A 235482-nucleotide genomic window follows, 5' to 3' on the forward strand; every position below is an offset into this window, starting at 1 on the left:
GGGGAGAGGTTTGCTTAGTAGCAACAGATTCCAGGCCTCTCTTTGAAAAACCTGGCCACAATAATCTGGTACCTGAAATCATCAAGAGGCTATGGCATTTCAGCTTGGTAAAACTGCCAAAAAATACGGACCCATCAGCACCATGCATACAGAAGAGGGCAAAAATACCTTTCAAAGGGTGAAATGCTCATTAGCAAAGACACAGAGAGCTTACCCAATGGTTTCCCTGAGAGATGTGAGCTTTTAAAGGGCAGCACTTACTCTCCATGCCCTGGGAGCACCCCAGCACCCCAGCTTCCCAGCTGTGGATGATGCCGGAGGGAAGCTGCACATGCCATGCAGGATATGGAATTTGGTCATGGAAATCAGCAGCCAGCACAGAGCTACGTGCAGCCCCTTCAGCCAGGAATGGACTCACTCCCAGCTTGGTCACACACCATGACCATGCGAACTCCCAGCAGCAGCAGCGAGGATCAGCCCTGGATCCTGTTGCTCTCCAAAGCACACATGCCGGATGTGTCCCCAGGGAAGTCTCACTCGGAGCTGCCAGAGCACAGTTCAAGTGCTGTCAGAAGCAAACAAGATTCCTGCTTCCATTCCTTGGCTTTTGCTTTTCCTCCTACTAAGCCACTGATTATGGCATGTGAGGGTCTTGCTCACACTCTGAGCACCGACAACATGGATTCTCTGTGGTAAACAGAGGAGCATGAATGTTGAAACAATTTGGCTGGACCACTCCAGTGAACCAGCTCAACAAAGGGCTGCTGGGCAAAAGGAAGAATAAAACCCAGGAACGGTAGGACAAGCCATCTCCAGCATACATAGAGTATTATAATGAGACAATGACCAGACAAGATGGAAAACAGGGATATCAGAGACAGCAGACTTGAAGAAATTTGTCATCCAAAGGAGGAGAAGACAGCTCCTCTAGAGAACCAGGCTAGTGTGGGAATGCTCTGAAGAAGTCAAGGGATGGACAGTTTTTAAGGAAAGCAGAAGTGAATGTCAGCTGGTCACAATTTTAAAAACATTTCTTAGTAGATGTACTATTCTTTCTGGTGAAGTAAATGTGGTTTTGGTTTATTTCAGATCAAAGGCTTCTGAAGAGGACATCTTCAAGTGCTGGATTCCAGTTGTTTTGGGAATCACTTGCTAAGACACAGGTACCTAATAAATTGTGAGTTGTAGAGTTCTGTCTGCTAATAGAAATAAATAGAACAAAATTAAAACACTGGGGATGCTGTTACCTACTGAGATAAAAAGTGTTCAAGGCCAGGCTGGATGTGAATCTTAGCAACCTGGTCTAGTGGAAGGTGTCCCTGCCCATGGCAGGGGGATGGAACTGGATGAGCTCTGAGGTCCCTTCTAACCCAAAGCATTCTGTGATGCTGTAAAACACCTGAGCAGCTCTGAAATCCTAAACAGTTCAGCAATCCCTATACACTTGTGTGAAGCCCCCTCCAAATTAGGAGAATTCTTAAGGATCCTACAGTTAAATTACTTAAAGAGTCCAGGCAGGAAGAGCATTCAAAGGGAAAAGTGGCAGGATCTCCAGAGCATAAATCTGTCTAGCAGGGGAGTTTTCCTAATCCTGAAGCAGCTCTTTCCAGGCAGCGTGGGTGTGTGCCTTCCAGCCCCAGGGAGATCTTTAATCCTAAACTTCCATACAGACACAAATATCTTTGTTTAGACATTTCAGTGCAACCTCTGATGGAAAAGGAAACAGCAGTAAGGTTCTAGTTGCCCTTTCCATATGGTAGCAGGCTACTTTTGTTCCATAGATTTTCTGGTAAAACAAAAGGAGAAGAAGATTATGTATCAATGGAACCTAAATAAAGAAAAAAGATACATCAGTAATCCAGTAAGAAAACAAGATTTGGTGTTCCCTAACATAATATCTCACAGTTCAGTACTGGTTTTGAGAGAATTGTCTCCTTTTGGAGACAGACCTCCAGACACTGCAAGATAGACTGGTGCTGTTTGAAATGCCAGATCCGAACACTGTACAATTAAAATAAATTTAAGTAGGCTGTTTGGATTACTTGTGTGCATTTATTAGATCTGCCCTGCCTGTGAGCCTGCAAAAGCCTTCCAAATGCTGTGAATGTCAGCAGCTCCTACCTGAAAACATAATCAGGTGCAAAGAAGATGTTCAGGTTAGCTAAAATTTGTTTGACATAATCTGAGCGTAATGTGAATCTGGTGTTTTGTGGAGGATTTCAAATTTTTCAGATGCAACCTCATCATATTTCATAACCTTTATTCACACTAACTCTGATGTATTTCCAGAAGATAGAACAAATATCTGTTTTAATTTTATAAACAGGGTTTGTTTCTGTTTGTTTCTGGCTCAAGAACATAAGAAGTACACCCTAATTTGCATTCAAGTATATTGGTCCCCAAATTTGCTGTGGGAAAATGTATGAGACCACGGAGGGGCAATGACCCACCACTGAACAGGGATTTCCTGAGCTTGCTGTGCTATCTGCCACCCAAACATGGCCAAAGTAACAAAGCCCAGCTCAGTCTGGCTCAGAAAAGCTCTGGGAGGACAACCCTCTGCATGTCCACTGCCATAAACCAGTTTAGCCATAAGCCTTACAACTACATAATTACATGTGCTTCTTGTCAGGAAATAAACTGCCAGGGAAAGAGAAATTACTTATCTCATCTGAGCAAAGGTCCAGTAGTCACTTGAGAAACAAAATGTCAAGCAAGAATTTCCAGGGTACTGAGCATTCTCAGAGGAAATGAGGGACACGTTTCTTCTCAGGAGATTTTCCCACCATTGGAAAGCCAGGCCGTCATGCAGTTTACATAACAGCAACAACAAAAGAACGGATCCCAGCAGTAACAGATCAATTGTGCTGGTTTGGCGTGTGATTGTTTGGATTTGGTTTTTTTTCCTACTTCATAAACCTGAAATTAAATAACCACAAACAGTATTTTATATTGTTTTCCTGGTGGTATGGCTTTCCCTTTGCCATTTGAAATATGTCATGCATTCTTCTGACATGCATTGCTGTGCTTTATGAGAGGAGCTGGAAAACATGATAAGGATGTCATAACTTAATTTACAGGAATTGGTTTTCTGCTGAATTCTCCCAAGGAACATGTACCAGAGTACAGGAAAGGGAGGCTCTGTCTAGTCCCTCATGCATCAGTCAAAACTGGATTTCTCACAAAATGAAGAAACACCTAAATACCCAAAATACATGTCCTACTTTGATATGGCCTTTCTTTACTAAGTGCTAAACCCCAGCATGCTAAGGGAGAAGGATAATACTTAGATAATTTTTCTGCATAATAAAATGAAGTTCTTGAAAATTACCTTTCTTTCCTCATTACCTTTCTGACAGACTATAGGGTAGGATGAAATTACAGCCATAGGAATGTATTCTCATTATTGATCAAGACTGGAGGTTTGGTCAGACTGTTTATCAGACTGGCTTTACCAGAAACCAAAGCCTAGAAATCCCCAGGCATTCATTCCCTTCCACACAGTACAACGTTTTGGGAGACTGGAAAATCAGAATAAACATTCTTTACTCTGTGTGTATATCTCCACATAAACACATGTACACATAGCTCAAGCAACAATTTCAGAAGCGAAAATTAACAGATATCCTACATAAGTCTTGTGCGTTGTTCTTCTGAAGTCTCCAATGGATTTCTTCTGAAAGCCTTTAAAAGATGGATCCTGACCTCTTCTTCACTGCTTCCTAGTTGGAAAAGGATGCATAGCAGATCAAGGCTTGTGTAAGAAGTACATATTCTCTCTGGTGGAACAGTGTTCAGAAATAAGCCCTGGGCACAGTATCATCCTTCAGTGATAAGCAGCTATTGGATCATACTTTGTGCAGAGGAGAAACCATATGTCAGCATATTTCCTGCTGCACTCATCAGTAAAGAGGAGCCAATCATTCACCATATATTTTGGCAATCCATGCGCTGCATTTTGCAGCAAACACATTCTTCCATAATTTAACCACGTCCTATGTCAGTGGTCATTTCTCTCAGTGACATATATGGGACAGAGCTCCAGTGGAACTTGCTTGCCTTCCTCATGCTTTTGTCCCTGTTTTGGCTGAGGCAGACAGAGCTGGTCAGTGAAAAATAGAGAGATTCAATAAATACAACCATAATTTAGTTTGATGAAGAGAAAAATGAAGGGTGGGTGGATGAACAGAGTTCTCTGACTGTTAAAGGGTAGTTGGGAGCATTGCATTCTTCAGTATCACTGGCCTGTCATCTTGGGGAGTTCATTTCCACATAAATCAAATGTTAGCCAGACAGGGGAAAACTGTTCTCACTGTTACAAAGGAGGCAGCTGGCCAGCTCAAAAGGACAAAATCTCTGTTCCTCTGGGACATATGGAAATGGTCATAACAAGACAATATTTATTTATAAACAGACTTGGCCCCATCAATTGGGCTTGAATATATAGAGGAATGGAGCTTATTAGTAAGATAAAGCTTTCCCATGACCTATAGAGGACACTGCATAGGGACCACAGATGTTCTGTATTAAAAAAGCTGGAAAATTTATGTCAATGAAATGGCCATGAAAAGCTCAGTTGGAAAATAAGTAAATAAATAAATAAGGAGGTCTCTTTAGAAGGTTAAGGACACTGGAAAATGGATCTTCCAGGATACTTAACCTTTATTTATTTAATTAAGTGGAACAGATCCTGACCTCAGCTGCATGTGTCTCTTCTGAGCAGCTCTGCTGAAGTTACTCAAAATTCTGGATTTGCACCAGCAGAGTTGAGCAGATGGCTGATCACACAGGCAAACAACCCTGTGGCAATGGGATTCACACAATTAGTGCCAGGAAAGTCTCAGGGAAGGACTGTACTTCAGAAGTACATGCCACTTTCTGATGCAGGTATGGAAAAAAATCTCTGTCCCTATCAGAAGAACTTGTAAGGACCCAGCTTCAGCTGTATAACCTAAATCATGGAGCTTCTTAGCACAGAATTTGTAGCTTATTTTGAGATAGAAAGCCAGAAAAATGACAAAGAAGCATCACAAGACCAGATTCAGTTTTTATTTACCAGGGCCTTCAGATCACAGAATTGGAGAATATTCCAAGTTGGAAGGGACCCACAAGGATCATTGAATCCAACTCTTCAGCACATGGCCCATACATCTGGGATCAAACCTCTTTGGTGTTATGAGCACCAGGTTCTGACCAGCTGAGCTAACTTAAGCTCAGCTTAACAGCTGGGCTGTCTAAGCCCATGGATCCTCTCTGCTCTCAGCAGCTCTGATTGTGCCCCCAGCCAAATGCAAACAGTTCCCCATCCTAGCTGGCCTGAAGCCTTGAATCCAAGGGTTTGTGTACCTGCTCACTCTGTGGGAGCTGTGGGAACACAGTTGATGTTGTTTGCACAGCTGTGGGCTCATTGAGCACCTGCAGCCTGGCTTACAGCCTCTGCCTGCACCTCGGCTGCTGCTCCCTCCAGCAGACATGGATGGAGCATCACAGCAGCATCTCCTCAGCCATCTTCATGGCCAGGAGTTTTTTCTGTCACACACCAGCTCCTTGGGTCCCTCCACCTGCCAGAGATATGCCTTCCCTCAGAGCCTTCTGAGAGACATCCAGCAGGGAGTACTGATTCTTCCAGCCCTTTAAATGGATGTCTCATGTTCAGGTGTGCCAGGACGCTCACTGACACAGCAGGAAGTAGGAAAAAAAAAATCCCTGTTTCTTCTTCTTTCTGAATGAAGTCCCTTTAATGGTTTAGGAAGAGGAGTGAGGCCACAGAACACTGCCTGGGGATGAGACCCCCTTCCCTTCAGAGTTTCCCAATGAAAATGCTACAGCTGTCAGAGCACCACAGGTGTGTGAAGGACTGACTGACCACCATAAGTGAAGTCCCAGTTCTTCTAAACCTTGAGGGTGCTGAAGCAGGTTTCCAGCTGTCTCTGACCTATTTTTCTCACAAAATTGCCCTAAACCAGGACATAAGGCCAGACAGACATTCACACAAGCACAAAAATATGGGTGCACCTCCACTCTCAGTTTGCCTCACTTTCAATTCTTCCTTAAGCCCCTGATTTCACAGATGAGATTTCAGCTCACTCTATTCCAGAGCTACCAAGCTTTCTCCCAGGCATGGAGAAGGCAGGATATCCTCTGGATATCCCAGAGATATGGGTCCAGGCTGATGTAGTCCTGTTCTCCCAAGACACATGGGCTTGGATCTTCCCAGCAAGTGGAATTCCTGAGCTGGGGGCAGTCATCCTGCAGCTGGTGAGGCCATGGAGGAGCAGGGGACTATGAGTACCCCAGAATCGAAGCACCTAATAAACATTTGAAATTACTGCTAAAACCCCAAACAAACCACACTGCAATTCAACATCATCTAGTATTGTTTCCCATGGTAGGATAGTTATAATAAGTCAGTCTGATTATTGCAGGCTATATTTACAATTACTGAAGAATCATTTTTCTTTTCCTGTGAGCTTGGTATAGTTTACACAGAGAGAAAAAAACAACCTCACAGTTTTGTTTTACAGAGTAATTTTCCTTACATTAGTTTTGTTTCAGCTTTTCTAGGGGTGTTTTTTTTGCAGCAGTAAGAATGAACAAAACAGTTGAAACACATATAACCCTCTCTGGTTTATAAAAATGCAAAATTTCCCACTACTTTTCAGTTCTGAGGTGAAAACTTTCATCTGGAGTGTAATAATTACTGCGACATGGATTTAGTTGGATATCTTCAGTTCAGTCTTTGATCCAGTGAAACTTTGTGGGGACTTTTGCAACTGGAAGTAAAACAAGATCTATGATATTTTTTCTTTGCAATAAGAGAAAGAAATCAAACTATCATCACTTTTATACATCATTAACAGAATTTTAAAACAGTGTTGGCCCCAGTAGGAATTCCTGGTGCATACCACTGGTGAATGGACTTCATGTCATAGATGACAAGTGTTTGATCCTGCAGGTCAGCCAGTTTTCCAGTTACCTCACTGCCCACCTATCTAAACTCCACTTTGCCAGTTTGTCTGTGAGGTTATGAGCTTGGTCAGGCATGATTTGTACATCTGTGCCTGACAATTCCTAGTCACCTTCTTGTCCTTTATATGTTTGGAAATAATTTTCAGGATTAGTTGCTCCATCACCTTGTCAGGGACTAAGGTGAGGCTGGCTGGCCTGTAGTTCGCTAGAAGGGCCTTCTTGCCCTTCTTGAAGATAAAGGTGACATTTGCTTCTTCCACTCAGCAGGAATTTGCTGATTGTCACAACTTTTCAAAAATAATTGAGAGTGGCCTCATAATGACATTAGTCAATCCTTGTGGGAGCAACCCATCAGGACCTATGAGCTGTATATGTCCAGTTTGTTTGTTTTGACATTTACTCGTTTGTTTTAATAATTTTTGGGCTCATTTCTCTAGTTCTAGAAACAGTGGTACTGAACTTGTCATCTCACAGTCTGCAAGTTTTAAGTCCATGCACCATCCCATTAACAGAGTTAGAAGTTGGAGACTTCTCCCACACTGCAGTCTTTACTATCTGCTTCATCCCTTAAGGTAATCTAGTTTATAAAACAAAAAGGAGATTTAATAATTTTAATGTTGTTCTCTGTAATGAGAGTCCAGAGCCATGTTTGTGCACATTATTTACTCTGGCTCCCCTTGAAACAAGCAGCAGTGTTTTCAAACCAGTGCTGTGTTTTGGGGCTAACCTCTCCAGTTCTCACAGAGGCTATCCTGAGTGGAATTAGAAACACTGATTCATCCCAATTATCTGTGCTCAGAGCTGTTCCCCATCTTCCCATGCAAGACTCTGAGTAAACCACAAAGGGAAACATACTGTCACACTGCAACCTTTCTTTCCAAATCCTTTGCTGTCCCTGGATACCACAGGAGCCCATTTCAACCACAGTAGGGACAAAGATATTTATTTTGATTTATGCTTTCCTATCTGCTCTGCCTTAGCCACAAGAAACTGATCTCCAAGCAGACACATCATCTCTGCGTATCTCTGCTCCCCAACCACACAGTGACCTATTTCAGAAGTCAAACTGAGATCAAATGTTACTCTCTGGTTCATGGGTGAAAAAAACCCAACTTTGAATCACAAGAGAAACTAAAGGGAAAAGATGTCCATCCTGAACACACCACACTGCTGTGTTCACAGTGAGTATGGTTGGTTCCTTTCCCACACATCTTGGCTGTTTATTTGTTTTTTGATTAAGATAACATGCATTTCAACAGCTGCATCCCTGAGAGTTTTAAAACTTGTCTAGGAGTAGGTTAACCCATCAGCAGGAAAATAGGACTGGGAGAAAGAAAAATCATAAGTCATGACAGGTGCTGAAGCTTGTTTTTCTCATAGTGTGGTGAGGTAAATTCATATGTAAAAATTTCACAAAGCACTCAATGACAACACCAAGTGTGTCTGCCCAGAAAAGTTGTGGATTTGGCATGTGGAGTGTTCAAGGCCAGGCTGGATGGAGCTCTGAGCAACCTGGGACAGTGGAAGATATCCCTGCCCATGTCAGGGGGTTGGAATAAGATGATTTGTAAAATCCCTTCCAATCCAAACGTGTTAATCTGTTTTTTAAAAAATAATAATACAAAAAAAATGCCTCTAGAAGAAAGAGAAAAAGGAGAAAGCAGAAAGCAAAGGAGACAGGAGGAGAATGAGATGGAGAAGGAGAAAAAAAAAAAGGAAAGTTAAAAAGCAAAAAAGCAAAAGGAAATGGGAAGAGGAAGCAGAAGGAAATGGGAAGAGGAAGGGCAAGAAAAGAGAGATAAAGGCCCCAGTTGTCCTTGTTTCAACAAATTAAAGTGGAGCCATTGATGATAAGCATCCAGTTATAATTTTGTGTCTTGAGTCCCAAAGCTCATACTCATGTTAGTTCATGGTCAGACTGAGGCTTTTAAATCAAGGTACAGAAATTCCACCACAATGGAGCCTCCCTGTATTTAAGGATATTTAGAGCAGAACCCTATAACCTCAGCTTCTTGCCACATCTCCCTTTCTGTTGCACTGCTAAAGCTTCAAGGTTTCTTTTTCATCTGTGAATGAAAATTATTGTCTGCACTCTAAAGCCACTGTAATCAAAACATCAATTAAATAAACATTCTGTTTATTTTCATCCTCCTTATAGAAATATTGCAGAACTTTGCCTTAATAGGACCAGATAAATTGCATCATAGCTAAAGTCTGGTTTTTTGATGACTTGTCTTGCTGACCAGATCCGATGGTCATTTGTCCTAGATGGAAACCAGTGAACTTTAAAAAAATAGATAAAAAAGGGGAAAATCTGTCTGAAGATTAAGCAGCTTCATAGTACCTGCCCTAAAACTGACCAGCACAAATCTGTTATTTTTTATGGCTACTCATATTCCTGGTGCTGGAGGTGTGAAGTCAGTTGGTAATAGAGGCTCAATCTGTTCTGAAAGAAATAAAAGAAGCAGATTTCTCACACATTGCCCAGGAAATAGGCAACAGTGTGTGAAAAAAAATTACAGAATCACAGAATCATTTAGGCTGGAAAGGACCTCCAAGATCATGGAGTCCAACCTTTGACCACCTTGTCACCAGTCCAGAGCACTGAGTGCCACATCCAGTAATTTCCTGAAAATTTCCAGGGATGGGGACTCCACTACTTCCCTATGCAGCCCTTTCCAATGCTTGACAAAGGAAAGAAAGGCTCTGTCTTGATATCAAACACTTCACTAGCATGACCACTTGGCCAAAGATTGTTCAAAGAGTAGTGGACACAGGGAAAACATAAAATATGGCTTTTCATCTTTTCAAGATGGAGGCAGAATTATTTCCAACATAAAGGAGATAACTTTGATAAGTGTGGATTCAAAAGGAATGAAGGAAGTGGCGGAAGTGGCGGAAGGAAGTGGCGGAAGGAAGGAAGGAAGTGGCGGAAGGAAGGAAGTGGCGGAAGGAAGGAAGGAAGGAAGGAAGTGGCGGAAGGAAGGAAGTGGCGGAAGGAAGGAAGTGGCGGAAGGAAGGAAGGAAGTGGCGGAAGGAAGTGGCGGAAGGAAGGAAGTGGCGGAAGGAAGGAAGTGGCGGAAGGAAGGAAGTGGCGGAAGGAAGGAAGGAAGGAAGGAAGGAAGGAAGGAAGGAAGGAAGGAAGGAAGGAAGGAAGGAAGGAAGGAAGGAAGGAAATTTTAAAATCAGAGATACAGCTAATACTCCAAAAGCAATTTCTGCACCAAATTGTAACTAATTCATAATATTCACACAAATACTTTCTTCCAAGGATGTACCACACCAGAGGACTCCCTCTATAAATGGGCTCTGTATTATGGATAAGCCTGAGGGATGGGGCTCTCTGGAGCCATTCTCGCCACCTCTGAGGGTCCAGTTCTTGTATGTAACACAAGGACAACAGGGTTTGGAGGGGGTAAACCACCAGATTAAAACCTTCCTGAGCAGAAATTGGTGAACAGTCTGCTGGGGAGCAGCCCAGGGTAGGAGAGAGACTCATGCAAAAAGATCACTCAACTTGATACAAAGAATTTTTGTGGTATGTTTCAACTGTGCTATTCTTCTCCCTGATGACCAGTGACAGGACCTGAGGGAATGGTATGAAGCTGTGTCAGGGAAGGTTTACCTTGGACATGAGGAAATAGTTGTTCACCCTGCTTCATGGTTGGACACCAGAACAGCCTCCCCAGGGAAGGGATCACAGCACCAGGCCTGAGAGAGTTTGAAACCACGAGTTCAGGTTCAGGTTCCCTTGTAAAGCAGTGAGACAGATTTAGGGGTTTCAAACCATCACTACTTGCCAACCAGCATCATTAGGTACTCAAAGAGTTAAATCCTGGATCTGATTGAATAAAATCTACAGCGACAAGGAAATTAAACCCACGATTTCCACTTGCCACCCTACTTAGAGTCACGGCAAAGTGCCACACGGCAGTTTGAGCTGAATAAATTGCTTTTGCATCAGCTCCTCTGACAGCCTGATGAGCTAAAAGAGAAAGAGGACTTCGTCTAAAAGAGCAGGAGAGAGAGGTTTATCCCAGTTCATAACCCTGAGCAGGTCTGGGATAAGCACTGCAGAGCAGGTTCAGTGCAAGAGAGCAGGCACCAGCCCAGCTGTGACACCTGACTTCATCCCCAAAGGGGTGCGGGGACACTGCTAAAGGGTCATACCCAGGGGCCGTTCCCCCACAGCCTCTTATCTGCCACAGACTTGCAGCATCAAGATGGTCCTTGCCGGTTGTTGAACTTGCAAAGTCTCTCTCAGCTTGTAGAGCTGCTGTTGTTGAGTAAAACTCTAATTTATCTGCCAAATGCAATGACAAATGATAAAGCTTCAGTGTACTCTGGCTTATTTGTTATTAGCCATGGTGTAAATGTTCCAGGAAAACAGTGTTTAATACTCCCATCAGCCAACAAAGCGGCTCTTTCACGGCTATTTACAGGAAGGGCTCATTTCCCTCGAGTGAGTTTGCTTTGACGTTATTGGGAGAGGTTTTGTGGCAGATATTTACACTAGACCGAATGTCTGTGGCATCTTCTGAGCACACTTCACACAGGCTGGGGGCCCAGGCTGCCAGAATATAAAAGAGCACTTCCCACAGCAGCTTATCAATTTGTTGTGCTGCCTGAGTGGCGTGATTACTTCTCCATGGCCGGGAAGGCTAACCCTCCCTGAACCATTCATCTTGGGACAGCTTGAACCAGGAGATTTCTGTAAAAATAGACCACAAAGAATGCATTGGAGACAAGAGGCTTTGCGTCTTTTACAGCTTCTTGACCTCTTCGGGCTGGATTTTTTTACTAATGGGGGGGATTAAAGGGAATATCCTGGAGCCCTAGCGCAGCGCAGTGACCAATGTGCGCAGCTGCTCTCAGTCATGTTTCTGAGCAGGGAGGCTGCTCAGGCTGTGCTGTGAAGCACGCACAAAAGGGCCTGACTCATTGCTCTTTCAACTCAGTTCTTGTCCAGTAGCTCAGGTTTTCTGAGTCTCAAACTCAGCCCAAATTTATGCTCGTTTTTTGGAAGCTCTGGAACCAGGCTGGTGAAAAAAGGGAGGAAAAGGGCATCAAGGGACCACCTGAGAAGAGAGCTGTTTTCCTAGTGTATAACTTCTTCCTGGGTGGTGATTAGTTGTGGTAGCAGGCCACCTGGCTCCAATAAATCACAACATTGCCTAATCATTGCACATGGAGTGGTGTAAGACTCATGACAATAAAACAACTGAATGCTAATGTAGCACATCCTGTAATTCCAAAAATATGAAATGCACAGAAGAATTTGCCTCAAACTAGGAATAAAAGCCTTCTACTTTTCACAACTGTATGTGTTATATAAGGTTATTTCTTTGTCAGATATTTTATTTGATAGCATAAGATAGAATTTTATATTTTATATAAAGTAGCTTTTATGTTCTGGGAGAAATGCACTCACTTTACCAACTGAATCTCAGAAGGCTTCATAAATGTTCAAACTAGTAGTGAATATTGTAGAATATGGTTCTTTAGTCAAGGTGAATGCAATAATCCAGTAAGTCTTGATCTCAGATTGCAATTAATCATATATCAGTGTCATTTCCTTCATATTCTTACACTTTTAGCTACAAAAACATCAAATTTATTGTTAAGTGGAATGAAGTAGTTACACCAGCTAAAATGCTTTTACCAGCAAAAATATGTGCTAATTAAGACACAGAGGGAATTCAAATTTTACATTACAGTATGATTTTTGTGGGGGTAAACCTTGGTTGGTAGTGTGCTGCCTTTGCAAGGACTTTGCTGCAAAGGTGAAAAAAATACATGTGCGGAAAAATGTTTGGGCATTGGTCCAATGGACACAGATTCAGTTATTTGGTTTGGTGAGTTTTCTGTATGAAATGACTGTTTAAGGTATGCAAGAACAGGAAAGTGGTCAAAATACATTTAAACATTCATTAGGTTAAATTTTGTTCCACCGGAACCAAACCAATGCTGCAGACAAAGAAATACTCAAGCAACGGGAAGATGTTTACCTTGTCCTCTATACTATTTTTTAAAATTTCATTTCAAAAAGGAATTTTGTTGGGCCTTATAAAAAACTTATATCACGTTTGAAAACTTATACCAACCAAAGCTGCTGCAGCATCACCCTTGCAATACGTGGGTGCTACTGCTAAAGTGGGAATCAAACCACGAATTTTAACCTCCAGCCTTTAAATAGAGAAGAAAAACAAAGAAAATCTGTAGCAAGCAAGGAAAACAACCCTTTTCTTTTGCAGCTAGCTGCTCTGAAATTAGAACTACATCTACAGGGTTTTTAAGCCAGCCCTTTGTGGCTGCTTCAGGTGGAGCCGTGTTCTTTCCCACTGCTGGGCGATGAAACTGTGGTTCATTATCACATCTGGAGCCTGTTGGGGAGCACACAAAATTGTCAATCCTTTCCTCAAACAACAACAGCAAAAAAATACAAAAAAACCCCAAACCCAAAACAAACCTCCCCCCCCCCAAAAAAAAAACCCCAAACAAAAAAACCCAAACAAACACACCCACGCCAAAAGAAAAACAAAAACACCAAATAAACAATAAACAACCAAACAACAACAAAAACCCAACCAAGAAACTGTGTTGTTACCACCATCTAGTGGTGGCCTTAGTTGGCTTTCTGGGAGCACTTGGGGACATATCCAAATCATCAAGTCCAACACCTGGCCCTGTGCAGGACACCCCAGGAATCCCACCCTATGAGCATTGCCCAAATGTTCTCTTTCCCGAGTAAATCCCAACCCAACCTCAAAGCACTGGGCACTAATAGCTGTAAAATGCAAACTAAATTATACTGAGTGAGGACAGAAATAGTTTTTTAAATATGACCACTGTGTTTCATAGTTTCATAAACCTTTTCCTCGTCTTTCCAGATATTTTTGGTCTGGTAATCTTCTTCCTACATATTAAAAGGAGTCAAAACAAAGTATCATGGGAGTTACTCGTATGTTCCTTGTTCATTTCAAAAATAGATTCAGGCTGTCCAAAATAATAGAATATAGCAAAGGTGGGTTGGGTGCTCATTTTTCTTATTCCTTATAAAGCAATAAAGTGAAAATGCACTTTAAATTATTTTTTTAATGTGCCTACAGGAGTCTCATATCTTGTTTAATTATTATAGGCTCAGTAGATAATTAAACAAGATATGAGACACCTGTTGGAACATTCACACCTTCCAGAGGGGTTTTGAATGTAAAAACTTCTACATCTGTGCTTTGGAACAGGTGAGACTCAGACTGACAGGCACATTACAGGTCTACATTTTCACTACATGTTCTCTTAATTCTTCTTCTGAATCTTTAACCAGAAAACCTGACAGAGTTTTGCTATCTTCATTCCTCACTTCTTCCATTTATTTCCTTCCACCTATTTATTTGCAAACACAACAATGAGACAAATATTTGCTAAAACTGAGTCAGATCCTCAATCTGCCTGTATCAACTCAGGTAAATTTTGCTTGTGCCAGTTTTTTCCAGTGCAACCTTGGGACAGACTTTCAGACCACATGGATTTCCATGCTGTTCCTGACATGAAATTACACCTCTGCCGAGAGCAGAGCTTATCAAAAGTGATCTACAGTCCCAAATGTCTGGATAATAAAGTCCAGATGTACAGGGCTGAACACAGTGAACTGAGCAGTAATGCCTGGATGATGCTGCCAGTGGAGTTTCTGCTTGGTTTTGTTGGGAAAGCTGCCCTAATGCCACACTATGGGTCTGGATTCAAAGTCGCCAAACGAGAGCAAGCTCCAAATTTTGCTATTACCATTAAAATAGAGGCAGAGCTGAAGCGATTTCCACGTGCTAAGGCTGTGATTTTTAGCTCCGTCAGTAGATGTCAGTGCTACACTCAGAAAACCACACATGGACAGGTCCTGAAACCAGAATGCCTCAGAAAAAACGGCAGCGCTCTTTTTTGCTCCTTGGTGTCAAGATGCAGCTGGTGGAAAAGGGGAGAAGTGAACGTATTTTAGAGGGAAAATGTTCCTGAGAAACACTGGAGATTCCTGTGTCCTACATACGATGAAACAGCACAATTGGGTAGCAACAGATTCAGGACTGACATATATCATTTCAGTCTGAATTTTGGAAAGCTTTCATTCATTCTTTGAGGAGAACATGCATTCTCACCTTCCCTTTCCAGACTAGTGCCCTCTACACAGGTACACAGTTTAAAATATAGAATATTTAAATTGATGTGCTAATCCTAAAACCTTCTCTACTGAAAACAAATTAAGGACTGACTCATTACATTTCAGCCCAGTTTATAGTAGAGTTTATTAACAGTATGGTTTATTTTCCAGCATAGCAAATTCAGACAGGCAAAACTGAACATCTCATTCAAGAGTAAATTCAATGTGGCTTTTTAAGCCTCCAGAACCTCCATAGCTTCACAGCTTGCTGAATTGCTACAAAGAGCTGCAAGTCTTTCCAAAAACCAGTATGCCAGCCCAGAAAGTCTTGGGCTAATCAGGACTTGTCATTCCCTTTGGTGCTTGGAAAGAAGCCAGCCTCAAGACTGGTCAAAAGGTTTCCAGCAATGAAGACAATAAAGGGGATCACGTGTATTAGGAATAAAAGATTAATGCATGTAGATTGAAGAGGAAATTACTAGAGGGTGTTGGGGTTTTCTAATTTGGTCAATGCAAAGGAAGTTTATCACACAATCACTATTTAAACTATCTTTGACCTGAAACTCAGTTGTAAATCCCACCCCAAGTTTAGTTGGGTACCTGAATGCTACACCTCTAACCACAATTTCCTCACACAATATTCACAGCAGAGACGTGGATTAAAAGCAGTTTCGATCCTGTAAATGCTCTGGTGTGGCCATACAGGTTTAGCAGGGCTGTTTGAATGTGGCCAACTGTTCAGCACCTGTAACACCTCAAATGCGGGCACTTGAAATATTTGCAGGCACATTAATTTTCTCCTGACTACAAAACTTCATATACCTGCCCTAAATGATCCAGACCTGGTCCCTGTTTGCATTCCTTTCACAAATATTTGGGGAATGACTACTTTTTTTCCTAAAACCACCAAGATTCACAGATGAGTACAGGTGAATAAATGAAGGGGATTTAGAATTGGTTATTATTTCTTGGTTATTATTTCTCACCTGCTTTATTTACTCATAGTCCGCTTGGGCAATGAGGCCAAGCTGAAGAGGGAAAATGTTCCTGCTAATACCAACTACCCCTCATCTGCAGTCAATACTAAGTGGTAGAAGTGAGTATTTTATCATGATCATTGATACATTTGCTTTAGGAATTGTTTTACATCTTTACTACTGCCTTGGCTGCCTGTATTTCAGGTAACTCTGTCTCCTAATTATATAAGGAACACAAACCCCAAGGAGAACGTTCCTAACATTCATTTAACCCAGCAACTGTTATTGAAACTCCAATGCCTGAAAATTTCCTATTTTTTTCCCTAAGTAATTTAGTAAAAGAGTAGCACTCCCTGCAAGTCTAGTGTGCAAAGTGGTGCTTCCCAGAGTATTTCTGGTACCAGCATTAAAATATACACTAGGCTCTTCATGATATGGAGGGCACCACTAGTGATTCCTTTGCACTGAATACTTCCAAACTCTCAATACTCTAATCAAAAACAAAACATTGATGCAAACTTGCTGTGTAAATGTTTTGTGTTTCATCTTTTATGCATGCTTCACTCTCTTCCCAAAATTCCTCAACAGCCTGAGCTCCCCTCAGAGGAAGTGTGTGTGCTTATGGATTGGGACGATTGGAGAAATTGGCATCAGAGGGAAAACGTGATTATGATTTGGCACTGTGCAGGTCTGGGATGCCTGGCTTGGAACAAAAGGTACTTTAAACCCCTGGAGTTCAGCACTGAACTTCTGACAGGCAGAACACAAAACCACTTTGTTGGCAGCTGTCTGTGTACATCTCCATTAGCTCCTGCAGCCCTGGCTTTATCCCTTGGGGACCATTCCACAAATTAATTGCCTTGCCAATTATTTTTTCTAAAATCCTGGCTGACCTGGGAACACTAAAAGAAGCTCATATTGGCTTAGAGCGCTTGCAACTTCCAAACTTTTTTCAACATGCAAACCAGCATAAAGAGTCAGTGAAAGTATTGAATTTTCCATGAATTAGCCAACATAACAACCTCCTCATGCTTGCTTTTCTTAGTTCTTGGTACACCCATGTATGTATGTGCACATCCAGGTGTAGTGCCAGAGACCCCAGTTTGAAAACAGATTTTCCAGAAGGCTTTTTCTGAAGGCAGTCGTTGCCAAACATTTCAGAAGTATCAAATTAAAAGGTGACTTTGATGACACATATCCTTATGTGTTTCTTACTAATTTGAGCCAATTAGAAAATGAATCATTCTTACAAATAAGAATATATATTTCTCATATGCCTCTATCTGTTAGAGTAAATGTAGATATTAGTCGGGTATACCAAGTCTTTTTCTTTTTTTCAGCCCTCTCTTGCATCCTGGCCTCGTTTTTAGACATTGTAGTATCAAAAAGCAGCGCCTCACAGGCTGACTGAGCACAGGCCCAACAGGAGGACTTGCTTTGAGTTTTCTTTGTGTCCTTTTTCATTTGTGTGCCTAATTTGAGAACACCTTGGAAATGCTTCCTGAAGGACAAACCTGTTAAACTGAGAGAGGAGTATACAGGGATGGGGAATAAGGAAGTGCATTTGGAAGTCTCATGCTGCAAGCTCTCTGCAGAGCTGTGCTGTCAGTGTTCAGCCCACTCTCCTGCCTATTTTTAAAACCAGCCTCTCTAAAACCTCTTTTCTAATTACAGCACAGACCAATAAGGTGGAGCACTTATGAGTCAGACTTTTATACCCTTGCCTTTTTCCCTAACTAATTGTTTCATATGAATTTTTTCTTTTTAACAGGATTTCTTCTCGTGGTACCCACATTTATGCAGCAGCAGAACTGCAGGCAGATAAATCACCCTGGAGAACGCTCAGGCTTGGTATATGACACTATCATAATAAATCACTCCAAGACAGTATAAAAAGAAGGGTTTGTTTGAAGGGAAAATAGGGATATGGAGTGCTTCCAGTATAGAACAATTATATATATAGAAGTATATTATAGAACAAGTAGTATCTGAGCATGGAAGATGCTGTAAGTCAGGGTAAAACATCCCAGCAGGACTTTTTATTTTCAATCTTGATCATCACCTCCTGGTGTTTGAAGTCATTAAGCAGTCCACAGCTCTAGAAATAGTGCAATTTTATTAAGACTGTTTTCAGTTGTTGCCCTTAGTTTGACAATTGATAAAATTTAACTGGGCATTTAGCAGTTTTGATTCCTTTCCCTTGCAGAAGGAGGGAGGGATTCTGAGGCTAGAAACAACCTCTTCAAAATAAAGCTGTGGCTGTCTTGTGTAGCTGGATAATAAAAAAAAAAAGGGGGAGGGGGGCAGGGGGATGTGCTATAAAAATCCTTATCTGGATTGAGAATGGTTTCATTTGGAGCAGATTTCCCTTTTCTCTTCCTTCTCTGTCATTTTATAATTCCAGGACAGCAAACTGACTTTCATGTCAGGCTTCTACTGTGAGGGTGGTGAGGCCCTGGCACAGGTTGCCTAGAAAAGCTGTGGCTGCCCCATCCATGGTCCAAGGCCAGGATGGATGGGGCTCAGAGCAACCTGGGCTAGTGGAAGGTATCCCTGCCCATGGCAGCGAGTGGAATGAGATTATTTTTAAGGTCCTTTCCAACCCAAACATTCTGGGAGTCTGTGATTCTGTGTGGGTTTATATTCCTGCTTAGCCCTCACAGGTTATTGTAGTACTAATTCTATTACTGTGTATTTTCTACCTCTCTTGAGTATCTTTTGCAGATATTCCATATCAATTGTACAGTGATAAACAGAAGATTCATAAGGAATCAGGACCATTGCTGCTAAGTACAATAGATTCATCAAGTTGAAAGGTACAGCTTTTATTTTCCCCCAAAACTATTTGACTCTTGCAGTGCTTTATCTTGATGATAATGATGCATTTGCCGACTGCAGCTAATTACAAAGCAACTAATCAAAATCTTTCATCTTTAACTCTGTCAGCTAACCAACCTTGTAAGCATTTATATGCTGATATTACCATGTCAGTGGTCTATATATTTCAGAAATTTTATGTTTTTACAGTATTTGAACTTTTCTATTTATGCTGGGTCATCAGCCATGTGGATAAGAATTTTTTCTTTCTGCACATTGAAAACAGAATTGTTATAAAATATGTGTACTCCTTGGGCCTGAGTAGCTAAATTTTCTGTGAACTTCCCACTCCATTTGTGGTTATGGCATTTCCACCAAGCAGAGCCAGGCCCCATGTTCACAGGAACAAGTAGCAGGTTGTATGAAGAACTGATAGACTGAGCAGAGGCCAACTGAAAGCAGTTTAGAAATATTAGGTTGTCTTCTGTGGTGTTGTTGTGTTTTGCTTTATTTTTGCCACCAAAAAAGGAAAAAAAAAGAAAAAATAAAAGAACAAGCAGCAAGAAAATAAATCAAAGAAATCTGCAGGTTCTCTCTTTTCTTAGTAGGTTTATCTTGCTATCTGGGGATGGCTAGATTGTGAAAGGGAGGAAAATGACACTTTGCCAGATTCTTATCTGAATATTGTCTTGCAGAGCCTTATGCCACCTTCCAAAACTCTCTTCTCTGAAGTCAGTCAGTAGCAGCCAGTGTCCACTGCTGGCTGGCTCTAGATAAGATTTTCCTTGTGTTCCCGACAAAGGAGATTGCATTGCCAACAGCTGGAGTTGTGCTAATCCAATACAGCTCTCCACACTCCAGTGTCCCACCAGGGAAAGGAGGATGCTGAAAAGACAGGAGCCTCTGGCATGACCACAGGTGAGGTTGCCTTCCCTGGGAAAGTTGTCCTGCTCTATCCCAGCTGACAAAATCTACTCTAAACAAGGCTTGCCCAGATGCCAACCCAAACATGAAATGGCATCAAGGTAAAATGACGTTTCTGGAGTCCAGGTCGATGGAAACATCAGATCCTGCTCTAAGTATGAGAGGAAGGTTGTCCAGTTTTAGTTTATCCACAATTTTTCATGTAACTATAGAAATATCTGGTGTTCTCTCACTCCATTGTCCATTCCAATTTCCAGGCAAGCTTTCAGCCTTTGTCATCTGAGCCCTTCTTTATCTACTGCAGTCACCTGAAATCTTAAGGAAAGAAATCCTGTAAAAGAATGTAAATTATATGCATCTTACTCTCTTTTGACAGTCATGTTAAAAGCTTTACAAAGAGATGGTTTTGTTTTGTGGGGGTTTTTTTTTCCTTTTACTTGTTTGCTGAAAATTTCCCAAGCTGTGTTGACACAAAAATAAATTGTAACAGATGTCTCAGCACCCATATGGAGCTATGTGAACATCACATCCAGGCCCACTCCAGAGGCTTTGTGGAGGCTGGGAACTGAGCAAGGGTTTGGGGCTTTTTTTTCAGCAGGTATTTGACTTCAGGTAAAAGTAAGGCAAGAACCCCAGCTCTTGCAGATACAGCTGCTCATTTGTGGTGCCTCTGTCTGGGGACACAGCAGATGTCCAACCCCCAAAAAAAAGGAGCACAGCACTGAAAACCAAGGCTTCCCCTACTATTTGTTGGGAAGCTAATTTTGCTGGCAGCACCAGCTATTTTTTTTTTCCTTCCTGTTTGTGGCACTGCTTATCTTGCAGCAGGTGATATGAAATGGCTCAGGAGGTGCTGTGAGGCACAAATAATGTGTGTTTGTAAAGTACTCCAAGGCACTTGGACTGAAAGCAGGTAGGAAAGTGTCACACCTGGCTACCAGCAGGGTCAGGATCTCCACAGCAGCCTGGCTCTGGTAGCAGTAGTTTCTGCATGATGACATGCCAGGAATCATTTATTACATCTCAGGGCTGCTATCTCTGCCAGGCATGTGTCATGTCTTTATGCCCTGCTGAGCACAACCCCTGAGAGCAGCAGCATCTTTTGAAAAGTACCACACACCTTGCACCAAAGCAACTCTTTAGAAAGAGCTCTTCAGTTTATCCCAGCACTTCATGCCTCCTCCTTCTGATTTTTTCTCCTCTACAAAGGAGATCTCTGAGTAGGCACAAAGCCCACCCAAACTGACATCAAGACTACTTCAAGAAATCAAACTCACTGCCCCTAGCCTTGCTGCATATAGATCAGAATTAGTCTTTCTTTATATGATAAAATTATGATAAAACCCAGTGGGACTGAGACGAGTTTCTGCATTGGACTAAAACACAACAGACAGGAGACAGTGTGCTGCATTTCTGTGCATCCACTGTTTTCTGTGCTCTTTAAACTTGTTGTATGTGTGTAAACACTTCACACACACACACACACACATATATATGTATGTACGTATATGTGGGTGCATGGGGAAGCAAACTTGCCATGTCCCAAAATAATCTTTTTGGGTAAATAATAAAACCACTCACAATTTAGTGGGTTGGTTTTGTAACAGACCAGTTCATTTGTGGTGGGTAGGAACATGCCAATTAAGAAGACAAAAAAATATAATTCTGCTTCATAAATGACTAATTATCATGAAAACTTTGTGACTCGGAAGGTCTAAACTGTTCTGCCACAGACAGTATATAAGTAAATCAACATTCCAGTTTAAATTGAAGCTTCCCATGCCTCAGACAGGAAAATATCTAAGTTCTGCTTTGTGTTTGGTAAAAATGCCAGCTACATATTTACCAAAATATTTAAAGTAGTGAGCACATATGTTACATTACATGACTTTATATTAAATTTGTGTCCTGCTGTGTCCCCCAGTATTCAGAGGAAAAGAGGGAGGAGAGAGGGAAAAGGACCAGGCAGAACTGAATCCCCTCCACAGACTGAAGATATTCATAATGCCTGGAGGCCCTGCTGGAAATCCCCTCCTATGTACACTGAACTCCTTGAGGACCAAGAAAAAAGTTCTGAAACATTTCTTCTGTCTTAAATCTTCTCTGCACATGAGGAGGATGTTGGTCCCAGCTTGACAAGTGGGAAAGAACCACTGCAAGGTGTCTCTGCCAACCTGGGATGTACCCAGGGCTACAGCAAATATCAATAGCAAAATCAATTACTCCCTTACAGGAATAGAAGCCATTCCCACCACTGGGACCCAGGATGAAAGTTTGGGTGGGTTTCTTCATTCTCACTCTGACATGAAAAAAAATCAGGAAGTCTTTGTCTCTTCATTTTAACTGCTGAGACCCTGTCTGCCTTCCAGCTTGTCTTTTTTTAGAGCACAGTAGGAACATTTGCTTTCCCTAAACTTTAAGTGAGATTATTTTCCCATACAGTCACACAAGCTGAGACGCCATGGACTTTAGGAAAAATTCTATCTATCTATCTGTATATCCTGAAAACTGTGTTGGCATCATTGTCATTTGGAGAACCTGGACTATTTTTCATGTGAGGACAAAGCTTTATGGCCTTCATGTTTTATTTCAGTCCACACACAATTCCTCCTTTGTTGGTCACAGAACTGAATAACTACAGCTCCACAGAATTCAGCACATCCTTTTTTTTCATTTTAAGGGCAGAGTCTGTTCACAAATGAGATCTTGCCTCTTACAATCAGTTCACCAAAAGCTTAAATACAGTCTATGTCATGGGGAAAAGAATGGGAAAGACTGGAGACCTCTGCTCTGGTTGTATCTGGATACCAAGTGTCAGATCTCATCATCCTTGGGATAGCAGTGTGCATTTTCCATCACAAATGCCATTAGGAGCATCAGAAGAGAGCCTTTGATAACAAATGAAATAGCTATAGCCCACATGAATCACAAAACAGCTAAAGAGAAAAGCCTATGAGAGAGAGTTACCCAGAAAATCACTTGATTAAGAGCTAAAAGTGGCTAGTGTTCTCTTAGGAGAATCAAAAAGTTCCTTATTGGTAGCAGAGTATCAAGGCACATCAAAGATTAGAAGACAAGGTAGTTACTGAGGGCAAAAAGATAGAGCTATGCCCACACAACTAAGATGTTAATAAGGAGCACAGGCAAAGAAGAGAGAAGCTCATCTGTGGAACAAATGACAACTCAGATGGGATGAACTCAGTTAAAGTCCTTGCAGTCACACCTGTATAGAGGTGCTTCAGCCTTCCATGCACTTTACAGACTCAGCTACTCAGCAACCTCAGCTCTCCCTTTAGAGTTATTTGGAAGAATGTGTTTCCATAAGGAAATCCTGCCAGAGCAATGTCTGATGTATTAGATGATGATAGAGAGATTACAAAAATTACTGTAAACTGATTGGTTAAAATAACTGTTCCTCTTTTCAACCTTTATAGTTTTTCCACTTGTCCCATTTTACTTTTACTGGTGTGGGTAACACTGTGCTGATACTTTTATGATGACTCTTGATGCAAATCTCTTCTGGAGCTGATTTCATGTCTGGAGCTAAAGTACTCTATGGAAGGAAAAGTGCTTTGCTGAGTGCTGTTAAAACTCCTGCAGAACTGATGATGGTCACATCCAAAATTGTTCTCATTGAGCCAGAAAGGCCAAGCTTGTACCTCCCCTTCTCCAGCAGCTCTCAGGAAGATAGGGAGGAATTCTCCCAGCAGCCAGGGGCAGCCCACAGCTAACACACCTCCTGAATTTGCTTGGAAAGCACTGACAAGGAGGCCTAGTTTTGTCTGGGATGGAGTTAATTTTCTTGTTAGCAGCTGGTACAGTGCTGTGCTTTGGATTTCGATTGAGAATAATGCTGATAACATTCTGATGTTTTAGTTGCTGCTGAGCAGTGCTTACTGTAAATCAAGGACTTTTCAGTTTCCCAGGCTCTGTCAGCCATCAGGTGGACAAAAAGCTGGGGGGGGGGGGGGGGGGGGGGAACAGCCAGAACAACTGACCAAAGCTGGCCAAAGGGGTATTCTATTACTGTTGCTGGGAGCCCCAACAAGAGAAGGGAGAATGATGCATCTGACTCCATGTTATCAGAAGGCTAATTATTACTTTCTTCTATACTATATTACACTATGTTACATTACATCTAAACTGAATCTGCCAAGCACTCAACCCTGCACACAACAGCACTGCAAGGCCAAGGAAACAAAACACCTTGACTTTGGGTAAACAATCTTCATATTGCATTCTACTTTTGCACAAACACAGGCATAGCAAATGAGACAAGAATATTCTTGGGAAGAATTGTGCCTTTCTCTGTGCCTTGCTTTTCTCTGTGAAGAGAAATGTGGGGCTACAGTATTCCATACCATAGAACATCATGCTCAGTATAAAAACTGTGGGGTGCTGGCTGGGAGCTGCCAATCCCTGCTCAGGAGCAGGATGAGCATTGGTCAGCAGGTGTGGAGCAACTGGATTGAGTATCCCTTGTTTTTCTTACCTTTGATTTCTCCCTCTCTTTTTACTACCTCTCTTTTCATTACTACTAATATTATTATTATATTTTAGTTTATTTTCATTACTAAACTGCTCTTACATTGACACATTTTACTTCCTTTTTTCCCCAATTCTCCTCCTCATCCTAGTGTTAGGAAGGAATGAGGGAGCTGCTGCATGTTGCTGAGCTGCCATCTGGGGTTAAAACATGACATAAGGAAATACACAACACCCTGGCAGGAAGCCTGGGCTGGGCTGGCTGTGACAGGCCACTGGAATTACTTCCTTGCAATTTATCTTATCAAGACCAACACATCACGGAGGAGGAAATGCACAGAGAAGCTTCCAAGGACAAGGTCACCATACCTGCCAGTAGCAAAGGCAGAAATAGGAGCAACACTCCCTTCAGTCCCAACAGCATAATTATTCTGATCAATTGTATTTTATAAGTGTCATCAGGACACTGCTGGGAAAAACAATTATGATGATTAAAAGACAGCAACTACTGGAATGTATAGTGGATATGATATGGAATAAAGTTTTCAGAAAAATACAGGGAAATTACAAGTTTAACCACGAGTGAAACAGGAGCCTGGGCAGAACTGATCACATCTCTGAGACCAGCATCAACGTGAAAGACAGTTCTGCAAGAAGGGAAATCTTAGGTGAATGACACCCGTGGTGCTCATTTCAGGCAGGGGAAGTGACAGGCTGAAGTGAGAACCAGTCACTTTTCTGGCTCTGCAGCCATAAATACAGCTCAGTGGGAGAGCCCAGACCTCTGGAGAGACTTGAGGGGGTCTGAATGAAGGAGTTCTGCTCTACCCCGTCCATGACAGGCCCCCAGACACTCGGCAGGACCTCTGGTGTCTGTCTGAGCAGTGTGAAGTGAAAGTTCAGAGTGATTTGTGTGTGCACAGCCGTGAACGCACAACTGAAATAAACCACCCAGCAGCAGTAAATCTGCAGTAAATAAAAGAACCAGAGCCAAGAGACTGCATAAGGGGTACCTCTGTCCTCCTTTGCCCTCAGGAGGAGGTCAAATGCTGGTGCAAATGCCTTTGAAGTTAAAGGGACAAGCTGTGTGTCGTTAGTGAGCCCCTCTGACTCCTTTGTTTCTAACTCAGCTCCCAGTGACATAGCAGCAGTGCAATTTAAAGCATATGAGGAAATCAGAAGAAGACTTTTCATAGTTTCTCAGATTTTTGGTTTTGGGGTTTTTTTTCCCCTTAGGTCACCTGGAATACTTCAGAGATTGTTCATATGAGTGCAGAAAATAGCAGAAAGGCAGCCACTCATGGAGAATGGAAATGTTACACTGTTTTAATGAATGCAAATCATTCAGGTGACTGGAAAGCCCTTCAATGTAAAGGGTTAGTAATTACCAACATAAAAGTACTATGAGGAAAAAATGTTCTCTGTGGTCTGGAGTATTCAGTTCTCTGCTTCTACCCCTCCTTCACATAATTAAAACTAAATTGCCTGATTGCTATATCCTCTACTAAAAAACTGGAGGTAAAGGAAGAGGCAAGGTAAGGCATAACCCTACAAGTAAATGGAAAATAAACCTGGTAAGGCAAGAGACAACTGTTCTTCACCCCATGCCATACTGCTAACCCTGGGATCTGAAGTCTTACAACACATGCTGTCAAATGTAGTCACTTTGCTCTGCATGAATAGGTCCCTAAATGTACCAGGTGCTCCCTCTCCCAGTGTGTCCCCAGCAATCTTCCTGCTTTGGAGTAGCTCCAGGTGACAAACCTCAGACGTGGATTCCTCCCCTGATACTACTCAAAGTGATGATGGGGTGAAATTGTCGCCAGGATTTTCCTGGCTGCCTGCAACAGAGGGAGGGCTCAAGGGAGACAAGAATTTGGACAAAAGATTGCTGCTCCAGCCAGTCACTCTCTCCTATCTGTAATTTAGGTAATATTCAACAACTGCACAAACAAAGCCATGCGACTGGTAGAGGTTTTTATTTGCTGAGAGAATCATTAGCAAGTGGCTGTCTTTCCAAGGCCTCTCTTACCTGTAAAGCTGCTTTAGGATTGTGAGATGGGTGCATTTGTGTTAACAAATTGCCTCCCACACCCACCACTTGGGTGGTCTAGGGCACTAAACAGCCCCCAGGTAAGCAGTGCCTTAATTATCAGTTTCTGAAGGGCAAAGCAATCTAACATAAGCAGATAGGAGAGTCTTTGATAAACAGCCCATTCCCCTTTCCTCTAACCTTCACAGGAGGACATGCAGAGTGATGGCAGGATTGTATTTGGGGCATTGCTACGAAAACAGGCTGGTTTTGCCAAGTCTTCATTCCCTCATGTGCTCCCTATTGCTTTGCTACTTCCCTTTTCGATTCCAAAGGCAGGAAAGGGAGCCTCCACATCAGTGTTTCATAAAAGAGCTGGGGTTACAGCCATTAATGCAAGCCATGACCAACATGGAACTGCTTTGCTTGTGTGGCATCAGAGAGTTAATATGAGATAGAACTCTATTTTCTTTAAAACCCACATTATTTCATATGTGCATAAGATACAATTTAAATTCCAGTTTGTGCATAACATACAAAACCTTTCTTAAACTAGGAACAAAACCTAAAACATTGTCCAAGAGAGTAAAGGACTCCTGGAGTTCTTTATCTACAGAGTTCTTAGAGATCAGAATGTCTCATGGATTTTTTTCCAACTCAGAGTTTCTTTTACTTCCACCCAACAAATGTCAAGTATTAAAGCCACCAGAGCAATTACTTGGTCTACATTTAGTTACCTGCACTGGGACAAAGGTTTCTGTGTAGTGTGTGATCAAAGCAAGCTGCAACCTCTGTCAAATAATTATGGTCACAAGGAGAATTTTCAGGAGGATTTTCCGAGATGTATTAAAAAGTATTTAATGATGATAGAAATTAGAACGCTGCAGCAATAGGAACCAAAATAAAACCCTAGGAACATAAATGATCTCTAGGAAACTTTATCAAGAGGCAGTCCAGACATGTTTGTACTGTAGGCAAGGACTGCCTTAACGGTTTACTTCCTTTTGGTACATCTATGATTCCATCCTTCTTCATGCAGGAATAGGAAATTGAAGTGCTAAACTAATTCTGCACAGAGAGAAAAAAAGAAGCATGTTAGCTGAAACAAGACTCCTCCTATTAACCATATCCATCACAATTATTTGTAGAATAGGACTTTCACTCTGTTAATTACATGTGCAATAACAATTCAGGTTATTGACAGGAAAGAGCATATAATAATTGCACAGGAAACTCACATGGGTGCTTTCCAACCTTCTCTCTGAAAAGTTACAGATTTCTAAATATCATAGATCTCAATTTGAAAATTACACATTTCAAACACAAAACATGACTGGGGTTTTATCCAGTTTACTCACCTGATGTGTGTCTTCGTACGGAAATGTTACATTTCTTGCTGAAGTTTGCAAAACACAAGCACTGCTTTTGCCTCTCAAACAGCCTGTTCTGCTTCCAAATAACAGCACATCTCATCTTTTTAGCTCAGATACTTGATACCAGCAGGTGAGAAAATAAACCTTCAGATATCCTACCAATGTGCTGCTCTTTGACTCTGCACAGCATCAGAGCACAAAAACAGGTGGTGGAATGAGCATCCATGGCTGTTTCAGTGGAACATTTTTTTCAAAGCCACGAATAGAACTTGTGGAGCTGCTGTCATCCCAGCTTCTGCTGTGCCATTGCACATCCCTACAAAGCAGAATTAAAATTTGAGGTTCCTTTCCCAAGGCTGGGCCTGGAGTTAGGTCTGTAATTTGAAATAACCATGCCTCACAAAGCAACAAAGCTGAAGGGGAAGTTGCCAAAGGTTAACCTTTCCTCTGGTATTTCTACCCCAGCTTTGCTTGGCTGGAGTAGTCCTTGGGCTGAATTGGACAGGACACTGAGACTATTAAGCAGTTTGTTTTGCATGCTGTGGAAACCCTAATTCCCACCTGGGAGAGAATCTTTGCAAGAGGAGAAGCTGCTATTAGCATCTGCAAGAGAAAGCAGCCACCTCTCCAGGGATAAGGAGCCTTGCATCCTGAGTTTCACGCTGCTCAGCTCAGGCAACTCCTCACCAGTGATGCTGGGGAAGCAGGAGTCTTTAAGTCTGGTTGAGTTAAAATGAGTGAATATGAAATCCTTCATGCCTGATGTGAAAGGACATTATTTGCAGTGTGTCTAACAAATGTTTTGAAAAGAGCTAAGTCAGGCTTAGTGGCCAAATGCAAACAAGGTCCAGGCAATGCACCCAGCATTGCTCCATCTGGCATTTCAACCCCACACTGTTCTTACCCCAGCTGTGACTTCAGGCTGAGTACCAATCCACTGCCTGCCAGGGACTAGAAAAAATATTCCTCTCCAAAATGTCTGGCCTCAGTAATACTGGGTGGTTTCTTTCCTGATTTTTTTTCCCCACTTTGTAACATCAAACATTTTCTGCTATGGGAGGCTTGACAACAGCCTGGCTGGAATAACACAATTTAAAGACTCATATCTTCCTGCAGAAGAGAAGGAGGATTCCTGCACTTTTGCATGAGCACATGGAGCCCACATGGAAACAGAGATGCTGTGAAGAAGGAGAGGTCTGACAATACAAAGGCACATTCAAGCCACAGCAACAGGTTATCAATAATCACCCCCTGATTAGGGAACTTTTCATCCATCCCCAGGTACAGTTCTGGGGCTTGTCTTGCATCATCTTGTTTAGGATCCCCTTCTTTGGACAAATGCTAGCTCCCAACATGATACTCCTTCTCCTGTGTTAAAGGTGGGTGTCACACAGATGATGCCAGGATTTTTCCTCCTAGGAAGTTTTCTGGCCCTGGCTCATGAGCTGCTGTGCATGTGCGTCAGAACAGAGGTGTGGCTGTGCCTGGGGCAGCTCAGGAGGTTTGCAGAGCCATGTGGGCACAAGGGCTTTGCTGAGCTCGTCTCCAGCCCAGACTGTGTCAGGTGCAGAGCCCGGCCTTACACAGCACCTGCTCCCAGAACAAGCCCAGTTATCATTGCAGAGCCAACCAGCTTCAGAGGCTGTGGAGAGGGAACTGAGGAAGGACATAAAAATGATCCATACCTCACATGTGTCCTCAGTTCACAGACCAAGGTAAATCTGCCTCTGGCTGGCCACACCAGAATCCTACATGTGGAATCCCAGCTCCTCACTTGGAACTGCCCACATCTGAACCTGCAGCTTTGCCACTTATCTTAACCCACATCTGCCTCTGAAACAGGCTCTCTCTCATTCCCCTGGCACAGGTGCTGCTTCCAGGTCAGTGTATAAAATCACCACCCCTCCTGGCAGGATGATTCTTAATGGTGTTAAATGGAATGCACACTTGTGGCTGCTGTGATGCAAACCAGGTTGCTCTGGTGCTGATCCTCCCAATTATTTTTGAATTGGCCTCACCATCCACCTGCAACTGGCACAGCAACATCAAAATCTAATGGAGTAAAGATAAAGCCTCTAGAGGCAAATATAAATTACTAACAAGCTTTTCACAATGCCAGCATCTGCCAGCCAGACATATTAAAGAAAAAGCTCAGGTTGCTTCTGCTCCTTCCTCCCCTGTACCACTTAGGGATTTCCTCCACCACAGGCAATCATGGATATGATTTCACCTCACTAAACCTCACCATGCCCAAGGGCAGCTATTTTTTTTCAATTTACTTCTGAAAGCCAATCCATCTTAGAGCTGCATGAGGGATAGAAAATCTGCTTATCCAGTGCACATAGACAGATGGCACAGTAGAGTGAAAACCTGAGTCAAGGATGCTGGTCAGAATTCACCTTGCTAAATATATGTTCATGCTGGAGGCCCTCACACTCAGGCTTAGGTCCATCAGGCACTCCAATTGTTCTGGCATCCTGACTTCCTAAACAGGATTGGGGGTTTTAAACATAGAGTGCTCCAAGTGTTTTCTTGTCCATGTAGAAACTGCAGGGTACTGCAAGCTTGAGTTCTCCATACCTGTCACAGCCCAGGGTAACAGCCTTGTGTGATCACCTCTGCATCCATATCTGCACATACACGGCCTGCATGGAAAAAACAGCTGCCACAGGAGCCACAGGTGGGGAGAAAGGCTGACATTGCTGTTGTCACTGTGCTTGTGCTGCAAGGGACTTGGTCCTGGCTCTGTCAGACAACTCCAGGTGTGCACCCCAGCAGTCCTTGGCACAGCTCTCTCTGATAAAAAAAAAAAAAAAAAAAAAAAAAAAAAAAAAGCCTCAGAGGGTTCAGTGAAATGCAAATGTAGCTGGTTCAAAAAGAAAATGAAATTCTGAGGTTTTGCACAGGAAATAGCCTGGGGGCAGAGAAAGGGCTGAAAGCCTTTCATTGAAATGCAGAAAGGAAATTTTCTTTCTCAGGGAGAGCAAAAACCCCCCTCAGGGTGATAATTTTGTTAAGGTAGCAGGAGAATACCTGGTAGCAAAACCTATTCCAAACTGATCCTGAGAAACCATGTGAGTTAAATCATCCCTGGTGTTTTCCACTGCACGACACTTCCTACTTTTTTCATCACTGCTGTCTTAAAAGACACGGGAGGAGAAAAAACTAAATGCACAGGGGAAGAAAAAGTCTATTAAGTATTAATGAGAGCAGAAATGATACAAACAGAAACCCCTCAATGTGATCCCAACGTATCCCAAGCACATTGAGTAAATTACCATCTGCCCATGTTCCCTCTAAGCTAGAGTCATTCATCTCTTCAGCTGCCTGTGCTGTGCTCCTTCTTGGTGGGTGAACCTCTTGCATACAAAACCATCAGACTGCAGAGCTGCTTCACAGACAACCATTGTGCCATCCTTAGAAGCTTTTTTAGCTTTGCCAGGCTGTGCTTTAGTGGATTCATCATACCCAGTACCTGAGGAAAAAAAATGGGAATGGGTTTGGTAGGCAGAAACTAAAGATTTGGCTTGGTCTGAAAAAGAGAGGCGCTGATCCAACCCGTGGGGAGCATTTGCTGGCAGAGGGAGCAGCCAAGAGGAATATGCCTTGGAGGGGGGGCTGAATTCAGCAGAGACCACTGCCAGGGAGCAATGGGCTGTCCTGGCACATGGGCTGTCCTGGCACATGTGCCAGCAGTGAAGGCACAACCCCTGTCCTCGGCTCTTTCGGCGTCACTTGGCACAGGGCACTCGTACTTCTCTTCCAGACTCTCTCGGTCTCCATGCACCGCTGCTGGTGTGCTAATCGGTGACAGATCCTCACATATCAACCACACCTCCTGCTCTCATCCTCCAGGTTTCACCCCTAGCCGACCACCCTGACATTACACATCTGCCTGTCCCTGTGTCACCAAAGCCCTGCCCCGGCTGAAGAACAAACAGACAAGCAGTGTCTGCAATGGTTTTTTTACTAATCAACAGACTAGTAAACTTTTTTCCCTATATTTTTTCCTCCTTTGTACTTCCCAGACACCCAGTTCATACAATATGCTTCTGCCTGTGTATGTGTGTGCCAGCCCAAACCTCCTCTGTTCCATCCCTGCAATGTCTCCGTTGCTGTCCTGTGATGACAGGAGTGACAAATTCTGCCTATTCTTTCATTCCAGCTTGTTCTGAGGACCATGCATGCTGAGAAATGCTGCAGAAAGAATGGAGTCTGTTTTATGAAATATCTCTATCATATGGACTCTTTGATAGCTATGAAGAAAGCAAACTCATAACTTTACACACAGGAAGAAAGCATGAAAAATTCCCATCTCTTCTGGTGCTTTTTCACTGAGTGTGTAAACAGCCAGTGGTTTTGAGAACCCAACTCTTCCCTCATCTGCTACTGCACTGCCCAGGAGTTACTGGGAGTTCTCCAGAGATAACAGAGTGACAGTCACCCACAGGCAGGGCCTGTAAAAATGATCACATTTTGAGCTGTGATACCTTTTAGGAGGCAGGGTAGAAAATAAAACAAGCAGCCTTGGAGATAGGGATACAAGAACTGGAGCTTTTTTTGCCTCCCACCTCTAGTCCAGAGTGCTGAAGGAGGAGGTACTCTGCTCTGTTTGCTGGAGGAGACAGGGTTTGGGGCAAACAACTTCAGGCTTGTTTTCTGTTGACTCCAACAAGCAGAGCAATTACAGCCATCCTCTGAAGTGCGGGAGATAAAGGTTATCTCCAGTAAAAGGAATGCTGATATTTTTAGATAGTCCTTGTTCACACAGAGGAGTCACGAAGCAAACTCCCTATGGACTTTGGGAAACACAAAGGCTCTTCAGAGTTTATGTGCTGAGATACTACTCCTGGGAAAATTTTAACCTAACATTTTCTCCAGATCTTTGCTTTCGTAGAAAACTCTATGTGTATCTGTGTGAAGAAATCTCAAGAAGAAAATTCAAAATACATATATATAACATTTAAAATACACACACACACACATATATATCTAATTTTTTTTTTTTTTTTTGCCCAAGTTTCACTTTCTACATGGGAAGAAACAGATCCAACTCCACCAGGTCAACACCAGGGAGATGACTTGAGTGATTGGGGAAATTAAAATATGATGACATGCCACTTTCTTTTTTTTCTCTGCTGTACTTCATGTGTACTTTAGGCTCTCATTCTGCCCTGTAGAAAATGAAGTTACAAAAGACTGAGTCTACTCACAATTCCCATGTGGCTGTGTATGTGGAACCACCTGTTGAAAAGAAAAGTCAGTTGTAAGTACTTAATAATTGAATTTACATATTTCTGGATTACTAATACTTTTGGATACTCTATTTTACTAACACAATACTTGAATAGACAGTGCTGTCTTCTAAGCACTGTTGATAATTTCTATTCCTTTTTGAGATGCTGCTTTGAAATCCTTTTCTGGATCCATCAAATCCTGTCTCTGAAGAGGAAGTGCACTGCTTTCTGCAGTTACTTTTTCCTCTTGAATTTCCTGGTTTAAATTCCTTGGAGCATGCTTCTGCCTGACTTGCAGAATATCTAAATGAATAGCTCCTGGCAAAATGTAAACACCTGACACATTAGGGGACAAGTTACTTTAATTGTGAAAACTTGCAGATATTTTTCTAAGCAACACTATAACTGTTTTAAGGAAGTAAATACAAGAGCGACTAGCTATGAAATGCTTTTCATCTGCTAAAGGAATTTCTTGTATTCATTTCAGGCAAAGACTACAATAAGGATTCCCACTGAGGTAAATGACCTAAATAAGGGTAAGTGCTACCCAAGGTAAAGAAGTTTACAAGCTCCTGAGACCACAAGGTTGCAGAAATGGGATCTTTGTCTTTGTGAGGGGTCATGTGAGCCAAGGAACATGGATTTACCTTCCAGAAGGGCTGGAAGCTACACAGGCACTGGAATTGCTTGTTTGTGTCAGTGAGCAGTTCCAAATGCCTGTGGTGATCACATCCCTTCAGTTACTGTACTACAGCAGGACTTTTGGGTTTGTCTAATGGTTACTTCCAACACTCTATTAGTGGAGATGCCTTGTTAAGAAAATTTGAAACAATTTGTTTCATGCACTGCTCTTTACCTGTAATGTAAAATTACTACAAAGCAGATGTGGACATGAGATGAGACTTTTCCTTCTGATGAATAGGCCTGAATTGAATGTTCCAGGCACTTTCCATGCTGGGATGCCAGAACTGAAGTGATCCAAATGTGTCTGGTTTAGATCTGGAGTTCATTCTGAAACAAATGCAGTCAGATCTTCCCAAGGTTTAACCACTGTCCCATCCTATAACTGGTGTTACTTTGTAGACTCCTTGTTAGAGGAATTCAGCCCTGTGAATTCCAGCAAATGATAGATTCAGCAGCAAACTCCATCCCTAAGCTACTGAATGCTGGAGGCTTATCTGTGCTCTGATTCTATGATTACTACCCTTCCCTTACTTATTTCTCGTGCTAGACCATGAAATACAGTGGAAATAAATAGTAACAGGGGCTGTCATGCACAATGTGAATTATGCGTTAAATGCTTCAGAGGTCCTGAGGGTTCTTTTGCTTCAAGGTAACAATATCATTTTCTTCCTCATTCGGCAGCAAATCCAATTACATATAAATGATCAACCCCAAACCTTGACACAACCTTTATAGCCCCTTTTATATTGATCCTTGGTCCTGCTGTCTCACAGATGGCCAAGCCTATCTGGAGCCATTTATTTGCTGTTGGTTTATATGCCTGCTGTAAAATGCTCGCTCTATTCCCTTTTTAAGAAACTTCAAGCTCCAACTCTAAGTTTGTGCTTTTGGACCATAGGGTCTATAAAACATTCTGGGTTTATGTTCTTCTGCACCTAGTGGATAGACACAATTAAAGATTAAATAAAGAATACACTTGCAGATTAGAAAAATAGTTGGAGCATGAGGGAAAAGAAAGAGCAGTCAGTGCGTGGGTAAGGTTTCCAAAGGTTTTTTCAGGCAGAGAAGTGATGAGCTTGAAGGGTGAACCAAAGGGAACTTAAATCTGGAGTCTGTAGTAATCATTAAATATGGCAGGCCTTTCATATATATTACTGACACTGTGAGTGAAATAAAAATCTGCTCCATGGTCAAAAGAGTAACTGGATGACAGAAAAGAAATCATCAGTTCTGTTGTGATCACTACAAATACTTTGGAGCTAATATTGCCCTGACAGAAAATTCAGGACAGGGTAGATTTCTCTGAGAACAGGGCAAAGCATAACTTAGGAGGAGGATAAGATACGTAGGGTGTAGATGGATGTAACATGTGAGACACCATGACATAAGATTGCTTGTGCCATGATTGTGCCTGGAAAGCTGAGTCAGATCCTGTGATTCCACAGCATAAAATGCCATGTCAATTTCTCAGAAGCATTCTCCCTAAAAAACTTTAAACCCTCATCAGCAATAACACTTCCTATCCCAATTTGAGTTTCCACTGGCTTTTAGGTTGAAGCTACAAGTAGAGCAAAGAGAAAAAAATACCACTTGGGAAATAAACATTACCCTGGCACACTCTGAGCTGGCCAGCTAAAGAATTTATCATACCAGAGCATAAATATGAGGATGAAAGTTCTCAAAAAAACAGATTCCAAGAAAGCTGTCCAACTGTATGGCTGTGATCTTCATTTTCTACCTGAAGGAAACCATAGATAAGTGCAAGCTGGGCATCTCCATTGCGGTTTTCAATCTTTATACCAGCTGGAAAGGGGTAAGAATAATCAGGAGGCTCTGCATGCTCTGAGGAGGAGTGGCAGCAAAGCAGGGTTTATATGAAACTCAGTTGGAAAGCACCCTTTATTTCCTGACCCAGATACCTGCAATAGGTGTGGGTTATCCCAGAGCCAATGAGGGCAGCATAATGTAAACATCAGAGACACAGACATAATTAGTTACATAACTGAATGGCCTCAGTGGTTCATGTGCTTCACAATTACTTTATAAGGGATGTTGCTGTTACTTCCCGCTTGAGATAGAAATATCCAGAACCTTTTCCAACACCAAATAACACCTAATAAGACATTTCACCGGTGAAGAAGCACCCTGGACTAAATAAAACTCCCAGAGCCACTGTCTGAGGCCCTGAACAGCCGGAAGCACTTAGAATTTCTCCTTTCCTATTTCTGTGGTAGCACTAGTGTAATTTTGCATCTTGAGGTGCATCAGTTCCTTAAGGACTGGCCAACCCCAGCATTACAGAGCAGTCTTTGCAAGGATCTTCTGAGTCCCATTCATATGGTAACCTGACCTGATTCGATTTTTCACATCTGCTAAAGAGTTAAGATGACAGAATTCATCACAGCTGCCAGACATGCAGCAGGCGGGCAGCAGAGGGAACCTGAGCTGGAGGTGACACTCCTAGACTGGCTCCCTTTCCTTTGTTAGCCTGGGCACTCGGTGCTGCTATAAATACACAGCAGTCACTTGACCTTGGCAGTTGTTTTGGCTGCAATAATTCTCCTTTGCAGCTGGCAGGGGTTCAAGAGGAGCACATGCCTGCTGCCTCTGCTGCTCATCTGGAAGGAATGACCTTTTCTTGCTCTGAAGGTGCAGCTTTGGGGCTGCCTTATGCTCAGCTAAGAAGGACTAATCCCAAGACAGTGACCCCACCTTCTTTTTCCCCCTGCTACACATTCCTACTCACTTTTCTGACTGAATCAAACTGAAAATCAATCGGATTTCTTTCCCCTCCAACAATTCACTTTCAGAGTGAAGGGAAAGAAAATGCACTTTTAGGAATCAACATATTTTTCCTCCATGGCAGACATGTGGATTAGAACAGATTAGCTGAAATAACTTGTCTTTTTTCTATGCTTTGTTTATCTAAAGGTAGATGAGAAAAACCCCATCATCAAAGTGTATATCCATCTTTTCTTTTCATAATTCCCCATTGAAAAGTTTCCAACGCCAGATGACCAGAACCCTCTAAAATTCTACTGGGAGGTAAGTAGCCTTGCAGGCACTTCATCCTCTCACCCTATATTTTAGGATTAGTCATTTTGCCTTCAGGATCACATGTCAGGTGATGATATTCTGCCACTGAATGGCAGATGTCTGTGAGGTGCTGTGTTTTCTCCAGCTAAATTCCTGGATCAACAGTTCACTGCTGAGCAAGCCCTGGATGGCTTCTGTCACATCAGGTTTCAGAATCACAGCCTCATGCCTGGCAGATCTTTCAATGAAGTGTTTTCCTTTGCCAAGGAACCATTCATGGGAGCAAAGGCTGCCCAAGGCCATTGCCCACAGGCATTTTTCATAGCAAAAACAAACAGAAGAGGGCAGGGCTCTTTCTGCATTCCTTTATCAGCCAACATCTTGTAATGGGTATTTAGATAATATTACAGTTCACAAATGCTACAATAAAAGGCAACTGAGACGTTGCCCAGAAGTCACAACTGTATTTTTTTGTCGTTTACAAAAAAATGAAGGGGAGCCCTGGCTGATTCTTAGAAGTGCTGCTGATACAGTTAAAATCAATTTGAATTTTGTCAGAGTACCACACTGTTACCAGTGGCACTTAATATATGGAGCAATGTAATAATACTATAGTGGAACAGTTCCCTTAGACACATGTCCAGGGTGGCTGGGCTGATCTCAGCAGGTTTTCTATGCAGAGGTGACATAAACTGTCCCAGAAACAGGAGCTTGCTGTACAAGACAAGCCTTCCTGGCTGAAACTCTCCAAAGTCTAACTGCACTGCCAAATCCTTTCTAGCACTGAGGGAATTTTAGCATGGGAAGAATTAGAGGGGGAAAGTGCAAAGAGAACAGGAATAAGCACTTGATGAGGATAAATCATTCATGCTTGTGCAGCTCATTCAGTTGCTCTCTGGAAGTCAGGAGAGCAAAGACTTTTTATTTTATTAAAGGTTATTAAAATTACCTTGTAAAAACAGGGACAGATGTCAAGTTACTTCATCCCATGAAGGATGTGGGGCTTAGATGCCCTCTAAGTGTATTTCCTATCATAGGGCAAGACAGTTTAATGATGTTTTGTGCAACAATGGAACAACTGGAGAGAGAATGGAATGTAATTACTTTTTTGGGTTTATTTGATTTGAAAGGTGAGCACCACGTCCCCAAGCAGTTCCAGCAGCTGCAATGGTATTGAACATCACTTGTGATATAATGTAGGCAGGCACAATATAATTTGAAATGTATTAAGCAGCATCGCACTTTCAACAATTTCATTGAGGAACAGGTTTGCAGAAGTGAATCACTACAGGGTGCATCAGAAAAAGTAAACAATAAGTTCAGAAAATTTCATCACTTCAAAGGGCTTTTAATCTACTTCCTGATGAAGAAATACATGAGTGTGATCACTGAAGGCAGTGATGAGAAGAGCATCAATCTGTAACTAGAGGGATGACTTGGGATAAAATGGGGGGTTTGATACCTATCCCATAATGTTCATTAATTGTTTGTCTTCAGTTCTCTGAACTTTTCAAAATAGCTCAGATAAGGGCCCCTGTTTTTCAGGCACAGATCCAGCCAGCCAGGCAGAGAAGTCACAGTGAAGTTATAAAAGAATAAGACAATTCATGATCACACAAAATACAGTTTTCACCTGCTCACAGGATAGTTTTCATGCAAAATGCTTTATTATTTTTTAAAACTTTTAAAATAAGCCACTTCTAGTTGCACTTTTGGAAGCTGGAAGCCCCTACCATCTAACATGCATCCTTTTAAATGTATTAATTTTAATTACTAGTCCAAGTACCGATCAATGAAACTAAAATCTAGGCAGGAAAAATTTCTACCTACTTTCCTTAAGGTGCTAAAAAGCAAATCAACAAACTGCAGGAAGCCTGTGACTTTTTGAATGGGTCTCAGCATTAGCCTGCAAGTTTACAATGACATGGAGATTTTGGGACTACAATTTACACAGTAAATCTCTGGCACATGTCAAGGAAAAAAAATTGTGGTGCTTATCTAGCTAGTTTAGCTCATATCAGTGCTGGGGCTGATTCAAGACAATTTACAACAGGTTACGTGCATGGGTTACTATTAATAAGAAGTGTTGGAATTACAACATCGGGCACAGAAGAGGCACTCACGGACACTAAATTGAGCTGAGTGAAGCCAATTCACACCCCCAGCAACTTCTGTAGTGTGTGGGAATGTAAGCTTCTCTAGAAGGCAGCTCAGAGCACGAGCTTAATTTAGACACAAGTTAAAGGAGAGACAGAGAACTGATTTAGTGTTTCCCAGCCATGACACAGGGAAGGGACTCTCCCTGTGATTCTTTGTCCTGGACCTTCCTGAGCTGTGTCTGGTGTTCGCTGGGCACTTCACCAAGACCAGTCAGTTGGCTAATGAACAAAAAACTACTTCAAGGAAATAAAAGTGATAGTTTCCGGCTGATTTAATGAGCTGAAATGGCTCAGGAAAAGCTTAGAGAAGCTTGTGGGTCTGAGGGATAAGCAGGGGTGGAGGGCAAGCCTTTGAGGCTTGCCTGATCCCGCAGAGCTCAGCTTTGGACTCAGCTCTGCTGGGAAACATCACCCTTGGCTGCTCTCTTTGTGGAGAGAAATTTTAAGTGGACACCTGTTGGATCCAAATCAAGTATATTTGTTGCAGTCATCCTAAAGTTCCTGTCTCAGTTGACTTTGCCTACAGCATTATAAACCAAAGTGGAAGCTTGATTGGTTGAATAACTGAGCTATGTTTTATAGTTTGAAGGAGGAGATTCAAATGTGTCCACAGATACACTCCCTCACCTTTTGTGCATCACCCTCTAGAACCACTGCTGGAAAACATAACTCTCATCACTTCACAGGGAACTTGCACCTGTCTCCACTTCCAGCAATGATTTCTCCCCTTTGAGTCCCTCTAACCAGAGGAACAGATTTGCAGGGTCAGGTGAAACAAGTGGTGACTAAGGACACTCCAGGAGCCTCCCAGTATTTGGATGGAGATTGACACTGCATTTGCCAACAGTTCTCTTCCCCCTTCCCAGGAATCCAACACCATCAAGGGTAGGATGTTCCCTCACACCAGCTGATTAAAGGAATTCTGCCAAATTCAGTCAAGAAATCCCTGCAAATCCCTGCCACTACGAGTCCCTTCTGTGTACAGTGCAAAGCTTGTCCCTAGACACAGGACTCAGATGCATCAATGGAGACAAACCTCCCTCATTACTGGGAAATGTTAAATTATGCTTTCTGGAAGCTCAGCTTGTCCACAGCTTTTTCCACAGAGCTTGTGCTCCGTGAATGTCAGTGCTAAAGGGTCCAGAGTGCAATATGGCAAAGGTTCTTCAGATATCACTGGATGCTTCCCAAACAGGAGGGCGGTCAGTCAGCCTTGACCCTTAATATCAGCAATCTGCTTCAAAGGCAGTGGCTTCAAGGCTGTGACTGCTCTGGAGAGGTTTATGTAAACCACAGACAGAGGTTTCTGTGTAACAGGCAAAAGTGTATTCAATCTGTCTCCAGAATTACTTTTAACAAGGTAAATTGTGGGATCACGTAAGTAAAAGTCTAGGTGGGAGTGGGAGTGGTGAATCTGTCCTCCAGCAAAATTCACTGTAAGCAGTATCCAGACATGGGGGTTCAAATAACATAACTTGGAGTTCCTTCTCCCAGTACAACACACATACAAGGAAACCTGGAATCAGCCTCTAAAGAGGTAGAGAGTCCTACAGCTGTGGAACTACTTCAGAAGTCATTAAAGGCACAAGATGTGTTTCTATGTGAAGCACTACTGAAAAATCCACTGTGACACAATGTATTATTGTATTACAGGAGGCAATTCTTACTTATTACCTCACTGCTATTACAATAGTGCTGTACAGGACTACTACAAAAATCTTTGTACAAAGATCAATTGAAGTGCTACATACCAGATATGCTACACTCCGTGTGTGATTACAGGGGGTGATTGCACTGATGTAAAAAAATCTCCAGTATGAACACAACCTTGCATCTGTGTCTGGAGAGGTGTTAGTCTGACAAGGCCATATTCACTCCTTCAGACATACAAATCAAACCACAAAATTCATACATGAAAATCTTAGGACTACTAAGTTTTCTGAACAGTTAACCAGTTCAGAGGAAAAAAAATCCCCATCCTTATTGTATAGAAATTAATATATTGATAAAAAAATCATTGTTGGTCTGTAATTTCAGTTTAATATATTTTTGCTTGCATATGCACTGTTTGCCCCATTTTTGTCTTGTCACTTTGTTTAGCAGCTGTAGTTTCTCCTGAACTTTTTAATGAGCCAGAGCTCATTAAATCAACACAGTTTAGTTCTTACAAACTGAGTGCTATTACTTACCTAATTGTAAAACTTATCACCATTTGTTTCCTCTGGCATCAAAAATATTCATTAAATGAGATCATCACATTTCACTCCTTTTGCACTGTAGCCCCCAAGCTCATGATGTGTTTGTTTGGTTTTTTTTAACTAACTCCATTATAAAGCATTATAAACTTATTATGAGTGTGTTATCTGTTTGCAATGTCTAATCTTTAAACAAAAAGTTGGCTCACTGCCAAAAATAAGGAACCATTCCTTTAAACAAAACCAAGGAAAAAGAAGCTTGCAAAGCTGCCACTCCAAGATAATTTTCCTTTATTGTGTGATGTATTTTTCCTCCAAATGGCAAATCCAGGTGAAGAAGTACAGAGTTAACATAGGTGGACCAGAATTTTGATTCAGCATCTGTCAGCATTGCGTATGACAGCACTTAAGAATTCCAGCAGATTAATTCAGTTCTCTGTATTTTGCAAAGCTGAACATGTAATGCTTTTCCCTCCATTACATCCACGTGCAATAATGCTTAGAACACATCCAACCTGTATGGCAAGGACCAGATCCAACCAGGTCTAACACAGTGAGAAAATCTTTACATTGCCATTGCCATCAGCCCTACATCACATCCTGTGGTGTAACAGGTTCCTTCCCTTCTTAGGTTAAACTCCTCATGACTTAGGGCTACAGCTGTCATCAGACCATGACCATCAGAACATCAGCATCCTGCTGTGTGAAACAGTCCCATGAACAGAGTTTTTCAACTGAAATCTCTCCTTTTTAATCAGGCTTAAGGTAGTTTTGGAAAAAAAAAAATTTAAAAACCCAACAAAACAGCAGGGAAATCCTATCTACTTTCATCTTGGGAAGATGATGGGACAGATGGAAGTAGTGAAGTATCTCAGACTTATGTAATGACACACTTTGTATACAACCCAAGAGTTGAAGTGATTAAAATGTATACACAAAATATATGTTGTAATTGTATGAAGGTTACCAGGCAAATTTATTTACACTGCGTCCTGTAACATTAGGGTTTGTTTTTCTGGAGAACTGCACTGCATGAAAAATGCCAATGTTGCCAAACTGGAGCTGAACTTTGAAACTGTGACCTGTCACCAGGAGACTTTCCATGTGACCTTGGGGAGATCTTTTCACCTCTCTCTGCCTCAATCCTTCATCATCCGGTACAATAAGTAAGTAAATAATTAAGAGCAGAAAAAGTGAATAAGCTTCTTTCTTCTATCTACTGTCTTGCTCCTACCTTGTCTGTTTAGATTGAAAGGACTTCAGGTAGGGGATTAAATACCCTGTTCTTTCAGCACTGCATGCAAAATGCAGCCTGATCTAAAGAAGAGCTGTTGTAACTTGTGGTAAATGGACTAAGTCTGCCTTTTAAAGCTTTAATATCTTGCAAATAGGAATGTGGCATTTCCCTCTCTAATTCCAAATAGTACTGTGATAACTGATTGTTGAAAGTTCATAAGGAGAGAGAAGGATCCTGTCCAAAGAAGACAATGCAGTGGTGAATGTTCCTCAAAACAGGCACTGGCAGGACAAGAACCCTTGGTTATGGTTCAGGAATTAAAAAACCTTCCTCTGGTCCTTCCCTAATCTTTCCAGAATCTTTTTATCTCCCTTCCTCTCTATTTCCTTAAATTTCAGCTGTGCATGGTCCTGTTGTGATTATAGAAGACAGATTTTCTGACCCTTGCACTTCATCATTCAATTATTATATACCTCCAGCTCCCATTGCAGATGTAATTTCAAAGTTTTGAATTGATTTTCTTACAGCAAGCTGCTAACTGAAGCGTCATGTGGATGGCTTAACCCATTTCTTTCCCTGCAGGGGACCTTTTGCAAAGTCAAAAAATGTGTAGAAGCAAAGAAGGCCATGATTAGACAGTGATTTAAAGCCAGCATGGATCTGTACTGATCTGCTGCCCAGAAAAGCAGGTTTCATCCTTTGTTCACTACCATACTCACACCATTGCCTGTTTGGCTGCTTGGTAAGCCATGGGAAATTAATCCAGTTATTATTAAACCTGGCAAAATATCTGGGGGGAAAAAAAAAAAGAAAAGAAAAAAAGAAAAATAAAACCAGTACAACTTGAAACTAGCCGCAACAACAGACTTAAAAAAAAAAAAAAAAAAAAAAGGCAGCCATGGTCATAGGCAGGCAGAGCTAGGCTCTCTGCCTAGTCCCATTTAACCCAGTGATTTATTTGGGAGGACTCTGGAATCCACTGTTCTGTTTTCCCTCTTGTGAGAGAGACTAAATAATGTGTGATGGGGAACCTAAAGCTTTCTGGTTTCTTCCCCACTGGAACTAATTGCATACCATTCAGTGTTGTGCTTCTACTTTCTTCCTTTACAGCTAGGAAGATGTAATGTTACTAGGAAGATGTGTTAATGTTTAGCAGTAGATGAAACAAAATCTGTTTGCTGTTATCCTGTATTTTGCTTGCTTTGGTCCTACCAAGAAATCCCTTCCTTCTCTGCTCAGCAGCAGCGGCCGATCGTACACCCAGATTTTCAGTTTGTGTGTTCCGTGGGTCTGAGGAACAGGAAAATATCATCTGGCTCTTATTGCTACTTACAGTGTCGGATGTGCTTATTACTTTAGCAATGCGTTAAACTACATTCACGCTCATTACATCTTTAAGGGATGCCCTACTGGGATACCGCGAAAGAGTGAATGTGCTGGGTCTGGCCGAGACCGGAGGAGAGGGAGGAGGCGAGGTGGTGGTGGCTCTGCTCAGATTACATTCTTTGTTGGCCTGCCTCAGGTTACATCCCTTAATCCTACCGAGGTATCGCTCCGTGCCTCCAGGAGGGATTCGTCCAACCACCAAAAATCCAGCCGGAGTCAGGCCCAGGGCAGAAATCAGCGAGCGCAAAAATCAAATACCCCTGACTGAGGAGATACCCCCAACTTGAGCAAGTTCTCCCCGAAAGATCAGGTAAAATGCTTTATTTTTATATTTTAAATCGATTGCAGTGATTCTGGCCAAGCCTGTGGCTCTGTGACACCAGGGACCAACAGCCCCGTTGTTCCCTGTGAAAGTGAAGCTGCCGAGGCCACCAGTGCCCAATGTCGCACGGCCATCCCCGGCCCCATCGCTGCTCCCGGCCGCGCACCCAGCGGTGTCCCAGGGACACAGCTCCAGGCACGGGCCAGCAGCGCCGGCCCTGCGCCACTGCGGGACCGGGGCGGAGCAGCGACATCCTTGAGGCTCCGTCCTTGGCGGGGATTGAGCGCGGCCGCCGCCTCCCCCCAGCCGCGCCGCCGGGCCCGCCCCTTCCGTTGCGGAGCGGTCATTGCCCGAGCCCCGGGCCCTGCGCTCCCTGAGCTGCTCCTGCTCCCCTTCTGTGGCGGAGCGCCCGTTGGCCGAGCCCCGGGCCCCTTCTGTTGCGGAGCGTTCACTTCCTGAGCTCCGCACCCCGCGCTCCCTTCGCTGCTTCCACTGCCCGGTGCGTACGGGGATACCCTGCTGTGGGACAGGGGGTGCTGGGTGGCCACCCAGCCGGCCCGTCACTTCTCCCCCGGGTGGCTTGATCCCGCCGGGGTTCGGCCGTTGCCGCGGGCTGAGCATCCCTGCTTGGCCAACGGGTGATGCCTGGGGTGGCCGGAGCCGGGCCGGGCGCCCGGGGGCTGAGGTTGGGGTCTGGCATGGCCGGAGCCGAGCTGCGGTTCCGGAGGTTTGGGTTTGGGGTAGCCGGAGCCGGGCTGCGGGCTCCGAGCGTTGGGGTCTGGGATGCCCCGAGCAGGGCTGTGGCTCCCGAGGGTTTGGGGTGGCCGGAGCCGGGCGGTGGCTCCGGGCTGGTCCCCGGCTGTGCTCAGGGCGCCCCGGTGCCCTGGCGCGGCTGTGGGCGGCTCTGGGAACGGCGTTAATGGGGTGTGCTGCCAGCCCCTGGCTGGGCGCAGGGAAGGCAGGGACCTAGAGCCCCGTGGCCGCGGAGGGTGTGTGGTGGGTGACTCGTGGCTGGGAAGGAGCCCTGCGAGCAAGGGCAGCATGCCCGGAGCTGCCTTACGTAGACCCGGCTGTGGCAGGTGACTCCTCCATTCAGAACATGCCTTCAGCTCCCTCTGGCCTGCTCTGATCCATATCCTTCCGTCTCTCCTTACAGAACGCCATGGCTACTGTCAAGGACCAGCTGATCAGCCCCATTGCGGAGGGAGCCAAGCTCCCCAACAACAAGATCACGATTGTGGGGGTTGGCCAGGTTGGGATGGCCGCTGCTATCAGCGTCCTTGGAAAGGTACGGCTCAAGGACAGCGTGCTCTCCAAGCCCCCGTGCTGTCGTGCTCTGCACTCTGTCTTAGCAAAATGTGGGACATTTGGGAGGTTGGTACAGGAATGAATCATTAGTAGCTCGGGTAAGCAAGCAGTGACCTGCAAGCCTGACCTCCACATTCAGCTTCTCCTTGTCCTCTCACCTTTCTGTCTGTGCTTAACAGTAAATGTCTCATTAGGCAGAATGATTTTCCAGGCTGATGGGAAAATGTAGGTAGGAATGACTCTGCAGCCCCTGCCAAACTTCTCATTCTCTTCTTAATTTGTTATTCTTCCACAAAAAAGGTGGAGTTTGCTTGGTGAGGGAGCTCTACTGGGTAAAGAATGGGGACAGAGCAAAAATCTGGGTGAAATACAGGATAGCAATCAAGAGTGTTTGCTTTTTATTCTTTTAAAGAATATGTGCCCTAGTAGCTGAAAATACTGCTATCCCCTTCAGCAGCTTCTTGATTTCTCTTAAGCCCTTTTTGTTTGTTTATATGACTGTATTTTTTTTCCAGAGAGGTGTTAGCTAGTTTTTAAATAACTAAAAACAGAGGGCTGAACTTGGAGGTTATTATGACTTTTCTTGCTACTGGTTTGTGGGATATGTTTGTCAAATTCCATGGTGCAGTCTTTGAGCGAAGTAAAGGCTTATTAATCAATGGGGATGTCTTGTACTTTGCACTTTGTTTTTAGAGAATATTGTGAATTCATTAAATTTGAAAAGACAGATAAAAATTGAAGACTTTTTTTTTTGGTTTTTAAAAGAAGGCACCAACAGATATGCCCTGCACCCTTGCAGGGGCAGATCTTAAATCAGGTAGCTCACAGTCAGATGAAAAATCTTGCTTGTACGAATAAACCAGCTGTAATTTGTTTGTAGATGACCCTCTAATGTATTACCCTGAGGATGCATGTTTTAATGCATGTTTAATTATATTTAAAAAAAAGTAAGGCCTTTCACTTGCTGATATTCATGAACTCTGTGAGCAAAGAAAAACTGATAGAAGGAACAGGCCACAGTGAAACTAAGTGAGACACTGATGAGAAAGTGGCAAATAGTTTTTAAACCAAATGAGTAAAAAAGAAATTTAATGGAAAAAACAGTGATAGTTCCTTGTGAGTTTTTATATATATATTTTTAAGCACATGGTTGCCTGTCATGGTCTGAAATCAGTTGTTTTCAATGTAACCTGTGAGGGAGCCAGGTGATGTTACCACAAATTGAACCACAATTCAGCATTCATTTAATGCACTTCTCTAAGTGGGGTCAAACTGCATTGTCAGATATCTAAGCACAAAGTTTTACTGTTAATGAACAGTATGCACCAAGCCCAGAATAAGAGCTGGTTTTAAATTCTTCAAGCATGGATGATGACATGGAGTTTATTTCAGTCAGGCTTCTGCTTTTACTCTCTCACAACTATAAGCTGCAGTATAAAATGTTTTCATAATGAAACCATCTGGTTCTTGTAACTGAATTATAATAATGTAATAGAATCACTTGGGCTGGAAAAGATCTCTTATGATCATTGAGACCAGCCATTAACCCACAACTGCCAAGTCCAGCATATCCCCAAGTGTCACATGTAAAAGTTTTATAAATACATCAAGGGATTGTGACCCAACAGCTTCTCTGGGCAGCCTGATCATCCTTCTGGTGATGAATTTTTATCTCCTATCCAATCTAAGCCTCTCCTGGCACAGTGTTTATCCTGTCCCTTGTTCCCTGGGAGCAGAGCCCGACGCCACCTAGCTGTCCTCTCCTGTCAGTGAGTTGTGCAGAACCAGAAGGTCCTCCGTGAGCCTCCTTTTCTCCAGGCTGAGCCCCCTCAGCTCCCTCAACTTCTCCTGATGCTCCAGCTCCATTCCCCAGCTCTGTTCCCTTCTCTGGACATGCTCCAGCCCCTCAATATGTTTGAGGTGAGGGAACACAGGATTTGAGGTGTGGCCTCACCAGTGCCAAGCCCAGGGGGACAGTCACTGCTCTGGTCCTGCTAGCCACTCTGTTCCTGATACAGCCGGAATGCCTTTGGCCTTTTTGGCCAGCTGGGCTGGCTCACATTCAGCCACTGCTGACCAATATGATGTAGGTTTGACTTGAGCAAGATGCTTGGCTCTAATACTGATTTCAGTTTGTTGATGTGGTATTAAATGTATAAATTTGCATGACTGAAAAACTTCCACGTTGGTTATTTAATTCCTGCTCAGTTAGAGACAAGTCATTGATATTACCATACAGATTTAGAAATGGGAGCTAAATCTGTTCTGCAACATAAGTATCACACAGTAGCTCCTGTAGAGAAAAAATTTCTCTCAATTTTAGTGTTGAGGAAGTCTGTTCCCATTGTATATTTTTGTGAAATGAATTGACCGATGGCATGTTGAAAAAGAATACTTATTTGGTAATTAGACGGTGTGTTTTTCAGTGATTTAAATATTTAAAACAGGCCTATTTCCTGGATAGATTTAGAGGGTTTGCTACAACTCTGAAAGATGCATCTTTTTTCTAAGGTAATAACTAAATTAAGTGCTTTCCTAGCAAAGTGTTGGCTGTGCACTCAAACTCTCCACAAATGATACTTTTTTTGGAAAGTCTAAGTGAGTTTTGTGAATCTGTGCTATAGTAGCCTGTGACTTTGTTAGATGCATCAGAACACCAAGATAGTGCTGGTTTATTTGGAGAAGAGATGCTTTCAGATGGGTGAAACATGTTACTTTAAAATGTAATTTAGCTCTGCTCTGAGTTAACTTTAAAATGCATGTGAACTGCTTCATTGACTCCAAATTTGTTGTTTTCAGGGTCTTTGTGATGAGCTTGCTCTGGTTGATGTTATGGAAGACAAACTAAAAGGAGAAATGATGGACCTGCAGCACGGGAGCGTGTTCCTTCACACTCACAAGATCATGGCAGACAAAGGTGCACTTCAGTTTCTTTGATTTAACACTGATATTCTGTGACTTTGCTTAATAGTGGAGAATTAGTTGTGCAGTCCTAAGGAACTCTTAGGATTTCGCATTGAAAAAGGTGAAGTGTGTGAGTTGGGGTGAGTTCAGACAAACTGGGAGTGGCTCTTAAGCTGGGCTCTCTTACATCTCTTTACAATTTGGGGCTTGTTTAGTAAAATTGATTTTAGTGAAACTGTATGTAGAAGAAATAGTATTGTTTTCATAGTGGAAATGAGAGTCAGAATGGCTAAATGGACTCTCAACACCCACCCATTGATATATCAGGTCAATGTTGAGAGATGTTGCTGGCTTTCAAACTGATGTCTTGGGTTTTGGGTTTGAATGCAATGCACAGTGCAGAAGCTCCCTCTAACTCCTGTATTAACACAATGCAACTGGAATTAGTGGAATTATTATAAACACATTGTGTATCTTCTCCCCTGTGCTCTGGTTAGACTATGCTGTCACTGCCAACTCCAGGATTGTGGTGCTGACTGCAGGAGTCCGTCAGCAGGAGGGAGAGAGTCGGCTCAACCTGGTGCAGAGGAATGTGAATGTCTTCAAATTCATCGTTCCCCAGGTCGTGAAGTACAGCCCCAACTGCATCATCCTGGTGGTTTCCAACCCAGGTAATGCAGTCTTCTAAATACTTACAGATTTGGTTTGATGAGGTAAAACATTAGTTAGTTCTCAGAAAATCTCTTCAAATACAAATTGTTGAAACATAATAGCTTTTTGTGGACACCTGAGAGTACGCACAAATACTCTGTACTTTCTGATGCTCTTTTTATTAAGAACTTGCTATGGTCTCCATTTTAAAAGAATACTTTGTGATAAATACTTAAGTTCTTTGCATACTTTTGCTTAAGCAGTAGGAAGTGTAAATTCTTTATCTCTAATGGATAGCTTTTGTGTCTGGACTGTTTTTCAGCATAAAGAACTTGCCCTATAGTTGTGGCTGTATTTTCAGAAAAAAGGATTTACATGCTGAAGCCTATGGTGAAACAAGGGCTGTTTGTACTCCACAGTGGTGGTGAAGTGACACTGCTTTTAAAGAAAACCTAGCAGAGTGGAACCATTGTGTGCTCTGTTGGGGGTTGAGTAGTTATCTGGTGTACAGTCAGCCAGTGTTCTGAGCAAATACAGTAACTTGCAGCAGTTCTAAACACTTACCTGAAAACCAAACTGAGACAAGGATCAGGCTGTTCTTATTCTAGCAAGGCTGAATTCAACCTGTCGACTTGTCTCCAGCAGAGCAGCTGTAGGAGGAGAATTGCATGTTGCTTTTTCAGAATTATTTTTATAATAATTTGTTTCCTCAGTGTGTGGAGTTTTGTCCACTAGTCTTATATAGTGAAGGTCATTGTGAGCCCATGAGAAGGAACTTTGGGGATGTAGCCTTGATGCTCTTCCCTGCCCCAGCTGAGGCTGGAGGGAACATGGCACTTGTGAGGTGTGAACTGTGCTTTGGTGCCTGAGCAGAGCAAATGATGCGTTTCAGATCTGTGTACACAAATGTGCTCCCTCCTGAGAACTGCCTGGCTTCTCAGAGTTGGAGTCAATTCCTGCAGCCTGGTTATTGTTGCTGCTTTGAGCTGTGAATTAGAGCTCTCTGCTCACATCCTTCTGTCTGCCCTACCTAGCTTTGGGTTTTTTCCTAAAACTATATTTTTAGAAACACATGCAGCTAAAGCACATTGCTCATCTGGTTTTTCATGCTGCATAGATGGTAGATGTAAAAAGTGCTTAGTGCACAAATCAAGAAATGAAACTGAAGAAATTGCCAACTACAAAGAGCAGGTAAATCTCAGACTTTTGATTGTAAATTGTTTAACCTGTTGTTGTGATGGTGAACTGGAGCATGGAAGGGAGCATTATTCAGGAAATTGCTGGAATGTTTTAGCCACATGAAATCAGTCCCAGTTCTGAATGCTCTAGGGCTTTAACTGTGACCAAAAAAAAGTGTGTCGAACTTTAGCTGGTAGGAATCTAATCTCTAAAGACCTTCCTTGAATTTTCTTAGGACCCGTCAAGCTACTGTTTAAAATTTCAAGCACTGCATCCATTTTAATCCCCCAAACAGTCAGATCCAAACTTCCTTGATCAGAGAGCACAACTGTGTTTTGAGTCCTCCTGGTTGCCCTGCTACGCTCAGTAAAGAAATTGTTGGGGCATTCTTGGTGTGAGTGGAGTTTCATTTGCCCTGCATGCTTTTCCTTTCAGTGGATATATTAACCTATGTCACATGGAAGCTGAGTGGGCTGCCAAAAAACCGTGTGATTGGAAGTGGCTGCAATCTGGACACGGCCAGATTCCGTTATCTGATGTCCGAGAGACTTGGGATCCATCCAAGCAGCTGCCATGGCTGGATCTTGGGAGAGCATGGTGATTCCAGTGGTAAGGAGCAGTTCTGACCTCCCTGGGAATGAGCCATACCACAGCAGATGTTGAGACCTGAGGTTTGTTATAGGATTCTGAAGGAACAGCTGTGGTTGAGCTCAAGTAACTGGTACTTTGCTGTGTTTTTATGAAGATTAGAGAGAAGTACAGGAAATATACCTACACATACTTAATAAATGTGATTGTGGCTGTACGATTAAAGCCTGAGCTGAAAAGGCCAGTTTTGCTAGGCTGTGTTGTGAAGGCTACAGCTTGCTTCTTCTCTTTATCCTCAGTTTTTGGAGTAACATTCCATAGCTTTTGGCACATTTCTCCTCTGAAAACAGTATAAGCACTTGCTACGTCAATAGCAGAGCTTGTTATTCTAGCGGTCTGTATCCAGGCTAACAAAATTATCCCTTACCTTATTTTGTGACTTCTCCTTGCTGTTTAAAGCAAAGATAGTTTTAAAATGTGAAATATCTGTCCTAATTCAGTTCATGTATTCCAAGTCTGAAATGCTGCAGCAGAACATTTATGTAGATTGTTACTACTTTATATTTTCATGCTGTGTATTTCTAAGGGAGCCACCTCTTCATTGTCCCATCGCATTTGATCAAAGTACAATGTCTGATCAACAGCAGCTGCTATTGTAGCCAGCCCTATACCAATGAAAGCAGAGTTTGGCTGAGCACATGCAGAGCTCCTCATGTGTCATTGTCACAGCTGCTTTTGCTTTGAAGTAACTCCAAATTCCTGCTTACATCCCAGAAACAGAGACTGAACCTGCCTCTGAGCTTCCAGGATGCAAGGAGGAGTGCAAATTCTTGTCTTGATATTCTAAGTTTGCCAATTGATGCCCTCTTATTTGTGTAAAGAAGAATAGACTTCTTGAAGGCTAATCCTAATACTGATTAGTGAAACTGCAAATGCTGCAGTTTTGAGTAAAATCAGTTCTGAAAAGCCGGGTAGCTAAAGTATGCCTTTTTACTAGAATTTGATATTTCTGACTTCAGAAACTTCCTGGCTCTGACTGCTGTCACATATTTTAAGTGACTTGTTAAAGTGCCAGTACTAAAACAATCTCATGTTTGGCTCCCAGAGTTCTCAGATTTAACTGTAGCTAAATAATAATGTAAAACCTGCCTCAGCCATTGCTGTGATTCTGGCTGCTCCTCTTTTGTTGCTAGTTATTTTGGCTAGGAAAGGTGGAGGGGGAGTTGCCAGGTGCTGTTGGCACTGATGTCCTGCCTCTGTTGCAGTGGCTGTTTGGAGTGGAATGAACGTGGCAGGGGTTTGCCTCCAGGAGCTGAACCCTGCCATGGGAACTGACAAAGATCCTGAGAACTGGAAGGAGATTCACAAACAAGTGGTTGCAAGGTATGATGACCTGAGGGATAGTGTGGATGGATGCCGTGCTGACAACAGTTTGTCTGCACTCTGCCTCTGTTCTGGTGCAGCTTTCATGCCCTCTTAGGTAGAGGGTTGCTTGAGTGAGTGGGACTGCTTTTTTAAACACAGAAATGCAGTATTTCACCTGGTAAGATTTATTACGCTGCAGTGAGACAGGTTATTGCATAACAAACCCACTCAAGTGCTGGAGCACCTAGAGCTGTGGGTGCTTGTTTTCCCACATGGAGCTTCTTCAATGGGCAGCTTTGTTCAAAGGGCACAAGCCGAGGAAAAGGTAGCATGTTTCTGTGAGCACAGTGTTGGAATTGGGGAAAATGGTGTTCATGCATGCAGGAGAGTTTGTGTACAGATGACTACATGTTGCTAAGTCTTTTCTGAAATGAGTATACACTCACTGGGATAAAGTGTGTGCAGATGTTGGCTAAAAAACTCAGGATGTAGTGGTGATTTGACTCTAAATGTTTGCATATTCCATTGTGCCCCAACTGAAACAGAGAACTTGTCAGGTATAGATGCCATTTTCTACTTAGCACTAGGATCTCTTCCTAGATGGGAGCTAATTTTGTTTTCAACTGATCCTGTGAGAACAACAGGATTCTTTATTATGCATAGGGTATGATAATGTAGATTTTATGCTTTATCCTCTAGTGTTGAAACACATAACTTGGACATTTTAATTCCAAAACATACATTGTGTTTCAGGAGTTTGAAAAATTTTAAATGGCTAACATTCACTGGTTTTAAGACTTGTAATTTGCAGTGACTTGCTTGAAGACATCTTAATGAAGTTGTATTTCAATGTTTCCTTAGTGCCTACGAGGTGATCAAACTAAAGGGATACACAAACTGGGCTATTGGCTTTAGTGTGGCTGACCTCTGTGAGACCATCCTGAAGAACCTGTACCGGGTTCATTCAGTTGCTACTCTGGTAAAGGTAAGAACTTGGGGCTGATTGGACACTCTGGCTCTTTTTTGTTCTGGACAAGCTAAATAGCCTCTATTAGGTAGGTGCTGAATGAAGGAAGCTTTGTAAAATATTACTTTGAATTTTAAATGGCAGCTTATATTGCTGTTTCTTCTAGGCTGACCTCTTAGCCTACTGTTGTCACAAGTATGTTGCTGAAAATTAAGTTCTCTGTGCAGAACTACCTTTGTGTGAAGCTTTGCCATGTGTAGCATATGCAGATTCCTTGAAAGGAAGTTTTCAGTATAAAAGTAGAAGACTTCTTGGAGCCCAGCTGTGATTCCAGGAGCCACTGTCCTTTTATAGCTGGTGTAACTGGCTGCGTGTGGTCTGTACCAGCTCTACAACCTCTGCTGCAGCAAGGGCTCTAAGCGGTGCAAACTGCTCCCTCTGTTGGCCTGTCTTAATCCTGTGTCTGAATCTTTTCAGCTCCTTGCTGTATGGAACTAAAGTGAGAGAGAGGTTTCAAGGTGGGGTTTCTGCCATCAGCTGTTTGATATTGCCAGGCATTTGGTCTGAAACAGATCCAAACTATTTATTTTCTTGAATTCATTGTGGCTGAAATTTTTCTTCAGGTTGTAAAATGATGGTTTTTGAGCTCTGCTCTGAGGAGGTACCCTGCAACATAAACCAACCACAGATCTGTGGTGACAGGCCTGTGTCTGATCTCTTCTGTTTGTGACAGGGCATGTATGGCATTCAGAATGATGTCTTCTTGAGCCTTCCTTCTGTCCTAAGTGCTGCTGGCCTGACGAGTGTCATCAACCAAAAGCTGAAGGATGATGAGGTGACCCAGCTGAGGAAGAGCGCGGACACACTGTGGAATGTCCAGAAGGATATAAAGGATCTGTAACTCGTGAATGTTAGGTTCCAGCAATAGAAAAAACAGCATGTTGTTTGCAGGTGGGGGTTCTACTCACTATGTATCTCAATGGTCAACATGAAATGTTCTTCCATACTTTTGTCCATGGTAGCTAAGCTAACGCTTGCTGTAACGCACAAACCTTGTAAACAAATAAAGCAATTTTCAGGCATCTTTGGTTGTCTTAGTGACTCTTTCAGTATGTAAATTATCTGCCTTATTCTGGCATTTTCCCTTAGTGTTTGCCAGGGACTGCACGGAAGCATAGACTTGATGTGTCCTTCTAAAAGGTTGGAAACAAAGTAGTAAAAGTGAATTGGTGGGATTTCACTTGCACCACCTTGCTGTGAGGCTTTTCTCAGTCCAGGTGCTGAGTAAGTGGAATTCATTCCCTGACCTGTTTCTGATGGAGAACTTCATAGTTTTACTGATGGGTAGAGGAAATGGAATGAGCATTTGGCTCTGTGCCACCAGCCAAAATTATGCCAGCAATAAGGTTCTGTATACTACTGGCATAGAAAGAGTCCCATAGATCGTTCCCTCTTCTGGATTAAATTCTTTGCTTGTTAATGGTGCCTAGTTCTTATAATTCAAAAAACAATATTATTTTCTATTTGATTATCCAAAATTCAAGGGTTTTTTCTGGACCTAGACTGGAATGATGTGGTTTTGGTCTTGTATATTAGACAAGCCGAGATGGGTCTTAAATCTCTAAATTTCAGCATGATTTTTAAAGGCTTTATATACTTGGAGGGGGAGCAGATTAAAAAAAAATCGTAAAGTTTATTTCTTAATCACTTACCATTATGGAGTAAATATTAACCATAAAATAGAACTGCTCAACCTGAATGTCCAGGGGTGTCGTGGTTTGAGAGGAAGTGAGTTTTTGGGAGGTGGTGGTGGTCAAACCAATAGGTGCTCAGATGTGGATATTGGCACCTGGTTTGACCATTGAGGATATGGATACGCCTCTGAGAACACAGGGGTTAAAAGCGAGGAACTCCCAGGAGAACGCTCTCTCTCTTGGTTCCGGTGGATGGAGAGGTCAGACCTCCCCTGCCCAGCTTCGGGCTGGGTGGGGGAGGAGAAGCCACGAGGCCGGAGGGAGGTAGGCTGGAGCCTTGGGCAGAGGAAGGGAGGCGATGGCTTGGACAAGAGTGAGTTTCCCCACAGAGATGGAAGGGTGGAAGAACTCGGAGAGGCATCGGGCAGCCCCCCTTTCCCAGGGGAGAGAGAGAAAGAGAGAGGTGCCAGCGCTATCTTGAAACTTGATAGCACCGGCCTGGCCGAGGAAGAGAAGGGGGGGCGGCAAGGGAAGAGTGCCCGGCCGGCGGAGCCAGCGTGGGAGTTCGAGATGAGCAGAGACTGTGATTTTAACCCTTCTGTGGGACGATGGAAACCTTGCAAATGCTGATCCTCCGGGAGTTGAAGGAGGAGAGACGGATAAGAGGAAATGCGCAAGTGTGATGCAGAGTTGTGCAAGTGAAGAAGGACTGAGAGAAGTTGAGAAAAATCCTAGGTGGAGGAGATGACGGAGTGGCTTTTGGCTGGACTTTTCTTGTATAGCCATGGACAGAATCTTTGCTGTAATACAGAGACTGCATTTTAGGGGGAGGCGGTGGCTTGATGCCAAAGGAGCGATGTGAGCGGAGACGACAGGCGATGAGGTGATGGTGAGACCTCTCGGCCCCAGGGGGTGAAATATTGGGGGGGGACTAGTGTCCCGAAAAGGTGAGAGACTGTCGTTTTCTCCTGGAACTGGGCGAAGCATCCTTGAAAGGGGAAACCCTAAAAGCAGCTCTGGTCCATGTGCAGTGGTGAGAGCACTGAACATGGAAGGAAGAAGTCACGAAGGTGGTTGCTGAGTGACGTGGAAACACAGCTGGACTCGGCTGTGTTTCCAGGGGAATTTGCCTGTGGTGCAAGGGGACTCTTCTCTCCTTAATGAAATGAGAGGTGATTGTCGGAAGGGTGGAGATGGACTGAGTTGATTATTTGAAGGGTGATGGACTGGATAAAGATCTAAGGTTTTGTGTTATTCTGTGGGAAATTGAGTGGGGGGAGGAGAAATGTTTGAAAGGTTTCCATTCTGCTCTGTGTGTTAATTTTATTGTAGTTATATGATAATAAAGTTTTTTTTTTCTTATTCATAAGTGGAGGCCTGCTTTGCTCTGTCTCTGATCGCATCTCACAGCAGACACCAGGGAAGATAGGTTTTCATGGGGGCACTGGCATTGGGCCAGCGCCAAACCATGACAAGGGGACAGACAGCATCAAATCCATGTGTCTTGCGGGGCCTGTAAGTTTTGTTTCTGTCATGGTTTGGCGCTGGTGCAATGCCAGTGCCCCCATGAAAACATAGTCTCCCTGGTATCTGCTGTGAGATGCAATCAGAAACAGAGCAAAGCAGGCCTCTAATTGTGAACAAAGGAGGAAAAAAAACTTTATTATCTTACAACTTTAATAAAATGAACACACAGAACAAAATGGAAACCTTTCAAAAAACATTTCTCCTCCCCCCACTCAATTTCCCACAACATAAAATCAACCCTTAGATTTTTACCCAATCATCACCCTTCAGATAATCAGCTCTCAGTCCATCTCCACCCTTCAGACAATCACCTCTCATTTCATCAAGGAGAGAGGAGTCCCTCTTGTGCCACAGGCTTCCCCTGGAAACACAGCTGAGTCCTTTTGTGTTTCCACGTCACTCAGCACCACCTTTGTGACTTCTTCCTTCCATGTCCAGTGCTCTCACTGCTGCACATGGACCAGAGCTGCTTTTAGGGTTCTCTTTCCAAGGATGCTTTGCCCATTTCCAGGAGAAAAATGAGAGTCTCTCACTTTTTTGGGACACTAGTCCCCCCCAATATTTCACCCCCTGGGGCTGAGGGGTCTCGAGAGCAAAGCTCTTCCTCTCCACTGAAGATCGAGGGCACCACCACCCTCCTCACCCATCGTCTCTGCTCACATCACTCCTTCGCTGCTCTCCTTCGGCACCAAGCTATCGTCTCCCCCTAAAATGCAGTCTCTGTATTACAGGAAAAATTGTTCTGTCCTTGGCCATACAAGAAAAGTCCAGCCAAAGGCCACTCCATCATCTCCTCCCACCTAGGATTCGTCTCAGTTTCTCTCAGTCATTCTTCACTTGCACAACTTTGCATCACACTTGTCCATTTCCTCCTATTTCATCCCTATCTCTCTTCTCATTCAGCTCCTGGAGGATCAGCATTTGCAAGGTTTCCATTATTCCATAGAAGGGTTAAAATCACAGTCTCTACTTGTCCAGAACTCCCACGCAGGCCCTGTCGAACACTCTTCTTGCCACTCCGCCCTTCTCAGCCAGGCCAGTGCTATCAAATTTCAAGGTGGCACTGGCACGCTCTATCTCTACCTCCTGGGAAAGGGGGCTGCCCGATGCCTCTCAGAGTTCTTCCACCCTTCCACCTCTGTGGGGAACTCACTCTTGTCCTGCAGGGGCCAGGGGCCTTCACCTCGCTTCTCTGGCCAAGGCTCTGGCCTACCTCCCTCCGGCCTCGTGGCTTCTCCTCCCCCACCCAGCCCGCAGCTGGGCAGGGGAGGTCTGACCTCTTCATCCACCGGAACCTAGAGAGAGTTCCCCTGGTAGTTCTTTGCTTTTAACCCCTGTGTTCTCAGAGGCATATCCATATCCTCAGTGGCCAAACCAGGTGCCAATATTCACATCTGAGCACCTATTGGTTTGACCACTACCACCTCCCAAAAAACTCACTTCCTTTCAAACCATGACAGTTTCATAACAAATGGTCTGAGACTATGCTGGAGCAATTTAAAGCTCTTTTCTATCTGCATTAAAATGCTTTGGATATTGGACTAAAACACTTTTACAAACAGGTAGCTTAATTTTTGTAGTTCCTTTTAAAAGGGAAGATCATGCAAGTGTCGTTATATTGCAGGTTAACTTCTGTGATTCAGTAAGGATCATGTAGTTATTGAAATATGCATGCCATGCTGCTGGCAGCACTATTTACAAAGGGTATCCCCAGAGAGACCTTGAGAGATGTTTTATTCTTAGTTACAGGCTAAATTCCAGACTTCTTTGCCAATAGGAGGGAGAAAATTATATTCTCTGCTTTCCTAGCTTGGTGTGGAGCTCTTACTGGAAGGCTTTCCACACCTGGATGGATTAAAGTTCCTGCTAAGAACTGTTCATGATCAGCTGGATTTAGGAGGTAAATGGCACAAGGTGCTGCTCTTTTCAGGACACACCCATTAGGAAAATTCACCTGAGCACTTTTAGTACAGGAACCTTGCACAGTTCCTTCCTGGCTTTGCTCTTACACTCTTCTCAGCAATGAAGTAATTCAAAGTTGTGTTGTGGGACCTTGCAGGATTCTTGAGTGATGTGCATGAAGAGACATCAGCTGTCTCAGGGAACAGGGAGTGGGCCCTTTCTCCTTCTGGCGGTGTTACATATTCATTTTTGAAGGTCACCTGGCTACAGTAAATAGGCTTTTTCCCTGACTGCATCCTCACCCGACAAAATGTTGGGTCAGACCTTGTTCTGTGGTTGGCAAACTGAGGCCCAAAGGTACATTTTGAGCATACATGGTCCTGGTGCTTGAGCTGAGGGGCTCTGCCACCTGCTATCTGTCAGCTACTTCAATGCCTTACAGGTGCACAAGGGAGGCTTTTTTGTTAGAGGTCACAAACTTTGCGAGATCTTTACTGGCTAGACATTAAGCAAGCAGAGAACTCATGACAAAATCTGTTTAAAGACTAAGTGAATACAGGTGAAGGAGGAAACTGAAGGAATGAAGAAAAATTGGTTTGTGGTGAGAACTTTTCTTGCACATCAGCAATTTCATTGTACTATTGGAATATTACAAATATTGCTGACTGGACATGCCTTGGCTTGCCTGGCCCTGCATCTGAGCCAAATAGTGGTGTTATTGATGTATTAAAATTCATGTTCAAATAAATATTGTACCTGGGAAATATATGTATATAAACAATCATGTATGTTTCGGGGTTTGATACAAAAAGCACCTGGACTCTTAGAAATCTTACACAGGAATTGGGAGATCGGTTACTTCATTAGAATGTAGCTTCCACAGGCGTCCACTGAATAGAAACCCAAATTAGCAAGTGAAGGGGAACCTCTCCTGTAGAAATTCTAAGCTAGTCTCAGAGCACCCAAGCCATCACCGGCCTGTACTGATCACAGATAACTGAAGACGGTGTAGTTCCCATAAACTACCTAGTGTATGAATACCTGGTTCCTGTAAATTCACTAGCATGTGAAAGCAAGGTTCCCATAACTCTTATTTTACATGTATGTGTTCCCGGACACGTGTTGTGTATTCCAAGGTAGCTTTGTCCAAGTAGAAGACAGGAGTCTATGACCACTGGACGGAGGACAAGGGAACTGCATGAATATCGAGTAGCTCTCTGGACTTTGCTCTGTCTGCTCGACAGATAGGATTCTTCTAACACCGGAGGACCATATGACTATTCGCTGATGAAGAAAAGAACAAAAGAAAATTGGCTTCGGGCAAGAAAAGTAGTATAAAACCTGGACTCACTCGAACGGACTTTGTGAACTAACCATTTCTGATGAGAAAGGGGTCAGAGCTGTGTTCACCCAGAGTTGAGTCCCAGGCTCGGCTCTGTTCCTTTGATTTATGGCTGACAAAAATTGTGATCCGATACGCAAAATAAATTCTATTTCTTTTTGTTACCCTTTAATTTGGCTCTCACAAGTTATTGATTTGGCCTAATTTGGGTTTCATCTATAACAGTGGCAACTGAGGTGTTTCACCGCAGAGACACTATTGGCTAACTAGATGTTGCAGCAGAGCCCATGAGGACAAGTCCAGGCATGTTAGAGCTCCGGTAATGGCGGGATGGAGTTTTCCTCTCCTAGAGGTCCACTCTCAGGTTCCCTCTGACGGAGAAGCTTTAAGGCGATAGTGACGGAGGAGTCAGTTCTGATAGACAGTTTTAATCCAGAGTTTTTACTGTAGCCTGCAGGCCTCTGAATGTAGCAACAGCTCTAACAGAACTCTCGACCACGTGGCCTGTTCGCCCTTTTATCTGCAGGAGAGGGGGAGGGAATGGAGAGGAAACCCACCAACCGGGTACGGGAGAGGAGGTCCCAAGGAGCAAAGGATTGTCCAGTGCTCCCCCACGGTGGAGGGCATCTTTTGAATCTGCCCAATCACTCGATGCCCTCCTGGAATTCCAGGATTGACAGACAGTGCTCACAGTGCTCATCAGGGGTCAGGGTGGGGAAAGGAGAGGTGATTGACACTCCTGGGGGAAGGAATCTTCAGTGAGTAACCCAGGGTTTCTGGGGCAAACTATGACATCACACCGCAACACTGTACTACCCTTTTTTCTTTCTACTTTCCTTTTTTTCAACTTCTGCTTTTGGGGATATGACATCATGAAGAAACATTCTAAAAAATTTAGGCAGCAGTGAATAGCCATTCTGGGTGTTATGCAGGATTAGTTCCAAATTGTTAAATAGGAACGAGTATCCTGGGTTAGTGGATTTTAAGCTTTTACAAATAGGCTCTTCAGCTGTTACTTGCATCCACTAATGTTTGTAAGACGAACAATGATATTGTGATTATTTTCTCTTAGGAATCTTAGCACACACAATCTTTTATTTTCATTGCAGCTGCATGGCTGTAGAATAGCTTCCCTCTGTGTGTTTATACAATACCAACCTATAACCTCCTGTTACTTGGAGTCTATCCACAATTTAGTCTTATATCAACCATGTACCTTCCTAAATAATAATATTGCTATAGGACATCTGTGGGTTTTATCCAAATATAATAGGCTTATGTTTTCTTCTGTATGCTTTGTTTGTTCAGGCCATTGATACACAAACTTTGCTTGTCTTATGTGGTTTTTAGCCACATTCCTGTGTCTCAGGAGGTACCTTGGTCACTCCTTGGCCCAACAGAGAACATTGTGGTGCTGTTGGACAGAGTAGTGCAGCCAGCAAGAAGAAACTTTTCTGAAAGTTTCTTCTGAAAGAAACACTTCAGAAAAGTGAGGACAACCTCCTCTGTTCACTCACACAGGGTAAGATCAGTAATGTTATTTTAATTGCCATAAAGCTCTGGACCCCCTTGCATTTGCAGGTGCACAAATACAGGCTGCAGAGCAGAAAGTCAGTCTGATTACTCTGCAAATGTACTTATGGACAGACAACAAACACAAGGGACTTTACTGACTCTTTGTGTTAAATCATATACTTTTATTAGTCAAAGGATAAAATTCGGACAGGGAATTGAAGGCATGTTTAAACAGTGAGGGGTAAAATGAACAGGAATGAATAAACATGAAATGAACATAACATGAAATGAATGAATAGCTGCAGAGGGATGAAAATGTTTTATAAATGTATTTTGAAGTCTTGTAGTGCTTATGTGACTTTCATGCCAGCTAACTTAGAGCTGCGGTTTATGGTAATTAGGTGACTTCAGTTGCTCACTGATTTCCTGTTACCTTGTATTTACACACTTGGTGTTAGCCATATGCTGCAAAGAAATGCTATTTCCCCTGATTTGCAGATATAAGTCAGACCAAGTAAGCCACAAACTCTCAGTGGAATGTGGATGCTGAACTCCTTGCTGTCAGTGGGAAAGGAAAAGTAGCCCAAAAACTTTTAGGAGTCAGATCCTTACATTGTGCACCTGTGGCCTCCCAGGGCAATATCTAATTTTGGGCATTTCTTTCTTCTATAAACAATTCTCCCCTAATGCATGTGTGTGAATCCAGCCTTATGCAAGGCAAGACTTCCAAAGCCTTTCAGACTACAGTAGACAGGGTCTTCCTAAAATCCACGCCAGTCCCTGTGGTTTACTACATTTTTATAAACTGCTCCTAATATACCATTGCTGTGTGAGTTGTCATTCTATGCCAGCAAGGGAGCTGTGCAAATCATTAACTTAGGATGGTCTGTTGGAGAGGTCGGGCTCAGGAGGGCTGCATTTGCTCAATGTCTGAAATGAATAATTTACCTGCAAACATAAGCAACAAGGACCAGGAAGTGGCTATGCAAAGTAAGATTTCTGAGTAAATACCTTTTTCTTTATGGTTTTCTCTTTAATAGCTCTTCAACATTGTTAGGTATGATTACACATTCAATACCTGAGGTAAAAAATCCAGAAAATCTGTCAAAATAGCATGAAGGTGGACTCCTACCAACACTGATTTCTGGAAGAAAATATTGATAATTCTTGTTTTGTGAGATACACTAAATGAATATACAAAGGGAAGCAAAAAAAACCTGTTTTGCTTGGGATACAGCTTTCTCTGTGATGCTAATTCTGTATCTTGGGCAATAAGACAAGAAATGCAATGATTTCCAAAGTCTCTGTTCTCTCAGCAGCCTCCACCAGTACCAGATACTGGAATACTCTCCCAGTATCACTGGGAATCAAAGAACCACATCAAACTTGATTTTCCTACCCACAGTAGCAGAGTCCCTGATACTCTGACTGAAGATCAGTCTAGAAGAGTATTTGTTGAACTTCTGTTCATTTTTCTGAGTTTGCTTTTCCCATAGCAAATTGCTGTGCAGAAGGAAATAATTTTCACGTTACTTCTGTACTGGTTTCATTCTATGTGCTGAAGGGTTTTGTTTGTTTGGTTGGGTTTTTTAAAGAGAAAAGACAGAAGAATAAGCAGAAATATCTTATTTTTATATATTTCAAGTGCATTCAAGTCAGTAGAGTGGCTCTCAAGGAGGCAGAAGAGACGTTAAGACCACACTGACCTTAGCTCAAATGCCTCCATTGCACAGAGTAGGACTTATGCTTAAGTGGTTTGTTGAATGGGGTTAAATTTTAGTGTGTTAAATTTTAATTTTAAGGGTTATCATGGCATAACCTATTTTTTATAAAGTCCTCACTACACCTCCACAGCTGAATGAATGGAAATGCCTCTTTCAGCACTGCACCTCTGTTTGCAGCATAGTCTTTCAAAGCATGGAAACCTTGGTTTGGAGCCAGAGAGGTAAAATGATGCAGTGGCCACTTGCTGCCAGCCCTGACAACAATTCCTCCAAGGTCACTCAAGATAATAGATGTAATAAGAATTCATACCTAGTCTGAGCATTTTTACATGAGAAAAAATGCCAACCCAACAAAAATAATAACCCCAAAAATCACCAAAAAAAAATTGTTAAGAGTTGACTTTGATGTAACAGAAAGGAAAAAGAGCTATTGTAAGCAAAGGAGTCAGGACAAAACCAGAAACTTCCAGAGCATATGTTTACAAGAGCAAATAGTGACAGGACAAAGGGGAATGGCTTCACACTGACAGAGAGGAGATTTAGACTGGATATTGGGAAGAAATTGTTCCTTGTGAGGGTGCTGAGGCCCTGCCACAGGTTGCCCAGAGAAACTGTGGCTGCCCCATCCCTGGAAGTGTCCAAGGCCAGGTTGGATGGACCTGGTGCTTGGAGCACCCTGGGATAGTGCAAGGTGCCCCTACCCACGGCAGTGAGGTTGGAACTGGGTGATTAAGGTCCCTTCCAACCCAAACCATTCTGTGATTTTATGATGTTTAGTAAGTGAGGCTTCTGTCTCTCTGTGATTACAACTTTTAGTTAAGGAGAAAATACCACAAGTTACATCAACATACTGACAAATTCCTATGCTAAATATGATACTGACAAATTCCTATGCTAAATATGATACAAACACTGTACTGACCTCAGAAAATGAATCATTATCAAAGCAAATACGTGTGTGTATATCTTTGAAAGTGTTTGTGCCTTTGTACATGAGTCTGAATTATAGGTGGGGGCTTGGCATTGAACAGTAAAAAAGAGGCGAAACAGTGTATTAGTCTTACATTTCATTTTTCAAGTTACAGCCATGTCAGACATCTGACAGAAAATCTTGGTGGCTCTCAGAAATTGTTTGCATGTGCCTGTGCATTTATTTCCCGGTAGAATTAGTGGGATGTTTTTAGCCTCTAATGCCTAGTGCCCACCTGAGATACAGACAGGGACACTGCTTCCTCTCCAAGAATGTGAGCTGTATGTCCTTTCTTTGTCAGGAGATCACTTCAGGTGCCTGGGGTGAGGTGACTTCAAAAGGGAACATTCCCAAATCTCTGCTCACATGGGAAAATGGCACACATGAATTGTAGCATAGATTATGCATTGAGCAGTCCTGTCCCTCAGAGGGATACCTGCTCATCACAGCATTTATTTTAAACTTTAAATAGGATGGTGGTATTCTGATCCACATCCGAGCTGCAGAATCCAGCTTAGTGGTCAAGCTACTCTGGCATAATTCTCCAAAGCCAATTCCAAAAATATTAACCTTAAACTGGCCCATGGCAAGCTGATATTTGCAGGATGGCTCTTATTGTCACTCCTGGATGAAACGGTAGAGGCAAAAATGTTCTGCAGAGATGGGAATGTCAGCCTCTCAGACCAGCTGATAGGAATGTCTTTGGTTTGGTGTGTCCTGAAGTTCATGCAGTCCCAAATTCCTAATTTAGGACAACACATACCAGGTGTCACTGAGACAAATCCATTGTGTCTCATCAAATGTTTTGTAGTCCCTTCTGCCTCCTGGCTGTTTCACAGGATTATTCTATATGCCTGTCCTCTAACTGGAAGAAAAATTCTCCACTTGTGGGAGATTTGGATCGTTTCTGGGCCTTGCACTGACAGGGCAGGAGTGAAGGCCATCACTTCTCAGCTGGAATGAGATGAACTTGCTGCCAGGCAGGCAATGAGGGCTGTCCCTAGAGCACTTCTGGGCCCCACCCTGATCTCCCCTAACCTCTGCAATGACAAAAAGACGGAGACACTGGAGAATTCATGTGAATACCGTCAGTGCCACCTACTGCTCTCTGTCACAAGTACAGTATGTGTGCATCAGTGACTGCTACAAACCCCTGTCCTTCCCTCCTCTCTAATTTGACTCAATGTCTACGCATTTTTAACATCCATGTCTGATTTTTTTCCCCCACAGTTAATTTAGGCAAACGTGGAAACCACAGTTCTGTTCAGAGCAAGCCAGTCCTAGACAATTATCTCCTCTTAAATTTCCTCACATGGAAAGCTTCTTCCCCTACAGGCACTTTCTCACTTGCAGCCAGGGAGACTGAGGTTGATATTCCAAGAAAAAAAGGTTGTCTGGAGTGGTTCTAGGTGGAAGGACTGGGCTATGAAGACAACATCCACATCCTTACTTCTTGGGGTGTTATACTGAGTTAGTTTTTGCAGAAAACTTTGCTCTACCCAAATAGGAGTTGGATCAAAGTGTGCAGACTAGACAACAGCCTAGAGGTAACAGTTTCAAAATGAGATTTAGGTAGGGCAGAATGCACACCATCGTTCCTAAATTACTCTCTCCTAGAACTCTGGGAAATTTGGGAAAAACAATACACACACTTTGTATATTTCTCTTCAAAGACGTTGCAAACTCAGCCTTCTTATTGTCCAGTATTCTTACAAACAAAATTATTTCACTTCTGTGGGCTGAAAAATAATTTAGTGGGGTAACAACTGGTGTCTGGCAGAATTGGAACACAATGAATAATGTATTACCAAAGGGCATCTGTATAGTTTGTGATAAGAACAATATGAGAAACTAGGCTGGACTCAAAACCAGTCACACTGGTTTCCAGATTTCTGGGAAATATTTTAATCAATGTTATATTTTAAAAACTAGTCTTTCTGGTATGTTTCCATCTCCCCACTTCAGCAGCTGGCCTCTGTTAGGTGAAAAAGGAGCAAACTGGATGATCATAGTCACAACCTTTCCCTGCTCTGTGACAAAAATGACACATTGTTCTAGTGGCAGCAGAACGTCACTTTCAGCACTTGCGTCTCACTGCACTTCACATAGAGGACAGCTAAAGGTTGCCCTTCTTAATGTTAGAATACAGCTTTTCTTCTGAAGAGCTTTTATTTTGTCTTACTATATGCGCACCCAGATAACTCCAGCTGCACCCCAAATATCCCACAGTTAATCCTTGCAGGCCATAAATATAATGAACAGGGCCCTTTGCCCTCTAGCAATTAAGAGCATTTGCAGGGCTGAAAGTTTCTGGACTATCTGTTGGAGCTCACCTTTTCTGGGCACCTCCAATACTTTTCCCTCACTAACAGAAAAGCAGGAATTTGGGATGGCATTGTGTGAAAAAAACCCATCCTTCTTTAAGACATGCAGATTGGATAAAATGAAATGTACTCAGAATACGAAGGGATGCTGATGTTCACTGTGCTACTGAGCACTTTGTATCAGTTAAAAACTCCATTATCTCCAAACTGCCAAAGTTACTCCCAGGTTCACTCAAGGATGACATTGCCAGTGCTTGTGGAATTATCTCATGGTATCTGACCATTCTTTCTAACTCCTTCACCAAGGTTTAAGGAATTATATCATCTTTTGTCAAATTCAAATAGTAAAAGAATTATCATCTTATTACAAACAGAAGCTGGAAAAACATGACACTCAAGAACCTGAAATCCACAGACTATGTGAGGAGCTTGAAAAACTTTCTGCTAAACTTTAGTTCACTGTTGTAAAATTATTTGCATGTTTTTCAGGCTTTTGAATGCTTAGGAACATTGGTATGTCAGTGAACCAGCACCACTCATTATCTGGCATCACTACCAGAGATTTTTTTTAGAGGGATAGAACACCTCTCCTATGAGGAAAGGTTGAGAGAACTGGGAATATTCAGGCTGGAGGAGGCTGTGGGGTGATTTTATTATGGACTGAAGAGACGCTACAAGAGAGCTGCAAAGGGAGTTCTTACAATGGCCTGGAGTGACACGAAAAGGGGTGATGGCTTTAAGCTGAAAGGCCCTGGCACAGGTTGCCCAGAGAAGCGGTGGCTGCCCCATCCCTGGCAGTATCCAAGGCCAGGCTGGATGGGGCTCAGAGCAAGATGGGATAGTGGAAGGTGTCCCCGTCCATGGCAGGGGGTAGAATGAGATCTTTAAGGTCTCTTCCAACCCAGACCATTCTGTGATACTGTGGTCCCTGGAGAGGTAACTGATGTGAACAGTTTTGACTTCAGCACCTTGAGAGCTGTGTGAAGATCTGCAGAACGCAGTGGCACCAAGCCAGCAGTGGGGATGGGGTCCCCACACCCGCAAATCTGTCAGGTTTCCCTCAGGGAAGCTGCAGCTCCTGGGATTTACTTGCAGTGAGGATGATCACGTTCAGTGTGGTCAGTGAGGGGTGCCAGGGGCTCACTGCACACCTGTCACCTTTAAAATGAAAAGTTTGGCTGTGTATTCATTTACACAGAGTGAGGAGAACCTGTGGGATGGAGATGAACCTGTCAGCTCCTTTGTTCTCTGTTCTTCACTCCTCACCTGAGATGGCCTTTTTGCACCGGGCAGCTTTAGGCCTCACCCTCAGTGTGAATGTCCCAGGAAAGGAATGAAACTGTGACTTGGGCAGATCAGATGTTCATAAATTAAGTGAGCCTTTGCTGGTTTTTCTTTTAAATAGCATGCTTTTTTAGGTAGTGGATGATCTGGTTTCCTACCTACTGCAGGCAGTAAAAGCCACAGCTGCTCCAAAAACAATGATTCTCGGCCAGGCCTTTTTTTTTAGAAACTGGTGAATAGGGCAACTCAAACTATTGAGATAAAATGACACTCAGCCAATAGCCCCCTGAATCTTCCCCTGCTGGCCTCTTACCAGGCTCTTTTCTGAGACAGTTCCAGTTCTTAACTGCAGAAAAAGTTTTCTGCACCCTTAGGTTTTTTCAGTGAGCTGTATCCACCAGCTCAGGGATGGGTCTGACTGCCATGAATGCAGAGAGGACACAGAGTGTGGAAGTGGAAAAGCAAGTTTTTTTGGGGGTAGGTAGGTATTCTTTAAGGCAGGCTCAGCTGTGCCATGCATTATGTATCATGTCTAAGAGATTTCTATGCTGATGCGCGCCTGTCTCCTTAACCAATTGTCTTAGACTTGTTTTGCCTTATGTGAGCTCAGAGCCTTTCCTCCTATGCTGGTGGTGCAGTGGTATTCTCCACAGTGCCAGAGATGTCCTGGAGCTCACCTGGAGATTTTCTCCCTGCTGAACTGTGGGTTTTGGGCAGGTTGTGCTCGAAGCTCAGAATCAGATCCAGCTGGCACAGGTGTCCCAGAAGCACTGGCTTCTCAACCAGATGTGTAATATAAGCCTCTAACAAGCAGGCAGCTGCTCTGGGGAGCTGTGAGGATCTCAGGCTGTGTGTTAGGGACCAGCATCTCTGTAGATGTGTGTTCAGTGCTTGCAGCATCCCAGCTCTGTGCTGGAGAAGACAGGGGCGTGCTGTGCCCTGACTTAGTACTCACTAAGCTCCCTGGGTGGAGGACATGGTCCCAGAGGCCAGGAAAGACCTGTGGCACAGAAAAAAAAAAACCAAACAGGTGGAAAATCAGGGACAGGACTGCAAGGAGGGGCAGAGTGCATGCCAAAACAGGGGTAGAGCCTTTGTAGCTCTGTAAAAGCTGGCAGGGCAGCAGAGCTGCTAAAGCAGCCAACAGCTGATGCAGAGTCCTGGGAGCAGAGCTGGAGATAATTGTGGAGGTAGGAGATGAGGTAAACTCGGAATTACAGACTGCTGAACTGAAAAAGAAGATGTAACAGCATTTAACCTGGCAAGGAACCCGAGAGACATCGTGTAACATGAGCCTACTCTAACTCCTGTCAACCGCCAGCAGGTAGGAAAACTCCATGGGTGTAAGGGGAGGGTGTGTCTCGAGGGGAGGACTCAGGGGCTGGACTCAAATCAGGTGGTGAACTCAAAGTGTCCTCCCTGCTGGAGTTGGTTCAGGGCAGTGCTGACTTTACAACCCTCCAATGTCAATTGTTCCTGAGGTGCTGGTGGATACTGAATGCTGTGGTTCAGGAGCTCAAAATCATTTTTTACCTCCTTCTGAGAGAAGAAAAAGAAAGACCTGTGGTCCCCAAAACAATCAAGACCTTTCTCAGGTCAGTGTTAAATTCTTACCTCTCCCAGCAGCTGCTTCTCAAGCCCTGAGGATTTCACTGAGCCAATTTAATGCTGGTGGTCAGACAGTTTAAACCCATTAGCTCCCAGCTATCTGAATAATTTTCTCCTGGTATCCCAGCACACAGGCAGACTGCTCTAATCAGAACTGCAGAGCACTGCTGCGGGACCTTTGCTGACTGCTGTGGCCTGTGTGGTGAGCACTCAGGGGCTGAAGAAAATGCCACTGGTGAGATCGCTGTCCATGACATCTCTGAATGGGCTTCTTCAGTGTGAGGATGAAGACCTGCCTGTGGAGGAATTGTTGCTGTTTGAAATTTCTTGGGAAGTCACCAACAAAGGTTTGTACCACACTTGGGGGTTAGTACTGCTGATTTCTCAGGAGTGGAGGGAGGGATAAAGGGCTGGAGAAGAAAGGCATTCACAGGGAGATTGGAGAGGGCTGCAGAGCTGCTGGATTGGAAGAAGTGCAGGTGTGTAATTGTGTGTGCTGAGCGTGGGCTGCATCTGCCTGGGCTTGTGTGGGACGGGCAGAGCCAGGATGTCTCTGTGTCTTTTTGTGTTCCACCACCAGGGAGAGGGGGGGTTTGAACATCTAAGTGATAAGTCTGAGTGTGCAGATATATAAATTGCTTTGTGCATTCTGAGGTTTTGCCTCCCATGCAAATTCACTTAGGAATGTCATGCATGGAAATAAGCTGTACAACAGAGATCAGATGCACAGCAGTTTAGCAGTTCCCCCTCAGTCTTCTAGAGCAGTGTGGAGAAGAGGCCAGGCCTGGAAGGGGAATAAATAAACAGAGCTGTGTTACAGCCACTGAACAAAACCCAGGAGTCAATGACCAGCAGCCTTTGTGTGCCAGCTGAAACTCTTCTGGACTGCTCTTTGCAAACACAGGTGGTGCCAGAGAGGGGCTTCATTTGTTCATTGGTTGCTGCTGGTCAGGCAAAGAGCACACTGCTTATTAGGCAAAAATCCTCCTGCCTCTATTTCTAATTCATTCATCAAATCATCCCCTTTTAGATAGGTGTAGTTCTGCAAGCTTTCATTTTCACTGCAAAAGTGAGTTAGTATTAGTATGAGTAAATGATTGACCTCATGTGTGTTATTGTCCTGGCAGATAAATAGAGTTTAATCAGGAGAGGGGATCTGTAGACTGTTAAGAATTTAACTTTAAAGAGGAAATGTGTGTGACAGGAACAGACAATACTGGGGTTTATCCCCATGTGGAAACTGGAATTGCTGTTCTGTGATAATTTCTGCTGGTTTACATTGTTCTTTTTAGGGTGCTGAACCTTATCAATATCTAGAGGTGAGACAGAGTAGATTTGGTAGTTTGAATCCCTGTGGGCTTGTTTTTAAGTAGCTTCAGCCAAGCTTTTAGAGTTAAATTACTAAGGCTACAACTTGGAGCATGCAGCATTCACTTTTGCAGTGTGCATGATAAGTAAGGCTCTGGCAAGCAGATGGCAGCAGAAATCTAGGAAATTCAGGAGTTCTCACTAACTTCTCTGAACTCCACAGCATACATATTTTCTGAGTCATCTGGACCCAGTGGTTGTAGATATCACAAAAGATATTTAAGAGAAGATAACCCAATTAGATTTTCCCAGAGCATGTACAAAATGTAGTGAATCATTTAATTATCCATAGAGCTCTGGCTGACTTCACTGGAGCCAAATCAACTGACGCAGCTAAAATTTACTATTCACACATTTTATGAGAGAATTAATATTAATAAAGTCAGTTTTATTCAGTGTGTTTAAAAATAAGGTGCCTTTTCTTACGCCACTTTCCAAGCCCATATATTCAGACAAGGGCTAAAGGAACATGGAATGGAAAACAATTTCTTCATTAGAATCTGACCTTCTGCAAAACTTCCATTACCCAAGCTCGACTAGAAACATCTGTGCAAAACCCCTTTTATAATCCTTTTTCAGCCTATTTTTCTGGTAAATTCTTGATACTGAGGGTTTGGGGTTTTTTTCCTATATCTTCCAGGCAATTGAATGTCTAAGTCACGTGGTGAGAACTGTTCCCTGGTGACCTAAGTTTTATAAACAGCTCTGGGAAAATGTTATGGCACTGTGAGAGAGAGTAGACAGCAAAATACAGGGAGAGTCATCACAGAAGATATATCGGCTTAGGAAATAATAGCTTGTAATGTATATTTCCTAGCTCCTTTAGCAGGAGGAATTGTTTATTTGATGGAATAAACTGACCACACAAAGATTTAGTTCTACTGCATGTTTTAATGTTTGTGCTGCTGCATATGTTCCAAACATAGAGGGCAAGATAAACATTATCTGGATTTATTGCCTGACAAGCTTATTTTGAGCATTTAACATGAAGGTTTCTTTCTTCCTTTCTGGCAATGCAAAGGCGTGTCAGAGGAGCTCAGCCTGAAGTTGGTTTGCATTTCTGAGGTGGTGTAAAGCTGCTGCTGCCCACAGGAGCGAGTCCCAGTTTTGTGTTAATTTTGGTGCAACACCAGGTGCTTGGGTACATTTCCTCCTTGGCCAGTGCTGCTTCTTAATAATCCCTCCATTTTTCTTGTGGCACTGACAATCAGGCTGAATTGTCCTCTTTCCTGTGAGGAAGGTGATAGCAGAGCTCACAGGTGGATATCCATTCCCACACACTGTAACCAATGACCTTTACAAGTGCTGAGCTGAACCTCTTCAGAGCCAGGGATGGCGAGGGAGTCCTGCAAATCAGAGCACACCTGATTCTGTAGAGAGGGAGCAAGGATTCCATGGCATTTCCCTGATGGTGCTGGTTGTTACTGAAGCAGTAAAAACTGCTTCATGAGGTGCAGCTGTAGGGAAGAAGAGGGTTGTATGAACTCGGGGCTCAGAGAGCTACAAGTATCCATTATTTCCAGAGTCTGATCTCTTTTTTTGTCAGCAGCTGGAGCAGGGGAGTTTTTTCTCCTTTTGTTTTAAGAATGGATAATTTAAAACATGCTCTAACAAGACAGAGTTTCTACTTCTCTGTGTTTCCTTTTTGTATTTTCTGTCCTGGCTGCAGCCTGTGCCAAGTTACAACCTCTGACACAGAAAACATTGGCCTCTCAGTTACAGCTCTACTCTGTCCGAGCAAGCAAAGGTAAGGTAGCTGAAGGAGAAAATGGGAAATAAAGAAGGCTCATCTGCCAATGTCACTCTCCCTCAGCCTTCCCCCAAGTCATGAGAGGGAACTTGCCACTTAAAGCAAAAACAATAATGAAATCCTCTGGCATTGAAAGTCCTCTGCCAAAGAAATAAGAAATGTGTAGGGTTTTTAGTGAGATTTCCCTCCCTTTAGTTGGCTTTTCACTGATGGGCAAAACCCTATGTGAAGTGGATCTACAATGTTTCTGTGTCAGAAGGGGAAAAATGCAGGCAGTGAAGGGTCCCAGTCCACTGCAGTGCCACAAATCTGCTGGTAATCATGGGGGAGATCAGCATTTTTAGCACTTTCTTTCACTCCTGGCCATCATGCTCTAGTAAAGTAAGGTCTGGTCATACAGCTGTGGGAAAAAAGGAGTGGTTTCTTTCCTCCATAGCATTAAAAGAAGACCATTAAAAGCTTTAAGTACAGGAGCACAAAAGAAGTGGCTATCAAGCTATGAAGATTTTGGGCCTGGGTTGAGTTTTTCAGTAGTGAGATTTCTGACACATTGGTTAGAAGGGCTGAGAATGTTCAAGATCTGCTCTTTTCTCTAGAAAGATGTCTTGAAAATAATTCCAGTGATATTTAGATTAGTATCCCTTGCTGTACCACTCACAGCTTTTAGATAGAAAGTAGAAAAATGCTTAAAAATGCTGGGCAAACAGCCAGCTTGTGTCATCATTCAGCTGTGAACAGCTTAGCTCAAGAATCACTGACAGATGAATCTCAAATATTTTTATTCCATCCCCATTGGAATGAAGACTGTGCTAAAAACAAAACTTGTTTCAGCTCTCCTTGGAGCAGAGATCTCAGTTCAGTTTCTCTGGTGAAAAACTGGACTTTTGGAAATTAAATCCTGAATCCACTGAAGTCAGTAGGACCAGCATTTTCCCTCCTCTGTGTCTTCCCCTGATGAAACTTCCTTGGGAGAAGGTGATTACTATAATTTGTGACATAGCTGAAGTAACACCCTTTGGGGAGTGGGGATGTGCTGGCATAAACTTGGCATAAGCACAGTCTCAGAGCTCTGTGCATTTATAGAGTGGGGTGGAATATCAATGTCAAATCAATTCCAAATGAAATCCTGTGCACTGGGGACGATGCACACAGAAATAGCTTCTCAATTGTGGACATCTGTCATAAGTTTCAATGGTTCAGTATTATTTCAGAATATGTTTGGAATGTCAGAATTTCAGAGAATGTGGAGATCTTTCTTCTGAGGAGTCCTGGCCACAAACATAGCCCAAAAACTACAGGAAAAATATCTGCTGGCTGAAGATGCTGGTTGTTTTTCACCTGACACATTTTACAACCTGATTTTATTAATGGTACCTCAACAGACAATCAATCAATCAGATTCCAATAAAATGTTAGAAACAAGTTCAATCCAAACTTTTATCACACCTGTGCAGATCAAAGACACATTCTGAGGAGAGTGGTGAAACAAACAATGCGAGAGTGATTGTGGCAGTTTGAATCCCGAGCCTGGGCTCGCGCTGCTGTCATGGATCCTGTCGCTCTCATGGTTCTCAGGGAAACTTTAATGCCCTCAGAGTGGCCTGGTCAGGACATAGCAAAGAACCTGCAGAGCCCTGGAATCATCCTGATGCTCTCTCTGCATAGCAAAGGTGTGTGGGAAAGGATCAGTGACAATCTCCACTTACCTCTGTCTCACTTCCATAATTCACTTCCTATTTCTCTCTCCCATTTTTGGTTTCTGCTGCTCCTTCATTCTGTTCTTCTGCAATGTGGGGTGGGTAGGAGGACAAGCTCTAACTGCTGCTTGGATTTCAAGTATACAAAAGAAATAATGCAGCAGGACTTGAAACAAGGAAAAAGAAAATGCTGGAGTAATGCAGAGAACTCCTTTAGACAAATTCTAGTAGTGTTAACATAGATAAAAAGATTTAGACTTTTAAAATAATTTGTTGGAATTTTCTGAGATAGTATTTTGGTTTCATCTTCTATTTTTTAAAGACATCAGTAAAAATATGTCAAACTTCCCCTAAATTAACGAAATCCTTCTTTCCCAAATCTCTGAGCTCCCCTTTCTATGCCAGTTTATTTTTTCCCTTTAAAAAAATATTAAAAAAGGGAAGAGATGGGGGGGGAAGATTTCTGTTGATTTCCTTTTAAAGTTTATTTCATTTATTGGTGGAAAGGTTAAAAGCGTGTTTTAAAAAGAAATAATAGCAATCTATTTATTTCAAGGATGTTTTAAAATGACTAGAACTTAATATATTTGAATAAAGCATTTTGTTGAACATCAGAAAACTAAACTACTCCTGTATCAACATTTTACTGCTAATTCCCCTTGTCTGTGATATTCCAAACCATTTCTCTTGTTTTGAGCTCTACTGTTTCTCTATTGGTTTCTCATTTTGTCATTTCTTGTTTGCTTTAACCCTGTTTCAAAGTACAAAATTTCAGAGGCAGCATAGAGAAACTTGCAACGTTTTGGTACATCCCTGTTGTTTGGAAAGGTTTTCTATTTATAGTAGGCCCTAAAACATCATATTAGACAAGGAAAAGAAGGCTTACCAAATTGTTGAAAGCAATTTGAGAATTCTGTGAGCTGAACATGTAAACCCCTACTCTGCTACTCAGTAGGATTTGTAATGTTTTGCACTACATGTTTGCACAACAGATATTTCCAGGGAATTCAAAGCAACTGAGCATGTAGAAACTATCTCTTAAAAGATATATAATGTGTTCCTTGAGTTTGCTATGGAGAAGTGTAATTTCAAAAATCAATACATTATTCTAGACATTGCTCTGTTCTTCTCAAGATGTCTTTTTTAAGTTATACCAAACACTTCCTACCTACATAGTTTCACTTGCAGTTTCCCTCCGCTGTCAGTTAAACCTTATGCACAGATACACTTTATGAGTCATATTTCCACAGTAACAGGGAAGACAAAAGCAGGTCTGGGGGCCAGGTAGCACTGCTTTTATCACAGTTACCTTCTGAGGAGTTTTAACAGCCTGTAAAATGTACTCCTTGGATTTTATCATAAGTACTTTTTATTGCATTTCAAGCAGATCAGTGCCCTGAAATGTTTTTTACCTTCCTGTGCAACAGATTATGATAGCAAAGCACAGCGCACTCTCCACTCTTTCCCCCATAAGAGGCCTTCCATACACCTTTGGCCCTTTAGGGCACACAGGGATCCTAAGGATAACCTTGTGGAGAGAAACACTCATATGCTGGCTGTGTGAAAGAAAGATCCAGGCTCTGCCCTGCCCTTGAGCTGCAGCTTCCCCATTTCTCTTCAAATCCATGGCTGTGGGAGCTCAGCTACATTGCCAACCCCAGTGTTGAATCCTTTGCAGTGTGGAAGAGGCTGATCCATGCTCCTAGGATGGGGGAAGGAGCTTTGCTTCACTCTAGGTATATACTGCTTTATCATGGTATTTAGTGTCCTTCATCTTGCAAGTCATATTTTCTCTTTTTCCTGGATCACTAGGCTGCTCTGCACTAAAATGTTTTCTCATTCTAAGTTCTGTATCCCTGCCAATTCAAACCAGCCAGATTCATGACTAAGATTTCTACTAGCCTCATATTTATCTATTTTGGTTTGAAGCCTCTTATGCTCCTATGATGAATTTACCACTCCATAAAAACAGATGTATCATTGTAACTATTGCTTTTTAGGTTGAATGTTCTGACTTGTCTCATATAATTAAAATTTTATGTTTATCTGAATCCAAGCTATTCAAATAGACTCTCTCATCTAGTGAGCAGAGGAACTTGGAGGGAAAATACAGTGTTATTTATCGAAGATTGCTCTAAATCTCTGTCCAAAGCAGCCATGGAAGAATATGATGACTATAAATTAGTTTCTTAAACTTTCTGGTCCTGCTGAAGGGGAGAATAATAGTCTAATGCATAGGTTTCCTTCTGCAATTCCATGGCTACATGATGTGAAACTCTTGAACTGACAGCTTGATTTAGGAACAGACATCTGTAAGATTCTTGTCTTCTTAGGCCTTGAATTATTAAGGGTAATAATTTATTGTACTAATTCTACTTAGCAAGCTGGTAGATTGGAACTGCATTTTTTTTCCTCTTTGTAAATACCTAGAATCCTGAGACATGAAAATATTGAGACCAGGGGTCCTTTCAGCATTCAGAACAAATGGGATATTTGTAGAGAAAAGGCATTTAAGTGAACAATTTCTTTTCTAGGAGCATAATTAAAACTGTAGCTCTACCATTTGGCCCCCCAAAGCTGCAAGACACCAGGCTTTGCAGAAGGCTTTCTGTGTTTGTCAGGGGATACAGTGTAATTAATCTGGGAACTAATCCCCCAAAGTGCTGAGCAACTTCAGCTGCCCTATTGTACATAGCAGTGGCAGATTTTTAAGGAGAATTAGGCAATTTCTCAAGGTTTTTAGTTCTGTTGGATGTGGCACACTGACACCTCTGGATATCCCAATAGCTTTAAAAGGGTGAGCCTAGCGTGCCAGCTCTCAATCCCTGGCAGCTTTCAGTGCTGACTCCATAGGTAATTTTTATGTCACTGCTTGAAGCTGTAGCACCATCTCTGTCCCCGGAGTACTGCCAAATATTTCCAAAGCTTCAACATTCAGTGGAGGGAAAAAATTTTATGTAGTAGCACCAATCCTTCCTGTAGTGTTTCTTTTGCTCTTTGTACCTGTTGTGCTCCCTCTCTTCCAACTTGCTGGAGCTATGCTCATTGTCTCTGGTGTACTGCTGCTACTTGGCTTCAGGTTTTCTTTATCCTTGCCATCCTGCCTCCTTGCTGGATTCAAGCATGCCCTATTCTTCTGCCTTGGTGGTGGTGCAATGTCCACTGCCTGGCACCCTGGGGACTGTGGCAAAGGGAGGTTTGCCCTGCCAGTGCATGAATTCCAGGGCTGGCTATGGCAAACTGAGCAAGAGCAGCTGAGGGACTCTTGCACACCATGTGCAAGAGTGGATAGATCTGTATTGACTTGGCATGGGACGCTGCTGGATTCTCTTACACATTTGAATGCTGCATTTGCTTATAAAGCAGACAGTATTTTGGTGAAAGATGCTACAGACATTTATGTAGTCAATGTAGGCTACATTCCCTCCAACTTTAACAACTCTTCAAGACTGATAATGGAACGAAATTCCTATGCTTTGAGGATATTGGGTTACGTCCATTTTTATAGCCAGCAGTCAATGAAATCCATCAGTTCTTCAACTTCTCTTTAGTGATTTGTGTCAAAGAAGCTCAGTTCTTACCACATGATGAAAAGTAGGTTTGAAAATTATAACTAAGGCAATAAAGCAAAAGCAGAAGGCTGTGCTTGGGATGTGGCAGAAGCAAGATCAGACATGGGAGGGTAGAAGTATGAGGCCCAGGATTTTAATCCTCTGACTGAACAGTGAAGCTCTGATACCATTTAAGAGAATGAACTTCTATTTATTTGATTGAGGCTGGATTTCACTTAAAGCCTACAAATGTGAGGGGATTTAACTAGCAGTGTATCTGATCCACAGATGGGTTGGAGCTTAGTACAGAGATCTGTAGCCTGTGCCCCTTTTTAATTTTTGTTCTTTTGCAGTGGGAGGCATTTACACTGTGATCCAGACAAAAGCCAAAACTACGGCAGATGAATGGGGTGAAAACTATTTCCTGATTGGCCCCTATTTTGAGCAGAATGTGAAGACTCAGGTGGAATTCTCTGAACCTCCAAACCCTGCAGTTAAGAAAGCAATGGACACCATGAAAAGCCAAGGGTGTCAGGTAAATCAGATGTGGTGCTGCTTCCCAGGGCAACAAATCTGACTCTGAGGAGATTAAAGTTTGGGTTAATGCTCTTGTCGTTCCACTTGACACAGCAGTCCTGGTCAATGTCACAATGGGAGAAGCTCGGAATCCACTGTTAGAACAGCAGAGTCAATTCATTAAAGGTTATTTTTGAGGAGGAACCAGTTCATCCAATTATGGGTTTTAACAGTCATTTATCTGCAAGGCTGCTTAACTGGATTAATGACTTATTTATCTGGTCTCTAAGTACGGTGAGATTTTAGTACATATAATATGACCTTACTTTGTGCCCTTGTTTCACATTCTTGCATGGGAGTGAGAAAAGTGTTCCATTAGCTCTCAATTTTTCTAATGTAGCATAAAAATATTGATCTGAAAATCAGAAAAGGACTCAAGAAAAGCACTGAGGTGACAAAGGATCCACTTCCTCAGTTCAGTGCAACCAGCTGCCAGTTCCCTGAGAAGAGAGGTTAAACCACAGCACAAGAAGTGGATTCATCTCTCTTTCCAACATGAATTTTGACCAGTGTTTTCTGTGTGATCTCATAGCCTTTCTGAGGCTCGGTTTCTCCAACAATAAAGTAGGAATAAACTTCTTCCTATAAAGATTATCTGCTAAAAGAAATAGATTAGCTGCTGTGTTGATGGGCAATTATTAAGCTGCAAGCAGCTTTGGTTACCTGAAAATGGGTGGAAGGTAACTCATGCTAAATTTGACCTCCTTTCTTGAAGCCCTTATCAGAGATGTAGAACTTGCCTGCACTCTGACTCAGTGTTGAGTCCCTCAGAGAAGCCAGTTTGCAGGAGGAAAAATTTTCTGCTCATACTGTGTGCTGAACAGATGTGGAGAGCATCAGAGGCAGCAGCAGGGAAGGATTCTTACTGTTGCTGAGGGGATTGACTCACTTCAGTGTAGAAATTCCTGAAGTTCTTGGGTTGCCACTAGCTGTGGCACTGGCAATGTGTTGTCTCCCTTTCTAAGAGCAGTTCTGCTGTTCTTGGGATCTAATGCCTTGTTGTGCAGATGTCTTTTGTTGGATGAGGATGTGCCACAGCTTGGGAGGGTTTCTGCTGGGGACATGATGCTTGAATTGTACAGGCTCAAACTGAAAGGTCCAATCTGCCATTTCTTATCTTTATCAGATTTTCATAGGTGATTGATCAAGTTTTCCATGTTATCTCTGTAACACTCCTGTGTCTGGAAAACAGCTAAAGACTTCTGGGGCAGATTGATTGCAATGCTTTATGTTGTTCCAGTAATGCATCCAATTTAATCAGCCATTTCTTCCAGCCCAACATGTGCATGGTGCTGCTGGAGTGTTCATATACAGCAGCAAATCTGTCCCAGGGATGTCAAATATAGCTTTGATCTCCAATAATGACGCTCTTGTTTCCAGGAGCTGCACTTATCCTATTAACATTTATGTCTGGATTTTGCTTATGCATCACAATGGATGGTTTTAAACCAGGGGACCTAGGAATGCTTCCAGACTTCTAAGGTCAGGTGTGTTCCTTGCCACAACCTGACTATGTATTTACGTGAAGTCTGGGTTCCCTGCTTTTTAACCTCATTTTCCTGAATAGCAAATTTGGACAGTCTGAATAAATACATGAGAAGTGAAAAGGAGCAAACCTGCTTTTGTTATGCCTTGTACTTTTTGTGAAAACAGGTCAAAAGCTTTTACCTTATTTGTTTTCAAGACCTGACCTCCCTTTAGTTCATTGCAGCGTCAGGGCTGGGTTCAACCCCTGAGGTCCCAGCCATTTTGATGGCAGATTCAATGTGAAATTATTTGACTTTGTAGACTGTAGTGTGGGCCCAGCTGAGTTGGGTAGGCCAGTGCAGGTAGTGAAGTTGCGAAAACTCTTAGAAATTTTTAATTATACCAATGGAGACAAAGCAGGAAAGCTGCATTTTTAGCCTGATGTGATTTTAGGTATTGAGTTTGATCTTCCATTTCTGATTGATCCTTCCAGTCTTCCGAATATAATTGGAATCATTCCCCTCTGTGCTGCTTCGGAAGAAGGAAGAAATGTCTTGGTGTATACAGGCACCAAGCATCAGTCCTACGAAACCTCTCCCCAGTAATCTAGCATAAGTAGCAAAGACTGGAGACAAATATGAGTGAAAGAAAATAATAATTTTAAAATAAGAACAGAACTGGCATAGATACTTCAATAAGAAGACCTCACTATTCAAGCAAGTGAAGTCTTCCCAACCTTTTTTTTTCTTTCGTAGAAAAGAAGTTACTATTGCAATGAAAATCTAAAATGAAAGACTTTAAAATGTTCCTGAAGATTATAGTTTCCTTTGCTTCAGTATTACTCCATGTATTTTGCAAAGAAAACTGCAAGTCCTGGGTTGTAGGACTGTGAATACATATTTTTTGTGTGAAATACTTCAGATTTGATGGATGAAGAATGTTATGCTAACTGGCCTTTACATTCACTTTAACCTCTTCTTTCTATCCTTCTCATCCTTGCCTCTTTTCCATAGGTGTTTTTTGGAAGATGGCTGATAGAGGGCAGCCCTTATGTCATACTCTTTGATATAGGATCAGCAGCTTGGAACCTGGACAGGTGGAAAGGTGAATTTTGGGAAGTCAGCAACATAGGGATTCCTTTTCATGACCGAGAAGCCAATGATGCTGTGATTTTTGGATCATTAACAGCCTGGTTTTTGAAAGAGGTACAGTTTTTAAATCTAGAGATTTGCAGACCAAAACCCCCTTGGGATGTGGTTCCTGTTCTCCAGTTTGAAAACCAAGATTTTTAGGAAGTTGATCTCAATGTAAATCAAATTTGTATTTAAAACTTAAATGTTTACTGGTCATTCAACTATATTTTTCCAGAAGAAGGGTAGTACTGCCCAGCATGGAGTCTGAGTGCTTGCCAGAGCCCTCTGACACTCTAGAAGGGGGTGTGTTCTGAGGTGCTAGAGAGGCACACATTTTGACATCCTTGGGCGAAGGATTAGGGCTGGTGGAAATCAAGGCCACTTAAAATGGTACTGTTTTGTCACAAGAAGGAAAGCAAACATACAAAAGGCTTAAAAAAAAAAAAAAAAGAAAAGTTCTCTGGGGCTGGTATGATGGACAGGATAATGTATGCTTCATGTATTTCTTTCTATTTTCAGCTTTCCTGTCAGTTTGATGACAAGCCCAATATAATTGCCCACTTCCACGAGTGGCAGGCAGGAGTGGGTTTAATCCTGTCTCGATCACAGAAACTTCCCGTCGCCACAATTTTTACTACCCATGCGACTCTGCTTGGGAGATACTTGTGTGCAGCCAGTATTGACTTTTATAACAATCTGGACCAGGTAAGAGACCTTTTTCTCATTCTTCTCTGTTTTTTTTTAGCTAATCATCTCCTGGCTCCCTTTCTGTTTACGGTGTTACACCATTTATTGTATTTTCTGTCTTGTGTGATTGCTTATGACTGACCCATAGCTGGTTGTTGATTCCAGAGCATGAGAAATGGTATTTGTAAGATCATGAAGTGTCTAGGCATGAGTGCCTTTATCTTATCTGACAGGTCTGAAAGCTCAGTGGAAACTAGTAAAACCTATTCAGCTCTACCCAACATCTGACCCTTCAGGTGCAGCCTCACAACACTCTTTCTTAATGTAACACAGTTGAAAAAATAACCAATAGCCCTCCTCTTGTGAAAAATACCACAGAATTGCAGTGGATCATGGTTGCTTTGAGGTTCTTTTCCCCCAGCTTGCTTCTTAATTTTTACAAACCATAGTGAGTCCTAATTTCAAGCATTTCAGGTTAGGCCTAATTTGTAACTGGCAAGTTTAGGAAGTACTTTCTGAGTTCAAAAGACTCACATGTGTTTCTTGGAATGTGTGTAAACTGTTTATTGGTTTTGATTATCACTGTTCTCTTTCCACTCAAAGCATAATACAAACCAATGTTTCAAGGACCCAAATGTTTTTAGCACTGCCCTCATTGGGGTACTTTGCCTGATCCGGGATTTCTCATATGGTCACAGACAAACCTGAATTCAAGAGGTTTTTCCATTCCAGCACTTTGTGAAGGTAGAGGTACATAAAAGAGCCACATTGTTCATGCAATTCCTTGGCTAAAACCAGTGAAGGAAATTCCATAGTTGGTAATTTTCAGTTGGATGTTTGAAGCTTGACATGTTGGGGAGCTATGTCTTCCAAAGACAAGGCCTAAGCATTTGTGTGTTGCTGACCTGACTCAGAAAATCATGGAATCATGGAATGCTTTGGGGGTTTTTTTTGGTAAACATCATCTCATTCTGACCCCTGCTATGGGCAGGGACACCTTCCACTATCCCAGCTTGCTCCAAGCCATATCCAACCTGGCCTTGGACACTTCCAGGGATCCAGGGGCAGCCACAGCTGGTCTGGGCAACCTGTGCCAGGGCCTCTCCACCCTTACAGGGAAGAGTGTCTTCCTTATATCCAATCTAAACCTGCTCTCTGTTATTCTGAAGCCATTCCCCTTTGTCCTGTCACTCCAAGCCCTTGTAAATCATCTCTCCTTGACTCCTAAGTTAGTTATGGTTGTTAGGTGCATTAATAAGGCAGCATGAACATTACAGTCCTGCTGTGTAGGAGTCCAGACACTCCTGCTCGCTCATGGTCTCTCTGTGTGTACAATATAGAATGGTTTGTTTTGATCCTGGTTAACTGAGTGAGCTGCAAGCAGTCTGGAAAGTAGTCTTTTTTTTTCTCACAGCAACTGTTTTTTTTTTCTCTTTATGAATACTTTTGGGGGCCTCACCCTTGTCTGTGTACTCAAAAGGTACTCTAATGATCTCACATCTGACTAAAGCTGCAGACTTTAATATATTTATAAACTAGCCACAGTATTAATATAATCTTTTTCTGTCCACATGACATGAACATCTCTACGTGTGAAAGCACTATGCATCCTGCAAAGCCTCACAAATCCCATTGGTAACTGTCAGCTATGTCACAAATACAGAAATGTCTATTCAGATTTTATTCTAAGAATATGTGGAATAAAACATAAGTATCAATTTCAAATGTCATTCTAAATGGCTGTAAATAATATTTAAGGGAAGGAAATTGTGGATTTCTAGGCCGTGATGCTTAATACCCTCTGTGGGTTGACATTTAAAGGTACTAATAAAGGAAATTATGTCAAGCTGTTGTACCATTGTTTAGTGTTTCTATAGGATGCTAAAACTCTTCCTGGAAAAGCTAACTATCTTAGTGAGGGCTTCTTTGGCTGTGAAAAGGTCACCTTGGCCCAAAAGCCAGTTGAGACACAAGAGCTATATCTTGAATACTATAATTAAATAACAGCAAGACCTTCAGACATTTTCTTGTTGTTGCCTTCCAGCAGCAAACTATTTAGGTCAAGCAAGCAATTTTCTTAGTGAAGAAGATTCTTTAGGGCTTCCTAATGTTTAATCTTTGGAGGAAGCAATATTTTTTTAGCGCATTTCACCTGCTCCTACCCCAAAAATATCTGGGTTTCCTGTTTCAGTGCTATTGCATAAATGTTTTCCTTTGAAGTATAATTAAGGTCTCATGTTTGACCAGTGTTTCACAGCTAGAACACAGTTCCCACCAGGCAGCAGCTGAGATGGGGGGAAGGATGCAGCTGCCAGGATGTGTTGTGCCGGATGTCACAGAAGAATGGCTGCAGCACATAACAAAAGGGTGTAGCCTTATTGTGCCTGACACAATCAGGCATGTACAGCTCATAACAGAAAAAAAGAGGAAACCTCATGGCTTTGTTTAGAGTCCTCAACACAGTCCACAAAATGCTGTTAGGATGCCTGGTAGGCAGTTTTGCACTACCCACACAGTGCAGGACTCTCCTACTGCACTGTCAAACCATCCCCATAGATAGCAGGGCTAGAAGATGCAAGATCAAGAGAGTCCTGAGCTGTAGGCTACCAAAACTCCCTGTTCCATGAGCTGAGGGCACATGTCAGCCTGTAATCTGTAAGAGGACATTTTCTGGGGGGCTGCAAACCCAGTCAGCCTACTAGAGGAAAGCTGTGGATGGCTGGAAGATGGGAAGGTACTATGTGGATATAAAACTGTAATGTTGTGTGAGTTCTGACCTCTTCCTGAGCCATCTGCTCTTTGTCTCAGTCGGAGATGGGATCCTGGTTCTTAGGCAGCATTACAGCTTAGCAACTGGACATGGCACTCGGGGCTGTGCTTTAATTGACAAGGTGATGATTGGTCAAAGGTTGGACTCGGTGATGTTGGAGGTCTTTTCCAACCTTAATGATTCTGTGGTTAAGGTTTGAGCTTATACAATTCTTATATTCTTATAGTTTTAACTCAGTTCGTCTGGGCTGGATGGAATTTATCTGCTTCTGCTCCCGTGAGAACTTGGGTGTTAAACTCTTAGCAGGCACTCAGGAGCGCAGTGGCCACCCGAAGTAACACTGTTGTGTTACTATTAAGTGCATATTTTAGTGTGTAGATTCACATTTAATTCACTCTCATCCTGGAGAAAGGAAGGGAGGGAAAACCAAAAGAACTAAATGGGGTGACATGTACAGTAACTGGCAGTGTCTTTATTTTTATTTACTTTTAATTATTTGAAGAACCCTGGGTAGATGACTGGGCCAGGGACTGCTCACTATGGGTTATTGTCTTGAACTCTTCCAAACTCAACACTTCCTAATTTCAATATCAAGCAGGATTTTTTATGAGTTTAATTCCCAATAGAAGTTTAAGAATTTTTGTGTATCTAAATAGTCCAGCCAATAGGACATTTTCCCATTGTCTCCATGTCCAGTGCAGCTTTTACATTGGTGTGTGAGATTATGTTTGTTGCCAAGATAAACTGAACCAAAAGTGCTAAAAGGTAGGAATTTCTGTGAAAAAAAATCTCTGGGTCTGTGGAGCCTTTCTCTCTTCAGGAGGAATTGGCTTCTCATCTGAAGACTAACATTCTCAATCAGTTATTGTTTTCCCCATTGTTTGAGGGGACTGATTTAGTTTTTTGTTTGTTTTGCATGGGGATTTTTTTGTATCCTTTCATGCCTCTAGAGTTTTAAATAAACCAGCACCTTTCATAAATTGACTGAGACACCAATGATCCAAATAAGTTCCTAGGTGAATAGACAGCTCATTTTGGAAAATGATTTAACCTGGAATTTCATCTGAGAGGTCATCATCTGAAATTATTTTTGGGACCACTGGCCTAGCGTCATGGAGAAGTTTGTGTGGTTCAGCCTCTGATGTTTCTTACTAAAAAACCGCTTTGAGTTTAATGGGAAAAGGAGAAGGAAAAAAAAGGTGAGTCATAGTCTTCATTGCTTTTTTCCTTAGGTTGCCCTGCTGATGTGTGATACTTGTTAGAACTTGAAACATTTTCATTCAACTCATGCAGGTGCGGCTGAATCCTGTTTGCAAAGTGGTGGAAAATCCTGTCCCAAAAGTCTAAAAGAAAAAGTGCTAAAAATCCCAATGAAAATGAATAGTCAAGAGCTTTTTTGCTGACTATATCTCACTCCACTTAGTGCTGTACTGTACAGTTTGTCACTGAGCTCACTGTTACACAAAGCTAATCCATTTTGTCAGCAGAGAAGCTGATGGAAATCTGATTTAAGCCAGGAAGTGTAAATTTCATTCTCTTTTGGCCAGGCAGAGCTGTACCAGAATGAAAGTTCTCTTTAGACAAGGCAACAGTCAATTGGAGGTTAATTTGATGTAAACTGGATTTTAAGGGAGTGGTTCTTACCTAATTCAGACAGCAGCAGCCAGTGAGATTATGCTGGAAGCAAAAATCTTTCCATTCTGCCTTTTAGTTACTTAGGAATTTGAACTTCAAACCAGTCTCTGACTGTTCCTTGGTCCTGCAAAATCACTTTGAACTTGAGTGTACCACTCTTTTAAAAGACCAAGAAAGATTATTTTGTTCTCTGTTTAAAATCCTCAGGCATCAAACCTGTACCTTTTATTTGAATTACAAAATATTTACAGCGATATTATCCACTCTTGAGGTAAGGTTTAAATGGTGAAGGTATTAAATGGTGAGTCTGTATTATTTCTGCAAAGGTGTCATAATGTTTTATTTAGGAAAATTACATATATTAATTCCAGTTTGAATTTGTATTGCTTTAATTTCTGTTGCTTTTCATCATCCATTTTGTTTTCTTTAGGAGAGCATAGCCTAATATCAGTATCTAGAGATTCCTTGTAGACCGTGAAAAATAATTTGTCTTTCTTTCAGACAAGAATTTAGATGGCTAATATAGTCCTTCCTCCTTTTCCACTGTTAAATGATTCTTGTGTTTTGGAAATACTTTGCAATTCATCTTCATAATTTTGAAATAGGAATGGCTGATTTGGATTTACTACTTCAGTGACTGTTTCCAAAAGAAACATAACTGCTTAATATTCTCTTCTTTTTCACTCAAAGTTCAGAATGGCATGCTGGGAGGCTCAGTGATTACCTGCTGTGCCCCCTAACATATTGAATTTTAAGAGATCAGTGAGATGGTATGCTCATTACATGGATCCATAGAAAATGAACTAAAGAATCCACAGAAATGAACCAAAATTTTCCTTCAGAATTGCACTGCAGCAAATGCCAATTTTACTCAAAAGCATTGCACCTGTGGAACATCTTCTTTTGCTTTGAAATTAGAGTGGCCTTATAAAGGAGTAATTTCTCCTTCTAATCCTTGCCATCTTGTAAATTCTAATAATCTGTTTGGTTTCTACCAGTCAGGGAAGGAGAGGACCCTCCAATAAATTTACAAGGAATTGGATATTGAAGTTGTTGGTCTTTAAATATCACTGAAATTGTTGGACTAAAGGGCCTTAAGAGCCTCTTCTGCCCTAAAGGGTTCTGTAAACAGTTCATCTGACTTAGGTTGTTTTTTTCTCTTGATGCAGCTGTGATCTGTGGCTTAGCTAGTGTTCCCATTTGCTGATAACAGCAAACAAACAAAAGCAGGCATGACGCACTTGGTGGGAATCTTGCTTTGCTCTGCCTGAGCACAAAGGATATGGAACAGAGTTCACAGGTGCCTGAGCTGGGCTGGACAGACAGCAGGGCTCAGTGTCGAGCAGAAACATTGGGTTGGGGGTGAGTAGCTGCCCTGGTGTCCTGCTGGTTTCAGCATATTGTCCCATGCCCCACAGTGCCTCTAACTCTGGAGACTGTCAGAGCAGGCCCAGCTGTCTTTGCACAGGACTAGGTGGGTTAAATTTGTCACCTGCACTGTCTCATCAATTAATTTTCATTTAACCTGCCCTTCAACTTGGCTAAGGCTCTTTTCTGAAGTCACTTGTCTAGCCTGCTCAGGAGTGCACAGTTCTTACTCCACACTGTGGTCAAAAGTCAAGGTCTTGCTTTACTGATTGGTGCTGGAAGCTGCTGGAGAACAAATGAAATGTGAGAACCCCATGACCTCTGTTTGTACTTCCTGATAGATGTGAAATTGTGTACCTTCGCAAAAACATGCCAAAAGCCCCATAAGCATACACAAAATAAAATACTTCCCATTTATAAAAGATGGGGAAATGAATAGCAATGAAGAAAAAAAGCACTGATATGTGTTAAATATGTAAAGTCTTTTCATTAAACCAAAGAAATAAAAGTTAACTAGAAATAAGTCATAGTGCTTAACAATCTTTTTATAAACCTTTGTCCCAGCAGTGTTACAGGGAGTCTTTATCAGTTGGTGAGCATGTCCCAAATTTAATTTTTAGTCATGTTTTGTAATTAAAACCTATTCTTGCTGAGAAAGGGAAAAGAGAACAAAAGGCCTTTGAAGTGTGACCAGCTATTTGCTAGCAATTTCAAAAGTATTTTTAATAGAAAGCCAGATGTGTTTGAAAATACTTACATAATTCTGACTGTGTAGTTTTGCCCATCCTATTCATGTGTTACTCTGGCATGCTAAAGAACTGTCCCAATTTGTATCTTTTTTTCACAGAATATTTAAACAATCAAATATGCATTTAAGAACTGCTTGTGAATCAGTTTCCTGTAAGGAACTATAAGGAGCCAAATGAATTCCCCTTTATTTTTCTCTTTGTGGTCTTTCTACCACTCAATTTCTGTGGCAAATGAGATGAATGTTCTGGAGAAAATATCCTTTGTATTTCATACTCTAAAATTCTCATGGGGAATGCCGAAAAGATACAACTGAGAAATGGTATCATAATATTTAGCACATTATGTGTTAAATTGTACTTGGCAAATGTAGAAAAGCTCTTGATAGAGAGGATCATCAATATCAGAATAAAGCATCTAGTTTCTTTGGAAGTTTTCAGCTGAGACTTTTCAAGAGTCCTTTCTTTTTTTTGGTCGCACCAACACTAACACTAGGATGGTTAGATTGGCCACTTACAACTAACACAGTGGAAGCCACTTTCCCACTAGTAGTGTTGCACTGCTGCAGAATTAAAGCAGATAAAAGCAATTAACTTTCTCAGCAAAGCAGTTATATCTATATCTACACCTGTGTCTACACCTATCTAAGTGAAAATAAGAAGTCTCTTACTTCACTGTAGTTCCCTGAAATGGTTCACATTGCATCAGCTTTCTCACAGTATGTTCTGTACCAGCATTAAGCTTTGCAGGACAGGTCACAGTGGAAATAGCTTTACTTCTGTCCAAGTTCTGAAGTGCTAAAAGCAGCTGGCCATGGCAGGGGTCACACAGTCCTAACTATAGAAAGTGCTGTCTGCCTTGCCTGTGATAGGAATTAAATCTATTATGGTCAACGAAGTTACACAGTCAAATGCAATCAAAATCAGGCTGTGCAGCCAGCATTAGGCAGCGATCATGACAGAGCTCACTGAGAGTCATTGTCACCCTCCATGAAACTCACACAGGCCATTGGGTGCCCATGCTGTTGACCTCAGGGGCTCAAGACTTCTGTTTCCAGAAGTGAAACATCATGGAAGACTAAGAGGATTGTGATTTAGTTGAAAGCATAGACACCTTTTTTAGACTATGTTGTAGCGATTTTGCCATGGACACTGTTAGTGAACATTTGAACCTTTAAGTGTGTACTCAAGGGAATTGTGCATTTTATTTGCATCAGGATAACATAAGCTCAGTTGAAAAAAGGTAGCAGTAAGATTTAAAGGTGATTTAGAAATACTTGGGTGTTTGGAATGTCTTACCTAGCAGTTTTACTTGCATCTGCTTCTAAAACTTAAGGAGTTCAAACTGAAATATAAGAAACAGCAAGTAACAGTGGCAGAGTTGGAGGAAGAATATCTCTGAGTGTCAGAAAATATCTCCTTTTCTGTTTTCTTTTTTTCCCTTGGGATTTGTGACTGAGCCTTTATATCCTGCCTCTCCACTTCTCTCTCACCTAACTGTGATTCCCACCATTCTGCCAAGTCCCCAGGTTCTGTCCTCATCCCCATTCCTTTTTTCTTCTCTTCCCTTCAGCTACCAGCAACATCCCTGCTCTCCCAAGTTTTCCAGCTAGCCTGTGGAAACTGCAACATGATACATTGCCAGCCAGCAGGCCAAATTCCACAGATCCTTATATTTCATGGGATCATTCATCTAGATTTCCTTCCATGGCAGAGCTGCCATTCTTTGAGGAACAAGTAGGATCTGAGAGCTCTCTTGATCTTTGAAACTCCTTGAAGTTGATAAAATAGTTCAAATACCAGAATGACAAAACAAGTGGTTCTCACTCCCTGGGGAAAAGGAGCCTAGCAGGAGAAACCTTCCCTGAGGGAGACAGTTTGATGGTCATGTCACACAGGTGTCTTTTTTGTTGGTTTTGTTATTTAACAGTTTGACATTGACAAGGAGGCTGGAGAGAGGCAGATTTACCATCGGTACTGTATGGAGCGGGCATCTGTGCATTGTGCCCATGTGTTCACCACAGTCTCCCAGATCACAGCTACAGAAGCAGAACATATGCTTAAAAAAAGCCCTGGTAAGACCTGAATTATTTTATTTTTACTGTTATTTCCTCAGAATGCCCACATTTCCTTAGACTGAATGAACATAATAGAGGCAGGTATGCAAACATAAAGAGGAAGAACACATGCACAGGTGTGTCTGGCTATGCTACAGGGATTAACCAATTTTCCATGGATGTTAGGCTTTTTTTTGCCAGGACTCCTCAACTTCAGGAATTTTGTCAGTGGCAGGGTTTCCACACTTTTAGAACTGAACCATGATAAGCTTCATATAGATAAAATATTTTCTATTAGGCCAACGAGTAAAGTTTGAAAAATAATTCTGTGCCCAATAATTTGTCTGGTTTTCCCCCGATATTAGTCTCATAAAATATGAAGCTTAGAAACCTTGTCCTGTTCCATGCATGGATTTTGAGTAAGGTCATGATCCCAGTTTGATGTGTCATCAAATTTCTCTTTAAATCATCTCAGTGCTTTATAGGGATAAACCCCAATACTCCATCTGCAGGTAAGCAGCATGAGGGGAAAACTGCACAACAGTTTTGGAGACTATTTAGCAGGTGTGTTGGTATCTTGGTTATTTTAAATAAAACAGTGCTCAAATTGTTGTTTTTGTTTGGGCTTGTTTTTTTGTTTTGTTTCTGGTTTTTGGTTGGGGTATGTGTTTGTTTATTTGGGGAATTTTTTGCTTACTCTTTGTAGAGTTATTGGTTGATTTGCAGTGCTGATTATAGTTTGGGATTGTTATCCTGGTTAACTTCAATGCTTCAAGCCACATTGTGGTTCCTGAACCCTAACAAAAGAGCTGTTCATGGAATCCTTTGCCTCATTCCTGTCAATTGGATGGTGGACTTAGATTATCTTTTTCATTTTATTTTAAGTATAAAAGCCATGTCTTAAAAGTCACTGAAGTTCAGTCATTTAAACTGGGATATCTCTCAAAGGTCTTGATTATTACAAAGTGCAGAGCACTCTGAAAATCAGGCTTTTGAAGCTTTTTTTATATAGGCATGAGGCTTCCCCCCACCGCAGCTACCACTGAAAATCATAGTCTGTGTTTTGGGATTTTAGGAGACTGAAATGAGTCTGGATCCAGTTTAATTTGGGGAAGAAAATCTCCAGACTGCTCACAGATAAAATATTAGTTGAAGCTGAAGAGAATTCCATGCACAGAGATTCACAGGCCAGAGGTTTTTGTGATTATTCTTGCAACTTTGAATAAACCAAGTAAATATACTTAATGTTTGGGTTAAAAAACTACTGACACATGTCATGCTTCATATTGACATAGCTAGAAAGAAATTCAGTAGAAATTGTCACCCCAAATCCTAAGAGATGATTCTATGTGGAAAGTATGTTCTGAGGGGAATTAGTACTTTTATAGTTTCTCTGAATCAAATACTACAAATAAACTGTGCAGGAACCTATTATCACACTATTTATTCTCTCTGAAGTTGTGAAATCTGCATAGACATTGATTTTTTTGGAAAGCCCAGCAATCCTTCAGTAGGTCATTGAGCTTGAATTCTGCAAAGGAACATGAATACTGAAAGCATGTGTGCATTTCTCCATCCACTTTAAAAATAAACCTTTAAAAGGAGGATGCTGAATTGGCACAATTAAATTTTATTTGCATTTATTGAGACAAAATTTTGCAAATAAATTTTTAGCTAAAAATAACTCAGAAATGTGCTAAATTGAGCTGTCTCTGCTACTCCTCTTTAACATCAAACTTGGATTATAATTTAAATTATAAATCTCATCACTTGGAGAAGTCCCTTTAAAATTTAATAAACCTGATTGCATGGAGAACTTTTGCAGCCAGACAAAGGCCAATTTGCCAGTCTAAACCGGGCAGAACGACTGCTTGTATTATGCTGATCCCACTTGCTGCAGTTGTTATGTGATCAACAATTTATCAAACCATATTTGTCAAAAGCTTGAGTATCTTTGACATATCCAGCAGGATTTTGTCAGTGATCATAAGTTATATTCTTGTGGTTTGAAAACTGGTGTTATGGGATTTCTAATGTTTTCACTCAGAGAACATATTTCTCATTAGCAGTAGCGAAGACTTTGAATCCCAAGAGATTCAGGTATCAATTGAGTTCTAGATCTAGGCTTCCTATCTGTATGTATTTGATCAAAATCATAGATGGAAACTCTGAAAAAAGTACAAGTCAACTCTAAATGTTAGTGGTCTGTCAAAAGAAAACTTAATTCTGTGCTAATATTACTTAAATCAATGCCAGTTTCTTTCCTATAAATACAGAAGTCAAAATACTCTGATTTGACCTACTTGGGACAATTTTTCAAGCAAAAATATTATTATTTCATTAAACAACAAAAACAGCAACAAAAGCAAACAAACAAAAAAACCCAGCATAGGGACTAAGCTCTCTTTCATCACTTCATCCCTCACACATGTTCAAAATATTCCTGTGTGTCGTCTGTCATGCATCTCAAAGCCTTAAACAAGAGATGGATTGAGCCCCAGTCCTCCTGAAAGGATAAATGAAGCTGCAGTTAAACCAAAGGACATGGGAGTAGGTTATACACAGGCTGCTGCTGGTGGCTGAGACTCTCCAAAACTCCCTGATAAATGAATGTGAGTATGGAAGGAAGCTGGCCAGAAATACCTGGGGAAGGGATTCTTCCTGTATTGGGAAGTCTTTGAGATGCTTGGAGTCTCAAAGCTCTGTCCTGCATGAGCCAGTTCTCCCACACAGAACAAGGAACAGGTCTGAGAAAGGAGAAGGTATGTTGTTGGTAAAGACAGTGGAGGACGGTTCTGCTCCGTTACCTCCCTCCAGAGGTCTTTGTTCAGAGAATTCTTAACTGCTGGGCAGGAGAAGGTAAAAGCACAAGTTTTCTCCTCATGTCCACCAAGACTATTTTGTCATTGAAAACCAAACTAACAAGTAAAGATTTCCTGGTCTTTAGTTTCAGAATTGGTATTCCAGAAACAGATCCATCAAGACTTTTGCTATTTCGTGGTTACTATTAAAGGTTATGGTTTTATCTGTTGTAGTTTAACTTAGAGTGTTTCAGGACATTTTACAGGTGAAAGTTTAACCAGAGATCACTTACATGGCAGGGAAACACATATTTTGCTGAAGCAGCCTGTAATTTTCAAGGAAATAATTAAAAATGGCTGTGCCGTTTGCATAATATCAGGCAAGTATAATAAAGTAGTATAAGTCTGTTTCAGTCAGTTGTGTTGCCATTAAATACATCTGCTGAGGAACTGGCCTTCCCTTTAATTTCCATTCACAACCCAGCTCAAAGGACAGAAAATGGCATTTACTTGGACTGGATTTAGGGCAAGCCTTTGAATAGCTGCTGTGATCTACCAGAAAGGCTAAGAGTGACTGAATTCCAGTGTCTGTCCTCTGTGTATAGCCTAAAACTCTACCTTTAAAAGGCTGGAAATGAACAAATTTTAATTGTAAGATCCTTTAGAATCTTGGAGGAGGGCTGGAAATGAAAAAAATTTAATTGTAAGATCCTTTCAAATCTTGGAGGACAGCAGCAGGAAAAATATAAAGGGTACTATTCCATGGATGTTTTTAGGGGAAATGCAACTGATTACTGGAAAGAGGCTGTTTTATAAATGTTTCTTAAATGCTCCCTTTTTTGATAAATTCTTAGCAGTTTTGATATGGATATTGATAAGAATGGGTATCTCTTGTGCCATGCAGTAAACAAGGGCATAGCACAATTTCTGCTGCCAGGGGCTCTCAATCCGTAGTGGTCGAGCAGACAACAGTGATATCAAGGATAAAGAGGTAAAGGGCAAGTTGCACAACAAATGTATGGCTCAATGGAGACATTACTGGGGTCTTCACAGGACAAAAGAGCAGGGTCTACCCAGTGCTGAGGACAGGTGAATGTTGCTTTGATGCTGCAAACAGTGGAGAGCCATATGCAAGGACTTTGTGGAGGCAGTGCTGTTCCCTCCCCCTGAGTAACATAAAGACATAACCTGTTCACATAAACCTGAGAGACACGTTGGTTCTTTCCTTAAAGATTTCTCTGACTCTGAAGATGTCTACCTCTGCCTTTTCTCTGCTTTTCCAGATGTTGTCACCCCAAATGGCTTGAACATTAAGAAATTTTCAGCAATGCATGAGTTTCAGAATTTGCATTCCATGTACAAGGCTAGGATCCAAGAGTTCATTCGAGGTCATTTCTATGGGTATGCTTTTACTTTTCAAAAATTAGCAACACTTGTCCAGCACTATTTAAAGCAAGAACCAAAGCAGGAGGACTAACAAGTACTTCACAGAGTGGAAATATTGAAACCAGCTTATTCAAATGTCTGTCTGGGATTTCTCAGTCGGAAGCTAATGGAATTTTAGACACCAGATCTGACTCTGCTTAACAGATTGTGATATCAGACAGCAGATCTCGATCTGTTTGTTATTTACCCAAGATGCAGTTTGTCAGAAAAAGATAGTCAATTGAAAGCATGGCAGAAAAGCCTCATTTTCATTTTTCTCTGGGGATAATAAGTTCCTCCAGAATAGAAAGCTCTTGTGTGTTTTATTTGATTGTATCTCGAGAAATACTTTGTTCTTGTCTGTTTTCTTGCTTTCAGCCACCTTGACTTCGATCTTGACAAGACCTTGTTTTTCTTCATTGCTGGGAGATATGAGTTTTCCAACAAAGGAGCTGATATGTTTCTAGAAGCCTTATCAAGATTAAACTTTTTACTGAGGGTAAGAAAGCTTACATAGCTGTTGAAAGCATAGAACTTATGCTCAAACTGACCATACTGTGGAAGTCACCTACAAGAATTCCCTTTCAATACTCTGGTTTATAGGAAAGTAATGATGGGCTATTCACAGTTTTCATAGGGCTCTCCTCCCGAACCATCAGAATATATGATGATTTCACACAGTTTTAATTGATAGATTGATTATATAATTGAAAATAATTGATTACACAGTTCAAGAAGTTAATCCATGGTTGCCTCCCTGGTTTTTAGAGAGAAGTAATGAAAATAGTATTATAGAGTTTACTCTTATGGTTTACATATTATAATGGAAATAAAAGTAAGCCTTTAAAGCTGCATTTTAAAAACATCCTTTAAGCAAATTGCTTAATTTGTTAGGACCTCTTTATGATCTTTTAAATCTCTGCTACCCTATTGGATGGGAATGTTGCATTAAAATTCACAGAGTGACAGTGGTGTGGTGCAAAGCAATGGGAGGCCACTCAGTTCTCTATGGTTCTGTTTCCCCAGCTACAAAATTGGTGCAATGTTTCTAAATGCCTTTATGTAGTACTTCAATGAAGATAAGAGCAAGGCCTTGTTAAAAATCACACAGCAGAGCCCTTAGCACCTACAATGAGGGCATTGAAAATGTCTCTAGTTGTGTCCCAAAGACTAATAGTTTGAAAAGAAAACCCAGAAAAATGCTAATAATGCTAATTTGTTTTCAATCATCTGGCAAGGATCAATTAGCTGTTGTCCTAGACTCTGTCCTTTGTACTGTTACCAGTTGAATGATACAGAAAATCTGGATAAAAATTATGATACTGCTCTGTCAGCAGGGATGAAAGAATCACTAATGTTCAAAGCCCTAAGTACAATTGTTCTACCACCTTCTATTAGTATGCCATTTTAAAAAAAATCCAGAGCGTCTGGATTTTCTGGAAATTCTTAATCCCTTCATTCACACAGATCACCTCACAGAACTGAAGTATTTCTTCCATAACAGAAATCAGCTGTTTGGCAGTACTGTGCAACATCAGCTACCTGTTAATGGCATTTACATGGCTGTTACCTGTGAATGCTGGTAACGTGGAAGGTCTTGTGTGATAAGAGGGAAAGAATTGCCTGAGCAATTATTGCAGGAATCTCTTATTGCAGCTAATGATTTATATCACAGAATCATAAAATCTTTAGGGTTCCAAAAGACTTCCAAGATCATTGAGTCCAACCTTTGGCCAATCACCCATTTGTCAATTAGACCATGGCACTAAGAGCCATGTCCAGTTGTTTATTGAACACTTCCAGGGAGCGTGGTGGAGTCACTGGGCAGCCCCTTCCACTGCCTGATCACCCTTTCTGTCTTCCTGGTGACATCCATGGTAAACAAGGGTGATAGAAATTAAAGGAAACAGGCTACTTTTCCTAGGCTCTATAGAACAGTGTACTGTAGCTTCTCCCAGAAGCTGAGCCTGGATTTATTGCATTATTCTTCCAGTGTGGATGCCAGCATCTGATTAGCTGTTCTAACACTCGCTCTGTAATTAATTCAAGAGGTAATTCCATTGGGAGTAGCAGACTACCTGTACTAATTTCAAATCTGGAAATGACGGTACTTCCTAAACAAGTCCCAGTATTGTGCCTGAACCTAAAAAGTACATTGCACTGCATGAAATTATTTTATTTTATAGAGACGTTTCCCTCTGCTGCTTGAAAACCTTACTAAAATTTTGCAAATAAAATATAGATGTTGGGAGAGATTGTTAATGCACATTGGGATCGTAGCACGATGGACTTGGAACCCACTTTGAAGAGAGGGAAGGGAAGAACGTTAATTAACATTAACATGATAGATGAGTCCCAGAGGTTATTTTATACTATACATTTTGCTCTATGTCAGTCTGAGAGAAGACACACTATTGAATGGTTTTGTATCTAAAATTTGAAATGGAGGCAATTCAAAGTAATTTAATTTTTACAGCTCTGAACAGAGTTCACCCTTAGCTTTTCATTAAACAGTTGCTGAGAGGAGTAAAACCTCATTCAAGCAGAAATGAATGGACTTGGTATTTTGAACCTTGCTCATGCACAGGAGAAATTAGCAAGTGAAATCACCTGGAAATAAAGGGTCAGAATTTACAGCAAGTGCTTTCTGCCTTTGAAATAGCCGGGTGGGAGTGATGGGCAAGAAGTTACTTGTGACTTCTTGCGTGTCTGGCAGATTCTTTGCCAGAGTTTCAGGTAGAAAATGGTTCTCTCTCTGCTGTAGGAAATCCCTCATATCATGCCTAGGCATACCTCAGCTAGTAACCAAACACTCACTCCTTTGAGCCAGCACAGTTTGTATCAGGTGAGAAAGTGTGTAGGACTTCTATTTTTCTGCAGTTTATGTGCTCAGCCAAAGCCATGTTCTCTAAACCATGAGAGCTCAGGAAAATCTGATTGCCCAAATTGAAACTGGGTGACATCTCTGTCTTGATCTCTGATTTGACGAAATTTTGTTTGTAGCATGAGCAACAACATCTGAGCCTTCCTGGAAAAGCAAAGTGCACTTGGTGTTTCCTCTGACTAATTCTTAAAGTTGGCTGTGATACCCTGTATCAGATTTTTTATTTTAAATTCCTCTTCATTTCTTGTCATGTAGGTTCACAAGACTGATGTTACAGTTATCGTGTTCTTCATCATGCCAGCAAAGACCAACAATTTCAATGTGGAAACCTTGAAAGGACAAGCAGTCCGGAAGCAGCTCTGGTAATTGCCACTCCCACCCTGGTACAGACTGATGGGTACTCATGCAAAAGTCTCTGCTGGAGAATAATGCTCCTTCTTTTTGCTACAACTGAGGATTGTCAGTAACTAGAATGTATTTCAGGGAGGAAAGAGATGGGAAAGACAAATAAGGTCAAATATTTCTTGTTTTAGGGTTTTGTTTGTTGTTTGGTTTTGGGGTGGTTTTTGTCCACAGTTATTTTTAGTTAACTTGTGTTGCCATTCTCTTAGCAAGTAGTACTTGTTTTGTAGCAACAAAGTCAAATGCTCTAGAACATCCACGTTTCTGAATGTCTTCTGGCTGTTTCTGGTACTCCCATTGGATATGCCACAGAGCTCCCACAAAATAAAGACTGCCTGCTCATTTTTCACAGTGAGCTTCTCTGTGGGAAAAAGAAAATAATTACACATCTTCTTTTATTTAGAAATATGGAAATTGCACTTTGTGATCCAGCAGATCAGCAGTTGATAACAATTGTCTATAATTTTCTATATGGACTACAACAAGCAGTGGCCATTACCAAGCAGTGAAGCTTATAGCTATAAAAGGAAAATTGTCACAGCCCTACTCCTTTTGCAACTTTTCAAACAAAAAAGCAAAGCAGAAGCAAAGAGGATTAACCTTCACCTCACTTTAACTGCCGTGTGATTCTGTATAGGAAAAGACTGCTTTCAGCTGTTCTTCTCTGTGAAAAGCAGAAGACTCTGCATCACTGTATGCAGAATTATCATGGTCATAATCTGAACTCCGGGATAAACCTACCTGCTAGCAATATATCAAATGATTCTCAGGATGCCACAGAAATTAAAGACAAGAAGAGGCTGGCACTTATAAAGGAATACAGCACTTCGAAATTAATATGTGATGGCTGACTTAGGGTATAAAATCCTTCTTTTCCTCTGCTTCTGGAAAAGCAGTCTATCCCATCTGGGTTAAATTTTAGGTATTGTGCATGGCAATCTATGAAAGTATAGTAATGTGGGAACTATCTTGCTGGGGTTTGGATCAGTGTGGTTTAACATTTGGTTGCTTTACAATTCACCCAAAATTGACTTATCCACTCTTGTGTCTATGTGAACTGGGAAAGAGCACCTAAAAACAGGTATGTGGATTCCCAGCTTGGTAAAGGTTAAGATTTCACTTAACAAGTTTCATTTTTGCCTAAAGTATAATTAGAAATCAGAAAGGCAGGAAAGGTTCCATGAAGTGGAACTTCACTCGCAGTAGATTTACTCAAATTTAGAATGCACTTGCTGTTTTGACAATAGAACTTTGTGCCACAGGCAGAATAATAAAAATGACTCTTTGCATGCAGAACAGGGGTTCACTTGAGTTCTTCCTTAGCTAAAATATAACATTTGTCTGACACAGGCCTCCTTAATGGCTTAAAACTTGGCCTGAGCTTTTCGGGAAGTTTTTTGTTTTACAGACTAAGATAAGCTACCTTTTAGTCTAACACTTGTTTCCAAAAGTCTGTGAGGTGGGAAATAGGGCAGAAAGTGAAGGGGGAAGCCTGCTTTGAAAATCCCTATTTGTTCAATTTTTATATCTTGCATCTCTCTTCTAGGTCAAGAGAAGCTGGAACTCTCTCTGTCCATTATTAATGATCATGTTACAGTACCTAGGGGCATGTATAGGCTCTTTTTTTCACAGCTGACATGTGGTCTACTGATCAGAGAAGAGTGCTAGAAGGAATCCCTAGAAAAGCCTGCCCCTGGCTTTCCCAGTGCACTTATCTGTAGGTGCAGGTCAAATCCTTGGCTCTGCTGGAATCCATCAGCACAATTGCTGGCTGGAGAAAAGAGCTTTGAGAACCAGACACTCTGTCTGCCTGTGCATCGTGGGTTCAATCAGTATATCAGTTTAATTTCCAGTGGCAGGAATCTCTTTTATACTGTCCTTGTCCTGGATTCTCCTGTTTTATACCTATATTTATTTATCTTCCAAGGGACACTGCACAATCTGTGAAAGAAAAGTTTGGAAGGAAACTCTACAATGCCTTGCTGAAGTGAGTGAATAAGTTGCTTTGCTCTGCCTTGCAGAGCCTCATGTTCAGGTGGCTTTACTTGTGCTGTTTCTGTGCTTCTGCTCTTTGTGTAAGGGATTTTGACATCCCTAGGAGGGCATAGTAGGAAGATAGGGGACCATAAACAGGATACTTGTTTAATAGGCAAATCACAGAGGAAGAAAAAGAAATGTTCCAACAGCCTGTGGTAGAAAGAGTCTTAAGAGACACACGGATATCTAAGCAACACAAAGGCTTATCCACTCTCAAAAACTAGCTACTTCAGTATGGATATTCTCAGTTCAGTCAAAGAAAGAACAGAGAAAATTTCTCCCAGGCTGAGCCAGGGGATCTTAGAGGGAAGAATTAATACAATTATTATCTCTCTTTCAATAACCGTTGTTTATAGATATGGTTCTCCAGAGTGTGCTATTCATAGTTCACCAATAGTGTGAGATGTTCCTACTTTGAGACCAACCAAGTATCACCTTAGTGAGTCACAATATAAAAAGACTCGCTACTTTCATTAAATGTTTTTGCCTTCTGATCCACTTGAAGACTGGAGTCTTCTTTCCTTCCCTGACTCAACAGTGTCAACTTCAGCTTAAAAAAGCACCAGAGACAAAGTAAAATGTGTTAGTGATTCAGTCATATAGTTTCAGAAGACAGTTGGAAGTGAATGACCCAAAGCACAGGTGAGATGACTGAAACTTCAATAAAAACAAGCTGTGTCCCAAAAACAGAAGAAAGCAATTCTTAAGCTTTTTTTCAAAAGCTAATTAGCAGATCAGCAAGTATACAGGAGAACACAATATAGGGAATATAGAAGGGCCATGAAAACAAAGGAAATGTTCACGTTGATATCAGCAAACTTCAGATCAGAGCTTGTTGACCACTTCTTCATTTTCTTTACAAAAAGGACAATGAATCATTTGGTAAAATTGGTTGTGTGTTTCCTTTGCAGAGGAGAAATCCCAGACCTGAACAAGATTCTTGACCGAGATGACATAAGCATTATGAAAAGAGCCATCTTTTCAACTCAGGTCAGAAAATATGTTATTTGTATAAACATCTAATCTAAATAATGAATGTGATGATGTAAAAGGATTGCGTATGGCATATAGTGATATGTGTGCATTGGAAAGAAGTTTTCAGCAAATGCACTTCTCATCAGTAACATTTAAAATCAGCTCTGATTGTTTTTAATGAGAGTATGACCCAAACTGACCTTTTTGGGAGTTTGTGGATGTTGCTTCAGTCACATGCATTCCTAATTCTTTTATTCTGAGCTAAGTATGAACTTTGAGTTGTTCCTGAGCCTGGATTTTTCCAGTTTTATTAAATACGTGAAATCAAACGCTAAGGAGATACAACATTGACTAACAATCTTCAAAATTAAATGATGGTCCCTTCTTGAAGTTAGTACAAATTAATTTATTTTGAGGTAAATTAAGCTTATTTACATCAATAACAAAATCTGCCACTGTCTTGCAGTAGCCTTAGGAAATGGCAACAGGACTGATTGCCGAGAGTTTGTCTGATTTATGGATTGCCTTTTCTGTGCTCAGAGACACTCTCTGCCTCCAGTGACCACCCACAACATGATTGATGACAGCAGTGACCCAATCCTCAACACCATCCGGCGCATTGGGCTGTTCAACAACCGCACAGACCGCGTGAAGGTGCGTTCTGGCCACCTCATTTGAGATCCAAAATGGGATTTCTCTGAACATTCTCAGTCTGCATCACTAGCATGGGGAGTGCAATTTAATTCTTGATAGGTGATATTATACTGCTAGAGTACTTCTCTCTTTCTCCCTTTCCAGGAATAACAACTTGTCACAGCACAGAGATCCTCAGGTGCTGTTTAGCCAAGCTAATTTCAAGTTAGAAATCTGACGTTAGGGAGCTGTTTCCATTGCTGCCTCCTGCACTGAATGATGAGCTGCTAACTCCTGAAATCAAGAAAGTGCCATGGGTCATTTGCACCCAGATAGAATACCCTGACATACATTCACCTGCTTAAAACTGGAGGTCCAAGGTTTGAGCACAGACATTCCTGGAGTATTGATTCATCCCTTAAGAGCAACACCCTGATATTCAGCATTTTCTGTAAAAGGTTAACCAGGGCTTTGAACCAAAAGAATTCCTGTTCATGCCATATTCATGTTTACATCACCTGTTGAAACTAAATTTGTGCAAATAAATCTTTTCCTTATTTCCATGTTTTCTTTGTCAAACCACAGAAAGTATCATCATCTGCCAAAGTTGTTTTTTTTTTCTGGCAATCTCTGATATTCTAACTATGAATATCTCAACATCTATCTAGTCAAAGTTGAACCTAAAATTGCAAATTCTTCCTCTTCTAGACCATTTCTTTAAAGCCAGATCCAAAGTATCTTTAACAATGACATATCAGTTATTCTCAGTTTCTTTTTAAACCCATGGCTATACCTAAGTAAATATTTTCTTACACTTCCTAGTTGCTTCTTCTTGGCTTAGCATATGAGCATTAACTCCAAAGAATTCTGGGATCATAATATGGTAATAATACAGGAGATGTAACAAAAGTAGGAGGAAAGGATGCATTGCGTAAAGATGTAGTAAAAATGCCTCAGAATTAACTGCTTGAAAGCATTACAGAGCAGATAGGATATAACACAGCAGACATCATCATCTGCTTCTCAGCAGATGTCAAGTTTATAAAAATCTGTCATTACCACTGAAAAATTACCTCCTGCATGAACAGGCTTAGTACTTTATGAGTTGAATACCATTTAAAAAAACTCTGTAAACTTCAAAATTAAAGTAGTTTTGAGAGAGGTACAACATATCCAGGCAGACACAGCTGGCATGTGAAAATACCCTCAGCAATTCAGTGAAATCACTGGGATCAACTAAGCATGCAAAATGAGTTTACAGCCCATTTACTGGTTGAGTACATTCATTTGTTTACTCAAGTGAGTAGCATGACAATTTTATTAAGAAGGGATAAAAGCATATCCTGAGCATGAAATAATGGCTGTGGTATGTTCATGCAGAGAGGTAAACCCAGAGCAGTTTAAACCATTCCCTCACGTTTCTTCCTCTCGAAGCTGACTGGACACCACATACGAGGCACTTCTCAACTAAGCAGTAGATGTGGGGCAGTAACCCCAAGCCCTGCGGAGTCACGCAGATAAATTATTTTCAGTCCTTAGAGGTGTCTTTCAGCAAAATTAAGTAGGCACAGGTTTGTGGTGACAGGGCTGTAATGTGTCTGCTTTCAAAATTCCCTCTGTTCTTGGGAGATCTGTTGAGTGCAGTGAACATTCCTTTATTTCAGGGAATGCTGTGAAGCTCAGAATTGCTGTGTCTGTCTGAGGCCTCCTCCTAAAGAGACGTCCCAGTAAAATCATAGAATGGTTTTTGTTGGGAGGGACTTTAGAGATCATTTCATTCCATACCCCTGCCATGGGCAGGGACACCTTCCACTAGCCCAAGTTGCTCACAGCTCCATCCAACCTGGCCTTGGACACTTCCAGGGATCCAGGGGCTGCCACAGCTGCTATGGGCAGCCTGTGCCACGGCCTCTCCACCCTCACAGGGGAGAATTTCTTCTTTATATCCAATCTAAACCTGCCCTCTGAGAGTAGGAAGCCATTCCCCCTTGTCCTGTCACTCCAGGCCTTCGTAAATCCTTCCTACCTTTGTAGAAGAGACCAAGTCTTGCTAAATGCCACAGCTTTAGGCCTAATTCTCAATGTATGTGGGCTTTCTTGGTGAAGAAGGATAAAGCTAAATACCTGTCCAGTGAAAAAAGGGTTCATCATCAGTCCTATTTCCAAGACAAGAATGCACAGAGGCAGGATGTGTTGTAGTGTGAGCAGTGGGGTAGATAACAGATGGATGGCCGAAGGAGGTGTTGTCCAGATACTTAGAAATAGACCAGGGTGAATAAAGGTGCCTAAGCTTATTGATAATTGAAATATATCAATGATGGTTTTCTTTCACCTCTAACATATGTTTTGAATATCCAGGTGATCCTACATCCAGAGTTTCTTTCTTCAACTAGCCCCTTGCTGCCCTTGGACTATGAGGAGTTTGTTAGAGGCTGCCACCTTGGTGTATTCCCATCATACTATGAACCCTGGGGCTACACTCCAGGTAGGAATTTTGTACCCTTAACTAGTGTGGAAAGATGAACACCCATTCTGTTGATGCAGCCAGTTCCTTCTGAAGTGCTTCAAAAGCTCTTTAAACTCTGTTTCCTCTGCCATGCAAAGGTCTTACTGCTGGTAAAACTGTCCCTGCAGTGTACTCTTTCCTATACTAATGTGTAATATTTTGATTTTTTTATGGCTTTAGAACAAGAAATAAAAACTTAATTCTTGGTTGAAGGATTTTTTTAAAAAGGTGTGCAGGAATGTAAATATTAAAAAAAACGCAGGGCGAGAAATCTGATGCTGCCAACTGACATAGTTCAGTGGATTTAATTTGAGACAACAAGTTTGAGAGAATTATGTAATACCATAGCTAAGTTATTTAACAGACATACATGCAGTGGTAGTGAATCTTATTGAATTAACTGGAAATTTCTAAAAATGCAGAGAGCATATAGATTCTGACTTAAAATATTTTCTTTGTCAATATCCATTTGTGTCTCCCAGAAACAGAGACTGCTTTTTAAAGGTATATTTATAACTAGTTTATAGAAACCAGATTTATTGTCATATGAGTGAAGGCTATGTAGATGTCTTTGCACTTTTGTAGGACTAGAGTCTGCATGCTGGTTTAGGTTAGGCTTAGGCTCCCTGGCAAAAACTTTTTAAGGAGGGTAAGGAATTATCCTTACTCATGGCTGTGACAGAAAAAAAAACTACAAAAAAATCCATCCATTTTCTGATTTTATAAAACTAGCTCCACGTCTACTGTGAATGCAGTCCTGAGTTAATGAGAGGGTTTGTTGTTTGTTTTTTTATTTTGTTGGGGTTTTTTTCCTGCTATGGGGACCTGTTGGCAAACCATTGAAATCCAAAGTTTGAATATGCTCCTGCTCCTAAGAGATTCAATTTTGTAAAGAGTTGTGAACAACTAGTGAACACAAGTGTACATTAGGCTCCAATTTAAAATCCAAATAATCCTGACCATGTATTGGGGTTCTCTGTTTCAAAACTGCACTCCCAGAAAGTTTTCAGTTTAGCTGCTCTGAAACTCAAACATATGTTTGCAAACATGGGGTGAATTTTGGGTTTTAAAATTTATTTTTGTATTTTTTTCCCATAACCCACAACAAAACATTATTGTAGTTTTCACTTGACATTTTCAGAGCAGCTTTATTGTTATGGGACTTTCTGTCTGCCTGTTTTGTGGTTTTTTTTCTCTTAAGGTGAAACCATTGCAGGTGTATTGTCCTGAAACCCTTTTTACCTGTTTCTTTCTGCAGCTGAGTGTACTGTGATGGGCATTCCCAGTGTAACCACAAACCTCTCTGGATTCGGCTGTTTCATGCAGGAACATGTTGCTGACCCAGAAGCTTATGGTAAAAACTTTAACAGCACATCAAAATATCACCTCTGAATTAGGAAAGCAAAAAGCACAGCAACTATGCTGTTACTCCTCAAATTCGTGTTTCTCTAAGACAAGGAAATGCATTAGGGGAATACATTCAGAGCTCTGAATATCTTGTTAAGTTGGATGAGTGATTTCAGCTTTCATATTTATCCAAACCCTTTCCGGGTTGTTTTTTTTTTTTTTTGCTCTCCCTTTAACCTTTTGTTTGCTGTATTCTTCCAAATTCATCACTGCTCATATCAGACTAGAGTCTCCCAGCATTTCCCTTTAGTGCCTCTGGTTATAACACTTTGAGCCTTCCAAGGAAGCAGGGAAAGTCTGCTTCTCTTAATAGTCTGGGATTCGAGACCAGTGACATGATCCTCCCCAAACAAATGTTAAATTACCATGTACACTTTAAAAAAAAAAAAAAAAAGCCATGGAAATACAAGGAATCTACTTCAAATAGTGATCTGCTCAGGAAGGTTTACAACTGGTTCATAATTGGAGTGCCACTGCCTGGTATGTGTCAGGATGATTCTGCTTCTTGAGTCATCCTCTGCCTCAGTAGCTCCTCTTTTAGGGTTGATTGTCCCTGTTTTCCAACTGGTGCAGTTGTCACTAAAGCTGTGGCCTCCCCAAGGTACAGAGCAAGGCACAGCCCTCCCTGTCTTTTCCTCCCTGCTTAGCCAGGGCTGAATGGTTGCCCCATCTCTGGAAGTGTCCAAGGCCAGGCTGGATATAGCTCTGAGCAACCTGGGACAGTGGCAGGTGTCCCTGCCCATGGCAGGGGTTGGAACTTGATGATGTTTAAGGTCCTTTCCAACCCGAGCCATTCTGTAATTCTGTGGTTCTGTGAATAATGACTATATTCCCAAACTAGGGAAGTACGTGGGTTTGTTTCCACAGTCAGGCAGTGGGTTTGTTTCCACAGTCAGGCAGTGACAGCCCCAGACTGGTGCCACCTCTGCCTGACCTAGAGGCAAGGGTTAGAGCCAGCTACAAAATCTAGACACACCTGCCTGGGTGAACATGTCTTTGAGACCCTTCAGAGAGACCACAAAACACAGGTCATGTGCTCTTCTCTGCCAAAACATAGATGTGAGTTGTCATAAATTACTGCGCTGGTCCCAGGCACTTCATTAAGGTAGTTTTGCATCTCTCATGTCCATTAAGAGAGCTGCAAGGTCTGGCACCCTCTTCTTCCCAACACTCTGGTTTAAAGAAGGTGGCAAAAATTATTCTCAACAATGTAAAGGCAAAGTTTACCTCTGCCCTCTCTCTGCCAGAATTGTCTGTTGAATGATGTATGTGAGTTAGCCGTCTCTATGGAAACACTTTTATTTCCACAGAAAACACAGCCTCTCTCCTACAGCCTGATTCTGGCCATCCACACTTGTGAATTCTACAGCAAGCTAGGAAAGCACTAGATTGATTATGTTTTCTTTAAGAAGTCGGTATTTTTAAAATTATGGGAGATAAAAATGATGTGTCTTTATCCAGAACCTCGAACCTTTTTGGACATAGTTTCACAGCAACAACAAAGCCTCTGAGTTTTGAGGAACTTGCTGAATTTCAGCCTGAAAAGTAGAAAAAAATTAAAGTTTTTTAAAAAATAGTATATTTCTCTGCATCTCTCCATTTCTTCAGAATGGTAACAAATGTTCCAGTTGTAGCTGCCTTTTAACATTAAAAAGAATATACTGCATGTAACATTTGTAAGGCTACATGACAGAAGGTAGATTGGAGGTGTATGAGGTCAGATCCCATCTTCAGTCCCACTCACCTCAGCCTTTCTTGTGTCCCTCAGGGATCTACATTGTGGACAGGAGGTTCCGCTCACCGGATGAGTCGTGCAACCAGCTGACACAGTTCCTGTATGGGTTCTGCCAGCAGAACCGGCGTCAGAGGATCATCCAGAGGAACCGCACTGAGCGCCTCTCGGACCTCCTGGACTGGAAGTACCTGGGCAGGGTGTGTGATAAAGAGGCATTAAAAATTCCAGGCTCATAGGCCTGGCCAGAGCCTTCAGCACGGTGCTGCAGTGCGAGGACACAGCTCTGTGCTGAAATTCCCCTCTCCAAGGGGCTAAAGGCAGAGCCTGCACATTTCAGTGTAATCCTTCCATGCTCCAGTGGCAGGAGAGACCGAATAGGTCAGAGCAGAATCCAGTCACACCACTGAGCTCTTGCTGGTGCTAAACATAATGTAAAAATCTGTTGGCAACACCTACACTAAGGAGGATTCGTGTTCCAAAGTCATCTGGACACTTTCAAAAATCCTTCCCATCCTTCATAAATTGTTGCTGGGCTCTGTGGCTCCTCAACACTCCTTAACTACCTCTGTACTTTAAATGCAAAGTTGTGTTTTTAATTTGACACAGAAAGCATTACAGCCCCACCTATTAGGAAGGCAGTAACGAAGTATTGTTCTCCATTCTTCAGGACTAAAGAAGTGGATGTACATATATGAGTTTTGTAACTATTTTGGACCTTTTCCTGCTCTGATACCTGTGTGTGAACCTTAGTATTCATATGGTTCCCAACACTACATAAGTTATAATCAGCTATTTTTTCCATGCATGTCCTGCAAACTCAGGAATACAGTGGATCTAAAAATATTTTTGCCAAATTCTTAAATACCAGGCATCAGTGAACTCATAAATGTTAACTTCTCTGTCACTGTTACACATGCTTCAGTGCAGTCCAAAGTGACTTTGAATGAGCCTAAAACTTATGTGCAATACATATGCACACTTAAAAATGTAAATGTTCCTTGTTTAAAAAAACCCAATTCTTTCCTGAGGGATGAAGAATACCTGTCACTTAATAGGAACTACACTGACCAAAACAAGTCCTAGTTTCCATTTTAATACATCTTACAGACACCTTATTAATCTTCTGTTCCAGACTTCTTTGGTGTGAATCTATCATGAATGGCTCATCACTTCACAGTACAAGCAGTGATATCAGGTGGATTCTGCTTATCTGAAAACACGTTTAGCCTTTGTTCAGCACCATCTTTTAGAAGATAACTAATTTTATGTTCCTTTTCCCCCCTTGCTTAAATCTACCCAAGATTTCTATGATTTGTAATGGCTTCTCTGTTTTGTTGCAGTATTACATGCATGCCAGACACTTGGCCCTCAGCAGAACATTCCCAGATAAATTTGAGATGGAACCAAGTGCTCCACCAAAGGTAAAGTCTGCTTTTGGAGATGAGTTCATTTTACCTGCTTTACAAGGAGAAGAGAGGAAGAGTGCGAGGGAGAAGAGAGTTAGCAAGTTTGGGTTTAACTAAACAGAATTCGGAACTCCTAATTAAAAGCTTAACAAGTTAGAGACCCAGTCTCCAGTCGGGATTATGATGTTTTGGGCTGGGAGAGAGTCAATTTTCCTCACAGTACCTGGGCTGTGTTTTGGATTTGTGCTGAAAGCAGTGCTGATAACACAGGGATGGTTTAGTTCTTGCTGATCAGGGCTTGCACTGAGCCAAGAACATTTCTGCTCCTCACCCACCCTGTCAGCGAGGGACTGGGTGTGCACAGGGAGTTGCGAGGGGACACAGCCAGAACAGCTGACCCTAACTGGCCAAAGGGACATTCCAGACCTTATGGCACCATGCTCAGTATATAAAGCTGGGGGAAGAAGGAGGAAAGAGGGATGTTCAGAGTGTCCATTTGTCTTTTCAAGTCACTGCTACCTGTGATGAGGCCCTGCTCTTCTGGGGATGGCTGAACACCTCCTTGCTCATGGGAAATAGGGAATGATTTCCTGGATTTGCTTTGCTTTTGTGCACAGCTTTTGCTTTCCCTACTAAACTGTCTTAATCTAACCCATGAGCTTTCCCACTTTCCCTCTTTTGATTCCCTCCTTGGCCTCTCCAGGAGGGAGTGAGCTGAGGCTGTGTGGGCCTGAGTTGCTGACTGGGGTTAAACCACAACTTAACTGGTATCAGATCCAAACACAGGGGTTACCTGGTGTGACACAGGAACGGGTCTTCAGATGATTTAGACTGAGCTGGATAGGACCATGACACTTTGGACCAGCTGAGGAACTGGCCCTTGAAATTCCTCTTGGAAGAGTGGCCAGCTTCTCATTTTTGCTTCTGCTAAATGCCATGGAGATGTTCTGTACCAACCAAATAGAGGGGAGTTGGGAAAGGATGTTCTAGGGAAAGCAAGGCAAGGTATTGCCTTCTTCTGAACATGGTATGTTGGCTGGAGCTGCAAGGGGTCACTTAAAAGGCACACCTTCAAACAGTTCTTGCCTAGTCCAGATTAGCACCAATTTGAGAAGAGAGGCTGGTCAGAACAATGTTACTTGAAACCAAACCTCAAAGAGCAACTCTTTTTAAACATTTTTTTTTGGAAGAAGAGAGGGGGTTCAGACCAAAACCCCTTGCTGGTTTTGCAGATGCTGATATTATAACTAGAAAACTGTGTTGAATGTTCAGATTGAAACCTGAATTTCAGTAAGCATATTCTGACTACAGAGTACAGAAGGATTTTGTCCTATGCTGATTGTTTTAAGGCTCAGTAAAGATAGCCATGTTTTGCAAAAAGCAGTGCTGGAAGGGCAGGATGTTGTTTATGGCACAGGGTAAACATCTCTGTCATATAAGTGTGCACTTACTGGCAGAGGAGGACTGAGGGGATCTGGATTGAGGGAAGCTTAATTTTAGATTGCAGGGCAGGTCTAGCTTACATCTGACCACTGGCTTCCTCTGAAGTGATGATAAATTGCTGTATAAAACCAATCAAGGAACTCAGTTGACACATTCAACTTGCTTTTGTCTCTGCCAGACGGAAGGTTTCAGATTCCCCAGACCTTCATCGGTGCCGCCATCACCCTCTGCCTCTCAGCATTCCAGCCCTCACCACAGTGAAGCTGAGGATGAAGATGAGGATGAGAGATACGACGAGGATGAGGAAGCTGAAAGGGATAGGCAGAACATCAAGTCCCCCTTTTCCCTTGGAGCCTTGCCACAAGGAAAAAAGAAGCAGCATGGGGAATACAGGAACTGAACTCGTTGCTCTCACCCTGGCATTGCTTCCCATCCACTCAACAGTTTCTCCTGTAGGCTTGGCAAGCTTTTGTTAAGGACAGTGTGATGTAATTAGGGGAACCTTAAATGTTACTTGAGCTACACTTTTGGAAAGCCTAATATTATTTCACCTTGAAAGTAGTTTAAATGACAATTTTTCTGTGCTCCTTTGAGGTAGAAGAGATTTTTCAGGCTTAATAAAACTAGAGAATGAGACAATCCCCTCAGGAGCTTATACAAACTGCAGATTTTCCTTTGTCTGTGGAATCATCTGTATTAATCATAGTCTAGACAAATAGCTACATTTTGGGTATCCCAAAGGAATTTCTGCTTCATTTATGTTTCCCCTTTTCCCCTCCTAAACTAACATGAACTTTAAACCAGAGCTCAAAAAATTAGAGGGAAAAAAAAGTGTTACAATGGAGAAATATTGAAAGAGTTTAAAAAGATACACTGAAAAGAAAATGGTCTTTCTTCTTCCTGATGCTGTTTATTGTAAGCTTACGTAACAATTTTTAACAGCACACAGAAGTGTCTTAATCCAGCAGTAAAACGTACTTCCTGTGGAACAGTATAAAGTCTTATGCAGTGGACATTTGAATTTTAGAAACAAATTAAGTCATCTTTGTGACGTCATTTAGACCAACAATAAACAGCAGACCATTTATTTTCTGATTCCTTTGGTATGTCTCTTTTATTTTCATCTTGTTGTAGATTCTAAGTTTGTTAACAATCTGGTTTGGGAGGAAATTAATGTAACTTGGCTAAAGGGAATGACAAAATTTCCTTGAGTGGCACCTTCCCCTGCAGACAAGAAGCCACAGACCGATGTGACAGCATTAAGGATCAGTAATTTCCATTAGTCCATGTTTTCTATTTCACTTCTTCTAGAAGAGACCTAATCCTAACAAATAATGCTAAAAAACTTTAAGATGTAATTTTGAAAAGCACTTGAGACTTCAAAGTTCTTGGGGAGTAACTGATCCTCATAACAAGAACTAAACATTTCATTTGCCTTAGAAAACTTTTAGAAGTATTTCAGCTCCTGGAGATGCCTGAACAGGCTCTTCAGAAGCACCTTGTCATGAAGAGGTTAGAGATCAATATCTTGTTTTTCAAGTTTGTGCATCAAAAATTTCTCATGCTTCTCAAGAGAAGACATTTCCAGAACTTTATTCAGCCTGTCTTTCAGCAGGTAGGACAATGTAAGCTTTGGAGGTATTTAGCTTTCCTGTCAATTGCAGGGGGAGCCTAGATGTCCAACTTCGGTTAGGCTTCTACCTTTCAAACACTTAACCAATGCTTGATGACATGGTTCTGACTATAGGCCACTTAGAATAAAAGTGACAATGTGCCTATTTGTCTTTTTTACCACCTAAAATCAGTTTTAAATCTGGACTTTTATTCTTGAGCTGATTCAGATACTAGAAAGAATATTCTCAGAAGCCAAGTTCCAGTTTTTATGGTAAAAACTTATTTGGAATTAAAAGGAGTCACTATTTCTTTAGCCATTTAAAAGGTAATTAAACACTGAATAATTTTTCATATAAAACTGGTAAAAGCAAAGATACTGCAAGTCTTTTCCTTTACACAGTTTACTATGTGGAGAACAACTGCATTTTGTGTTTCTTCCACAAAGTGCTCCTCATCAGAGTTCCCTTACAGAGTCAAAAGATGTAATGGCTGAGAGTCCCCAAGAAAGAACATATAAAGGGCATATTGATTGAAAGTTGATGTTTTCATAAATAAATATTTGTTGCTTGTATTTCAAAGCTCTGCTGTAGAGCAGGAAGGCTGTGTGTGTTTCAGCACACTCACGTGCTTTGAGCAGCCACCTGGTGTTAGAAAGTGCTCAGCTTTGGGATAGGACTGATCTGAATTCTCAGATTCAGGTCCTGCAGTGGCCAAAGCAACCTCTGCCCCACACCTTGGCCTTGTGTTAGCTGTGCCTTGATTCCAGGATTAACCATTAGTAACAAGGCAATTTATCTACAGCAAAATACTTCTGTATGTTGAATTTATAGCATTGAAGGAACAGCTTCTCATTCAGCCACAGCAACAGATTGCCTAAATTAAATGCCACACATTCCCAACACCTGACAAACTTGGTAGCAGCTATCTGTTACATAAGGTATTGTCTTCCAGATGGAAATCACTGGGGTTTCACAAACGGCTCACCAGCAAGGCAGAAGGTCTATTCTGTTTCATGATATTTGTGAAGAATTGTTTAAGCTTGAGACTTTAAATCAGGAACACACACACAAAAATCAGCTGGGAATAGGGTGGGTACAGTTTCTGTATCACTGGGACAGGCAGAGGCATATAAATTTCAAGACACTGATAAACCAAAGGATGTATAACCCCCCTACTTTTCACTTTTCTAGTGGAAGATGTCCCAGCTCATGTCAGGGCATTTGGAACTGGATGATCTTTTAGGTCCCTTCCAAACTAGGTCATTCTAGGATTATGTTCTCTGATTCCATGCTACTTTTTGTCTGAGCACTCACTGATGATCCTGTAAAACATGCTGGAAAATCACTTAGATGCACCTGAGATATTCCAAATAAGCTGGAAACAAAGGGCAGCTAAATTAATGAAAGGATTCAGGTGGATACCACTAGTCTTGAGGTGAAGTTCATCATGAATGTTCTGTCATACAACAAACACTGCCATTGGAAGATATATTAGTGCTTAAAAATGAACAAAACAGGATGCTGCTTTCACCAGTTCCTCCATGAAGTGATACATGTTATAAACAATGACTGAAAGTGCCTCAAACCCCATGAAACAAATTAATTCCTCTGTTCCTTCAGCTGTGTTTCTTTGTGTTGAGGTAAAGTAGCATCATAGTTAGTGTGAGTTAATCAGCAGTATAATGTGAATGATCAGGGAAATTTTAAAAGATGAAGAGCATGACTAGAAGGTTAAAAAAATAAAACAGTTACTTGGACACAGAAATCATGTGGCTACTCTTTAATTACATCAGAACTACAGAGGGCTTTCCAGTAAGACCGAACTACATAAATAATACATCCTTATCTGCACAGAATGATAATTAACAGATTTATGCATAATTCCAGTTCTGCAGCTCAGAAAAAAAGAACAAAAAAGTAGAATCACAATGCAGTTGTTAATGAGGCCCTGATAATGCAAGACCTGTCCCCAGACTGTCTTTATGTGCTGGGACTTGCTCAATAGGATTGTTCAGAGTATTTCTGCAGGAGTGGACTGGGGCAATAAGTGCTGCTGCCTGTTCTCTGTGCTGACTGATACCTGCTAAATAAAAATTAAAAAAAAAAAGAAAACAAACAAACAAAAAAGAATCACCAGTTTTGCAGTCACAGATAGCTGGAATGTTTTTATATCTCACTGAATTTATTGACTATCAGCAGCCTACAGGGCCACCAGTGAAGTGGTAATGGAATCTGTCTTTATCAGAGTCGAAACAGCTTCACTATTCAGCTGAATGGAAGGTGGTAAAAGGTTTCCCAATGACAATTGAAAAATTTTTTAATGAAGTTGTCCAAAAAGACAGTTTTAATTATCTTTTCAGGTGAGACGGTGCTATGTATTTTAAATTTCAGATGGGACATACAAAATGCTCTAAAGAAAGCAGGAACTTTATAGATGCTTTCCTTTTCTGAACTAGTACCTTTTAATCCCTTTGCATTCAAAATTTTGCAATGTGAAAACACCTCACCCTTTGGGAGCTTCAGCGAGAATGGATGAAACACTTTACTTACACAAGTTAGGCTTTCAGGTTCAAAGCTGTACAAATGTTAAAGACATTTTAAATAATTTCACCAGTTTAATAGACTGTTTGTCAAGTAGCCAGGGTGTTCACTGTTTTCTTCTTCCACTGTAAGACAAGACACAATGGGGAGAAATAAGTTGTAGATGAAGGAAGGTTCAGCCAGCCAAAGTTTTCAGCTTTCAGACATGCCTTAGGCACAGATTCAGTGCAGTGTGACCGCTCAGCTAAGAGAGGCAGCATCTCTGAAAACAATCATGTCTTCACTAATTTTTAAATGTAGGAATTTTTCTGTTTGCTGAAGAAGAAAACTTCAAACTGTTTCCAGAGGCGTAAGTTAGCACATGGCAAAAAAAAATTCATGCTGAAAAAAATAATGGATTTGTTCTTCATTTGTGCATTGCCCTCAGTCAAATCTAAAATCAGCTGATCTGAAAGTGCATGGCTTACCCAGGTTTGACTGGTTATTTCCTACCACAGAGATGGAAATGTTATTCCACCTAGTTTTTTTCAAACAAGCTGCCAGTTCGGCTTATCTCTCTCAGATGTTTCATGCTTTTTTATCTGTTGCTGTCCATCTCCCCTGCTACAGCAACAACGGGCAGGAAAATACCACTAAAATTTGGAAAAATCCACCTTCAGAGGATTTTGTGGGCATGCAAATGACACATTCACTGATTTAACTTTTAAAGTGCTCATATATTTTGTCCAAAGCATTATTCTCCTTTTTAATTCTGTCTTTTTCTCTCTCCAAAATGCCACTGGTTTTTGGTGGGGCTTTTTTGTTGTTTTTTGCTTTGTTTGTTTTGGTTTAGTTTGGTTTTTAATTTGTTTGGTTTGGGTTTTTTGTTTGTTCGTGGGGTTTTTTGTTTTGGTTTGGTTTGTTGTTGTTGTTGGTTTTGGTTTTTTTTTTTTTAGAGTTCTGAGGGAAGAGAGGGCTGAGCACAGAGCCTCATCTCCATTTCAAAAAAAAAAAAATCTGTGGTAGCTGAAGAGGTGAGAGATTTAAGGATGGAGGACATGGAGAGCAAAGGTTTAGGGTCTCAGCCCTGTAGCCTGGTGATGTGAAACTAACAGCTCCTCTCCTGGGGCTCTTATGGATTCTTTTAAATCTTTGCCCCAAATCCAGTGGACGAATAAAATTTTCACAAGCAAGCAATATACTACAGAAAAAGTTACCCCAGGAAATATTTTGGGTTGAAAAATCAATTGTAGAATAGCCATTCCCTTGAATCCAAACCAGTAAAACATCCGAAAAGAAAATTAAAAGCAGAACATACAAATATTTACCTGCTATCATTATGTGGCTCATGTTGTAATCTGTGTAAATGTGCACTCCAAAACAGAGCTCTCTGTTGAACAATATCTCAGTTCAAAACAGACCTTCTAGATTAATTTGTTACTAAATTAAATACTAAAAAAAACCACTTTAAAAAAGTCAGAGTAAGACAAAACATGCATTTACCTTCTTGTGCTTTCTGTAAGGAAGTAAGGAACAGTGCAGCAGCTTCAGAAAGGGATAAAGGATTTGTGTTATGGCTGCGTGTTTCTAGAATGAAAAAATAAGAGATGCATGGTTTGTTAGTGTCTTATGGCATTTCTTTACTTTGTTCTTTGCTTTTTTATTATTTCTATAACAAGAGACTCAAAGACAAGAAAATATTGTCTTCGTCATTCTATAGCATTGTCTGCTCAAAACCAGCCTGATAATTAACATGACACATTAGCAATCTTTTTTAAAGGGAGGTAATTTCAAAGTCCCTCAGAAGGTAAAAAGAACATTTTCCTTTTTTGTAAGTTCCTAACTTTTTTACAACATCCTGTTCCCTCCAGAAACATTGCCTGGTGTGGATTGATGACATCTGCTTCTGTTATTTGTTGCTTCAGTACAATTAATAGCTTGATTTGATTCTTTTTTCCAATGTAAAAAGAAAGTCAAAAGCACTGATGAAAATCCCACTTAGCAGCCAGGTCAGTCTGGAAATTATGTAAATGAAATCACACAGGTGCACCAGAGAGGAAAGTCAGTCTTTGTCATGTGCTGGTTGGAATGAAGGGACTAAAAAAAGGGGGTTTAGTTGTTTCCTTGGCTGTGATTCCAGGAAAACAAATCCCCTTCCATTTCCAGGGATTTCTCCCATAAGCTGGGGAGGTGGATGGGCTCCACACCCCTGTGGTGATGGACTCACCAAGCTGCACTCTGTCAGACAGGTCCTTCCTCTGGCTCTCATCTGCAATGAAGCGACGTCCCTCTATAAAAGCAGTGAGACAAGGGTGAAAACAACCCCCAAACTTCCTGTAATTCCTACTTCATAATCCCTAAAGGACTATTTTCAATTTTGTCTTTAGTCAAGAGCCTTCAATCTCTTTGCTGGACTATGAAGTACTGGGCTTTAAATTGTATTTTTATTTAAAAAAACAAAACAAAACAAAAAAACCCCAAAAAAACCAAAACAAAAAAAACCAAAAACAAAAAACAAACCACAAAAAAACCCCATCCCAAATCCCAAACTAACAAAATAAAATCACACTGCTTCCTGTGCATCAAGAAGAATGATAAAAAGCTCACTATGGAAGTAACACAATGCATTATTCAGTTGGAAGAATTTTTTTAAAAGAACAAAAAGGTCAAAATCTTTGCTTTTATTAATAGAAATAATTGCATTAATGTCACAGGAACTTTCAGTTATATTTACAGTTGTTTGGAGCTTATATTTATTTTATGTTGCAATTATTTATATTGTCTCCCTTTTTTATTTCTCTCAGGATTATGACCTTCTTTTTTTCTCTAATTTACAGGGAGCTTTTTTTCTTCCGCTCTTAATACCTGCCCTCCCTGGTATCTTTTAATTTTAAATCAATAATTCAGAATACAATTTTTCATATTAATATTTCTGTTATATTTTATGATTTGGATCAAAGGACAACATCTCTAACTAAGTACAGAATCTGAGAATATTCTGAGTGGGAAGGACCCACAAGGACCATTGAGTCCAGCTGGGGATGTGAATGGCCTGGGATCAAAGCTTTGGCCATGACATAATTAGCACCATGCAATTAGCACATCCTCCCTGCAAGCCTGAAAACTTTTACCCCCACAGCATCCTCAGGACCTCCTGCTTGTGTGGAACCAAGGAATAATCCAGGGGTGGGGAAAATTATCTCCTCAAAATGGAAAGAGCTCAGGACTTACGTGCACCCTTCAAATACAGCATGGCCTGAGGAGTCCAGTTTCTTCTTTGGAAATGATCCTTTATGCCAAAAAAAAAAAAAATTTAAAAAAAGAGGGAAAATTTACATGTCAGCATTCCATGCCATTACTAATTAGTGCAAATACTTAATGGCACCAAGCTCTGAGCTTCATGAGCTCCAGCCTGAGCTCACCTGAGGGGCACTCCAGGAGAAGACGACAAAGGACGCTGCCAGGAACAGTGCCAGGGCAGATGCTGTGGGTTTATGCAGCCCCTGTGCACAACAGAGAACCACAAGGTGCAGGAAGAGTCTTTCACATCTTCACATCCTCCCAACTTCACATCTAAATGTGAGGGTGCCCCCAGCTGCTGCCTTGTCCCTGTCTTGCTGCCAAACCTCCTCTTGCTCAGGGGTGTTTCAGTGCATGCTGATCTGATCAGAGGATTAATCTTAAATTGAACTTTATTGTTTTTACTCAAATCCATCCCATCCTGGTAAGGGCTGCCATCAAGACGAGTACCTTTGTGACCCTACTTACAAGGACATCAGATCCTCCAGAAATGAGAATAATGTACAAACTAATGGATAAAGATGGTATAAAATCTACCTTGATTTTACCAAACCATAGACAACAAGCAAATGTAGGGGGCTTGTATTTCCAAACCAACAAACAAACAAACCAAGAGACAAAATCTCTACTTCCTCAGGTTAAAAAATAAAGGAAAAAAATGTTTTACATCTAGCATCCTATCAATATCAACCATGATTAAAACAAGTCACAAGACAGGTTTTTTTGATTCTTGGAGTTTGTTCACTGATGCAATGCATGCAAATGGAAGCATTGAGCATGAATCCTCTGTGCACAAGTTGCACCTCTGCTCATTCACACAGACCATGTTGTTATTCATGTATTGGTAACAGTGATGGGCAACAGAAAATCTAACTGTATGTTTCACAGTGGTTCATTTCATCCTGGATTTGAGAGGTTGTGCTATTGGTGTATTTTTAATGCAGTTGTTTAAAATACATATAATATATCTATGTGTGTATTTCTTTCAGGTTATTTTTAAGGAAAATTTCTTAAGCCCCCCTGCAGTTCCTAAATATTGCACTCACATGAAAAAGAACACATTAATTGCAAAGTAAATGTTTGCTACAGACCAAGAAATTCTCACTTACCTTCATACTTATCTCGGTGACAAACCTTCAGTCTTCTTTCCTTGGGATGATGTGTCACAAGATCTCCTTCCTACATGGCCAGGGGTCCCTTTTTAAATCTTCAGAGTGGAGATGCCCTCCCCTTCTGTGGCAAGGCGGAGGAGTCTGAAGGGATCTCTTGTCAGCCCTGTAGATGGAGAAGCAGAAGGTGTGATGACTCCTGAGGGAAACCTGCAGCCTTGCAGGAAGTCCTTATTGAAATGATTGAAAGATGGATGCACTTGGAGATGCACCCCATTAAACAGGTGAACACCTCCTGAATACATCAGCATCAGCACTGTGTGTTTGCAACGCATTACCTTCCTGCTGGATGATCAATAATCACAGCCAGAGTGGGTATTAATATGGATGGTGAGAGTTTACCCAGGATAATCTACAATATATCAGATCAGCATCTATAGTGGGAGCTGGGAAAAGCTGGTAAATTACTCACCAGCATCAAGAAAAAAGTGACTTACCCAGGTCACTTGCTTGAAGTTATTCCTTGCATATATTCAGAGCATGTAGTCTGTGGTTTGATTCTCTAATGATCTTTTGCATCTAGTTTTCTTACACACAAGTAAAAGTACAAAGCTCAACAACAGCAACAACAAAAAAGACCAAAAATACCCAATAAATTCTGAACTCCTAATAGTCAGAAACACTCTTCTGTCCCATGGATTGACTGGAGTAAAAGTCCAGATCATGGGCTTGAATAGGTTAAACAGTGGAGCAGTGAACAGAAAAAAGGCAGTGATCAGGGAAGTAATTTCCATGAGCTACTTCTGGGTGATTGTTGGGCTCATTGCAGCCATGGAGAGTTGGTTTGGTCCTCAGGCAAAGAGTTAATGAAACTTGATGCCTGGCCTTGCTTGCTCTGTAGCCAGGGTTTTCATCTCTCCTCCTGTACTTTTTTCCTTTGTAAACTTGATGGAAGCAGAAGGAGAAGCAAAGCAAACAGGGAGGTAGAAATTTGCTCATTGGAAGATTGGCCAATGGAAAGTTTACTGCAGCAGCTTCACAAACAGGGCCAGCCCAAGGTGTGACAAAAATCCAGGTTAGGCCATGCATGTGGCAAACACCAGCTCATGGATGTGGAGTTCAAGGAGGAGTGTGCAGACAGACACCGCTGCTGCTCACTGTGAGCACCCCCCTGCCATTGTGTGTCTGTGGACACTGCTCCAAAGCACATTATTAAGTGAAGGTGCAATTGCTGTCTAGCTTTTGGGGGGTATCTCTCATGCCACACAGAATTGCTCACTGAACATACAGAATTGCCATCAGCTGCAGCTTGTGCTGGTGTAGAGGCAAGAAACCAAAGAGAAGCTCAGGTTTTGGTCTCAAGCAGCTCCCATGGCTGGGAGCTGCTGTTACCCTTTTTAAAAGGCTGTGCTCTGATGCATCCTAGCAGAAGGGATTCCACTTGCATCTACTGTGAAGTTTCTTTTCCCTGCTCTTTTCCCTGTGCTCTGAGAGATCAGAGACATTGCTTGATGATGCTTAACCCTTAGCCTTAGAAGGGGGCTGTACATTTCATCCAGGAGACATTTAACATGCAGAGGCTCAGAAAAGGTAAAACTACTCCCCTGTTGCCTTCTGGAGTGACTTCAGATCTTCCTGTTATGCACAGACCATGGGGCTGGAATCAAAACATTCAGCTGAGCCTGTGAAAATTACCCCCCTGCCTTTGGGATTGGCAGTGTGAAGTATGATCTCTTCAGGATGGTTCTCCTCCTGGTTAGGAAATGTGTCTGGCACTGAAAAGAAACCAAAGAAACCCAGCTTTTCTTGCCACTGGAATGAGACGGGGGGGGGGGGGGGGGGGGGGGGGGGGGCGGGTAAGAAACCAGCTCAGCCCCTCCCGTTGCAACTGTGGAGAAGAGGAGGAGAATGGGAGGCATGGAGAAAGATGTAAAGATGTTACCACACTGTAGGAAAACAGCTTCAGTTTTTCTTGTGACCATTTGGCAAAATCTGAGTAACTCTGGTGTTGCTGGAGTCTCAGCCTCTCTTCCAAACCTGGCTGTATTCTGAGTCCCATGGGAATCCTTGTAGAGATCTGGGCTTGTTTGAAGCTGGGCAGCAGCAGGAAGCTGAACTGAGCAGATCAAAATCTGACCTGCCCTGTTATGGGGACAGGTGACCACCAGTTCAAGAACAAAAGCAGGATCTTGACAGCATCATCTTAAATTAAATGGTTTTACTGCTGTACCATCAGATGCCTCAGTGCCACCATGGTGTCTAAGAGTCAGGAATTTAGTCACAAGCTGTAGCAAGAGACAGTTGACCTTGACCTTTCACATCAGGTGAAATGAAACCAATCTCAAATTGCATTTCCATAATGGTTTGGGGCTTTGGGATTTTTTTAATGGTTTTTATTTTCCCCTTAAATTGTCTGTGCCTTTATGACTTATGGTTCTAAATCCATTTATTTTTATTATGACCAGTGACTCTAGGTTGCTTTGGTTCTCAAACAAAAGTGCATTTCAGAACCTTCTCCTTGGAAATCTGTAAGGAGTCTGCAAGCAGAACAAAGAACTCCAGGTTTGTCAGTTCTACTTCAGGGATCAAAATTTAAGAGAATCGGCTTCTCCCTTCAAAGGTTTTTCTTACCATGATTCTATGAAAAGGTGACCATCTCACCCTTCCCAGAAATCCAATCACTTCTAGGATGGTGTATGGGACACAGTTTATTTGTAAACAGGGACAGGAGGCAATGTCTTGGGAAGGCAATGCAGATACTGAGAGTGTTTGCATTCACAAAAGAACTGTGGCACATGTGAGTTCGTACTCTTGAAAAACGAAGCAGCCTATAATTGGGTTATGGATCATAACACACTAAAAAACTGTGGCACTTTGGGATGATGAGCTGTGCACCAAACACTCATTGTCAGTGCTGCCATTTCTCAGCTGATTCACCTGGAGGAGGAAGTGGCTCTGGCATGTAATCAATACCCTGAGAGAGAAAAGTAGAGGGAAGCTTGCTATAGCAGCAGGACCCCTTATTAGAAAGAACATAACCTATTCTTATTTTTCAAGATGATCTAAAGGGCACAGGCTGCATATCCTGATGCTGTAAGTGATAAAAAGCTGATTTCTGGCATTGAAGTTCAGTGCTGAGGTGAGGGGAAAATGTTCTCGTGTGCTGGAGTTTTAACCAATGGGGTCAAACTTACCTCACTGACTTGCATCACGACCATGCACCTTCCGAAATATTTCCCATTGTATCCTGGTAAGGGCAGCAGTGATCCATGACTTGCTCCTGAGGAAAAGATGCAGCTGGAGTGTGTGTAGGTGGTCAGTGGGTATGTCAGCAAACACTGGTGCTGCCAAGGTATAAATCTCACAGAACTTACGACCTTTGCTTTGTGCTTATTCTCATTTCCTTTGGGATTTTTTTTTTCCTGTTAGTTTGGTAACTCTCTGGGAAATCCATCCCACTTGTGTCTGGCACCTGAGCAGCACCTAGCACAGTGTACTTCTGGCTCCTACATGCTACTGTAGCATCATGAAAGGCTGCGAAATATCATGGCAGACCCTGCAAAGTAGGAAATTACAAAGCATTTTGCATTTCATTTGCAGTAAGTTGCATAGTAAGACAAGCTTTCTACCAGTAGCAAAGTCAAATATAGATTGCCCTGGAAGGATGTTGATTTGTTATCACTAAGAATCTCAGAGAAAAGATTAGAGAATCCTTTTTTAGGACTCATTGCCCAACTGATCCTGGCAAGACACATGATTATGAACCATATGACCTCTTCTTTTTGGGCTGTGTTTTTGTGTTTCTGTAATCTTTCAAAGCTGATTCTGGACTTTAACCCCATATATCCCACTCAGATTAAGGGGAAATTTGTGTACAAGCTCCATATTTGCCCCATAAAACCTATTGACCAAAACATTCCAATCTGCAATCCATCAATACATTTTATGCCACACAAACATGTTTTTCAGTGTTATTTATTTTCATAACAGACCTTAGTTTACAGAACCATGGAATAGTTTGGGTTGGAAGACATCTTTAAAAGTCATCTAGTCCACCTCCCTACAATAAGTAGGGATGTCTTCAACTTCTCTGGGAAGGTGAATTTTCATGGTGCAGCTCTGAAGGGAAGAAATACTCTCTGGTGCAAGCCAGGTGCATGATTAGAGCAGCCATCAGTTGCTGGCCCAAATTTATTTAACTGTTCTACTGCACATTCAGCACCACAATGTCTGTGGGCGTGTTTCAAGCACTACCGATCTGCTGGATAAGTTTTTTGTCTTTTCTCTAGACTGTACGAGAAGAACTGTGCTAAAAACTCTTGAAGTAGTGAACAAGGTGTACAAAATCCAGTCTGTCAGAGATCATGTAAACAATCACACAAGAGAGGTAACAGGGACTTTGCTGAGGATTAATGTGTAAGCAGTGCTGCAGCTAAGTCCAGGTTCTACTGTTTTCACAAGTGTGTTTGTGAAAGAGAAGCAGCTTCAAGGGATAATTATAAGTAGAATTTAAATATATTATGTGGGGTGAGGGGTGTTTGAAAGCATCAGGGAAGAGTAGAAATCCACAAATTTTTGAAAGGTGTAAGCATCTCAGAAAGAGGTGCTACTTCTGACGTTCAGTGAACCACAAGGATGACACAACAATTTTTTTCCCAAGAAATGGACAAGTCTGAGGCAAACACCAGGTGAAAAGACCTGCTGAAAAACAGTTTTCTCCAGTCTGCAGGCTGGAAGGAGATGTGGCCATCAAAGAATGGGCATTTACAGGGTCATTTAGCAGGGGCCATAGAGCTCTTCAGACAGGCAGGTTCTACTGCATGTCTTGATAATTTAATACGAAAAAAAAAGGAATTAGTTAAAGATCCTAATGATTTTTTTTTCACAGAACTAAGGTCAGAGATGACAGTTAACAGAGAGACTATTTAATACACGATCAGCTCAAGAGACTTCAACACTTTCTTCCTTTCAAAAGTGGTGAGAGTGATGAAATTTATACAGCTGCCAGATTCCCTGTTCTAACTCTCAGAAATTAGGAGAGATCTGCTCCTGCTTGAAATTTTGCTATAGGTGGGAAAAGCAGGAAAGAACTGTTAATAGAAGTGAGAAACACCCCAGGAACCAGAGTTTTGACACAGCAGTAACCTATATCACAACATTCCTTGCTGTTCTAAACAATAATTAGAAGAGCAGGGAGACTTCAAGTTGCACTGAAATTACAGGCAATTAATTTAACAGGTGCAGGAGAGATGTGAGGGGGGAAAAAAAGTAAAAAGGCCAGGAAGCAGGAGTCTAATGCTTGATTAGAACCTGGTTGCAGCTGGTAGTCCCTCTCAGCTGAGGGCTGAGTGGCAGCAACTGTACCTTGTAAAGCTGATTTTCCAGCAGAAGAACCCTCTGCTCATATAAATGCTAAAGTTCAGTCAGCTCCTACTCCTTAGAGGAACGGCTAAAGTAGCTGTGCTCTCTCCTTCAGTGAAGGAAGAAAAGGTTTGGTTTTTTTTTTTCTCCCACATGCTGGTGTAAGTATAAGGTCTTGGGGTGTGGTTTTTGTTGTTTGTTTTGATTATTTTTTTAACTGTTATATTACAGAAAAAAATCAAATACCCTTTAATAGAGTGTTACTTATATCTGCTTGAAGGCTCTTGTGTGCTTAAAGAACAGTCCTCAACTAATTGTAGGGTATTTTAATTTAAAGGTAATTCATCTGTCTCTTTAAAGAGGATACATCTGTAATAATGCATCTCTAATATAGAAGATTGCTTCCACTTCCTGGCATTTATTTGAGGAGTAAGTCTTTTAAGCAAGACATAGTTAGAAAGTAGTCTCTTCTCTAAAATTGCTCTGAGCTTCTTTTTATTTTTATTTTTTGAGGTAGGTATTCCTGTGGCTAAGGACCTGTTCATTAGAATAAATGTTATTTCTTGTAGAAACACTAGAAAAATAGATGTGGAGATCTTGCCTCTGCTTATATGAACTAAGTTGCTGCCATGTAGGCAGCCTGTAATAAACTAGCTTAAATTAAACACTTAGTATTTATGTTCATTCAATCTAGATTAATAGATACTTCTATATAATTGTATTCCTTGCTTCAAAAGATTATGTAAGTATTAAGTGCTAGTGAAGCCTGATGCTGTTTTGGGGGAAAGGAAATAATTTTTTCTACACAAAAAAATCACTTAAAATCTGATTCTTGGGAGCTTCACCCAGCTTTATTTGGTATGTTATTATTATTTAATAATATAGCTCCCAGCTGATCAGTTCAGGTAGTTGGAATGTGCAGGGTAGACATGGGAACCTCATTGGGAATGAGGATTTATCCCTGCAAAGTGAACCTCCCATGCCTTAGTCACATGCAAACATGCTTATCTTGTGGGATATACCTTTTAAATGTTGCCTGGGTGACTAGATAATAAAAATACACACAGGATGAGGTGCCTCTGTAGGGCATATTTCTTGTGTAATTCCCAGTGTGGTACCATGACAGCTGTGGCTGATTAGTACAAGGAACACCGGATTCTGGAGTTTTTTGGTCTCATAGGCTCACAGACATGCTGAAAGTCTTGTTGGTCTCACTTTTTCTGCCTCACTCCGGCCACCTCCAGTACAATTAAAGTGTTATTATTTAAAAGTCCTCTGCTAATTTGCAGAGTGCTCTTCAGTTTTTATTTTCATTCCCCCTTACCTCCCTGCCATGGTTATGATACTTAAGAATAAGCAGTGAGATTTCAGGAAGTATTTCTGTCTCTCTTCCCCAACATTTCCACATCAACTTCTAGTTCCCCGGACAACAAAGTGTCCTAGTGGAAGGTTTCTGTCACAGCTGATAAGTGGAACAAGGGTTTTCAAATCCCTGGATGCCAAAGCTCCAAGCTGGCTGCTGAATGGAAAAATTGGCAAAAATGTGTGTGCATGGATCACCCTGACTCTCGTATCTTGTGCCTATTCTTTTCAGATATTTGGCAAGAGAAGGGCAATGAAGTCTTTTGAACGTGGAGCTAAGAAACGGCACCACAACCCAGTGGACAGCATCTGCAGGAAGATCAAATCCATCCAAATGATGGACCAAGTCTCCAACCCAGCCTTGCAAATACCAAAATTTCAGTCCCGGAACTTTGACAGCCCACAGGGCAATATTAAAAAAAATCTGGAAGAAATACTGAAAGGGAGAAGCTGCAAGAGTCGTGAGAGCACTTGCTCACCCTTGGTCAGCCCTGGCAGTGACAATGTTTTCTCTGCACACTCACCTGGTCTCGGGGCCAGCTCTGACTTGCAGATTGCAAACAGCACCTATTCCATCCTGGAAAGCAGTGAGAGACCCAGCAGCTCGTGGGTGCCTTCCTCTCCTGTGGAGAGCTTTTCTCCATTCCTCTTTGGAACCAGGGAGGCCAATGCCCAGAGCAAACCGTGTCCTTTAGCAAATGCTGAACCTAAAGATGTGCGGCCCAAGCAGAAGTATCTGACGTCAAGTCCGAATTTATATTTCTTCGCATCTGAAAAAAAGCCAGGAAGTGCTGTGGTCCAACCTCCTGTGCCAAAGACATTTCCTTCAAGTGAAAGAGGTAAAAATACTGAAGAAAAACATCCCCTAATTCAGAATTCTAGACATCTGAACATTCAGTCTATGTAGATGACATTTATTTACCATTTATTTAAAAAGCATTTTAAACTGGTAAAAAGCATTTTAGTAGTACTCAAATCTTAGAAGACTGCAAAAAGAGCTGAGGCAAATCTTAAATTTTCTCTAAAAAATATTAATGTGAGTGTAAAAAACTGAGTAATAAGGCAAAAACTTTTCAAATTTGCTAATTCATTTTTGGTTTAAGAGATAAAGATAGTTTTAACAGTTCAAGAGATTAATTGAGACTACTATTTGGCTAGTACTATAGCATTTTTTTTTAACAGCCAAATTTTATTTGGCTCTTAATTTAGGCTATGATTTGTCCATCAGACTGATTTTTGAAGATACAGGAGTTTGGGTTTTGCTCTTAGTTTGGGCTGGTTTTTTGTGGTTTTGAGGAGTTTTTTCTTTGTTTTAGGAATTGTTTTCTTAATAAGTTAACTCTAATGATTTCTCTACAATATATCTGGAGGGGGAGGGAAGAAATACTTGGCTTCTTAAAATGTCCTGTTTCATATGTTTACTCCATAGAAAGAATAACCAAGTTTTTCCAAAAATACATGTATAAAAGTAGATGCATGTAATACTTCCCAGCTTAGAGGATCCAGCTTTGACCAGTTCCTGTTGTTCAGTGCTGAAAACTCTGTTTTTATAGGCGAGGAAGCTGGTTAGCTGGTTTTGTTGTTTCAGTCATCTGGAATGAAAGTTACCATGAGCAAATAAAGATGGGCAATAACAGATTTATTCCTCACAGGAGGGAGGCAGACTATGGGGTACAAAGCCGACAATATGTACGATGTGAGCTTGATCTCTGAAGAGAACCTGCTGACCACCATCTTCTGTGCATGTGACAGCCACCACACAGGTTTTGCCAGGGTTTTTTCATTGCTCTCTTTTGTTCTCCTCTCAAAGGAATTCCAAGGTTCAGATCATGTTTTGGTCCCTGAGAGATGCCAGGCTCTGAGATGTGTAGGTGCCTGTGTTGTGGCAGATGTAGAATAAATGTGTAAATGCCTGTGCCTCATTTGCATGGTGCCTGATCCTTCCCCTGCTGATCTTAGCAGTGCTTCAGCACAAGGGAAAGAGAGGAGTAACCCATTTCTAGCAGTTACCCTTATTGCAAATGATTGTTTCTTTCTTTCAGCCTTTATTCTGTTAGAAACTTGGGAAACTTCAGAGCAAGAGACAATTTTCCTCCAACTTCCACCTCAGACATGACTAAAAGTGGTAGAATCACAGAATGGTTTGGGTTGGAAGGGACCTTAAAGATCTTCTAATTTCATCCCCCTGCCATGGGCAGGGACACCTTCCCCTATCCCAGGTTACTCAGAGCTCCATCCAGCCTGGCCCTGAGAGCACAGATCAGTATCAATTTTTGTTCTTCTTAAAATGAAGTCCACAAAACTATTAAACTGGATTTTTAGACAGAAGAAACCAAAAACCCACCAAAAAAAAAATCTCAACAAAAAAGAGCTCTAAACTACTTTTTTCCAGATCCCCCTCTAACTCAGTTGGAGGAATTGGTTGCTTGTCTGCGGCTCTTGAGGGCAGCTGGACACAGCGCAGTTCAGTAGCATGGCCTTTTACAGGTTTTTATGATGCCTTGCCAGGCTTTGGCATTTGACCTCTGTTTCTGCTTTAGGAAAAGTGGCAGTGTCCAAGATAGTTGATTATTTGAGACATACGACCAGCCGGGACTCAGAGGACAGTGGTCTTGAAGAGCTGTGCAACAAGCTTGACCCGGAGCACAAAGATATCTCTGTGGACCTGGAAACATATCATGCCATCATGGGAGAGTGGATTGAAGATTGTAAGAGAAAATGGTAATAGCATTTTAATAAATAAGTCCTCTGTGGAAAAAAGATGTTATAAGCTTCCCCTGTGGCTCTGGAAAGAAAATGGTATTGGGACACAATGTCCACAACATTGAGTTTGGCTAAAATTTTGTAAATGTTACAAAGTTGGTAAGCAGCCCAGTGTCCTGCTGATTTTGTGACTCTTGATGCTCCCTTCTTTAAGGGAAGAAGGTGCTACTGAGAAATCATCATCAAGCACAGAAGACCTGGAATCTCATGTACCTAAAAACATCTCTGAAGGTGCAGAACATTTTTACTCTGTTTCTGTTCAAGAAAGCTCTACTTTCTTGCTCTATAACCAAAACCCCCACCTCTTTCAGCCAACAAGACACATGTCCAGATGAATGTTACATCAGGAAGCCTGGAGGCCTTTGGGGGTGATGTATCTAAAGGAGACATGTGAGTCCGTCTAAACAATTCTTTCTCAGAATATAGTACTCCTGGTGTTGAACCACTTGACAGAAATTCCAAGAGCCTTTCTTTTAGAACACTATCCTTAGGCGATTTTAATGCTCACCTAAGTATGCAGGAGCTCTTGACGCTGTCACCTTCTTCTGCTCAGACTTGAAATACAACCAGTATTTTTTCCTACTTATATCTTGGTGCTTCTCTGTCCTTTTGCCTTTTTAATCTGTGGTCAGATGTTTGTCATGTCCTTCCATGTTTAAACTGGTTCCTTCCCTCCACCAAATTCTTAGCTGTCTGATGGCGAGAAGACATTATGACCTGAAAGTATGGTCTTACATTTTGTTTAGGGCTGTTTTCCTTATGATAGGGAGTTTGTTGAGGTGGGGTGTTTTTGTTGGTTTGGTTTTTTGGGGTTTCGGTTGGTTGGTTGGTTTTGTTTTTTTGTAGTAGTAGCAATAGTAGCAATGAAGTCTGTGATTTGGACTGTTAATGACAAAGCACTTAAAGAGCAGAAGTTTCATTTGTAGTTTATGCCCAGTCAGAAATCCAACATCTGCTCTCTAAAGCTTCCCTATAATTTCTCAGGATCTGAAAAGAATTATCCTCATTCAAGTTTTCATTGACAGCATAAGGTGAGGGATGGCTTGGGGGAAGAGAAAGGACCAAAGAAAAATTGCAGAGTGGATACAGAAGCATCACTAGTGGCCTAAGAGGTGATTAGCAAACTCTTAAAGCACTCTCATGCAGACATCCAGCTGTGGCACTTTCTGACAGCAAACTCTACTTGTAGGGAGCAGAAAAATGCTCAAAACTGAAAGTTTTTGATGCTGATAAAACTGGAGAACAGACTTGGAGCTGCTCCATTATCTCTGTGCAGAGCAAATGACTAGACACTGCAGCATCACAAGTCCTCTCATCTCACCTCTAATCAGTGCAGTAGGATGCTTTAAAAGTCTGATGTAGATGAAATCACCTTCCTCGCTCTTCCCTGGCTTTTTTACTGGGACAGAGAGACCTCTGACTTGATAACCTGCCTTGCGGACCTGCAGTACAACAACCAGAAGCTTCAGGAAGAGAACAACAAGCTGAAGCTCACTCTGGAAGCTTTGGATGAGACCAACAGCAAGCTCCTGGCAGATAATGAGCACCTATGTCAACAATTAAAAAGGTAGGGGGACCCTGATGACACCAGGCCTGCCATGGGCAGAGCTCTGGTCTTCCAGCCTTGCTTTCATGCTTTTCTCCTCACCATTGCTTCATCACAGTGGTTTTCTTGCCTTTATGCAATAGCTGTAAAGTTTAGCCTTCTTGCCTGGTCGTTCTGCTCTGTCCCTCCTGGCTCTTATAAAATCATTCCTCTCGGAGCCAGGTTCCTGCAGCATGTGGTGGTGTGGGTGCACACAGGGAGAATCTCAGGGAGAATATCAGGCTAAAGCAAACAAACAATAGAACAACAATAATATATATATTAAAAAAAGGCATAATATTACTAAGAGCCAAGCCCTAGACCACATTCTTGTTGCCTAGCAGATGGGAAATGAGTGTCCAAAAGCTATTTTGCTACACATTTAATGGACTGCAGTGAGTTGTGTCACTTGTTCAGCCTTTCTGTAGCCTGAGGACATATAAGTGCCATGAACACAAGCCCATTTTTCATGGTGTTCATCTGGCCTAATTAATTACACTGTGATATGGTTAGGTCAGCTACCAAAAGCTGTTCCCAGCGTTTTCAGGGGAGATAAGGGCAAGAGGATAGCTGGCAAGGAACATGTGCCCTTATGTGGGACCACCTGCTCTGGAATGCTCTGCAGGATCAAGTTAGCTTGGAAAAGGGCCTTGCCTATTGCTTTAATACATGGCTTGGGGCTTATCAGATTAGGGTAAGAAAATGGTGCAGAGCTCATCCTTGAATACTGAATGGCAATGGTTTCTCCAACTGTAAGCCATGAAGTGTTGTAAAGATGAATTTGTGCTTGGGTAACCTGCTATATTTAACTGTAATGAGCTAAATTTTTAACATGCTTAACATAGCTTTGTTTGTATCCATGTGTCTTGGATGGGGTTTCATCCCTCGCTGTAAGTCTGGAAGAGGCTGATAAAAAGGAAGTAGAACCATGAGACTGCTTCCTGGACAGAAATTATGGGCTTAAACTTGATTGTTGCTCTTCTGTTAAGTGTTGTGTCAAAAAATAAGTCCCTAGTGGCTTCTAAAAATACTGTTTCCAGCCTATCTAAACAACCACCATTAACTGGCTGAAATTTCTCTGGATTTGCTTCCCCCTGTACAGCATCCAGCACTCTGTGTTGAAAGCCAAATCCCTGGAAGAAGAACTAGAGGAAGCAAGAAACAGCCTAAACATGTCAGAAGAGAAAAGAGAGCAGATTCTTTGGCACAACAGACAGCTAGTAGGTGCTCTTCCTTCTTGTTTCCCTTGTGTAGTACCTCACACCTTGCTGTAACAGTGGTGTGGCTGCTCAGGCTGTTAAAAATCAGAAGACCTACTCTGTGCCTTAGTGAAGGCTCATGAGCTGCACCAGCCTGAGCTCTCCCCTTTTTGTCTCTGAAACAAAAGGATTCAACACCACGGCTGTGGATGTGTTTGTGATGTGTTGCTTACATGCTAAAACCAACTTTTCTGTTTTTCTCTTTTTCTATTTTTTTTTTTTTCTCCATAAACTTGATCAGGAAAAAGAAAATCAGTCTCTCAACATCAAAGTTACTTCTCTCCAGGAAGAGGTAAAATAAATCATGATTTGACATGTTCTTGCCTAGCTAAAATTTGCCATTAAGAAATAAAATATTTGTCATACTTTGAAGTCTTGCATGCTAATAAGGTTATCAAAATATCTAACACTTTAAAAGGCTGATTTGTCATAAAACTTAATATCTTGAGGTTGCACTGTGATTCTTATTTTCCACTTGCTGGGTGAGTAAGGCTATGAGGTTAGGGAAGCATAGGGACAAATACAAACTACTTCTCCCTCACCATCACCTTTTTTCCAAGATTTATAGGCAAATTCCATGTATTTCTGGTTCTCACAGCTATGAACAGACAAAATATATATTGAAACAATCTCCATCAAACACTTTATCATTTCATGTTAACTTCTGTTTTCCTACCTTAAGATCCAAAGGAGTAATCTTGTATAGAGCTGTAACACCACAAATAAGTAACAAAAAATAATAAAAAAATGCAGTGCGTGGGATCTCCACTCACAGATGGATCCATTGACACTGGCAAAGGACCTACATGAGTTTTTTAGTGAATGCAGCTCCATAAGCAGAGAATCCCTAAGCTTGTTTTTTATTCAGAGAAGAGCTGTTCATTCTTTGTTGGGTTTTTTTCTTTCTTTGTTTGGGTTTTTTTACTGCATCAGAGCAACTATTTTATAAACCAGTTTTTTTTCAGGTGACAAAGTTTTTTAATGCTCGCTTACAGACTGTATTTCAGACATTTCAGGGGGAAATGGAGAAACAGGTTAAATCAAAGATAGTAAAGAAAATTGCCACCTTCAGATCAGTCTTTCTGCAAAGCTCCTTAATCCAAATAGCTATTAAACCACATCTTTCTGAAAACAATTCTCATGCTGCAGGGCTGACTTTTCTTTAGCTTTCCAGGTCTGGCAGTGGTCATAAATCATATTTCGAAGGGATTTTCTCTTTAACAGGTGCTCTTGTGGTGGGAAAAGGAGCAGAAGCAGTTTTGGTGGGGCAAACACATGCAATGTATGTGCAAAAATGCTGGTGCTGCTTGAGAGTAGGCAGCAGCTTGGGGGTGGAGATGTCATTTTTGCCTGGTTTCTTCAAGGAGAAGCTGTCAATCCATTCAGCTGTGCCTAAACACTCTGTCTTGTTTAGATTATTAGGAATAGCATGGACACCAACGGGCTGCAAAAGAAGATTTTGGAGCTGTCTAAAAATGCAGCACAGCTTCAAGTAAGCATTTCAAAGCTGAGAAGAATAAAAAGTCAGCCTGGATTTTACTTGGGTCTAGTGAAGGGGGAATTTCTGCTGCTGGAAGGCAAACAGTCCTGAACCTCTGTGTTGAAGAACTGCAGTTAAATAGTAGTTTGGAGAGTGTGACAGCTTTCACCAAGGAAAGCTGTCTGGAGGCTAAAAACTAGGCTGATGGAAACAATCCACTGTTTCATTATTTCCTTCAAGTTAAACCTTTTTTGGGTACCCTTCCCTCACTATTCAAGGAAATACATTAAGGTCATGCTTTGAGAGATATTGCTGAAAATATTGACCTGGACAGATGAGAGGAAACAAGAGTGACTGAAAGTTAAGAATGCTTTCCCTCCTTGCTGGGTACAAGATCTGTACTTTGAAACAAACACCACACAAGGTATTCAAAGAAGAATTTGATTTTTCTAAGCAAGGGATATTGATATTCTTCTTCCCTTCCCAGTAGGAAATAGGAACAGACTTTTATTATAGTCTGTAATGATGACTGGGTTTACTTTTGATCTTTTCATTCTTCAGATCCAAACCCATATCTATGAGAGCACTGTGGTGAATAAAGAGGCAAGCCTAATCCAGGTTAGTTGCTTTTACTTCATTACTGACTGAAAACCACACACTCGCAGAATAATTTGGGTTGCAATGGACCTTAATGATACCTTGTTCCAACCCCCTGCCATGGGCAGGGACAGCTTCCACTGGCCCAGGTTTCTGGTCTGTACTGATGGGACAATTTGTAAAAAGGAAAGGCAGTAGTATTCACTGTGACATTTTGATTTCTACTCTTGTCACACTGCAGAACCTGATCCTATAAATGGCTTCAAAGTAGGCGAGCTCTACTTTAGGACCTGCGTATGAGTCAGAATAATTAAAGGTTTCAGGATTTTGCTTGCCTTTATTTTTTAAAGTCACAACCTATTAAAACAAACTTGCAAACTTAGACAAAATGTCCAGAAACTTCTAAAGGCTACTTTGTTCAGCAAGGCTGTACAGAAGGCCTTTCCCTTCATGTCTTTTATTGAAATTATTTGTGTCAAATTAGAAATGGTGACTTGAAGCCCCACAGAAAAGGAAATTTGTCCTTTTCTTGTTGAGGTGCAATTACCTAGGCTCTACTGGGGAGTGAACATTTCAGATGTATTTAAACATGTATTTTATACTGGAAAACAAAGCTAGAAGACCATACAAATGTGATGGCATTCTCTGGATTCATGAATTATGCAAAGAGCTTTCTATGCCAGTGGAGTCTCTACTTGGCAAAACATGCTACAAATCTCCTAATAAAATATTTTACTATTGGGTTCCCTGCAAAGTGACTGCAGCTGAATTCAAATAGTAAAAAAGAGAACTGAACTTTGGTGTGATCCAGCTGATAACTTTGTACTGAGTGTTTTCATAGTTTTGGTTTGCTTGGTTGTTTTTCCAGACGCAGCTTAAGGGCACAAATTTATTTAAAAAAATTTTAAGTAGCTTTCACTTTCTCCTATTGAATGATTCAAAACGTTTGTGAGCTCTGTAATATCATTTTATTTCAACAAGATTCTCTTAGTCTGTTGACTAAATAGGAATTTTGAAAGTAGGCTGCTAGATTACATGTGGATAAATATGAGTGGTTGGAACAATTTTGAAGGAACTGGCATGGAGACTTGTTGGCATTAGGATAATCTGGTTCTATAACCTCACTTTTCCTGCCTATCCCTCTGAGTGCTTCATCTCTTTCAAAAACCTCAATGATTTTTAAAGAGAGAGTAGGAAGAACTCATAAAAGTGTGAGAGGACAAGAGCTCCTACTCTAATTTCCTATTTCTCTTATAACTTCTCTGCTGTCTGTGCAGTGTTTTTTATTGGAATGGCACAACCTGACTGGAGCTACTTGCTAAGAAAGGTGATTCTTCTACCAATTCCTCAGTCCTACCATGAGGGCTGACTTTTTCAGCCTTTGTTAGGTTGAGTTTAATCTACAGAGCGCTACACTCTAATAATGAAAAACAAGTAAACTTGAAACATTGCAACTTGTTTGAAGGGTCAGTTGGCATATAATATAGGTCATATTTTAAGTTAAAACTAGACTACTTCTGTCTAGTTTAATCTGTTGGACCTGAAGCCAGATGAGTAATAAGTAAAATTGCAACACCTGGAAAAGAGGGTTTGTCTCCTTAATTTCAGAATTTAGGTAGGAAAGGTTATCTGAGTGCTTTCTGTTAGTTAAAATTCAAGGTAACTCACTGTATTCTTTTAAATTCACAACTATTTTTGTCATAATCAGGTTGCTGCTCAAGCTGAACCATACTTTTACTGCTGTGATGGAGGATGGAATATAATTTTTTTTGTTGTTCTTTTCTCAACAATCTCTGCAGAAGGAGCAGGACATCAAGGAACTCAAGTTAACCATTGTGGAGTGTTCCTCGATCATAGAGGTATGGGTTGGGTTGGGTTTGGCCTGTGCTGATTCTGCATGGCAAAGTCAGCCTCTAACCAAACCCCATGGATGTTTCAGACACTGAGGGCTGAAAAAAATAAACTGCTGGAGAACATCCAACATATGCAGCAAGAGCTGATCTCGTGAGTACTGTGGCCAAATCCCAGGAAAGGCAGTTCATGAGAAATCCAAAATAGACTGATACGTGTTTTTTCCCGGCTTCTTTTAGGAATGGGTTGAGTTTCCCATTGTTGTATAAATTTAACAGCAATATTCCTGAAGGGATGAGTACACTGCACTGTGAACTGGAGCTTGCAGAGTCTTCTGAGGTATGGATTAAACCTTAAATTAATTTCTTCCCAGTTGTCTTGCATCAGCAGAGGCAGAACAAAGCTCATTGCCTGTATATGATTAGATAACTCTGGAATTTGAAGCCATTAATCCTAGTATGCAAACACAGAATGAGAATATTGTGCCAAGCACCCTGGGGAAAGTCCAAAGAAGAGCAAACAAAACATTTGTAGATATGAAATATTTGCTCATAGTATCCTAGAATGACCTGGGAAGGAACCTTACAGATCATCCAGTTCCAATCCCCCTCTGCTCTACCAAGTAAATCTGGAGGAGCTTGGGTCATGCATTTAGCTGGCAGAAGAACAGATAGATGGGAGAAGATATCAGTTTTCCAATATATAAAGGCTTTTATGATGCAGAAAGTAACTGACAGTCTGCTTCTTGCGCTGCCTACACCAGACATGAACAATAATTTTTTTTCAGTTGTGAAAGAGGAGACTTCTTTTTCTTTGAAGTTGACTGTAGTGAGAAAGGAAATTCAGCATTAGAGTGAGCATCTTGATAAAGTTGTTGGGTCCTAATCTAATGTACTGTTAAGAAACTCTGATAAGCATCTCTGGTGGAAAACCAAATATATTGAAATGAATAAAATAAGTTACTTTAATCAGAATTATTTACTTATGACTACTTGTACAGTGCACTAGCTATTAAATCAATTTCCAATCTAATAACTTTTAAATAGAGTTTATTACTTTCCCATGTTGATGATCATGGACAAATCTTTTGTTCAGCTTTGAGGAGTAACTTTGAGGGGTTGTCCCCACTTGAGGGAGGCATCTCCACACACACCCTGCTAGAAGGGGTGTGTCAGAAGCCCTGACTTTAAAAAGTGAGGCTGGGTTTTTATGGTATAAAGTGATTGACTGTCAGATCTTTCCAGGTCAGCTGTGCCAGCTCAGTTGGGTCCTTTGTTAGGAGCTTCTCCTGCCACTTCCTCACTGGTGCCAGTTTTTGTCAGGAAACATTGTTCTTCACATCCTCAGAATTTTTAATTTTTGGATCAAGGAATCATGCTGGTCTTTGCACTCTCCAACACCAACAGCAGCATGATCCTCCCCCTTTATAAATCCACCACTGATAATTTTTGCAAGTAGGCTATTGCTGAAGTTGTTTTACACCTGCTAGAATTATGGCTTTGGTTCTGATTTTAAGGTGAGCTATTCTGTTCCCGTTTCCTTAGACAATTCATGGAGTCCCATCCTTACCTATGTGCAGCTTTCCTTTCAGATACAAGCTGTGCAGTACAGCTGACAGCAGAGAGATGCTGCTGAGTGACTTCTGCTTACTTTTGTATAAGGTGCATTTGCAAAGAGTTAGCACATATAGCAACAACAACAAAAATGTACAAATAGATGAAAACTTCAGGCCCAGAAAGGAGGTGTAGGCTTGTCTAGGCAGCTTTGAAGAGTTAGGTATCATCATATATTGCAGCTCCCCAGAGCCCTAGTGAGTCACTGTGTTTGCCCTTCAAATGCTGCACAGAGACACGATTTCCCCGAGTCACCTGTAAGGAAGGGCTCTGCTTATTCATCACTTGGTAAGGACTCCTCTGGATAAAGATAACTAATTACTGATGTCCTTTTGCCTACCCTGACATGGATATTTACACTGGATCACTCAGCAGCTTAGCTGGCTTGCTTTCTTTTTATTTTTTTAAATCCTCATTGATGTGATGGTTTTGAAAAAGCTTTTCCAAGCCTCAAGTTTTGGTAGCTCTAACCCTCTGGTAAATACAGAGCAGGGATACTTCAGGAAAGTCTAAATGTCACTGCTGCTGGTTTGTAATAAGGGGATGTCAAAACAAACTAGCTGACTCTTCCAACTCTTCAAAGATTATCAGGACTGAAGAGACATCCCAGGATGAAACACTGGACCGTGAAGTCCTGCTTTTGCTTCAGGGGTCTGAATATGCAGGAGAAAAATTCAAGACCATCATGAAAAACCTGGTCAGTAACAAAGCTTAAATGGGTGAGGGTGCTGTCTTTAATCAGCAATTTAATTAGGAATTCTCCAGGCATTGAAAATTTGTTTGCTCCTCTTAGAAAAATAAGAATAGTTTGCGATTGGAGGGGGTCATAGTTTAACAAGATCACTTGGCACCTACCCTAACACTAATTTATACCCTGGGTAATTCTGGGCAGACTTGTAGATGAGCACTAAAAATTAGGGAGTTTGGAGAGGTTGTTTTGGGGTTTATTTTCTTTTTCAGCAAGAGGAAGCCTCTGAAGCAGAGGAGCTTGTCATGGCTTCATTAGAATGGGTAAAAGATCCCAATGAGGACATGCAACAGGACTGGGAAAGAAAACTTGTGGTGAGTAACTGTTTCTCTGAAGCATTTAGTGAAAAGGTGGGGCTGGGCAAAAAGTTCAGGTGGATATCTTGCTGCTGCATGCTGTGTGTGTTTATTACTGGAGATCAGAGTCCATCTGTGGGTCGAAGATGGATGCATGGAGAGAAATATCATCTTTACTGGGATTTTTTTGAGGAGGAAAAGGATGATTGGTGTTCCCTTACATGCTGTGCTCTTACTGGCTTGTCTTGTGCAAGAGCTCCCTCAGTTAAAACTCTGCTTGAAGGAAAGGGAAACAAAGCAAGTCAAAAAGCAGAGGAGGCTTTATAACCAAATTTCCAAATCAAAACTTCCATAGGGTTTATTTTGTTGTGAAAGGTGAAGAGTTCTGCTTTTACTGGGTATATTCCGCAGGAAAAATTTCAACAAAACCTTGTTTTACAACTTAATCTTGCATAATATATTTCTTGTACTCCTCATACCTCTGGTGAGGCTTGCAAGCACAGACTTTTGCTCAAGGTGTTGGTAAAAATATCTGCCCCTATGCAGTGGCAAGTGCCTGTGGACACAACTAAACACTTTTGTTCCCTCCTCCTCTCCCCTGTCGCAGCACAATTTCTGAAATTTCCATGCATCTTATTGGATATGGCTTTTTCTCTAACCTGGTCCTTTCTGCTGATCTTTTGTTAGGAATGCTCCAACAACCCCCAGCTGTTCATTAATACTGTTTTCCAGCTCCCTAATGGATGTCAAAGCCCACAGTTCCTCTCCCTTGGGTGACAGTAGGTGCCACCAGGGGATGTGCTGCATGAGGTTGTTGGTTGTTTGGGGAGAAAACTGCTTTTCTTTTTTCCTCTAGTGCTACAGAATGGTGTAGTGGGGCCTCTTAATGCTTCCTGGGCAGGGCTGGAGCAATCTCTGGGAGCCATCCAGTCCTGGAGCCAGGTTTTTTATAATTGTTCTTCAGCTAAATCCTGAAACCTTCTCCTTAGAGAAGGTGCAATCATCTCACTGTATTCACCCAGATGTGACTTTGGGTAGACTCTAGCAAACTGCTGGCTCGTGAATTGCTATAGCTTTTTGATCTTGACTGGAAACCTCTTCCTGCAAAGCTGTCACAGCTGAAAAATGCTTGTGCAGTTACATTCACATTGGGATCATACTCCTGTTAAATGTGTGAAGCTAAAAAACTTTTGTTGTGGGGGTTGGAGTTGATTGTGGCAAATGAATCCTATTCTGGCCCCTAAAGAGTGATGTATTTGGAAACTGAGTTAACAGAGGATCAAGAAAGAAAAAAATCCTTTAAAAGGTCCTATCCTTTAGGGTCTCCTGGGGGATAAGAAGTGACTTAATGTCAAAAGTTATCTTCACCTAAACAGAACAAGCCAGGTATGTGTGAAATTTTGTGCATGCAGCTGAACACCAGTAGATAAAAAAAAAAAGGGAGAGGGATTCCAAGTAGCTTCTTCCAGCCTCAGAAAAAGTACATGGTCCAAGATTTAATTAGTTGGTTAACAAATGTTGTCACTAGAAGCCTTGCCCACCATTTCCTGTGAAATTTACTATGGACGTGTTTTGCTGGGGTTTAGTGTTTTCAAAAACATTTTGAAGGATATCAGACATAAAGCCAACTTGAAGTGTGTGTAGATACATATATCTAAGTGTATATATAGTGACAGCAAAATCTTTTTCACCCTTCTACTAGGAGATAAGACTGGAACATGTACTCTGAAAAGCCTATTCCACTTAAGTGTCAAAATCTTGGTATTTCTACAAGTGAGTGCTGCCTGCCTGCCTTGGCTGAGGAACAGGGCCTCAGGATGTGGGCAGTTGCACATGGTCACATCCCATGTCACCCTAGGAGCCCTATCAGCAAAAACTGCCTTTTTTTTGCCTTTTTTTAGGCATGATACTTGATGTGCTATTTTTTTTTTTATTTGAAGCTCATGAGCATCAGACTCCAACTTGCAAGCCAATAATGTGGCCTGTGTTTGTAAGATTGATGTTTTCCCCTTGGAATTGCTGCAAAATCCCAGGAATATAAACTTCATTCTTTCCTGACCTCTCTTTGACTCTCATTAAGCATTCTTTAAAAGCTGAGGACACTCTTTCATGTGTTCAGTTGAGAAAGGTCAGAGAGAGAGTACTGGATTCTTCTCAGGACTTTATACTGCAAGTCACTGTTCAGAGAAATAGGGAGTTCAGGCCTACCTAACGCTTAATTTTTACCCTTTCCCCTCCTACAAACCAGAGGTAAATCTAAAAGCCTTCATAGTGGAGGTCATCTCTGGCACAGATCATCTGTTAAGCATGTATGGCAAACAGGTTTTATTTGTTCTTGGTTATTTCATTAATTCTGTTGTAATACAAACTCAATTTGGTACCAGTAGACTCAGTTGTACTTTGAGAAAAGGGCTGCAGAAGCCTAAATTATCAATTTTAGAGCTTCCTGCAAGATGATCTTTATTAAAACTTCCTCTTAAGAGCTATGTTTTTTGTTGCTGTATCTGGGCACCTTGCTGGTGGAGTTTTATCTTTACTCTGATGGTGTGGGATGTAGGTGATGATATTATTGGTGGAGCAGGCAACTCAATTCTCACCATGTAAATTAAGGCTCTGGCTCTGCTCCTCTTCTAACCACACGGCAACTTCAAAATTCCGCAGGCCCTCAAGCAAGAACTAGGAGAAAAAAGAAATCTTTGGACCCAGAAACTCCAGCTTTTGGAAAAATGCAATGAGTCCTTAGACAAGGATTTTATTCGAGTGGCAGGCAACCTGCGGAGAACCAAGACAGAACAACTTCACCTAAGGAAAGAGCTCTCTGCTAGGTACCCCTTCAAAGCATGTGTGTCTTTTTTTTTTTTTTTTTTTTTTTTTTTTTTTTTTTTTTTTTTTTTTCCACGGGGGAAGGTTGGTTTTGGTTTGGTGGGGTTTTTTTGTTTGATTTGGTTTTGGGGTTTTTTTTCTGGTTGCTTAGCTGTTTAGTATCTTATTTTGGGGTGGGTTTTTTAGTGGAACAAAGTCTACTGAATTCTCAAGATTTTTTTTTCACAGAGAAAATGATATTCTGTTTTAGAGTGTGAATCTAGGTTTAGCAAAAGGTGTACACTGTGTGGGAGTTAAGGTTCATGAGTGAACTGATGTACAGCCTTGAAGGTGTCTTTGAAAACACCAGGGAGACCACAGACTGAGGAGTTAAAGCATGAGGGCACTGCCTATTGAGCAGGTGCAGCCCTTAAAAAAAACCTGCTGGGTTTGTGTGAAGCAGGACAGCTGTTAAATATCTGTCTGAAGGTATTTTTGCCTTGGGATACAGTTGCTAGGCTTGGAGAAGACAATATCTCAATTTCCAAGGGTGTAGCTTCAATGAGTTGTCATTAAATATGAAAATGTAACTTTTTTGGCATATGGTTCCTTCTATGAGTTGTGATCTTAGAAGTAGGATCATAAAATGGCCTAGGCTGGAAAGGACCTTAAAGATGATCCAGTTCCAAGCCCCTGCCATGGGCAGGGACACCTTCTACTATCCCAGGTTGCTCCAAGCCCCATCCCCAGGTTTGGGATGCTCCTAGGGCTTGGCAGCCCTGAGAGTTGATGAAGAGCAGTTGGTACCATACTTTTGCCTGACTTACCTTCCACTGAACCACCTATTACATGCTCTCCCTCCACCTGGAAAAGAGCTGATAAAAATACTGATGGCTTGGTTTCTTAAAGCTGTCTCTGTATCAAAATTGTGATGAAAGCAATAACAACAAAAAAAAACCTCGAAACAAACAACAACAACAAAACAAAAAAAAAAAAAAAAAAAAAAAAACAAAAAAAAAAACCCTGAGGTGTGTTAGAGAGGAAATGGGCAAGGGTTTCTGCAGTGGAAAAGAAGGGTTTTATTGAAAGCCATCCTCTTTAGTACCAGTTCCAATGGCATCTGCTTGCTGTCAAATGAAATTTCCTCTCAAACATGAAGAAATCAATCCAGTGAAGCAGTAATAGCTCCTGGGTATCTTTCTCTAGAATGACTTCCTCTATATTCAACCACTATTTCTCCCAAATCCTTAGAAAACACATTCTGTTGTCCAAAGTGCAAAAGCTTGCCCCACAGAGCTCTTGCTTCTTGACAGTTCTCTGGTGATTCCCCTGTGGTACCCAGAAGCATTAAAGAAAGCCTTCATCCCCCTCCTGCTGTAAAAAAAAAAAAGTGTCTGATTCCCTGGTGCTGGATCCTGGGGAGCTGCAGTGTGTAACAGCTGACTTTTGGTGCATGTCCCAGCAGCCAGAGCGTGTCACCTCCCAGGCCAGCCTGCTCTGAAATGTCATTAATGGGTTGTGGTTTGTGCTCTCTCTTGCTCCGCAGCCAGCACAAGATGGAAACTGCCAAACAGCTACAAGAAGAATTTGCCGGCCAGGCAGAAGCCCTGTGTTTAGAACTGCAAAAAGCCACCAAACAGCTGGAGGATGCCAGCAAGCACGTAAGGGGCAGCCCAGTTCCCTCTGTGCAGGGAACCAGGAGATGCAAAGGGCTGCATCCAATGCATGGCTGACCTCAGGGAAGGGAATCGCATGTTCCAAATGGTGTGCCTCCCTGCAAAAGTGGAACCAGCAGAGGAAGTAAAATTTGAGGGGGTGGTGACAACAGTTTGCTGATGAAAGAGGCAGCATTGCATATTTGTGGTGGCTTAAAAAAAAAAAAGAGAGAAAAGAGGGGAAAAAAAAGCACCCAAAAATAGCTTCCATACACAGTCCACCCCAACGTAAAAATGCAGAAGTTCAGCGGGAGCTTTATCACTTCCTGAGAAAGAACAGATGCAGTTTGGTTTCATTTACATTAACTGTAGAGCCTTCTTGTGCTAGCCAGGCTGCTTTATTTTGTATTTTTTTTAATTCCTTTCTTTCTGCCCTAAATATTGTTTTGTGCTTAGGCAGAGGATCAAGTTGAAGCACTTCACTCTGCTCGTGAAGAAGCAGCATCCTTGAAGAGCAAGTTGGAGGAAGCCATTTCTGAGCAGCAGAAGCTCAGGGATGTGAATGCAGCTTTAGCAAGCACTTGCCAATTGCTTCAGGAGAAGGTGGAAGACCACAAAAGTGAGTAACTCCTGGCAATGTGCCAGCATTCACTTTTTGCATGAGCAAGTACTTCAGGGTTTAGTTACATCAAGGGAAAATAGGACTGATCTGCAGGTCATCCAGTAAAATGCTCTGTGGAGTCTTGCTTGTGGTTTTGGGATTTTTCCCCCTTTTTTTCTATGTCTCCTTGAAGAGATCTGCCACCATCTGAACTGAGAAGCAGGTGGGATCCTAAGGAGTGGGTGTTAGGATCCACCAAAGCTTCAGAAGCCCCCAACAAAACACCCAGTCCTAGGAGGGGGGATTAGTAATTCCACAGATGGCACAGGTACTCATTTACCAAAAGTGCTGTTCCCCACCTTATACCTAGCAAAGCCATCCCCCTCTTTCTTAAGCTTCCTGAACCAAACAGACTTGATTTTTTTGTATGTTCTGTGTTCTGTTTGCTGGTTATGCTTGCTCTGTGTTTTTGACACTATGTGGTGTTAGGCTGCTCTCTTCAGTGGAAAGCAATCCTGTCACTGCCTTGTACACATGCAACTTCTGCCACAGAGCCATGGAAACTTCATATTGCCTCTTTCTTACTCACTTCCTGACATCAGCACCTCTAACATGGGCAATTAAATAATGCAGAGGTCTGAATCCAGAACACATGGCCTTTTGCTTTCCTAACCCTGGAGTCTAATCACTTTCTTAAAGAAAAGGGATTTGACTGATTTAAGCCCTCCCAACATTTTGCCCTCAGACACAAGTTACCATATATGCTCAACAAATGTGTGCATTGCAAATAACTCCATGTGAAACCACAGTTTATCTCACCAGAAAAACTCGCTGGGACCCTTTGCTTTAGCTTTAAGGCACAACTTCGCACTGATATGGCAGAAACAGCCCCAAACTGTGCTTGCCCCACTCTGGCCAGTGTTTTGGTGTTGTTTGTGTGTGTGTGCTCATGTTGCTTTCATGCTTCCCACAAACCATGCAGCTGCTTTATTTTGCTCTTAGCAAGAGGCATGACAGTGGAAATAGTTTGTCATTTTCCAGCTCTGAATAGATGAAGCTGTCCTCCAAAGTGAGCTTGAGTAGATCAAGAGAGAACCCCAGATATGTGAGACTGATGCCACTGTGACTAAATCACACCCCACCCCCCCCAGAAAAAGTCAACCCCCAAAGAACCCCCACCACCCTGAAAATTACTAGGACCTTGGCTTGAAATTACTCCAGTTACTTTACAGAAAGATTTCTGTAGATAAATAAACTGGCAGAAGTGTGGAGAATTTGCAAAGCATTATGAAGAACAGGGCTGACAAACAAGGCTGGCACTGAAGAAAAGAATAAAAATGCTTTATATTGGTTCCTTTAGAAACGCAGACAGGTCTGGTGCCTCTTCTGACTGAAGGGCTGGGCTGTGGTCCTCTTCCCACTTACCCATTCCAACCCCCTACTTCCTCCCACCTGCATGGTAAGAGGGAAAAAGGCTTCTAAATACAAAGCCCATGGTCTTTACTACTTCTGTACAGGATGTCAGGTGGAAAGGCCAAATATTTCTCTTCCCCCAAGCTGTAAGTGAAGGATCTGTTACCGCAGGGAGCTGTGGCATCCTAACACTAATGATGTGGGAAGTATTGCCCTTGATTTGCAGGTGAAGATGTCTAGTGTTTTCTCTTTCGTGTGAAAAAGCTGTTGCAGGCTTAACCAGATTATTACAAACTACAATAAATTCTGATAAGGAGTAATTAGAGATGTTGTGACATCGGATTGCTTGTTATCAAGTTGTTAGGAGCCCTGTTAGACTTGTAAATGTCTCTTCATAGCAACTGCTAATGGCCTGAGATGGAAACTGCTGCAGAGGCATCTCTGTGAATTGCTGTGCCAGGTATGGTGCCCTTTGCTGGGAGCAGGAAGGGTGGGCCTACACAGGAAGGGCTCTGGTGGAAGGAAAACACAGCTGAGACCACCTGCGAGCAATTTGGCAGCACCTGGTATCTTCTCTAACACATACATAAGCTGTATCTACAAATCTACATGTTATTTTCCTTATTCAGCCTTCTGGGAAAAATGTGTCAGGACTTACAGGTGTGGTGTTGGTCTTCACTGTGAGCAGTTGTTGGTGATCGTATCAAAAGGGGCTGAGGGAAACCTTTCCTGATGCACTGGTGTGATTTTTTTGTCCCACTCTGCGCACAGGCTAAAAAACAAATGTTTAAAATCTCAGAATGTAAGGTTTTTTCAGTATCTAGACACTGGAATAGGCAGTGAAACAGTTATTAACTTTGTGGCCCTCTGTGGAGAAATACATTGGAAATTACATAACTCTGGAGTGCTTTGCTTTGAATAAAATTACTTGCTTCAGCTTTGGGAGGGGGTGGAGGGGGAAACATTGTGGAGAGACTTTTTTCCCAACTGGCTCTAGTAAGGAACACTATAGCTCAGGATCTGAGTACTCTGGATTCAGCACAGACCAACAAGGTATTTAACAGCAAACGGAAGGTCCCGAAATGTCCCCTAGGCTGTGACAGGGGCATCAGAGGAGCAGAGTCAAAGCTGGGCCATCTGCACATGAATAAAACTTATATTTGTACCTAAGTGTTTGCAGAATTAAAGGCTGAAAGTAACAAGGGGAAACAGCTGCAGAGTTTTGCAGTTGCAGTTTTGCAACTGATAGCTGCAAGTAGTTCAGTAAAGAAAGATAAAGTTGCATTTTGTTCAGAATCAGTGTGTAGTGCTCCTTCTACTTTTTTTTTTTCCTTACCTGTCTCCCTTAACTCTCTCTCTATTACAACAGTGCTGTGCAGAGTTAGAATCTGACCATGCTCTGCTGCCCACGTTAACTGAACACATAAAAGGGAAGGTAAGTGTGCTTGCTGTGATCATTGCTGAGCCTGTTAAAATGGGATGCTGGGTTTAATTGGGTGGGGGTTTTTCCCTTCATCACCTCAGGGAAATAAATAATGTTCCTTGTGAGAAACTTTGAGTTAAACATTCACTAAAAATAATTTGAGATCAATATCTGTGTATGCGCATGCAGGTGTTTACATGCGTACAAAAATATATTCCAAACTTTATTGCAAAGCTGGGTTCCCACTGGCTCTGAAGCACAACACACACATGATAAATTGCTTTTTGAGAAGGATCAGAGTCTGAAGATGGCACTTCTTCCAGTTTCTTTTCCATTTTTCATTGCTGAAGCAACATTAGGTCAAAACCAGCTCTGCACATGTTGTTTCAGAAGTTTTCTCAGACGCCGTTTTCAGACGACACCTCTTGGCTTGGCTGAAATTGTGTTTTGGATTATTTTCTTTTTTCTTTTTACCCCCTTCACAGGATCTGAATGGCTACTTTGGTTCTCCTCTCAGGCTCATCTTTCCAGGTCTTGTAGGATTTATTTCCAGACCTAGCTTGAACCAACGCATTTTATTGCAAGTGTACAGTTTCATTATCCTGCCTCTTCTTGTAACTGTTCTGCCCATTAAAGATATGAGCTCTTCTGCTTCTCTACACAAAAAAGCCACAGAAGATGTATTTGTGTAACTGTTGGTGTTACATTATGCAGATGCCTGTGTGTGGGGGGAGTTGGTGGCATTAATGTATTCAGTGCGGTGGAACAGCAGCACTTCTTATTTTTTCAATTAGCAGCTCCCTTGCTCCAAACGACCATGGAATGAAGGACCCACCTCATACTCTGACTTACCCTGGGCACTGCCCTTGGGTGCTTCACATTGGCACAACTCCCCTCTGCTAGGTAAGACTTGTCAGGGTTGGGCATTTCTCAGTCTTTCACCTGAAATATAGAATGAGTTGACAGAACAGTCTTAGTAGAGCTGAGTGTGCTGCTAGAGTGTGGAAAATCTGTTGTGGGCTTTAACGTATTTTTGCATGTAATCCAGGAATCTGAACCATGATTACAGTTCTTGCAGTGAAAGGCCTGAAGAGGTGGCTGTCTGTCAACCTGACAGACCATTCCCAAAATCTTCAGGAACTACTGGTACAAATCATACATCCAAGTATATTCCTGACAGGATGCTTGTCAGTCTGGATCGAGAGGGTGTGAGTTCTGTTCTTCCCATTCCCTCTGACTGGCACATCCTGGGATGTCCTGCTCCTTGGCTACTGACTTGAGGGCAGTCCTGCTTTAGCAACCTGAGCAGTAACAGAGCTACTGAGAATAAAATCATAGAGTGGGAGAATGGTTTGGGGAGGGACTTTAAAGATCAGCTAATTCCATCCATCTTCCATTACCTCAGGTTGCTCAGAGCTCCATCCAGCCTGGCCTTGGACACTTCAAGGGATGGGGCAGCCACAGCTGCTTGGGGCAGCCTGTGCCAGTGTCCACTCAGCCTTCTCTTCTCCAGGCTGAACCATCCACCTTTCCTAGTAGATTGTACTTGTTGCTTTTTCCTGCACTCCTGAGTTGTTTGAACTTCCCTGCAACTCTCAAGCCTTATGAGGATTAAAAGCAGCCACTGACAGCTATGCATTTCAGGGCTGCAGAGTTGTAGGGACCTGCATTTGGGATTTCACACACAAGCATTTCTCCCAGCAGTGAGCTGGTACCACACAGAGGCTCTTTTCACACATGTGATAAGAGTCTATACATGTTCAAGTGTAATTCCAGGCATTATTGATGGGAATGGAAGCAAATCTTTCTTTGCTACATATGCTCTTAAATCAGAGCATTCTGCTACTCTGAGAGGGTTGTTTCAGTTTGCCAAGCTCTCCATCTACAGAACAAGTTGAGGCCACACAACCAAAGCCCTTCTTACTAAGATAGAAATTGCCTTATTATAAATCTCTGCTTGGTTGGTCTGCTTCTTGATTATTTTAGAGTTAGCCAAAAAAATTGACTTGTAACTAAATCCAACTTTGCCAAGAACCACCTCTCTTCATGCTTGTCCTTCTTACCAGATGCTCTGACCTTGGAGACCTCCTGCCCAAATAACCCTCCTGGGCATAGTTGCGACCAGCCTTGCAGGCAGAGCTCTGGCAGCTACTCCTTGGAGAGGTATGATGTGGGACACATGTCCAGCTCAGATGTGACAACAGGAGAATGCAGGTAAGGTGACGTAATAACCTTTTTTGGGGTAAAGGGGGGAAGAGTCAACAGGGTCTAGCAGATTCCATGTGCTAGGTTCAGCTGCAGGGCCATCCCTTAGAGGGAATACTGGACACCTAGTGATATGCCTATGGGGATCCAGGGCAGCACTTTGCTTCTATTCACAGCTACCAGAATTCTTTACTGGAACTGCTGGTTGTCCAGCCAAATACCGTGATGGGGTTTCTATTTCATTCTAGAGAACTGAGACATGATTTAGGTGTTCTTGTCCATCTTCCATGTTTAACTCTACAGTTTAACAATTGGTGTTCCCATTAGGTGCCAAAATCCTATTGGCTTTGAGGAGTCACTTTTCCTCTTTTGTAGAGCTTAGAGCAGGAACTCTGAGGTCCTTGCCTATCAAGCTGCCTCCTTAGATCTTTAAAATAGAGATTGAACTGCTTGAGATTATGAATGCTAAAGTGAATTGCAGTGAATATTTTAAAAGATAAGGATTTTCCTGGAAGCACAGAAGCAGGCAGTCTGCTTCAAGAGACTCGGCAACTCTCAAAGCTTTTGCCACTGGTTTTCTGTAGAATAGTGCAGTGTGGAGGAGGTTGGGAAAAGGACTGGTGGTGGTTCTTGCTGTTTGGGGGAGGAGGGATTGATGTTGGTGATGAATTTTTCTTTCCCTGAGAGACCAGCTGACTGACTGCACAGAGTGGTGACTTCAGTTGTTATGTGCTTAAGGAAAATGGGCACTCTATCTCTCTGTTGTTTGGGCAATATGCAAATAAGGCCTGTGTTGCCAGGTGGAAAATATGCTCTGCTGATGACTACACTGATGCATACCTTCCTGTTTCCATTACAATGATGGACTCTTCACTTGCTGAGGTGAGTGCTGGCTCTGATGCCTCAGATGTGGTTTTGAATGGGCTCGAGCATTTTGTGCCTTGCTCAGACCCAGGTGCAGATGGCTCAGCTATAAATCAGCACTGCTTCACAGTGGATGGAGCTGGTATCAGTCAGCAGGGTGCTATGGGGGGTGTTCCCTTCTGTTTGGGCATGCTTCTGCAATACCTTGGTTATAAAACTAAATGTCTTGATGTTTTGGGTCTTGAACATCAAGACCCAAAAACTGGGTCATGCTTTAGCTGTGGAGTGTTTTCAATGTGGTTTCAAGGATAGAGACAGTGCTGGTTCTGCAGTAGCAATCAGTTCTGCCAGGGAAGAACTGATTGTTTTTGCTCCTTTTCTCCACTTGCAAGGAGCCACAGGATGCTTTAGCTGGGAGTACTGCCTTTCTTTGCACTTCCTCCCACGGGCACCATGTAGCAGCTGAAAAATGCCATCTTTGCTGTAGGGGAGCTTTCCTTCAGCTAATGTACTCAGCTATGCCTTCACTGCTGCCCTGAATCCTGCATCTACAGCTTGAGCTGCAGTTTCCTTGTGTCAGCAGCAAGAGAAACTGCAGCTCAGCACACCTAAGCTGTGCCTCAATCCTCACTATTGAAGTCTAGACCTCAGCTCCACCACACAGGGCTCCTAATGAGCTTTACCAACTTCTGTATTGGTGGGGGTTGTGGAAGAATATTGATTGGTGGTTTCTGTGAACCTGGAAATAACCTTTTGGGACCAAAGAGCAGCCAGCCTCAGGGTGATCCTGCCTGGTGTGTGGTGCCTGTGAGTACAGGATGGTCTGGTTGTAGTAGTAAATCATAGCAGAAAGTGCAGTGTGGGTAGAAAGTAAGAGTGCTGGGGAATTTGTGGTTTCAGCACACTGGGGTAGAGCAGGTGAAGAACTCCCAGCTTGTGCTGCTATTAAGTGCCCTTAAAGAGGATCCTCTCAAAGGTTCCTATTAATCCAATCCTTCTGGAAAGTCACAGCTGTGCAAAGGTGTGTGAAACATCGGTGCTTTGTTGCTCTGGAGCTTTCTATAATTCTAGCTAGGCTCAAAAATGTCTTTTTCCATCCTTATCACTTTTTAGTATAAGCTTTGAACATGAATGTTCTGAAAGGGGGAAAATGAAAATGTTAAAGCTTGCCCCAGAGAAAAGGCAAATGGGCTGTGCCCAGTATATGTTCTAAATACTGGCATGTAGGAAAAGTTGCATATCCTTGTTCAGTATAAAAAAATATCTCTAGTTTTCTTTGGAGCTTTATTACTCTGCAGTTGAAGATGTATTTGAGCAGATCAGCTTGTAAGTAACTCAAATTATTTGTGTCAAATCACTGTCACCAAAGAAGTTCAGGGGCTACTTAATAAAGGAACACTTGAGAGCCAAGTGAAACTTGGGCTTTTTTGTTCTTGTTTGGCTTTATAAATGTGGAAGTCGTACTACAGTCTGAAAACCAGACAGGTCTTCCAAATGTTAATGATGGTTTGGGAGGAGTTGTATGACTGTGGCCAGAATTCATGGGCTGAGATAGAGAACCCTTGGATTATTATGCTAATCAGAGGGATGGAGTTGGGAAAAGTGATTAGGGATGGGCTTCAGGATCTTCTTTGGCTGTTCTTCCTCTGTGCATTCTCCAATGCTCTGTGCAAACAGATTTTACTGTGAGGTGCTGAGGCCCTGGCACAGGCTGCCCAGAGAAGCTGTGGCCGCCTCACCCCCAGAAGTGTCCAAGGCCAGGCTGGATGCTGGATGTTGGTCTGAGCAACCTGGTATAGTGGGAGAGGTCCCTTCCAGTGGTTGGAACTTTGATCTTTAAAGTCCCTTCCAACCCAAACCGTTGTGTGATTGTATTTTAATAAGAAATCTAGAATGTGGTGTTTCTCTTTAATTGGGATTTTTTTTTCCCCTTTATGTGGAATCCATGGGAGTGTACAATCCTGGCAGCCAGCTTAGGGTTTTAAAAAAACTGAATTGAGGGGTTTCCTTCATTGCAAACAGAAATCATGGATCATGTGCCCATCTGGGCAGGTACAGGTAATATAGCATAATGTGTCATTTCAGTTCTAGGTGATGCAAGGGCTTTTCTCTTTGCTTGGGTGCTGTGCATTAGTTTTAAAAACCCTTTAGATTTCTTTTCTTTCTAACATGATGGTATTCTCCCTCCCCAATACTTTTGTAGACTCAGTGGCCTGAACAAGGCAAATGTATTGCTGCACTTCCTCAACTTATGAGAGAATTCAAATAACAATAATAAAAATAGCCTGAATTTGCATTAGGGGAAGCATCCACCTGGCTGGGCCAGGTCTGTGCAAGAGCAGCCCAGCTCTGACAGGACAGGGAGGAGGGAAAAGGCACTTCTGATGCTAGGAGCAGTTGGTCACTCTTAGGAACCTCCTGTTCTCATTTACTGGGTTTCCTGTGTGCTCTGAGGGCATTTGAGGGGGGTAGGAAAGATATCAGAACACAGGCAGTCACTTGCTGATGTGGTTTTTCTGTTGTTTCTCCACACACCCTTCAGTAGTGCTCTTGGGTGCTTGCTGTGTAGGGAGCTGTCGGGTCTCCTTCCTTCTCTTCTTGGAGAGAGGAGGGAGTTTGGGCTGGTTTTGTTTTCCATTCAGCACTTTTCTTCAACAGTGGGTGTAATTCAGTACAAGTCATTACCAACTTAACTCTCTACACCTCATCAGTTCCCCCCTGTATTTTCACCCATAAAGAGAGACCAACCCAAGAACTGAATGAGCAAGCTGGAGTTTTCCAGGGTGAAATGCAGAAGAGGGATATTGCACATATAGCACCTCCCTCGAAATTCAAAACCTCAAGAGGACATTGGTTTTGTCTGTGATGTGATAAGACTCAGGTCCAAAACCGCACTGTGGCAACTAGAGGAACATGAGCAAAACTGCTAGCTTTTAATTGCTTTGTTCCTCTGCTGTTTGCACACCAGGGAAGCTTGAGGCCTCTGAAGGGGCTGGGTAATTGTTATATATAACACTGATGTACAACACAGCACACAAGTTTTCTGTGTTCTGAACCATCTGCTTGCTCGTTCTGTGGCTATTGGCACTTTTATTGACCTAATGAATCTGATCGCTACAGCCAAGGGAAGCTCTGTGCCCCTCGCTTGTAGGTTTTGAGCTCCAGACCCTTAAAATGGATCTCTCCTGATGCACAGAGTTAAGATGGAGCAGTGGTGGTGCAGTAACACGTTTGTTGGTCATTGAAGATGTGAGTTAGGAGCAAACCACAGAGTTGGGAACAAAATACATCTCTGCGTATGGCATTCCTGAGATGGCTTTAGACTAGTGGGTGAATCTGTGAACTTACCAGCTAATTCTTCACTGCTGGAATAGTTTAGGCACAGCTGGGAAAGTTAAAATTTTGACATACAAGTTTTATACTGGTATTAACCTTCTGATACTCACTCTTTTCTCTCTCTCTCTCTGAAGACTGACCGTGAGGAGTCAACACCAGCAGCCACACTGATTGCATCCAGGTCAGGTGTTGTGCAAGATTTAAAAGCCTTTATTAAGATCTGCATCATGTGGATGAGTATCTGAAAGAGTTTTGTTTTGGCAGTGATCACTTAACATTAGCCCGAGAAGCTCTTGCATCCTCAGTGGAAAGCACGGCACCAGTACTGGGTGAGTCCTTAAACCTGGGGCACTGGAAGTCCTGGATGTGCCCAAGTCTGTGTGTTTACTGAACAAAGAAAGCTGTGTTTTCTGCTGTCTGGTGTTGCAGGCTCCCTTGTTATGGAGGAAAGCTCATCCAAGGGCTTACATGAGAGAGGGGAAGATGTGCCAACTTCTGCAGCTACAGAGACAAGCAGCAATAAGGACCCAGCTGCTCCCATGTCAGGTACAGTGGCTGCTGCACTGCCTGCTGTTCACCCACTGAGGAAACTGTTTGCTTCCAGCACATCTTTGAAGTGAGGAAGCTGAGTAAGAGCAACAACATGAGAATGTCTATTTTTGCAAGTGTTTTCACCTGCCAATGCTCTCAAGCATCCCTGAAGCTCAGTAGGAATAAAGTTTTTTACCCCTTTTACCACAGCACTACAGACAAGGGAGCATGAAACAACTTGGTGAGATCTTGAGGCTTGCTCAGCTGGCCAAACAGTGAGTGGGTACAAAATCCCAGGCCATTTTGACAAGACAAAACATGTTTTTATGGGTTTAAACAGGTATTTAGTTCAACAGTACCACTAAGCACTTTCCTCTCTTTCAAGGCTGGTGTGCAAGAAGCTGGGATGGGTCAAGAGGAGAGATGAGGCTAGAGGCATTTGAGTATTGTTCTGTCTTTGCTAGAGCCATAAACACCCACCAGATTCTTATCAGCTCTAATGGTTTTCTTCCACTGAAAAATTATAAAACCAAAAATGGAATATCTGTACACACTGTATTTAAGCTATTTTTATGAATCTTATCTGAATAAGCAGCACAGAATACCCGTATGCTTGTTTGTAAATTTTTTTTGTCTTTACCTCAATATAAGACTATGGTTTCTTGTTTGGTTTTGTTTCTTTCCTCAGTACTATCTTCCTGAAATCTAATTCTTTCATTTAAAAGCATTTTCTTTCTACTAATTTCCCTCTACTGTTAATTTTTATATGTGATCCAGGTGCCTTTGGCTAAGAGGAAGCAGACATGCAGAACAAATTTAAAGAAGTCCCAATAGCTTTAAAGTCTGAGAATCCAGCTATCTGTTGCACATCTCTGAAGAAAGTGTTTCTAATATTAGAACTGATAAGTCTCCCCTTGTAGGCTTCAAACCTGAAGCTGGAATTTTTCTGGTTTTTTCTTTTTTGTTTTTCCCTGTGCCATTTCTTTGGCTCACATCTGTGTGTAACTGCATAAACAAAGGAGAAAACAATATATTCTAGATGTTTTTAAAGGTATAAATATTAATTAAAAGCTGCCTCTTTAAACAGCAAACATACCAACAACAAAAAAAATCTCCATGCTGGTAGCAAAATAATAAAATTTATTCATCCAAGGGAATTTTACTGTAACTCCTGCATCTTTAACTACAGGAAGTACATTATATTCTCAGCTGTGGACATATAACACTTCTTATGGGGATTTTTTTATCATACTACTTCCTGTGTGTCTTTATAGTGTTCTTTGCTGCCTCCTCTTTTTCTCAGTGGTCTTTCATGGCATTTGGTGCAGTTTTTTAGCTTGGTTGGCCCATGGCTAAAATGGTGGGTGTTGGAAGCTGGATGTGCTTTATTAATTGCTACATTTGGATTTGGGAATGTTTTCCACAGGACCAAGTCAGATCAAGAGGGAATCCTCCCCGGCCATGGAAGAAAACGAGCCTGTGTTTCAAAATGTTTTGAAGCAAGACCCGGTAAGAGTGCTGGTGACAGTGAAAAGCCCAACTGGGTTGGCTGAGCAGTGACAAAGGAGGGGATAGGCCCCTACAGAGGTGGTGTGGCTGCTCCCTTGCTCTAACTGCTCTGATGTGCCCTTAGGAAGTGGACCAGGAAAAGAAAAATAATAAAGAGTGGAGTGAGGAAGCACCAGCTGTGGTTCCCAGCAGGAAAGGTAAGGGGGTTTTGTTGAACACCTTCATATTACTGGAGCATAAGCTGAGCTCAGCATAAGCTGAGTCCAGAGCTGTGTAGAGAGGTGCAGGGAGTTGCCTGTCCCACACGAAGTGTGATCAGAGGCTTTTGTTTTAGGGCTTGGTACCTGCAGTTGGAGATCAAAATGAAGAGAAGAACAGTGGTGTCATGCAAAATCTGCTGCTCTAATTTATGCAGAGACTGACCTAACCAGCTCCACATTCCTTGAGACAGGAGGAAAATTCTTAGCTACAAAGGAGTTAGGATATTTGAAACAGTTTTGGCACTCCTGCTCTCCCCAAAGATTTGTAAAAGAAGCCATCTCTGTGCTATCCATGATATAGAGGAGCAGGATGTTGTTTCTCCTTAGACATACCTACTTTTCAAATCACCTCCTCTTTTGCCTTTGGAGATCACTAAAAGCTGGTGAGGTAGTAAATTGCATAACATCCTGAAGCAAAAATCTTCAATTAACCATTTCTGTGCTAATAAGATGCCAGCTGAAGTCCTCTGAACAACTGATTTTTGGGGCTTTGCACAGGTGGCAGTGCTGTGGTGCCTCACAATGAATAGAACCTGAGGCACATGAGTTCTTTTCAGTGGTGAAAGCTTAACACTGGAAATATTGAACAGGGGCTTCTGTGGAAGCTTAAAAGACTCTCTCACAGGTTGGTTTGGGGAGGCTATTTTTTCACCTTAGTCTGAAAATGGGGTTTTTTTGTCTCTTCTCAGGGAGTTCACCCACTACAGGTAGCATTAAAGGAGATAAAACCAAGCAAAATGAGCTGTAAGTGTTTTGACTTTCAGTGATTGCCTGCAGGTATGAATTTAAAGCCACAGTCTGTTCCATGGTTCTTTTTCTCCTCCTACAGTGACTCTCCAAATGAGAAAGAAGTGGAGGTAAGTCTCAACTGCTTGTATCCTGAAGTATTTCAGATATTAGATCTTGTAGATAAACTCTGATTAATATCTCCTCCTATGTAAAAGAATGATTCAGCTTAAACTGGATGTATTTCTGTAGGCTAACTTCTGAAATCACTTTCCAAGCCTAATGGAAATTTTTGCAAGAGATGGGATGGAGAAAGGTGGAAATCTGTAAAATTGAACAAAGACTTGTCATTACTGTGACATTTGTTTGCAAGCTTGAAGGAGCCTAGCTGTGACCTCCTCCCAGGCAGAATGTGCTGATTTAAGACAGTTTTTCAAAAGACACAGATGGCACAGTGTGCTGCCAGGATGTCACGTCCTCTGGCTGCAGAACATTCCCACCATCACTACAGATGGGAAGATCTGCTTTAAGGAAGTGGGTCACGTTCACTTCTTCTGTATCTCTCCTAAGCTTTGGTCACAGGGTATAGCCCCAAATGTCATATCAGTGTCCAAATCTACTTATACTTCCACATCACTTGGATTCCTCTGAAATCTTTTCCCCCACAACAGGCTGAATTTCTGAGGCTGTCTTTAGGTTTTAAGTGTGACTTGTTTACCTTGGACAAAAGAGTAAAGCTTGAAGAGAGGTCCCGAGACTTGGCTGAAGAAAACTTGAAAAAGGAGATCACAAATGCTGTGAATATGTTAGAGGTCAGTATTGGCCAGGGCTGTTAGGGTGGATAGGATAAGCAGATGTGAGTGTCTCTCAAAACAGCTCTTTAAATGGGGGGGGAGGGTGTGCATGGGATACATGATGAGCAAATATGAACGAAGTTCTGGAGCAATGCAGTATGAAGGGTAACCTCAATCCAAGTGCATTGCATGCTCAGCCAGCAGGGAGTTTTTCTGTTGCACAAGCATCTGACCCCTGCTTCAGCTGCTTTTATGCTCTGGTCTCTGCCCACTGGAGCTCTCTATCCAAGTTACACTGATTAAGGACGTTGATGTGGGCCTGAATGCAGCTCCTCAGTTCAACCCTTCATTCTCTGTTAATAATTTACACCAGTTTTCTTACCAATGTGTGCTCTTAGGCATTAGTTCCTTTGTGTGAAGAAGATAACCAGGCACAGGAGATCATTAAGAAGCTGCAGAAAAGCCTGCAGTTCCTTAGCCAATATGCAGCTCGAGTTGCCAGCAGAGCAGAGATGTTGGGAGCTATTAATCAGGTAACACTTTCCATCTAAAAGTACTTTGTACAAAGCTAAAAGCTTCTAGCTGCAAAGGGATAGCCACATTTTCTTGCTGGGCTTATGGTTCCAGGATTGCATTTGGGAATCTGGTGTGTGTAGTCTAGACTGGTCAGGACAGCTTAGTCTTGGCCTTCTCTTCTCTCTTTGATAAGGAATCCCAGGCACTGAGAGCAGCTATGCTGCACTAGATTTGTGCAAAAGCCCACAGCAAAAATAAGGTTCTGGTTGAAAAATACAAATAATAAAGACTTTGCAGCAGTGAGATGTGCAAATACCAAGCAGTGTGGTAACAACAGCCTTGATGCTGCAAAGGTGGTTCTGTGCCTTATGGAAAGGGCAGCTAATCAGCTAAATCTATGGAAAATGACAAAGCCCTGCTCAAATGTTAGGTGTAGTTGTGCATAATACATCAAAGCAGCACAAAAATATGACTTGGCAATACCAGCAAATGCATGGTGGTAGCGGAGATTGTAGATCAGAGGAAATGATGATGATGAGTTGTAAGAGCTTGGAAAACTGAATACTGATTCATTTATTTTACAACAAGAAATGATCCCCAGAGAAATGAAACCTGTGTACCATGTGCAGGACAGGGGTTGTAGTGAAGCTTTAAAAGGGAAGATAAAAGTGAGATAGCAGAGGAGCGCAGGTGCTTGAGGGGAAAATCTCCAAATAAGAGGCAGTTCCTGAGAGCTGCTGCATTCCCTGCTCCCTCAGGAGAGCCGGGTGAGCAAGGCTGTGGAGGTGATGATCCAGCACGTGGAGAACCTGAAGCGCATGTACGCCAAAGAACACGCCGAGCTCGAGGAGCTCAAGCAGGTCCTGCTCCAGAATGAGAGGTCCTTCAGCTCCCTTGGAGACAGAGGTAACCAGGAAAAGCCTCCTTCCCCTTGCCAGCACCTGCCAAACAGGCCCTTATAGCTGCAGAATAGTCATATAATCCCTCTACATCTTAGGTGATAGAATTCTATGGTGGTTTTGTCCCCTCTTCTAAAAATGGGGGGGGAGGGGTGATGATGATGACACAGCCATCTATTAACACTATTAAAAGCAGCTCTCTAAAATTAAACTTGTACCTAAACTGTAATGGATTTCAGGGGGTGTGTGTGGGACCACTGCAAGTACACAGGAATGTCCTGGCTTTCAGCAAAGTGCATGGCATGTGCTGGTGATAATCTTATTCCTTGTGAGCAGTAAGTTTAGGTACTTGCTCACAGTAGCTATTTCTAGGTAGATGAGCTTTGGCTGCTCTCTACAGCCTGCACCCTGCCCTTCTGTACATGGGAATTACAAATCCCTTAAGTGCAGGGGGCCTCTATTTCCCCTTTTAAGCAGCCAGGTTTGCAGCCAGTGCTGTGCACTTGTAGCTTGGCCAGGGAAGTATTAAACTCTTCTGAAAAATAGGATGTGTCTTTTAAACACCAAAAGGGAAGTCTTCCACACCATAAAATCCTTGCAGGAGCCTTTTGGATTACAGTCCTGACTGTGAAAGACAGTCCTGTAACAGGGCACTACCTCAATAATAGAATATATTTGATAGTGACAGAAGTTGATGTTTGCAGAGGATGAGTAATGTGTGAACGTTATGAACTTATTTAATGAAATACAAAGCTGCTTGCTGAGACCTCATTTCTGCTTTCTGAGAGTGCTTTGCTTAAACAAACACTACAGAAAGTCAGACCTTAGGCTGCAAATGAAATTCACTGCACTCCTGTAAGCAGCAAGCTCCTCCTGTAAAGCTCTGATGTTTGATCTCTTCACAGATGAATCTATGAATAAGAAGCTACCAGGTCCTTTTAACTTTAAGGTAATGGTCCTTACATGAAATTTCAAATTTTAAGTGTGTGTGTGTGTTTTCCTTTATGTGCTGGTGCTCTGCTATATGCTTGACTTGGCGCTTTTCTGTCACAAATATGGGCTGGTATCAAACATGAGGATCTACTTTTCAGGCACCCCACCAACCTTCTAAGTGGTCCCCCACAGAAGATGAAGGTGAAATGGTTGGGCTCTCACTCACTGGTTAAGAAATATTGTTCATGTGTGGTTCTCTTGGAATTAAAGGAGGGTTTAGCACAAAAATATGGGAGCAGTTCAAACTGAGTGTAGGAATTCCTGTGAGCGAGGTTAGGGGAATTTAGTTACCTTTAATGTTGGTATTTTGCTGGAAGCTGTGCAGCCAGCCTCACTCAGGTGGGCAGAAAGCTCTTACTGTGGAAAGATGCTGCTTGAAAGATTGGATTTGATCTGCACTTAAGAATGGATTCTTTGTGTGTTACTCCACGCTAAGTGTCAGCATCTCTTTTTTTTAATATAGTCTGTACAAACCAGATGGTATTTTGTGTGCTCAGTGGGTAACCCAGTTGTGCCTTGCTAAGAGCCAGTAATGCCTCTTATTTGTGTAGCCCTCGTCAGCTCTGCGGAGAGTTAGCATTGCAACAGTGCCCAGGAGTGCTGGGAATGCAGGGATTGGGGTGCCACTGGTAAGTAAGGGGTGCTGGAGGGATGCTGAGGTGCTTTACCTCCCCAAAACTGGCCAGGATGAAGCATCAGAATGCCAGTGCAGTAAATGTGGTAAATTTCTCCTCCAGGCCCAGTTCCATGAACCTGATGGGGATGAACGGAGTGACAGATTCAGCAGGAGATCAAGCAGTTGGTAAAGTCACCTGGGCTTGTCTTTGAACAGGGGAAATATTTTTCAACTCTAGCTATGCCTGTTGTAAGCAGTTTATGGAGCATCTTGGAGTACAATAGTGTTTAGGCTACACCTTTCACATGAGTTTTATGTGCTGTAATAGGTAAATTAGCATTATGAGCTTACCTTTTTTCTTTATTGAACATTGAGAGCTTTAAAAAAAAATCCCACCACTTTCTCGCTTTAGAATTAAAATATGAAATCTAAATATTTACAGCAGATGGATCTGTAGTTTTTTTATTTTGTTGGGGCTTTTTTTTTAATGGTCCTAATTTCAAGCAATTAAATTTGTAAGCTATTTGTCTGTGGTTAACCAAATGAGTAGGCTGCTGCTAAATTTCTGATTTTCTGCTATCTGCTGGGGAAAATCAGACAAATTTGTTTAACACATGGCAGGGGCAGGCTAGGGGTGAAGCAGAACGAGAAGCGTCCTTCGCTGCAGAGGTTCCTCAGCACCTATTCCTGGGCAGAGTATGAAGAGGAGCCTTTTGAAACCAAGTAAGTTCAGCAGCAGCCTTCTCCCAGGTGTGCTGGTTTTGTTTTTAATGAGCTTGTAATTCACCACCTGGTCAAGGCTATAAAGCCAAGCTGTTGGGAATTTGGCAAAGCTTTGGAGCTGTTCATTCTTGTTTACAGGAATGAGCAGTTGGAATCACCTGCTGAAGTACAACAACCAACTAGGAAGGAAAGTGTCTCTGAAAAAGGAAAATACCCACCCAAATGGACCCGTGAGTCAATGTAAGTTTCTTTCACAAGTTAAAGCCATGTTTGGGAGGTGCACATGGGAAGAGGGCTCAAAAAAAAGGCCAGGACTTTCAGTGCTTTCTAGGAGCAAGATTTCTTGCTGCTCTTGCAAGGCAGCTTTTGTGAATCCTCTTCAGAACCAGTGTGAGGAAGAGGGAGCATGGGTGGACGGGTGAGCTGGGCCAGCTTATCAAGAATTTGCTTGCTTCCTTGACTGTATTTTAAACTCAGAACAGAAGCTCCCCCTGCACAGCTCCCAAAACAGTAACAACCCATCACTCTTGATGTTTGGGGGATCCAGTTTGCTCCAAGGCTTTGTGGGGTGGGGTGGGAAGAGTTGCCCTTTTTGGGGAAACAATGAAGGGCTCTGTGCTTTCCTGCCCTGCCCAGGTACAATTCGATGTCAGCGTGGGCGTCCCACTTCAAGGCTTCCTTTTGCAACGCCAACAAAACCCTCTGGGTGTCCGTGTCCATCCTGATCCTGCTGGCTGCTCTCACGAGCTTCCTGACGGGGCTGTCCCTGCAGAGGCCAGCAGATGCAGCCCCTGTGGGCACTGGGGACTCCTGGAGGTCGCTGCAGCAGCTGCTGTGGCCCTACACAGGACTGCACCACCACGGCCCTCCCCCGGTATAACCCCGGTTCTCCTGCCAGGGCTGCGCTGCCACGCCCTGCAGGACAGGGGCTGAAGCTGGTGTAAAGGTTACTTGTCTGGATTTGTTTTGTTGGGCTGTGGGTATTTTTGGGGGGGGAAATGAAGGTGTTTTTTTTTTCTTTAAAGCATGACTTGAAATGAAAAAAAAGTATTTTCCCTGATCATCTTTAAAAGTAGCTAAAAGGGTCTCAGTTCTACTGAGGTTTACAATAGAATAGCAATTTTGAACGTAGCTAACAGTAAACATGTCTAGGTGGTCTAGCCACAATTGAATAAAGAATGTATTTTGCTTGAACAAAGATAAAATGTTTGCATTTTAGAACCTGTTTTAATGTTTTGAATAGAAAAGGATTTAAGACTTGAAATGTAACTTTATTAAAAGCTTTTGATAATAAAGTTTTGAAGGAAAGCATGCAGTATCTAAGAGTATGCTAAGACTCTGGTAGCAAGGAGCAGCTGATACACAGAATCAATGAAGAGGAAGCCAGCTCTGTCCACTTTATCCATGGCTTTGTTGCTGGCAGAATCCTTGAGCATGTGGTAGAGTGTGGAGTGAAATTCAGACTCTTCTTCCAGCTCTTCTGAAAAAGTTTCACTGGTTTCAGTGAGCTTGAGGTGTTGCACTTTCTCACCATTGAACATAAAAAGAGACCAGTTGTTGCCTTTGGCAGAACTTGCTGTGAGATGTTCACTTACCTATAGCAGGAAGAAATGCACTGTGAAGTGAAGCCTGTGCCATGGTCAGAGTACAAATTCTAATATTTGTGTGTCACATGCACTTAACCTGAGAGTGAGAAAGCCACTGCAGCTTTCAGCAGTGGAGTGTGCCACCTTTCTCCAGCCACACGTGGGAGTGTTTGTCTGGCTGGGAAAAGTTTTTAACCATGTGTTTTAGTTCACAGGTGGAGACAAACCAACAGAGGGGTTGCTCATTCCCTGCTTTGCAGCAGTGAGCAAAAGAAACCCTACAGGCACGAAGAAAGTCCCAGCTGTTCTTTAAAAAGCTGGCAGAGCAAATAGCTGATTTTCAAGGGGCCTCTGAAGAGCATGAAGCTCTGTCACCCTAGCTCTGGCTAAAGCCTCCCTTGGTGACTTTTCAGTTCCATTTTCCTTAGCAAGTGTCCTTGTTGCTGAGACTTGTGTCCCCTGAGAACTCTCAGGTGCAGTCTGTGACACTGAACTGAGGCAGGGGCTGAAGCCACCATGGGTGAGTTAAATGTTTCTAACTGGGGAAGGGGTCAGTGCTGGTCTGCCCTGGAAGTTTGGTGGGACTCCACAAACCTTGAACACGACTTGCTCTGGCCCTGCTTCTCCATTCCACTTGCTGTGAGCAAAAGCAAAAGCAGCTGCAAGCAGAGCCATCTGTTCATAGGCCTTCACTTCTGCCAGGGCAGCCTGCAGTGCACAAGTACAAATCGGACAAACAGATCTCTCTCTATTTCCCTGTGTTACAGCAGTGCCAGAGCCTGCTTTACTCAGTCCCTGGCTCAGCTGGCAGCAGCACAGCTCCCAGTGCAGGAAAGGGTGACCTTAGTGAAAAATGGGGAAAAACCACCAGGAACCTCTCTGGCACTCACCTTCCTGGGCACAGGGACATACTTGGGAGAGTACTCTGCTGGGAAAATGTTCACTCCAGCTCTTTTCAAAGCTGCCCTGAGGGCCAAAGGACTCATCCATTTTCCTGTGATGTGGGGAAGCACCTCCTCCTCTTCCACCACTACTGAAGACAACATACACTGATTATCCTGTTGTACAAACCAGTGAAAGCAATTTACTGGTCATGGAAGTTCCTTTCAGGTTTAGGCTTCAAATATTGATATTTTTGCTATGCTGGGTATTACCCACTTCATCTGCTACTCTGGGCTGTGACCTTTCATTTACAGATCCTGAAGAAAGCCAGCTTTGTGTAGGAATCAGAAATTACACTGGTGTACTGATTTATACACCAATGAACAGATGGATAATCATGAGTAGCTTGAACTTTGAGAACAAGGAGCATTAGTAGTAGACTGCTAGAAATCCCTGTGTTTCTCTTGGTGGAGCTGGGAGGAGAGAGGAACACTTTTCAGCTCTCTAACAGGTGGAACAGGCTTGAATGCAGCAAGGCAAAACCAGCAGCAAAGCACTGACTGAAACTGTCCAGAGCAAATGCACATTTGCACTATGTGAAATGTACTATTTCTCATAGTAAATAACTGAAATTAAATAACCAGTGCAGTGCTTGGAAAGGAAGAGAGGTTCATATTGTTCTTGTGGAAGCATCCCAAACTCTTAATCAGGGACACTGTAATGGTTATGGTGGTTTTTATCTGCAAATGTTTGATTAAAAAAAATTATTGACAGTACCTTAATTTGTATCTGAATGGTTGCAAAGACTGCAGTAACTGTGAAGAGTCCTTCATCCACACCAGTAGGGTGCCATTCCCAGGCCTGATAGGGCAGGTTCAGGTGAGCATCCTGGAGAAGGGCTACTGTATGAAAGGCACCCATACTAAATGTGATGCTCTTTTCTTCTGCCTCGTAGGTTATCTTGCTGATGCCATCAGTTCTCCACTGCTGGCCTGGACAAAGAGGATGGAAAGATATACATGGAAGGCTTCTGGCAGTAATGCTGAAGTAAACAAGACCAAAGAAGTAATAACTGATTTGGGGATTTTTAGGGTTTTTTTTAAATTATTTTTATTAACATTGCCATCCCCAAACTATTTCTGAGTTCCAAACTGGCCCTTATCTTTACAGCTGGATTGTAACAACAGTCCAACTCAGGTATAAATTCCACTATTCAAATTTGAAATAAATTTATGTCCTAAGTTCATACCTGCAGGATCCCATTGGGCTACCACAGGCACTTTAAAATAAATCACATTATCAGGGAGCCTCAGGGTTATCTGTACTGCTTCCTGTGTGCCATCTTCAGCCTCTCCTGGGGAATATGGATACACCTCCAATCCAACATCCAGCAGCTTTGGCAAGAGAGAAAAAGCACAGGTTTATCAGAAAAAGCAGGGTTTTTTTTCTTTGAGTTCATCTAACCACTGCAAAGCTTTTTAACACACCATTTAAAATTGTTTGCTAATACTGCACATTTCCAAGGACAGCTTTGAAGGCAGTAGAAGAGCAGCTACCACGAGGCCTTGGGCCCCTTCCTGTGCTGCTGGAGGCACCCTCAAGGCAGGGCTACAGCAGGGGCACAGCCATTTCTCACAGATCCCCAGCCTCAGACACCAGGAGCAGGGGAGGCAAAAGCAGGTGTAATTCCACTGTCCCCACAGTGTCAGAGGGAAGGAGAGGTCACAAGGGCTGGGAATGAACATCCTGGGCCTCTTCCCCTGCCCACAGTCCTGCCCTCTGAGTTTGGCTTTTTGGGAATTTTGCTCGTTAAAGGTTTCCGGCTTCACAGTGCCATCTGTGGGGTAGGTCAGTGCTAGAGGAACCAGAACCCAGTGACCACAGTCCTCAACCAGCCTGAAGAGCCTGGAGCTGAACCAGCAGTGATTTTGGTACCACTGTGCTTTTACCTTTCACACGTGAAAAATGGATTATTTGCAAACCTTGCTTGGTTAGTTTGCTGCTCAGGAACTCGTGTGCAGTGCATGTGACAGCAGTGACAAACCTCAGGAGCAGCTCCTCGGGGGTGCCAGGGGCTGATCCCTGTCCTCCCTCACCTCCACCATGGTCCAGTCCCCGACGTCCTGGGCCTGGGGTGGCAGCCGCAGGGCAGAGATGTGGTACACACCCCCCACGGGCACCAGCTGCTCCAAATCCACAACTTGTGGTGCCTCTTCTCTGCCTCCTGGCTCCTCCTGCAGCAGGGCATCTTCTTCTGGATAGTTCAGCAGACAGCAGGAGTTAACCGGGTGCTCCAACTCAGCGACATTCCCCCTCTCCCGATGTCCACTCTGTGCTGGAAGTGCTTCACTCTGCAGCGTTTCAGCCCCATCTGCTGGTGTTCCTCAACACTCACTGAAACGCGGGGACAGGCAGAGCGCTGGGCAATGAAAAGCACTTCGGGCTTGGGGCTGAGCTTTTGGACTTGCAGCCAGTTCCAAATGCTTTCTATGGAAATAAGGTTTTACTGACAAAATGAGTCCATCGTTACCCACAGAAGAATTTCACAAGCACAATAATACAGTAGATTCTGGGCAGGTTTAGTAAGATTGTATTGATATGATAAGAAATTAGGCAAATACCATAATATATCAAGATAAATTTTTAAAAGGCACCAAAAGGTCATGGGCTGAAGGTGAAAAACTTATGATAATTATGACGAGCAAGAGGGATTTAACATGCAATACAATTTTCAGATAACAAAGATCATTATGCATAGAAAAAAAAAGAAATACATATATATCATATAAAACAATAAAATAAGGTTTAATTAATTGGAAAATGTTAGTAAAAGGCAGAAACACTGTGGACAAAAATGGCCATAAATATTTTCTTTAAAAAAGCCAAACAGCCCATAAACCGTTACAAGGGATGGTACAGGAGGAGAGAAGTTACTGTTGACAGGAATCAAGAAAAAAGTGCTCAATACTGTAAAAACAACTACTGTAATTGTTGTGAAATTTGCTCTGAGAGAATGAGACCAAATTAAAAAATGACAACTCTAAAACACTGTAAAGTGGAGCTAAATTATGTCAGTATTTTGCAGTTGTTTTATTTAAGTCAGTACTGCAAGAAAACTCACTCTTATTAAACCAAAGGATGACACCACAACACTGGAGAAATTTGCAACTCATGTGGGACAGACAAACAGTTTTATTTCCTAGAATTAGGCCCTCTCACTTGAAGCACCCATTCAGGTAATACTCAGCAACACCCCACACTACACCAATGCCTACCCTGATATGCATTGGAATCATCATTTTCGGAGGAAGTAAATCTCCCCAGAGCCTAGCAGATTCATAAAGATTGTGTGTCTCACCCATAAACACATGTATAATAATGCACATATCTATATGAACATGATGAACATGTACATAAGCATAAATAATAAATAAATAAAAATAAGTCTGGGGACAAACTCCATTTTCCTATCTGTCCTGTTATCTCCCCACATGATTTAACAATCATTAATAGAAATGTCAACAAAACCCAAGTGTTACCAAAACTTTCCTATATTTATAAACCTTGCTCCATTCACATGGAGATATTGCAGTGTTCCCATGGATCATGCAATGGCCTGCATTGGAAGGGACCTTGAAGCTCAGTTTCACTGTCACAGGCTGGTGGCCGTCCAGCCGCCCAGGGTCAGCGTGTCCCGGTAGGTCCCGGCTCCTGCTCCCTTCCCGCGCTCGGGGCAGAGGCAGGAGCTGTCTCCTACCGTCCCTGCTGCTGCCCCCGTCGGGCTGGAGCACTCGGATCCCAATCTGCGCTCACGGAGCCATCCAGCAGCGGGATGGGAGCACCAGGGGCAGACAAACCAGGAGCGGGAGCAAAGAGGACACAGGAAGAAAAGGAACAACAGGGTGCGGAATGGAGATGAAATAAAAACAACTGGGATGGGGGTGGTGTTGCATTTTAGTTAAATGGTATGCTCTGTCTCACCCCTCGAAAATGTGCGGTTTATTCCAAGCTGTGATCCTCCCCTGCAGTGTCATGTGTCTGTAATCCCATTGGCCCAAGTCTTATTCCGCACCCACTTTGAATCTCCCTCTTCAACTGTGAGGAGGAGACCAGGTGCTCTCTTGGCCCTTTTTCTCCCTAGGCTCTCCCTCTCTCCCCCCTCCCTTCCCCCTTCCTTCCTTCCCCCTCAGAAACCTTGCTGCTCCCGGGGGTGGGACCCCCCAATAAACCCTCATCTAATCAGCACCCTCAGATGCCGTGTGGAGTCTCCTTGCCTGCCTGCTGCTACCAGCGAACATACAGCTTAGGAGGTCCCCGGGGACTCCCCGGGAACCAGAAACGAAGAGCAATAGATGGGCAGCACAACGGAGAGGGATTTAAAAAGAGTAGGGACAAGGAACAGGACAGAAGGATCCAGTGAAAAACAGTGGCACAGGGAGCAGGATAGAGCGACAGGGAATAAAAAGGAACAGGAGAAGGACAAATAAAAAGACAGAGTGCTAAACACACAGGAAGGACAGAGGGATACAGAGACAAAGAGAGAAGCAAGGACAGAGAGAGAAAATGACCATGGCAGGTGGGTGTGGGGGGAAGGTGCTGCAGAGGTATGGAGAAAGAGAGGGATGGCCAGCAGGACAGAGGGTTATGAAGAGAAGAGTACAGCAAGGGAGAAGGACTGAGCAGCAGATGCAGACAGGTACAGGCAAAAGGACAGTGAGATGGACAAAGAAATACTGTCACGGTGCAGGACAAAGGAGAAGAGAAGGAAGAAGGAAAGATAAAGATGTGAGCCTCTCCCTGCTCCAGCTGTGAAACAGACCCTGGTGATTCCTGTGTATTATGGCCATCCTGTGAACTGCAGCCTGGTGTCTCAGTCTGGGCTAATCCAGCTTCATAGGACAGCGTTTCTTTTTTTTTAGAGGGATTCAGAAAGAAAATTTACTCTGCACCATTCAAGTAAATCCATGTGATCTTGAGGCAAAAGCTGGATCTTTTCTTCTGTAGAAACTGACATACTCCTACAACTCTGATAACATGGATACATTCTACATGTGCCCCACAAGGAAATGCAATTTTGCGTGCTTTTTGTTTGTTTGCTTGCTTGTTTAAAAAGAAGAATTACCTGAAATTAAAGACTAAAATGCAGTAAGATTCAAGAAGGTGGAAAAAATGACAGTGAAAAAGAGTTGTTTATTGACTGAGCTGGTACCTATGGTTCATATGCTAAACAAATTACGCTACGCGTGCTAAATCCCAGTGGTAGAAGTTTACATTTCATAGAAACAAGCTGTTAAAAGCTAGGACTGAGAAGAACATTCCAATGATTGAAGTTCCGAAGAGCACTCCTGTTTAATAAAGTATTTCTTGATACCATGCAGCTTGAAACTCTGAAGCTCTACAACAGGATTTTAAAAATCGGACTAAACCTGACTGACTAGAACTAAACCATTTTTGTTACCTGGTTTGAAGAACTTGTAGAAAAAAAACAGGCTAGATAAGGCAGAACATGCTATTTTTAATTTTTAATGTAGCTTCCACACAGAAGATCTGTTTTGAAATGCACATCCTTTCAGATGGACAGGATTGCTGGAAACAAAGGCTGAAGTTTTTTACAAATGCCTGTAACCATAGACTAAGTATCAAAATTATTTACATAGTATCAGAAAGCTGTGTTTAATCATCATCCAAACACATGAATTTTTGCTTTTCTCTCCATTTGGGGAATGTGGAAAGAGCCTCCAGGGCCCAAAAGCTGGCAAGACTGTGAGACCGCAGCACACAAATGCCATGACCACACCCTGGTTCCCTAGGAGAAAGATGACTGGGGCTACAGGTGTGTTCCATGCTGGTTGTAGGGAAGGTGCTCCATTTCAGGACTGCAAGACTCAGAGAAAAAACTGACTGGCATTCTGAGCAGCCAGCAAAATGTTTGAATTTGTGCCAAGCACATCCTGGAAGTGGTGGGATCTGATTTGAGGCTGTCTTTTGAAGGAGACAACAGCAGGACAAGCACTGCACACACTTGGTGACAGCTCTTCCCTGCTCCCCTGCATCTTCCTGCATCCATACATTGAGCCTGGACCAAGTTCATTTGCAGGGAAGGAGAAGATGGAACTTCATACAAGATCCTGCAGAAAGAATCTTTCGTCATTTAGTCACCCAGCAGAAATACAAGGTGCTCTATGTTGCTATGGAAAGTCCAGTGTTTTGCCAAAAAGAACAAAGACTCCAGCTTCTTGAATCTGACACCTAACTACAGAAGAACAGAATGTGGATCACAGGGAGATGGACTGGCATTGTGCACTGCTCAGGCACTGCAATTGCTCATAATCGCTTCTCCTCTCCCTAACTGCAGACAACTGAACTCCAAGGAGTAAATCCTTTCTTCTCAATTCCAACATCCTCCTTCTTTCAGTCCACAAACTGCTGCATCTAAACAGTCAGCCCAAAGCACGTGAAAGATGCAGGCCTGGTTTTAGAAGATGAGGTAATAACAGCTATTTTGTTATTCTCCAGCTGAGGGTGCTGCCCTACTCTGGAAGAGCAGTACAAAATACAGGGCACAAAAAAACCCAAGCCAAAACACAAACATGAGCACATCCATATTACATAACTCTGATGTCTGCTTAAACTTCAAAACTGTCAGGGAACGTTTTTCCTACCTCTCCTCTCTGCTACCTGCTTTATGTCCCCCAGCATGAGGTTCATCACTGTTTCTCTGTCATTTGCAAACGGCCACATCCCAAGGGCCCCAAACCCAATACTTCCTTCCCTCAACTGGACTTGGTGATCCATATGGGTCCCTTCCAGCTGGGAATATTCTGTTTTGTGATTCCAGCACAGGTCCAGCGGACAAGAAGAAGCTGTGTTGAAACAGGATTTCCTACACTCCTGGGAATGATGAGATAAACCTCCAATGGGAAGGAAATATAGGATAAACCAGATGGTTAGTATTCTACACACTTCCTTTGGGAAGACAGACCTGAGCTGGGAAAGGTCAGCCATGTGCTCTTCATTTCATTTCCATGACCATAATATCATTACACCCCAGAGCCACACTAGGTAGTGCTGCAAAGAGAATTATATCCATTAGTTTACAAACTGAGAGCCTGAAACCACTTTGGAGACACAGATATGTACCTATCTTCCTATCTAAAGAGTATATTTAATTTTCCATGAATAAATTTAGGAAGCCTGTAATGACAGCTGGCCTGAACTAGCTCAACAGATTTTCCTTTCTAACAGCAAAGGCAGTATTTTGTTCAGTGGGTTAGATCCAAACAGTGAATAATAACCTGAACTGCTCAGCTGAGGGGAAGGGTGTCACTTCTTGTGAGAAATTCCTTTGAAATTACCATATTTTGTGTCAAAAATCTACAGCCTTTTGAGCATTATATGGTTTTATAGAGCAGATTTGGGCAAGGGACTTAGAGGGAGCCTGGTCCTGTGAGGGACTGTTTGGACTGCTCCTGCCTGCTCTCCAAAACTAGCTGAATTTGGAAGCGTCATGGAATCATAGAATGATTTGGGTTGGAAGGGACATAAAATATCCCAGTTGGCCCCTCCTGGGGCAAAGCCATGCACAGAGATGGGGGAGGAGACACTCCATTGGGGGAGAGGCCTTGCAGCCTCGCCTTATTTGTTTGGATTGTGACAACATTATTTATTTTATCTATAAATATCCCTCTGGCACAGAGAATAATACACTGGATGATATTTTCCAGATGGTCTCAGAGTCCTGGGTGAGGTGATCCCCTGGCATCTTTTGGAGAGGGAAGAAAATGGGATCTGCAGGCCCACACATCATTGTGCAAGTGACCTTAAAATAATTCCATGTCTCTCTCTGCTCTCAGGACAAAGCAGAAAGAGTCAATTCCTTGCATTTTGTTGTGATTCTTAGGTTGATACACAGCACCCCTCAAAATCTGCATCCGACAAAAAAACTTTCAGGCACACAGGAGTCAGTGGCTTTTCTTTTCTGCTTTTTGCCCCTCAGGCTTTCCTTAATTTTTCTTCACAAAAAAAATGCTTTTTCTTTTAAGTGGAGGCGGGATTTGAGGATTAAGACATTGAAAACTTTGCTGCTGTTCCTTATTATGTTAGGGTTCTTTTTGGTTTTTTTTTTAAATTTCTCACACTTGTTTCGCCACAAAGAGCTGTGCAAGGCAGACATTTGAACACCACTGTTCCAACCACCCTGTGTTTTTCCAAGGCCTTTAGAAGGGGCAGCCTGACCAGGCAGCCAGTGGACCATGCCATGATTAGCTGCCATTAAGTTGTGCAGGTGATCTGCCTCCTGTGGCAGGACAGGCAGGATCACCTGGAGCGTGCCATGGAACTCCTTGGCTGTGTTCCTCAGGAGCCCTGTGACATTCCTGCAGGGTGGGACAGAGGGGACAGCTGAAGCTGCAGAGTTGGGGGCTCTAGGAAGGGCTGAGGGGCAGTGTCCTATGCAGGGCAAAGACGTGTGCAATGAGATGTCCTGTCCCTGCACCTAGGATACCCTCTGGACACACAGGAATGCTGAGAAGGTGCTCTTGCACGGGTCAGCGGGTACAGAGCAACTGGATCAACTCCCTGAGCAGACTCCTGTGGGTGGTGCTACCCCACAGAATCCTGTTGGAGCAGTGAGGAGAGCTGGTTCTAGAGTGGAAAAGAACAAGCAGAATTAGCCAGATGCATTGTGCAGGTGCACAGCAGTTTTGTGCTGACCACAAACCTGGCCAGATTATCGAATATGTTGTGCAAATACAAACATATATTCTTTTGAACTGTAATAATCCTATTGATTGATTGATTTACTGGGGAAAAAAAAACAGGTGAGCCAATAGGGGGAAACAAGTAAATGCCTCTGGAGGGCTGAGATCACACCTCTAGACCTCCAGCTGGGACACAAACCTGCATCCAGCATGGAGCCATTGGCACCTGAGAGAAATCCTTAATGTCCAAAATTTGGAAGCTAACAGCTGGGAACGGAAGATGCCCCTGTGCCTGAAATATCTCAGGTGTCCTCAAGGCCCCAGGAGGGCAGGAGGGGTCTCCACTGTTATTTTTACAGATTAGTGGAGCATGTAAGGGCACCTCTGGGCTCAGTGGCCATGACAGCTGAGAGCACCGGCTCCTGCTCCTGACATGCTGGCAGCCACTCCGGGCTGGGAGCACTTCCCAGTACTGGGAATCCCCTTTGGAGCTGTCATGGTTCACAGCCTGGCATGTTGAGAGGCTGCCCTAGGTTATCTTCTGTTTGCTTTAATTCCCTGTTCCTTTGGGAGCTGCTTCCCAGGGGTCTGCAGCTCCCTGCAGGGCAAACAGAAGAGGCTGGCAGCAGGTAACCTGTGTGTGAGGGCAGCTGCTGGGGGCAGCTCTTGGACCCCGCGCAAAGTGAGGCAAAGCCTCACTTCCCTACAGGTCTCTGTGCCATTTTTTATCCCAGTGCACTCGTGGTTACCTGTGCAGCAGCAGCACCATGGTTCTCCCTCCCCAGGGGTGCTGGCAAGGTCATTTCCAGCTGTGGGAGCAGTGGGGTGGCCATGCCCTGGGCAACAAGCAGTGCCTGGCCACAGTACTGGCTCTGGAGCTGAACAGAGCAGAAGGGCTGTAAAACAGGAGAGGCTTTGCTCATGCCAGTGGTGCTCTGGTTGGAGAAGAGCAGCCCTGGAAGTGTTTAGGGAGCAGGGAGGACAGCACTGAGAGAGACCAGCCTGGCCATGCTGCAGCTGCCTGCTATCCACACTGGAAGTATTCCCAGCTCAGCCACTCTAGAAGGAGCTGGAGCTGCCTTTTTTAGGTGCCTTTACTCACAGAGTACAAGGGCCAGAAGGAGGCTGGCAGAGGGGCTCTGCCCTCAGCAAGGGATGGCTCCAGGCAGATCTGGGCTGTCAGTGCTGATGCACTGCTGGGAAGTCCCCACTGTTGCTGCTCCCAGGGCCAGGTGCTGCATCAGAGACAAAATCAGAGCTGTGGCCCTTGCTCATCCTGGCATTTGCCACCTTAGAGTCATTTGATGGAAACCTGGGGAGGGCATGAGTTTCAGTGCTTCCTTTGGAAATGGAAACCACAGCTTGGGGAAGATCCTCTGGACTTCATGGACTTCACCTGCGCACAACACTCACGAGAGTGACCTGTCCCGCTGACCGCCCCCAAAGCACCACTACCACTGTGCACAGCTCCGCTGCCTTTAGCTTCACTTAATTTTACCTTCATTTTATTTTAGTTCACCTACTCCAGATTGGCTGTTATTTTCTCTCTGGATCCAGGAAAAGCAAAACTGTGCAGCACTGATGGAGGCTCCCAACTACCGCAGCTCTCGAGGAGCCACCTGCAGTGGGTGAGCCCTGAGCAGCTTCAGGGAAAACATGGTCACTGCAGTGTCACAGGGCAGGGCACAGCCATGGGTCCCCACAGAAGGAGTCTCCTCCACCAGCCCAAAAGCTGCACCTGCTCTGGGTTCTTCAGCCAGGAAAACAAAGTGCCTGTCTTCGCTGTCTGCACCTCCCGGTCATGGCAGTGGGATTAATCCCTAATCCTACCCTGCTGCTGTAGGCAAGGGTGTTTTCCCTCCTCCTGTGGGCTTAAGGCAGCCCTGCCACCTGTGAACAGTGAACACACGCCTTATGCACTGGTCGGGGCTGAGAGCCCTGCTGTGTTTACCGACTCCATGGTTACTACAGAAAACCGCTCCAGTTTCCCTGCCCGCTCCTCCTTCCTAATCAGTCCAGGGGTGGCTAAGGGATGAATGATTAGAGGTAACAGCAAACATTACACCCTGCTACCAATTCTGCTTTTCAAATGGAAATCAAACAACATTTAACCTGACGCAATGCCCGGGAAGGACATGGGGCTGTTGAAAGACCATTAAGCTTTAAGGAGAGGATGAGTTGCAGAAAATGTTTCGTAATTAACTCAGCCACCCACAGCCTGGTGGAAACCCGGAAAACCTCAGTAAACATCGGCAGTTCTGAGTGTGAACAAAAGGACTATATTTCAGTGGGTAAATACTCACTTTAAACTGAGTAAGTGTTGTGTGCTGGCATTGGTTGTCTCAAGGGGAGTGAAAATCATCCGTGGACCTGTTTTTCTCTGGTGTTTTGGTAGGTTTGTTGATCCTGCTCTCATGCTCCATCCCAGAGCGGAATAAATTTCCCTGGGCATGAGTAGTTTCTGCTTTGCATAAGTGCTGTGGGATTTTTGGCTCATAAAGCACCTCTAGCACCTGGGAAGGTCAGTGCTTAAGCATTTGCTAATCCTTGAGATTTGGGCTCTGGCCTCTGGCTCCTGAGTCTGGAGCTCTGCCCAGCCAGACCAGCACGGACCTAAGTGGGACTGAGGAGGGATGCCACCAACAGGAAAACTAGACAGGTCTGCTGGAATTCAGCCAAACATGAAACCCCTTGCAACACACAAAGTAAGAAAAAACATCTGTTAAATGATTGCCGTGATCCAGCTGACAAGGGTGCTATGTACCCATGCCTATTCCTCTACCTGAGGATTTTTGCCTGTTTTACAAGCTAGTTTTGGTGAAACTAGCCACACTGTCTGGTTTGAAAAGACAGGTGAATGGTAGGGAGAGCAGGAGCCTCCCCTAAACTGGAAAATGTAAATCCCTTCCCTCCAAATTGTTATAATTTTGAAATTAAGGGGTCTCTCAGGCACAGGTATGGGAGCAGGAACAACTGTTCTTTATTAGGGAAGAAAATAAAAATAAAATGAATTATGCAGTAATATAAAACAACACTGACAGAGTCAGAATACAACCTGACACCGTGTTGGTCAGGGTGTTGGTAGCAGTCCAGCTGAATCGGTGGCTGCAGTCCTCCTGCAGTGACAGGTGTGGTTCTGTTGAAGAAGTGATCCTGTAGAAGGGTGTAGTCTTCCCCTGAAGATCCAGTGGTGGTGTAGATGGGCCTGGTCTTCCTCTGGGAATCCAGTGAGAAAGGCTGTCCTGATGTCTCAAAATCTCAGATTATATCCAGTTAGTAATGCTTGGCTCTTCTCTTTGGGCGGAGCATCTCACAATAGGATGCTGTCATTTTTATCAGTCATGCAGTGGCACTCAATGTCCCATTAACAGAAGATACATCCTGGGGGAGGATTGGTTTGTGAAAGAGATAAAGAAAATTGCCCAATTAACAGAAGATAACTGCCACACCTCTAACAGGTAGCAATAGAATACACACATTGCCTTGCAATCTCGACACACACTGCTTTCAGACTGGTACAGGTTTCATATCAAAATGGTTCACCTCCTTCAAGAGGAAACATTTAAACATAAAATGTCCAGCTCTGCAAAGCTCCAGCACTCAGACTGGACCATCTTCTTTCTTGCATTATCACCTTGGAAGAGCAGCCCTGCATCAATAACAAGCCAGGCATGTTCTCTGAAAATGGACTTTCACATCTGTTTATAGTTCTAAATGTATTTTACTTCCAAATGGCCTCTGAGTAAAGAGTGATTCACATCTGAAGAGTCATGAAGTGCTGTAATATAGCAAATGTCCTTAAGGACCAAGGGAGGAAAAAAAGGGTTAAAATGACCTTTATTTGTGTAGAATACAGTGGCTGGTTGGGTTTAGGGTGTCCTCGCTGCCTTATTTACCTCCACACCCCAAGGTGGGTTAAGTGCGAAGCACAGAGCTTTTCATCTCATGCTGCACCAGATCTGGGAAATGCTGTAGATGTTTCCCTTCCCTCAGGAAAACTTCACTTTATAGCCATGAATGGTAACATCAGTCTGACAAGAAACAAATGTTTACAAGTAAATGTAAATAGAGGGGTGAGGGCAGTAAAACGCTGGGCGTTTGTAACTTGATCTGGGTACCCGAATCAGAACAACCATATTTATGGGAACTGGCAGCTCTTACTGACCACAGCGTTACAGGTCTGGGTTCTTATTAGTAGCTATGAAATTTGTCCATTGCTGTAGTTGGTGGAGTTACTTTGGGATTTTTCCAGTGATTCGGGACTTTCTGGTATTTCTTTCAAAGTGGGGTTCTGGCAGGAAGAAGTGACTTTTAATGAGTATTGAAACTAAAAGGAAATATGGTGAGATGAATTAAAAATACACAAAAAATTTTACAAAATTGACATTTTCTATACAAACATTTTCCCTCCAACTCAAAACATATACTCCTTTTGAAATGGCATTTGAATTTTGAATATGATTAAATCTATTTAAATGTGATAGAAATTAAAATTATTTTATACAATCAGCATGACACTTTACAATATGATCCAAGCAATTTGACGGTGATGATTAATTCAGTACTCTCTAACTTTGGGCTTGGGCCAGGGAAAGCTTTTGCAATCTCAAGGTCCTACAGGGACAAACAAGTACTTCATTTCCATGTACTCAAATGTTTCCAGGTCTCCCTGCTGCCAGCTGTAGTTACAGGGGAGTTGCCCTTAGGGATTCTTGGAATGGGGAGAAACCTGAAGCAGAGACCTGCTAGGCCATTATTGTGCAGAGCAGGGAACTGCTGGCCTTTTGTCTGTGGTAGAACACCTCACTTTGGGTTTAAATTATGTAACAGCCATCCTGCCTTCTCTCTGAAGGTACCACGGTGTTCCAATTTCCCTCAGTGCTCCAATGTCTCTCACATCACATCTCCACTATTAATCCACTTGCTGGACATGATGTTTATTATCACACTTGACTCAACTGGCAAAATGTATCATAGTGCATAAACCAGGGTTGGTGCACACTGATCAATAAATATCATAATATCCTAATGCCTCTAAAAGGATTTCTCTGTTTCTGCCAGCTTCATTTTTTATTTTTAAAAAAAGCTCTTATTAGAGGCTCAGGAACTTCATTCCAAGGTGTGAGTGTCTGTGAGCAAAGCCATTCACTGGTTTTATTCTTCTTTCCTCTCAAAGAAACTTGATTAAAAAGAAAAAGAAAACAAAAAACCCCAAAAACCTGGGAATGGGAACACACTCCAGTGTCAATCCCATTGAGGCTGATTTGGAATACCATGGCACAAAAAATGCAGGGGTTTTAAGGGTCTCAGTCTTCAATCTGACTCTTGGCAGGAGAACACCAGACAAGGGTTGCTGGCAGCATCACAAGAGGGTTAGATCTGCTTTTCCAAAGGGAGGGAAGATTTCTGTTTGGCTAAAAGCAAAGTCACAAGAGACCGCAAGACAACAGCTGAGGCTGAAAAGCATGAGGGAGGAGAGGAGGAGTGAGTGTCCTTCAGCCCAGCCAGAGTCACCACTTGCAGCACCCCAGGATGAGCCACTCCCTGACATGACCCCAGGAGCAGCTGGATGGAAAGGCAGGAGCAGTGCTGCACCAGACTCCCTGTGCCTGCAGGAGACTGCCCTCAGGCAGGAACAAACAGCCCCAAGGGCAAGATCGTGCCATTAACCACACTGGTAAATCTGCAGCTCTGTGACCATCTGGGCTGAACCTGTCCTCCAGAAATGGTACGTAAAACATCTGGGAGACTGATGCTGCGAGGGCTGAGCACGTGTAATATCTGGGAGACCCTGCTGGCTGCCTTCCTTCCATCCATCACCCTGAGCTGTGTGCAGGCAGCCCTTGGCATGTCCCCCCTGCCCTGCCGTGTCCCGAGCCCTCTATTCTGTCGCTGGGTGCCAGCTACGCCGCGCACTTCTCCCTTCCCATCTTCCCCGAGCCCTTCACTTGTGCCGGCCTGGGAGAGCGGTGCTGTGACTTCGCTGCTTTCACTGGAGTAAATTCTGTGGGAGCCCTTTCCAGCCGCAGGGCTCAGCCCTGGCCAGCAGCCCGCTGGCTTATCTAAGGCAGGGACGAGGACGAGCCACCTGTATTGTCACAGCAACCCCTCCCCAGCGGCTTTCCCCTCCTAGGTCACACGGGATGCGCCTCACCGGCTGACAGATGACATAGGAAACTGCTCATCAAACCAAAACCGGACCAAAATCTTGAAAACTATTTTATTCAGGCGATTTGCAGCTGTCGAACTAGCTCAGAGGTGATGATGCTACTGCTCTGCTTGGTACTTTGGGAGAGCGATTTACCCCTTGTTATGCACTCCACGGGGACTTGGGGTAGATTATTTGCTTCCCACGTCCCGACTTGGCTCTCTGAGACTCCGCATACCCCAGCCCAGACCTGTGAGTGGTGTGGATGGTGTCATTGGAGTACTGCCCTCCCCCCCTTCAAGCTTCAGGAAGTGATAGTAAAATAGCCGGGAGGCACACAAGTGATCTGAATTCTGCTAGTTGGATACATCTCCATGTCCAGAAACTAAGATTTTACCATCCCTGTGCTAGTTGGATACATCTCCATGTCCAGAAACTAAGATTTTACCATCCCTGCTGTAGTAGCCCCAGGGGACATAAATGTTGGCTCTGGAATTCTTATAGAGAGAGGTCTAGCCTCCAGACCCTCCTTCCCTATTTTGTCACCTTCCCATGGGGTGACTGCACATGGCAGTGCTGCAGATACTGTGCTTGCCCTACGAGCCCCCACGATTCAGCTGCTGGCTCCTGAATGCTCCCATGGGCTTCACAAACCCCATCCTGCCTCCCTCTGCATCCGAGGGTTGCTCCCACCCAGGGACCAGGCAAGGAATGACATCCAAGCAGGATGCTCCAAGGAGGATGAGCACTGACACCTTCAGTAGCAGCAGCTCTCTCATTAATTTAAATTCTGCTCAGCTGCACAGACAAAAATATCTTGAAATCTCTTTTAACTTAAAATTTTAGACCTGTTCTGATAAAAAAAAAAAAAAATAAAAAATAAAAAAACGCGTTATTGGTGGGGAGAAGCAATTTCAGATTACTTGTTTGCGGGGAAAGCATTTTTGTTTGCAGCAGTGTGAGTATTTCTGCGGTGGAAAGGTTTTGCCACAGGTACAACATTTGTAACACCTTAGTAACACGTAAATATCGTGGGAATCAAAACATGGGACTAGAAGGCATCTCTAAAGAACTCGTGTTCAACTCTTGCTGCAGGTAGGAATATCTCTATCTAAACTGTTCTTGATTATATCACCTAACCTGCTTTGCAAAATCTCTGGTGACCTTCCAATGCAATTTACTCCACCCTACGGCAGCCTAGCAGTCAACGGTGCTTTTCCAAATGAAAGCCTAAATGTCCCTTCTTTGTTCATACTCATTAAGAACTTGTTAAACAATCATTGCCAGGAATTTAACAGAAAAGTTCCTCCTGCTTGAGGGTACGTTTGAAACTTGCTTTGCAACGCGTCAGAAGCTCAGGTACGGGCTGCCTTTTTAAATTTTTTTTTTAAACTACAATTTTCAGTTTCTCAACTTTAGTGACTCGCGTCCTCTGTGTATATGATCTCCCTTGGCATCAACAGGTGTAGGAGGCTTCCGCCTCCCCCTGCTCCTCCTCCAGTCCGTAATTAGCGGCTCCTGATGTCGGCATGTCTCTGGCCTGGGTGGGTCACCCTGCCACGCATCGCCACTCGAGCGAGACAACACAGGTACAACTGTGCTGGGACGGCTCGGGTTACTTGGCTGCGGGGTAGAGCGCAAACTCCTGGAAGTGAGAAAGGACAGAGCGAGGTGGGACAATTTTAAGGACAAACTTAGGACAATTTTAAGTGGTACAGTGGGAATTAAAATTTTAAGGACAAACTTAGGACAATTTTAAGTGGTACAGTGGGAATTAAAAGTCCCAAAGCGCCCGGCCGAAAGCGGCAGCGCCGGGGGTGGGGCCCTTCTGCGGGGCGTCGCCGCCGCTCCAGAGCTCGGGGAGGGGACGGGTCCCTCCGAGGGGCCGACCCGACCCGACCCGACCTGACCTGACCTGAGGGGCGGCACCGGGAGGGACATCTCGGTCCCGTCCGGCAGCGGGGGCGGGGCTGGCGGCGGGGCTGGCGGCGGGGCTGCGGGACAGAGCCGCGCTCTCGGCGAGGTGAGCCCGGTTCTGCGGGGCTCGGCTGGATTGGGGCTGGGCGGCTTGGCCCTCGTGTCCCGCTCGGGGAAAGGGGCGTTTTTGCACTGGGGAGGCGCGGATCGGGGGGCCGTGCTGCCGGAGTGGCAGCGGGACCCCGGCAGCGCCGGGCCGGCTCCGTGCGGCCGCCGGGGCTCTCTGGGGCAGCTCTCAGTGCTCCCTCCCGGAGGGGCGGCGGCGTTTCGGCCGTGGGGTGTGGAGGACAACCCCCCTCGGGTTTCCCACACCTCTGTGAGGTTTGTATGGCGGGGGCAGTGGCGAAGGGGCGAGTGAGGGCGGCAGCTCGCACGCCGTAGCTGCCTGTGCCGCAGGCTGCAAGGGTTCCATGCTGCCCCAGGAGCGCTGGTGGGACGCTGGAAGGTGTGGGAGGATGGCAGCAGTGGGAGGACAAAGAGGAAGGGGTCAGCTGGGAGGAAGAAAAGCGGAATTCCGCTCTACCAGCGGTGACTAAGAGGTCTGGTTTGGCTGAGAGGGTGGAAAGACATCAGAACTGGTGAGCGGGAAGGGTGCAGTTGGCTGCTGTGCTCCCGGGCAGACGCGCTCTGGAAAGCGTCGGAATCTGGACAGGGATAAGGTCTGAGGTAGAAAGATGGAGATTCACAATAGTACTGTAGGAGAGGGAGAAGAGAGCACCTACTAAAGAGGCATTAAAAAAATACAGAACTCTTGTAACTGTAGAAACCTAAAACTATTAATGCTGCTGAAAGAAGACGAGTTTAGAAGCTTTGGCTAAAAATGAACCATCCTGGTGAAGTGAACATATTGCCTTCTAATGCGTGAGAGGTTTCTCAGAATAGAGTGGATGTTTCTTAACTCTGAAGAAACCGGTGGTTTTGCACTGTTATCCACGGGGTTTGTTGCAATGGAAGCCAGAGGAGGAAATCTCAAGAAACTCAAATATCCCTGCATATGGGTTTTGTAGCAATGCCAGCAGCATCCCGAGTCGGGGCTGTGTAGGAGGAAACACTGACTGGTGAGGTACATGTGAATGCCCTTCTCTTATTTATGTGTCCTGTTTGGCAACACACAAATGGCCATTACCCTTGAGGGCAGGAGTGTGTGGAGTTGAGTGAGAAGCAGTCTGCCTGCCAGGTTTAGCTTTGGGTGTGCAGTTCAGGGAGCAGCTCTCCCTGTGCCTCAAGGTTTCCTTCCTATGGGATTTCTACTGACTCTCGAGGCATTTGCTCCCTCCATCCAAGCTCTATGGCACTAATGAAGTTTTTTTGTTGGTTTTTTTCTGTTTGTTTGTTTGTTTTTTGGTTTTTGGTTTTTTTTAATGTAGCTCTAATGAGGTTTTCTCTGTTCAGGGGCATCATTGTGCCAAGTTACCATCCACTGAAGTTCAGTGACACCAGAAGGATGCAGCCTCCTGGATGCCTGCCATAGAATCTTTTTGTACCAATATTTGTGTCTGTCTCACGGGTATCTTTCCACAAGGAAAACCTTCAGCAGAAGCAGCCTTTTGCTGCTTTAGCTTTGGCAAGGCTGGTCACAGCAGGTTCAGAGGAGCACCGAGGAAGAGCCTGAGGAGGGAGGGAGTGGGGCCACTTCCTTTAGCAGCAATCAGCCCTCACCTTGGCTTTGTCATCAGCAGGTATTTTGACACAAGGTGCTTATGAGTAATTCTTCCATCTTGCTTTCATTTAATTTGGTCTCTAGTACAGAGAGAAGCCTTTGTGCCAGTCACAGTCACCATGAGAAACCATGCAGGAGTGCCTGTTCCCTGTGTAGAGGTGAGACCAGAGGAGCAGGATACCCTTGTGCTGGATTTGCCTTGCTGTCAGTGCCCTGGTGGTTTGAATCAAGTTACAGTATGTGATGGCAGGAGAGACTGGGTCACCTTGTCTCCACTGGCAGCCCCCCAGTAAATCACTGTAGCTGTGCTATTATTCAGCTTCCTAAGGGTTGTGCTTCCCAGGTTTGTCAAAAACTTGGACCGTGTCTTCTGGATTTGTGGTTCCTTTCTCTGCTCTCATCAGGGGGTTGTGTTTACTCCTGATCAAATTAACACTAAAACACCTCAAGTTCCTGGGTTGTTCAGGTTCCAGAACAGATTCACAGATCTTCTTTTGGGTGGTGTTTTCACTGGGAAACAGGTAATATGCTACCAACACACTTCTTGTCATTAATTTTTTCCTGTCTTCACTGACTTTAATAATTATCTTAAACTGGGCCTGGGAACTCCACCCAACAGTTTAAATGAGGTCTAGTGGAACTTCAGATTATGGTATTGTGAACCAACCACTCCCCTGTCGGCGAAGGATTAAGTCATGTTTGTTTAGATTTTCCTCCTAGAAAGGAAAATATTCACACTCTTTTTTGTACAATTGCATAATACTGCTTGTTTATGCAAGGTTAATGTCTCCCAATATTTAATAAGTTCAGCCTTGCAGTTGCAATGTCAGATACGAAATTACTTCCTCAATACTCACAGGAGGAAAGTTTTGAGACAAAAAAACCAACCCCTGAGATCCTTGAAGAAATGTAGACATTGGCTTCAGTATAATTTCAAATCAGAGGTGACACTTCCTGCTTCAGTTCTAAGTGACCTTCTCCTTGGTCTGTAAGAAACCTGTTCCAGAGCAACAAAATAAACAGAGGTCCCCTAAATCCATGTGTAGTCTGCTATTAGACCATCTTTCCTTGTAGTTAACAGTGATACTGTGAATTAACAGAATTTTCTCACTTCCTGATCAGGTGGGGTTCCGACTTCTGTGTTCTTATGGTCTCTTCAGATTTGCCACCAAAGGGTGGCACCTTTTCCCACCATGTGCCAATATTCTCTTGAGCTGTGAGGGTTAAGACAGTGTTTAGTCTTAAATTTTATACCCCAGCACACAAGAGCCTGCCTGACTTACTACAGAAACATAGTAACAGGAAACTACTGTTTGGAAGCTGTTGGTGGCATGGAGCTGTATCAGTTTCCCAGCTCGCCCACTGCTCGCACCTGTCCTTTTGTCTCTTTGCCCTTTCCAGCGGCTTTACACAGACAAATTCTGCCAACCCTTTCATTTTAAGTGCTGATGAGGGGTTTATATAGTTGCCTTCTGAAAACTAAAAGCTGTGAGGTACAAAGCTGCTTCTTTCAGTTAAAGGAGACCCAAAAAATGGTCTACAAAAACAGGTGTTGGGAAACTTCTTGACAGGGTGCTGAGAATTATTCTCCTGTGTTCTTTGGGTGGAAAGCGAGATGCCAGAGCTTTCTCCCCTGTTGTGCAATTCCATCTTCTGTCCCGCCTCACAGCTCAGGGTTTGTGGGTTGGTGGTCACCTCTGATTCCTGAAGCCATCCTTCAATAGCTGCTGTTCCCCAGTGTCTCCTGTGCTGGGCTCAAGGGCTGTGCCAGAGTGGGAAGGAAGGTGTTGAGCAGAACAGTGTTGGGGAATTATGCAACTGCCATGAGGAAGTGAGGGGGTCACAGCCCATCCTGAAGGAGGTGGATGAAGGTTCAGAAAAAAGAAAATGAGGGGTGGGCTTCAGGTTGCTGCAGGCCTTTTTGAGCTGGGAGGCAGGTTACAGCTCCCACATCACTGGCATGCTGTGTTCTGCAGCAGGGAGGGTTGGCTGTGCAGTACCTGCTGGTGGGGCTTTGCTGTTCTGCTGTTGTGTCTGTCTGGTACAAGTAAATCTCACCTCTCCATTCATGAAATAGGCACAGAAGTCTGAGGTAGGCATCAAGCTGTGGTGTTTTGTTTGTGTTTATGAACCTTCAGTTAAGAAACAGTCAAGATCATATGAGATCCTTGCAAGGACATGCAGAATCTTGCATTTCAACAAGTGGTCTTAAGACTAGCAACAGCATTTTGTAAAGTAAAGAAAATTAATCTTCCTGAGGCTTTTTGGGTAATGCCAGGTATCCCTGAATAGTGAGGAGCAGACATCAGCAGAAGGTCCTGCTACCCCACACCTTGGTGACCTGGCCCCAGAGGGGACAGCTCATACCTGCACAGTTCCCTGGAGGGCTTTGGGAAAACTGAAGGGCAGAAATGACACTTCCCTGCCAGCCCTCTGTTTGAGTAGAATCACAGAATAAGCTGAGTTGGAAGGAACCCACAAGGATCATTGAGTCCAACCCCTGGCCCTGGACAGGACACCCCAACAATCCCACCCTGGGCTGAGAGCATTGTCCAAATGCTCCTTGAACTCTCTCAGGCTTGTGCTGTGACCAAATCCCTGTTCAGTGCCCCAGCACCCTCTGGGTGAACCTTTTCCCAAAATCCCCCCTAACTCTGCCCTGGTACAGCTCCAGCTGTTCCCTCCAGTAGTTTAGCCCTGTGTTAATTTGAGCAGGCAGTGACAATTTCAGTGTTAGAAATCTCTGCTCTTGATCAGACAGGTGAATTCTCTGTGTAAGTGCCATGTGGAGCACAAACAGTGGAATTTTAAAAGGATGCATTCAGGGAGGTCACCAGTGATCCTGATACACCCTGTTTGAGCTAAGTGTAAATGGGTTATTCTTATGGAGTGTGCAGAAGTGAACAGAACTAATTGCATTAGCTCTTGGTGTTCCATATGTATTGGTATCAGGCTATCAATATTGGTATTCCATGTTCCATATGTTTGGGTACTCCTTAGTGAGCAGGAACATATAACTTAGGTGCTGGCTGTGTAAAAAGTCAAGGCATTTGAAATGTGGTAAGGAGTACGTGGTGCAGCCTTGGGAAAGGCCCTGTGATTCTCCTTTAGGCTGTGATTGTGGCAATGGGTTCACACAGACTGACCTGCAGCTGCTCCCAGGCAGTCTGTAGCATTGGGACAGGAGCAGAGAAGCACAGATCCAAACACAAGTCCTGAGCCCATCTCTCTGCTTCACAATGCCTCATTCCAAGTATTCCTAGAGAACAGCTTAGACCACAGCTCTCCACAGCATGGGGTAGCAATTCAGAGTATCAGTTCCTATTTCTGCTCGTGGCAAACATGCTGGACTGGAAAAAGCAAAGGGGTAGAAGCAGAAGGTGCAGTGCAGGGCACTTTTGTCTGTGGTCTTTGGAAGGAAAGAACCCACTTGCTTTGCCTTGACAATTTGTGCAGTCCATAGTTCTGGGAGGGTTTTTTTCTAATTTGTTCTTGATGAAAGCTTTGTAGTCTTGAATTTTCCATTGTGTTCAAAAGGAAGAAAATGCCCGTAGCTGCTCTGAAACACAGTTACGGGGAGCTGATTTATGTAAATTTTTAGCAGCCTTTTTTTTTTTTTAATTTCAGTTAAGGGTGCCTTAACACCAAATTTATTTGTTGGGGATTACACCCACTGGTTATTTCTAAATTGCCTTAGCTCTAGATACAAGATTAGTATGTTTAATTTTGGTGTACCAAATGTTACTTAAAAGTCTGCCTTGACAATTGTGCTTGGATTCTAGTTAGAGTTTTTAAGATTTTGTTTATTTTCTTGTGATTTGATGTTTCTATTGGCTTTTAAAGGAAAAGCTTAAAAAAGAAAAAATCTTGGCCTTCTGGGAAAAACAAAAGCAAGAGCGAAACCTGTTGGCAGGTAGGAATGGAATCATGGATTTGACCTTCTCCATGAAGCAGCAGCAAAAAGATTCTGGATCTTTTGTAATGTTAATTAGGGAAAATATCCTGGACTCAATACCAAGGAACACATTTAACAAAGCATTTAAAACCAGTGTTTCACCTGATCTGTGTGGAAATTCTCTAAACTTGTCTTATATCACCTGGAGTGGGTTGCAGTCCTGTCTGTCTTTGGAAACACTGGGATGGATGTTCTGTGCCTTGCTGAGCCAACAGCACATTGCTGCAGCTGTGCGTAACCAACCATTGGGGCTGGAACAGGATGGGGCTCTGGCAGCGTGAGAGCTGCTTTGTGCCTGTTGGGATTGCTGCTGGGATGTGGCACACAGTCCTGCATAGCAAGTGCCACACAAAAGGGACTGTAAAAAACCAAACAAGTTATTCCTTGCTTTGTGTGCCACAGGAAAAGCACTCAACAGGTCAGTCCCTAGCCCAGTGGGAAGTGCAGCCTGGTTTCAGTGAGGGAGGACCTGGCTCTTGTCTCTGGCTGCTGTGACACCTCTTTGTTTCCAAGTCATCTCTGTGTTATCCCAGCTAAGTCCCAAAGCACCTCTTTCTGACAGGACCAGGAAATTTATTAATGTTTGCTTTACTTTTTAGGCAGTCACAAAGCACTGCTAAGGTAAAAACAGGAGAAAATTTCATGCAAACACAGCTGCATGTTTGCATTGGTGTGGCAGTCATTCCTGGGCTTGTGGTCTTTCCTCTTGCTTTATTTCCTCCACTGAAACTGCTGGGTGAAACCTCAGGGGTGCATCACCATCAACTGTTGTGTAGCTTCTGATGAGACTTCATCAGACATGATGGGAAGAAATGGAGCTTTTTCTCTGGCTTCAGGGGTGTTTGCAGTGCCCCAGAGGACCCTGTGGTTTCCCTGCTGCTTTCACCGCTGTTGCTGAAACAGCTGTTGGAACCTGCTGCACCTATTTACTACCTGAGATACTTCTGTCTTTCTCTCCTGTTAAGCTGTGGAGAGTCTTCTAAAAAACCAAACCAGATCATCGCTATTTTCTTGCTGTTTGTGAGGGAGAAGTGCTGATGGAGAGGTAGTGCTCTTAACTACTCTCCTTCATAGCTGTGCTTCAGTCGAGCTGTTCTGTGGAAACCAAATGCTCAGGAAAGCTTCATATTTATTTTGTAGGCAAAGTTTTCTGCCTCAGATTACTGAGGTAATCTCCCTTTTGTTGGCAACTTCTCTTCAAGCTGGTTTAGTTGAGACACAAAGCTTTGCTTTCTGGGAAGTCTTCACAGGTGTGTGGCAGTGCTGGGATGTCCCTATCTTCCTGTTTAACTGGTAGAGAGCCCTTTGGTACATGCTAAAGAGCTGCTTGGGATAAGCTTTTAACAGGTTTAAGCAAATAATAAAATATGGGATGGGAAGCCATCAATAAATTGTTGGCAAGTCCTTTGCATTCAAGTTGGTAAATGATGACATGGCACTTGGGATCATCATCTTCCTTCTTTAAAGAATTTCTAAATAATTGGACAGGTAATTTTTGGAAATCAATGTTACCACAAAGGGAAGGGAAATAAATATATGAGTAGTTCAGGAAGTCAATAACCCTCACCACCTAATTTCTTTTTTAACCAGTTTTGCTTGCACTAGGTAGTGAAGAGCAGCTCACCAGCTGGTAATCCAACATTCAAATCCAAGTTTCATCCTTACTGAAGAAAAAAACCCTAGGGACTTCTCTGTATTTGAACACTGCAAAGTACTCTGTATGAGGCAGAACTGGCAGGGTTTGGGGAGCCAGGGGCTGCAGGGCTCACCTGTGTGGAAAGGGGCCATGATTCCAGCTGGTTCCAACCAGCTGCAAACTAGGCAAACCCAGCCCATTGCACAACAAAACCACAGCTGGTCAGAGCAGCACACTCTGCCTCTGCTTGAACGTTTTTAAGAAAGGGTGGAAGCTGTTAGGGACAGGATGGTGGGGTCTTGCTGTTTCTTGCAGCTGTATGGACAGAAAGTGTGTGTTACCCTTTCAGAGTCCCAAGGAAAGCAGAGGGTCTGGAGGAAAGGGCAGCTGACCGGGAGGTGGCTGCTCCCTGGGCTGCTGGCCAGGTGATGTGTCAGGTAGTGTAGAAACATTCCAAAGTGGCCAGTCTGAGAGGCTGAAGGTGTTTTGGAAAAGTCATAGAACAATAAGGCTTTTGTTCAATAGAGGGGGGAAAGAAAATGAGAGAGGAAAAAAAATTCAGCAGAGAGTTTTTGTCTTGTTTTCAACTGAAGAGTGATTAATTTGAAATGGAAAATTCTTTTATCAAGCTGACCCATAGCTTTTTTTAGGAGGCATAATATAGTTCTCCATTACATTATACACATTTCTGGTTGGTCTGACAGACTTCTTCTGTTTTTACTGTTGAATTGTATTGATTTTATTTCTTTTAAATTATGCAAACTTTTACCAAAAGACAAACAGGAATAAAAGCAGAGGAGACACTAAAATGTTCTGCATCTTTCAGACAACTTTATTTTTTTCTTCAAAGAATATATTCCTTGTGAAATATTTCTGGGTTTTTAATTTTTTTAGGAGCCAGGCACTTCTGAGAAAGCATTGCCACACTGATGACAGTGCCCTTCAATGAAACTGTGTGTTTATACAGCTTATTTCATGCCATGTCTGCTGTTCTTGGGCTCATGAAGGTTAGCTGGTACATGGGTGCTGTACCTCAAGAGCCAGGCAGATGCAGAACTGACCAGTGCAGCAGAAGAGGAGCATGGAAGGATCAGGAAGGTAATTCCGGATCCAGTGTTCTGGGAAGTGACTGAAGGATGATTATTGTCTCTGTGCTGCCTGAGAGCTCTCCTGTGCCAGGAGCTCTTGTGTTGGGGGCATCCAGGACACACAGTAAGGGGTAATGCTCCATAGGGCTCTTCTCCCCCTTTTTATTCTCCTCTTTGTTTTATCTCCCTCCTCCCAAAATGTGTAGTCTTGGAAGGCCATAGTGCAAAGTAGATTCTTGTGGGAAAGTGCCATTACCTGTCTTAATGTGATACATGCTGGGGACTGAGCTCTGCCTAGAGCTGGTGTGTCCTCAGCAGGAGAGAAGAGGGGAAGCAAAGCTCTCCCCATGCTCTGTTTAGATATGCCATTTACAAACATCACCCCTTTATTCTTTCATAGACACTTCAGGGTTATCTCTCTCAAGTGGTTGTGATCATTCCCTTGTTCACTTGGCTCGTGGTCTCTGGTTTTTGCTTTATAACCATTCCTGGAAATTAGATGAACAGGCAGAGTCCAGAAGAGAAAACTGCAGAAGGAAGTCACTCAGCTGCACCCTGCCATTATAGCCCAAGCTGATATCTTGACATTTAAATTTGTGTATAATGGTGAAGCCAAACAGCATCTTGTAATATGCTGGCAGAGGTATGAGAAGTATAAAACACTCTTCAAAATGGCACCTATCACCAGAGGGAAAATGAAGTAGGCACATGAAGTCTAGCAAGTTAAATATGGCAACACCATGAGACTATAGAAAACACTGTTTGAAAAAATTTTCAAAAGATAGTAAAGCTACCAATATTATTAATCCTTTTTTTTTTCCAGTTCCAGTTGCAGAAGGAACATGAAGCCTGCTAGAGGGACAGAAGGTCAGTAGGGAATGAGATTGGAAGAGAGTTCAGAGATCACTTTGAAACAACCCAGAATTAATTTTTGTATCTGGCTACAGGTAAGAGGAACTTGGGGATACTGGGCCCTGCTGTTTGTGAACAGAGAAGGGCTGGTGGGAGATGTGGTGGTTGGAGTCTGTCTTGGGCATAGTGGTCTTGAAATGAGAGTTTTCAATTCTTGAAGAAGTATGGAATGGAGTCACAAAACTTCTACCTTGGATTTCCAGACTTTGGCCTGCTCAGGGTTGAGGCAGTCCCTTGGGAGGCAGTCCTGAAGGACACTGAACATTCTCCAAGAACAACATCTGAAAGGCACAGGAAGGGGCCAGCCCAATGTGCCATAAGACAAGCCAGCAGGGAAGAAAACTGGCCTGGATGAACAGGGAGCTTCTGATTGAACTCAAGGGGAAAAAAATATATTTACCACCTTGGAAGAAGAGACAAGTGGTTCAGGAAAATTACAAGGGTAATTAGGTTATGCGGGGAGAAAGTCAGAAAGGCCAAAGGCCCAGCTAGAATTTAATTTGGCATGTGCCACAAGAGATAGCACATTTTTTTTCCAAATCCATTAATAACAGAGAGCCAAGCAGATTCTCCATCATTTATTACGTGTGAGGAGATTACATGTGACTCTCCATCCTTTATTATGGATAATAATAATAAATGATAATAAATTATCATTTATTATTATTCAAAGATGAGGAAAAGGCTGAGGTATTTGATGCTTTCTTTGCTTCAGTCTTTAACTGAAAGACCAGTTATTATCAGGATGTCAGGCCCCCTGAACAGGGATATAGGGACAGGATAACACCCCTGTAATCCAGGAGGATACAGTGGCCTGCTGTTCCAGTTAAAATTGCACAATCTGTGGGGCCAGGTGGGATCCACTCAAGGAGACTGAGGGAGCTGGTGGACAAGGTCACGGAGCTGCTCTTCATCATTTACTGGCAGCCCTGGTCAACTGGGGAAGTCCCAGAAGACTGAAGGTTAGCCAATGTGACACCCATCTACAAGAAGGCTGAAAGGAGGATCTGGAGAGCCACAAGCCCATGAGCCTGACCTCGATACCAAAGAAAGCTGTGGAACAGATCACACTGAGCATGACCAACCAGGGGGCCAGGCCCAGCCAGCACATGTTCATCAGAGGCAGGTCCTGCTTAACAAACCTGATCCTACAAATTTCTGTCTAAATGTAACAGTAGTACTGACCATTTCCCTTTATCTTGGGCTACTGCTTATTGTATTCAGGGAGGCTGATTGAAATGTAATGATGTTGCCATGTCTGGCTATCTGATTTTCTGTTTGTGGCCTTTGCTTAGGTACATCATTGGTACTCTCTGTTGCAAATAACAGACCCTGTAGATACTTTTTCTGGACAGCTTCAGTGAGGTGCCATCATATCTGTGGCTACTTTGTGTACCGTGACCTGGGAATCAGCAGCAATCAAAACTGCCATATTATTTCTTCCCACAATCTGTTTTGGGTTTTTTTGTAGAAAGTTGCTAATCTCATTCTCTGACTCTTTGCTCTGGCTTGTTTTTAATGCAAGCCACAGAGTGTCTATCCAGCATTTCGTTACAGCTATACAAGAGGGTGTGTACACTTCTTTCTTTTATTTCAGGAGAAAACATAGTTCTAAGCCCACTCTAAGTGAATTGATATTGCAGGGTTCATTCTGGAAAGGTGAAGTCATGATAAATACAGAAGATGTAGTCAAGAGACAAGTGCCTAAATGTCCTCTGCCTTCAGCTGCAGTATTTTATTGGTCTAATATACTACATTTACAAGATTTGCTCTCCTCTTACCTCAAACATTCACATGTGCTTGATCTGCCATCATCTCTGGGTTCAGGAGGAGGAGCTCTAAAGCTGTTGGTAAAATGCTAAAAACTAATTCCCCTAAATACTAGGGGAATTTGCTGGTGGATGCATCCCTGTTGGGCATCACTCTCTGTTTCTATGCCTAGCAGCCTGATTAGTTACCTGCTGAATGCTGTTATTGTCAAATCTCACCTCTTCTACTCTCATTAGTAATGTAAATCTGAAGAAAATTGAGATCTTCAGCTGTTTTCTGGGGGGTCCCCAAAATACTTCTATCAGGCTGCTTGTGATGGATGATATTTATTGTTCCAGACTCTTAGCAGCTACCTAGGTATGCAAGGGTTTGCTGGACCTTTTCCTCTCCTCTCTGTTTTTTGCTACTGAATTTGTAATAAATTTACAAACACCCCCTCACATGTTTTGCAGTTCCTCTGTCCACACATTTGCTTGAAAGGACTAATCACAAGTGTATTTTTTTTGTTCCTCTGAAGACAACAGGGGCTAGCACAAACACTTTTCTGAGGCTAACCAAAGCAGTATTGCTGTGTTTGTGCTGGATGTACATTTAAACATAGCTTTTGTAGTTTAATGCCATAAAGTAGTTGAAATCTTGATAAAAATACACAAGAACAAGCAGTAATTAAACAAAGAAAGAAGTGAAGCTATACCACAGTGTACTTTCATTTAGCCCATGAAGACTGGATGTTCATGACAAATTCTAGCTGATCTCTACCAGATCCTCCAACCAGCCCCAGGCTAGACTCCTCCAGTGCTGGGTCCCTTGCTGCAAGAGCTACCACTCTCTGCTTTGCTACCCCAGCAGTACTTTCCCTAAGTCCAGATGTATATTTTTAGTGCCCAGAATTGCAGGAATGACAGTTGATCTGGCCACGAGAGGGCCCAGCTATTGCTTGAAAATGTTGGGATCAACCAAAGCATCTTGCCCATGATGCAAAGCCATCTCTAACCAGTTTCTCTGCATGTTCTGAGGTACAACAAAGAATTACACTGCAAATCCATTTTAGTTAATAATATATTATGTATCTATAGATACACATATATTTGCTACTAGTTAGATAATCTCTTTGCACCCTCTATCCTGTAATTTGCTGTTAATTTGCAGGCCTATCCAGCTTCATAGGTTAAATTTCTTAATTACCTAGGTATAAGCTGTATCAATTAAATCCTAGAAGGGAAACAATAGCAAAGTCCTTATTGAGATCCTCCATTTATGTTCTGTTTTTGAAACAACACTTGCACTTCTGTGATATGGACAACTGTAGTTTTCCTGTGGTCATCTGATAACCTCTGACTAAAACACTTGGTTTTACTTGGTATAGTAAGATTTAGGCCTGGAGGTTTTGAGAACTTCTGCAGAACTCATACTCTGAGAATTATACAGTTCTAATGTAATTATGCAAAAACAATCCTAATTGCTTTCAGTGCAAAGTGAGAATGTAACATTATGTTCTCTGACATCACAAATGCATGCCCTTAAAGAATTTTCACGGTTCATTTCTTCCATTTGTTATGGAAGAATTTGTCTATTTCAACTGTCATGTAGATGATACGATGTTTTATAGGAATATCACTCAGTAATGAAGTTTTTTTCTTATTAAAAATGATTTACCAAGTTTCAGGGACTTCTGAATATCTGCTGTTACAATTTGAAAAGTTAAGGATTACAGGAATGCAGGATGCTTTTTTGGCTTCATGTAAGTTGGCTTCATGCACAATGCATGGTGTACCATCAGTCAATCATTCAATTATCATCTAGTTTGGGTTGTTTCCCTTTTTTGCTGTCTGTGATTTTGCTACCAAGGAAATACCACTGAAGCACTGTTAGTCCTGTAGAGCAGGAAATCGCTTTCCTCAGGGAAGGGTGTACTAAAAGTAGGCATGAGCATGTGCAGATCCATTACCAGCAGACTGGTGGCAGTCTTTGTACGGTGAAGTTACAAGATAATCTGTGGTGGCAGCCCGGTGTCTGTTTCCTTTGTTTTATCTCTTTTGTGCTCGGAACAAGGGATCCTTGATGATTTTTTATATCAGGGTTTACATTGTGCAGTGAGGTGTCTCTTTGCATTTTGCAATTTTTGTTTGGACATATCTTTGTTTGCATATTTCAAACCCTGTATTGGTTTACTTGGCTTTTAAATTTAATAAGCAAGGCCATGAAAATTATAGGCAGCATTTTGATGGAAAGCACCTGGGCAGAAAAGGGCCTGGTGATCCCCTGGACCACCAAGCTGACCAGGAGCCAGGAGATGTCCTCACAGCCTGTGGAGCATAGCCTGCAAGGTCATGAGGGGTCATCCTTGCCCGCCACTCAGCACTGGTGAGACACACCTGGAGGGCTGGTTCTGGAATCCCAGGATGAGGGAGGTGTGTCCGTACTGGAGCAAATCTGGCAAAGGGCCACAAAGGTGAGAAGGGGCCTGGAGCACATGGTGCATGAGGAGAGGCTGGGAGAGCTCTGCTGACTTTTCTTGGACTAGAGCAGGCTGGGCTGTGTGTTCAGGGTGTGAAACACCTGGCTGAAGGTGGGTGGGTGGGTGAAGGACACAAGTGAGACTCTCCTCTGTTCAATGCAGAGATGGCAGGAGACACAATGGGCACACCTTGAAGTGTGGCAAGTTAGAATGAAAGGAAGGATGGTGAAACACTGGACCAGGTAGCCCAGAGTGGTTGTGGAGTCCCTGTGCTGGGACGAGAGTTGTCATGAGTCCATCCATGGTGCTGCTGTGCATGGAAGGATTTGGGGAGAGGAGAGAGGTCTGGGGCACTGCAGAGCAATATTTGTTTCAGGCAGCTGAGGAGGAACTGCAGTAAACCCTGAATTTAATGGCTGTACTGATAAAGGAGGGATTTTATGAATGGGCCAGCAAGTCTCATGCAAGGGAAGGTGAGCCTCCCTTGATCACAAAAGCAAGGGGTATCTGTCCTAGAATGAGGGACACCTGTGTGGTTGTGATATTTTGTGAAAATCCCTTTGCTAGGATTTTCTTCTCCTGAGAAGCTGAAGGGCCTCAGCTTCAAGTGTAAACAATTTGTTATCTGCTACTGTGGAATGCAGCAGGTGCTTTCTTGATTGGTCAATGTGGGATGTTTCTACTTGGTGACCAATCAAGAAAGCAGCAGCTCTCAGACTCTGTGGGAGTCACAGAACTTTGTTATTCATTCATTTCTATTCCTGTCTCGCCTTCTGATGAATCTTTCTCTCTGTTCTTTGTAGTATAGTTATAGTGTGGTCTTTTTTAATGTAATATATATCATAATATAATAAACTAGCCTTCTGAAATGGAGTCAAGATCTCTCCTTCCCTTCACCAAGTCCTAACTGCCCTGAAGACCCACCGCAATACACCTGAATGTGGCAAAGTCCTTCAGTGCGGTCCCTGGCATATGAGGGAGTATTCCCTAATGAACGAGTAAAGTATTTGGTTAAAAGAGTGTGTTTCCAAGGGGGCATTCTGTGCTTAGGGCTTGGGGCGGGAGCAGGCAGCTCTGGGGAAGGCTCAACTCAGTTAAAGCAGCAGCCCCAGCAGCGGTGTGAGCACTGAGAAATTTTAGCAAAGGAGGAGAAAACAAATTGAGCCATTTTCCCACCAGTCTAAAGCTCAAAGTGTGGCAACAGTGGGGTTTCAATTTCCATCTTTTTTTTTAATTACTTTTTAACTAACTGGTTAGTTCATGGTTCATCTTTGTGACCTTTGTATCAGCTACTCATTAGAGACGAATGATGTCACATCCTCCCCTTTTTTTCCTCCTTGTGTTCACTGTTCCTTTTCATAAAAAGCAAGTGACAGACCATAGAGTTCTAGTCATCCTTACAGACTTTAATTTCTTAAACATCCTTTCAGCTGAGCAGGGAATTCTGTGGTATCTTGAAAGCAGTGACAGGTGAGTTTTGTGCCTTCTCTACAACACCAGCTCTGTCCCACCAAGTCTGTGCCTCTTTGCTTTCTAGAGCTTAAAAAATTATTTACAGGGTTAACCCAGCTGTGGTGTGGAGGGTGGGGAAAGTAAAGGCAGAGTGGGCTGGGTTTTGCTGCCTGTAGCGCTTGCAGCACAGGCTGGCATTTCTATGCGGGTGGAGAAAACTTTCTGGGATTCCAGAGCTGATCATTTGTGTATTGGCAGCCTCTCCTCTGTCCTCTAAGTCCCAGTGCCTTGCATTAGGATACCACCCAGTGCCTCTAAGAAGCCATTTTCTGGGCACATGAGAAGTTCCATATATGACCCAGGCACAGTGATCAAGGGAGAAATGACAAACACAATTGTGCCAGCTGAGTTCTCTGTCCTATTTGCAGCTTGTTTGGCTTCCTCCTCTCAGAATTTTTTTGCATGTGTGTCTCACGTTCAGAATGACTGGAAGTTTGAAAGGGTGACTGATGAGTTCTGTAATGGTGTTCCCAGAGTTTGTTGTGCACAGCTATGAAGATGGGACACACACACTTGTGAAGGAAGGCTCATACTCTGCTGCCTCATCTGTCAGGCTTTTTTCTTTCGTTCCCTTCAGGCTGTCAAGGGAGAGCAGGCTCCGGCTGGAGAAAGAATGCTCAGGATGCCCAGCTGCCTCTTAAAGCTGACCAGGGTGGTGCAGAGCCACAAGCCCTGGGCCCTGTTTATCCTCATCTTTGTGTTTGTATCCTTTGCCTACATCAAGTTGTACTGGGGCATCGGGGAGGACCCAAAGAGCAGAGGCCCCACCTACGGCTTGTCTGCTGAGATCAGCTGTGCTCACTATGTGCCTTCTCCCCTCGACATTGCTGGTGGGCCCTCTCCTTCCACAGGAAAGGTGTTTTTTGTGGAGACCTCAGAGCAAACTTCACCAAGTTACCTGTTCTCGTGCTCTGTGGAGTCAGCGGCCAGGACACACCCCACATCAAGAGTCTTGGTGCTCATGAAAGGCTTGGCCAAAGGGAACGCCTCCTTGCCCAAGCACTGGGCTTTCTCCTTGCTGAGCTGCTTCTCCAACGTGGAAATCCGGCCCCTGGACTTGACAGAGCTCTTTTCTGGAACGCCTCTGAAAAGGTGGTACTTATGGCCTCTGCGGCACTGGGAGCCACATTTTTTACCTGTCCTCTCTGATGCCTGCAGAATTGTCCTCATGTGGAAATTTGGTGGCATCTACCTGGATACAGACTTCATTGTGCTTAAGAACTTACAGAACCTCACCAATGCCCTTGGCATTCAGGATGACGTTGAACTGAATGGGGCCTTTCTATCCTTTAAGGCCAAGCACAAGTTCATGGAGCTTTGCATGCAGGACTTTGTGCAGAATTACAATGGCTGGGTCTGGGGGCGCCAGGGCCCAGACCTCCTAACTCGTGTCTTCAAGAAGTGGTGCTCCCTCAGGACTATCAAGAGCATGAGCTGCAAAGGTGTGAGTGCTCTTGCCCCAGAAGTTGTTTATCCTATTCCCTGGCAGAACTGGAAGAAGTTGTTTGAGGCAGTCAGTGCCTTGGAGCTTCACAAACTCCTTAGGAACACCTATGCAGTGCACATATGGAACAAACTGAGCCACAGGACCAAGTTAGAGATCCCCTCCCAGGCTCTGCTGGCCCAGCTCTATTCCCAGTTCTGCCCTGCCACCTACGCAAAGATGAAACAGGACTCTGAAGAGTTGTCAAGGCTTGCAGTGTGACCTGGGGGCCCTTGGCTGCAGGGATGTTCCCCAGGCTGAAGGAAACCGAGTGCCTTTGACCTTCCCTAGAGTTGGTTTCTAGACCCCAGAGCAGGTGTTCTGTGTGACAGCTCTGTGGTTTTGTACCTGATATTCCTGATATCTGCCTCAGATCCTTTGTGTTTCAAATTTACAGCAGAACCTGACTTCAGCCTCTCTTGCTGTCCTTCACGAGACCTGTTGCGGCAAGGAAGGTTGAACTCATTCATCAGCCTCCCTCAGCTGGTCCTCTCTTGGTGTTCTCCAGTGGATCCTCCTGTGAATCCCAGCCTGAGCAGCCCCTTGGGATGATTCAACAGCTATAGGGACCCTTGGCCTGCTCTCTGTGGCATTTCTGAGTTTGTGAATCACTGCCAGACAGTGCCAAATGTCACAAATTGCTGGGGGTCAGAACAGAATTCCCTGGCTGGCAAAGATCCTTAACACGTGGGGAAATACATGAATTATCTATGAAATTTGCTGTAAGAAGCATAAAACTGTATTAGATCCCTGTGTGGCTCACTGTGAAGTTGTTCGAAACTTCTGGAGTGAGAAAAGTTCAAATGATGCTTCCTATTTTTTCTAAATCCACAGCAGTGGTCTGGGACTCCTCAGGAAAACAAGCAGACAAAAGCAGTTCTTTGAGGAGCTGAAATTATGAGTATCCTTACTCTGCTCAAGTAGTTCTTGTGGATACCAACACCTAAGCAACCATTGTCACACTCCAAAGGGGCTCAGCATTGCCTGTTTCTGCAGTGCTGTGAAGAGGATTACAACCCTTTCAATGGAATACTGATCCCAATGTGGAAGTCCAGAGGACAACATGTCCACAATCAAAAGAAGGACCAGGTGCAGGACTCCGAGCAGTATCCCCAGGGACAAATATAAAAACTCAGAAGCACATGAAGGTTGGAAAAGACCTCCAAGATCAGGGAGTCCAACCTTCAATTCAGTATCACCATACCCACAAGCCTTTATCCCAAAGTGCCATGTGTACTCATTTTTTGGAGCACTTCCAGGGATGCTGACTCCACCACTTCCCTGGGGAGCCTGTGGCACACAGTGCTTAAGCACTCTGAATTTTTCCTTGTATCCAAGCTGAACCTACTGTGGTGCACAGAGTCCTGCATCCAGCTCTGGGATCCCAGCGCAGGAAGGACAGGAAGGAGCTGCAGGAGCCAGGCCAGAGCAAGGACACCAAGGGAATCAGAGGGATGGAGCAGCTCTGCTGGGAGGAAAGGCTGAGGAAAGTGGGAGTGTTCTACCTGGAGAAGAGAAGGCTTTGGGGTGATGTAATCATGGCCCTCCACTGCCTGAAGGGAGCTTAAAGGAAGTATGCAGAGAGACTCTGCAATGGCCTGGAGTGACAGGACAAGGGGGAATGGCTTCACACTGACAGAGGGCAGGTTTAGATTGGATATGAAGAAGAAATTCTTCCCTGTGAGGGTGCTGAGGCCCTGGCACAGGCTGCCCATAGCAGCTGTGGCTGCCCCTGGATCCCTGGAAGTGTCCAAGACCAGGTTGGATGGGGCTCCGTGGAAGATGGAAGGTGTCCCTGCCCATGGCAGGAGGGGTGGAACAAGATGATCTTTAGCATCCCTTCCAACCCAGACCATTCTTTTGATTTCCCCTCATCCTGTCCCTTGTTCCCTTGGAGCAGAGCCTGACCCCCACTTGGCTGCACCCTCCTGCCAGGGAGGTGTGGAGAGCAATAGGGCTCCTCTGAGCCTCCTTTTCCTCCAAGTTAAACACCCCCAGCTCCCTCAGCCACTCCTCATCAGACTTGTGCTCCAGCCCCTTGCCCAGCTCCGTTCCCTCCTCTGGACACACTCCAGCCCCTCAATGTCCATCTTGCAGTGCCAGGCCCTGAACTGGACACAGCACTTGAGGTGAGGCCTCCCCACTGCCCACAACAGGGGGACAGTCACTGCCCTGGTCCTGCTGGCCACACCATTGCTGACCCAGGCCAGGAGCCATTTGCCTTCTTGCCCACCTGGGCATGTACCATGGACCAGCAGGCCAGACCCAGGCCCTTTCCTGCTGGGCTCTTCCCAGCCACTTTTTCCCAGCCTGGAGCTGCTGGGGCTTGTGACCCAGGGGCAGTACCCAGCACTTTAGATCTTGTTCAACCTGAAGAATATGAAACGGGACTAGCTTTGACAGTGGGCCCTGGGGCACAGCACCAGTGACTTGCTGCCAGCTGGATTCATTCCACCACCACTCTCTGGGCCCAGCAATCCAGGCAGTTTATCTCCAGCAAACAGGGAACTTGTTAAATCCATGGGCTGCAAGGACAATGCTCTCCAGGAGAGCACTGTGGGAGCAGTGATCACAGGCTTTACTGAAGGCCCAGGTACACAACATCCACAGCCTTTCCCCACCCACTGGGTGTTCATAGAAGGAGGCTGGGTCAGTCAAGCAGGACCTGCTTGAACTCGTGCTGGCTGGGCCTGATGTCCCAGTGGTGCAGCACACATGGTGTCACTGCACTCCAGGTAATCTGTTCCATATCCTTCCCTGGCACCGAGGTCAGGCTGACAGGCCTCTGGTTCCCCCTGTTGTCCTTCCAAGCCTTCTCATAGAGGAGTGTCATACTGGCCAACCTCCAGTCACCCAGGAGCTCTCCAGTTCACCGGGACTGCAGATAAATGATGGAGAGTGGAGCTTTGTGAGCTGCTTCACCAGTTCCCAGCAGAAGGATGGCATCTGCCTAGACTTGTGCATGTCTGGGCAGCACAGCAGCTCACTAACAACTTCTTCCTGCAGTGTGGGGACTTTTCAGCTCTCTGTTTCTGTCTTGCTGCTCAGGGGGCTGGATATGCAGAGGGTAACTGGGCTTTCGGTTAAAGGCTGAGGTCAAGAAGGCATTGAGTACCTCAGCCTTTTCCTCATCCCTGGAGGTCGTGTTCCCACCGCAGCATGCAATAAAGGATGGAGAATCTCCTTGGCCTCTTGTTGTTATTAATGCATTTGGAAAAGCATTTTTTCTTAACTTTTATGCTGGTGGCCAGATTGACTTCTAGCTGGACTTCTCCCTTTCTAGTTTTCTCTCTGATTAACTTCATGACATCCTTGTAGTCTTCCTGAGTTGCCTGACCCTTCTTCCAGAGCTGCTAAGCTCTCTGTTCTTCCCTGAGTCCCGGTGGAAGCTTGCTGTTCATCCAGGCCAGTCTTCCCTGAACCAGCTTATGGCACATTGCAATGGGCTTCTCCTCCACCTCTATGACTTCCTTCCTGAGGAACCTCCACCTTCCTGGGCTCCTTGGCCCCTCAGGACTGCCTCCAAAGGGATTGTCTCAACCCGTGGTCTAAACAGACCAAAGCCTGTCCTCCACGGGTCCATGGTAGTCATTTTGCTGACCCCCTTCCTCCTTCTTCTCTCCCTTCACTGAGAACTGAAATTGAATCGTATCATGGTGACTGTACTCAAGATGGCCTCTGGCAACCTCATCTCCCACCAGTGCTCCTCTGTTTGCAAACAGCAGATCCCCTGGGACACCTCCGCCGGTAGGCTCACCTGCCAGCTGTGTCAGCAAGTTCTTTTCCACATGCTCCAGGAACTTCCTGGAGTGTCTCCTGTCTGCTGGGTGGGATTCCAGCAGACATCTAGTAAGTTGAAGATGTCACTGAGGTTGTAGGCAGTGGATGATGTAGGGTTATCCATCTACCCCTAATGCAAATCCTTGCCCGCCACTCAGCACTGGTGAGACACACCTGGAGGGCTGGTTCTGGAATCCCAGGATGAGGGAGGTGTGTCCGTACTGGAGCAAATCTGGCAAAGGGCCACAAAGGTGAGAAGGGGCCTGGAGCACATGGTGCATGAGGAGAGGCTGGGAGAGCTCTGCTGACTTTTCTTGGACTAGAGCAGGCTGGGCTGTGTGTTCAGGGTGTGAAACACCTGGCTGAAGGTGGATGGGTGGGTGAAGGACACAAGTGAGACTCTCCTCTGTTCAATGCAGAGATGGCAGGAGACACAATGGGCACACCTTGAAGTGTGGCAAGTTAGAATGAAAGGAAGGATGGTGAAACGCTGGACCAGGTAGCCCAGAGTGGTTGTGGAGTCCCTGTGCTGGGACGAGAGTTGTCATGAGTCCATCCATGGTGCTGCTGTGCATGGAAGGATTTGGGGAGAGGAGAGGAGAGAGGTCTGGGGCACTGCAGAGCAATATTTGTTTCAGGCAGCTGAGGAGGAACTGCAGTAAACCCTGAATTTAATGGCTGTACTGATAAAGGAGGGATTTTATGAATGGGCCAGCAAGTCTCATGCAAGGGAAGGTGAGCCTCCCTTGATCACAAAAGCAAGGGGTATCTGTCCTAGAATGAGGGACACCTGTGTGGTTGTGATATTTTGTGAAAATCCCTTTGCTAGGATTTTCTTCTCCTGAGAAGCTGAAGGGCCTCAGCTTCAAGTGTAAACAATTTGTTATCTGCTACTGTGGAATGCAGCAGGTGCTTTCTTGATTGGTCAATGTGGGATGTTTCTACTTGGTGACCAATCAAGAAAGCAGCAGCTCTCAGACTCTCTGGGAGTCACAGAACTTTGTTACTCATTCATTTCTATTCCTGTCTCGCCTTCTGATGAATCTTTCTCTCTGTTCTTTGTAGTATAGTTATAGTGTGGTCTTTTTTAATGTAATATATATCATAATATAATAAACCAGCCTTCTGAAATGGAGTCAAGATCTCTCCTTCCCTTCACCAAGTCCTAACTGCCCTGAAGACCCACCGCAATACACCTGAATGTGGCAAAGTCCTTCAGTGCGGTCCCTGGCATATGAGGGAGTATTCCCTAATGAACGAGTAAAGTATTTGGTTAAAAGAGTGTGTTTCCAAGGGGGCATTCTGTGCTTAGGGCTTGGGGCGGGAGCAGGCAGCTCTGGGGAAGGCTCAACTCAGTTAAAGCAGCAGCCCCAGCAGCGGTGTGAGCACTGAGAAATTTTAGCAAAGGAGGAGAAAACAAAACCAAAATTCTCCTGCAACAGACCAAAGTTTAAAGCTTAGTGACAATGAGGTCTGAATTTCCTCCTTTTTTTTTCATGATTACTTTATAATTAGATGTGTTCTTTGCCAGGTTACGTACATCCTTTTTTTAAGCTACTCACTTGATAAATTAATGATGTCACATCCTTCATCTACTGTGTTTTTCTACGTATTCAGACTTTTTCTCTTGTCATTTCTTTTCAGAAGGAGGAAGTGCCAGAACATAAGAGTTGTAGGCGCCCTCACAAACACCAACTTCTTAAAATTCTTCTCCAGCTAAGCAGTGAATTCCATGGTGTTTTGAAAGCAGGGACAGGTGAGTAGAGTTTGCAATTTCTTTGCAATGGCCAATGTGTTTTCAGAGGAAGAGATAGAGACAGGCTTCCTGTATTTGTTTTGTAAAAGAATTGCACTGGCTATTGCAGCATTGAAAGCGTTGCCCTGTCTGCTCCAAAAGCAGAAGTGTATTTCTAACTTTATAGAGATGTGACAGTAGTAAAGTTCGGTCCTTTGCTCAAAATGCACCACAAAATATAACCACAAGCTCGAACCTTGTCTGTGGCTAGATTAACGTGGCATTTTCCTGCTCCTCTACTGCACAGGAACTTCCCCACCAAGCCTGTACTGCTTTCTCTTCCTATGCTTCTACAGCAAAAACTTCTTTACAGGGTTAACCCAGCTGTGGTGAGTGGAGGGTGGGGAATATAGCGGGGTCTGTAAAAGGCATGGTGGGCTGGCTTTGGCTGCCTGTAGCACTGACAGCACATGGGAGAAGAAAACTTTCTGGGGTTCCAGAGCTGATAATTTGTGTGTTGGCTGCCTCTCCTCTGTCCCCCTGTGTGTGATGCAGAGCGGTGGCTCCATGCTCTGACATTTGGATGCCTCCCAGTGTGCCTGACAAGTCGTTTCTGGCCACAGGGGAAGCTCTGTATGTGACCCAGGCACAGTGATCAAGGAGCAATGACAAATGGGACTGTGCCACCTGGGTGCTCTGTCATGTTCCCTGCCACTTTGGTTACAGCTGCTGGATTAAAGCTTTTCCTCTTTTCTGAACCTTTCTGTCCTGGAAGGTAGGGCTTTGGTGATGAAGCTCAGGGAGGCAGGAAAAATGATGGAATCCTTTAGGATGGAAGAGACCTTTGAGTGCCTGAGTCCAACCCCAAAACCTGCTCTGCTAAGTCCACCACTAAATCCAGTCCCTAAGTGTCACACCTACATGTTTGTTAAGTACCTCCAGGGACAGTGGCTCCACTGCTTTCCTGGGGCAGACTGTGCCAATGCCTGGTAACTGTTCCAGGGAGTAAAATTCTGAATAATGTCCACTCTAACCTCCCTTGGCACAACTTGAGACCATTTCCTCTAGTCCTAAAAGCCACAACCTTCCTCACTGCTTCCTCATGTGCTCTTGCCAGTTGACCAATGGGGCCCAGTGGTGGGCACAGGAGGTGCTGCCTCTGTTGCCCCTCACTTTAAGGAGAGGCAAGGGCAGCAATGCTGATGCTAACACTGGATGGAGGATGGAGCTAGACTGACTTATCTGTTTGTTGCTGCCTTGTTAATAATCTCTTCCACTCCAACCCTCCCTTTTGCCAGAAGAAGCAAGGAAGTAAGGGCAAGATAGCAGAGGGATTGCCTGTCCACCAGCAGGATCCACTGGGAGAACATTGCAGGGCAGAGCCAGTGTGGCCTGTGCAGAGTTGGGAGGCAGCCTTGGAACTCCCCTTACAAAAGCAGTTCTTGACCTTATTGTCTGCATCTGCCTCCTGAGCTGCCCTGCATCCATTCCCTTCCCACCCTCCATCCATCCTGCCAGGCTACGCTGCCATGAACAATGGGCCAGGCTCTCTGCAGGGGCAGGGGGTTGGTTTGGAAAGGCAGCAACTGCCACCTCAAATACTGGAAGACTGAGGCTTGTGTTTGCTTTGGGGGAAAGGCATGTTGTATATCAGGAGAAAACAACTCCCCTCATGACAACCAGCTGTCAGTGGGCAGCAGCTCCACACAGTGCATGTTGACAGGGCTCCAGGAACGGTCATAAGGAGCAGTCCTATTTCCTCCTGCCAGGGCTTTGCATACGTGTCTCATGTCTCGTGTTGACAGTGACCTGAAGTCACTAAATGATGACAGATGAGTTCTGTAATGGTGTTCCCAGAGTTTGTTGTGCACAGCTATAAAGGTAGGACACACCTGTGAAGGAAGGCTCATACTCTGCTGCCTCATCTGTCAGGCTTTTTTCTCTTCTTTCCTTCCCTTCAGATCAAGATGGCTGTCTTGGGAGAGCAGGCTCCGGCTGGAGAGAGAATGCTCAGGATGCCCAGTTGCCTCCTAAAGCTGACCAGGGTGGTGAAGAGCCACAAGCCCTGGGCCCTGTTTATCCTCATCTTTGTGTTTGTATCCTTTGCCTACATCGAGTTGTACTAGGACATCGGGGAGGACCCAAAGAGCAGAGGCCCCACCTACGGCTTGTCTGCTGAGATCAGCTGTGCTCACTATGTGCCTTCTCCCCTCGACATTGCTGGTAGGCCCTCTCCTTCCACAGGAAAGGTGTTTTTTGTGGAGACCTCAGAGCAAACTTCACCAAGTTACCTGTTCTCGTGCTCTGTGGAGTCAGCGGCCAGGACACACCCCACATCAAGAGTCTTGGTGCTCATGAAAGGCTTGGCCAAAGGGAACGCCTCCTTGCCCAAGCACTGGGCTTTCTCCTTGCTGAGCTGCTTCTCCAACGTGGAAATCCGGCCCCTGGACTTGACAGAGCTCTTTTCTGGAACGCCTCTGAAAAGGTGGTACTTATGGCCTCTGCGGCACTGGGAGCCACATTTTTTACCTGTCCTCTCTGATGCCTGCAGAATTGTCCTCATGTGGAAATTTGGTGGCATCTACCTGGATACAGACTTCATTGTGCTTAAGAACTTACAGAACCTCACCAATGCCCTTGGCATTCAGGATGACGTTGAACTGAATGGGGCCTTTCTATCCTTTAAGGCCAAGCACAAGTTCATGGAGCTTTGCATGCAGGACTTTGTGCAGAATTACAATGGCTGGGTCTGGGGGCGCCAGGGCCCAGACCTCCTAACTCGTGTCTTCAAGAAGTGGTGCTCCCTCAGGACTATCAAGAGCATGAGCTGCAAAGGTGTGAGTGCTCTTGCCCCAGAAGTTGTTTATCCTATTCCCTGGCAGAACTGGAAGAAGTTGTTTGAGGCAGTCAGTGCCTTGGAGCTTCACAAACTCCTTAGGAACATTAATTGCCATTAATGTATTTTTAAACTCTCTTTTTATTGTCCCCCACATTTCTGGTGTCTTCAACTGCAGTGGAGCTTTGGCCACACAAGTTCTCCCCCTACAGTAGTAAGCAGCATCTCCATATTCGTTCCATATCACCTGACCTTGCTTCCACTGGGCATACCCCTTCCTTTTTTACCTTATCTCCAAAAGAAGATTCCTGTTCAGCCAAGGTGGTCTTCTGCCTCATATGCTTGATTTCCAATTTTTAGGAATTGCCTTTTCCTGTGCCCTGAGGAGGTGGTGCTTAAAAAGTGGCCATAGTACTGATGGACCCCAGGACCTTCAAAAGCATTTTCCCAGGTGTGTTGGTTCTCAAATCAATTCTCAAATCTCAAAATCTCAAGTTTTGAGAAAAAAAAAAAAAAAACAATAAAAAAACCTAATTTTTTTTCTCAAAATCTTGAATTCAAGATCTTAAAAATCTCAAATTGATGAACCAAAACCACTACAAAGTGGGAATTTACTTACTGGTTCCCTGAGGGACCCGAAGTCGCTTCTTCCCATGTCCAGGGTTTAAGTTTTGTTGGCACTTCTCCTCCTGTCACCAGAGATTTTAAACTTGATGGCTTCATGGTCACTGTGGCCAAGACAGCCACCAATCTCCACTCAAGAGGATCACAAGATCCTCTCTGTTGACAAGCAACAAATCAAGGAGGGAGGGCATCTTTGCTAGTCAGCCCTCTTAGTACCTGTAGCTTGAAGTTGTCATCCAGGTGTTTCAGGAATACATAGGGAGTATATGAAAATTGTGTTAAAGAAACAAAATATTTTAAGGCCTGCTGTGGATCTGATGACCATCTCCCCACCTAAATGTGTTCCCTGTGTGTCCAGGTCATTGTATTGTAATAATGCATTTGAAATTAACCTCTTATGGAATGAGAAGAGGAGACTAAAACATCCTGGATATCTGCCTGTACCAAATAAAAGCTTCTGTCTGGAAGGTAAAGTGTAAGCAATGTGTGGTTATTGCTTTTTTAGATATGCAGTGACTAAAAACTAAGAGAAATATGTATATCAATTTTAATAGAACCTTTTCCTAAATGCCATTATTTGCTGAAAAGTACAGTGCTGTCATGCAGAAGGGAAAACTGATGTAATTTAGATGTAAATTTAATGCAAGCAGGAGTATGTTTCATGGTTTCTCAGACAGTGTTACAGCACACTACTGATTAAATATTCCATTGCAGACGAAAAGAGATGGAGTAATCAATTTTTACTTGGAATGAGTTGTATAAAACAACATATTAACTTTGCTGTCTGGTCCTGTCCAACCCCCATCCATTCCTCCTCTCTCCACCACTCCTCCTTTCCCTCAATTTAAAAAAAGAAGTTCCCTGCTCACTCCACTAATCTTCACTAGTGGTGCTGAGCAGTACTGGATATGCTGTTCCAATGTGGTGCCCATGGCGCCAGACAACCATCTGTAGTTCGTACTCATCTATTTTCACTGTTTCAGGTGTAACTCTTTCTTCAGACAGCAGGAAAATGACTGTGTAAAGGGCAAATTCAAACTCCGGGCTGACACCAATAAAGGTGCTTCCGGGTTTGACTGACCCCTTCCAGCTGAACTGGATGCTCAAAACTTGGTCATCTTTATCAGGCTGAAAGCATAAATGAAACAACAGAATAATCTCCAACACAGCTGTGACTAGACAGATAGAATTTCTGATTCCAGATTTTTGAGAGCATTTCAAGATTTTGTCATCCTTGGTGTGCCTGGGTACTATAGCTGGGTACAATCTTTTCCCTGACCTCTGGAGCATACATGATCATTTATCCCAGCTAAGCCTCAGCAGTGTTGCAATTCTGTAAACACCAGCACTACTTTTTAAAATAGTTTTTGCAAAAAAAAAAGAAGCTGGAAGACATGTCTTTATTAATTCTTCCTATATACAGTTATATACTGTATATATTTATTGCTATTGAAAACACTGAACCTATGATTGCATTATTACACTTGTTTCATTACAACTTTTATCTCTGGATCCATTTGTTTTACTTGCAAAGGCCCCCAAAATCTTGTTCTTACCCTGGTTTTGTTCTTCCGAGCTACGTATCCCTTGTAGTCAGTCTGGTTGCGCTTTTCCTGAAGGTAAAATTGCACCCAGTTGTGCAAACCTAAGATCTCTTTACCATGCCTTGTTTCTCCAACAAAAACGTGTTCAAAACCACAAGAATCAGATCTGTAATGAAGAAGAAAGAAAAAAGAATATATAGGTCTTTTATATGTTTCATAGAGCCATAGAATGGTTTGGTTTGGAAGGGATGTTAAAGCCCATTTCATTCCAACCCCCTGCCATGGGCAGAGACACCTTTCACTGTCCCAGGTTGCTCCGAGCCCCATCCTGCCTGGCCTTGGACAAGTCCAGGGATGGGGCTGCCACAGCTGCTCTGGGCAACCTGTGCCAAGGCCTCACCACCCTCACATGGAAGAATTTCTCCCTCATATCTAATCTAAACCCACTCTCTGTCATGCTGAAGCTATTCTGAAGCTGTCTTCCAGTACTGTGTGCAGCAGATGGTACTCGGGCCTACATTTACCTAAATCAGAATAGCACAGAGATTATCAGTGCCCACACCCATCAAACATACCTGTCTCCTTCTTTCCTGGCATAGAGCTGGAACCAGATGTCATAAAGCTGATGTTTGAAATCAGCAAGGTTTGGCCTTGCTAGGTTTTTTTTCAGCAGATTGTCATGAGCTAGCTGAAGGGTAGAAAACCAAGATGCATATACAGTTTACTTTTTTAATCAGTGTTTTCAGTGACAAAAAAGATCTGTATTACTCACTTGCATGACTTCTGTTGCTAACATAGCATCAAGGAAACAATTGTTTTCAACTATTTCTTCTGGAGTCACTACTTCTGCTACACCAGTTAGTGTCTCATAGTTGTCCAATAAGGAAATAAAGGCTGCAGAAAAAGAAAAACTTTCAGTCTGCTCATATGCCTGATCCAGACATCAGAGTGCCATCATAAAAAGTCACCATAGAATAGGCCCTGACAGCCCTTAGAGAAAGCCATTCCTTTATATGTCAGATTCTACTTCAAGTATACTGTTAAGTGTAGGCCTCAAAGTGACTCAAAGTCAGATCACTGCTGTACTTTTTATAGACCTTTTTAAAGATAAACAGCTACTGAGCTTCCTTATGGAGCCAAGTACCGAAGTAATAATGACCTTATACCAAAACAAATCACGTCTGCCCACCACAATTATAGACAAAAGCTTAGGACCTTGAGCTATGCTGGCACAAGGTTTTGTGGGCGTTATTTCAGTAGAGGAATAATAGAGCATAAACCTATATCAGATGTCTTGAGCTTGAGAAAAATTAGGGAAGGAAACATACATTCATGCATACTTCATGCCTGAAGTGTAGCCCCCAACAGAAATGCAAGTATTACCTGTGGGTCTGGTACCATCTGAAAGAGCTTGGAAGTTGTGAGTAAAGGAGCAAAGACGAATTTGGTGTCTTTTTCAACACATAGAATCAATAGAATGGTTTGGGTTGGAAGAGACCTTAAAGATCATCCAGTTCAAACTCCCTGCCATGGTCAGGGACACCTTCCACTATTCCAGGTTGCTCAGAGCCCCATCCAGCCTGGCCTTGGACACTGCCAGGGCTGCGGAAGCCACAGCTGCTCTGGACAAACTGTTCACCATGTCCCAGATGCCCTCATAGGAAAGAATTTCTTTCTGAATTCTAATTTTAACCTCCTCTCTGTCCGTGTGAACCCACTGCCCCTTGTCCTGTCAGTCCACACCCTTGTCAAGAGTCTCTCTCCATCTTTCCTGTGGGCTCCCTGCAGGCACTGGAAGGCCACAATGAGGTCACTCCAAAGCCTTCTCTTCTCCCAAGAATCCCAATTCTGAACAATCCCAATTCCCTCAGCCTTTCCTCCCAGCAGAGCTGCTCCATCCCTCTGATCCCCTTGGTGTCCCTGTTCTGGCCTGGCTCCAGCAGCTCCCTGTCCTTCCTGTACTGGGCCCAGAGCTGGATGCAGCCCTGCAGGGGGAGCTCAGCAGAGAGGGGCAGAATCCCCCCTCCCCTGCTGCCCTGGGGCTTTGGGTGCAGCCCAGCACAGAGGGGTTCTGGGCTGGGGCAGGGCCAGATCTCACCCACAGCACCCCCAAGTCCTGTCAGGCCTGCTCCCTCTGCTCATCCCCAGCCTGGATTAATCCCAGGTGCTGTTCTGACCCAGGTGCAGCACCAGCACTTGGTCTTGTTGAACCCTGTGAGACTCCCTTGGGCCACTTCAAGAGCTGATAAGTGTCTCATCCCTTTAACTTTGTAGTGGAAGAGCCAGAGAATTCAGATTTTGCCTGGGGCACAAAAGGATGTTCCTCCTGAGGCTTAGGTACAGGTAATCTCCAAGCAACTGTTACAAAAACTCCCTTCAAACAACCTGCAGTCTGATGATCCTCACCACCATCCAAATTATATACAATATTATATTTTAGGCAAACATGTCAAATACAGCACAGATTTTTTTATATCACATCCACCATTAACAAAAGAACAGGTCTCACTTGCAAAAGTTTTTATGCTCCTCAGGCGTTCTTCGCGTACATTGTGAAACAGATGTCTGGCTGCGTTGTCCTGGACAGCATTGTTACCTTGCTGTGCTGGACCCGCTTTTCCCTAGCAAAAATGGAGGAAAACAAGGAGTAAGATGTCCTTAGAGAAGACAGTTTGTGATAATCAAACCAAACCCCATAATGCCATCATTATAGCATTATGGATTCTTTGCTAGGAATTGTCTTCCTATGAAATGAGAGACAATACTACAGAATTACCAGCATAAAGAAAAAATACAATCTCTGACATCTGTAAGAGCCTGAAATTTCTGTTTCCTCAGAGATAATTGTAATGGCCCATGTGATACTTCAGTTCTGCTCAGTAACTAGCTGTGCTATTATACTACATAAATCACGAATGATAAACAGAAGTAATGTAGAGCAAGGGCTCCCTCCCACCACAAATAAATAAAAAGAAGATTTGGGTACCTTCTGTCTCTGCAATTTTATGGAGGCTTTCCTCATAATTTTTAAATTTCTATTTCATAAAGGGCATTCTCAAGGAAAGAAGATAGAAGATGAGTAGCGCCTTGTTAACATGGGCAAGAGGTACTAGAGCCTTGTTCTGACAAATGGAGAAACCATATGGGAGAAGTTTTCCCTACACACATTTTGGCTTGAGGTAGGTACCACTATTTTGAGTTTATCAGCAACAGGAAATTATCTGTTATAATATGAAGCAACATTGGAATAAAGTGTTTGAGTAACATCACAATAAATTGAGTTCTTGTGTGAGTACAAAACTGGATTGTGAATATTCTGGCCTGTGACAATTTGCGGCCAAAACACATGGTTGTGTTTGCACTGCACTGAGCTAGTAAGGAGTGAAATGGCTGCTTATGAAATCTCTCACTCCTCCCTCACATTTCCCTGGGACTGGAAGCAACAGTCCTCAAATCTTTACCCACCCCTTTCTGCTACTCCCTACACTCCCAGAGAAACCCAGGAATTCCTCAAATTCCTCCCTTATTCTCCTAAGAATGACTTGGGACCTATCTCCCTTTCTCCCTTATTGCAAGTCACCCACACCACACACACAAGCTGTCATTCACAAACTGAAACACACAGGGTGGAGCAGAACATCTCTAGTGCTGCTCAAAGTGTGGTTAACACTGAATTCAGATTATTTCTCAGGGCGTCATCTTTTTGGATCTTGAAAACCTCCAAAGATGGAGATTTCACAGCTTCTCTGGGCATCCTGTTCCTTTGTCTTTGTTGAATTTCACAATGTTCCTTCCTTAGCATATTCGTCCAGCCTGCCTATGTCCAGTGGAAGAGAAGCCCTGCACCTGAGCATACCAACTTCATCACCACAGCTTGCTGTCATCTGCAAAACTGGAAGGGTTGCACACTAGTTCCTCCTCCAGCTCACAGATAGAGAGATGAAATATTACAGGACCCAAGACACCTGAGAAACTCCACTTGTAACCAAAGTCCAGGTAAGTGTGAATCATTTGTGTTCTCTGTACCATTCCCTCTCCTAAGGTATGCTTGACACAGCACAGGCAACTTTTTAAGCAAAAGACACTTTCGCAGGCACCTTTTCCTGCAGCACCACACTGCACTTAATCCTGACTTAGCAATTGGTTACCTGCACATCAATTGTGTAGTCTTTCCCAGGCCTAAGGCAGTGAACATCTGCATCCCACATCTCATTGAAAAGCTTAGAAAGTTCATGATTTAAGGCGTTCCTGCCAAGGAATACAGAAGAATACATGTAAGGCACAAAAAAAGGCACATGCTGTTATTTCTGCAAGTCACTTCTAGAGTCTTCTAATGCCTCTCCATGCTCTGGATATCAGTCTGGCATCAAGTTTCTCTTTCTCCCACACCTTCCTGTCAGTGCCACTGTAAAAAACACAATACCTATGGTCCACATTCCTTTTTAAAGAATGCAGGTAACCTGTAAGGGAACCTGAGTCTTCCCTTAGATTGTCAAACAACAAAGTTCTTGTTGATAAGTTCTTGTGGCTTTCCATGTAATGAAACAAAAAGGAAGATGGTGGTGTTTCATTCCTGAGGATTCTGTGCACAAACCAGAGGCAAGCAGGAGATTGTTCCCAGCATGCAGCAACACTGCCAACAGAACAGGAAGCAAAAAATTCTCCCTATGATGCTTTCCTCGCAGCAATCTTATAAACTCTTCCCTTCCTCCTTCCAGCAAGATTCCGCACAGAATGTTTTCCTTTGTCATGGGATTGATTATACCAGCATAAAAGTAGTGGTGACAAAGGGTAAGTAAGGCTCTAAACACCGTGTCTGCACACAATAAACATCCCTCTCTGATGCACATACCTACCTAAGCTTCTCCTTCCCTAATTTTTAATGGAGTCTTGTCCAGCATAATAGTGTACAGTTTTCAGAAGTCTGTCCATTCGTCTATCAACAAAATTTAGGTAGGGTTGTGTGTTGGTTTTGCATGGCCTGTTTTTTGGTAGCTGGGGAGGCCACAGAGGTAGCTTCTGTGAGAAGCCACTGTGTCCAGCAGAGCCAATCCCTGGTGGCTCTGAAGATGGACATGCTGCTGACCAAGGCTGGGCCAGTTAGAGGTGATGGTAAGGCCTCTGTCATAACAGATTTAAGAAGAAAATCAACACAAATTGGGCACAGTTCTAGTCCTAGCCAGAGAAGAGCAAGAAGTGAGAATATGTGAGGGAAACAACATGGTGACACCAAGGTCAGTGCAGAAGCAGGGGAGGAGGTGCTCCAGGCGCCAGAGCCGAGGTCCCATTGCAGGCCGTGGTGAGACCATGGTGAAGCAGCTGTGCCCCTGCAGCCCATGGGGATCCATGGGGATGCAGAGATCCACCCACAGCCTGTGGGGGAGATGCCCACACTGGATCAGGTGGATACCTGGAGGAGGCCATGGTCCAGTGGAAGACCTGCTGGAGAGAGGGGGCCCTTGCTCCTAATCTGGAACAGCCTGTCTTTGGAGGACTGCACCCCATGGAAAGAGAGACTTACGCTGCAGCAGTTTTGGAAGGACTGCCTGCCATGGGAGGGACTCACGGTGCACCAGTTTTTGGAGGACTGCTGCTCGTGAGATTTGGACCCACACTGGAGAAGTTCACTGAGAACTGTCTCCCATGGAAAGGAACCCCACAGTCTCACAGGAGAAGGTCTCCTCTTCCTGAGCAGCAGAAGATCTTGGGTGATGAACTAACCAAAAACCTCCACACCCTGTCTCCCTGCACTGGTGGTGGGAAGGAGGGAGGGGCTTGGGGAAAAAAATGTGTTTTAGTGGCTTATTTTGCTTCTCATTATCTTCCTCTGACTCTGTTAGTAATAAATTCACTCTGTATTTCTAAGTTGAGCCTGCTTTGGCCTTGGAGTGTTTTCTCATGGTCCTTATCTCAACTCATGAACCCTTTGTTCATTTTTTTTCTCTCCTCTGCCTAGCTGTGGTAGGAGAGGGTGAGGGAATGATTCTTGCGGGTGCCTGGTATTTGGCCAATGTCAAACCATGACAGGTTGTTATTGTGATCAAGTGCCCAGAGGTAGCTCCAGTTTCTAGTATGTTATGCCCACACTAAGAGGGGATCATGTCAACAGAGTGGAGAAAAAGAGAGGTGGCTAAATCTTTAATTAACTGACAGTGGAATCAAGCAGTTACAAACCAACACATGCATCAAAGCCCAGAGAAGAGCCACTTGATAATTTTGAATTCTCCTCCAAAAGAGATGTTTTCCAGAAAAGAAGAAAAGTACAGAAATCTGTCAACAATTTTTGGTATTTCTTTCAAAAAGCTCTTGGAGCAACCTGCTATGATTTTAACAACTGGTTTTCCCCGACTGAACCAAGGCACGTTCAAGCCCAGCTCTGAACCTCTCATTAGTGTTATGTCTTCTCCTTCTGCTCTGCCCAGGATAGAGATAACTTGCTGTATTCTCCTGCCTGTGGCAAATTCCATGCTCTCTAGCAGGAAGGGCAAACAAAGATTGTGGCAAAGGCACAAGGGCAGGGCAAATAACCGTAACCACAGCAGCTGCCACACCTCAGCCCACCTGCAGCTGTGGATCTGAGCCACTGTGTTCCTGAGCAACGCTGGAGGCACAGTCCGTTTTCCCTTGGGTTCTCTGGTACTTTAGGATAGCTGTGAATGGGAAATCTAAAAGATCACTTGAATTTTTATCTGGGCTTTAACACATGTCAATACCTGAAGAAAGGAAAACTATTAAAAAATCTAGTCTGTAGGAGCCAAAGGACATGTTTGTTGCCAGGGTTAAACAGTAATGTGAAGGAAGATTTGTGCTTGGAACAGGTGCTTGCATGGATCTCACAGCGGAGAAGAAGGAGGCTGTCACAAAAGGAGCTTCATTCAGCCTTTGCCCAAAATCCAGGCTCTGCTTGTACAGTAAGTGGGGCTTGTGGGGCATTGTCAGCCCTGGCTGGGCAGCCCAAACGAGGCTTTTGCTCAATGTCCCAAGGAGTTTTTTCAGCAGCCACCAAAAGCAGCAGTTTTATTTATTTTCTGCCATGCTTCTATATTCTTTCTGGAGTCTTATGAAGAGCAAGCCCTTCTTGAAAGAGCCTACAAACCAACACCAAACAGAAAACTGCTCACTTCAGCAGCTCAGCTGAAGGCCCAAGGACAGGACTGGTGAGCTCACAGAACAGTACTAGAGATGTTTTTCAAACTTCAAGCCTTTACCTTGGACTGCCCTAATTTTATTGGATCACTTTTGTGCTGCATCCTGGACCCTCCCGCTCCCTGTTCCTCTGTATCAGTTTATCCTGTTTGAGAACCATCATACTATGTTTGAGTTTTTACTTTGGAAGGAACTACTGCTGTGAAGAGGAATCTGTTGCCTGCTGAACATCCAGGGTATGTGGAACATTAGGGAGGGTGTCACTCGGGTTTTATTATAATATTTTGTTCCACAGATACAGTGTTTTATATACATATATTTTAGTATGTGTATATTTTGGTAACAGTCACCTATGTAGGAGAGATCTATCATCTCTTTAATACCCACTTGCTCTCAGTCTGCTCTTAGCAGATTTGTCCTGTGTTTATAAAGCACAGTTTGACCTTTCCTCCTTTAGAAATATTATGAAATATCACATGAGCTCAAGGTGTCTACTCAGGAAAGGGTTACAGTAAGAGTGTACCTACAGATTTCAATCCTCAATTTTGTTCAATAAATATACTTCTACTAAATGTATTTCTCCATTCAGGAAACTTGTCCCAAAATTGAAATCACTAAATTTTACAAAGTAAAAGCCTTTATGTCCTTTGTCTCTGCAAGGTGCTACCACAATGTCATCATGGACTTTTCCTCTCCTTTTTGTTGTCCCTTGAGTTTCCAAACAGAGAGAGCACCTGTTTATGCTATAACCGAAGACTAAAAAAAATATACCCTTGCCAAAGCAAAAAAACTTGTCTCGCAACTTATATAATCATCTTGTAAAACTCTTTCTGGATGGTATCTCTTTAAAAAGGGCCATAAACTTAGCTTACACATGCAAGGTGAGACAACTTAAATGAGAAGATGCCCAACACCTGAATGCAAATCCATGACACACCAGCGTGTAGGTAAGGTTGTCCTGGAAAACTATATTGTGTATTTTTTCGCTGTTTTTCAACACAATGGCATGGGTGACTCAAAACAGAGATTTTCATCATCAGTTCTCAATCCTTTCCCTGTGTGAAAGCTCTGAGTTGTTAGATTTATGCTTGCACATAGAATTAATTATTTCTGTGTGAGAAGTCTGGCCAATTGGATTTTGTCCAGTTGGAGCCTTGCTTGGATGTGCTTACGTGAGCAAAGCACCACCCCAATAACAACACTCAGTCTGCACTTTTAAGAGCTGAGAAAACCTGGGGGAGGCTCTTTGCAATAGCAATTGATGCACCAGCAGTGTGTTTAGAGCCAAAGAATCTAAAATCTCCATTTTATTCTTCATTCTACCCAAAACAATGCTCCAAGAAGAAGAGGTTATTGCTATAAATCAGAAATTATTCAAGGCATGAAAAGAATTAAAGGTCAGTGGCAAATAATGTGAGCAAGTCAACAGTGTTAGAGCAAGAAGAACAGGTATTGCAAATGGGTCACATGAAGCCCTGCAAATAAGGTCTGATTGAGCACCTTCTCCAAAGTAAATTTACTTTCAAAGATCCTTTCAACAATATGCAATTTTATACCGCCTTTAAGCTTTACATAGAGAAGAAAGGGATTTGGAGCACCTGATGGGCAGCCATTTACAAGAAATTTCCAATCATTTAAAAAACTTGGTTCAAATGTTGTGAAATATATGCAACAGCTTTTATGGCTAACAGAAGATAGAAACAATTCTCTAGATTTTCATCGTATGCCAGTGTCTACATCTTCTATTTGAGTCCAGTGATTTTTTTTTTTTCATGTAAAGCTGGTATTTAAAATACTAAAAGATACATAAAGCAGGTTTTGTATGTGGAAAGGAAAAGGCAATGTCAAGGGGCAAACATGAGAGTGGAACAATCTGTCAAGGTCCTGGGCAGGCAGCTGATATCTGAAGAACTGATTCTGAGTTACCAGCTATATTTAAGCACAATCTGATTTTAGCATCACTTTTATTTTAAGCTAGTGGTTCAGTAACCTTACCGATGTTTGACACTGCAGTGAGTCAGTAAAACAGAACAGAAAGAGGAAGAGGGTTCTTGCTGTGCTGCATGTCATGTAATATTCACCCTTTTACAGAAAAATATATCCCATCCCCTCTACCCTGCCTGTTAGAGGAGAATTAGTATGATTGTCTCTTACCTACTTGCCATGTGGGGAAGTTTTTCTCTTGGGAACTACTCTGAGCAGGGAGAAGGCAGCCAGAAGCTCAGCAATCCTCCCGCAGTCGAAGGCACGAGGTGTGCTCTCCTTCCACTCCTCTTGCCCGCTGAGGACTGTCACTCAGCCTGGCAGGAAAGCACAGGAGAGGCAGGATGTACCACAAGTGTCGGAGGACAGCACCACAACTCACACCACTCTCAGTGCAGGAACACTCACACCAGGAAGTCAGAGGCACCTGTAGCAGCTCCTGCCTCACCTTATCTTGCATCATAGATTATTTGCCAAATGGATTTTATGTCTCTGTATGAAGTTTTAGCCCAGAAAGAAGCACTGCAAGTCTGAAAGCCTTGAAATGGACAGGACATTCTAGTCCTGTTATTCTGTATCCAGTTATTATTTGACAGTAGAAGGGAAGATAATTAATCTGAGATTTAAAAAAAATCAAAGGTGGTGAAGGAAAAAAACCCAACAAATGCATCTCTATTTACAGCTGAAACTGCTATGTGTGATCTTGTAAATATTAGGAGGTGATATAAGCAGGAAATGTTTTAGAAACAAACCTTTGCAGAACTTTGCATGTGCCACTGGAAGCAAGTGGTGGCATGTGCTAGTGCCTGTCCTGGGAAGCTTGCATTTATTATGTGCCTAAATCAACCTTCAGATGGTTTAAAGCTTATTGTTGTTTGTATGGTATTTGTGACATCTTCTTCTTCATCATAATTAATTTCTGAAAAGCATAGGTTTAGGTCTGAACTAGATATACGTATATAGAGAAACCAGAATGGCTTGATGCTAGCTACCAGTCATACAAGTGGTTCTGCAGCTCTGGTCCATGAACCCCTTCAAAGAATCAATTTAGGGCCAAATAAAGCCCCTGGTGATGAAGACACACAAAACTGCATAAGGAACAAGACATGCAGCCCACTTAAAACACTTAAAAGGGAAGCTTCCTTCTGACACTGGTAGGGGAAATTAAAGTATCTCAAAACTGAATATCCTAATTTTAACAGAAATTTTCTTTACCATCCTTAGTTAGTATTTATTGCAGTTCAGGGTAAAAAAGGTAAATTACAAAAATCCAGTGTGCAGGATTTGTCAACTGCACCAGTTTATCAACTGAATGCAGGAACTCTTCTTCTGTGCTTTCATTTAAAATACAAAAGCCAGTGGGCATATTCTGTCTATTAAAAAATGCAACTTCTTTACTCACATTAGGAGAAAGACCCTAGATGGGAGCCCAGGGAATTTTGCCTTACAAGCAACATCATCACTGGACTCAATGGTTTTAAGTTAATCTTTAATAAAATTACAGCTCAGTAGCATCACCAGCAATTTCACAACCAACTATGTACTTGTATGTCTTTTAAAATTTCTGTCTTTTGATTTGATATAAGAAATATGATATAAGAAAACTTATATTTGATATAATTATTACTTATTTCTTACTACTTTGATATAAAAAAAATGCAGAGATCCTGAGGAGAGTGAAAGAGTGTGTTTGCCGAGAGAAATGATACACTGATCAAAGGCAAATTAGATCAGCACAGAATCTGGGTCATTCCCAGGTCTAATGCAGAAAAAGAGAGTGTGCAGAGAGCAGACTTGGTATCTACATGGGTGTTATTATAGATATTTGCTTCCTCTGCAGCACAGCCTAGCCAGTGCTTTGTCAAACCCATTGCACAGGGCAGCGGACATGGGTTTTGTACAAGAGTTGAGGCCAGGCTGTCTCTCTGCTCTGTTCCTCTTTTTCTGTCCCAAGGGAATGGGGGGAGTGTTTGGTGCTGTCTCACCCACACATAGTCAGCATTTCCAAAGGAGTGGGGCAAAGAACTTCTGTAAGAAGTTCTGCCTGACAAAACCACCACCTCAAGCATCAGATGCTGACCTTTGCCAACGTTAAGAATCAAGGAGATCCTGGTAATAAAACATGTTTCTAAAGGCATCTCTCTGCATTTCTGGCCTAAATATTTTACTTTTCCAGTCAAGGTGGCAACAAATAAGTGTTGGTTTGTCAACACTTATGTCTGGTTCTTACACTTCCCTGAGGGGAGAAAGAGTTATTTAAACCTCTTTGGTCAATCTAGAGAGATGTGAGTGAGAACACTGGCTTTTACAGGCTTCCAGACCAAAGCAGGCAGGGCTCACACCAGCAAAAAGGGCACGTTTGGGTTGGACAGGCTTGCTCAGGGAGACTGAGTAAAAGATGCCAGCTGGAATAAGCACCCTGCAGATCTGCAGCACATTCACTCCTTTCCCAGGAAAAGGCAGAGCAGGTCTTTGGGTCACATTTTGCATGGAAAGAGGAAAGTTTATGAGACACTGAGAATGCTGGACATTCCCATAGGAGCTTTGGCTATTGCTGCCAAATCCCCACAAGCTGACCCACACTGAAAAGCAATGGAGACAACAGCCTGGGCTGGTCACTTGGAAACCAGCCAGGTCAGAGCACAGTGAAAGCAAAGCATGGGTACACTGAGGTCTCCACCCTTCCTTAAATATTAATATTCAAGTTGGAGTTTCTCCTGCCAGATTTTTTCCCACCAAACTCCAGAATTCCTGTGCCCGTCTCAGTTATCTCCCTTTTCCTAAGCCTCAGCCTCTCAGTCCTGGAGTCCTTCTCTGTAGCCAGCGGTGTTACAATCCCTGCACTTACTGGGGAGTTTCTAGTGCAGCAGCTGTCATCCTGAAAGAGAAAGCGATGAGGATTACAGAGCCAGGCATGTTCCTGTCATAGAAAAAACAGGAATAAATAACTCCATCCCTGCAGCTAAATGTGCATACCTGGACTGAGGCACAACCTTCTTAGCATTAGGTTGGTCTGTTAATTTTCTTTCACTTCCCAGTGCAAATTCCCAAGTTTCATAAGTAAATCATGGTGGACTTATGTTCTCACAGCCAGATGAGCCAGCTGCACACTCAGCAAACCACAAGGATGAAAGAAAATATCTGCTTGGGCACACAGGGGCTCAACACCCCTGTGTGAGCCTAGGGGATAAGGGAAGACTTTTTTTATTATTTTGTTTTTAGGACTGCCAAGCATACACCTTTCATGATTTTGTAAGGAGAAACTGTCTAGGAATCATTGAAGGCATATTGTGAAGACATGTGAAGACATATTATTTAAAGAGATTTGAAGTGTTTCATGTTTAGCATAGACACAAAGACACATGTGATTTTTAGTCACTAATTTTCACACATTGGTGTAACCCAAAATTTAAGGTAGCCTGGCTGAAACCTTATCTTATTGCACAGCTCAGTTCCAGTGCTTTTTGGATAAACATTGTCATTAATTAATCCTTAAAGCTGAGAGAACTGGGATTGTTCAGCCTGGAGAAGAGAAGGCTTTGGGGTGACCTCACTGTGGCCTTGCAGTGCCTGAAGAGAGCCCTCAGGAAAGATGGAAAGAGAGTCTTGACAAGGGCCTGGGGTGACAGGACAAGAAGGAATGGCTTCACACTGACAGAGAGCAGGTTTAGACTGGCTATTGGGCAGAAATTGTTCCCTGTGAGAGTGCTGAGGCCCTGACACAGATTGCCCAGAGCAGCTGTGGCTGCCCCTGGATCCCTGGAAGTGTCCAAGACCAGACAGGGCCTTGGATATCCACCTGGGATAGTGGCAGGTGTCTCTGCCCAGGGCAGTAGGGGTTGGAACTGGATGATCTTGAAAATCCCTCAAACCCAGGGCAGTCTGTGATTATTCAGGCAGTGAACAAAGCGCAGAAGGGCTCTCGGGCCCCGCTACCCTCACACAGGTCCGGGCCAGTCCCGCGGACATGGCGGGGCGGGATATGACGCCACGAGACGGGGCACAGCCCAGCGCGGTGGGTGACGTCACGGGGCGGAGCGGGACAGACACAGTTCGTCGCGGTACGTGACGTCACGAGACGGGGCGGGGCGTGGTCCGCACTGTGTATGTCGTCACGGGGTGGAGCCGAACCGGCGCCGTTCATCGCGGAGTGTGACGCTCCGGGGCGGAGTGGGGCGGTGCTTGTGGTGTGTCGGGGTAGCGATGGGGGCGCAGCTCAGCGTGGTGAGTGCAGGGGGGTGGCCGGGAGCGGGGTCCCTTCCTGCGCAGCCCCAGCCCCTCCCGCAGCGCTCCGGGGCGGGGCGGTGTCCCGGGGTGTCCCATCGTGTCCCCGTTGTCCGGCGACCGCGCGGTGCCGGGAGCCCCGCGGTGCCCCCGCGGCGCTGCGGAGGCTCCGGGGTCGTCCCGTGGCTGCTGCGCCCTGGACGGTGTTGGTGCCTGTGCTGGCTGCCTGGCCGGGCCGTTTTGGCCTCCCAGCTTCGCGGATATCTGCTCTTGTTATTGTTACTGTTGTTATTGTTGGGGGCTCTGAACGCTTGTGGTGTTTTCCCCGTCGGAATAATTTCAGATTGTAGGTTTCGAGTGGCTGTGAGGAAGAAATTGTTCCCTGTGAGCGTGGTGAGGCCCTGGCACCGATTACCCGGAGTTGTGGCTGCCCCATCCCTGGCAGTGTCCGAGGCCAGGCTGGATGGGGCTCTTAGCAGCTTGGGATAGTGGAAGGTGTCCCTGCCCACGCTCTTGGAACGAGATGGTCTTTAAGGTCGCTTCCAACACAAACCATCCCACGATTCTATCTATGACCGTGTTTGCTGAGCAGTGGGTCTGCAGCGCTGTCAGCTCTGCTACGCATCGTTACCCTCTTTTGTCAGCTGCCTGTTACGGTTCTTTGCTCCGGTGCTTGAACACTTCGGGTTTGTGAGAGGGCAGGATGGAGCTGGATTCAACATGTGCTCGTTAGGGTACAGCTGCTCATAAGGTGCATTGATGAGGGGAGATGAGGTTATAGCTGCAGAAGAGAAGAAATCCCGTTATCCTCTCGTTGGGTTCTGAAACAGATGAGAAGAATCTGTTAGCTGAGATTACTTCAAAACCAGGGTGCTTGAAGCCGAGGGTACAATGTGCCTCATGCCATAGCAGGGTTTGGTTTGTGTGTTGGTAGGGCAGGGCAGTGCTGGGTTGTCAAGCTGTGAGCCTGTGTGTTTGACTGTGCTGTGCTCACCACGCCCCGGCACTGCAGTCTCCATGGCTCTTCTCTTTGTTATCACACAGAGGCCTTTTCCCATTAATAAAAATTCCTGCTCTGTTACTAATTCTGCCTTGTCTGTTTGCAAAGATTTGTGCAGCTGGAACTGATGAGTCACAAGGTCCCCATTTAGTGATTCCCAGGCCTTGTGGTCAGCCTATTGCTCTCTGCTGCTGGAGACCTAATGCTGTGGAGTTATCTTCATTTATATCTTGGTCTGCCCTGTGGTGAGCATATATAGGCCAATTTTAACCCAGAGAATGCTTTTCTTAGCAAGCACAGCTTTTTGTAATTGTTCAGCCTTCAGTTCTTCCCCTTTTTTCTGCCCACCTGATGATAGATCTGAGTAAGGGACTAAAATAGCTTTCTGAATTAGGGGGTGTGCTGTGTCTTCTCAGGCCAAATCCCATGAGACTTTTGCACTAATTGACCATGAATAACAAGTTGCTTTCCACGAGGTTAACACTGTGTTAAAATTATTTCTCATTGTCTGACAACAGCAGCTCTATTTTTTTTGTTCATTTGAGATAGCCACATTTGGAAATTAAACTGTTTTAACTTATTAATGCTTCATTTGAAACATCTGCTGCAAAGTTAGCTTGCCATTGCCTCCAGACCTCACTCACATGTTAATTTCTCATTAAGGAGTTTACTTGCTGCTCTGTCACCTCGAACAACTTCCCTCCCTCTGCCCTTTTTTGTGACTCAATACCAAAATTTTTTCCCAGAGCTGCAGTGATCTGATGGATCTATTAGAGTTAAGGAATAATTTTCCTGTAAACTTCAGCTTCTTCAGAAACCTGTATGGAGCTATTTCAATATTCCCAAATAAAAGTGAAAAATGGCACTTTTAACTTTCATTTGGGAATACTGAATGTATGGCATGGTGTGTACTCAGGCTGTATACGGTGATGATACATTTTAAACCTGCACAGCAGCACTTTAATAAGAGAGAATTTATGCTGTCTCACAGTTTTATTATTAATAATGTAGGAAGTTTTTATAGCCTCCTGAGGGACTGCCAGAGTTGCACAAGTGCCATTCTAAAATATTGTTTGGGTTCCTTTAAAATAAAATGAAAGTGAAAGCTAAGCAGGCAGAACATTGAGCTCATTTTTTCTATTTTTGCTATAGTAATGTTTTTCCCCTCTGCTCTGTTGAAGTGTTGAATAATAAATTACTGAGTCAGAGCGGATTTTTATAAGTAGTTGTGCAGTTCCTTCTGCTGCCCCAATGTGAAGAGGTGTGGTGTCACAGCATAATCTGTTCCTCTCTTACAGGGCTTCAGAGGTGGGGAAAATGATGGTAAAGGCACAAGAAGGGCTGTCTCTTGGCTGTGTCCTGCAGCGTAGGTGCTTTCCCAGGGAAGAGGTGCTGCTCTGCATGCACGGGTCTGTGGTGGTGGAAATGACAGTGCCTGCACCCAAACTCTGAGCTGAAGGGTGTGTGCATGGTGCCAGCACCCAGCAGCAACGTGGCATGGCTTGCAAAGCCCCGCTCAGCTGCCAGAGAGAGAAACAGGGTCTGTGCTCAAGTGTGAGACCCCAAATTATGGAGTGTCTGCAGCACGTGGGGTGGCCTGTGAAGGTGTCTGTGCAACAGTGGCCCCTATGTCCAGATGGCAGCAGCTGGGGAGCCTGGAGAGGGCACACTCTGCCAGGGCAAAGCCAGCTGCTGGGGAATCCACATCATACAGGTGTGTGTGTATGGAATTCCCACTCATGGACCTTCATCCCGATTGGTGGGGATGGGAACGGGATGAGCCTGTTGGGGCTGTTTGTGTGTGTCTGGCTGTGTTGATCAGTGTGGTCTGCCACAGGTTTAGGCTGGATATTAGGAACAGGTTCTTCCCCCAAAGGGTGGTTAGGCACTGAAACTCCCCTGGGAATCGTCACAGCCCCAAGCGTGGCAGAGCACAAGGAACATTTGGACAGCATTCTCAGGGATTGTTGGGGTGTCCTGTGTGGGGTTGGACTGGATGATCCTGATGGGCCTCTCTCAACTCAGGATATTCTGTGTGTATTTGGACACGTGTGATACATGTGTCTATGTGCCTGCTGGAGATGGGGATTCAACCTCCCTGTCAGGGCACCTGGGGATATGGAGCTGTGACAGCCTCACTTTGTGTCCAGCTGCCAGCATGGCAGCCCTGTGCTGGTGTGCAAGTGCCTCAATACAGGTGTGATGCTAGGTCTTCATAAAGCAAATCTGTGGGCTTGGGTTTTTTTTTTAATAATGCTTCCTCTTCCTGCTCAAATAAACACATTCTTTTTGGTGGTTAGAGTGCCATGGCATAGTACCCTATTTCCTGTAACCCAAATAACTCATTCTGCACATGTGTCTGATGCTGTTTCTGTGCTGCTGCAGTTGCGTCAGGTTGTGACATATCCAATATGGCTGATCTACACCACCTTCATGAGGCTCTTCAGGAATCCCCAGCCTGCAATTACCCTCAAGGACCCAGAAGTGAAGTATGCACTGAGGCTGATTGATAAGGAGGTAGGTGCATATGCAGTCCTGAGCATGACCTCTCCATGGGCACGGTGAAATGCTTACAGCTTCTGAAGCCTTGGGTGATGTCCCAAAAGGGTGGATACTTTTTGTCTTGAGGAAAGGACTACTTTGTAAAAGCTCTTTGTGTGGTGTAACTTGCAGTTCCACAAGCAGCTTGTTTCCAAACAGCTTAGAGTGGAGAATACTGCTTGGAAATGATCAAACTCACAGTGACAGGTGTCAGCAGAAATTCCCAAACTGTACACCGCTGACTGGGCTAAGAGACACAAGTCCTGCTGTCAGGCAGAGCAGGCAGCCTTTTCATGGTCAGTGGCATTCAACAGCAGCTGCCAGAACTATGTTGATGCTGGTTCCTGTTACTGGATTGATATACTGTTATGTTTTATGGGAAGAAAGGTGTTAAGTCATGCAGTCCTGACAGTACCCAAGCTGTCTCAGTTTCTCTAGTCTCTGTTAAAAGTAAAGCCTCCTGGTTCAAAATTAAATGCTTTCTCAAGTGGGATACCAGAGGAAGGTCATGATGCTTTCAGGGGTGGATCTTGCCATCAGAAATTGGTAGCTAAGCTTGTGGGATGTGAGCCAAAGCCACCAAAGTTGAAAAGTCTAGGTTTCTATTGGATAAACCCACTATCAAAAGCATGAAAGAGAAATCGTGACTTCTCAGGTGTAAAGTTACACCTGAGGATATTTTTAGTGTTGACTTTCTAAGGCTATGAGCTATTCAGAAATTTATCAGAAGACTTTGGACTGGAACAGAGCTTTGTTTGAGGTTTAGAGGGTGCACTGATAGCTTGGCTTTGACTGGTTCTGTCAAAGGAAACAAAAAAAAATACTGTCATTTTGAATCCTGGTTTTGTGGGACCTGAGAGCTTGTGGACCATAGGGCTTGGCCTGGGCTGCATTGCTGAATTTATTTTCCAGGTGTACTGCAACCACACTGTTACTGTAGACTCCCTGCTTCTCATGAGGTCAGGAAAGGCTGAGGGAATTGGGGTTGTTCAGCCTGGAGAAGAGAAGGCTTTGGGGTGACCTCACTGTGGCCTTGCAGTGCCTGAAGAGAGCCCTCAGGAAAGATGGAAAGAGAGTCTTGACAAGGGCCTGGGGTGACGGGATAAGAAGGAATGGCTTCACACTGACAGAGAGGAGGTTTAGATTGGATATGAGGAAGAAATTGTTCCCTGTGAGGGTGCTGAGGCCCTGACACAGGTTGCCCAGAGCAGCTGTGCCTGCCCCTGGAATCCCTGGAAGTGTCCAAGACCAGGTTGGATGGGGCTCTGAACAAGCTGGGATAGTGGAAAATGTCCCTGCCCATGGCAGGGGCATAAAGTGGGTGATCTTTAATATCCCTTCCACCCAAATCCTTCTATGATTATGTGATGTGTCCTGAGTCTGCCACGCCTGTCTCTTGAACAGAGAAATAGGAGTCTCGAGGCTGCTTCCTAGTGCATAGCATAGGAAAAATCTTTTATAATATAGTTAGGTGTACTGATTTAGTTCACTCCTTAAAAAAGCCAGCAATTTCAGTTTGGCTGGTAGGTTTTATAATGGTGTGCATAATTAGTTTGTTGCCTTTCAGTGGCTTCTGCAAAGCACCAGCCTGCAAAAACTGTTCTCCAGCTTTGCGTTTGGCAAGGGTGGAAGACTCTGTGGCACTGCTGCTTGAGACAGAAGTGTGTGGCCAATGGCTTCCAAGTGCTTAGGGCAGTGCCAAAGGGGAGTGAGGTCGTGCTGGAAGTGCATCCTGATCCAAGGCTGTCTGTAATCCAGCCTCGATGACACCTTGCAGTGTGACAGGCTCAGTGTGCTGGTTGTATGACAGAGAGAGGCACAGGTGTACTGATCTTGGTGTTGGGTATTCCCTGAGCCTCTTAGTTTCGCACAATTGCCTCATGATGCACCAAAATACCTGTGTTATTCACCTTCAGCTAAACTCTCTCGACTTTAATTGGTGAGGTGATTAAGTGGGAATTCAGAGCTTTGTTCTTTCTGCATACTGTTAAAGACAGCATAATAAAAATGCAGCATTATTGGCAAAAGCCGGTGATTTCCATGCAGTGCTGAAATTTCCGTACAGAAACAGCAGCAGTGTTCAGTCTACATTAGTTGTCTTTCTAAAGGAATTTTCAATGGCAGTTACTGTTCCTGAATAGACATAAGTACAGAGAAGCCCTTTTGAGACTGCCAATCAATTCCCTTCTTCCTTTAGGATTTGCCTTAAAATGAGGTACTGTGAGGAAAATTTCATCAGTATGACCATGGCAAGGGAAGATGAGACAAACTGTGAGGAAGAAATTTGTCTCTATTGGTTACTTTAAAAACAGTTTGGCAAACAAAGTAAGGGTTACAAAACTCTTAAAAACAGAAAGTCATTGGATGAGGTATTAGGCTGCATGATGTTTCTTTCTGTCGTTTTCATTTTTTGCTTTGTTTTCCATTCCTATGAATATGACCTGATTTTTGAAACATAAAATTTACATAATATAGGAAATAGTGTTCAGATACTTATTGCCAAAATTTTATTAAAGGTGTGACTTTCCTAGTAAAGATTAGGATAATGATCCCAGCAGGACTGTATATATTGTCATAATTTTGTTCATATCTAAACACAGTGCTCTTTTCAGTTTCATTTATGGATTAATTCCATTTGTACAGGGAAAATACTTTAAGAACCTTACCATGGCAAAAGGAACCAGGTTGCTACTTCCTTTGCAATGGTTAATTCACATGGTTTTGTGAGATGAAAATCAGAATACTTTGGCCTTGAACTCCTGCATATTTAAACTTGAAATGAGAATTGAAGAACTAATTAATTTATATCTTGTGGCCTTCTCAGAGAAGGCAGTGTAGATGTCCATAATATTTGGAAAGTTATCACTTAGTCTTAATCTGCACATAAGTATTGTTAAGTGTCATTCATTCTTAATCCTGCAGGATGCCAGAGTTGTCTTGTTTTAGAAGTGAAATCACAAACATTAAATCCCAACAACAGAGCTGACTGTTCTGATTTTCCTTTTTCAGGAAGTTAGTCATGACACAAGGAGATTTCGATTTGCTCTCCCTTCCATGGAGCATGTTCTGGGTCTCCCTCTAGGTACGTTCCCTATGATTAATCCAAGTGTTGCTTGCATTAATTAAACTATAAAAGATTTTGTGGGGTTTTTTTTCTCTATGTTTTGTATTTGGAATACTGCTCGTGTGACTGGAGCTGTTACTGAGAGCTCTGCAACATTATCCTCATGCTGTGAGTAATCTGCAGACTCTGAAATGCAGTGTATGTGAGTGAACATCCAGCTTGTTTCTGTGGAGAGTGGAGGAACAAACACTTGTATTTTTCCAGTCTCAGCTTTCCAGTATGTGTTACTCCTGTGGGACTGAATCCCTGCAGTCCGTTTCCATGCCTTGAGGCACCACTCTCATCCACTTCTCCTCTAACATGTGGTTTACCAGATGATCTACTCACTTCTGAATTTCATGGAACTTTTGAATCACCCAGGGGTAGCTGTTTCAAAGGTCCGGCCACGTGGTGTAGTGCCTTCCATAACAGCTTAGTGCCATTGTTTCCTCCTGCTTGTATAAAGAGCATTTAATTGTGAGTTGTGTTTAATAGGACTTCTGCTTTAACAAGCTGCTGCAGTGATCCGTGGCTCCTGTGCTTTGTGGTTGTTGTCAGCACCTTTTCGAGGTGCTAAGTTCCATCTTTGGGGTATTAAAAATCTCTTGATCTTTTTAGTAACTGTGAAAGCAAAGCTCCTTTCCCTGCCTTGCCCAAAATGGACATTGAGGAGTGGTTTGCAGGGTGAGACTTGGGAAGCAGAGAAAGCTGAAAGCTGCAGAAGATGGAAAAGCAGCTGGGAGCAGCAGAGCTGCAGTTGGGTGGCAGATGCTGTTTAGTTCCAGCACCAGCTTTTGCCTTATATCACCAAAAACCACTGAAAGCTTCATTCTGAGGGGAGAGGGTTGTATATGGCCCCATGCAGAGGCTGCCAACTTATGTCCTGTCAGGGTGGGGTAAAACTCTAACAGGTGTGAGCATAAGGCACATTTTCTCTCTGGGAGGGGCACCTTTTCTGCTTTGTACCAGTTCTTGTGAGGTGCGCTCCAGCAGCAGCCCTACTGTCCAGGCTGACAGTCTGCAGGGGTCACCAGGACCCTGTGGGTCTGTGCCTGCAGCCACTTCTGCCCTAGAGAAGGAACAGGAGCTCCCTGCTGGAGCTCCCTCCAGGTGTGCCCTAGCAGGATGTCTGTAGACTTTGCTGGGAGGGTTACTGGAATATGATGTCCATGTACAGCTTCAGGTGCGTTATGGTTGCTCATTCCCCAGGTCACCAGGTAGCACATCTTCCTTTACCTAGCACTTTGTAATCCTTCTGAAGTAAGGAATTAAGTATGCCTGAAGGGTCAGCTGCTTCTGGAGCTAATGTAATATGGTCATTATGATCATTTGCAAACTAGTTCCTGGTGAAATCCCCTCTGTTATGTTTCCATAACAGGCAGAGGAGCTGTGTCATCATTGGAGATGCTTTGTTCTGTTGACCTAATGGTGAAAAAAACCACAAAATTCAAAACCTCTCCCTCCCCTCCTGGGTAATCTTCACTTAGGTGTCTTCAGAATAGTGGAAATTTATATGAAAACCTTCCATAGAAGTTAGTTATTTTCTTGCTTTTTTTCAGAAAAAAAATAATGTAGACATTGAGAAGAGAAACTGTTGTAGAGAGCTCAGAGGATGTGTGACAAATGGAAACGTGGTTGCTGCATTCACATGTTAAGCTGGAAGAACAGCAGGGTTAGAAAAGTGCTTTGTGTTTAGGCAGCCTTAACAAAGGCAGCTGGAGAGCTCCTGGACGACCTGAGGATCTGTGGTCAAAGCAAGAACAGTTACAAACTCAGTTTTAACTAAACTGTGGCAGTTTACAGCGAATACATTAATAAAGATGTATGAACAGCATTTGATAGTTCTCCCCTCCTGTGCCCCTTTTATTTGCCTGTACAGGAGAGACAAATCCCATCTTTTGAAGGATCTCAGGTACAGTTCAGGCTTTGGTAAATGTAAATGCATGAAGTTATGATTGACACACAGAATTAGCAGTGGAGTTGTCTGTCCTTCCAGGTAGATCTGTGCATGGCTAGCAACTCTGGCAAGGTGTGGCAGAGTGAGGAAAGTAAGAAAGGAAGAAGTGATGCCCCAAATAAGGTAGTTAGAGCTTTGAGGCTGCATCTCGGCACATCCACTGAAAGAAAAATCTTCTTTTAGAAGAAAATTAGTTTTTGGCTTTTTTTTCCCCTGCAATAGGGCAGCACATCTACCTGTCTGCACGGATTGATGGAGCTCTGGTTGTCAGACCTTACACTCCAGTTTCCAGTGATGATGACAAGGGCTTTGTGGATCTTGTTGTCAAGGTGAGAATGTCATGCTCTATTCCCAGGCTGGGCAACTTCTGAACCACCTTTACAGTGCCTTTATGTGAAGCTTGGTGTGCTGGCTTCTCTTCAGGAATGTACCATTACCTACAGTCCACATGGCATTCTGCAGGCACTTCTTTAGTGAGTGTGTCTCATGAGATGCAGCATCATTTCCACCCTCTGTGTAGACCTGCAGAAGTTCATATGCTTTTTAATCCTTCTGGAATACGAGTTAACCTTGCCTGAATGGGCAGCTGCTTCTGAAGCTAATGGAATTTGGTCATTATGATCACTGAGAGTGATGATCATCATTATCATTACTGATCCAGGCAGTGGGAATGATTGATTTAATTGGTAAGAATGTGATTTTAACTCTTGTAATAATGTACTTTTGTTTTGCCTCTTGGTAGCTAGACTACCTATCATTTAAAGCTGTTAGGAATTTAAAATATTAATATCAGCACGGGATTTCCTCTTAGAATTTTGCTCTTTGGAATCACAGTGTTCTGGATTTTTTCTTTATTTTTCTAGCCCCTTTTAAACTTGGGTGTAAATTGTGTTGATTATTCTCAATATTTTCTGTGTTTCAGAACTACAGTGGAGAAATCACCGGTCTCTGTCCAAAAATTGGGGCAGGATTGGCATTTTGATCTTTTGTCAGTCAGACATTGCACTTCTTTATGTAGTAACTGTATTCTTCGCATGAGGAGTATTTCTACCTAAAAATTTGAAGGGCAAATACTCTTCTCTGAGCTGTGCAACTGAATTGCTTTGTATTGTTTTTAACAGGTCTACTTCAGAGGTGTCCATCCCAAGTTTCCTGATGGGGGGAAAATGTCTCAATACTTGGACAGCCTGAAAATAGGGGACACCATTGACTTCAGAGGACCAAGTGGCCTCCTTGTGTACAAAGGAAAAGGCAAGGCTGGTTTGGAATATAGAATTTACCAAGAGTAAAAGAGTACCGGAAAAATGTCTTATTACTTTAGAAGTGCTTTTTATTGATGCTGTCCTCAAGTAAGGGATGGGTTTTTTCCACACTTATATAGGCACAGTTTATACACTGACAAAAACACTGGGTGTTTGCACTGTCCACTGCTAATTTCCCAAGTAAAAATGAACTTTGAATAGGCATTGCTTTTATGTCAATGTAAAATATCTTCTCTTAGTATAATGCAGTCACAAATGTGTCACAAAAACTTTCTGGTAGTTTTGCGTGAGGCAGAACTCCGATACGTGGTTTTCCAGAGCTTTGTATGTAGCATTCATGTTATCGTGGATGAAGAGAGCTGTGAATACAGCCCAACACTTTGGGGAGTTTCAGACTCTCTGTGTTTGGCTCAAAAAGAGAAAAATAAAAAATAAAACCCCTGCTGCATACTTTGTTTTTCTTTAAAATAATCTGCTCAGGGGAAATGAACTTTCTGAGCAGATCAGTTCCTTAGTGTAGAACTGTTTCCAGGATCTGGGCTTGTGAATGTCACTGGGGGTATGGGATGTGAGCAAATTGAAATACAGGTGGTGTGTATGTAGGCTGTAATCAGGGATAAGTCATAACCTATGTCAGTGTCTGATGATACCACTTCATGTCTTAAAATCATCTTTCAGGATTGCTCTAATTCAGGACATCTTCACCTTTTCTGTTCCTTTCTCTGGGAGGGAAGGGTTGCAGGGCTGAAACGAAGTCAATTTAGCAGGATGTGCTGGAAAGGGATAACAGGAGGTGTGTCCTGCTTGCTTCAGTGTTTTCCAACTCTCTCTCTTCAGGCAAGTTTGATATTCGGCCAGAAAAGAAAGCTGAACCAGTTACCAAGACAGTGAAATACGTGGGGATGATTGCAGGGGGGACTGGTAGGTATCTGTAAGGATTTATCTGTAGTTTTTGACAGCTGGTAGATGCATTTGCTTACATTTTCCCACTTGTCCCTTCTTTTACTCCCCATCCTCACATCACTGACCTGCCTCTCTCCCCCAGGGATAACACCTATGCTGCAGATCATTCGAGCAATCATAAAGGACAAAGATGATCCCACCACTTGCCAGCTGCTGTTTGCTAATCAGGTAATTCTGTCCTTTTTTTCTGTTTGTAGTGTTTTACTTACCTAGCAGGACTCCACTCAGCAAGTGAAATCACAGAGATAGAAACCCTCAGGGGAGAAGTGAACTGAAGTGTTGGAAACCTCCCATATAAAAGTACTGTGATAAATTGAGGGTTTAGCATTACTACAGAAAGATTTGCTAATGTTTGCCTTCCTGTGACTCATGCTCTGTTTCTAATCCAGTTTATGAATGTTAAAGCTCTGCATTCCTTTGTGCAAGTTGTTAATGTTTTGGGCAGACTTTCAGAGCTGGAAACATGAAAGGGGTGGACATTTGTCTCCTCCAGCAATTTCAACTCCCCAGCTTTGCAGCAGTGTTTGTCTGTGGAATCTTTCTGTCTGAGGACATCTTGGGTGAGGCTAAAACTAGCTGTGGTCCCCAGCAGCTCCCTCAGTTACAGAGCTATGATTCTTCTTGTCTGTCTGCTTTTATTTCCAGCCCTTCTGTCAGTTTTTCAGTGCTTCTCCTACTCCTTGAGGTTGGCATCCTGCATGCTGGCCAGAGGGAAGCTCTCATCCATGGAATCCTTGCAAGAGAGATTTCTTGGGAAACCCAAATGTTGGTGTGCTGCTGGGCAGTACCCCTTCTTGTCGTGATGTTCTTCTGCTGTGACTCTTTCTGCTTTTTAATTTCTCCCTCTAATGAATATTTGTGTTTGGGTTGAGTCATTATTTGTGGTGAGCTTCACTTCATGCTTGTGGATTTTAGCTTCTTTAGGTGCTCCTCTATTTTTCTTCTCATATTCAGCGTGTGCTCATTTATTTGTGCCATATCTATGCCTACAAGAAAGATGGAGAGGGACTCTTGACAAGAGCCTGTAGTGACACAACAAGGGGGAATGGCTTCCCACTGACAGAGAGGAGGTTTAGATTGAATATGAGGAAGAAATTCTTCCCTGTGAGGCCCTGGCATAGGTTGCTCAGAGAAGCTGGGGCTGCCCCTGGATGGATCCCTGGTAGTGTCCAAGGCTAGGCTGGATGGGGCTCTGAGCAACCTGGGGGGTGGAACTGGATGGGCTTTAAGGTCCCTTCCAGCCCAGGCAGTTCTGTGATACCCGAGTTACAGCCTGAGGTTCTTCTGCCCAGCAGCTATGATCCAAGTGCTGAGATCCTCCCTGTTCTGAGGAGCCCTGCCAGTGCTCTCTGCTGCTGACTGGAGCCTTTGGATTTGGCATAAAGTGCAGTGGTATCAGGGCAGGAGGGCCAGGATTTGCTAGGAATGATTGAGAATGGCTAACACAGGGCTGGAGCTGCTTTAGTAGCATGGGAAGCCTGCTGCAACTGGGAGGGAGAGCCTGGGAAACAGTTCCCTGCCTATTAGCAACAGCCTATGGAAACATCAGTCCTCGGCTTTAAAGAGTCCTTGCACCCAGTAACTCCACAAATAGGGAGCATTTCTTAAAAATATTTTAAAGTGTTTAAAACAATATACATGGGCTCCTAGTGTGCTTCTGGCTGGTACACTTTGAATTGGCCAGAGCCAGCAGGAGTTTTTCTGGAGCACTCACAGCTGCAGATCCAGGAATAGCACCTTCTCTGGGATAGCTGCTGCACATTCCTCCTTATCCGCACAGTTATGGACTTAGTGGTGACCTCCGTGCCAAATTACTATGGCTGCAGGGAATGGCAGCACTTTCAGTCCCTGCCCTTTTCCTTCCTGCCCAGACTGCAGCTGCTCTTAGGGAAATAAGGCTTTCCTTTGGCCTTCAGTGATGCTGCATCAGGGAGGAGCCAAACTTGATACCCTGAGTAATGTTTATTGTTCCAACCAGAATTTGATACCCTTTTGGTTATGCATTCCACATGCTTTTTAAAAGCCAAGCAATCTCCATATGGCAGTGCTGATGATACTTGAATTGACAAAGGTGAATAAAACTGGCATTTCCCTGTCTGGATGGCAGAGTATGAAGGGGGTAGGGAGATATTTCTGTGCAGTCATGATTAGTTTTATGATGTGATAGTGCTAAAAGGGGCTTTATTCTTCTGATTCCCTGATTAAGTGATGGTTCTGCTTTGTTATATTTTTAGAGAGAAAGCATTTTATGGTCAGGATTTGGAAAAGTTATGAGCCTTCTATTAGCTCTGCCACAGGCTAGGCATGGAAATAACTTGGGTTTGGCCTCTTCGGCCTTTAAAATTGAGTTGAATCATCTCTTCCATCTCTCAGGGCTGGCTGTGCAATAGCTGTTGCTCTGTGGCCATCTGAGGCCTTCATTCACATTCAGGGTGTGATCACTGTTTTCCTTGTCCTGCAGACTGAGAAGGATATACTGTTACGTTCCGAGCTCGATGAGATCCAGGCTCAGAATCCCGGTCGCTTCAAGTGTTGGTACACACTGGACACGGCACCTGAAAGTAAGACCTGGAGTGCCACTTCATGTAAAACTCAGGAGCATTAATGTGCTTTACAGGAGATGTGCTATGTCATGGGTGTATTTCTGAGTTCATGATTCATTGCTTAGTGAATTCATTGCTTAGTGGATGTCTGAGTAACATTGTTCTCCACGCAGGGATGCACACAGGCTCTGGTGTGAGCAGAGAAGTGTTTCCAAAGCTCACCTCAGGCCAGTGGCAGTGCAGTGTTCTTCCCATGGCTACACCTGCATATTTACCATTGTCTCCTGTGGAGGGTGACCTCCTTTTCTCCTTCCCCACAGACATAAATACAATGTGTTATCCTTGTGTTTGGAGCCTGCCCTGAGGCAGCTGCAGTGCCAGAGGCACTGTGTAGCTCATGGGCACAGATCCCTGCCTAAGCTTGCTGAACAAACTTGAGGAAGAAAAGGCTAAACAGTGTCATTCCTTGTGGCTTTCCTTTCTTACCATTCCTTGTCATGCCCATCCACGTCAGGATAGATTCACACTCATATTCAGTGGGAGTTTGGGGCAGAGAAGGAAAAGCCATATATGCCTCCTCTTCCTTGTGACCAAGAATATGCCTCTGGTACGTTGAGGCAAGGCTGTTTCTGTTGTGTCATCCACTACATAGAGTGTTCTCCCAGAATTTCTGATTGCCATTCCTTCTTTGGAGAAACTGTGCACTGATCTTAGCAGTTGGGATAAAAGTTCCTCCTTGGACCTTTTGAAGACTTTTCTGCAGACTTTCACTGTCATATGTGAAGCCTGACCAAAACTGGGATAAAAAAATGTGTCAGTCTTATGGTGCCCGAAAGTTTGGGTCAGCAGTAGCACAAGTTTGTTCTGTATTCAGGGCTGGGGATGTGATGGTTAACCTGAATCCCAGTAAAACTGACTCTCACTGTAAGTGTTCCAACTGGGAACAATTTAATCATCAGGATTTCTCCTTTCTAAAGTGACTTGTATCTCTCTTTTCCTCCTTCTTACCTCATTCCCCTTCCCCTACTTTCATTTTCTTTTAACAGATTGGGATTACAGCCAAGGATTTGTGAACCAAGAGATGATCAGAGACCACCTGCCCCCACCTCAGAATGATGTTCTGATCCTCATGTGTGGACCTCCTCCAATGATCCAGTATGCTTGCATTCCCAACCTGGACAAACTGGGCTATGCCAAGGACATGAGGTTCTCCTTCTAAACATGACTGTTATTCAGGGATCTTGTGTAGAAGGGAAGAAAAAAAAAAACTTTTAATGGGGAACAGGACAAAGTTACAGAGGTGGCTGATGCACAGTGCTGGGAAAATACATTTACATTAAAAATGCTTCATATTTTCAGACTCTGGCAAGTAAGACACGTAACTGTGCTAAACCTGTGTGTGGAGAGGTGGTGATGCCTCATGCTCTGTGTTGTGTGCTCCAGGTCCAGGGAGGACAGTGCAGCTGCTCAGGGCAGCACACACTCACTTATGCTTTTTCTTAGTGCTGTAATAAAGTGGCCGTAATATCCTACTTCCTAACACTGTGTATACCCAGGGTTTTATTCAGTATGAACTATAAAACAATGACGACTGTTGGATTATTCACCTTGCTTATGCCAAATTGTAATCCTTACAGAGCTCTGAGGGCCAGGAGTGTTTGCCGTGTATTCATAACCTTTGCAACATCAGTTTAAAGATGCTTGTTGAGTTGAAGGATGCCAGTGAACCATTTATGGCTGAAGGGGTTACAGCTACCTTGTAATCAAAACAGAGGTAGGCAGTGATAAAAAATTTGTTTCCTTTGTATTTTGGAATAGCCTCTCTTAAGTGCAAACACTTTTCCATCTGGTCACAGTTCTCATCCCTGAGCAATGAAAGAAACTACAGAAGGTGGCTTTGGGTACTGTTCCACAAGTACCTTGAATTTTTTTGCTTGATAATGTGTGGGATACTGAAATAAAAATTCTTAATTTTATATTTACTCCTAAGTACTGGGCAATGGCATAGGAGTAAAAAAGCAGTTCTTCTGCATGCCCTGTGCAGTGAAAGAAAATGCTGGATTAGATTTTCTTGTTAATTGTTTCCCAGCGGTGGATTTGGGCTGAAGGGAACCCAGGTTTCATTGCCAGGGGGTTTTGGCAGGCACCCCTGCCCTGGGTGCAGTAGCACCCAATCATCTCCATATCTCAATCAGGCAAAGCTCCCCAGGGTTTGCTTGGGAAGGATGTGTGGGAACAGCCTTAAATCACCAAACTGACGGCAAATTCAAGTGTCTCACTGAGTCTAAAACTGTTTCCTAGAAGCTGTTTACTACAGCTTCAATTCTTATTTTTTAATATCCTTTTTTTACAGCAGCCTTTTACCTAGTTTTTAGGACACTGCAGGCATCTTGGGTGCCCAGCCTTCTGCTTCTGACCAGCAGAGCTGCTGAGGTTAGAGGTGTCCTGTGAGGAGTCTCGGAAAATAAAAACCTTGTTCTGGTGATGACATCAGAGTGACTGGAGGGGTATTTAGTCATGTATGAAGTACTGCGGGTGCTGAGGTAGCTACAGGTGTCAATGTACAATAGCAATTTTTAAAGACTGGGTAGGGATTCGAGGTTATAGCTCACTGTGTTTTGTGCCACTACAACAGGTGGGTACTATGTATTTAAAAGGTTCATATTTCTGCAAGAATTAAAAAGCAAAGATACTACAGTTAATTTAAGCAACCTCAACTAGTTAATACTGTTACTAATTTTATTAATTTGACATTTGCCTCAAGTCTTGAATTTTTAATGTGCGTTTCTGAAACTTGTTCTTTAATACTATGCTCCAAAGTTGAAATACTACTCAATTTTTCAAGTTTTAGTCCCTTTCTTGGAAGACAAAAAGCAGAAATATGAGAGAAGTGGTCTTGCTGCTGGTCTGTATCACTGTGGGATATGCATAGATTTTTTTTCTTTATTGTATTTGCCAAGGTCATTCTCATCCTTTTTTATCCTGAATAAAGTTTCGAAAAGCTGAGTTTCATGAGAACTGGTTCATATTTTGATTATTCTTAACTTGTTTTTAAGGAGTTTCCCTTGGCACCAAAATCAGTGGGTAAATCTAACATCTCCTTGAAGGGCCATAAGATCCAAGATAGCCAATCCCCAGTTCCCTCAGGATTTGTCCATTTAAAATTTTCAGGTTTAATTTACCAAACTTATGGTTTTGGCGATTTCATGATCAAAACAACAAGAAATCTCTGAAACTTAACTAAAGCTGGCTTTAAGTGGTCTCTGCTGATGACTAATTGATACAACTCTTTAAAAAGGAGGTAGGATAATAAAGTAATTCCTGGCTTTCCACACTAAAAATGCAGTACCAGAGGGTTCTGTTATCCCAAGGGTTTGGGGCATATTTGGCAAAAATTTATGGTGGTCCAGGTTGGACTAAGCTTTTAACACTCCTTGGATTCACAGGATTGGGCATTCCAGCATGCACTGCACACGTTTTTGCAGGGAAATCCCTTGATCCCCAAATCCATGGGAGTTCAAAGCAAAAACCCCTGGGAGATGAAGGCAAGAGGATGTTTCTTGGGCATTTTGAAGTATTTGATGTGTTCTAAATGTTAGGTTTGAATTAATGCAAATTTTCCAGGATTGTGTGTTTGGAGTTGCTGGTTTAGGGATGGCAAGGTCTGGATTTGGATGTGTGAGCACTGAGCGCTCCTTGTGTCAGCTTTAGATCTGGATTGGTGGGAATTGTTGGAGGAAAGAGAAGGGAATTGAAATGCACAGATCCATTCCTGGAGAAATGATCAGGATGGGAGAAAAGAGGGTGTGGAACTGCTGGGAGCTCCTGGAGAGAGGGAAAGGATCCAAGGATTAGAAGC

General features: G+C 43.1%; 9 protein-coding genes across 25 annotated transcripts; 6 read left to right on the forward strand and 3 right to left on the reverse strand.

Moving 5' to 3' along the window:
* Positions 1-43808: 43808 nt before the first annotated feature.
* On the forward strand, positions 43809-54026 carry LDHB (lactate dehydrogenase B). 2 transcript variants are annotated; one of them, XM_038154974.1, is made up of 8 exons: positions 43809-43970; positions 45139-45270; positions 48090-48207; positions 48692-48865; positions 50460-50633; positions 51878-51995; positions 52839-52962; positions 53678-54026. In XM_038154974.1, exons 2-8 carry the CDS (start codon positions 45145-45147, stop codon positions 53843-53845), a joined length of 1002 nt encoding a protein of 333 aa, XP_038010902.1. In that variant the 5' UTR covers positions 43809-43970; positions 45139-45144; the 3' UTR covers positions 53846-54026. The 2 variants fall into 2 exon arrangements, with proteins under 2 accessions (XP_038010902.1, XP_038010901.1); XM_038154973.1 differs by lacking the exon at positions 43809-43970 and adding an exon at positions 44304-44481.
* Positions 54027-68641: 14615 nt separating this feature from the next.
* Positions 68642-111068, forward strand: GYS2 (glycogen synthase 2). Of its 2 annotated transcripts, XM_038154827.1 has the most exons (18): positions 68642-68821; positions 68962-69181; positions 71872-71949; positions 77554-77735; positions 80257-80448; positions 80896-81081; positions 89513-89657; positions 93724-93841; positions 94244-94364; positions 97005-97111; positions 99079-99138; positions 100100-100178; positions 100704-100817; positions 103155-103281; positions 104561-104656; positions 106478-106641; positions 107785-107865; positions 109472-111068. In XM_038154827.1, the coding sequence occupies exons 2-18, from the start codon at positions 69061-69063 to the stop codon at positions 109691-109693; spliced, it is 2193 nt and encodes a 730-aa protein (XP_038010755.1). In that variant the 5' UTR covers positions 68642-68821; positions 68962-69060; the 3' UTR covers positions 109694-111068. The 2 variants fall into 2 exon arrangements, with proteins under 2 accessions (XP_038010755.1, XP_038010756.1); XM_038154828.1 differs by lacking the exon at positions 71872-71949 and having other exon boundaries at positions 68643-68821.
* A 1258-nt stretch (positions 111069-112326) lies between these two features.
* Positions 112327-117856, reverse strand: SPX (spexin hormone). The gene is made up of 6 exons (XM_038154384.1): positions 117836-117856; positions 116849-116929; positions 116658-116715; positions 115654-115716; positions 114930-115013; positions 112327-113572 (listed from the first exon to the last, which is right to left on the reverse strand). The coding sequence occupies exons 1-6, from the start codon at positions 117839-117841 to the stop codon at positions 113514-113516; spliced, it is 351 nt and encodes a 116-aa protein (XP_038010312.1). The 5' UTR covers positions 117842-117856; the 3' UTR covers positions 112327-113513.
* Positions 117857-129982: 12126 nt separating this feature from the next.
* On the forward strand, positions 129983-159927 carry IRAG2 (inositol 1,4,5-triphosphate receptor associated 2). Of its 3 annotated transcripts, none has more exons than XM_038154946.1 (33): positions 129983-130126; positions 130407-130457; positions 131580-131657; positions 132207-132263; positions 134042-134101; positions 134182-134246; positions 134333-134432; positions 136290-136403; positions 136667-136768; positions 139412-139575; positions 141099-141213; positions 141664-141826; positions 143620-143681; positions 144591-144656; positions 145439-145547; positions 146711-146858; positions 147650-147731; positions 151184-151230; positions 151314-151378; positions 151479-151595; positions 153007-153089; positions 153214-153286; positions 154039-154093; positions 154179-154206; positions 154747-154887; positions 155268-155402; positions 156144-156291; positions 157190-157233; positions 157829-157906; positions 158015-158079; positions 158515-158616; positions 158755-158856; positions 159253-159927. In XM_038154946.1, exons 1-33 carry the CDS (start codon positions 130079-130081, stop codon positions 159494-159496), a joined length of 3111 nt encoding a protein of 1036 aa, XP_038010874.1. In that variant the 5' UTR covers positions 129983-130078; the 3' UTR covers positions 159497-159927. The 3 variants fall into 3 exon arrangements, with proteins under 3 accessions (XP_038010874.1, XP_038010875.1, XP_038010876.1); XM_038154947.1 differs by having other exon boundaries at positions 145442-145547; XM_038154948.1 differs by lacking the exon at positions 131580-131657 and having other exon boundaries at positions 129984-130126.
* On the reverse strand, positions 159898-185311 carry LOC119708466. Its single transcript, XM_038154930.1, has 11 exons — positions 185293-185311; positions 177676-178458; positions 171735-171808; positions 164360-164411; positions 163480-163626; positions 163181-163338; positions 162334-162478; positions 161862-162076; positions 161093-161260; positions 160797-160910; positions 159898-160211 (listed from the first exon to the last, which is right to left on the reverse strand). The coding sequence occupies exons 1-11, from the start codon at positions 185309-185311 to the stop codon at positions 159936-159938; spliced, it is 2151 nt and encodes a 716-aa protein (XP_038010858.1). The 3' UTR covers positions 159898-159935.
* LOC119708402 (lactosylceramide 4-alpha-galactosyltransferase-like) lies at positions 177389-196080 on the forward strand. 12 transcript variants are annotated; one of them, XM_038154806.1, is made up of 4 exons: positions 177409-177520; positions 186054-186257; positions 187071-187194; positions 193477-196080. In XM_038154806.1, exons 3-4 carry the CDS (start codon positions 187126-187128, stop codon positions 194602-194604), a joined length of 1197 nt encoding a protein of 398 aa, XP_038010734.1. In that variant the 5' UTR covers positions 177409-177520; positions 186054-186257; positions 187071-187125; the 3' UTR covers positions 194605-196080. The 12 variants fall into 12 exon arrangements, with proteins under 12 accessions (XP_038010745.1, XP_038010734.1, XP_038010739.1 ...); XM_038154807.1 differs by lacking the exon at positions 177409-177520 and adding an exon at positions 177567-177602; XM_038154813.1 differs by lacking the exons at positions 177409-177520; positions 186054-186257 and adding exons at positions 177933-177954; positions 179301-179587.
* Positions 192738-203830, forward strand: LOC119708403 (lactosylceramide 4-alpha-galactosyltransferase-like). Its single transcript, XM_038154819.1, is given in 3 exon segments — positions 192738-192857; positions 199807-199918; positions 201859-203830. A coding segment is annotated over 1 exon segment (990 nt). The 5' UTR covers positions 192738-192857; positions 199807-199918; positions 201859-201864; the 3' UTR covers positions 202855-203830.
* LOC119708404 (poly(U)-specific endoribonuclease-A-like) lies at positions 203241-214422 on the reverse strand. Of its 2 annotated transcripts, none has more exons than XM_038154821.1 (7): positions 214206-214422; positions 209050-209149; positions 207411-207522; positions 205674-205795; positions 205477-205589; positions 204914-205067; positions 203241-204485 (listed from the first exon to the last, which is right to left on the reverse strand). In XM_038154821.1, the coding sequence occupies exons 2-7, from the start codon at positions 209107-209109 to the stop codon at positions 204231-204233; spliced, it is 816 nt and encodes a 271-aa protein (XP_038010749.1). In that variant the 5' UTR covers positions 209110-209149; positions 214206-214422; the 3' UTR covers positions 203241-204230. The 2 variants fall into 2 exon arrangements, with proteins under 2 accessions (XP_038010749.1, XP_038010748.1); XM_038154820.1 differs by having other exon boundaries at positions 214202-214422.
* A 3682-nt stretch (positions 214423-218104) lies between these two features.
* LOC119708281 (NADH-cytochrome b5 reductase 3-like) lies at positions 218105-234638 on the forward strand. The gene is made up of 9 exons (XM_038154457.1): positions 218105-218254; positions 221640-221771; positions 224805-224877; positions 227078-227184; positions 227977-228106; positions 228955-229038; positions 229163-229248; positions 231542-231641; positions 232670-234638. Exons 1-9 carry the CDS (start codon positions 218234-218236, stop codon positions 232840-232842), a joined length of 906 nt encoding a protein of 301 aa, XP_038010385.1. The 5' UTR covers positions 218105-218233; the 3' UTR covers positions 232843-234638.
* Positions 234639-235482: the final 844 nt, after the last annotated feature.

Source organism: Motacilla alba, chromosome 1A (genome assembly GCF_015832195.1).
Source record: "Motacilla alba alba isolate MOTALB_02 chromosome 1A, Motacilla_alba_V1.0_pri, whole genome shotgun sequence".
Lineage (NCBI taxonomy): Eukaryota > Metazoa > Chordata > Aves > Passeriformes > Motacillidae > Motacilla > Motacilla alba.

Excerpts from the sequence above, each read along its gene's own strand:
- LDHB (XM_038154974.1), top strand. The coding sequence starts at position 45,145 with ATGGCTACTGTCAAGGACCAGCTGATCAGCCCCATTGCGGAGGGAGCC. Across the intron at positions 48,866-50,459 it reads CCTGGTGGTTTCCAACCCAG|TGGATATATTAACCTATGTC; the intron begins GTAATGCAGTCT and ends TTTTCCTTTCAG. Across the intron at positions 51,996-52,838 it reads CACAAACAAGTGGTTGCAAG|TGCCTACGAGGTGATCAAAC; the intron begins GTATGATGACCT and ends ATGTTTCCTTAG.
- GYS2 (XM_038154827.1), top strand. The coding sequence starts at position 69,061 with ATGCCACTGGTGAGATCGCTGTCCATGACATCTCTGAATGGGCTTCTT. Across the intron at positions 104,657-106,477 it reads TGCTGACCCAGAAGCTTATG|GGATCTACATTGTGGACAGG; the intron begins GTAAAAACTTTA and ends TGTGTCCCTCAG. Across the intron at positions 107,866-109,471 it reads AACCAAGTGCTCCACCAAAG|ACGGAAGGTTTCAGATTCCC; the intron begins GTAAAGTCTGCT and ends TGTCTCTGCCAG.
- SPX (XM_038154384.1), bottom strand. Across the intron at positions 116,716-116,848 it reads TCTCCTGGAGTGCCCCTCAG|GATCATTTCCAAAGAAGAAA; the intron begins GTGAGCTCAGGC and ends TTTGGCATAAAG. Across the intron at positions 115,717-116,657 it reads GCTGTATTTGAAGGGTGCAC|AGGGACGTCGCTTCATTGCA; the intron begins GTAAGTCCTGAG and ends CTGCTTTTATAG.
- IRAG2 (XM_038154946.1), top strand. The coding sequence starts at position 130,079 with ATGTCAGAAGAGAAAAGAGAGCAGATTCTTTGGCACAACAGACAGCTA. Across the intron at positions 156,292-157,189 it reads CAGCTCCCTTGGAGACAGAG|ATGAATCTATGAATAAGAAG; the intron begins GTAACCAGGAAA and ends ATCTCTTCACAG. Across the intron at positions 157,907-158,014 it reads CAGGGATTGGGGTGCCACTG|GCCCAGTTCCATGAACCTGA; the intron begins GTAAGTAAGGGG and ends TTTCTCCTCCAG.
- LOC119708466 (XM_038154930.1), bottom strand. Across the intron at positions 162,479-163,180 it reads GGGACTGGACCATGGTGGAG|CTGCTGGATGTTGGATTGGA; the intron begins GTGAGGGAGGAC and ends CTCTTGCCAAAG. Across the intron at positions 160,212-160,796 it reads CAGAGCAAGTCGTGTTCAAG|GTAAGTGAACATCTCACAGC; the intron begins GTTTGTGGAGTC and ends TTCCTGCTATAG.
- LOC119708402 (XM_038154817.1), top strand. The coding sequence starts at position 187,126 with ATGAGATTGGAAGAGAGTTCAGAGATCACTTTGAAACAACCCAGAATT. Across the intron at positions 187,195-193,476 it reads ATTTTTGTATCTGGCTACAG|GCTGTCAAGGGAGAGCAGGC; the intron begins GTAAGAGGAACT and ends CGTTCCCTTCAG.
- LOC119708404 (XM_038154820.1), bottom strand. Across the intron at positions 205,796-207,410 it reads GAGCATAAAAACTTTTGCAA|CCTTTATTTCCTTATTGGAC; the intron begins GTGAGACCTGTT and ends CTTTTTCTGCAG. Across the intron at positions 205,068-205,476 it reads GCCAGGAAAGAAGGAGACAG|ATCTGATTCTTGTGGTTTTG; the intron begins GTATGTTTGATG and ends TCTTCATTACAG.
- LOC119708281 (XM_038154457.1), top strand. The coding sequence starts at position 218,234 with ATGGGGGCGCAGCTCAGCGTG. Across the intron at positions 224,878-227,077 it reads TGTTCTGGGTCTCCCTCTAG|GGCAGCACATCTACCTGTCT; the intron begins GTACGTTCCCTA and ends CCCCTGCAATAG. Across the intron at positions 229,039-229,162 it reads GATGATTGCAGGGGGGACTG|GGATAACACCTATGCTGCAG; the intron begins GTAGGTATCTGT and ends TCTCTCCCCCAG.